Source organism: Balaenoptera physalus (genome assembly GCF_965194825.1).
Source record: "Balaenoptera physalus genome assembly, chromosome: 13".
Lineage (NCBI taxonomy): Eukaryota > Metazoa > Chordata > Mammalia > Artiodactyla > Balaenopteridae > Balaenoptera > Balaenoptera physalus.
Window position 1 is genome coordinate 64,706,165 of NC_138892.1, and position 285,755 is coordinate 64,991,919.

The 285,755-nt window shown below is 45.3% G+C and overlaps 7 protein-coding genes, 2 long non-coding RNA genes and 1 pseudogene across 32 annotated transcripts in view; 5 read left to right on the forward strand and 5 right to left on the reverse strand.

Moving 5' to 3' along the window:
* Positions 1-1,882: 1,882 nt before the first annotated feature.
* On the reverse strand, positions 1,883-22,881 carry TMBIM6 (transmembrane BAX inhibitor motif containing 6). Of its 4 annotated transcripts, XM_082421480.1 has the most exons (11): positions 22,748-22,845; positions 13,497-13,535; positions 11,001-11,088; positions 10,491-10,599; positions 8,017-8,137; positions 6,738-6,786; positions 6,549-6,646; positions 6,262-6,341; positions 5,822-5,922; positions 5,053-5,128; positions 1,883-3,928 (listed from the first exon to the last, which is right to left on the reverse strand). In XM_082421480.1, exons 3-11 carry the CDS (start codon positions 11,054-11,056, stop codon positions 3,905-3,907), a joined length of 714 nt encoding a protein of 237 aa, XP_082277606.1. In that variant the 5' UTR covers positions 11,057-11,088; positions 13,497-13,535; positions 22,748-22,845; the 3' UTR covers positions 1,883-3,904. The 4 variants fall into 4 exon arrangements, with proteins under 4 accessions (XP_082277606.1, XP_082277605.1, XP_082277607.1 ...); XM_082421479.1 differs by lacking the exon at positions 13,497-13,535 and having other exon boundaries at positions 22,748-22,881; XM_082421481.1 differs by lacking the exon at positions 22,748-22,845 and having other exon boundaries at positions 13,497-13,551.
* On the forward strand, positions 13,634-40,819 carry LOC309641478. The gene is made up of 2 exons (XR_014252619.1): positions 13,634-18,224; positions 40,478-40,819. It is a non-coding gene; the product is annotated as an uncharacterized lncRNA (long non-coding RNA).
* Positions 40,820-45,592: 4,773 nt separating this feature from the next.
* Positions 45,593-100,558, forward strand: FMNL3 (formin like 3). 4 transcript variants are annotated; one of them, XM_082421314.1, is made up of 27 exons: positions 45,593-45,980; positions 79,001-79,084; positions 81,159-81,239; positions 81,516-81,592; positions 84,747-84,830; positions 87,593-87,745; positions 88,959-89,067; positions 89,257-89,333; positions 89,686-89,779; positions 90,863-90,937; positions 91,514-91,624; positions 91,927-92,073; positions 92,509-92,610; positions 93,589-93,868; positions 94,323-94,391; positions 94,481-94,605; positions 94,805-95,007; positions 95,786-96,020; positions 96,159-96,227; positions 96,355-96,435; positions 96,540-96,669; positions 97,288-97,448; positions 97,765-97,866; positions 98,227-98,319; positions 98,610-98,733; positions 98,868-98,984; positions 99,652-100,558. In XM_082421314.1, the coding sequence occupies exons 1-26, from the start codon at positions 45,855-45,857 to the stop codon at positions 98,957-98,959; spliced, it is 3,084 nt and encodes a 1,027-aa protein (XP_082277440.1). In that variant the 5' UTR covers positions 45,593-45,854; the 3' UTR covers positions 98,960-98,984; positions 99,652-100,558. The 4 variants fall into 4 exon arrangements, with proteins under 4 accessions (XP_082277440.1, XP_082277439.1, XP_082277442.1 ...); XM_082421313.1 differs by having other exon boundaries at positions 45,594-45,980; positions 91,924-92,073; XM_082421315.1 differs by having other exon boundaries at positions 45,904-45,980; positions 78,988-79,084; positions 91,924-92,073.
* A 282-nt stretch (positions 100,559-100,840) lies between these two features.
* PRPF40B (pre-mRNA processing factor 40 homolog B) lies at positions 100,841-121,678 on the reverse strand. Of its 9 annotated transcripts, none has more exons than XM_082421323.1 (26): positions 121,659-121,678; positions 115,139-115,219; positions 114,108-114,251; positions 113,732-113,797; positions 113,015-113,042; positions 112,765-112,790; positions 112,518-112,628; positions 112,109-112,229; positions 112,003-112,027; positions 111,571-111,771; positions 111,213-111,342; positions 111,065-111,129; positions 110,361-110,525; positions 110,153-110,261; positions 109,631-109,781; positions 108,780-108,913; positions 107,996-108,110; positions 107,756-107,847; positions 103,487-103,603; positions 103,122-103,259; positions 102,818-102,913; positions 102,482-102,568; positions 102,088-102,265; positions 101,775-101,836; positions 101,518-101,661; positions 100,841-101,416 (listed from the first exon to the last, which is right to left on the reverse strand). In XM_082421323.1, the coding sequence occupies exons 2-26, from the start codon at positions 115,154-115,156 to the stop codon at positions 101,324-101,326; spliced, it is 2,616 nt and encodes an 871-aa protein (XP_082277449.1). In that variant the 5' UTR covers positions 115,157-115,219; positions 121,659-121,678; the 3' UTR covers positions 100,841-101,323. The 9 variants fall into 9 exon arrangements, with proteins under 9 accessions (XP_082277449.1, XP_082277448.1, XP_082277447.1 ...); XM_082421322.1 differs by lacking the exon at positions 121,659-121,678 and adding an exon at positions 121,285-121,390; XM_082421321.1 differs by lacking the exon at positions 121,659-121,678 and adding an exon at positions 121,241-121,368 and having other exon boundaries at positions 112,157-112,229.
* FAM186B (family with sequence similarity 186 member B) lies at positions 121,670-154,622 on the forward strand. 2 transcript variants are annotated; one of them, XM_082421317.1, is made up of 8 exons: positions 121,779-130,105; positions 130,918-131,143; positions 135,088-135,270; positions 137,406-139,059; positions 139,541-139,733; positions 141,820-141,998; positions 142,701-142,886; positions 145,776-154,622. In XM_082421317.1, exons 1-8 carry the CDS (start codon positions 130,010-130,012, stop codon positions 145,918-145,920), a joined length of 2,862 nt encoding a protein of 953 aa, XP_082277443.1. In that variant the 5' UTR covers positions 121,779-130,009; the 3' UTR covers positions 145,921-154,622. The 2 variants fall into 2 exon arrangements, with proteins under 2 accessions (XP_082277444.1, XP_082277443.1); XM_082421318.1 differs by lacking the exons at positions 121,779-130,105; positions 130,918-131,143 and adding an exon at positions 121,670-121,772.
* LOC309641477 lies at positions 148,090-158,538 on the reverse strand. Its single transcript, XR_014252618.1, has 2 exons — positions 158,081-158,538; positions 148,090-156,899 (listed from the first exon to the last, which is right to left on the reverse strand). It is a non-coding gene; the product is annotated as an uncharacterized lncRNA (long non-coding RNA).
* Positions 158,539-158,649: 111 nt separating this feature from the next.
* Positions 158,650-169,155, forward strand: MCRS1 (microspherule protein 1). 3 transcript variants are annotated; one of them, XM_082421388.1, is made up of 15 exons: positions 158,650-158,782; positions 159,956-160,075; positions 160,584-160,722; positions 161,088-161,226; positions 161,840-161,998; positions 162,149-162,258; positions 163,194-163,302; positions 163,577-163,715; positions 166,980-167,055; positions 167,412-167,440; positions 167,559-167,651; positions 167,854-167,936; positions 168,132-168,219; positions 168,467-168,594; positions 168,717-169,155. In XM_082421388.1, exons 2-15 carry the CDS (start codon positions 160,066-160,068, stop codon positions 168,801-168,803), a joined length of 1,389 nt encoding a protein of 462 aa, XP_082277514.1. In that variant the 5' UTR covers positions 158,650-158,782; positions 159,956-160,065; the 3' UTR covers positions 168,804-169,155. The 3 variants fall into 3 exon arrangements, with proteins under 3 accessions (XP_082277514.1, XP_082277513.1, XP_082277515.1); XM_082421387.1 differs by lacking the exon at positions 159,956-160,075 and having other exon boundaries at positions 158,684-158,782; XM_082421389.1 differs by lacking the exons at positions 158,650-158,782; positions 159,956-160,075 and adding an exon at positions 160,082-160,396.
* KCNH3 (potassium voltage-gated channel subfamily H member 3) lies at positions 169,149-188,158 on the reverse strand. 3 transcript variants are annotated; one of them, XM_082421310.1, is made up of 15 exons: positions 187,993-188,158; positions 186,301-186,534; positions 185,709-185,843; positions 184,679-184,812; positions 183,991-184,234; positions 183,463-183,620; positions 183,172-183,379; positions 179,000-179,281; positions 178,500-178,699; positions 177,765-178,014; positions 172,502-172,719; positions 171,451-171,782; positions 170,948-171,054; positions 170,234-170,310; positions 169,149-170,141 (listed from the first exon to the last, which is right to left on the reverse strand). In XM_082421310.1, the coding sequence occupies exons 1-15, from the start codon at positions 188,066-188,068 to the stop codon at positions 169,545-169,547; spliced, it is 3,252 nt and encodes a 1,083-aa protein (XP_082277436.1). In that variant the 5' UTR covers positions 188,069-188,158; the 3' UTR covers positions 169,149-169,544. The 3 variants fall into 3 exon arrangements, with proteins under 3 accessions (XP_082277436.1, XP_082277438.1, XP_082277437.1); XM_082421312.1 differs by lacking the exon at positions 187,993-188,158 and adding an exon at positions 186,976-187,080; XM_082421311.1 differs by having other exon boundaries at positions 170,052-170,141; positions 170,234-170,414.
* An 8,991-nt stretch (positions 188,159-197,149) lies between these two features.
* SPATS2 (spermatogenesis associated serine rich 2) overlaps positions 197,150-285,755 on the reverse strand; it is a 141,078-nt gene continuing 52,472 nt past the window's right edge. For 3 of the 4 annotated variants that reach the window (XM_082421382.1, XM_082421383.1, XM_082421384.1), the window contains 12 exons: positions 273,156-273,426; positions 237,570-237,649; positions 234,321-234,429; positions 233,142-233,191; positions 221,684-221,945; positions 220,284-220,463; positions 217,366-217,501; positions 207,770-207,828; positions 203,686-203,795; positions 200,857-200,959; positions 199,458-199,672; positions 197,150-198,384 (listed from right to left, as the gene is read on the reverse strand). In XM_082421382.1, the coding sequence (XP_082277508.1) occupies positions 198,073-198,384; positions 199,458-199,672; positions 200,857-200,959; positions 203,686-203,795; positions 207,770-207,828; positions 217,366-217,501; positions 220,284-220,463; positions 221,684-221,945; positions 233,142-233,191; positions 234,321-234,429; positions 237,570-237,649; positions 273,156-273,180 (1,641 nt within the window). In that variant the 5' untranslated portion in view covers positions 273,181-273,426 and the 3' untranslated portion in view covers positions 197,150-198,072. The remainder of the gene's footprint in view (positions 198,385-199,457; positions 199,673-200,856; positions 200,960-203,685; positions 203,796-207,769; positions 207,829-217,365; positions 217,502-220,283; positions 220,464-221,683; positions 221,946-233,141; positions 233,192-234,320; positions 234,430-237,569; positions 237,650-273,155; positions 273,427-285,755) is intronic. The other variant, XM_082421381.1, reaches the window with a different exon arrangement.
* On the forward strand, positions 275,344-284,090 carry LOC309641476 (protein ripply3-like; annotated as a pseudogene). The gene is made up of 2 exons: positions 275,344-283,130; positions 283,499-284,090. The product of its transcript is annotated as a protein ripply3-like (transcript).

Here is a 285,755-nt window from a genome sequence, read left to right on the forward strand (position 1 = left end):
AGCTTCATTATTCCGTCAGAGGTTTACAATAGTGATACTAATCCTGTAATTCCTTCATGTAATAGCTGGAGTACTTCTATAGAGAGAAACTTTTACTTACTTTTTGATTAACCTGAAGTACAGTTTATACAGACAAGAAAGGATAAATGCTGCTGTTTATTGACAAAGTGATTGGTTTCTAGCATCCACCAAAGCTGACCAATATTTTTAAAATATCATGAACTTATGAGTTTATTGATGCTCAAATTATCCCATCTTCAGCCAGGAGGAGCCTATTTAGATTAGCCCCTGAGTCCTTCTGAATGGTACTAGTCATCTTTGACAGCTCCTTTGCTTTCTGGCATAACGTTATGTTCCAGGTTCATCTTGTACATTTCCTGGGCCATTTCTCCAAGGAGCTCTGCTTCCTTTTAGTGAGACAGGAGAGGGACCACATCTGGGCATTAGTGTATAATTGCCTTTCAACTAGCCCCTTTCCCCAGTCTACTCTCTAGTCACCTGAGATGTGAGGACTTAAATCTGACCATTCCCTTGCTCAAAGCCCTTCAATGCTCTCTGCTGCCGTCAGGACAAGGCCAGCTCCTTAGCACCGAACAGCAGGCCCTCAGTTATTGTTTGCCCCCTCCTTCTCATTTCCTACTGGTCCCCTCCGTAAAACTTACAACCCAGCAATTGCACTCCCAGCACTCCCCATGCTGAATCACGCTCCTGTGCCTTTTCTCATACTAATCCCTTGACCTGAAAACACCCACTCCTACCACTGCCTTTCTAACCTCACCACTTGTCTCACTTGACTCAATCTTCGAGATTTCACCTTAGTTCAGGTATCATCTCCAACACACTTTTCCCTGAACCAGGAGCAGGGCTGTCTCTGTTGTCCACGGCCCTGTGTTTACCTGTAAGAACTTAATGTCTGCACGTAGCTCTCCTGCACTGCTCCGCCATGATGACTGAAAAGCAGTAACTATATCCACCTCTAGCCCCAGCATGGAGCACGTTACCTGGCGCCAAGTGGGCGCCCCCATCTGACCCCCTGCTTCGCAGAACAGACCGTCTATTCTCCCAGCACAGACATCCTTCCACTTCTGCCGCCCACCGATGCCTTCCCCACTCTAGCTCAGCCTGCAGGTCTGCTAGGCGTGGGATGAGCTATGTGTTAACCTCTTCTGTTTAACTTGTGACTGGTGGGCTAGTTGGGAGAAGACTAAAAGGGAGCTCACTGCCCTGCTCTGGTTACAAAGATTGAGGGTGCGAAGACAGTACCTGAAACACCTCACATTTCCTGCTCCACCTCAGCTGGGGCCTCAGCCAGGAGTCAGAGTAACAGGAAGCTGTTTACAATGAGGGTGACAACCAGAGGGCAAGCGTGCCAGAATGGAGTAACCTGACTGTAATGCAAATTTTGGTTTATAATCACATATATAAACTCTACGAGGACAAGGATTTTTATATTTTCACTGATGATTTCTACCGTCGAGAATAGAGCCGGGCCCAGTGGGTGACCACAGATATTGCAGACCACGATACTTGCAAAATGAGTGAATTGTCATGCTTTTTCCATTATGCATCCCCAAATGTCAAAGCTTGGCTGTATACTGGAACCAACTACACGTGCTGCTACCATGAACCCCCTATGATAAAGGCTGGGTAGGAGGACCAGAAAAAGGCCTGGGCTGTGTATGGAACAGAGAATATCCCCAACATTTGTGGCAAGCTGGGGCTACAGACTGAGAGGCCCAAGTGGGGGGTCTCTTTATTTCTATTCATACCTAGAGCAAACTTAATCCTGTCCTACTCCCAGCCCCAAGAACAAGAAGTCAGACAGCCCCCCCAAACCTCCCCTTCAGCTGTGGCCCTGAATTTCACACACACTTACACAAGGAAAGGTTAAGGAATTTTCTTTATTTTTTACAAATTAAGACTATGTAGATTCCATATATTTCTGAATCAAAAACACCTTTGTCTTCACAGTATGAGTTAGAGAATACAGCCTGAGCTGGAAACCAAGGAACTAGAAAAGAAAGTGATAATTACAGTGATTACTGTATTAAAAACCTGTTAGGCATTTTCTTTAAAAGTAGTTTTTTATATCTTGTCATTCTTGGCACTGTTTCTAAAGAAAAACTCCTTCATCCCAAGCAAAAAAAGCACAAGAGGTGGAGTTTGGCTTCAGGAGATGTAACGCATATTCTCAGGCCTAGCAGAGAATCAACAAATGTATGGAGAGTTGCTATTGGGGGCTGAATGGGAAGGAAATCCCTTTTAGTAAATTCTCAAGCCACAGGCTGGAGACAGCAGCTAAATCAGAGGGCAGCATCCTCTGCAGAAGCAAGACATTCTGAGTGGCATGCCACTCCAGGAATCACACAGCCTGGGAACAAAACTGTTTCATGGGATGGCACAGTGATGTGGTGTGCTGTGAACCAGCAGCCACTGGGTCAAACTGTGTACTGGTTGTGAACAGGGGAAGCCAAAAATGGTGTCCTACTAGCAATGAGTTTTTGATGGCTCAGTTCCCCTTACGTTGAAGTCCTGTGAGTAGCCAGAGCCACAAATGCTCCCAAGGCTGCCTGACCTTCTGTGCCAGCTGGCTGTGGCAGCTCACAGGGAAGGAGCTGGTGACCCCATTAGTACTGCCCCCCTACACTTGCAAACACAGAACTGTAGGAAAGCAGAAATCTTGCAGGTTTGGTCGCCCAGCCCCTGCCTAAAGAAGGCTGCAGATTTCTACAAACAGGTGAATAGACCAAAACCTGAAGTGCATCTGTAAAATGGACATTTACCTACTGCCCCAAATCTCTGGCCTGACACTACCTATTAGTGCCCAAGATAAGACAAAAACGCACCTAAGGACTGTTATGAATGCTGCCTCCCAAGCCATCACAGCCCGTGCCACTGGTGTGAACAAAGACCCACTCAGTTAGTGGGGGAGATACTACTCTCCCCTGCCCCAAACAGGTCCTCATCTGGGTCTGTCTGGCAGGATTAGTCACAATTACCTCAGAGGCTCAGCCATGCCCCTTCTCTATCCTTCCTCTCCCAGGACCCTTAATCACAGCCACCTGGTAGAAGTCACTCAGTAACTAAGGTAGTGATCAATTTAACAAAAAAATGGGGAAGTCTGGGAACTCTACATTATATCTTGCCATACATAATCAGCCATTTCATAGATGCCTGACAAGAATTTCCCTTTGTGCTGAAACCCTCCCACCCCACGGATGGAAAGCAGGCAGATTCCGAGGGCCAGGCAAGGGATTGGAAAGGGAACCCACACAAATCCACACTCCTTTCGTGACAGCAAGGCAGAAAGGCATGTCTGCCAGACCAGCAGTGACTCGGGCAGCTCAGGGGAAGCAAAGCATCCACCAGAAGAGGCTTTTCATGTTCTCTGTAGGGGTTGGCAGCTCAGACGTAATAAGCCTGAGTAACAATGGGACCAGCAAACGTCTTTCCAATGGAAAACACACTGCCTAGTCCCATAGGAAATGCGCATAAAGCAAACAACGCTGAGGGAAGAAGGGCCGAGCAAGGCGTCTCTACCGAACAGTTCAGGCCCACTCAGTGAAGCTCAGTCGTAAAGCGGACTCCTGGCGTTTGCTTCCTCTGCAGATCCAGCTCCTCATCACGGCAGACTGGCTGCCTGAGCAGAGGAAGAGGCTAGGGATGGGGGATGACAGAAAAGGGAGTGGGGAAGAATCCCAGAAATATGAAGCCAAACTCCAAACTATATTTTGCTAATCATTTTTTTGATCAAAAAATTCAAAATAGAGAAAACCACAAAGTACAAAAGCTTTTCTGATGCTTTTCATTATCACAGAACACGCAACCTGTATGTAATGTGTGCAAAGAGGAAATGAGGGGCGGAGGGAGAGGAAGTCAAATTGGGGAAGGCTGGATGGTCATTTCACTTCTTCTCCTTCTTCTTATCCTAGAAATGGAGGAAAATTACCCAATTAACTTCTGGCATTGACATTTAAGCTAAAACTCTTGAGTCAGCCGATACCTCACTGCCTTTGGTTAGTGATTGGAAGGGATCCGGCAGTAAAAAGGGAGGAGAGGTGCTCCTTCAGTATAGGAGGAACTAAATCTTAACCATCTTCTGCTGGTGGTCTCCCAAGTCGCTACAGACTTGACAACAATAAAGGTTAAGCAGTTGCTCCCGTTGCTACCCCATGAGTAGCTAGGTGGGCTGCCTAACCACTCCTGGCTACTCACGACCACGACAGCTCAGATCCCAACCACTGAAGGCTGCAGACCAGCAGTCTACCCTAAAATAACTAAACGAGAGGCCAAGACCAAGCCAAGATCAACTTTCCATTAGGCCTGAGAAGAAAGCATAAATCCTCAGCATAAATCAACATTCGAAATAATATAGTCCAGTTGAACTCTTCATTGCACTGGGGGGAAGCCCAGGGTATCATTACATGGATGAAAGGGATGTTGTTTTGACTGAAACTGCTTGGTCCTCAGTCCAATCGCAGTACAGACCAGAGGACCACCAATCCCATCTGGTCAACTGCTTCCATCACCACTGCACTGACTCACATTCCACCTTAAGTTCTGTAAAGAAAGGCCTGTGCTTTTATTTGTTCCCCTACTGCTGGAGTGGATGATGTTTGCCACTCACTAACCCTATACAGAATGCCTTTCTTGAAAAAAATTAAGACTAACAAATGGGTAAAATTGGCCTATTTCTAAAATATATATACAAAAGCTGGTGGTATTATATAAATCCTCTAGATTATCTTTTTGAGTCACAACTATCTTTACAGCCTTTAAATCCTTCATATAGTAGATTGTTTCTTGTTACCACTGAAGCTCTTTTCCTTTTGATACTAATCTCAGGGATTCATTTAAAAAAGAAAAAAAAAAAAAGGATGATTTTTACTTGTTCCTTTTTCTCCAACAGCTAAAGACTTCTAGTTGAACTCTTACTCAGTGGCCTGCCTTACAGTTACCCTGGACCCACACAGTGTGAGCAAGTTCTCAAGCTTTAAGTACACATAGATGCCGAGCTCAGGAGCCAGTCTTTCATCTTTAGGTGGTGCTAACCTTCTCATTCATAGCCAGGATCATCATGAGTTTTCTGAAGAGAGTAACGAAATCTAAGAAGAGGTCAACGCAGTGCCTGAAAGAGAAGAACCAGGTCACAAACTGCACTTCCCACTTTCCTTTATCCACAAGCCCACAAAGGTGCAGAACATAGAAACCCCGCCCCAACTCCAAGAGTCAACTTCACCAGCACTCCACCACCAACTAAGTAAAACTCTAGTGTCTGAGATCCTCTTCAACTCAGCGAAGCCATGGAGCATAGAGAAAAGAAAATTTAGACTCTGCAGAGGCCTGAGTCTGAACCTGGAACTACCATTAACTAGTTGAGACTTTGAGAGGATTACTACATTAAAAAAATTATATGCGTATCTTCTTCTCATTGTTAAAGGTTTAAAGAATACAATAGTATAAAGAGTAAAAGGTGAAAGATCCCTTTCCCTCTCCTTTGCCTAGAGGTAACCACTATTCAAAGTATGGAAAATTAAATACATATTATTAGTCCAACTTTTAAAAATCTGATGTCTTTCAGGAATTGAGGGAAACGATGCTTTTTGGTGCATAGTTCCAAAACCATGGATATCCTATCATGTATGCCCCTGAAGGCTGGCCACGTAAGTCAGCCAGTGCCATCTGGTCCTTCTTATTCCTACCGATGTGGAAAGAAAGGTGAGTCAAGCAAAAGATCATCCCAGAGATCAGAAAAGAGTCATCGAATGGAAGAGTATGCCTCCCCGCTTCATGCTCATTAAAGACCAGGTTTCACACTCACCAGATATAATCTTTATCTCCACTTTCAGCCTTTTCAATAATGAGTTGAGTATCAAAAAGGACAAAGCCACACATGACCACCAGTCCCACATACAGGTTTGCCTAACAAAAGAAGAATGAGATGAGGTTACCACGTGGTAGACATTGTAAAGAAAAAACAGCCATACCTCTTTCTGGCCCTTGGCCACTTGAAAGTACATCGAACGCTAACCCTACTGACATTAACATTCGTGGGAACTGAAGCCACAGTGAAGACCATATTACTTCCCTAGGCACAATTCTGCACTTCAGAAGGCTCCGTCCTGGGAGGGTGAGTGGCGAGGCTTCAAGAGCACTGCCCCACAAAGATGAGAATTCTTAGTCTATCTTGGCTATAGGGGGTTAAGCAAGAAAAAGAAATGCAAGGTAAATAGCTGCTGCAAAGTTATATGCAAATCTCACCTGGAAAAGCCAAATGGATCTGAAGAAAAGGTTCCCCAGGGAAGACAAGAGCATCAGGCTCATGGCTGACATCAAGATACCTGTAAGAGAAGACAAAAAGCCATGTTGAGAAAAGCCAAAGCAAAGTAAAGCAAAGCAATCCCATTAAGGGCATTCATTACTTTCCCCCCAAAATGAAGGCTTTCAATTTCAACCCAACAGTCACAAGTTGGAGGTGAGGGGAAAGGTCCTAGTGAGAATTCTGGCTAAAGTGGAGACCCTCGCCCTATTTTCCAGTCCACACATACCTCCCAGAAAGAGGTAGCTACGGCGCCTGGCATAGAGTGCACTCAGGGTGAAGCAGGTGAAGATCATTGCTGTGCCCAGGAAGGCGGTGGGAAGGATGCTGTTAAGGGAAAAGACCATTATATCAAAGGCTACAGGTATATAACCTATATTTAGAAGGTATATTCGTAGGACACTAGTAACATAGTTACCTGGGGTTGATGGCAATGCACAAGTCCAGAGCAGGGCCCAGGCCAACTCCTAGAAAACAGAAAGCCCCAGAACACAGCATTAACACCGATTTTTGAAGAGGACTCTCATCCAAAAGCTGATCATCAATAGCATGGGCATGCCTACAGTCCTAGAAAACAACAAAACAAGTGGACTAACGTAATTAAATCTCTCTCTCTTCCCTCCTCAACTGTTTTCCAGAGAACAAATACTTGACTGAGTTATTTATGGACAGACCTGCACAACTGTCCCCTTGGCTGAAAATCATAGATGACCCAGGAGGAATAGACATTAGGAAAAATGAAGCAGGCATGTCAAACATTTTCCAGCTAAATTATAAGGCTGCAAAACTCTGAAGAGCAGTGATGTGAGACTGTTAATGTGGGCCAGATCAGGAATTAGATGAAAAGGATAAAGAGCAAAGCAGTGCCTTGTGGCCAACAACCTGTAGTCATGCAGGCTGACTCCCTCTGTAGCAGAAAAGGCCAGACCGGTTCTGCAGGTGGACACCTGCCAACAGGAGGGTGTGGCGGCAACCTGTTCCAGCTCCAATCTCTCCTCTACTCTGGCTTTTCTCTCCTTCTGATAATCCCACCCCTTTAATAACTTCAAAAACTAGCTTTCCCTGATCTAAAAATCTTAATCTCTAAATCCCTTCCTTTCTACAATTTCTTCAACACTGTATAGATTAGACGCACTCAGAACAAGTTGTACTAACTCAAATGTTGCTTTGCAAGTATTTTTACTATGTACCTTGAGACTTGTTTTCCTTAATGACAATTCTAGAAGATCTGTGCTTTTAATTCTTTCCTTGAGAATCAGCAAAGTGCCCTGTAGGATGGATCTCAATGTATGACTTTAATTAACTGTCCACAAGATTCAGAACAGATGCTCCTATGATAGTTGCCAGTGTGAGTTCAACTAAGTCAGATTCTTGGCCTAGTTTAGTCCCATGTCCACCATTAACAAGTTACGCTACCTAAGCTCTTAAACCTCATTCATTCAAGCATACAAATGCTTATTTTTGGATACAAAAGTAGAAGTCACAGACACCAGTCACAAAGAGCCCTCTAGATGCGGAAGCAAGATGCACCTCTATGAAATAAGAAAGCAATACAAGGCACACTCAAATACAAGATAGGATGGTACAGTGTGCCAGTTGGGGTGCATCAGAATAAATATATATCTTGGGCCTTAATCTAAAGAGATACTAAAAATACAGTGTCCCTCCCTCAAAATTAAACCAATCCCTTAACATACCTGTAAGGAAAGCAAATCCAGCAAGAAGTCCCAGTCTTTTTTGCTCAGTTTCATGGCTATGAGGTGTTGCCATCAGCCAAATCATCAACCCCAGGGATCCCAAGGCAGAGAGCAGGCCAGCCTGTTAGATCCAGTCAATAATTAAACACTTGAAAGTATCAAATTTATTTTGCAAGAGACCTTATTGGGTTCAAATATTCACCTGGACTTCCTAATATTTGCTTCTAACCTGGAGGCAGCAGAAAAGGCAGTGAGGGCTGAGGAGAAAAACCAGAAGCTTGGAGGACAAGGTCAGGACCATGGTGGATGCTGGAGGCAGTCCATCAACTGTAACTGCCCAAGTCAAATTATGAGTCTGACCCAAGAAACAGAAAAGATGAATCAAAGTGACAAGTGCTTGAAGCATATTCCAATCTGCAGAACAAGTAGGAATGACCTCTTTTTGATCACTTTAAAACACACACACACACTCAAATGTATATACACACACACAGAAAAAACTGAATGATTGTGCCCCCCCCCTCAAATTCATGTTTAAGTCCTAACCCCCAATTTAATGGTATTTGGAAGTGGGGTCTTTGGAACGTGATTAGATCATAAGGGTGGAGCCTTCACAAAGGGAGGTTAGTGACCTTATAAAAGAGATCCCAGAGAGCTCCCTTGCCCCTTCTACCATGTGACGACACAGGAGAAGATGGCTGTTTACACAGGAAGCTGGCCCTCACCACAGAACAAATCTGCCAGCACCTATCATGATCTTGGACTTCCCAGCCTCCCAAACTCTGAGAAACGTTTGTTGTTTAAGCCACCCAGTTTATGGTATTCTGTTAGAGCAGCCTGAATGAACTGAGACAGAGAGTAAGAACCAAAATGTTAAGTTAATTTAGGGTGATGGGATTATGGAGTTTTATATTTCCTTCTTATCACTAGTCTGTTTTCTAAATTCTCTACAATGAACATGCATTAGTTTTATAAGAAAAAAAAAATTTTGTTTTAAAGCAAGTGGGAAAAGTTACAAGCATTAGAAAGAGAGGAAAATCATCAAGGATGTATGTAGACACCAAAGTTCCTTCCTTCTTTTAAAGGTAGTCAATCCTCAGTTTTCACAGTAGTTCTGCTCTATACAGCCACTGTAAGCAATGAATCAGTGATACTGAACAAATGCTCCTGGAGGAAACAAAGGTTTAAGCTCTTTCGAGCCTCTTGTCACATTTTTATCAACTGGTCAATACAAAACCTTGTCGTATATGTCTTTTCTGTTTAAAGATACTTGGATATATACTGTTGACTCATCAACATAGAACTCGTGCCCAGCCGCACTGTAATTCATGCCTGAACAAAGCTTATGTAACACACATATTTTCTCTATAAGGCACATCACAGTCTTGCACTTAGCAATACCACTCAGCACTTTTTAGCACTATGCCTGAGGCCATTTTAAACATCAAAATCACCAAGAAAAATTATAAGAACGCAGGTGGCACTAAACAGACTATGAAAAAGACACTTGTTTACAGTATGAGAGCTTGAAAGAAGGCAGTGTTGCCTTGTTCAACCTCAGCCAGAACATGGTGCAATGGACAACTCGAATTTTTTGCCACTCTGTGTATGGCTGCAAATGTCCACAAAAGCACCATGAGAACTGATTTTAGGGTTACAAATGAATTTTGCTGAGTAGGTAAATCACAAATACGGAATCCATGAACAATGAGGATGACTATATTACTTAAAAAAACAAACAAAACACAACCAGAAACCAAAAGGGCCACTTTTGCCTAAAAGGTAGAAAATGTTTTAGTCTGAACTTGAGGGATCAAAGCCCTATCTTTGAGTGTCTAGAGTAATTTTTCACACAACCTCTGCCAGTGGCAAATGCCAACACAGGCACACCCCTGTACTTACACTAAAAAGGTCACTCCAAAAGGGACAAGTCTTGGTTAGTGAGCGTCAAACTTTTTGATTATTCCTCAACCATCCCTTTTATTGTTTCTACCCAAACTCAAACTCTCACTCAACAAAGGAAAATGAGTTTATCAAAGAATAAAATGGGCCAAATCCTTAAAGGTCTCAACCCTGTCTCTCCTGATAATCATACAATCAGTGTTCTGTATCCAACTACTACACAGTCATTCAGGCAAAAAAAGAGGAAGAATGGAAGAAAAGATAAAAAGGTTACTGTGCAAAACCAGCCCAGCACGCAGACCTCTCCCCAGTGGGTGGGGGTCTTGTGTGTCAGCAGCACACCGTTCAGTGTCAGGGTCAAAACATCCTGTTTTCAGTATTTAGAGAGGGCAGAGCTGCCAGAAAAATTAAATGGTTCTGCATGTCCTGATTTACAACTGGCTCTGGCTGGGTTCAGATCCCAAACTACTGAAAAGTATTAAGGAAGGACATAGGCTTGTACCACCCTGCTGAGCTAGTTTCTTCCTAATGCGATTTGTGCCACAGCAACTAGAGGAGAAAACCGCTCTTACCTGAATGAAATGGGTGACCACATGGACATAGGCCCCGGCAGCCGCCACAAACATACAGAGGGCAAAACTGGCATAGACCTTCTTCAGGTGCTGCTGTGTCGAGGGGGTTCTAGGAAAGAATGTTAATAATGGCCATTACTCCAGGATCAATCTCATCTCTAAGCTAAGAATAATTTTCCTTCTTCTTCCCAGAGAATATGTGAAAGTTTTGGTACAATAAAAAAAGAATGCTTTGAAAACTAGGTTAACAAACAGAAAACCTTAAATGCTAAGGAAGGCCCCAATGCCCAAACTATGAACAATCATTACGCAAACTATAATAACTAAATGGCTTTCCAGCGACCACACCACAGCCCTTAGAATTTGGGTGCTTTTATCAGATCCTCTGGATTCTAGCAAAGTTACTATGTTAGTTTATACGTACAAAAGTTAATACATCAGGAAAAGGAAAAGAAACAAGATATAAAAGGAAATGTAATAAGGAAGTACAGTCAAGGTCAAAGCACTTACATGTGGGAAAATTTAAGGAGTGCATCAAAGTTGATCTTCCGATCAAATATGTTCATGATGCTAGAGTCTGTGGGACACAGCCTCCACTCTGTGGAATCAAGGAAATAAGAAAAGTTATTTTAAAGATACAAGGACACACAAAATAACAAACAACTTTCTTATGAAAAATAGCAACATACAAGTTTGGAAAAATGAAAGTTATATCTAAAATCCCACTGCCCTAACACCACCATTTGCATTTTTATGTATTTCCTTCTAGAATACATTTGTAATCATATGCAACCGTTTGAAAGGGGACAGAGGAACCCATCTTCTTCTCCCCAAACTGTTTCATTACTAGCATTTGATTTCTATTCTTTCAGAAGATAACCTGCCCCTTTAAAAGACAGTTTGTTTCTTTGAGAAATTCTCTATTAGCAAGCTAGTTAAAGGGACCCAGTCTTACTGGAACATAAAGCAACTTGTCATTTTTTCAAGATGCCAGAGAATTCCCTCAGCAAAGGCACAGAAGCTTAAAGATAAAAAAGAAAAACTATAAAGCTGGGTCTGGCACTAGGGCTTGCATTTTTTAAATATACATTTAGAAACTTTCCACCCAATGCAATTTAGAACTGAACTGTAAGGGAGCCACAATTTTAAAAAGAGGAAAGTTCCTCCATGAAAAGGAAATTTGTGCAGAGAGAATTTTTTAAAACACAATTTCAGACCTTTCTTACAGAAGAGTTGGAATAGTACAAGGAATTTCTGCACACTTCACCCAGATTTCCTAAATGTTAGTATGTCACCATATTTGCTTTATCCCCCCCTCTCTATATAGCAATATATGGAGACCTTTTCCTAACTATGCAAGACACAATGCCTCTTTACACCTAAACACTTCAGTATGTATATCCTGAAAACAATGATCAAAATCAGTAAATTAACAATAATACAATACCATTCTCTAATCTACAGATCTTATTGAGATCTTGTCAACTGTCCCAATTGTCAGAAAGGGCATTTTAAAACTGAACTACAGCCAGGTTACATTACATCAATACCATAAAGTCAGGATCTTAAGTTTTGCTCCCTCCCGTATGGCACATGCAATCCTAAATAAACACATTTAACCTATAGAACTAAAAATCTAATCAAGAGCTTTCATCCTTCCTAAATATCAGTGCTCCAGATTCTTATTAGACTCATAATACCCATTCATTTCAAATCAGCCAAAAACGGGGGAGAGGAGGGGATTAAAGCTAAGCTGTTTGAAAGACAGGCCTACTACTCACACCCATTCTATCAGCACCTAGCCCAATACTCAGCAAAATTAATCCAGGCAATAAAAGTTACAATCCCCAAACTGACTTCCCGAGGAATCCTGGGCCAGTGGAAAGATGCCATCCTTAGAGTTCACAAGCATCACTACCGCTTGTTTCCTGAGGCTCTCTCTCATATATGGAACAATTACAATGGCTGGCTTGCTTTCTCTGATTTCCTCTTTCCTTTCTCACCAACATCCCTACTCACCTCAGTTGTACTGTTAGTTTTGTTCTGAAGGATAGATACAGTGAGAAGCTGCAGAACCTACTAAAGCTGTTCCTCTCACCTCTAAACCACGGGGCTCTGGGCCCTCTTGATCTAGATGGTGCAATGGTTGCAGGCTATTGCACGGCCAACCAAAGCCTTCCATAACCATGATGAATCCGTCCTCTAGAGAACACACTTACAGGATGGCAGAATCCAGCACCTGGAAAGTGTCTTTGTTTAAAGCTTCCATTAACAGCCTTAATGACATCCCTAGACAGAACTTGCAACAGCACTGAAGCAACCTTCAGAGCCAAGTTTCTCAGTATTCACAACAAAGCTAGAGTGCCTCTTGCTTCCAATTTCAAGAGTTCAAGTGTGTGTGTGGGAGGGTGTGTGTTAAATCCTCAAATACCCTGGGGATTATTAGTCAGAAAGGGGCAACACTCTGTAACCAGACCCCCCTGAATGGAAACTGTCGGGGGGAGAATGGCAGTTTGCTCTCTGGCATTTCCCAGCGGGTACTGACTGTCTCTCTTACAACTGCTGATGGAAAAACCAAAACCATCAAAGGTTGTGAGGATAGGGACAGAGGTATCAAATATGAATTTCTCCATGATTTAGTGCCTTGCAATTTAAAATCATTAAAAAATTAATTAAAACCAGTTTTCCAACATTACTACCAACTCTAAAATGTAAGTGAAATATGTAATCACCAAATTTTCTAGATGCAAAGGTACACAGCAATTTTAGTAGCAGCAGCTTCATGGGGAAAATGCAATAAAGTATACATTTAATAATTATGACATGATGTATATATGACATAATTTCAGAACTATTAAAATTAGAAGGGGAAAAAGTTAGGTCTTAGAATCAAGGAAATATATGACAGTTTGCTCTCGGTCTGTTCCAAACAGACAAGAACTAACATACAGATAAGTAATGAGTTAAAACTGTTCTTATAACTTTCGCCAGATAGACTAAACTTACCAGTTTTCTATCTTAGCCTCAACTGCTTGTGCTCAGAAGCTGTAGAGAAAAGATATCTACATTTCAATGGTTCATATGCCAACTCAGCTGAACAAGATTAAATTGCATTCATAACTCAAAAATAGCAGCTCCCATACCAAAAGTATTTTCAGTCCCAGGGACAGTCAGCTCTCAACAGGGCTTGAAGTATTCAAAACCGTTAACCAAGTAACTCAGCTAACATTCCAGAGGGGCCCCCATAGTTAAGCAAAAATCTTGGTTTTAAAAAAAAGTACAGGGAATTCCCTGGCAGTCCAGTGGTTGGGACTCCGCATTTTCACTGCCGGAGAGCCCAGGTTCAGTCCCTGGTCAAGGAACTAGGATCCTGCAAGCTGTGCAGCGTGGCCAAAAAAATAAATAAACAAAATAAAAAATAAAAATAAATGTAAAAGTACATTAAAATGATAAATTTTATGTTATATATATTTTACCAAAATAAAGGGAAAACGTATACTACAAGTTACTCAAAAATTATTCATTATAGGACTCCCCCTAACATACACTGAAGCCCACTACGGAACGGATACCAGCATTGGTCTGTCTCACCCTGGACCCCAACTCGTACAGAGTTCTATACTCAAATCTAAAATAGGGAGGTGGACAGTGCCTCAGAGACTCATGGGAAATTTGCCTGCACTGCATTTGTAAATGAGAAGTAAATGTTCAGGTGTTACATAACCAAATTCCTTTTATTTAGTTTAGAGACTCATTTTATGCCTTCATCCTTTGAAAGGCAGAATACCAAAACTTGTCAAAATTTGTCATGCATATATTGCTCAAGCTTTGTTGGAAGTGTCACTGTCCGTGGTTCCCCAGGCCAGCCTCTCTGCCAGAGCCACCCAAAAACAAAACAAAAAACTTATTGCACAATAGGACTTCCCTGGTGGCGCAGTGGATAAGAATCCCCCGTCAATGCAGGGTACACGGGTTCGAGCCCTGGTCTGGGAAGATCCCACATGCCACGGAGCAACTAAGCCCATGTGCCACAACTACTGAGCTTGCGCTCTAGAACCCACACGCCACAACTACTGGAGCCCGTGCACCTAGAGCCCGTACTCCTAGAGCCCGTGCTCCGCAACGAGAAGCCACCGCAAGAAGCACACACACCGTAACAAAGAGTAGCCCCAGCAAGCCACAACTAGAGAAAGCCCGCGTGAAGCAACGAAGACCCAACGCTGCCAAAAAAACAAAAACAAAAAACCCCTTACTGCATAGGTTTATCAAGATAGAAAAACTCAAGTAAACACACAGTTTTGAGTTAGGTATTCCTGGGGTCTGCTTTTGTTTGAGGAGGGAAGGGCAGCAAGGGCAGGTAGGAGGAGACAAATATTCTTATCAATTAACATCTTTGTCTTCTTACATATTGTTAAATCTCTTGTTGTTTTCTAAGAACCTTCCTTACCCATGTCCTAAAACAAAATATTATTATCAACAGCCAAGCCTTAAATTAAAAAAAAAAAAATTCTCCTCAATCTTATTCCAACACCTATTAAGTACAATGCATATGAAACATGGCCAACTGGCCAAAAGCTATGCAAAACAATCATGCATTTAGTCTTCATTTTTAAAAAATCCTTGCCTTTGAAAAAGAAAAGCTTACTGACTCCTGGAGCCAGCCCAGAAGCTGCCTCAGTGTATACAATTTAACAACATTAAACCAACCAAAGAAACACTGTTCACGCATTTAATTAAACATACAGTGCATGAATTATATGGTTCTTCATTCCCGTTGTAGTAATTCAAACATCTTGAATCCTGTTCCCACACACCCAAAAGGGACCAAATTGATACTTGAGAGAAGAAAAATCTCATGTGGTTAAAAAAAAAAAAAAGGTGGTGGTGGGCGGGGGGAATTGTAATTTTTTTAGTAGTTCTTTCTACTGAATAGTTTGTAGAGTCTACAACCATGTCCCTAGCATAGTGGTTAAGAGCACAGCCTGCTGCGTTTGAATCTTGGCTACTTCCTTAGCTGTGTGATGGAGCAAGTCTCTGGCACTTAACGTCACTGTGCTTCAGTTTCCTCATTTGTAAAATAATAACATTTAATATTCCCTACTTCATACGGATGAGGACTAAGTGAGATAATACAACATGCTAAGAATAGTGCTTCGTACATAAGAACAGCTCAGTATATTAACCATTGTTTTTACTAGTGTAATTCATTACTCTCATGTCCTCAGTGCACAATTTTCCCCCTTTTCTTAAATTTTTGTTGTTGTTTATAATCATTTAATGAACGTTCCAAACACACCCTTCACAGGCTACAGATGATGATTTTCCCTTTTAGAAGTCTAGTTTTAGGGACTTCCCTGGCAGTCCAGTGGTTAAGACTTCGCTTTCCAATGCAGGGGGTGAGGGTTCAATCCCTGACTGGGAGCTAAGATCCCACATGCCTAGTGGCCAAAAAACCAAAACATAAAACAGAAGCAATATTGTAACAAAGACTTTAAAAATGGTCCACATTAAAAAAAAAATCTAGTTTTAGAAGACATTTATCATAGGCCTAATATACATATGCTCTGTATTTTAATTTTAAAAATGTATTACTCAAGAATTAGAAATGAAAAAGGAGAGTAACAACTAACACTGCAGAAATACAAAGGATCATGAGAGATTACTACAAGCAACTATATGCCAATAAAATGGACAGCCTGGAAGAAATGGACAAATTCTGAGAAAAGCACAACCTCTGAGACTGAACCAGGAAGAAACAGAAAATATAAACAGACCAATCACAAGCACTAAAACTGAAACTGATTAAAAATCTTCCAACAAACAAAAGCCCAGGACCAGATGGCTTCACAAGCAAATTCTAACAAACATTTACAGAAGAGCTAACACCTATCCTCCTCAAACTCTTCCAAAATACAGCAGAGGGAGGAACACTCCCAAACTCATTCTACGAGGCCACCATCACCCTGATACCAAAACCAGACAAAGATGTCACAAAGAAAGGAAACTACAGGCCAATAACACTAATGAACATAGATGCAAAAATCCTCAACAAAATACTAGCAAACAGAATCCAACAGCACATTAAAAGGATCGTACACCATGAGCAAGTGGGGTTTATCCCAGGAATGCAAGGGTTCTTCAGTATACACAAATCAATGTGATACACCACATTAACAAATTGAAGGAGAAAAACCATATGATCATCTCAATAGATGCAGAAAAAGCTTTTGACAAAATTCAACACCCATTTATGATAAAAACCCTCCAGAAAGTAGGCATAGAGGGAACTTACCTCAACATAATAAAGGCCATATATGACAAATCCACAGCCAACATCGTTCTCAATGGTGAAAAACTGAAACCATTTCCTCTAAGATCAGGAACAAGACAAGGTTGTCAACTCTCACCACTATTATTCAACATAGTTTTGGAAGTTTTAGCCACAGCAATCAGAGAAGAAAATGAAATAAAAGGAATCCAAATCGGAAAAGAAGGAGTAACGGTGTCACTGTTTGCAGATGACATGATACTATACATAGAGAATCCTAAAGATGCTATCAGAAAACTACCAGAGCTAATCAATGAATTTGGTAAAGTAGCAGGACACAAAATTAATGCACAGAGATCTCTTGCATTCCTGTACAATAACGATGAAAAATCTGAAAAAGAAATTAAGGAAACACTCCCATTTACCACTGCAACAAAAAGAATAAAGTACCTTGGAATAAACCTACCTAAGGAGACAAAAGACCTGTATGCAGAAAACTATAAGACACTGATGAGAGAAATTAAAGATACAAACAGGTGGAGAGACATACCATGTTCTTGGATTGGAAGAATCAACACTGAAAATGACTATACTACCCAAAACAATCTACAGATTCAATGCAATCCCTATCAAACTACCAATGGCACTTTTCACAGAACTAGAACAAAAAATTTCACCATTTGCATGGAAACACAAAAGACCCCGAAAAGCCAAAGCAATCTTGAGAAAGAAAAACGGAGCTGGAGGAATCAGGCTCCTGGACTTCAGACTATACTACAAAACTACAGTAATCAAGACAGTGTGGTACTGGCACAAAAACAGAAATTTAGATCAATGGAACAGGATAGAAAGCCCAGAGATAAACCCACGCACATATGGTCACCTTATTTTTTATAAAGGAGACAAGAATATACAATGGAGAAAAGACAGCCTCTTCAATAAGTGGTGCTAGGAAAACTGGACAGCTACATGTGTGAATGAAATTAGAACACTCCCTAACACCATACACAAAAATAAATCAAAATGGATTAAAGACCTAAATGTAAGGCCAGACACTATAAAACTCTTAGAGGAAAACATAGGCAGAACGCTCTATAACATAAATCACAGCAAGATCCTTTTTGACCCAACTCCTGGAGAAATGGAAATAAAAACAAAAGCAAATGGGACCTAATGAAACTTAAAAGCTTTTGCACAGCAAAGCAAACCATAAACAAGACGAAAAGACAACCCTCAGAATGGGAGAAAATATTTACAAATGAAGCAACTGACAAAGAATTAATCTCCAAAATTTACAAGCAGCTCATGCAGCTCAATATCAAAAAAACAAACAACCCAATCCAAAAATGGGCAGAAGATCTAAACAGACATTTCTCCAAAGAAGATATACAGATGGCCAATAAACACATGAAAGAATGCTCAACATCACTAATCATTAGAGAAATGCAAATCAAAACTACAATGAGGTATCACCTCACACCAGCCAGAATGGCCATCAAAAAATCTAGAAACAATAAATGCTGGAGAAGGTGTGGAGAAAAGGGAACCCTCTTGCACTGTTGGTGGGAATGTAAACTGATACAGCCACTATGGAGAACAGTATGGAGGTTCCTTAAAAATAGAACTACCATACGACCCAGCAACCCCACTACTGGGCATATACCCTGAGAAAACCATAATTCAAAAAGAATCATGTACCACAATGTTCATTGCAGCACTATTTACAACAGCCAGGACATGGAAGCAACCTAAGTGTCCATCAATGGATGAATGGATAAAGAAGTTGTGGCACATTTATACAATGGAATATTACTCAGCCATAAAAAGAAACGAAATTGAGTTATTTGTAGTGAGGTGGATGGACCTAGAGTCTGTCATACAGAGTGAAGTAAGTCAGAAAGAGAAAAACAAATACCGTATGCTAACACATGTATATGGAATTTAAAAAAAAAAATTGGTTCTCAAGAACCTAGGGGCAGGACAGGAATAAAGACGCAGATGTAGAGAATGGACTTGAGGACACGGGGAGGGGGAAGGGTAAGCTGGGACAAAGTGAGAGAGTGGCATGGACATATTACACTACCAAATGTAAAATAGATAGCTAGTGCGAAGCAGCCACATAGCAGAGGGAGATCAGCTCGGTGCTTTGTGACCACCTAGAGGGGTGGCATAGGGAGGGTGGAGGGAGATGCAAGAGGGAGGAGATATGGGGATGTATGTGTATGTATAGCTGATTCACTCTGTTATAAAACAGAAACTAACACACCACTGTAAAGCAATTATACTCCAATAAAGATGTTAAAAAATATATATATAGAATTGAATCACTAATTCACAGCTAGCTATATTCTCAAGGCATAATATTTACCCAAATGAGAGAGTAAAATTACATGGGGGGGGAGGGGGAGTCTAAGAATATTATAAACTGGAATTTAAAGGAACTTGGTAAATCTTACTACTGATTAAAACGACTTTTGTTTAAATGCCATGCCTCTCCTCTGGCACATTTACACTGTACCTCCTGTCCCCCAGGACCACAAAGGTGTTTTGAGACAGTCTAATGACCACTAAGTGATAATCTGATGTGGTAGAGAATTTGATGAAGTAAATGTTTGTTTATTAGCTTGATGCTTTCCTTGCCACCCCTAGGAAGTAAGTCAGTTTGATTTCAAGAAATCCAAGAAATTCTGTCTCGACTAGGGCTGGGCTTTGATTGTCCTAGATCTGGACTCCAGATGTCCCAGCCCATCCCTTAACTTGAACCAAAATCCCTGGATTAGGTAACCCTGAATCTCTAGGAGGCTGCCTCAGAACCAAACCAGTAACTGGAGATGGAATGCCTACTTCCTTCAATAAATTATTATTTTTTGCATCAAACTGACACTGCTGAATCTCCCTCTCTATAAGCACAACTGTTTGACAGACAGTGAATCGCAGAATGGTCCCAATGTCCTAAATACACAATCATCCTCCAGTATAAACCAGCAATCCCAGCCCAATAAAACCATATTTAGCCCAAATAAGAGTATACATAGATTAGGACAAACAGCACACTCACTCAGCCCTCATCCTTGAAGCTCTTTTTCCCCCAAGTGATTTGGATTCCAGTTAATTGTTCAGGAACTTTTCTCACACTTTTCACTGTAAGCAGCCCCACTCTTAAGTCTCTAGAATAAATCTAGACCCCCATCATCTAATCAAGTGTTGCGACCACAAATCAATATTCCCCAGCTGGCTAAGAGAGGAGCCTACCTTAATAGAGGGTCACTGAAGTGGCCCTAAAAGCAGTCTCTACAGTTTTTCTCTCCTTGGTTTGAATATTGTTTTTGAAAACAAAAATGAGTATGTATAATATAAAAACTACTTCATGAAATTTGGTTAGAAACTCTAGAGGAAAACAAGGTGGAGTAAAAGACACTTCTAGCAGATTCTATAGCCAAGTCAAAGTAGCAAAGGAAAATTTAGCAGGATAGTGCATCAAGAGAATATTCAGTGTTTTCCCAGGAGACTAATACCCTTGGGTAGTTTATGAAATAAAGTGAAACTCTTCAGGCTAGCAATAGTACCTTTTATAACAATACCATTGACTACATTTATATGAAATTAAACAAATTTCAAAGTGTTTTATTATATACACTATTCCCTTTGATGATCACACACATGAAGAAAGGGCAAGAATGATTAGTCCCACTTTAAAGATTAAAAAGTAAGTTCAAAAAGGCAGCATAATAGTGGCACGAGCACTCGATTTGGAGTCACAAGTCCTGCCATAGTCTACCACATAACTTTGGGGAAATCATTTTACCTAAGGTCATCTAGGCTTCCTCATCTGGAAGGATGATTAACTAACACCTGCTCTACTAAGCTCATTGAATGCCAATAAGAAAATCTGTGTGAAATTATTGTAAAGTGCTAAACACTTTACAATGGACATTAAATGGACATTAGTACTGACCAACATCAGAAAGTGGCGCAGTGGTTAGGAATCCGCCTGCCAATGCAGGGGACACGGATTCGAGCCCTGGTACGGGAAGATCCAATATGCCGCGGAGCAACTACTGAAGCCCGCGCGCCTAGAGCCCGTGCTCCGCAACAAGAGAAGCCACCGCAAGGAGAAAGCCTGCGCACCGCAACGAAGAATAGCCCCCGCTCGCCGCAACTAGAGAAAGCCCGCGCGCAGCAACGAAGACCCCTAATGCAGCCAAAAATAAATAAATTAATTAATTTTTTTAAAAAATAGTAGAGCCAGAACCAGATTAGGGATCTTCTGACCTCTCAAGCCTGGTGCTCTTTTTACTATTACACCCTACAGTAGAAAAGCAAGTTTTCCTTAAAGCAGTTTCAGCTATAGGTCAAGAGAAATTGTAAAACAACAACAAACATATGTTGATTCCTATTATACTTTTCTGTATTTTTCAGCATTTCTACAGTAAGTACGAACCATATGCATAAATCAAGAAAAGATGTGGAAATGCTGACCAAATATCTGGATTAATTTTACCTTTCCTATTCTTCAGGAGAGTGAGACTTCACTGGATCAATAGTGGGGAAGGGAGAGAAGGGAAGAAAGAGGGTACTAAGCCAGGTTTCCACAACAAAATGAATAATGGAAGAAGGAAACTCTGAATCCAAATTACAGACTGCATTTCTCAAGGATTCAACCATTCTGACCCCACTGGAGGAAAATGGCAGAGAATCTAAATGTCAACATACTCCTGAAGCCAGGCCAAAAAAAATATTAGACAAGGAGGAATAATAAAACACCAAAGAGGGTAAATCAAATAATTACAGAAATGTGTTTGCAGAAGCCGTAAGAAATGTAGCTATGAAACTTTTATCTTTCTTGAACTTAATTCTTAAACTACACATACAACCAAAAGATAAACTTGAAATAAATAACTAGAAAAGCCCATTCGCCATTAACCTTTAACCTTGAAATTTTTGTCTACGTTTCAGGCACAGTCAGCTCTTCTACGTGATTACACATTCACAAGTTAACTATTGCTGGAACAGAGATTCAAGTTCAGACAGGTTTTTGTTGTTGTTTGGTCAATGAAAGGCTCATGCGGCAGGCAATGCAACCTGGGCTGGCACCGGGCTGCAATTCCTCACTTAATAAACACACAAAAATACCACAGCTCCAGCAAGTACGTCCAAGAAAAAAAGAAAAACAACCGCCCAACGACGCCTTTCCTGAGCGTTCTTTGAGAAAGACGCCCACAAGGCCCAGGACCAAGCAAAGCCAAAGCCACCTCACCTGTCCAAAAGTAACCAATCAGACCTGAGCGGGGCTGCCCTGGGGGGCTGGCAAGCCAGGCCTGGCCCCGGTCTCTCCTCACCTCCCGCCTCTGCTGTTGGCTTCCAAGAAACTAAGGAGCCTCGCGGGTCACAGAGGAGTGTGACATCACCCGCCCCGCCGTGACAGGGCAGCCTGCCGGACCAGGCCCTCCTGAGTCCCAGTCCCCGCCGCTCACCCAAATGGGGCCCGGCCAGAGGACCCCCAGCAGGCCAGGGATCTGTCGGGTGGGGCGGCGATGACCCGTAAGGTTTCGCTTTCATTCTCCTCGGAAGGAAGGTGCGGGGGACGTGCCCTGAATACAAGGGATCGAGGCTGGGCCTGGGCCGTCTACACCGGGCGGAGAAGGAAGAAAAGGGACGCGCAGTGGGGGGGGGGGGGGGGGGGAGGCCAAGCAAGAGTCTTCCCTAGCGCTACCGTGCAGAATTCGCGCCTCGACGCCCCCCAGAGACCCCTTGGACTCGTCCCCGCCCCTCCCCCGCTCCGGTACGGTTGCGCATGCGCGGTAGTAGTTCTCGTTTTCCTCCCCTCCCCGCCTAGCTTTCCGGAGTCCAGTTGTCGACCAGGGCCCACTTTCCCCAGGATGCAGTCAGTCCGAAAACGGAGACTACTCCCACTCTTGCTCAAGCAATAACTGCTAACCCTCTTTCCATTTCTCACTCACGGCTTGCACAGTCCTAGCTTCAGACGTACCTTCTGACTCGCCGCTCAGGAGCCCAGACAGCTCTCCTATCACCGGATGTGCTTCTGACTCTCCCAGGGTCCGCTCCGGACTCTTTACCTCGCGTCCGCCCCTCGAGGGAAGCCCCGCCCCCGCGTTCCGCTTACGGCAAGTCCTCATTGGCCGTTGGTTGCACTTCTGCCTTTCCATTGGCTGTACTTGCATAAACAACGGCTGCTTACTTCAGAGCCATTTGCTTAACGCCCGTGTCGATCAAGACTCTAGCCGCCAACCAGCGTCGTAGCGAAAGATATCCGCCTTCTTCCCTCATAGTAAGAAAGGGTCGCGGTCCAAAGCCGCCTCTAGTGGACAAAAAGAAGAGGGGCAGGCCCCACCCAAGACACAGGGCAAGTAATTCAGCCTCCAATACGCGCGGTGGGATAGCAACGCAAAGTCCCGGGATTCTGGTTTAGGCTGGTCATGGAATGTTAAAGGGGGAAAGAGATTCAGAGAACACATAGAAAAGTGCTCTCACAAGGGCCAATTTACCGTGAATCTAGTGAAGCTTAGAAGGCTCAGCGAATTATCCAGGAACTCGAGGAGGAATTAGCAGCCCCAGTCCTGCATCGGACGCACAGACCCCACCCTGGAGATCACCCTCTAAGCCTAAGTGGTGGTCCTGGGGTCTTGGGCGGGGCCAGCGGGTTGCAAGGACCACCTCCCCATCCACCTTGCTTGGGGGAGGTGGGTATTAGTGCAGTGGGTGGGAGGGGAACCAGTGTGGCTATCTGGCTGAGCTGCTCTGGCAGCCCTGAAGAAACTAAGCCAAGGAAGATCAAAGGACTGGAGCTCCCCGAGGACAAGAAGCAATACTTGCGCAAGAACTTATAGTAAGGAGTTCTGAGACTGATTAAAAAAAAAAGTTTCTGCACTATCAATTTTTTTCAAAAACTTTTTTTGCTAATTTATCTTTCTAGTATCGCTTAATATCTTATAAAAATAATACAACATGGTCATACGAAGAGGCAAAGAGTATGCAGCCAAAAAAAGTAGAAAAAGATAAAAAAGCTTATAGTGGTTGACAGGCAAGTTGGTAATAATAATGCGGGTTTTTTGAATTGTGTTATGTTTGTGGTTTTGTCAGCATTTTAAAGTCTGTAATGATTTCTTATTCTAAATAAATATTGACTTTATTACATAATTTTGTATTCTTTTTCTTAAATACAGCATTATAATTGTAGATGTTTGGGGCTGCACAAAACATAGATCCACCCATGCCCCTCATTTTGCAGATAAGGAAACAGGCCCATGGACAGAAAATGTTCTGGCAAAATAAGAGAAGAAACTTAGATTGAGCATTTGATCAGTGAAGATCAAATCAGAATGCAGGATTTAGGAAACTGCTTTCTAGAAGGATAGAATAGCTTTTTTTTTTTTTTGGCGGCATCTCCCCGACCAGGAATGGAACCCGGAACCAGGGCCCTCAGCAGTGAAAGCGCGCAGTCCTAACCACTGGACTGCCAGGGAATTCCCTAGAAGGCTAGCATAACTATCTTTTCAGTAAAGAATACAAATGGACAGGGTATGATTCTCGGTACACAAATGCAGATATGCAATAAACATTTTATTTTCTATAGTGCAACCTAATGTTTACTCTGAACCTTATTCCACTGGAGTGGGAGAAAATACATTATCAGTCTTCCTTGAGGTTTCTCTCCCTACCCCACCCTAATTTCTGCCACATTTCTGGGGCTAAAGTGCTTGGGAACAGGGCCTATCTGGTTCCTGGTCATCAGTTCACACAGGTTGCTGCAGAAGTTTTTACCTTTGTACTGGTGTGGCCCTTTCAGGTACAGCAGTAGCTATTTCCTTGCCATACTTAAGCCACAAGAAATCTTTTGTCAAGCTAATATTGAATTCTCCACCTAGAACAAGAGGTTGCTAAGAGTTTGGCCTGTACAGTGTTGACCGACATAGTTTATTCATTCATTGATGACATAGATTATTCCCTCCATTTCTGACTCAGGGTCTCTCATGAGGTTGCAATCAGATGTCAGCCAAGGATGCAGTTATCCAAAGGCTTGACTGGAGCTAGAGGAATTACTTCCAAGGTATGGCTGACAATTTGGTGCTGGCTATTGGTAGGAGGCCTTAGATCCTCTCCAGATGGGCTCCTCCATAGGGCTGTTTGAATGTCCTCACAGCATGAGGGCTGGCTTCTCCCAGAGTGAGCAATCCCAGTGATAGAGAGAACTAGGTGGAAGCTCTTTTTACAACTTATCTTCACAAGTTGCAGAGCAATCACTTATAATAATACCCTTATTCCCAGACCCCTGTCCTGGGTCTTGTGCCTCAGAGGGCCTCATGCTTTGGACGGCCTTCCTGTTAATTTTCTAAGTCTCCCTCATGTGCCTGGGACCAACCTGGGCCAGTAGTGCCATCAAGGCTCAGCCCAGACCAGTTCCTGCTGAGCCCTTGTCCCAATTTCTCCCCTTCATGGGGTTCTCCAATTCCAGGGTGCCCAAGGAACTCTGAAACTCATGCCTGTGTCATTATCCCAAGGCCCTGTGATCAGGTCTCAATTCCAAGAGGGCATCCTGGTGAGCTGATCACTCGTGCTAGCCAGCACAGTATTTCTTTTGTGGAATCGCATGAGATTGGGTCTCCAGGATCATGCTGACATGCCTACTTGTGGGTCAGACAGAAGATGAGCTCAGGCCTCTGGGCTACCAACAGTCTTCTACTAACCTTTGGGCTTGAGTTGTATGTATGGGTCCCTGTATTGATCCTCTCCTGTCAGTGTTCTGACTGTGGAGCTGTGTGTGGTCCATAGCACCAGAGGACAACAGAATGACAGCGGGCATCTTTTATCCTGTACATCACTACACTCAAGCCACTCCCACCCCCACCCGCTGCCCACCCCACCACTGTCACCCAGGGTAGTCACTCCATCTCCTCCAAAGACTCTGGGATGTATGTCAGGCAGCCCTCTGGGAGTAGCCCCCCCTTCCTCCTCCAAGATCACTTCTGGATGTTTTTGAGACTGTTGCTGCACAGTGCCAACAGGCCCTTCCCAACTAATGTCCTCTTTTGCTTCTGAATGCTGTGGTGATACAATGTTCTCACCCATGTCAGTCTTAAGTCATGCCAAAGGAGACATGCACAAATGACATCATTCCTCTTGCTCTATCCATAATGTGTGGAAGATAAGGATGTGGTTAACACTGAAAGAAATCACAGTCTGGGAATGCTGTGATTATGGTTTAAAAAGTATAAGAGAAGATATGGTTAGAAGAGGTGTTGTTCTATGCTTATGGTATAAAATTCTGAATGAAAATTTAACATGACCATAAAACAAATTACTGTTCAAATCTTCTTGCATATTCTGGGTAAGACTTGCATTTGTGGTCACCATAAACAAAGCACAGTAATAATTTTTGAGAGAGTCATGGGTGACATGTGGATAACGTGGTGTCATGGGTAATGATATAACCTGGAGAAAACAATAGTATAAGGGAACTACAGGAACAAGAATATCTATATTGTTTCACTATAAACAGAGTACAAAGACCCTTGGCATTGTATTAACAGTGTTACTAAACAACCTAATAAAAAAATGGGCAGAAGATCTAAATAGACATTTCTCCAAAGACATACAGATAGCCAAAAAGCACACGAAAAGATGCTCAGCATTGTTAATTATTAGAGAAATGCAAATCAAGACTATGATGAGGTATCACCTCACGCTGGTCAAAATGGCCATCATCAAAAAGTCTACAAACAGAGCTTCCCTGGTGGTGCAGTGGTTAAGAATCCGCCTGCCAATGCAGAGGATACGGATTCAATCACTGGTCCAGGAAGATAGCACATGCCACAGAGCAACTAAGCCTGTGCTCCACAACAAGAGAAGCCACGGTAATGAGAAGCCGGCGCACCGCAACACAGAGTAGCCCCCGCTCACCGCAACTAGAGAAAGCCCGTGTGCAGCGGTGAAGACCCAATGCAGCCAAAAATTAAAAAATACAAAAAATAAGGTTTAAAAAAAAATGTCTACAAACAATACATGCTGGAAAGGATGTGGAGAAAAGGGAACCCTCCTATACTGTTGGTGGGAATGTAAATTGGTACAGCCACTATGGAGAACAGTATGGAGGTTCCTTAAAAAACTAAAAATAGAATTACCATACGACCCAGCAATCCCACTACTGAGCATATACCCAGAGAAAACCATAATTCAAAAAGACACATGCACCCCAATGTTCATTGCAGCACTATTTACAATAGCCAGGTCATGGAAGCAACCTAAATGTCCATCGACAGAGGAATGGATAAAGAAGATGTGGTACATATATACAATGGAATATTACTCAGCCATAAAAAAGAATGAAATAATGCCATTTGTAGCAACATGGTTGAACCTAGAGATTATCATCCCAAGTGATGTAAGTCAGATAAAGACAAATATCATATGATATCACTTATATATGTAGAATCTAAAAAATGATACAAATGAACTTATTTACAAAACAGAAACAGATTCACAGACTTAGAAAACAAACGTATGGTTACCAAAGGGGAAGGGAGGGGGGATGGATAAATTAGGAGTATGGGACCAACACACTACTATATATAAAATAGATAAGCAATAAGGATTTACTGTGTAACACAGGGAACTATATTTAATATCTTGTAATAAACTATAATGTAAAATAATCTGAAAAAATATATGTATAATTGAATCACTTTGCTATACACATGAAACTAACACAATATTATAAATCAACTATACTTCAATTTTTTAAAAAGTGTTACTATTACTTTTCTCCTTGTAGGAGATGTGAAATTAGCCAGCAATGACACATTTGACAGTAAAGAACATGAAGAACATGATTTCTGAACCTGAACAAGAAGAGATGATACCTGGACACTGAAGAATCACCACATCCTCTGATGTGTACAATAAACTGATTGCTATCCATTATTCTAAATCTTCATCAATAAGCCATTATACCTCGTATAGGCTCATAAATTTGGTAATCCATTTTAAAAATGAGATATAATTCTCATACTATAAAATTCCTCCTTTTGGAGCTCGTACAATTCAGTATTATTTTTTTAGTATATTAACAAGGTTGCGCAACCATCACCACTATCTAATTCTAAAACATTTTTGTTACCCCCAAAAGAAACCCTGTACCTGTGAGCAGTCCTCCCCATTCCCCTTTCTCCACAGTGTTGGCAACCATTAACTCCCTTTCTCTATGAATTTGCCTATTCTGGACATTCCATGTATTAGAATCATACAGTACGTGGCCTTTTGTGTCTAATTTCTTTAATTTAGCATAATATATTCAAGGTTCATTCAAGTTGTAGCATGTATCAGTAATTCATTCCTTTTCATGGCTGAATTACATTTCATTGTACGGCAATACCACATTTTGTTTGTCCATTCATGTCCAACATCCATTGGGTTGTTTCCACTTTTTGGCTATTATGAATAATGCTGCTGTGAACATTCATGCACAAGTTTTTGTGTGAACACATGTTTTAATTTCTCTTCGGTCTATTCCTAGGAGTGGAATTGCTGGATCTGGAGCCATAATTGGGGTGGTTTTTCTAAAATGGCCTTGAATGCTTGACACTTATCAAGAGATTAAGTCTATTTCCTCTCCCTTGGATCTGGGCAATCTTATGACTGCTTCCCATAATAGACTACAGAAGAAGTAGTGCTGTATAACTGCCAGGACTAGCTCATAAATGCTGTGCAGCTTCTGCCTGTTTCTCTTGGAGCGCTTCTACTTGGAATACTCTCTGGAGACTCTCTTAGAACCCAGCTGCTAGCTTGTGAGTCTAAGCTATTTGAAGAGGCCATGTAAAGGTTCTCCCACCAACAGTTGCAAATGAATCCAACGTCTGAGTCATCCTAGCCCAGATGTTACACATGTGAGCAAAGGAGTCTTCAGATGATTCCAGCCTCCAGATGATTCCAGCAATCCAAGTCTTCCCAGCTGATACCCTGCTGTGCCCTATCCAAATTCCTATCTCATAGACTCCACAGGCCTAATCAAATGATTGTTGGTTTATGCCAACTTTGGGGTGGCGTGGATAAATGTGGTCTTTCTACAAATAAGTAAGAAAAAGACCAAACCAACAGAAAAATGGGCAAAGGGTATAAGCAGGCAATTCACCCAAGAGAAAACCCAAATGGCCAATAAACACATGAAAATATATGTTCATTCTCACTAGTAACTAGAAAAATGCAAATTGAAACAATGGTATACCATTTTACACAAGATTGACAAAATCAAAAAGTCTGACAACTCCAGTATTGGTGAAGAAGTGGAAAAACAGGGAATCATATGCTATTGGTGTAATGAAAAACTAGCATAAACATTTTGGAGAACAATTTGACAAGATCTAGCAAAGCTGAAATGAACATACCTCATAACTTCTAAGTATATATTTTAAGGCATATGTATAAAGATACAAAACTAAGGCTATTTATTGCAACATTTCTTGAAAGAAAAAAATTAGAAACACGGTATATTTATACCATGCATTCTCAACAGGGGCAATATCACCCTGACAGGGGTGAAAATTGGTTCTTAGGGGTGCCAAAAATTAGATGTGGTTTGTGGTAGTGACCCTCCAAAGTTCAATCCTATCCAACAAAAATCTTATTCCTTAGTATTTAATTTCTGTTGTTGGGAGAAATTAAAATTAAATGTTATTCATTTAATAACTCATAATTAGTGAAATTTTCCCTTTGGGGGAAATTACAAAATAAAGGTTGAAAAACAGATTAATACAGTGAAAAACCGTGCTGCTGCTACAACAAATGTAGTACGTTTATATATATCAACATGGACTCCTCTTGAACACAATGTGAATGAAAACAAATTACATAATGTTACACGCAAAATAGTGCAATTGACTTTAATGTAAAATAACACCCAGAACAATACTATATATTGCTTAAATATATACATAGCAAAGTTTAAAAAAAAAAAAACGGGCTGTATAAACATTAGATTCGTGACAATAGGGGTCTCAGAGGAGAATGCTTGGTGAATGAGATTAGGGAAAGGAAGTTTCAACATATTTATAATATCCTATCTTTTTTAAAAATAAATTTAGTTATTTTATTTATTTATTTTTGGCTGTGTTCGGTCTTCATTGCTGCGCGCGGGCTTTCTCTAGTTGCAGTGATTGGGGGCTACTGTTCGTTGCAGTGCGTGGGCTTCTCATTGTGGTGGCTTCTCTTGTTGCAGAGCACCGGCTCTAGGCATACGGGCTCAGTAGTTGTGGCACACGGGCTCAGTAGTTGTGGCTCACGGGCTCTAGAGCGCAGGCTCAGTAGTTGTGGCACACAGGCTTAGTTGCTCTGTGGCATGTGCTATCTTCCCGTGCCAGGGCTTGAACCCGTGTCCCCTGCATTGGCAGGCGGATTCTTAACCACTGCGCCACCAGGGAAGCCCTATAATATCCTATCTTTATGAGAAATTATCTGAAGAAAAAGTTATGAAATCTTAACATTCATTAATTCTAACCAATAGGAATGTGGGCATTTATTTTTATTCTCTGCACTTTTCTGGGGTTTTTTTTCTCCCAAACTTTTCAAATTGAAAGAAAATGAAAATTTAAATATTAAAAAATCCTTTTTGTTTTAGGTGTATGTGCAGTGCATCTGTTTCGAGTGGGTCTTTGTCAGTGAAATCCAATTTAGCAAGATAGAATATGAATGGATGAAGCAGACAAGGTTTGCATATAAAACAAATAGTTTTTAAAAACCCTGCCTGCTTCACCCTCTGCTCTCAGGCCCCTACAGACCTCCCCTCCATCCTGTCTCTAATCCAGGGGAGGGAAATTCTTCTTGGTTTGGTGAAATGAAGATCCTTCTCTTTTCTTATCTGGCCAAGACACTATGCCCACGCCCTTGAGTATTTTGCCAATGAGCGAAATGCTTGGCAGGCATTATTTGTACACCGACCCTGTCCTACTTGCCATATTTTCCCCCAAGGCAATAAGCATAAAGCAAACTAACTGCTTGATAGGGGAAAATAGGGGAAAAATAAAGGGAAACATCCTAAAATGTGATTTAAGGCGCTCAGCCATAGCTGCCATGTTTGGAGTACTTACTATCTGATAGGCACTGTACTTTAGATCCTTTTACAACGTTGTGAAAAAATTTTAAAATATTTATTTATTTATTTGGTTGCACCGGGTCTTAGTTGCGGCAGTTGGGCTCCTTAGTTGTGGCATGCGAACTCTTAGTTGTGTCATGCATGTGGAATCTAGTTCCCTTATCATGGATCGAACCTGGGCTCCCTGCACTGGGAGCACGGAGACTTAACCACTGCACCACCAGGGAAGTCCCACAACATTGTGAAATTTAAACTGACAAGATTCCTAAATTAGACTTTGTTTTTTTCCCCCTTGCTTCTTTATTTGTCCACATCACTGTCTACCCTTTGGTTCCCATTCTACCCACCAATGACAAGCTCAATTACATAAAAGGCACCTCCCAGGAGAGCCTGGAACTTGGCTTTTAGAAAGCATAGAAATATTCTTAGGAAATGGCTCAAGGAGACTGTTTCTATATAGGACAGAGGCCCAGGGAAATGGCCATCACCCAGCTCACCTGAAGATCCTCAGTGTGTATATGTCCAACCTAAAGTTAAGGGAGCATTTACCTGGGTCTGAGAGGTTTCCCAGGATGCAGGACTTTCAGTGCTAAAAGTAGGACAGGCAAATTGGGATGATTGGCAGCCCTAAACCTGGGACAGAACTGGGGTGTAGGATGGAGGGCTAGGCAGGGAACATGGCAGGAGAAGAGAAAGCTAAGTGACCTCCTCCCACAGAAATAAATTTGAAGGAAAACTCTATTGAGTTTCCAATTATTTCAAAGAGCACATATGCAAATAATGACCAAGAAGCAAAAGACCTCAGGAAGATCTCTTAAACCCTGTAACTTCCTCATATTTGTAATGTTATTGTTTGTCTGTTTTTATTAGTGAGCAGAAGCAAAACGTGTAATTATAGGTTAATTTTTTTGTTTTTACTTTGCTTTCTGTAATAATACTAGTTAATATGTATTGTGTGCTGCTTTTTGTATGCTAGACAGTGTTTAAGATGCTTTATATGTATAAACTAATTCAATCCTTGCAGACACCCTGCAAGGCAGGAGCATGTATTACACTTAAGATGAGGAAACTAAGACTCAGTCCACCCAAGGTCACAGAGCTCAAATTTGAGCTCTGGGCACCTCATTCTGAAACCCATACTTTTTTTTTGGCTGTGCTGGGTCTTAGTTGTGGCACTCGGGATCTTTAGTTGCGGCATTCAGGCTCTTAGTCACGGCATACGGGATCTAGTTCCCTGACCAGGGATTGAACTTGGGTCCCCTGCATTGGGAGCATGGAATCTTAACCACTGGACCACCAGGGAAGTCCCTCAATCATTTTTTTTCCCATGTGTTTATTTATTTATTATACAGCAGGTTCTTATTAGTTATCTGTTTTATACATATTAGTGTATACATGTCAATCCCAATCTCCCAATTCATCCCACCACCCCCCACCACCCCCTACTTTCCCCCCTTGGTGTCCATACATTTGTTCTCTACATCTGTGTCTCTATTTCTGCCTTGCTAACCAGTTCATCTGTACCATTTTTCTGGATTCCACATATATGTGTTAATATATGATACTTGTTTTTCTCTTTCTGACTTACTTCACTCTGTATGACCGTCTCTAGATCCATCCACGTCTCTACAAATGACCCAATTTCATTCCTTTTTATGGCTGAGTAATATTCCACTGTATATATGTACCTCACTGAAGCCCGTACTTTTAATCGTTAAGCTATACTGCCTCTCACTGTAAAATTGGCATGTATTTGCATGTTAATGCAATTTTGTAAAGTTTTGTCTTTTTTTTTTTAAATAAAATCTTTGAAATAAAATAGCAGTTGTACTTGACTTTAAGGGCTAAGGGAGATTAAGAAATGGTGGGGAGGTGGGAAGACAGCAACAGACTCTTCATCCCAGAAGTTAGGGAGGAGGTGAAAAGCAGGCTGGATTCCTCAGCCTAGGGCAAGGATGGAGAGGAGCAGAAGCAGGACAACTTGGAATGACTGGGGGCCCTACTCTCAGCTTAACCGTAGGGAGGCTGAGTGGTTCCCCAACAAATGGCGATAAACATGGCTTCCCTGAGGTCACATCTTCTGAATCTTACACCTTTCCTTGTCTACTTTTATAGCTCCAGTCCCTCCTTCAAACTCACTGACCTTGTTCTGCTCTATGGTTATGAGAACAAGCAGCTAACAGGAAAAAAACACATTAAAATCCACATCATCACCTATAAATGTGTGAGTATTTAACATTCTGTTTAAGATTCAGGAGGAGCCTTTTCACTTCCCAGATCTCATTTGCATTTCCACTGACATCTGAAGGACAGGAGTGAAGAAAATTGAGCTTTCTTTTTCCAATTACAGTATTGTGGGCTATTATTACTGAAGACTGGCAGGAGAAAAAAACTAAAAAATATAGTTTGCAAGATTTTTTACTATCAACTCAGTCCCTTTTAACTTTTCAGAGTGCAGTGATTAACAGTAACAAGAGTATTAGAAGAATGCTTTACTCTTTTCAGAGTAATTTTCCATCTGTCGTTTCACTTTATCTGTATAACAACTCAGTGGAGAAGGTAATGCAGATATTATTAGTTCCATTTTACAGATGAGGAATCTGAAACTCAAATAGATTAAGTTAGTTTCTGTAAAGAGCTATGAGAGATGCTTCATTCTTAGAAGTAATTAGCTCTCTCTATTTTACTGTGGCGCTTCAGTCTGAGTTCCAGATAAATTACTTTAGTATCTCCCAGCACTCTAAAGTCTACACTCTTCTATCCAATCACCACGTCCAAGCCCCGAACACTTGGCCAACCTCTTCGTCTGCTTTCCCTGGTCCTGCCTCTGACATGTAGTGCAGGTAGTGAAACAGAGCAAAGGGCTTGTGTGCCCAAGGCGCAGAAAGCCAACCTCTGACAGCAGGAGTTTGCAGCAAAGTAAGGATTTATTGCAGGGTGCCAAGCAACGGAATGGGAGACAAGCTTCAGATCCTTTCCCACTCAGTCTCTGAGTTAGGGGCTTTTTAAAGGGGGAGAGCAAAGAGGCTGGGATTAATCATCATCTTGTGACAGTTCTGTGACTCTTCTTAAGCATAGTTTTGGAAGCCAGGATATCTCTGGTTTATGAGTCTCTGGCCAGGTGGTCCATGGCTTGGGGGTCTGTTAGCTCATCTTGCCCTGGAGAAACAATCTGAGTTTGTATGGTAGTGATATTATCTACAACAGCAATTTTAGTCATTAACGCTGTTATTGACAACAGCAATTTTAGCCATCTGACTCTGACTGATTATCACTCAGTTAGTACAGGATTGAGGTCAGAGGGGACCGGAAAGGGAATAAAGTTTTGGATAGAGAAGTTAATCATAAACTCCATAGGGAAACTCGGTTTTAGGGGGACTCGGTTTCAGTAGAAAGGCACTACATTTGTATAACTGTTGCTTACTGCACTGACTTCTTGAATCACTATTCACAAAATGACACAAATCTTTTCTTCCTTAAGGCTTTAACATATCTTTTTTTCTTTGGCTTACTGTGATGGTTTTAAAATAGGTCCACAAGTTCCTTGACACTTCTCCCTTCAAGAGGTGGAGCTTAATTCTCCTCCCTTCAAGCACAAGCTGGACTTAATGAGTTGCTTCTAATAAATAGAATATAGATCTTCCTCAACTTACAGTGGGGCTATATCCCAATAAACTCCAAGAATTGAAAATATTTTAAGTAGAAAATGCACTTAATATATCTAACCTACCCAGCATCATAGCCTGGCTTACCTTAAATGTGCTCAGAACACTTATATTATTAGCCTACAGTTGGGCAAAATCGTCTAACACAAGGTCTATTTTATAATAAAATTTTGAATATCTCATGTAATTTATTGAATGCCATACTGAAAGTGAAAAATATAACAGTTGTATGGGTACAGAATGGTTGTAAGTGTATCAGTTGTTTATCCTCATGATCACATGGCTGACTGAGAGCTGCAGCTCCCTGCTTCTGCCCAGCATCAGGAAAGAGTATGGTACTGCATATCAATAGCCTAGGAAAAGATTAAAATTGAAAATTCTAACTACAGTTTCTAATGAGTATGTATCACTTTCACACCATCATAAAGTTGAAAAATTGTAAGTTTAACAATGGTAAGTTGGGGACTACCTATAAAGTGGAAGTGATGAAGATTAGGAAGACTAAGTCAGAAAAAGCACAGCAGCTTCCTCTCTGCTCTCTCTCTGATCACTCATGACCAGCTGCCATGTCAGGAGGACACTCAAGCAGCCCTGTGGAAAGGCCCAGGTGGTGAGGAACTGAGGTCTTTTGCCAACAACTAGCAAGGAACCGAGGCATCCTGCCAACAGCCATGTGAGTGAGGCATCTTAAAAGGAGTCAAGGGAATTCCCTGGTGGTCCAGTGGCTAAGAATTGTGCTTTCACTGCCGAGGGTGAGGGTCGGGGAACTAAGATCCCGCAAGTCACGCGGTGCAGCCAAAAAATAAAAAAATAAAAATAAAATACACCACTTCCCTGGTGGTGCAGTGGTTAAGAATATGCCTGTCAATGCAGGGGACATGGGTTCAAGCCCTGGTCCGGGAAGATCCCACATGCTGTGGAGCAACTAAGCCCGTGCGCCACAACTACTGAGCCTGCGCTCTAGAGCCCACGAGCCACAACTACTGGGCCCGTGCACCTAAAGCCCATGCTCCGCAACAAGAGAAGCCACCACAATGAGAAGCTGGTGCACCACAACCAAGAGTAGCCCCCGCTCGCCGCAACTAGAGAAAGCCCGAGCGCAGCAACGAAGACTCAACGCAGCCAAAAATAAAAAGGTAGTCAAGCCTTCAGATGACTGGAGCTCCAGTCGATAGCTTTACTGCAACCTCATGAGAGACCCTGAGTCAGAAGTACCCAGCAAAGCCTCTCCCAGATTCCTGACTCTCAGAAACTGTAGGATAATAAACGTTGCTTTGGTTGTTTTTGTTTCAAGCCTCAAAGTTTTGGGGTTATTTGTTAGGCAGAAATATATAACTAATACCCTTACTTAGTTTCCATTCTTGATTCCAGCTGATGATGTGACATAGCTTGAGAGTTTCACAGCTTGAACACATTTGGGTGCCAATCCTTGGGGTAAAGAGAGGAACTAAATGACAAGGAGATTCTGTGGAAGAACTAGGCACATGACCTGATTAGTGTTTTAAAACCAACATTCTAACAAAAGAGAACAAGAGTGGCCTCCAAGAAAGGAGTTAAGCTATTGGAACAGAAAAAGTGAGAGAGAATGAGGGCTTGGACTAAAATGTCAATTTGTGAAGATGGAGGGAACCAAATGCATATTTTACTGTATAGGGAGGTTTTGTGTTTGGGGAAGACTGGGGGAAGGAAAAACAACCTGGCTTCTGTCTGAAATCACTTTCTTCGGGGAAGCCAATGCCTTCTAACTGCTGAATCCAAAAATCCACAGGCCTTTTCCTAATTCTTCTCCCTGAAACTCCGTGTTCCTTTGGCTTTGCTGGCACAGCGTTACCTGGCTCCCCTTCACCCTCTCAGACTGTACCATCTCTGCCTTTCCTCCTCATTCCTCCACATCTATCAACAACAACGCAGTCTCTCTTTCACTCAGGGTTAAAACTTGCAGTTATTCTCAACTGTTCTCTCTCTCTTTTCTTTCTTCAACAAATATCTGTCAAATCCCTAACATGCACCAGATTCTATGTTAAACATTAGAGATGCAAATAGGCACGGCCCCAGCCGTTATGGAGTTTTCACTCTACTGGGGAAGACAGACATCAAACAATCACATAAGTGAGGGAAGTGAGGGGGTTCCCTGGCGGTCCAGTGGCTAGGACTCCGCTCTTTCTCTGCTGGGGCCGAAGGGAAGGGGGTGGGGGGTGGGGGGGGGGGTGGGCTGGGCAGGTGGTGTTTGATCCGTGGTCGGGGAACTAAGATCCCGCAAGCCACGTGGTGTGGCAAAAACAACAACAAATCACGTAAGCGAATATACACAAGGAGTATAGGGTTTTTTTCCCCCCAGTCCAAATGTCTCTGCTTTAATACTTAAATAACTTTATTTAGGTATAATTGGTATATAATAAACTGCACACATTTAAAGTGTATGATTTCGTGAGTTTTTGACATGAAACCATCATTATAATCAAGATAATGAACATACCCTTACCTCCCCAAACTTCCTCATGCCCCTTTGTAATCTCTCTTGCCTTCACCCTCCCTTATCCCCAGGCAACCACTGATCTGCTTTCTATCACCATAGAGTAGTTTGAATTTTATGTAAGTGGAATCATACTATATATACTTTTTTTCTTTGGCCTCTTTTTTCTCAGCATAAATTTGAGATTCATTCATTGTGTGGTACCATAGTTCATTTCTTTTTATTCCTGAGAAGTATCCCATTGTATGGATTACCATAAATTGTTTATTCATTTACCTGGTGATGAATTCCGGGATTGTTTCCAGTTTTTTTGTGGTTTTTTTTTTGTCATTATAAATATGGTGCCAAGAATATTTGTGTACAAGTCTTTCTGTGCTCATCTGTTTCTTCTTCCCTGGGGTAAGTATCTAGGAGTAGAATGGTTGAATCATATGGTAGATATATGTTTAATTTTTTAAAAAATTGCCATATTGTTTCCAAAGTGGTTGTACCATTCATTTTACACTCCCACCAGCAGCGTATGAGAAATCCAGTTTCTCCACATCTTCATCAACACTCAGATCAGACTTCTGAATTTTAGGTGTATGTATAGTGGTTTCTCACTGTGGTTTTATTTGCATTTCCCTAATGACTAATGATGTTGAATATTTTTTCATGTGTTTATTTGTCATCCATATATCTTCTTTGCTGAGCAATCCTCTAAATCTTTTGCCCAATTTTTTTATTGGGCTGTTTGTTTTCTTATTATTGATTTTTTAAAAACATTTTTGTTTTTTTAAAATTAATTAATTATTTTGGCTGTGCTGGGTCTTCATTACAGCGTGCGGGCTCTCTAGCTGCGGCCCAGGGGCTTCTCTAGATGCAGTATGTGGGATCTTAGTTCCCTGACCACGGATCAAACCCAAGCCCCCTGCATTGGGAGCGCAGAGTCTTAACCACTGGACCATCAGGGAAGTCCCATTCTTATTATTGATTTTTGAGAGCTATTTCTATGTTCTGGATACAAGTCCTTTGTCAGATATGTGATTTGCAATAGTTTCTCCTAGTTCGTGGCTTATTTTTAGTTCTCTTAACAATGCCTTTCAAAGAGCATTAGTTTTTAATTTTGATGAAGTCCAGTATATCCATTTGTCTTTTTAAGGATTGTGCTAAGGATAACTGAGAAATTTTGCCTCACCCAGGTCACAGAAAAGGGCAAACTGTAGCCTGAAGGAGAAGACTGAAGAGACAGGGCCAGAGACAGTCACCAGGGGGGGCCCTGGGCAAGGGGGGTGGGGGAGGAGGAAGAGACCCAGTTGCAGGTGATTAAGACATTGGGTGGATTTTCGCACAAGCAGAGTAGTGGATATGGTTTATTAGCATTCAGCATATATTCCCACATTCCCAGCATGTATTTTCCTTCTAGTGTGCTTTCCTATACTGCAGAGGCTGAAAAGATAAGGATTATGTTTCTCAGAATACCCTGTAGCCAGTCAGATGTACGCGGGTGAGATTTAGAAAGCAGAAGTGAGACAAAGGCCATCACGCTGCTGCTTGGACTATTTCTCCAGGCAAGCAAGCCCATAGAGATGTGATCTATTTCTACTGCAGTAATCCAATGATGTCTCAAGCTTTGCAAATATTGAGAGGTGGTTGCATCAGAGTGTAGCAGCAGCAGTGTCCTGATCATAGATTCCAGATCCTTGGATCACAGCTGGCAACCACTTGTTCTCAAGTCCCATCATCAGTGGAGACCTCTAGGTGCCCCACCCTCTCTGACTATGGCAGAGGTAGCACCTTCCCTGGCAGAGCACTTTTATCATGTTCTGGAGCTCATTGCTAGAGTTTCAGCCCAGAGTGGGCCCCTCTAGACTTTCCAATTGATTTTGTAAGCACCTATGTCTTCATATCCTTGTACTACTTGGAGGGCTTTTTTGTTTCCTGCATTGAACCCTCAGTCATACAAGCAGTCAGACTGTATCTGAGAGGAATGATGAAGAGTAAAAGGGCTCAGTGGTGTGGGAAGAATGTCACAATGTATGAAATCATTCATTTGTTCAATGAGCATGTAACAGACACAAAGTGGGCGCTGTTGCTAGACACTAGGAATATCAGCCTGCCCTGAAGGAGCTTACACAATCTGATGATTCATGATCTGATGATAGAGATATATTAGGAAACTATGTGCTCACAGACATGTTCTCATCAAATTTGGAGAAGTCATGAAAGAGGTGACCTGTAAGCCTAGTTTTGATGGATGAATAAGAATTAGCCAGCCAAGAGGAAGGGGAAGATCCTTCTATCAATAACAGTTTAAGTTATCATGAAAAAGTTTTAAATTTCTGTATTCACATCCCCTCCACACACACACACACACACACACACACACACACACACACACACACACACACCTCTCCCCAGGAGAGAGAAGGAGAGAGCAGATGTGTGTCTCTAAAGACCTTAGAGGAGGCGGCTGGGGATAATGTAGGCGCTTCCTAGATGGGGAGAGAGCAGGCGGAGGCAGGAGTTTGAAAGCGTTTTGAGTAAGGGGGTGGAAGCAGTTGACCTAAGAGAGATTCTGGGCTTCCCTAGAGACGAAGGGTAAGGCAACCTCAAGCTGGCCTCAACTTTTCAGTCCTCTTTACCCCCTCACTTCTCACAAGAGAATCAGAATGGCATGGGATTCCGAGTCCACAGCCAGGTTCAGTGCCAGGGTCTCTGCTTACTAGCTATAAGGTCTTGGACATATTATTTAACTTCTTTTAGTCTGTTTACTCATCTATGCAGTGAGGATAATGATAGTATCTCCCTCCCACAGTGTTGCGAAGGTCAAACCAGATAGTGGATGTGAAAAAAAATGTTGTAAATTATAAAGCACTATAAAAATATTAGTCACTATTATCAAATAGGTACCTAAGTCTTGTTGATTCTACCGCAGGTATATCTCTGTTATAGACTGAATTGTGTCCTCCCCAAATTTGTACGTGGACAATGTGACTGTATTTGGTGACAGGGCCTTTAAGGAGGCAATTAAGGTTAAAGGAGGTCATAAAGGTGGGGTGCTAATCCGACAGGACGGTGTCTTTATTAAGAAGAGGAAGAGACACTAGAGCCCTCTCTCCATATGAGTACAGAGGAAAGCCCAGGTGAGGGCACAGCGAGAAGGCAGACACCTACAAGCCAGGAAGAGAGGTCTCACCAGAAACCAACCCTGATGGCACCTTGATCTTGGATTTCTAGCCTCCAAGACTGTGAGAAAATAAATCTCTGTTGTTTAAGACACCCAGTCTCTGGTATTTTACTACAGCAGCCTGAGGAGATTAATGTAATCTCCGCCTCTCCCCTCCCCGAGCCCCACCCCAGCCTGTTTTACTTCTCTTCATCCCCCGTCCGGATTCTGTTCAGGCCCTTGTCTTCTCCGTATCATCTCTGCAGACCTCTCTGTATTCTCAAATGCTGCTAAAGGAATCCTTCCAAAGAGTATACTTAAAAACTGACTAGGGGCTTCCCTGGTGGCGCAGTGGTTGAGAATCTGCCTGCTAATGCAGGGGACGCGGGTTCGAGCCCTGGTCTGGGAGGATCCCACATGCCACGGAGCAGCTGGGCCCGTGAGCCACAACTACTGAGCCTGCGCGTCTGGAGCCTGTGCCCCGCAGCGGGAGGGGCCGCGATAGTGAAAGGCCCGCGCACCGCGATGAAGAGCGGTCCCCGCACCGCGATGAAGAGTGGCCCCCACTTGCCGCAACTGGAGAAAGCCCTCGCACGAACCGAAGACCCAGCACAGCCAAAAATAAATAAATAAATAAAAATAAAAGTAGCTATAAAATTAAAAAAAAAAAAAAACTGACTAGGACACAGGACTATCTACAGCATAAAAGACTCAGCTGAGCATGAGACTCCTCTAAACTTGATTCCCATGCCTTTCTAGCTTTGTCTCCTGTCCTCCCACTACATACCCTATGCCCCAGCCTCAATGAAATTCTTACCCTTGCTCAGACATTCTGTGCTCTTTTCACAGTTCTCCGTTTTCACCTGTATGGTTTCTCCTTCCTGAAATGCCTTTTCCCCTTCCTGATCACCCCTCCTTCCATCACCTTCTCATTCACACTGTCTCACTTTTTCCACTGGCACCTCTATTTATCCTTCAGCCCTGGATCAAATGTCATCTGCTTCCTGAAGCAGCAGCACTTTGCACACCCTTCTTTTTTTTTTTTTTTGCACACCCTTCTATTACAAAACTTATCACATTGTTTTGTAAACACTATTTTCAGAGTCTTTCCTACTAGATTCTGAGAACCTGAAAGAAAGACACTTATTCATCACTGAATCTTCTTTTGTACTTGAAACAAAGCAGGTACTGAATACGCATGTCTTACATAAACAAACCAAAAAACCCCACAGCCCAGACAAGACATACACAAAAAAATTAAACAACAAAAGGCAGTAGAGGAACCACGAGTTATTTATCACAGGTATCCTCCATGGCACCTAGCCCAGTGTCTTGCATGTAGTAGACTCTCAGTAATATCACTGAATTAAGTTCCAAAGAAAAGTAGAGAAAATAAGAATTATGATCATTTAAATCTGGGAGAAATCCAGGATGGGATTTAAAAGCTGGTATCCACTAAAATAACACCAATTATCCTATCTGGTGCCTTCAAACTTCATCCATACTCCTCCTCCTCTCTACCTTACCTCCTCTGCTCCAGACTCTGAGCTCTTTTGAAGTGGGGAAGGGGGAGTCTCTCACTCATCTTTGTATCTTGCCTTCTTTATCTACTGGTATTTAGCCAGATGCTTTGCATGTGATAAGCATCCAATAGAGTTTGTTGCATTTTCTTAAATACCAAAGATTATGCTGAACCTTGGGTGGGGGTGGATTTGAATAGGCCGCACAGAAGAAAGCAGAAATCCAGATCAAGGACACAGCAGGAGTGTATGTGTTTCCTATTGTTGTTCTAACAAATTACCACAAACTTAGTGGGTTAAAACAATACAGATTTATTATCTTACAGTTCTAGAGGTTAGAAGTCTGAAAACAGGTCCTACAGGGCTAAAATTAAAGTGTTAGGGCTGTGTTCCTTCTAAGAGCTCTAGGGGAGAATCTGCTTCCTTACCTTTTCCAGTTTCTAGAGGTTGCTGCATTCTTTGGCTGGTGACCCTGCATCACTCTAACCTCTGCTTCTGTTGTCACATCTCCTTCTCTCATTCTGACCCTCCTGCCTCCCCCTTTAAGGACCCTTGTGGCTACATTGAGCCCACCCAGATAATCCAGGATAATCTTCTCATCTCAAGATCCTTAACTTAATCTTATCTGCAAAGTCCCTTTTGCCACATAAAATAACATATTCACAGGTTCTGGGGATTAGGATGTGGTACTTTGGGGAGCCATTATTCTGTCTAGAACAAAGCTGAAGACATAAGAATGCACAGCTAATGTTAGGAGATGGACCTTTCCAGCTGAAGCAAAGGGTTTCTGAATATTAGAGCCAGGTAAGATAGGAAAAGTAGATTGAAGAGGCATTGGGGTTTGGAGATGATACAGATCATTGAAGACCAGATTAAGTTTTGGCTTTATCTGTATAAAGTAAGAAAGCTTTGAAGGTGGGTGAGCAGAGAGTTAACAATGAAAGAAGTAATCTAGCAGACTCCAGAAGACGCTAGAGTATGTATATTTGGTGATCAAATAAAAACAAAAATAAAAGGTTTGGGACCAAGAAACTGCACCAAAGTGAATACATTGCTGTTTACTCTGAAGTCTCCTTTCTGCTACATGTTCCTTGAGAATCCATAATAAATGACTGATGAGTTATTTCCTCTCTTGAATTCTAAATTTTTTGTCTAGTGGAAGTCTTCAGTTGTGCTATAACTCATCTGTCCTAGAAGAGTCTGCTACAGCAATTGGGAAAGTGTGTTTGGGGTGGGGGGGAGGAGGAGAGGGGATAAGATGTGAGTTAATTGATTTGTCCAACTGACTGGAGGAGGCTGAGCTTTTCGGGAGTTTCAATGGTTTGCAAAGACAGGGATTTCACTTTTTGGTTGTAAACAATAGAAACCTAACTCAGACTGACTTACAAAAAAGTAGAATCTACCAGCTTTAAATTGCATCAATATGCTGATGATTTTTATTTTTAAGCAATTTTTTTGGGGGGCGGGGGCGTTTGTGCTGGGTCTTAGTTGCGGCAGGTGGGCTCAGTTGTGGCATGCAAACTCTCAGTTGCTCCGCAGCATGTGGGATCTAGTTCCCTGACCAGGGATCGAACCCGGGCCCACTGCATTGGGAGCTCAGAGTCTTAACCACTGCGCCACCAGGGAAGTACCCCCTGATGATTTTTAAATTGATATTGCCAGCCTTGATCTCCAGTCTCATACATATCCAAATGCCTAGTGGCTAACTCTACTTGGATGTCCAATCAGCAAATCAAGCTCAACATGGCCAAAACACTGTTCCAGATCTTCCCTTTCTGGCTGTCCCTCACCAAATCTACTCCTCCCACAATCTTTCTCCATTTCAGTTAATGAAAACTCCACTCTCCCAGTTGCTCAGGTCAAATGCTTTGGAGTTAACTTTCATTCGCCCTCCACATTCCAAACTGTCAAATAATTCTATTGGCTCTACTTTCAATCCATTGAAAATCTGACCATTTCTCTCTACCTGTACAGCTACTACCTCACTCCAAATCACCATCATCTCTCACCTAACCTAACTGGTCTTCCTGCCCATGCCTCTATTCAGTTTATTTTCCATGCAAGAGCCAGAAGATCCTTTAAAACATAAGTTAGATCATGTCACTCCTCTGCCCAAAATCTTCCAATGGCTACTGATCCTACTTAGAGAAAAACCAAAGTCATTGCAACAGCCTACAATGCCCTGCACAATATGGCTTCTCGTTACCTTTCTGACCTCATCTTTTACTACTCTTTCCCTTGCTCAATGCACTCCAGCCACATTGGCCTCCTTTCTGTTCCTCTAACACATCAGGCATAGTATGTACCCGTCATTCCCTCTGTTTGGATCATTCTTCCTCCAGATAGTCACATGGCTTAATTCCTCACTTTCTTCAGATCTTTATCTAAATGTTATCTTAATAGTGAGGTCTGCTCTGATCGTCCTATTTAAAATTGTAACCCCCTTCCACCTCTATCCCCTTTCAATTTTATTTTTATTAACATGGATCACTAACATCTGTACATTTTACTTATTTAGTTTATTGTTTACCTCTTCTCCTACCCAGAATGTAAATTCCAGGAGAGCAAGATGTATGCCTTTTTTTTTCTTTTCTTTTTTTTTTCCTTCGGCCGTGCAGCGCGGCTTGCAGGATCCTAGTTCCCCAACCAGGGATCAAACCCTGGCCCCCAGCAGTGGAAGCACAGAGTCCCAACCACTGGGCCACCAGCAAATTCCCTGTATACCTTTTTTTGTTCACAGATGTATCTTCAATGCCTAAAACAGTATCTGACCTATAATGAACTTTTCAGTAAATATTTGTTGAATAAATGAATGAAAATGGTTGGAGTCAGGTTCTCAGCATGCTATTAGAACTCTCTATCTCTTAGCTTCGCTTTCCTCTGCATTGACTTCATTCTCAAACAGGCTTGAGGTGTTACGGGTAATGGCATGATGGCTCCCAGCAGCTCCAGATTTACATTCTCACAATTCAGCAGCCTTAATGGGAAGAGAGTGCCTCTTTCCTGATTATTCCAGTGAAAGCCTTAGAAATGAGTTTTATATTCTGGCTTGGGTCAAGTGTCAATCCCTAAAACAGTCTCTAAAGGTAGAGCAAGAAAATGCTGTGACTGGCCAGGCCTGGGTCATGGGGCTTCCTGGGATGGACGTGAAGTTCAGCTCTACGTAGACTGAGAACAGGGGAATGTAGTTCCCTAAAAGGAAATGGGGTGCTATCACTTGAAGAAGAGGGATGTAGATTTGGCCGGCAGAAACAACAGATGTCCATCACATCATAAATGATGACCCACCCAGCAGACCTAGTCCAGAACAGCATTCTTCTCCTGCCCCTCCATTTTCACCTCCAACTAGATCAACCCCTGAACGTTGGTAAGATCCTCTCCTCCTAAATGCCTTTTCACCTGTCTCTGTCAGTTAAGGTATTCCCCGTCCCTAAATGCCCGGTTCAAATATGATCTCCCTTACCATGACTCTTTAACAGATGTGGTCTCTCTCCCACTTCTGAGCATCCCAGTTGTTTCTACTTCTCTTGTCGTTATCTTTTCACACTGTACCCTATATCTTACTTATTTGTACACATTATGAGCTGATCTGGAAAAGGGCCGTTTCCCGCGTCCAAGCCGACACCTCACGCCCTCAGCAACTGCGGTGATTAGATACGCACCAGGGCCGCCAGGGCGCGCCAAGCGCCAGGCGCGAGGCAGCCGGGGGCTGGAGGCGCTGTGATTGGCAGTTGCGGCAGTCAATCGGGCGCAGGCGGGGGCAGGGCGGGGCGGGCCGTCCGAGAGGCCTGTGGGCGAGAGGCGGGGCCTGCATGAATGGGGCGCGAGGCGCGCGGCTGCAGTCGGCGCTCGGGGGGGAAGCGGGAGTCCCGGCCGGGAGTGGGTGGGAGGAAGCGAGGTGGGGAGGGGAGGGAAAGAACGCGGGGGGCGGGGAGGGGCAGCGCCGGGGCGGCGCGCCGAGAGCGGCGAGGCGGCGGGTGTGAGCCAGAGCCGTGGCCGTGGTTCCTGTCGCTTCGGTGCCGCTGTCCGCTGCGCCGCCTCCTGCCGGACCCCGAGAAGCCCCCGACCCGGCGAAGGAGTCGGGACTGGGGTAGCCGGCGCTGAGGGAGGAGTCGGGTCCGAACGACCGCGCCAAAGACCCCTGGGCGTGGAGGTGGGGGGCTGAGGCCCCCGAGGGGGCCCCGCCGCTATGGGCAACCTGGAGAGCGCCGAGGGCGGCCAGGGCGAGCCTCCCTCTGTCTCGCTGCTGCCGCCGCCCGGCAAAATGCCGATGCCTGAGCCCTGTGAGCTGGAAGAGAGGTTCGCCTTGGTGCTGGTGAGAGCTGAGCCTAGTCCCTTCCCCCTCCTACCGCCCCGCAGGTCCCAGCGCCCCGGGTGGGTTCCTTGGTCCGGCCCACCCCTTCAGTCAGGGCCCCCGATGGGTCTCGGCCCCCAGCGCCTTCCCAGGAACCTCTGAGCAGCCCCGTCGGGGACCTCCCGACCGACGCCTCAACCGCTGGACACTTAGGAGGAGGGGTCCCCAGCCCGGGACCGCCCCAGGATCCAGACTTCTTCCTCTGCCCTCCCCCTTCTGCCGCCCTTCGCACTTCTCCTCACTTCCCTGACAGTCTCCGCAGGTCCCTAGGATTCTCATTCTTAAACCTCTGGCTGGTGCGGGGGAATTCAGAAGCTCAGGGCCGGTCCACTCCCCAGCCTAAGTCCGGGTTCTCTGACTGGGGAGACCGCCTCTCGTGTTAACATGGAGGCTTTCCAGGGAGTGGGTCCTACTCCCAGCCCAGACCAGATGTTTGGGGGAGAGGAGGGGGAATGGAGGGGGACTGGCAGCTCGTGAAGGGGGTGGAATAAAGAGTGATGCCATTCTACTTATTTTCAGAACGGCCTGCAGGCATCCTGCAAAGTTACAGTGGGTTTGCCTAAAAGAGCTGAACATGTGGATAAGCCATTTCACTAGTGTATTTTTCCAATTGAAACAATACACAAACCATCCTGCCTCCCCCCCCCCACCCCTTTTATGTTAAGCCCTAGTGGCTGGTTTGTATTTTTTGCCTGTGCTTCTTTTTAGTCTTTCTGTAGGTTCCTAAATGATCTGTATGGATGAGTTTTTAGAGCTGACTTTGGGATTCTTCTTTGATGTGGGAACTGGACATTGATGTCGGTGGCTCTGTGGACAGAGAGCATCTGAGCTGGTATCACTGAGATGGAGGCAGAGAATATGTCGGAGGTAAAAATGAAGTTTTGGAGAAAGAAAGTGAGCTAGGTGAAGGAACGTTTGCTAACAGAGGTAAATCTTAGAGAAACTTGGGGAAATAGTTCCCAGATCCTCAAAGAACTCTCTAAGAGGCAGTGTTAATGCTGCCGTTATTGTTACTATGGCCTGAAGGGCTGACTTTGCCTTTGCCTGTGAGGAGGGTTAAGTTGTGACTTAGCAGCCTTATTGGATTTCATCTGCTTTGGAATAGGAAGATTAGATCTGTTGGCACCAGTGAAGCTGTCTAGAGATCCTGGCCTCTCCGATGGTGCAGAGCCTGACATCACCCCACTGGCACCATAGCCAGATCAGAGAGGGTTCACGGGGTTCCAAGGGGAAGCTGGCACCTATCTGCCCATCAGCTCTGTGAAGGGCCGAAGGGATCTGGGCCACATGTCTTGTGGCCCTCTGCATTTCCTCCAGCATCCTCAGGGGGATGGGGTGAGTCAGTGATTACTAATGTGCTGTGGCCATCTCAGAGGTTGAGGAGAGCCTGGGACTTGATGCCCTTGCAAACAAGAGCTCAACTGTTGGGGGAAAAGAGTGGGAGGGAATCTGCCCTCCAGTGGGGGTGTGAAAACCCCCATGGAGTGGCATGAGGTAGCTACAGAAACTGGAGAAAAAGGGTTGTAAAGGGATGTTCAGAGGTGGACTGGGTAGGGGGCTGCCTTAGGTAGGGGCTACCAGGCTGTGTGTTGTGAGAGCTCAGAACCAGAGTTGGTCATGTCCTCACTGGAGTTTGGTTGACACATTTGTTTAGTTGGCAGATTAATGGCTTAATATTTACAAAATGCGTATGGTATCCTGATTACTAGCCAGAGAGCCTAGGTCAAACCGGGGACCGTACCACCCACTTGCAAGCCTAACTTTCAGCATAAAGTTTTGATTTGTTTCCTCGTGGGTTTTGTTTTGGTCTTGTTACTGTGTGCCTGAGCCGCTGCTGACGGGGAGTTGGAACAGGGCAGGCCAGGGCTAGTTAGCTGTCTTAGGAAAGGAGGAGATTTTACCTCAGTTTTCCAACACAGGGAAATCATGCTTTCTTGGGGATTTGAGTTCTTCACTAGGGACTCTTAAAGATCCCTCTTTCCTCTGTTCCTAAAACATGTCCTTTCCACTATCCTTTGGGAACAGTACTGGCTATTGGATGTTTGACCCTGGAACAGGCTCAGATATATTTCCTGACAGTCAGGAGAAGCATAGTACAGTAGAAAAAGCAGGAGCTCTGTCTTAGCGATCGTCTTAACCTCTCTGAGCCTAAGTTTGCTCATCTGTACAATGAGGCTAATGATTCCCATCCTGGTGGGATTTTGAGAATTAAGTGAGGTGTGTATATAAGGTGCTTGGCACCCAGTAGGTACTCAGTATAGATTAGTTTCTTTTCTTGATTGTGTAAAAGAGTCAGACAGGTTGTTGCTTTTACACCATTTTCTTCCCCAGATTGATTTGGTTTATGGACAAGCTATTTGTTGGTTTTGCTGAAGTGATGTACTGGTGTCCTGGTTAAGCATATGGATTTTCAAGTCAAAGTGGGCTCAAATACTGGCTCCTCACAGTCTCCAGTTAGAAAAGTGTTTGACCTCAATCAAGTTACTTAATCTCTTTGAGTCCCAGTTTCCTCTTATAAATGAGGATAATAATAGTATTTGCCACATGAGGTTATTGTGTGAATTTAATGAAACTAGAAGTTAAGTACTTAGTTAGCAGAGTCTGGCATCTACTGTATGCTTGGTAAATGGTAGTTTTTAAATGTGTAACTCTCAGCAGTGACTCAGATCTGAGATCACTTGTATTCCCAAAAAGGTATTTTAAGTTCAGAGATCTGATGAAACCAGTTACCCCATTCTGTATAGCCAGACTCAGGATATGCTGCTGCTGTCACATGAAGGGCTTCCCCAGTCCCAGTGTATCTATGGAAACCCCCCCTGAAAAGCACCCTGGCTGGGGAAGTTGTATCATTGCTGAGTCAAGACCACAGGCTCCCAGCTTTCTGGTGCAGACACATGACGTGACCCACAGCCTGTCAGCCGAGGTTGGAGAACTCGAGGTCTGAAGCCGTGAGGTGATTTGTGCAGGACATAGCCCTACCCCAGCCCAGTGCCCTAATCCAGGGCTTTCCTGCTGGTATGCTGGGATACTGATCCCCTCAGCCCTGGCAGCAGCTCAGGTCCCAGATTGGTCCCGTCTGGCTGGATCAGCTTCCACCATTTACCCTGTGTATACTGTGCAAATAGTATTTTCTAGGTGTGCCCTGATATTAAAAAGGTTGTGAAGCTGCTGTGTTACACTGTTTCCTTGGGATCCTTCCTTACCCCCTGTCTTGGCAGCAGCCCCTATTCTGTTGAGGACTGATAAGTTTAGGATGGTCAGTTATTGGAGCTCCTCTTTATTAATACCAGGATGAGAGCCGATCTCTGGTCCGGTAAAGCCCCCCTCTGTGTTTTGGTCCCGACTAGTCTACTACCTTAGTTGCTCAGAAGCTAGTATGCTGGCCAGTACTGGCCTTTCCTTAGATAGAGAGGGGAGGCAGAGGGCTTTAATGACTTTAAAAGGATAGCTGTCTGCCTTTGCTGTGTTTGCACCCTGATTTTTCTGTTTACTGGCTTACTACAGATTTGAAACGAAGTCTAAAGGTTCTAATGCCAGAAAAAGCCCTGGATATCCCTCAAGAGGAGGCTCTCAGGGCATGAGGGTGGGGCTGTGTGACAGGCTGTCCCTGCCGTGGCCCCTCCTTTCACATTTCCCTGGTAGACTGATGACTTGGGGTTTTGCTATAAGTGTAGCGTTGATGTGGGAGCTAAGCTGGCCTGGGTGCTAGTTGTCAAGAGGCTTTGAGAGGCCTCCTTTGACATAGAAAGGGGCTGGGAAAAACTTGGACTAGATATCAAGTTCCAAATCGCCATGGTGGAAATGTTTTTCCCAGCCCTGGGGATTGTGGTGAATTAGTTCAGGCTGGGATAGGACTTGGGGGAGGGTAAGGGCCCTTGACAGCTGTCAGAGCAACCCCCTTGTTTAGAGACCCCACTGAGAAGACCCTAGGGCACAGAGAAACCTCATTCCTTGACTTTCCCATATGACCCTGCTTTAGATTGGGGAGGTGTAGGGGTAGGTGGGAGGGAGATGGAACTGATGCAGTGGACTCCTTGTGATTTGGGAATGTTTTCATGGCTCAAAGGGAAACTCAGCTTTTTTCCTTTTTTCTCTTAAAGTAATATTCATTCTCTAAAAACAAGTTTGGGGAATTTAGAAAGAAGAAAAGATTGAAGATTTAGGTTGAAGGAAAAAGTCCATATTTTCTCCATTCCTTTAGCAGATGGAGACAATGTGTTTTAAAACTTTTCATGTTTTTGTCTCTGCATAGGGTTTTTTTTTTAAATTAATTTTATTTATTTATTTTTTGGCTGCGTTGGGTCTTTGTTGCTGCGCGCGGGCTTTCTCTAGTTGCCGAGAGCAGGGGCTACTCTTTGTTGCAGTGCGTGGGCTTCTCATTGCGGTGGCTTCTCTTGTTGCAGAGCACAAGCTCTAGGCGCACGGGCTTCAGCAGTTGTGGCTTGCGGGCTCTAGAGCGCAGGCTCGGTAGTTGTGGCGCACGGGCTTAGTTGCTCCACGGCATGTGGGATCTTCCCAGACCAGGGCTTGAACCAGTGTCCCCTGCATTGGCAGGCAGATTCTTAACCACTGCGCCATCAGGGAAGCCCTCTGCACAGGGTTTTGTACAGTGTTGTGACAGTAACGTGTGTGTGTGTGTGTGTGTGTGTGTGTGTATGTATACACACACACATATATTTATCCAACATGGCTTTTTTTTTTTTTTTTTGCTTTTGTTATTTCATTAGTTTTCCCAGGATAGTCACTGTAAACATTTTTAAATGCTTGTACAATGGTCCATCAAGTGAATGTACCATTGTTTACTTAACTCTCCTCCTATTGTTGGACATTTAGGTTGTTTGCCTCTGTTTGCCATCATAAACAATGCTGTGATGAACATCTTGGTGTACCTTTTCAATAGTTAGAGTTTTCCTTGGGATAGAAACCCAAAATTGAACTTCCTAGATTGTAGGATATAATGTTTTTAAGGTCCTAAATACATATTTACAAATGTTTTTTTAAAAAGAGAGTAGTTCATGTGAGTGTCCTTAAAGGGAGGTTGGAGGATTGAGGATAGCTTCTTTTCTCCTGATTATGAAAATGAGACATATTTATTAAGCAAATTTAGAAGTAAAAAGTATGAAAAGTATAAAACATATGGAAAAGTATGAAGAAGAGCATTAAAATAACCTGTAATCTCTCCATTTACTGTTAACGTTTTGATGTACTTATATATTTTATTACTGCCTTATATTTCTCTCTGTCTCCGCTTTTTGCTACTGTAATTAACACTGTGATGAATTTTCTGTGCATAAATAGTTGTGGGCATCTCTGATTATTTCCTTGGGATAAATTGCTTTTAAAGGCCTTTGAGAAGTATGCCTTCTAAAAAAGTTGTACCAGTTGTCTTTTCCACTGATAGTGTGTCTCCCTTTCTCCATAAGCTAACCATTACTGAATGGTTTAACTTTGAACACCTTTGCCAGTTTAATTAGTGAGCAATGGTATTTTGTTTTAATTTGTATTTCTTTTAACATTTCATCATAAGTGTTTTGGCCATCTTTTTTTTTTTTTTTTAAACATCTTTAAAAATATGGAACGCGTCACGAATTTGCGTATCATCCTTGCGCAGGGGCCCTGCTAATCTTCTCTGTATCGTTCCAATTTTAGTATATGTGCTGCCGAAGCGAGCACTTGGCCATCTTTTTTATGTGTTCTTAGCTCTCTGCTGGGGATTTATTATACATACATATTTCTATGTAATAAATGTATATGTTTCCACACTTGTTCATTATAAAATATTTTTCATATATGAAAGAGCATATATAACTATTATGTTAGATTAAAATAATAATGAAATGGATAACAGTGTATCCACTGGAGAGTTCTTGGAATTGCTTCCTGCCCCTTAATTTCTTCTCCCTGCTATTTTATCTGGGATGAAAAAGCCCTTTAGCTCAGGACTTATTGGGTCTGTTTCTGCAGCTGCAACAGTCCAGGTGGCAGCCACACCAGTGCTTCATAGCTCTGTCTGTGGGGAAACAACCGCTGCAGCTGGTGAGAACAGGAACTGGTCGTGGTGGAAATAGCTAGTCTTCAGTGAAGTGAAAAAGAAGCCAAGGTGGAGAGGAAATGAGACCACAGATCCTCCCCTGCCCCTGGGGTTGCCTGGGAAGGCTGGTCGGAGCCAGGGCCCCAGTTCCATGGTCGAGACCAAAGAATCTGCCCCAGAGCTGACTGTAGTCAGCCCAGGGGACAGCAGTGCTGGCGGCCTGAAGTCAGCGTGTTATCTGCTCAGCCAGGCTGGTCACCTCCATTCTGGGGAATGTTTCTCCTAAGTCTGCGCTGAGCTGAAGCAGCGCCAGGGAAAGGCCGGGGGTTCATTCCAGTTCGGAAATGCACTTCAGAGAAGAGGAAGGACCTTTTTCTTTGAAGATAAGAGAGGGTGCTGTCTCTACACAGCCCCCGCCCCCTGCTCCTTGCTGGGTACTCTAGGGCCCCCTCTTTGAATAGCACCACATGGGAACTGAAGGGTTTCGAGGTTGTCATCCATGAAGAAGAGGCTTCCAGAATAGAGATGAACTAGGCAGCTAGAATCCCTAAGTTCCCATTTCCAGTCTCTCTGCCTCCCTCAGCAGAGCCACATTTTTCTATCTTGTTTTCCTTCCATGGGAGAGTGAGTCCCCCAAGAAAGATACAAAGGTATTAGGCTGCCTCTCTGTCCTTGAAATACTCTGTCTGTGCCTCCCACACTCCTCTCTACCTCTTCTGTTTTCATCTTTCAGAATCCTCTTTCCAGAATCTCTTAATGCTTTCTGTCTTCTATCACTTTACAAGGAAGGTGTGGGTTGGAAGTTTGTGTGGTGGGTAGGGGAGGACCTGGACAGGGTTTTGGCGGAGCAGTTTCCCCCACCCCCTTTACTAATATGCATGCTCTTCTCAGTTTATAAAGTACTTTGAGGTACTTGAAGGGTGTTCTAAACAATGTTCAGAACCACGAGGGCATATCAGAATTATTTATGTGACAAATTTTGCAAGTAGAGGAAGGATTTAGGCTGTTGTATGCTCGCGATGGTTCAATTCTTGTCCTCATCTCTTTCCTCGTTCCCTCCCCATCTCTTTTACCTCCTTCTCACCCTCACTCAGGTTATTGACAGGGCTGGATGGGCTGGTGGTCCTGCGTCTGGGTCCCTAAAAACATTAACGGGGAAGGAATATACTCTCTTCTTCCCCTGCTTGCTCATTTCTACTCAGATCTAGACTAGAGAGTGTCATAGCCCTCCTCCAATTGCTCATCCCATCTCTAAGAGCTGGGCATGAGCCTTGTGTTTGGGTACTTTCGGAGATGGTTATCTTGTTTTAAGGACTAGCTACAGTTTAGAGCAGAGTTAGTTTCTGCTCAGTTTTTACCAGTTTCCTTGCAGGGAGCTGGAGAGCCAGTCCCTAGATCTTCCCAGTATTTCCCGTGAAACCTTAAAAAAAAAGCTGTCCTGGAAGGAAGTAGCTGGTTTGAGACTCTTGCAGGCTTAGGATGTTTTGAAAGAAAAAACATCAGTTTTGGAATCGGAAGACTTGGGTTCTGGTCCAGCTTGATAGGTTTTTTTTTTTTTTCTTTTCCCCCAGCTGATGACCTTAGGCAAAGTCTATAACTTTTCTGAGCCAATTTCATCCTCATGAAATTGGTGATGATAATATCTACTTTACAGGGTTTTGAAGATGTTTAAAGTAGACAACGTAATGAAAATAGTTTATAAAGGTTCTACAATTAAATGTTTGTGGCATATACATTACCCACTGTATACCACCCCTCTTCCCATCAGTTAAAGTGGTTTTCAGCTTGGGGAGGTACTGTCCCAGAAGGGAGCTTTTGGCAAGTGAGGATTTTTGGTTATCACACTGACTTGGAGTGGGGAGGGGGGAGTTGCTTCTGACATTTAGTGCCCAAGGGCTGGGGATGTTAACCATCCTACAGCGTTTGGGTCAGTCCCACACAGTAAAGAATGATCTTACCCAAAATGCTGATAGCACTTCTGCTGAGAATTATCTTCTACTAATCTGTACCTCTGTTGTCTTTTTTTTTTTTTTTTTTTTTTTTGGATAACTCTGTTTTTTTGGTTTTTTAAAAATTTATTTATTTATTTATTTTTGGCTGCATTGGGTCTTTGTTGCTGTGCGCGGGCTTTCTCTAGTTGCGGCAAGCGGGGGCTACTCTTCGTTGCAGTGCGTGGGCTTCTCATTGCAGTGGCTTCTCTTGTTGCGGAGCACAGGCTCTAGGCGTGCGGGCTTCAGTAGTTGTGGCACGTGGGCTCAGTAGTTGTGGCTCATGGGCTCTAGAGCGCAGGCTTAGTAGTTGTGGCGCACGGGCTTAGTTGCTCCGCGGCATGTGGGATCTTCCTGGACCAGGGCTCGAACCCATGTCCCTTGCATTGGCAGGCGGATTCTTAACCACTGTGCCACCAGGGAAGCCCGGTGTTTTTTGTTTTTTTTTTAAATTTTTATTGGAGTATAGTTGCTTTACAATGTTGTGTTAGTTTCTACTGTACGGCAAGGTGAATCAGCTATACGTATACATATATCCCCTCTTTTTTGGATTTTCTTTTTTTTGTTTTATAAATTTATTTTATTTATTTATTTTTGGCTGCATTGGGTCTGTTGCTGCATGCAGGCTTTCTCTAGTTGCGACGAGCGGGGGCTACTCTTTGTTGCAATGCACGGCCTTCTCATTGCAGTGGCTTCTCTTGTTGTGGAGTACGAGCTCTAGGCACGTGGGCTCAGTAGTTGTGGGTCGCGGGCTCTAGAGGGCAGGCTCAGTAGTTGTGGCGCACGGCCTTAGCTGCTCCGCGGCATGTGGGATCTTCCTGGACCAGGGCTCAAACCCATGTCCCCTGCATTGGCAGGTGGATTCTTAACCACTGAGCCACCAGGGAAGTCCCTGGAGTTTCTTCTGTACCTCCGTTGTCTTTGTGTCCCAGTTGGGGATGAAGCTTTAAGAGCAGTAAAAGTAAAGGCAGAGCAACAGTTTTTGGTGCTTTCTTGGCTTTCCCATTTCCTATTACACCTCCAAGCAAGAGGTGGACCTCCATCTTTTTATTACCTCTGTCTGTAGGTTTAAGGACTGATTCCCTGGTTCCTTTTGTACTGTGGGCTGTACCCTAAAACTTGTCAAGGAGCAGTTTGGGGAATACACACTTCACTGCTGACCTTTACTAACCCCATCAGCTCCTCAAGCCAGGGTAAACGTTCTTTTAGGTTGGGAATATGTTTGAGAGCTTTTTAGACAGTGCTTCTGGATCTTTTGAGTAAAAGACTCTTTTGAAAATCTGATTAAACTTGTGACCCCTAATTCTGTGCACACATACAGTCCTTTGGGGGTTTAAAACCCATTCTTGGATCTGCTAGGGAATCCCTGGCTTTCAGCCTAGAGGAATGGGAAGGGAGAGCTGGGCGAGGAGAAGCCACTGCAGGAGCTCCTTGACACAAACAGTACTCAATATTTTTGTAAGGGGAATGGAGCCCTTACAAAAGGGCTATCAGTTCAGATAAAATGATGCCTCTGTTGGTGGTTCCAAAAAAGAGAGCTTGTTGAAACTTGGTTGACTGCCATTCAGAAGGAGATACTCTGGCCCTTGGACATCTTAATTTAACTTTTAAAAAAAAATTTAATTAATTTATTTTTTATACAGCAGGTTCTTATTAATTATCTATTTTATACATATTAGTGTATATATGTTAATCCTAATCTCCCAATTCATCCCCCCCACCCCACCTCCCCCCTTGGTGTCCATACGTTTGTTCTCTACATCTGTGTCTCTATTTCTGCATTGCAAACCGGTTCATCTGTACCATTTTTCTATATTCCACATATATACGTTAATATACGATATTTGTTTTTCTCTTTCTGACTTACTTCACTCTGTATGACAGTCTCTAGATCCATCCACATTTCTACAAATGACCCAATTTCGTTTCTTTTTATGGCTGAGTAATGTTCCATTGTGTATATGTACCACATCTTCCTTATCCATTCGTCTGTCGATGGGCATTTAGGTTGCTTCCATGACCTGGCTATTGTAAATAGTGCTGCAGTGAACATTGGGGTGCATGTGTCTTTTTGAATTATGGTTTTCTCTGGGTATATGCCCAGTAGTGGGATTGCTGGGTCATATGGTAATTCCAGTTTTAGTTTTTTAAGGAACCTCCATAACTGTTTTCCATAATGGCTGTATCAATTTACATTCCCACCAACAGTGCAAGAGGGTTCCCTTTTCTCCACACCCGCTCCAGCATTTGTTGTTTGTAGATTTTCTGATGATGCCTTAATTAATTAATTATTTAAAAAATATATTTATTCATTTATTTATTTTTGGCTAAGTTGGGTCTTTGTTGCTGCACGAGGGCTTTCTCTAGTTGTGGCTAGTGGGGGGTACTCTTCATTGCGGTGCTCAGTCTTCTCATTGTGGTGGCTTCTCTTAATGCGGAGCATGGGCTCTAGGTGTGTGGGCTTCAGTGGTTGTGGTGCACGGGCTTAGCTGCTCCGCGGCATGTGGGATCCTCCCGGACCAGGGCTCAAACCTGTGTCCTCTGCATTGGCAGGCAGATTCTTAACCACTGCACCACCAGGGAAGCCCGATGCCTTAATTTAACTTTGACTAAGGACACTTTGTGGTGAGGTCTTCCCCTTTGAGCCAGACCCTCAACCTCCAGGAACATCCAGGTAGGGATGACAGGATGTACTTTGACAAGCCAGGGGAACCAGTGGCATCCTTGCAGTGAAGCCCAAAGGTTAGGTCATATCCTATGTTTTGAGGTACTATCTGCCCAAAGCCGCAACTCTCTCCAGCAGGCCTAAGGTCTCTGGGAAAATCCAGGCAGTTGTGGCTTCCCAGGGTGTGCCTTAAAGAGGACTTCGACATCCAGTCTCTAGCAGTTACTTCTATGCTTAAATCCTTTTGCTTTCTACCTTACAAACAAACAAACAAACAAAAATTACCTATATTTTTTTTGACTGCTCAGAATATTTCATACCAAAATTTTTGAAGAAAAATTCAGATCTTTTGGGGGCTTTATTATGAAAAAAAGTTTTTTTCAGAACAACATTAAAAATGTTGTTTTTTTATGGGTGGAGTCTCCCATCTCATCCTTATAGGAATGGCTCAGTTTCTGGTCTCCACCAAATGCCTAGATTTAACTTGTATAGGTTAAGGAAAGAGAATTCAGCATTTGTCGGGTATATGCCACATGCTTTTACATGTATTATCTCATTAAACTTGACAACAATACTGTAAGGCAGTTATTTTACTTTTTTAAATTAATTTTTATTGGAGTATAGTTGCTTTACAGTGTTGTGTTTCTGCTGTACAACAAAGTGAATCAGTTATACATATACATATATCTCCTGTTTTTTAGATTTCCTTCCCATTTTGGTCACCACAGAGCATTGAGTAGAGTTTCCTGTGCTATACAGTAGGTTCTCATTAGTTATCTATTTTATACATACTAGTGTATATATGTAAATCCCAATCTCCCAATTCATCCCACTCCCCCTCCCCCCCTTGGTATACATAAGTTTGTTTTCTACATCTGTGTCTCTATTTCTGCTTTGCAATTGTTCATCTGTACCATTTTTCTATATTCCACATATAAGTGATATTATACGATATTTTTCTCTTTCTGACTTACTTCGCTCTCTATGACAGTCTCTAGGTCTATTCACATCTCTGCAAATAGCACTATTTCGTTCCTTTCTATGGCTGAGTAGTATTCCATTGTATATATGTACCACATCTTCTTTATCCATTCCTCCGTTGATGGACATTTAGGGTGTCTCCATGCCTTGGCTATTGTAAATAGTGCTGCAGTGAACATTGGGGTGCATGTATCTTTTTGAATGCGGTTTTTATTTCTGTTTTACAGGTGATGAAAACAGGGCTCAGAGGGGTTAAGTAACCTTGAGAAGGCCTCAGCTTAGATGGCACTTAGAGAGGCCTTAAGTAAAAATTTTTGGTTAGATTTTTTGTTAATGCTAAAAGGACTGCTAGAAATAAAACTTTTTTTTTTTTTTTTGGCTGTGTTGGATCTTTGTTGCTATGTACAGGCTTTCTCTAGTTGTGGCGAGCGGGGGCTACTCTTCATTGCAGTGCACGGGCTTCTCACTGCGGTGGCTTCTTGTTGCGGAGCATGGGCTCTAGGCGTGCGGGCTTCAGTAGTTGCAGCTCGCAGGCTTCAGTAGTTGTGGCGTGTGGGCTCAGTAGTTGTGGCTCGCAGGCTTAGCTGCTCCGCAGCACGTGGGATCTTCCTGGACCAGGGATTGAACCCATGTCCCCTGCATTGGCAGGTGGATTCTTAACCACTGTGCCACCAGGGAAGTCCACAACTTCTAAAAGATGCTTAATCCTTCATTATATATATATATTTTAAAATGCCTAGAAAAATTTCTGGAAGAATACAAGTAAATCTAATAACAATGATTACCTCTGAAATGTAGGGAAGGAATCATAATAAGAGGAACAGGAAAGTCAAAGGGAATTTAGCTTTATCTATAATGTTAACATTTCTTACAAGGAGAATGTATTTATATGTCAGTTATGTAATTAAAAGTTAAATAAAAAACTGTTAACCTCATTAGAAATCAAGGAAATGAACATTTCAATGATACACTTTTATACTAATCATCTGGGCAAATTTTTAAAGATTGACAATGTCTGTGGTTGTCATTAGTGGTACATTAATACACCATTAGTGGTAGTGTAATTTGGTACAGACATTTTAGAAGACATTTTATAGGGTCTACCAGTTTCAAATGTGCATACCCTTTAACTTGGTCATCTCACTTCCAGGGAACTGTCCTACAGAACTGTTTATACATGGGCACAAAGGTGCATGGAAAGGATCCTCAGGGCAGCATTGTTTAAGAGTAAACACCTGGGAAAAACCTGATTGTCCATTTCTTGTCCATATCTGTTTCTCTTCCATTCATCTGGTTACTCCAGGCAACTACTGGGAGTTATCCTTAATTTTTCCTTCTTCCTTCTCCATACTCAGTCTAGTACTCTGCCAATTCCATCCCCAAAATATGTCTCAGATCTACCCATTCTCTCTTCTCTACTGCCACTGCCTCAGTCCAAGCCGATGTCAACTCTGGCTTGTATTACATCCAAACAATTGGCCTCCCAATTTCCTCTACTGCTCCTTTCTCCATTCTCCCAGCCATTCTTTGCAAAACAGCCAAATTTAAAATATAAGTCAAATAGCATCATTTTCCTACCTAGAAATCTTTAATGGCTTCCTTTTGCACTAAAAAAAAAAAAAAAAAGCAAACTCCTGGCCTTGGCCCTTAAGACTGCATTATTTGGCTCCTGCTGACTTCTTTAACCTTACTCACGCTCCTGATTGCCAACCTCCACATTAGCCTTCCTTTAGTTCAGGACAAGTTCCTTTCTTGTCTCAGGGCCTTTGCACAAGCTGTTTCCTCTCCTGGAATGCCTTGTCCCTGGATCTTCAAATGGCTCAATCTAGTTTGTGCTTCAGGCTCAGTTTTAATAATGCCACCTCTCAGAGAGGCCTCTCTTCTTTATTATTCTCTTAGCATCCTTTTAACTGCTTTTGTATTATTTTCCATTTTAAAATTATTTGTTTAATTACTTGCTTATTATCTGTCTCCCCAGACTATTGACTCCATGAGGGTGGAGACTTTCTGTATGCTTATCACTGTCCAGCCCAATGCCTGGCACCGGCTAGGCACTCAATAAATGGTTGCGGCTGATGGGAATCTCGAAGATGTGTGTGTGTGTGTGTGTGTTTTGGTGTGTGTGTGTGTATGTATAAATATAATCGTCTAAAAAGGGAATTAAAAGAAGAGTATATATAATGCTTTATAAAGCCACATGTTTGTATGTAAATGTTTAGAAAAAAGGCCTGGAACAGTCAACACCAAGCTGTTAGTCCTTGTGGTGACCTACGGAGGGGGATGGATAGGGTTGGGGGCCGAACAGTGACTCCTTTTTTATTCTATAAGCTTTTGAGTTGATTAATTTTTTAACAATATGTACCCATGTATTTGTTCCTCCTTTAAGGGAAAAGGAGGAATAAAAATAGGGGAGGAGGACTCAACTTCTATTGCAGAAAAGAAAGCTCCTCTCTCTTACTCTCTGCGCTGACCCAAAAGAAGAGAGCAGCAGGGAGAAAGGACACCAGTGAGGTCATTCCCTGCCCTGTACTGAGCTTGGCACTAGTTTTCATAGTAGAAAGAATCCTAAGAGATGCCCTTATGCCCTGAGGCTATATTTTAAATTCTTAAATGTAGGCCCAACCTTGGTCTCCCAGACACAGCCAAGTTGTATATTTTTAGCCTGTTTCATTTCTAGGCTAGTGAAAGATGCACCTCCAGCCTCAGTTTAGCAGGTGAAGTCAGCAAAGAGAATAAACGAGCTCTGGGCTTCACTGCAGCTAAGCTTCTCAAAGTTAAGTCAGTTCAGCAGCCCCAACCCCCAAGGAAACTATGTTCTCTAGATTCTTGTCTCCCAGAAATATGGATAGTTAATCATTTTCACAGATGATGTTCATTGCATGCTAATGGTATGCCAAGCATCTGGCAAAGCTCTTTATACACATTATCTCATTTAATCACCATAACTATGAAGTAGTTATAATTATCTCCATTTTATAGATGAGGAAATGGAGGTCCAGGAAGGTTAAATAGCTCACCTGGGATCACACAGCTAGTAGGTGGTGACGTCAGAATTTGAATCCAAGCAGTTTGACTCCAAAACCCACATCCTTAACCACAATCTCCTTCTCTTTCCAGGGTCACCACCCGCCCCCACCCCCCATCCCCCGTCCTCCCCCCCCCCCCCCCCCCCCCGTCCCCCACTCCGCCCGCCTTCAGTACTGCTTTGGTGGGGATTGTGTACATTACGGCAGAATACAGGGAAAGTAGAACAAGCCTTCCTTTGCTAAGAGGTGTGGTGGGAAGATTAGTGCTTTGGAGTCAGCCAGACTTGGGTTTGAATCCCAGCTATCCCACTAGGACTTTCACTATTCAACAAGTATTTCCTTTTTTTTTAAACAGGTTTTTGTTCTATGTTTATTTATTTATTTTATTTATGGCTGTGTTGGGTCTTCGTTTCTGTGCGAGGGCTTTCTCTAGTTGTGGCAAGCAGGGGCCACTCTTCATCGCGGTGCGCAGGCCTCTCACTATCGCAGCCTCTCTTGTTGCGGAGCACAGGCTCCAGACGTGCAGGCTCAGTAATTGTGGCTCACGGGCCCAGTTGCTCCGCAGCATATGGGATCTTCCCAGACCAAGGCTCGAACCCGTGTCCCCTGCATTGGCAGGCAGATTCTAAACCACTGCGCCACCAGGGAAGCCCAGTATTTCCTTTTTTATTTACTGTGTGCCAGTGATAGCACTGGGTATACAGTGGTGAAAAATATCACCTCTGCTTTCATGGAGTTTATGGGAATGCAGATATTAAACAAATAAATACTTAACTACAAGTTATATGTCCTCGGGAGGCAAAGAACAGGTTGTTACGAGAGAGTATAACCAAGGCTCCCCTCTAAATGAAGGCCAGAGGCAGCCTTGGAATCTCTGAGAGACTTTCTACTTTCATTTCATTTTCCTTCCTTTCTTGATTTATTAAGGAAACAGGTCTTAGGTGCCTACTGTATATATAGCACTTTCTCGAGTGCTTTGGAGAATACCAAAGAAATAGAAGATAGTGCAAGTTGGAGAGACAAAATAGAACTGTACTTTGAACAACTAGAGAATTAAAACAAGTGGGTGTCCTCAGATTATCCGTGAGGCTCTCTATGTGCCTCAGTTATTTTATCCATAACATGGGGTTATTTGTCTTGCCCAATCACATGTTTTTGTGAAGACCAAGTGAGATCATGAAGTGATGAGGTGCCACACAGCTCCAAGCACAGAAGGACTAGAGGGTTAAGGAAGGATTAGCGTGGCGTGGGATTGCTAATCAGGCAGTGCTCTCAGGAAGACATGGACTGTGTCAGGTCTTACAGGGGACAGGTGTGGATCAGGAGAGAGGAGACTGAAGGCCAGAGCAGTGTGGGAGGGGATGAAAGAGGAAGAATTAGCCAGGTATATGAAGGACAGCCAGGAGCCCCACCTGCTGGGGTAGAAGATCCTCATCTCTTGCCTGGTCCATTGTAGTAGACTCCTTAGTGGTCTCTCTATTCCAGTCTTGCAGACCCAGCTCCACCTTCCTGCCCCCCACTCCCCATTCATCCTCATAGCCATGTGTAAAGATCTGGGTGAGAGGTTTTCTAGGAAGAGAGAGTAAACCTTAGGATGGGAAAGAACTTTGCACATTCGAGGAACTGAAGGAATGCCAGATTGGTCAGCAGGGATGCTAAAGAGAGTCAGGGAAGGCAGAAGAAAGGTGAGCAGGGCTCAGGTTATGGAACCTTATCAGCCTTGATAAGGAGTTTGGGGAGTGACCCGATCTGCTTTATAGTGTTAAGAGTTCACTGTGTCTGCCGTGTGGAGAGCCCTGGAATCTGGCTTCCCTCTGGGCACCATGTTGGCCTGAGTGAGACCGGGCTCCTCAGTCAACTCTGCCCAGCAGAGTGATCATGGCCTCTGCTCTTTCAGGTTTGACTGGTGTTCACCCCTCCTTCCTACACCCTCCTCAGGCCAGAAAGGGCAGTGCCTCTGCTAGGCTGGCCCCAGTGTTTGGCGTGCCTGTCCATGGTCTGAGCCTATAATTTGGTGGGTTGGCTGGTTACAAAAATAAAAAGTGTGACCTATAACTAAAGCTGAGTGGATTCAGTAAAGAGGGAGCTTTTAATTTGCAGGGGTCCTGGGCTGTATTTAACTGGAGGAGAAATGTGTCTCCTCCCTAAGCGCTGCTCCATTTTCTCCCTTGAGTACCTGCTCTGCAGTGAGTTAGGGTTTTGGGGCCTGGGGGTGAGCTTTAGGGAGATATTTCGAAGGGAAGTTAGGGTCCAACAACAGGTTTGATGGCGCTTCCTGGGAGGTTGGCATTATTCAGTCTTGCCTCTCATATAACCCACTTGGAGGGAAGTAGAGGTTTTAAATGTTTGATTGAGTGATCACTCATTTATTCATTCAACACAGATGTATTGAGTGTTTACTCTGTGTTTTAGACATTAGGGATCCCATAGTGAACAAAAGAGACAAAGGGACTTGCCCCACAGAGTTCACGTTTTTGTTGGGGACAACAATAAACACATATACAGGTCTGTCAAAGAATGTTGAGTAGGGATAAGTGCCATGAAGAAAAAGAAGGTAAAGGGGTGGAGAGTAAGAGGGGCACTATTTTAATGAAGTGGCAGTTTGAGGGGTTGAAGTACAGGAGAAAAGTGAAATAGTGAAGACAACTTTCTGTGGACTGTGGACCCCAGCTCCCGAGAGTCCTCCAGGACAGGGGCTCTCTGAGCAGGGCAGGGTTAGGTCCGTGCTCATCGGGGGGCCTGGCTGGTTCCTAGACCAGGTGGGCCCAGTCAGAGTCTGTGGTTGCCTCTTCCCGGCTCCACTTGTCAGAACTGTCTGCAGGGCTGGGCAGGGTGCTGATTAACTGTAAGTAGATACTTGGCTTTCCAGGGCTCCTCAAGCCTGATCCTCTCAAGATTTCCTGAAGTCACCGTGTGTTCTTGGCTAGAGGAGGACTAAGAAGTCTGGCCTGGGAAGCTGCAAGGAGTGCAGGGGTTCCTTCTGCCTGTGACTGCTGCTCACCAGGCCTTTTTCAGGGGCTTTGGGGCTCAATGGATTTGGATTTGAATCCCGCCTCTGCCATTTATTAGTTCTGTGACCTTGGGCGAGTGCTGTAACTTTCTCAAGCCTCTGTTTTCTTTATCTGTATAATCAGGATAAGAATACTTGACTTCTAGGGATTTGGTGAGGATTAAATAACATATGTAAAGGAGCCAGGGCAGTGTCTGGCATAGTGGGTGCTCAATAAATTTTAAGTTGAAATATTCTAAGACCACTAACCTCTTAAAGTCAGGGGTCTGGTATTAAGGAGTCCAGCGAAAATATTCAAGAAATATGGATTATTATTGATGGGTAAGAGACTGGTTCTGTGTACCTCAAAGTTGTAAAATCACTAAATTGCACACCACATATTAGTCACCTTGCTTTCCTACTCCATGTTGGCCTTGTCATGACCTCTGCATGGGCCTTAGGATCTCCAGGAACTAACGTAGCCCTTGGCCTATCCTTTAGCACATTTTGTCTCTAGTACAGCCATGGAAGGATCGGCCTTTAAGAGTCTTCTGGACTGGGGAACTTACCAAGGCCAGAATAGGCAACATAGGGCTACTGAGGTCCAGACCTCTGCTCCTGGGACTGTATTGAACTCTGGGGTGGTGGTGGCCACTGTTATGTGGGTTCATTTGCAGATTGAAGGGATCACAGACTCCCTTCCCCTCAAAACCAGCCTCAGAGTGAGGCCCAGACAATGTTCTAGAATTGATGGATGAAAGATAGCTAAGTGGGAAAGAGCATCTTAGTTTGAACCTTCTGTGTCCAGAGTATGCTTGGGCCCCTTACTTTGGACAGACTTCTTGTTAATGGTTGTGGTTATTTTGTTTTTACTTGCCGCTCAGCAGAATCAGCCTCACACAAACACTCATTATCCTCAGGCCCTTGGCAGTCAGGGCACTTGGTGAGTCCCTTGTAAAGTGCTCACGTCTACAGATTATTTTCTGATGCATCTGGCATGATTTCCAGATTGATAGTGCAATAGCAACTATCAATTGCTCCCTTTGGGCTTGGCTAATTACTGCTGGCATCGTATGTAAGGAATTAAGAATCTCTTATGCTTTTACGGGGCAGCAGGGCCTGGTGAGCTCCCAAAGCATTTATCTGTCATTTCCCCAGAATACCCTTGTTAAAAGTTGTGAGCAAAACCTCAGGAATTGAAGGGTAACCAGCCAGACAGTATTGGGTGGCATTTGGCTTCTCAGTTGATTCCCTCTAAGAATTGTAAAGAAACCATCTAGTACTTGTTGCCTACAGATGCCTGTAGGGAAATGTCAAATGGTGTCATAATGTTGTAAAAGCACTACTAGCTGCTTCTAACTGTCTTGGAGGTGAGAGAGCAAAGAGGTTATTCCAGCCTTATCCTATGGCGAGGTGAAAATTTACTCAGGACTCTGGAGGGCCTCTGGAGGCTGCGAACTGAGAATGGCGCAGGTGTCATCTTCCTCGCCTGGAGACAAGGAAGGGAGAGGAATGCAATACCAGCCCTCAGAGACTCCCGAGTGCAGCATGGTGTTCATTCTCTCAGCAAGCACTTATTGAGCACTTAGGATTGTGTTAAGTGCAGAGAAATAAAGATGACTGAGACAGTGTCTGCCCCTAGGAGTTCAGTCTGGAGAGGAAGACAAACACATTAAACGTCTAATTGCAGTCTTCAGCTTGGGAAGCACAATGGTGTAGACATGCAGGAGCATCTGGGGAGCACAGGGAAGGGCTTGGGCAATACTGCTTGTAGGAGGAAATCTCTGCTGCCTAAAGGGATAATTAGGAGTTGGAGAAAAGTGTGGAAGAGAAAGCAGGTAGAGTGGCGGCATCAGGGTGAGACAGAGTGATGTATTCAGAGAATCCTCCCGCAGCTGCTCGGGGCTCTTGGAGTGTAAGGTGTAAGGCAGACAGTGGTGGCGGGGTGGGGATGGCTAGAGTAGTAAGGAGGGCTTTGAATGCCATGCGGATGGACCATACATCATGCTTTTTGTTGGAGAGTGGCATGGTCAGATTTTGAGGTGTGAGTGGGTCAGTGTGGCAGCCATGGGAGGGGAATCAGAATTGGAGGTGGGCAGCCGAGTGGGAGGCCTTGTAGTGTGGTGATGATGCTGGGAGCCTGAACCAGAGCTGGTTTGCATGGTGGAGATGATAGGACAGACTCAATAAATAGTTTAAAAGATTAAATTTGGGGACTCAATGATGGATTAGATTTGACATTGGAAAGGTAGAGATAAGGGAAAAGGGAGGAATTCAGGATGATACCCAGATTTCTAGCTTGAGATAGAAATGCATATTTGAGAGTCATTGGTGTCTACGGGTCAAATAAAATTTGGGGCCAAAACATTCTCATGCCTCTCTCTCTATTCCCACAGACAGCACAGCCCTTCAGGGACTGGGAGGGACAACTCCTGAGACTTATGCAAGGTCACAAGGAGAGAAACAGTTGTTGAGAAGAGTAGTTAGCTGAGGGGGCCGAAAACAGAGATTTGTGGTAGATCAAACCTCAGGTTTGCAGACGGCGGGTTTAACCTGCAGAAGTTGGGAGACAACGGGGAGGTGAGGGACTTGAGATAAGGCGGAACACGAAAAACAACTTTCTTTGCAAAATCTCATCCCAAAGGTTAGAGGAATTGTCCCAGATCACTCAGCAGAGCACCTTAGTTAGTCAGTGCCTCAATTCTGTCCCCCCAGATTCTGGTCCCAGCTTTCCTGTGAATCCTCTGGGTGGCTGTTGGTGTTTGCAGTCTTACCTTTCGGAGGGGCGTGTGTGCAACTGCTCTAACCTAGAGAATTAATAAGCGTATAAATAAATATATTTAACCTATACTCTTCAGCTACATGTATATACTCTCTCTTTTATGCATTTTAAAGTACTGTGAAGTTATATTTTACGTATGTGCTTAGAAGCTGTCTTTGAGTCACCTGCAACTCCTTGGAGTAGCTCCTCCCAGTTACATTTATAGAGCCCTTCTCCTGGGCCAGGCACTGTGCAAACTCCTTTTCATTCTTTCGCTCCTTCACTTAATTCTTATAGGAGGTAGAGATTATGATTCACATTTTATAGATGAAGAAACTGAGATTCAGAGAAGGCTAGTAACTTTCCCACTGTCTCATGAAAAGTACCAGGATTCAAATCTAGGTCCTCTCTGTTCCAAAGCCCATGCTGTTATTTATAGCTCTCTGAATGTTTAAAATGCCGTTCAGGTATGAGGGAATTGTCACCTTGTGGTGTCCAAGAGGGGAGTTCCCTTGTCTTTTTGCTCTGCACGGTGTCCCTCTTACTCTGAGACAGAAGCCTTGAACTTCAGGTGTTCGGCACACATACCTCGTTCAGCTAGTTTCACCCAGTCTTGCTGGACAGGGAGGCACCATTTAATGATCAACCAAAGCCAGTCAGACAAATACAGGTGGACCTTCCCAAGTTAGAAATGGAGATTTGATTTCTTTGTAAGGAGATGGCAGGGTATGGTGGAAAAAGCCATGCCCTGGCAAAAGTTCTATTGGAGGCCACATATCTGGGTTTGAATCTGGGTTCTGCCACTTTCTGTATGACTTTGAGCCAGTTGGTCTCAGATTCTTAATTCTCTCACCAGTTAAACAGGCATAATACCACTTACCTCCACTGGTTATTAAGAACAGTAAGTGAGATTTTGTGAGAAAAGTGCCTGGCATATAAGAGACGCTCAGTAATGTTTTCCTCCCCATCTGTGGCCCTGAGTGAATATGGCACCTAGGACACCAGACATTGAGAGAAGCAGACAAGATTTAGGGTCTCTCTGGGGTGGGAACTCTCAGAAGGCTACTTCCAAAGAGGTGTTTTTCTAGCTGGACAATCAAATGAGATGTAAAAAAGCTGGGGCATTCAAAGATGGGGTAGGGTGTGGGCAGTCATAACCTCTGTGTCGAGCTCTGGCCTTAAAGTCATGAGGAGGGACAATGTTGGGAGGGTAGCTTGTGGATCAAGAGCAGACTGGGGTCTTTACGATTCCTCCCCAAAGAGGAGAGGAGCACTGAGGCACTGAGATGGACCTCCATTTGAGAGCAATTGAAAAAGCAAGGAGAGACGAAGGACTTGTAGTGCCTCTCCCCAGCTGACATGACTGGTGACAGATGTGAGCCCATGCTGGGGCATAAAGCAGGAGTCATGCCCCTCCCACATGTAGTCTGGATGTAGGAAGGGATTCATTAAGTTTTATGTTTTGATAATAAGCTCCTGGGTTTATGAGACTCTTAGAAAGCCCAAGCCGGGCCCCCAACTGGTACACTGGGTGAGATGGAGTGCTGCCCCCAGCCGGCCTCTGCCATCCACACAGGCAGCTCACAGCACCTATTAAGCTTTTTCTGTGTGTCAGACATCCTTCTCTAGGAACAGGTGTGGTCAAGGAAAGTCTATGCCCTCACAAAGCTTACAGTCTAGTTCAGGAAATAATACAGAATGTGAGTAGTAATATGAGCGTGCAGTAAATTTTTTTGTGAAATCTTATAATTAAAAGATCTAGCATAGTGCTTGGCCCAGGGTAGACGTTTATAAGCCATAGTTTTCCCTTTTTTGGTAAATATACAAGAGTTACTGCAAGGCAAAGTAGGACTTCCAGTTGGCACAGTGTATGATGCCTAGAAGACGCTAGTATTGAAGGAATGATTGAACATAATTGTGGATGGGAAGCAAGGGCAGGAAGCCCCACAGAAGTTCAGGGGAAGGAGTGTGCAGAGGTATGGGTTGTTTGGAGGGGGCTTCATGAGGAGCATTGATCGTATTGATCCTGAAGGATGCATGCAGTTTGAAAAGGTTCAGAGAAGGGCTAAAACAATTGGTTGTCTCAGAAGAGGCATTGTATGGGAATACAAACTCAGGGTCAGACCTGGATTCAAATCTCAGCTCTATCGCATACTGGCTGTGTGACCCTGGGTAAGTTCCACGGCCTGCCTTTCGAAGCCTTTGTTTCCTCACCTGTAAAATAGGAATGATGTTAGTCCCAACTTCATAGGTTTCTTGTGAGAATTAAATGAGATAATTGTATAAAGTTCTTCCTTTTTTTTTAATATTTATTTATTTTGGGGCTGCATCAGGTCTTAGTTGTGGCATGTCGGATCTTTTGTTGCGGCGCGTGGGCTCTTGATGGCAGTGCAAGGGCTTCTCTCTAGCTGTGGCACGCAGCCTCATTAGTTGTGGCGTGAGGGCTCGCTAGTTGTGACACGAGGGCTCAGTAGCCCCGCTCAGCATGTGGGATCTCAGTTCCCTGACCAGGGATCGAACTAGCGTCCCCTGCATTGCAAGACGGGTTCTTAACCACTGGACCACCAGGGATGTCCCTCATATAGAGTTCTTATCAAAGTTTTGTCAATAAATGTTAGCTTTTGTCATTATTTTATCATTTTAATAGTAGTATCATTATTATCCTACTCATGCCCACCTACTTACCTTAGTTCCCTAGACCTTGTGTCATCTGGCTGTTCCCTGCCTGCTGTAATTTCCTCATATATACTTTTATTCCATTATTGTAAATCAGGGACTCCCAGACTTTTTATGGTGTTTTGTGTGTCTGTGTACTTGAAATTGCTATGTCCTTGCCTAGCATATCACCATCTTCCCCTGCTTCATTGCTTTTCCTGCCTTCCTCCGGCTTGATGTTTTAAGACTAAATCCTATAGCATTTCTTCCAGGAAGCCTTACTCGACTCTTCTGTCTATTAGATTTTGCGTCCTTGGGATCCTACAGTGCCATGTGCACCTGTTTCACAGCTGTGCTGTATGCACTCATCCGTGGTTTGCTTGTCTACCTTGCCCTCTGGATATAAACTTCCTGAATGTAAGGATCCTGTCCTATTTATTTTTATATCCCCAGCTCCTAGCTTAATGATTGACATATTGTTACTTTCCAGCTAATTGTTGAATAAGAAATCCAAACCCCATCCCCCCAAGAAAACCATAGCTAGCTTTATGTGTAACGTTTACTACCTACTTCTGACTTAAATGTTTTACATATATTAACTTTAATCATCATAGCAACCCTATGAAGTAAGTATTATTTCTACCTCCATTTTATAGATGAGGAAACTGAGACTCATAGAGATTAAGTAAGTCTCCCAAGGCCACACTAGTAAGTGGTGGAACCAAGATTCATACCAGGGCAGTGTGGCTCCTCATTCTGTGCTTTAAGCACTCTGTGAGATTTGTGATAGGATATTTATTGAACACCCAAGAAAAGGTGAAGAGACATTAGCTATAAATTACAACTCCATGAACATATTTTAAAGGCGTTAGTAAATGTGTGGAGACGCTATTAGGGGGCGAGTGTAGACCTTACCAGTCTCACTTATGAAAGATTTGCTAGAGAAGGTGGGATTGGATGTTGTGAATTGGATGTGGGGCATGGCTGGCAATTGGGAAGGAGATGATCTCTGAGGATAATGTAGAGTAGAAATCTTAGGGGCAGGAAAAAGAGGAGTATATGTATGGGGAAATTCAATTTGCCCAAAATTTATTGAGCACCTACTACAGTGATAAACAAGCTGGTGATGATGGTCCCTGTGCTCAGGAGCTTGTGGTCTAGCGGGCTTTAAGAAGATGAGTCTGGTTAGAAGATGAGTCAGGGGAGTGTCTTAGATTTATAGCGTGAACTGAAGGACAGAGTTGAAACTCAGAATGAGAAGTGGGAGTTTGCTGAGGGAGAAGCAGCATTAAGGAAAGTGATTTGGGCTGTAGCACATAAGGCAGATTATAGGAGAGGGACCAGAAATAGCAAGGACAATTGTAAGAATTTGGATAATCCCCTCCAGAAATAACCAGGGACTGAACCAGGGACTTGGTGATGGGAGAGGTAGTAGCAGGATCAATCAGTTATTTATTAAGCACCTGCACATGATTCAAAGAAGGATAAGGCATGACCCTTACCCTCCAGGAGTTCATGTTCTAGTTGTAAATAAAGGAAATACACACATGAAAAGACACTATATGACTTCATTCAATTTGTGTTAAGATCCATGGTATCAGTGACCAGCTATTTTTTTCCTCTTTGCTTCACTCATCTGGATTTCATTTCCAAGGTCACCTCATGGTCCAGAATAGCTGCTGAAGTGCCAGCCATTACCTCTGCATTCCAACCAGCTGGAAGGAGGAAGGAGAAAAGGGTATACTCCCTCCCTTTAATGATACTTCTCAGAAGTTGTGCACACTACTTCTACTTGCATCCCACATGGTCACATAGCCACACCTGAATGCTACAGAAGATGAGAAATATATTAATTCTTTTAATTTTTTAAATTTATTTTTTAAGTTCAAGTATAGTTGATTTACAATGTTGTGTTAATTTCTGCTGTACAGCAAAGTGACTCACTTATACACATATATACATTCTTTTTTATATTATTTTCCATTATGGTTTATCCCAGGATATTGAATATAGTTCCCTGTGCTATACAGTAGGACCTTGTTGTTTATAGAAATATATTAATTCTGGGTTGCTAAGTGCTCAGCTGAACATTGGAGGTTCATTAATAAGAAAGGTGAGAAGAGGTTGGGGATAACAAGCAGGTCTCTGCCATATCATTCTTCACATATGATTATGCTTTGGAGCTCAGAAGAGAGACTGAGCTGTTTTGGGTAGTCACAGAGTTGGATTTTGAGTCAGGTAGTAATAGGTAGGGATTCAGAAGATTGGGGAAACGTCAGTTACAAGCAAATCCTATGGCAAGAGTGGCTGTTCCAAGAGAGAGTCCAGGAGAGAATGAGCTGGTCAGAGATGCTGGGGCCAACCCAGGGAGAATATTACCTGTGAAGCTCTTTCTTATTTAAGATTCTAAGAACAGTAGGCCAAGGAGTTTAGGTTTTCTTGTGTAAATGGTAAGGAGTCAGAGAAGATTTCTGAACTGAAAAGAAACATGATTTATCTTATGTGCTAGGAAGTTTAGAAATTTCATCCACATGCAGTTTGGAAGTAGGGATGCCAGCTAGAAGGTTATCCCAGAAGGTCAGGAGTGAACAACAACAAGGGCCTATCCGATGGTGGCAGTGGGAATGGAAGGGAAGGGAAGGTATGGATGAGAGACCCTGGGAAGGACACACCCTGGGTCCTAGTGGTAATGGGCTGTGGTCTGAGGAGAGAGAAGAGGATGCCTTTTGTAGGATGTTACCCCAGAAATGTTGTGTCCTCTGTGAGGTAGCGCTGCCTATTAGGGCTCCCCTGGCGGGAGGGCAGAATGTCATGAAGAGAAGGGTCGACTTTGGTTGGCTACCGGGATAATGTGAGGCTCTGCCCCAAGACTCCTTAGCTTTGGAAAGCCAGCTGCCCCCAGCAGAATAGTTTCCATTCTGCGTAACTGGGGACTGTGTGGGTCTGGCTAACCGCGAGGAGGGGCTGAGGAGCCAGCAGATAGATCAAGTTGCTGTGGCAGTGACTTTTCAAGCTGGGGCTTGGGGCCCCTAGCTAACAAAAGTTCTTCTATCTGAGGCTGTGTGCTTCTTGATTGAGTAGGCCAGAAAGGTGTCCTTAGGGCCAGGTTACCTGCCAAGGTTACCTGATGTCAGGTGTGAGGCCGACAGGGTGGCAGAGGGTAGAGCTGGGGGGCTTTGCTGGCCCTGGGGACATGGCCAACTTCCTGTGCCTGCTCAGGATCCGACGCAGGAGTGTTCCAGGGTGAAGAAGAGGCCTCGGGGGGTATAGTTGTATTTGGATAAAGCCACCTCTTTGATTGATGCTGGCCTTCTAGGACCTCTCCTTTACCCGACTTCCCTGGTGTGAGTTGCAGAGCTCAGCCTGAGACATCTGGCGAATCCATCTCTTTTTCCTCCAGGCTGCTCAGGGACTTGGCCCGTAACTGCTCAACAAGTCATTTCTGGTTATAGAGTCATCAGTGACCACAGAAGCACGTTCTCCAGACAGGGCTCTGAAAGCTGGTTTTTCCCTGGCAGCTTGTCCCCAAAGTGATAGCTTCAAGTAAACAAAACCAGAAAGCCAGACCTAAGCCATTACAGACACTTAAGTCAAGGAGCACCCACTTTTCTGATGTCTTTTGTCATAAGGTACCCTAGCAATTTTCCCATAAGTCTAGTAGGGTAGCTTAGGCCTTGAGGAAACCGTGCGTGTGGCTAGAGCTGTGTCACACCCATGAGCCCCTGGGCATGGGTCTGCAGATGGCGGGAGGTGAGGAGGGAGGGGGAGCTGCACCATTGAGGCTGTGGGGTTTGGTAGCACCAGGGCAGGAAGCCTCGAGTCCAGGGAGGTGACTGCTGCCGTCCACCCCTTCCTATTCTTGAAGTGTTCATCCCACTCCGTCACGGGCAGGGCTACCTCTTCCTCCAGCCAAGTGTCATGAACTGTTCTTGTGATTTCCTTTCTGCTGCAGGATACAGTTCTCCCAGAGCCTTTCCCAGTTGGCTCAGGCTCATTCCAGACTCTGTCTCAAGTTATCTTCTCCAAACCTGAGCTCTGAAAAGAAGGATGGGAGGGAGGCAGGTGAGGAGAGCTGTCCTGAGCTTCGTCTCCCAGGTTGGCAGCAAAGCCAGGCTTGGGCTCGGTCTGTGGGAGCTGCAGTGAGACCTGGCCACCGACCTGGTCTGCTTCCTCCCCTGCACTACTCCCGCCAGTCACGGGGCTGGGGGAAGGTGTGGGTGTTTGCAGGGACTGCTGTGTTTCCCATGTCTGGACCTTCTTAATTTTAGTTCTTGGACCTTTGATCAAACTCTCTGATTTTTTTGGTTTCCTTTTGCCAGGATTGTACTTCTGGGGGGCAATTAGGAGGAGCTGTGCTGAAACAACGAGATAAACAAACAGTGACGCAGAGGCGGCAGCAGCGTAAGCAACAGGCTGGGCCTGCCGTCTGGGCCGGCTGGGTGGAGGAGGACTCCCGCCCTGCACACCGGCCAGCTGGCTTGTGTTAAAGCGCTGGCTGAAAATAACTCTCATTGTCTGGGAGCTGCTACTGCGCAGGGCTGGCAGGTCTGGCTGTGGCCGCCAAGGGGGCCAAGGCAGCAGGGGCTGGTACCTCCCACCTCCTTGGGCTCTTGCCCTTTGGGAGCAGTGCCCAGCTGGCCACAGCTGCGTCTACTGCCCACCAGGAGAGACACGTGGAGAGTAGGCCGGGCCACTCCTAACACTCTGTCCTTCTGGTGGCTGGACATGGCCCTTTGTGCCCAGTGTTGCCTGTTTCGCCATTGACTTGGGGGCAAGAGATGTGAGGGGATCCTGGCAGGAACACAGGGCGGGAACGCAGGCCTCCAGCTGCTCCTACAGCAGAGTCTCCTGGACTCCCAAAGCTGGGACCTCACCGCATTCTCCTCTGCCATCTGTATAATGGGCTGATCTGTGGATGCCCGAGAGGCTTTGCTGGCCGCTGTGACCCGGAGCTGGGGCTCAGCAGCATGTAGTGCCCGGGACAGTGCCTCATTTCATCTCTGGGGAAGTTCTGGACTCAGCTTCCCAGGGCTTCCCACCCCCATGGGCTGAGCCTGGCGGCTGGGGCTACCACACTGGGGAGAAGTGGCCAGCCGTAGGGGACTTTGTGGGGAGGTGGTTCTGAGAGGGAAAACATCAAGAAAACCACCAACTCACATTCTGTATTTGCTCAAAATAGACAGCCCTTTTCTGCCTTCCCTCAAGCCTCCAGAATCCCCCTCACAGGAAAGTTTCAGACATCTCTCTCCCTCTCCTCAGAGGAGCTATGCCATTTTTGTCTCTATTCCTGAGATTTATCATGATTGACTGGGACCAATAGAAGCAGCTGGGAATTTTGGGTGGTTCTTATTTCTGTTTGTTGGGTTTTCCCCAGGCCTGGCCCAAGGAGACTGACAGAGGCAGGGGTGAGTCCCAGCACAGGAGCCACAGCTTTGAAGGAAACTCCAACCCTACCGGCATTTCCCTTCCCCTGCAGTGGGAAGGAAACGAGGAGGGGCCAACTGACCGGGGGTGCAGAGCAGGAAAGGGAAAGGAACCTCTGCGACCAGAGCCACCTCCCTCCTCCTCTGCTTCTCTGGGGCCAACAGGGGTCCGGTGGGGAGTAAGGAAGCCTTGCTGGGGGGACTGGGCCCTTTTGCTCCCACAGAGCCCAGGAAGGGGTTGGTCCCTGAGCAGGGCACTCTGCCTGGCCTCAAACTGGCAGTAAACCGGAGCGGCCTTGCCGGAGAAGCATCAGATCCACCCCTTTCTGCTTCTTCCTGTTGTAGGTTTTTATTATTAGACTCCTGGCTGGTTCCCTCTGATTTAGGAATCAGTCCCGGAGTTGCTTTCAGTCTGAGTTCCTCTTCCCCCTCTCTTCCCATCTCCCTGGGGTCTCCCCTTCCCTCCCCAAGGACGGTGGTATTTCATTGCCTCCTAGGCTTAGAGGAAACCAGAGAGGGATCAAAGGAGGGGTAAGGGATTGCTCTGTCCCCAGAGTGTGGAGAAGCAGTGCTGAAGGAGGAGGGACAGAGGCAGAGATAGAGGGACAAGCCAGGAGCAAGAGGGCAGGTCCTTGGGATGTCAGAACATTACTCAAGGTTTCTAGGAAGAGCGGGGAGGGAACTGTGTGTTCCAGACACATACGGACCCAAAGTATTTATCATTTAATCCTCATAAAACCCTGTGAAGTCGTGAGATTGTCTCCGTCTTATGGACGAGCTCACTGAGGTTCTGTGACTCTGAAGAGCCCAAAGTTGATCTTGGGCTCTCTGATTCCTCCTTCAGTGCCCCCTGCTCCGAGACAGCTGAACCACCTTTCTGTTCAGCAAGGATCTCAGAGAGGAGTTAGCAAGAACTCAGCCCAGCTTCTGCCTCAAGAGAGCCTGAGGTCTCTGCGGAACCACGGCAGGAGAATGTCAAGGAAACAAACCTCTGACCGAGACCAGAAGGAACCGTGTCAGATTTGCTCCCTGGCTGTCCCCGGAACTCAGGAAGCTGCCCTTCCTCAGGACGTTGAGCCCTGCTGGCCTCACGCACGTTTTCTGGTGGAGGCAGAAGCCCCGATGCCCTGGTCTGGCAGGTGGAGAACTGCCAGGCCCTGGTCCTGCCCCCTAGCCAGTGGCTCCCACCCCCCAGTCAGTGATGGACTTCTTGTGAGTGTTGGAGGCTGGGAATTCCCCCACCCACCTCCTTCCCCATCACACTTCGGCCCCAAAGGAGCAGAGAAGACCACCATCACTATCCAGAAAGTGCCACCGAGAACTCTGGACTGGAGGATGTGGGCCTGTGGTCGGAGCTGATTCATGCTTCTGCCACCCATTTCCATACACTGGTGTCCCTCTCTCCTGGGCATCTAAAGTTTGGCCAGGTCCCTGAGGTTCCTCCTCCATGCTCTTAGGCTAGGGTTCCCAAAGGTGGTGACTCTGCTTCGTCTTTGAAGCCATGGGGGGACGTTTTCTCACCAGTTCACCTGGTGGGGAAGTGTGAGGCCACAGCAGCTGACAGTGGGTGGCTGAGGGAGGAAGTTGGTGTAGACGGGATGTGATGTCTGCCACAGTAGCGACAAGCTCCCGCCCCCCGGCCCAGTCGCGTTCTTCCAAGGGAGACAGACAACTGTTTTCTATCTTCACGGCACAGACTTGGGAGAAAGGAGCAGATGACAGTGAAGTCACCTCAGGACGCACACAGAGCCAGAACCAGGCCTGGTCTCACTTGGGCTCAGCTGGCAGCAGCCTGGCCCTGGTTAGGTGGGAGAACTTGCTCTGGGCCACCTTTGATCTTTGGGTCCCTGTTCTGTTGTGGCCTCCTGCTCCTGTCCTGTTATCCACAGAGACATGCTGAGATTGGCCCTTAGCAAAGTAATTCCAGAGAGAACATCTGGGGTTGTATTTGCCCGTCCGGCCATCCCTGCTACATCGGCAGTCGGGAGGATTCGGTTAGCCCCTCTTGCCTGCGGAAGCTCAGGCAGGTTAACAGGGCAGCAGAAACCATGGGGAGAGGTGTGAAGTGGTGGTCTCTTCCCCTTCTTTTCTTCTCTTAACCTCTTCTGTATTCCTAAGTTCTTCCACTTCTAAACACTGAGCAGAGATGCCAACGCTACTTCCTTTTTTGAACCATAGTGACCCTGTTTCCAGCAAGGAGCTGGGCCCAGAGCTCAGAACCGGGACATCTTAACCATAGGTTTACCATCAACTTACTCTCCACTCAGTGCCTGTCACAGGGTTAGACATTATTGGGGGTTGGAGATCGTATGAATAGACACAGTCCTTTAGGAGCTAGATGAGCATACAACTGGCTTAATAGTATGTATGTAAATAAATGCATAATAAATAGCTACCTGTAACAGAAATAAATGATGTTTAAGGATTTTCTTTTAGTTTCTTAGAAAATGGAGGCCCCACTCCCAGGATACTCCTGCTGCTTTTGGAATAATGCAGGGCCTGTGTGACTCCTTGGGATCCCGGGCACGCGTGATTCATGTTCCCAGGGATGAGGATGTCAAGGAGTGGGCAGAGGTAAACCAAGTGGTCACGCTTCGTTTACCCGGGGGTTAAGAGCTGAACTTGGAGCAGTAGGTAAAGGAGAGAAAGATGAGAGGAAGACCTTCCAGGTGGCCTGAGTGTGCTGGGGGAAGAGGCTGGATTTGTGGGCAGTCACGTGGGTCCTCAGACAGCTCTGACACTTCAGGTAGGAGATCATATCTGATTCAGGAGTTGGGGGTGGGGTGCAGGTGAGTGATCTGCCTTTGGAGGCAAGGGCTGTGACCTGCCACCAAGGCAGCCGCCTGACTGGCTAGAGGAGGGCCTTGGCTGGATGGGGGTAAAAAGGGGAAGGTAGGGCTGCTGGTCTGGGTGGAGCGCGCCCATGGATGCCTTGGCTTTTACTCACTTACACTTGTATTCATTTATTCACTCAGCAAACAGTAGTGAACAAAATAAAATGACTCCTGGTCTGTCCTGTACTCTAGGTTAGAGTGTCTCAACGAGGGGTTGGGACACTTTACTGTGTCTTAAGTAATTGGGAGTTGTGTCATAAGTAATTGATACTAATAATTAAAGTCCTGAAATTTTGTAAATTATTTCCTTAAAAATTTGAGCAGTTACCTTTATGTTAATGTTCTACTCATTCACTTGTATCCTGATATGAGGGAAAGGGGTAGACTTGTGGCATCTGCACAGGCTGTGGGTGGCTCAGGATTCACTCATGGGCATACGTGGTGCAGGAAGCCCGCTCAGCTCTCAGACCGTGGGGGAAAATCGATTGAAGGTTGTCAGTTTAGACTGGTAGCTTTCAAACTTTTTTGCCCGGTCCCATGTTAAGAAACACATCTTACAGTGTGATCTGTGTGTGTGTGTGTGTGTGTGTGTGTGTGTATGTGTATACATAACATATAAAAAGAAACAAAACTTCATGAAACATTTTATTTATCTATTTTTGGCTGTGTTGGGTCTTCGTTGCTGCACGTGGGGCTTTTCTCTGGTTGCGGTGAGCGGGGGCTACTCTTTGTTGCAGTGCACGGGCTTCTCATTGTGGTGGCTTCTCTTGGAGCATGCATGGGCTTCTACGCGCGTGAGCTTCAGTAGTTGCAGCACTCGGGCTCAGTAGTTGCAGTACACAGGCCCTAGAGCACACAGGCTTCAGTAGTTGTGGCTCGCAGGCTCAGTAGTTGTGGCTCGCAGGCTCTAGAGCACAGGCTCAGTAGTTGTGGTGCACGGGCTTAGTTGCTCCGCGGCATGTGGGATCTTCCTGGACCAGGGATCGAACCTGCGTCCCCTCCACTGGCAGGTGGATTCTTAACCACTGTGCCACCAGGGAAGTCCATGAAACATTATTTATACTTCCTACTTGCAATGAATTCTGGTATCTTCAATTCTATTCTATTTTAATCTGTTCATTTTCTTTTTTAAAATGTAATTTTTATTGGAGTATAGTTGATTTACAATGTCATGTTAGTTTCAGGTGTACAGCAAAGTGAATCAGTTATAAATACACATATATCCACTCTTTTTTTTTTTTTTAATTCTTTTCCCATATAGGCCATTACAGAGTATTGAGTAGAGTTGCCTGTGCTATACAGCCAGTTCTTACTAGTTATCTATTTTATGTATAGTAGTGTGTATATGTCAGTCCCAATCTCCCAGTTTATCCCTCCCCCCCACCCCCGATAACCAATCTGTTCATTTTCATTTAAAATAAAGTTACTCTTGACTGACTAAATTGATTCCACGACCTGTGGTTTGGAAAACGTTGCTCAGCCAAGCTGAAGCAAATATGAAGGGGAAGCAGGAGGATGGTCATGCCTCTCTGAGCCTTCCTTATCAGCCACAGAGTGTCAGGGTGAAGCCTGAGGGACCAGGCCTGAGGGAAGCCTGTCAGCCCTGTTGACTCAGGTTCTCTCCTCAGAGCTCCATGAACCTGCCTCCTGACAAAGCCCGGCTCCTGCGGCAGTATGACAACGAGAAGAAGTGGGATCTGATCTGTGACCAGGTACGGGGTTTGCGGTGGGTCCGGAAGTGGGGGTGTGTCTTGAGCTGGACGAGGCAGCAGGACCGTGGGCATTGACTGCAGCTCTGGGGTTCCTTGAGGAACCCTGGCCTGGGCGTAGCCTCAGTCCATGCTTACTTCCTGTTCCAAAACGCCTCTCCTAACAGAGACAGGGCTGGTAGGCCAATAGCTGCCACAAAGCATTGTCTTGATTTCTTCCCAGTGAGCAGCAGCCTCGAGGAGGTTTGTGTAGGTCTGAGGTATAGGGTCTGCTGTGGAGGAGTTTGGTGTTTTTCCCAGCAGAGCTTGTTTCTGCCTTTCCCCAGGGTGAGGGCTGTCCCTGGCTGGGAAATCCAAAGCACCATTTTTCTCTCACTCTGCTCCAGACCTGGCAAATAGTAGGATTTTCCCCATTATTTACAGGCCTCTAGGAATGAGAAGCCCCAGTCCTCTAGTCTCCTGTTCCCAAATCTCAGAACATGAGGATTGGAAGCTCTCCCTACATGAAAGTGTTTAGAGCCAGAAGAGAAAATAGAGATTATCACTTAGCTCAGAATCAAGAACTAATGCCCGCGGCCTTGCTCTTTCCCCTGCACACATTTGAAGATCACAAGTCATGAGTTTCTGAACTCAGACAGGCCTGTCTGCACTGCTGGAGAGTTGGCTTTTAGTTCCTTACCTCTTGGGAGGTATGGAAACACCTGGCACAGAGTGGAGGCAGTCTGTTTACCCAGCACTTTCTGATGGAGTTTTGTCATAAACATAATTTTTTTCAAGCCCTGAACAAAATCACAGTAGCTAACATTTATTGAGTACTTATTATGGACCAAGCACTTTATATATATACATATATATATATATATATATATATATATACACACACACACACACACACACACACACACACATATATGTAGAAATATTTAATCCTCACAAAAACCCTCTGAGGAAGGCACTGTTACATTTTATAGAAGCAGAACCTGAGGCTCAGTAACTTGCCTTTCACTGGTAGGTGATGGAGTCAGGGCTCAGGCCGCCAACTCCATCTGTGCTAACTATTCCTCTGCTTCCCAAGTCATGCTGCTTGACCTAAGGTAGAATCATGCTTCAGAGAACCTAGTCCAGGTCGCTCCTTCTCCAGGGAAGGCCCATTTCCTTGAGTTCTGCATTAAGAGGAGTTGGTGAGCACGGTGAGCAGCTACCTGGGGTTTGGAGAACAGCAGCCCTTTGGTACTGAGTTTCTTTAATTGATAATCTCTCAGTCTTTTCTAGGTCACATAATGTCAGCTCTTTCTCAAACCTTTCCTTTTTTTCTTTCATTTGTTTTTAGGTTCTGTTTCCTAACATTATATCATTCTCCTGGACCCTCTCCAGCCCCTAACTCTTCAGATATCTCTGTTGTGGAGGCCCTTGCAGGACCAGAATGCTTAAGAGTTTTCCCTGAGTTTTCCCTTGGGTCAGATGAGGGGGTTGGGCCACAATGGGGAGCCTGTGCCCTGTGTGGAAGGGGACGGAGCAGTGATCTTGCTGAAAGCAGCCTGCAGCATTTGGGGTTGCTTCGATTGTTGGGACCTGGGACCTGGGCAAGGAGCAGAAAGTGTGTTTGCACTCCTGAGCTGTGTTAACACAGCAAAACCAGTCCAGTCCCAAGTCTGGACTCAGGGCTGAGAAAGTTGGCTTCTACAAGGCCTAGCTCCCCTCCCCTTCGCCTTGCTAACCCCTGTCCATTAGCTGGCTAGGAAGTGAACAACATTTCCCAATCATGTCTTTATTTTGGGTGCTGTTTAGAGCTACGTAATCCCCGCATCTTCTTAGCAAGCAGCAGGCTCTTAAAATAATTTTTAATGTAGAAAAATATTTTAGGCTCAGGGAGTACTAATTGAAGGAGGAGAAGATGGCAACAGATGAGAAGTAGCTGAGGATAAGTCAAGAAGGGGAACCTATGGTTTGGGTGATGTTAAGGGCCAGGTGATAACTTTAGGCGTCCCCTCACATCAAACACTGTGAGTGCCCTACTTCCTCAACACCCCCCTCAGAACCTTGGGTGTCTGTGTACACACACGTGTTTCCCTTACAGGAACGATTCCAGGTGAAGAATCCTCCCCACACTTACATCCAGAAACTCCAGAGCTTCTTGGACCCCAGCGTAACTCGGAAGGTGAAGTGCGAGGCAGGGAGGCCCCGTTTTGCTGCCCTTTACAGTCCTGTGGGGTTTAGGGGCAGACCGTTTGACTTGGGTTGGGACTGCTTCTGATCAAGGGGAGTTGGGTTTCTGTGTTCTGAGGCCATGGCCCTGGAGTGGCTGGCTAGTAACAGAGGGCAGGACTCTAACTGCCCTCTTGTACGCCTTCCCTTTCCTTTCCTACCCCTTTTGCTTGTATTGTAAAGTTGGCTTGGGGACCTCCATCAGTGACAGAAAATTCCATGTTTACAGAAGTTCAGGAGAAGAGTGCAGGAGTCAACCAAAGTACTGAGAGAGCTGGAGATCTCACTTCGTACCAACCACATTGGGTGAGTCAGATTTGACCATCAGAGCCTTTTCACCTGGCCTCTTAGGACCTGGTGTCCACTGAGGATAGTTTGCCTGTTTCATCTCCCTGCCATGGGGCAGATTTGCCTCTTGAATGGCTTTTATTTCCCCAGAGAGCTTCAGACTGTTCCTTTTCTGGCTCTTCTCCCCCTCAGCTCTGCCAGCTGCTGACTGGATGCTGCTGGCAAGCTTGGGGCCTCTCCTGGGGTCCTCAGCCTGTGGCTTTGAGTGGAAGACATTCCCACAGCAGCTGAGACTGGAGTCTGCCTGTGGCCTGGGGCTGGGCCAGGGGAGGCCCAGAGAAGGCTGGGGATGGGGGAGTGTGCTGCATTGGGTAGCCGAGACCTAGTTCATGGACTGTTTGGTGCCCGGAAGATTATTTGCTTGATTATAAGACAATTTTAGTTCATGAGCAGAAGCAGCTTCCTGAAGTACCAGGGAAGATCTAAGGCAGTGGGGGCCAGGAGCTGAACACCTTCCGTATTCACTGACCAGGGTACTGCCAACCCATTGACTGGGCCCCTAGAAACTACATGAGTCTTTTTTTGCCAGAGAAGTGGGGAACCGGCACCTGCTGAACAGACAGAGGGCTAATGCGTGAGATACAGTGAAAGACGGCTGTGGTCTCAGTTTTATAAAACTGTAACCAGCCAGAGTAAATATAGTGAAAGTGGGAGAGAGAGAGAGAGAGAGAGTGTGTGTGTGTGTGTGTGTGTGTATGTACACCAAGGACAGTGAGGGACACCTGATGGAGAACTGCAGGCAGGGCTACAGGCCTGACCGAGGGGCCTGGCATGAACACTGAGAACTTACACGAGTGAGAAGTCGAGCCTGGGGTCGGGGTGGAGGTTTCTGGGAAGGTTCCAGCCCCAGGGTCCTGGGCTTCCTGAGAGCAGGGGTAGAAAGAGCAAAATGACATAATACGCCTTCCCCTCCTGTCCCCTCCCAGGGCTGAGGCTGCCTGGGGTTCTTATGGAGGCTACCTGTATGCAGCCAGCTGCCTCAGCAACAGTTGTAGGGGAAATGGCACAGGAAAGAACAGGAAAGGGACAGTTCCTGGCCTCAGTAGCTGTGCTTGATGGCCAGAGTTGGCTTTCACACCTCATCTGTGAACCAGACATTGAGAACTGACCTGCTTGGAAATGTGTAACTAAGCCTTCACCTTTATTTGGTGAAGCTCCTCAGAAGGAAAGGAAGAACTGCAGAAGCCTCATCAGCTACCCGACGTGAGAGAGCAAGAGTGACACAGATGGCAGCTCCAGACACCGTCTACCACCCTGCATTGCTCCACAGGGCCTTTACCCCTCCCCGCTCCCTTCTCTCTCAGGCCCTCCTGCCTTCCTTATTAAGTCCTGCTACGTGAGGATGGGGGTCTGCTTTTCTCAGGAGAGGGCCACAGAGCAGTGCGGGGCAGTCCCCTCTGCCTGCCCCTTCTACCTGGTGCCATCCGCCCTGGCCATTGGCCAGGAGCTGGGGCCAGAGCAGCATGGTTCCCAGGCCCGGGCCTCTTGGCAGTTGGCACACAAGCTAGAGGTCTGGACCTGGTCCTTGGTTCCCAGGAGCAGCTTAGTGTCTGGCATTTTAGGAGCTCCTGTCATCCGGACTGTGGCTTCTCTGGGAGAGTTATGTGGGAGGGCCCGGATCCGTCCCGGATTCTGGGGCAGGAAGAGTTTGTCAGGCTGTCAGGCTGGGGTGTGGGTGCTTCAGGGCAGTAGGAGCCCAGGGCAAGGTAGGGAGAGGAGGGTCTTGCTTCGGCAGCAGCCTGATCAGCCCCAGGCCTGCAGAGATGGGAGCTCGGGCCTGGAGTGGGCGGGCTGGGAAGTAGGATTCCAGAGCCTCTCCTGCTCCTCCTCTCCCTGGTTTGTATTGGTTTTGCGGCCTTGCCTAAGTGCCCTTTAACCTCTCCTCAAAGTGTCAAGATCCCGAAAATAGCAGTGTAGACTCAGACAGGAAATGAGAAGGGGGTGGGGAGCTGGAGCGCAGACAGACAGGAAACGGGAGGCCTGTCGGCCCCCAGAGAGGAAGCTAACTTCAGGCAGCTCCGGTGTCAGTCAGCCTCAGCCAGAGCCGGCTGCCAGATCTGAGCCGGGCCTGGTGCTCTGGCCCGGCCTCTCTCTGTAGCCCGGGGTGTGGCCATCAAACATGGCGCTGGTGTTCCAGCTGTGGGGGAGAAGCGGCCTTGCAGGGCTGTTTGGCGCAGCTGGCCTAGAAGGACACCTGGACGCTCAGAGGGAACAGAGCACAGGAGAGTCAGGGTTCATCCTGAGAGTTTTATGTCTCTCTGGGTCCTGTATATCTATAGGACGAGAATGAGCCTGTCCTGTAACAGTCCTGGGACTCGCTCCTGACTTTCCTTCCAGGGATGTCTGAGTTCAAAAGGCCTGAAGGCAGAAGGGTGAAAATGCCCCGGTCCACTGTCTTTAGGGTGCTTAGTTGTCTTCCCTCCTGCCTCCCTGGTTCACCCTCTTAGTGGCCAGAGCCACTCTGGGGTTACTTGAGTTCCTGACTGTCCCCGCATCCTTTTCCTATTCTGCCAGACTCACCCTGACAAAACACTGAAGTCCCACGTATCCCTCTGCTCACTACTTCCCAAAATACCTTTCCTTGAACTTGGTGGAGAGCCTTTTGGCCCAATATGCCTCTGTTCCAGACTCTCTTTGACCCTCCCTGCCTGTCTTTTAACTGAGACTTCTGTCAAGTCGGGGACCTGCTGGCTTCTGTCAGAAACAGCTCTGCACAAGGGCTACAGTAAATGCTCTGTCTAACCCTCAATTCCTCCCAGGAACGTGGCATCAGGACGGTGCGCCCAGCCACGTGCTGGACACCAGAGACCTAGAAAATGATTGAGTGGGGCCCTGGCCCTTGAGGAGGGGGCTACTGAAAGCTGGTTTGGCTAACATGGTGTTGGAAGGCCTGTACCTTTCCTCATCCCTGGCTCTCCCGCCTAGGGACGGTCCAGGCCGGTGACGTGACCATGGCTGGGTCTGCCACAGGCTTTGATCTTCAGAATTCTCCCAGACTGGTGCTGAGTTCCAGAGGATCCAGGAGGGGGTGTCGTTTTGTCAGAGGCACCTTTTCCTCCTCGCCCTCAATCCACTTTAGCAGACCCCTCCACTATGTTTCCTTTATCTGTAGGTGGGTGCGGGAGTTTCTGAATGATGAAAACAAAGGCCTGGACGTGCTGGTGGATTACCTGTCATTTGCCCAGTGTTCCGTCATGTGAGTACCACCTGGGACTAGGGTTGGGGAACGGTGAGGAAGGACATGGTCCCATTCTGCTTTGACGAGGAAGGGTGAGCTTGCAGTAGTGAAGATGGGAATGGGAACCCCAGGCAGGAGGGGAGGACCCAGGCAGCAGCGTGGGAGTGGACAGGCGGCCAAGGGGCTGTCTGAGATCAGTGAAGAATGCCAGGTGACTGGAGTAGAAGGTGCATTTTGGGGAGCAGGAGGAGAGATGTGGAACGGGAGCTCAGAATCCGAGCCCAAAGGATCCAGACTCCATGCTGGGAGCCGTCCAAGGAAATGTCCTGGCTTCTGGGAGAGATGCCCTGTGGGATTCGTTTGCTTTGGGAGAGCTAAGTCTTCAAGAAGCAACTTTGGGTCTCCAGTTGTGAGAGGGTTACTCCAGGTCACCCCAGGAGCAGTGAGCATGACCTTTGACACAGACTGAAAGTGAAGCATTCAGTAACCTTTGTCAAGCAGGTGGGGGGTTTGGAGGCAGCTGGAAGTGAATTAGCGCAGAGGAGAAGGCAGTGTGGGGTAGTGGAAGGAACGAGGGCTTTCAAGTTAAGACAAAGCCCAAAGCTGGGTGTGGGTCTCTTCTGTCCTTTACTGTCTGCGTGACCTCAGGCAGGTTTGCTGAGGGCCTCTTATGTAAGAGGAGATCCATATTCCAGGGTTGCCATAAGAATTAGATGATAATGTGTGTAAAGCAGTTGTAGTATTTGGAACATAGTCTATACTGTGGTAGCTGCTTTTTATTTGTTAATTGTTATTATTTAAGGTGTTGTTCCCTCCATAATTACCTAAATATATGGAAAGAGGGATTATATTGATCGTTCATGGCATGGCCAACACATTCAGACTTAGACCCAAGGCTTACGTCAGCCCTCGGGTGACTGATCATCCCAGTTTGCCCGTGACTTTCCCGAGTGTTAGCGCTGAAAGTCCCGCGTCCTGGGGAACTCCTCAGTTCTGGGACTCAGCCCCAGCCTCGACTTCCACTTTTCTTGCTACTGTCTTTGCCCCTGGGCTGTTCTCCTTCCTCAGCAGGTTTTCACCCTCATCTCCTTAGGGTTTCGAACTAATGCCTCTCCTAGGTTTGGCCTTTGTCATTTTTTCCAGGTCATCCCCTGTTAAAACCAAGAGTGGCCCACTCCCCATTCCCGTCCCTACAGAAGTCAAGCCTCATGATCCTCCTATCCCTTAAAAGAAACTCACTCTTTTTATAGAAAGAAATGAAAAACATTTGCTGAAGCGATTTTTTTTTTTAATTCAGAGCTTTTATAGCAAAAGATGTAGATTATTTTTCCAAATAAGCATATCTTGTTTCAAAAGCAAACAAATTCCAGCTGCTTGAAACCAAAATACACTGGAACCTCAGTATTGTAGTGTCCACAGCAGTACCTTTGACTGTGTTTTTAAAAGAAAGACTCGGAGCAGGTGAGGTAAGAGTGTGTGTTTTGGGAAGGGTTGAGGGGAAAAGAACGAAGCCAAGTAGAGTTTGAGTGAAGGCACTTATTTGTAAACTGCACATCCCAGCTCTGGGGAATACTATTATTCACGGAGGGAAACCACTGGCAAGTGGTTTCCCTGTCTGGGAGACTCCCCTGATGTCCGCTTGAGAGCCCCGTTAAGCATGTGATCGTCAGGATCCTGAAGTCTGCTCCTGCTTCCTTGGGAACACTCAGGCATCTGCAGATACCGCTTCCTATTTCAGAAAGCCTCGGCCTCTGTGCCTTTGACCCTGGGGCTGTGCGTGTCTGAGCAGAAGCCTCCTTGGGGGAAGAGCCTGTAGGAGATGCTTGCTCAGTCCTGGGTGACCTACTGGAGGAAGAGGACAGGAAAGAGGAGTGGGGCTTGTTTCTCAGAGGGGGTAGATCCCGATGTGGGGATATGTAAAGGAGAAGGCCTTGTGGGTTTGTGATCTTGAGCTGTCCTCCTTGCCCTGGCTACACTCCCGAACTGCTGATGGTGGGAGATGTCTGGTCCCAGAAGCAGGAAGTGACATAGAAACCATCCCAACTCCGGTGGGGACTAAGGACCCCAGTTCACACCCTCGACCTGTGATTTCTTCCCCGAGGGGAGCTGAAGCCCAAGGAGCCTCTAAACCAGAAAAACCTAGAAGCCTTAAGTAGAACCATGGAAAGAAAACCCGGTCATTAAAACCCAGTGCTAGGATGAGACCATGGTGCTTTTCCTGAACATAGAGGCCTGTCCCACTCTGGCTTTGTCGGGACCCCCGTTCCCTTCCACTCAGACCTGGCCTCGTGAACCTAGTCCAGAGCCACCCGGGCCCCACCCTCAGGGCACTGAGAGGCCCCTTTGGCTGCTGCCATTTGCCCCCTAGTAATCCCTTCAGTTGGCCTGTTCCCCACCACTGCTCTGCAGGGCGGATTCTCCAAGGGGAGCGGCAGCTTCTCTGAGATGCCCCTCTATGGCTGGGAGTGCAGAAAGACTGCCAGCTCCCCGCGTCCCTTCGGGCCCGTGGGGAGGTGACTCCTGGAGGCCAGTGGGGGGCAGCGGCTGGCCTCGGTCAGCACCCGCATCTCCTCAGATCCCCCTCCTGGTTGCTGCCGGTGACTACTCTGCCCTACTCAGCCCTCCTGACCAGGGTTGGGTCTCTGCTGCCCAATTCTGCTTTCTCTTCTGCTGCCCTTGCTTCTTGTTGCCCTAGATGTCTAAAGGGCGGGGGTGGGCTCGCCGGGCGGCTTGGCACTGAATTTCTCCTGTGTGTGCGCTTGTGTCCTTTCCTGCTCCAGGTTTGACTTTGAGGCTCTGGAGAGTGGTGACGATGGTGCATTTGACAAGCTCCGGTCCTGGAGCAGGTCCATCGAGGACCTGCAGCCACCCAGCGCCCTGTCAGCCCCCTTCACCAACAGCCTCGCTCGCTCTGCGCGCCAGTCTGTGCTCCGGTATGTGTGCTCTCGCTCTGCCCGCCTGCCTCCCACCCTCGTCCCCGTCCAGGTCTTGGGTGACAGCGGTGAGTGCTCATGCTCCTCCCTTCACTCTTGCTTCCAGGCTCAGCTCTCTTGCCCTCTGCCTGCCAGTCTGTCTCTGGTCTGTCCTCTCTGTCTCCTTGACTCTGCCCAGCGATCTGTCCTGGGTAAGTACATCACCCTCGGCTGTGCCCACCCCATCTGGGGTTCCAGCCCTCCCCTCTCCTCTCCCCGTCTCTGGGGGCGCCTCCATTCACCATTCTCACTCTGCCGTTCCTCCAGGCCTCTGGGCAGGGCTTGTCCTCACCCAGCTCCTTAGTCTTCACCAGCTGGTCCAGCACCTGCCCTCATGTCTGTTTCCCTCTGCTCTGCACGCAGCCCCATCAGCTGCCCGGAGACCAGCTCCCACCCAACCTACTGCTGCTCACCTTCCCTTCACTTCTTCCTTTAGGCCTTTTTTTTTCCTCCAAGGCTGCAGCGTGTTCATTTGTCTGTAGTATCTGAAGAGCCATCCTGCCCGGAGGCAGGTGGACGGACCGGATGATTTCTGAGAGCCCCTCTTACAGAGGGAGGCTTTCCTTTGGGTCCTATGGCCCTTTCCATGGCCTCTGTCTCTCAGCCATGCTTTTCTCCTAGTCTTCTTTGGGTTTTGCCCATTCTAGTCATGCACGAGCGGATACCACTTGTGTTTCCTTTTTTTTCCATGAAACATCACTAGGGGCAGTCAGATGTAGTCCCTAGCCCTTCTATAGCCTTTGGGGTCTGCTCTGTCTTTTCTAGGACATAGATGTGGGATGGGAGCTAAGATGCCCCTGCCCCAGGGAATGTGTTAAAGATGCAGTGACTAGAAGGAGGAGGAAGGATGGCTCAAATGAATGTCTCCTGGACCCATCTTGAGGTCTAGGAAGGCCTACACACCTCGTGTTGTATTTTGGAGGACGTCTGGGCTTAGGATGGTTTGGGCACTGGTTGTAATGCTGGGATCCTGGATAGTTAACTGACAAAGACCTGTTCCAGGGAGGTGAAAACAGTGGAGCGCCCTGACCCCTGCACCTGCACCCCCTGCGTCTCTCTGGGCTGCTGGTGCAAGGTCCTCCGTCCCCCTTTTCTTCTGTTGCTGAGGGGCAGCCTGCTGTCTGGGTGATGGCAAGTGCTTCTAGACCCTTCACCAGCAGCCCCTCTCCCCCAGGTATAGCACTCTCCCTGGGCGCAGGGCGCTGAAGAACTCCCGCCTGGTGAGCCAGAAGGATGACGTCCACGTCTGTATCCTTTGTCTCAGAGCCATCATGAACTATCAGGTAAGGCGACAGCACTAGCCACGGGTGCTCTGCCTCTTCTGCCTCATCTCCCACACCAGGAGAGCTAGGAAGGCACCAGCTTGTAAAAGACAGGTTTGCTGGTGGGCCTGCAGTCAGGGAGCTCCGGCTGGGATCTGCCTTCCCCACCGTCACGGTCTCCCCTCCTTCTGTCCTTTCCCCTTGCTACAGTATGGATTCAACCTGGTCATGTCCCACCCTCACGCTGTCAATGAGATTGCGCTCAGCCTCAACAACAAGAATCCAAGGTGAGTTCCTTCCCTCCCCTTTCCTCCCCGCTCTGCCCAGGACTCTGGAGAACTGGGCTGCACTTGTCCCTGCCAAGAAGTCCTGCCTGGCCTCAGGTCCTGTGGCCTAGGTCAGCGCCTTGGTTTGGCCCCTCACCTCTGCTGGAGGAGGAGTGTTCTGCTCTCCTCTGGTCTACACAGCTCAGGGAGGGAGAAGGCCTGCCTTCCCCTGCCTTCTTTCCCAAACCCACCCTCTCCCTCACCACCGAGGCTGTCTCTACTCTCTTGAAAGGACTCACCCAGTTGTGGAAGTGAGCTGTGTGGTGGCCAGGGTCAGGGGCTAGGGTGTTAATCTTCATTCTCCACCCCTTAGGACCAAAGCACTTGTCTTAGAGCTCCTGGCAGCCGTGTGTTTGGTACGGGGAGGTCACGAAATCATTCTTGCTGCCTTTGACAATTTCAAAGAGGTCAGTTTCCTATACCCGCGCGCGTGCGTGCGTGCGTGCGTGCGTGTGTGTTTGGCGGGGAGGAGGTGTGAGCCACGTAGGTAAGCGCCCTTTCCTGTGATCTCACACATCCTAGGGATTTTAACAGCCTAGTGCTTTTAGCTAGGTAGTCTGCCCCCTGCTTTTTTAAACCAAAACCCAAACTTCAGTCTTACTAGATCTTGTGTCGGGAAAGCTCCTGATTGGCCAGCGAAGGATGCCCTCACTTGAGGGCTATAGTCCAGCAGTTCTAACCTGCTGTGCAGCAGAATACCTGAAGAGCCTGTGTTAAATGCACAGACCCCTGGGAGGCCTGGCCATCTGTGCTTTAACAGGCTCCCCAGGTCGTTCTGAGGCAGTGAACCCACTGGTAGAACCCGAGGCAGTTATATTTGTAGTGGGAGGAGAAGGCAAGCAGGGGTCCTCCTGGGGTGTTGGCTGTCGTTGGTGAGGGGAGAGGGAGCTCCGACTTGGAATTCCCCAGACTCTGGGCCTGGCTTTGAAACCCCCATCTGCTTGAACGTAGGATTCCTCGACATACAGCTGCAGCTGCTGGTCCCACCTCTTCCTCCTTTTTGGACCTCTTCCCTAGCATCCATTGTTCAAGCCAGGAAATGGCTTTTCCTCCTTGAAGCCAGAGGCTCAGAGGAGTCTCTGGACCCCTCTCAGCACAGAGGCTTTCCTGCACCCAGGCCTCTCTCCTGCGTCCCCACTAGGACTTCAGCCTCCTGCCTCGGCCATGGCCTCCAACCTTCCTCCACCCTCCCTCTTTCCTTCAATAGCTCGGCAACACCAGACCCCTGTGTTTCTTCTTGGCTTACCCTCAGAGGCACCCAGAGCCCAGACTAAGGGCCCACGCTTTACTGTGCTCCCTCAGGGACCCAGAGCAGATGCCAGGTCCCAGGCTTTCTTCTATCATGTCCCAAGTGACCCGTTACATAGAAAGAACTGTGGTTACACTTGGTCTGAACCAGTCCCTTTGCTGGATGTTCCTGGGAACCAGGACTCAGGGCCTTGGGTTCTGCATGGGACAGATCCTGTTACTGAGAAAGTTTGCTTGTTCAGGTATGCAAGGAGCTGCACCGCTTTGAGAAGCTGATGGAGTATTTCCGGAATGAGGACAGCAACATCGACTTCATGGTGAGGAGCTGGTCCTGGGTCAGGTGCATGCCCAGCAGGGCCGCCTACTCCTTGAGAACAGGGGCTGGGCCGACAGCATACTTTGATGTTCTGTGTAGGACCTCGAGTGGTTCTCTACTCAGTAAATGCTCCTTGTCCACTCACTCACCCCAGAAAGCTTTGAGAAACTCCAGGACAATTTCTGTCTTGTGTCTACCTCCTTTCCCCCTTTGTGTGGCCGTACTGTCCCTGATTTGGATCCTTTCTGAGCTGCTTTCCTCTTCCCCAGCTTTTCCTCTAGCTTCGCTTCCCTTCAGTCTAGGGTATACAGCTAGTAGGGTTGTCTCAAGGAATACCTGCTGGTGTGCAAAGGAAATCAGCCAAATATTCATTTACACCTATTTCTCATGTAATTTACTTGTCTTCATAAAATGAATATTAAGTTTGACGTTTTTTAAGTTAAAATTCTCTTATTGCTCCCTGAAAGACTTACCTTTTTTACTCCTTTTGATTATCCACCTGATGATGCTGGCCCTAACAGCTGCCTCCCCTCCATGTCTCGGCTCTCTCTGCCCCTCTGGGCTGCTCCTTCCCCAGGTGGCCTGCATGCAGTTTATCAACATCGTGGTGCACTCGGTGGAGGATATGAACTTCCGGGTCCACCTGCAGTATGAGTTTACAAAGCTGGGGCTGGAGGAGTTCCTGCAGGTGAGCTGGGCTGGAGTCCTCACGGGGTGAGGCGCTTCGGGGAAGAGGACCAGCTTAGCTGTATCACAAGGAGTTTTTCTTTTACAAGAGGCTAGTCACGGATGCTGCCGGCACCCGGCCTGTCTTCTGTGACCTGGGACTCTGGCCTTTGCGCACAGGGCTCCTCAGTCAGTCGGCTCCACAGGGCGAGAATCTGACACGGCTACAGTAGGAGCTCCCTGGGTCCTGGGCTCTAGGAAGGGGTCATGGAGGCTGATGAGGAGGCTCCCCCAACTACCACTCTCTCTGCTTTTCCCCAGAAGTCAAGGCACACAGAGAGCGAGAAGCTGCAGGTGCAGATCCAGGCATACCTGGACAACGTGTTTGATGTGGGGGGTCTGCTGGAGGATGCCGAGACCAAGAATGTGGCCCTGGAGAAGGTGGAAGAGCTGGAGGAGCATGTGTCCCATGTAGGTGGTCCTCCTTTGCTGCCAGAACCACTGTTGAGGGTGGGGAGAGAGTGGGGACATCTGAGTCCCAGGAATCCTGAACTGACCTACTTAACCTCCCGACTGAGCCTCAGGGAAGCCTCAGAATCCACTGGGGCTCTCTAGCGCATGCTCTGGCTGAGGCACTAGTTCATCCGCCGTGGAACACACATTGACCTCAGGACTGGGTGTGAGGTGGCCTCAGGCTCGAGAGAGGCAGATGTGGCCATTTGCCTTGTACTATTTCATGTGGTCTCAGACCCTGGGCCCACAGTAGTGACATAGGGAAGCCACTGGGCCAAGCTGCCTTTGGGGCCCTGGGTGGAGGGGTCGGGCCTGGGTCCTGACTGGGGTTCAGACTGTACTGAGTGCCCAGACTTCAGGGCCATCCCCAAACCTGCCCTTCTCATCCTGCAGCTCACAGAGAAGCTTCTGGACCTAGAGAATGAGAACATGATGCGTGTGGCAGAGCTAGAGAAGCAGCTGCTGCAGCGGGAGAAGGAACTCGAGAGCATCAAGGTACCAGGTTACATGGGGAAGGGAGCCCCTGACTGGTACTGGGTGCTGGGGCCTGGGGATCTTGCTTTTCGTTCCTGAGTCATGTCAAGTCCTCGAGAATCCAGATATTAATTCACCCCTGAGGCACTCAAATGAGGGTGGGCTGATGATTTCACCCCATGTTTTAGCTGGAGAGGGAAGCTGGAGCCAGAGTGGGCCAGACACACACACAGGAGGGTGGGAGCAGGTGGGGCACCTCTGGAGCCCCTGTCTCCTCCTGCCAGCCCACCCCCTTGCTTCTCCCTCACCCGCACCTCCACGTGCTTCCCCAGCCCAGCGTAATGAACAGGCTCAGAACAGCCCAGGTACTTGGGGCTGTTTATTAGGATATCTACCAGGTATCCCAAATTGGAGAGCAGGGCCTCCTCACATTTCAGTGTCTTCTCTGTCCCTCACCTAACTTTTTGTTAGTTATAAAATCATGCCCCAACCCATCTCTTCTTCCACAGGAATACAATTATGCTGGCTCTGTTGAGCTCAGTACATATCTGCCAAGCCCCTGCTAAGAGTCTGAAGCGCTGAATTGGGAGTATGGAGGATAAGGCAGGGTCTTGTCTGTAGGGGGCTTCCAACTGAGCGACTATACAAACCAAATGAAATGAGAGCAGGACTGAGGCACAGAGGGCTGAGAGCCGCCATAGCAGGCTGCTGGTGGGTCAAGGAGAGTTTCACAAGGGCAGCCTTCTACCTGGGCCTTGAGGGACCAGTGAGACTGGGCTGGAGCAGTGAGGAAGGACACTGCAGGGTGCCAGCCAAGCAGGCTTGCTCTTCGGTCCCCCCTTCTTTGGTTCTGCTGCGTTCCAGTTTTCCCTGGGTTTCTGCCGCCCTCTGCCTCTGAGCGCCCTCCCAGAGACCCCTGGGTAGGAAGTCTCACTCCCAGGAGCATCGCCTGCTGCGCCTTCAGGCGCTCTTTTCTTAATGGTGCTATCTGCCCAATAGGAGACTTACGAGAACACGAGCCACCAGGTACACACCCTGCGGCGGCTCATTAAAGAGAAGGAGGAGGCCTTCCAGCGCCGATGCCACTTGGAGCCCACCGCCCGGGACCTAGAGTCAGTGGGCAGCGAGGCCCTGGCCCGGGTGGGCCCTGAGGAACTGAATGAGGGCATGCCCCCCTCCGACCTGGACCTCCTGGCTCCGGCCCCGCTCCCCGAGGAGGCCCTACCTCTGCCTCCGCCGCCGGCTCCTCCCTTGCCCCCTCCACCTCCACCGTTACCAGGTAAGCAGGACCCTTACCTGGTAAAAGGCAAGAGGTGCAGCCTTATTGTGGGGCCAGACCAAAAGCCCAGTCAGCAGCATCTCCACAGGGAGAAACTGGGGATGTGGCTGGAAGGATGTAAAGTCAGGTGGGAGAGGCTGAGGTAGGGTTAGAATCCGAGGGAGGCTCAGGTTACTAGGGAAGGGATGTCTACGAGCAGATGTGGATCTGTTTTAAGGAGCGTAAAGATGCCGCTCCTGATTCCTCTGAAGACATCCAAGGAGAGGGCTTAGACCAAAGCAGGAGAGAGTGGGTCAGAGACAGCACGACCTGCCCTGTCAGTTAGGACCCCTGGGAGCCACTTGGGCAGGGAGTTCATGCAGCCTCCTTCCCTGATAGTCTTTAAGGACAGGTAGGGCAGACAGAGGGGAGTCTCTTGGCCCCTGGGTCACTGTGCTATTTCTTCTTTTCCCAGACAAGTGTCCCCCAGCCCCACCTCTCCCCGGCGCTGCTCCCTCTGTGGTGTTGACAGTAGGCCTGTCAGGTGAGTGTCCCGAGGGCTCTGGGCAGGGCTGGTGGGACCGAGGGAGTGTGTCCTTGGCTCCTGCCTCACTGATCCTCCTTCCAAATTAGCCATTCGCATTAAGAAACCAATCAAGACCAAGTTCCGGCTGCCTGTCTTCAACTGGACCGCACTGAAACCCAACCAGATCAGCGGCACTGTCTTTAGCGAACTTGATGATGAGAAGATCTTGGAGGTAGCAGGGCCTGGGGCCCTCAGGGCTGGGGTTGGGAGCTGGGGACCAGGTTTCCCTTTAAGGTAGATCTCTTGGCTTTGGAAGAGCCCTCAGACTCAGCCCTCCATGTACCAGAGCTGAGCTGATGCTGGTGTGCTGCCAGGGGGTCCTCTTGTAGGATGAGGCCACAGCATTTTCCCTTCTCATCAACTCCTGCCAGGACCTGGATCTGGACAAGTTTGAAGAACTGTTCAAGACAAAAGCCCAGGGCCCTGCCCTTGACCTCATCTGCTCCAAGAACAAGACAGCACAAAAGGCTGCCAGCAAGGTGACCCTGCTGGAAGCCAATCGTGCCAAGAACCTGGCCATCACCCTCCGCAAGGCTGGCCGCTCAGCTGAGGAGATCTGCAGGGCCATCCACACGTGAGGCTCCCACTGACCTTGCCCTGGTCCCCAGCTAGTTGGTAACCCACCTAGGATCTCCACCTAGGATCCTAGCCTTCCCTGGAGTCCGTTGACAGAACTCCCTCAGTCATCCAGTGGCTTGGCCAGAACTTACTGCATCTGTGCTGTGTGCCAGGTACTGTGTGAGGTGCTGGGGAGTAAGCCCAGACCTTCATTCAAGGAGCTCCCAGTCTAATGGGAACAGTCCAGTAACATTGGGTGACAACACCAAGGTAGTGGAGGTACAGGCAGCTTTGGGAGAACAGGGAGGGCCAGGTAGCTGAGCTTGGTGATCAGGGAAGGCTTCCTGGAGGAGGTGATGTCTCACTTGCGACCTGAAGGATGTATATGAACTCCAGGTCAGGGCCTGGAGGGAGAGGCATGGTGCCCTGAGTACTGAAAATTGACTCTGGCTTTAGTGTAAGGAGGGGAGTAGGAGAGACAGAGTAGAGAGGCGAGTGAAAGTCTTGCAGGCTGGGCCTCCTAAGCCACGTCCAGGTGTTAAGACTTCTCCCTAGTTGCAGAGGGAAGACATCGAAGGGCTCTTAAGCAGGGCATGGAATGTGACCCTAGGATCGCTACTGGTGCTGAGTAACACCAGTCCTGGAGTTACTGGAGGTGAGACAGTGAGTCCTCTGCCTCTGGCTGTGTGCTGCTCAAGACCCCACCCTCCGTCCTTATAGGAGCTGAAAAATGAAGGGATGACAGATAATGTGGGCAAAGGCAAGACCTGAGGTGGTCCCTCCCTCCTACACAGGTTTGACCTCCAGACACTACCCGTGGACTTCGTGGAGTGCCTGATGCGCTTCCTGCCCACAGAGGCTGAGGTGAAGCTGCTGCGGCAATACGAGCGGGAGCGGCAGCCCCTGGAGGAGCTGGCGGCCGAGGACCGCTTCATGCTGCTCTTCAGCAAGGTGGAGCGGCTGACCCAGCGAATGGCTGGCATGGCCTTCCTGGGCAACTTCCAGGACAACCTGCAGATGCTCACGCCGGTACGGCCCCCACCTGTATCATGGTTGTCTGCGGCCGCCCCTCCGCCCTTTACCTGCTGGTCGCCTCCCCTGCCAGCCCCTCCCTGACTTTGCCGCATCCCGGCATGGGGCCACTCAGCTATTCATCTTGCCTTCCAGCAACTCAATGCCATCATTGCAGCCTCTGCCTCCGTCAAGTCCTCACAGAAGCTGAAGCAGATGTTGGAGGTGGGGAGAGGTTGGGATGGAGGTGCCGGGGGTTCCCAGGTCCTGGGTGGGGGCCTGGCGCTATACAGAGAGGAGGAAGGAGCCCTCGGGTCTTGCCCTGAGTTCCTCCCGTGCCTCTTTTGGACAGATCATACTTGCCCTGGGGAACTACATGAACAGCAGCAAGCGGGGCGCTGTGTATGGCTTCAAGCTCCAGAGCCTGGATCTGGTAAGATGGTGGGGACAGCAAGTGGCCAGGAAGCTGGAGGGGGCAGCGGCTGTGGAGCCAGGGTGTTCAGCCCTCTTGCACTGACCCCTCTCCCCCTCTACCAGCTGCTGGACACCAAGTCCACTGACAGGAAGATGACACTGCTGCATTTCATCGCCCTGACGGTAAAGGAGAAATACCCAGACCTGGCTAACTTCTGGCATGAGCTGCACTTTGTGGAGAAAGCTGCAGCAGGTGAGGGGAGCCTGGCCCAGCAAGCCTGCCTCGTGTCCAGCTCAGGACAATCCCTGGAAGCTATGAGGAGGGGGAGCACTTGGGTGCCTTTCTTTCTTGCTTTTGTTTTCTTTTTTCCGACCACTTCAAAGTTTTCCGCTGGGGCCGTGGGCAGGGGCCACCCCAGAGGGAGCCTTCCTACAGGCACCAGGCCCCACCCGGCCCTTTCCACTTGGGTGCTGTGGGAGCTGGACGGGAAAGGCAGTGGAGGCTCTTCACTGCCAACTCCCCCAAGCTGGCCCCAGAGCCTGTGTCTCTGTGATGTATGTGCAGTGCTTAGAAAACCCATGAAGCCCCCCACAGACCTAGGGTGGCTGTTATTTTTGCCCCCCTCGTGAAACTGGGGCAGGCCTGGGGCAGCTCTGTTTTGGAGCCCAGCAGTCTGCGGCTCACCTTCCCTTGCTACCTTCGGGGTCAGGAGCCCGCGGCCTCTTTTCCTTTTCCTTGCCCCTGTGAGAGCTTGGCTAGCTTGGTTCGCCCCTCTCTGTCCACGCCGGTAGCTCTGGAAGTGGGGCTCCCATGCTGAGCGGGAGGGCTGGAGCTTGCTGTAGTCCTCAGCCCGGGCTCTGGTGACAACAGTGTCCCTGGAGAACGTGCTGCTAGACGTGAAGGAGCTGGGCCGGGGCATGGAGCTGATTCGGCGGGAGTGCAGCATACATGACAACAGCGTCCTGCGCAACTTCCTTAGCACCAACGAAGGCAAACTGGACAAGCTCCAGCGCGATGCCAAGACAGCCGAGGTGAGCACAGGGTGGAGGTGGGTGGGAGAGGCTGGGGCCAAGGTGCCGTGCGCCTCTGGCGGGCTTAGTTCTGGTTCTTGGGTCAAAGAACTTTCGTCAAGCAGCTGGCTGGCTGATCGTGGGGGAGAGGGGGCGCTGGGGGTGGCAGGCAGCTGCCTCTGGAGACGCACTCCAGGGGGCTTGGCGAGCCCCTAGTTCTTTGCCCTCCCACAGGGGCTGTGGGGGGCTGCGGCTTCCTGTGGGCCTCCTGCCCCTGCTGGGAGCCGGGCTTCTCGTTCCCCACCAGGCTGACCCCTTCTGCCCACCCCCTCCCCAGGAGGCCTACAATGCTGTTGTGCGCTACTTCGGTGAGAGTCCCAAGACCACGCCTCCTTCTGTATTCTTCCCAGTATTTGTCCGATTCATTCGTTCTTACAAGGTGAGCAGAAGAGAGGCTTTTAAAGAGGAGTTTGGCTGAGAGAAAACTGGTAGGGGGAGAGAGGGCTGGGCTTCAAGCTTGGGCCTTTTCCGTCTCCTCCTCTGAGTCCTGCGAGGGAGCGATGGAAGCTGGCCACAGGCCTCTTAGCTGTGAACTGGTGGGCAGGGTGGGGGCCCAGGCCCTTCCTGTCATTGTTTGGGGCAGGAAGTGCCCCTCCAGAGAGTGGCCACCTGGGGTTGCTGGTCCCACCGACACCCACTCTCCACCCTCAGTGTCAGCCCCTCCCCTCACAGCCCGTGTGAGCCACACACATACACACACACACACACACACCCCGCCCCCATCTTTCATGGTTCTTAGGAAGCAGAACAAGAGAACGAAGCCCGCAAGAAGCAGGAGGAGGTAATGCGGGAGAAGCAGCTGGCTCAGGAAGCCAAGAAACTGGATGCCAAGGTGGGTGGGACCAAGAACTGGGGCCTGGAAAACACGGCAAAGGATTAGGAGTGGGTGGAGCAGAGAGCTGGAGAGGAGATGGAGAACTGGAGCCCACAGACCACCCAGAGGGCCTGATGATGGAGTCCAAAGGGATGGAGAGGGGGGCTATGGGAGGGGATTCCTAGGCAATGATGGGGGCTGGGCTGGCGAGCACAATCAAGGGCATCCTCAGACTGCATCTTGGGGCAGGAACTAGCCCCGTGGTACGTTAGCGGTGACTCCCTTTCCCTTCAAATGCTCGGCTCTAGACCCCATCCCAGCGGAACAAGTGGCAACAGCAGGAGCTAATTGCAGAGCTGAGGCGGCGCCAGGCCAAGGAGCACCGGCCTGTTTACGAGGGGAAGGATGGTACCATTGAGGACATCATCACAGGTGGGGCCCTTTTCCTTCCCTGGTGCCTGGCCACTGGGCCCAGCTCCCAAACCCCAACCATAGGCCTTTGGGCCCTCCTCCTCCCACCCCACCCCCATGGGGCCTGACCACTGTGTCTCTCTCCTGGGCCACAGTGCTGAAGAGTGTCCCTTTCACGGCCCGTACTGCCAAGCGGGGCTCACGCTTCTTCTGTGATGCAGCCCATCATGATGAGTCAAACTGTTAACCCCCAAGGCTGGGGCCCTTGACAGGTACTGGGCACCACAGCTGCCCTCTCTGCATGCCCACCTCCCAGGACTCCTGCTGGGTCCCACAGGTGCCTCCTCTCCTGCATGACTTGGAACCATTCTCTGGCAGCCTCGTGATGGGGACACATACTCCTTCCCTTGCATGCCCCATGCTCTGAGAAGCATGGCTTATCCCCTGCATGTGCCCTCAGGGAAGTGGTTCTCTCTCCCACTAATGCTGTCTGGCTTCAACTAAGACCCAAGGGGTAGGGAGCTGCCAAAACAGGCAGGACCAGACGTGCCGCCACTGATCACTGAGGCAGAGTCTCTGGTCCTGGGCCCAGGTATCATTTGTCCTTGCCTCCTGTAAGAGCTCTGGCAGTGGCTTCTGCCCAGGGGCATCAGATGACCCTTGACCTGTTTCCTGATATCCAATCTGCCTGGGGTCTCTTCCTAGCTTCTAGATCTTGCTGAGTCCACCTTGTTTCTGTCACTCCCCAGTGGCCTCTAGTACCCCCACCTGTTCTTCTGAACGTGCAGAGCCCGCCCAGAAATCTCCCTGACCATCCCCTCCAGTCTCTCTCGACCTCACGGCTGGCTCTTCGCTGGCCCTGCCTGTGTGGCTAGGCCCTCAGAAGGTGGGCCTGGCCCAGCCTCCCTGCCTGTTCACAGGCCTCTGTTTCCCCTACAGGCCTCCACCACCAGCCCCTTGTCGTTTGCCACCAAGCCAGGAGTGCCGCACCGCCCGCTGGCCCCCCTCGGGCTCCAGGCCCCCACTGAGACCTTCTTGGAGGCAGAAGCACTTCAACCCTGAGTCCTTCAAGTCCAACCAGTGGACCTGAAGCCCTGGCGTTGGCCAAGGGCCCAGCAGAGGGCTACGCTGCTCTCAATCCAGTGTCCACCCTCTCAAAGCTGCATCTTGCCTGCCGCCACTGTGGGCACTAGGTCTTTCAGGGCCTGGCACTTCCCTGGTGCCTCCAGCACTGCACTTTGCTCCCAAGGTCTTCAACATCATTTCCTCAAGGGTCAGCTCAGGGCTGGAGAAAACCATTTCCAGCTTTAGGCTATGTATGGGCACCTAGGCCCACCATCACTAGAGCCAGAGGGACGAGAGGAGAAAGCAATTTTCCCTTCTTTTTTCCCCCCTTACTTTTTGCAACCCGATGGTCAGCTGCGATCTAGAAGTGTCCAAGCTTAGGGGCCCTGCCAGTCTCAGATCGTCTTTTACCAGGAGCAAGGCTCTCCTAAGCCTGGGCCGTGTGCCCTAGTGATAAGGGGAGAGGAGAGATGCCACGCTCCCTGCCCTTGGCCCTTTGCGTTCTCGGCTGACTAGCCATGCCGAGGTGGGCAGAGGACGAGTTTTCTCTGCCTAGAGAAAGGGTGTGCCAAGAACGTCCTCACCTCCTTCCCCCAGCTAGGTTTTGTTGGCAGAGGCGGAGTCATGTCGGTCTTAGCTATTTTCTCCGTCCCCTGCCGGTTTCTTCTCGGCCCCTGGGAGGGAATACAGGGACCCACTCCTTTTTGTACATGTACCACTTCCTTCTCTCTTGTACATAAACTCCAGACTTTCCTTCTCTCAACAAAGGCTTGAAATACCAGGCCTGACTCTGCCTCCTCTTTCTGACTGTGGGGGGGCTAAGCTGGCCGTTTAGGCTGACCCAAGCCACGGGGATAGAAAGGAGGCTGGGCAGAGCTGCCACGCTTGGGGGAGGTGAGTGCGGAAGCCTGGAGAAGGAGAACCTGGCTAGTTGGGCTCCAGCCACACAAAGGGAGGCAGGCCTGCTGTGAGGCACCAGTGCCCCCTGCTGGCCATGCGGGCACCTGTCCGGCCCCAGCCGGCCCCAGTGCAAGCACATGGAGAAGACAAAAGAGCCACTGGGTGACGTTATAAATATTGTTATTTAAAAAACAAAACCAAAACCAAAATGAAACACACATACACTGGGCCCCGGGGCTGGAGGAAGGAGTGGTGGTGCCCCAAGGACCCGGGCAGGCAGGAGCAGGTACTGATGCTAGAGGGTAAGGTCCCCACCCTCTGCCACCCAGGCTGTGTCCACCAGCCTGTCACTCTTCCTGGGGGCCCCTTCTCACATTTTATCTACTGGCACCACCCACCCACGTGGCATTCACCACCAATCGCTGGTCTGGGGCTGAGGGCAAGGACCGCACTAGCTGTCCGGGAAGCTGGGAGGACCCTTGAACACCGCGAGCAGCCTTGGGAGGTGCTGGCGATGGTGTGTTGGGGTTGGGGCTACTTGAGGAAAAGCGGACACAGACCCAACTAAGGAAGAAGTCTGGGGCAGACAGCGAGGGTAAACTAGGCCACAGCCTCACACAGACCCGAGGCACGGTGCCTCATCAGGTCACTGGTGGTCATCCAGCTGCTGCAGGAGCGTCCGCCGCCGTCTTTCCAGCTCACCCTCGCTCAGCTCGCTTTCCGACGTGTCCCAGCCCGTCTGGTGGAGCAAAGGCACAGCTCACCCACAGCTTCCCCCCGAGGGCTGCCGAGGCCTGGGCACAGCGCTGACTGGGCTGGGGCCGGGTGCCTGCCTCTCACCTTCTCCTTCTTGATTCCAAAGCCTGTGGAGCGGTTAGGGAGCTCTGACCGCCGGAGGTCCCTGTCCTTGTCCTGCTCTGGTTCTTTCTCATCACTCTCCTTGCCCGCTTTCTCCTCAGGGTCTGTCTCGCTCTCAGGACTGTTCTGTAAGAGCCCAGAGCCCGCCTCCTCAGTTCCTGTGGAGAACAGCCCAGGAGGCGGGTGAAGACATCTCATAAAATAGCAGGGCCTTGGACGGAAGTTCCTTCTCTACGCACCGACTTGTGTCTTCTCTTCTTAGTTCTCTTTTTTGGTTTCTTGACTTTCCGAAGGCCATGATCTGGAGACAGAAAAAGCCCCACTAAGTCCCATGGGAGAAGGGAGGCCTCATCCTTTTCTCTGCTCATTCTTCACAGACAGGGACCTGTCTGAGGAAGTCTCAGTCTGGTTTTCCTTCCTTCTCTCCGTTTCCTGCCTGGGCAGGGACGGGAAGTTCTCCTTACTCTCCAACAGGTGCAGCCCTCCCAATCCACTCTACCCTCAGAGGGTGGGGCTCCCTGAAGGCCTCCTCTTCAGCTCCCAACAGCTTACCTGATCCAAGGAGAAGGCGGGAGGATGGGGAACCCCGTCCCCCAAGGGCAGCACCCCCACTTTCAACAGAATCAAGTGAGGAAGAGGGCTCAGAGCCTGACTCCGAGGGGTTCCGCCGCCTCCGCCTGGGGGGCCGGAGAGATGGTGGGGGCAGCTCCTCATCTTCTGACTCAGAGCCCTGGGGAGATCGGCAGACACGTGTCAGCACAGAGGTTACCTGGGCTCCAGAGGCCCTCAAGTATGGGAACTGGGGACAGAGAGGAGAATCCAGGGCCAAAGGAATCCTCAAATCTTCCTCCAAGGGAGGTGATGTAGGGGAAAAGCAAGAAAAGTGGCTCTTATTTCCCCCAGACAATCCAGCCTCACCCCACATCCTTTCTACCCGCCAACTCACTGAGGGCGAGTGGGAACGCTTGCGATGGTGCTTCTTGCCCTTTCTGCCGTGTTTCCGGCCTTTGCTGTGGAGGTGCTGGCATTCAGTCTGGTGGAGGCAGAGGGAGGGGTGAGGAAGGTTAGCCCCAGGAAGGACCCTGCATTCTACAATACGGTTTTGCCTCCTCTTCTGAGGCTAGGGCCTTAGGTCTATCCAGGGTACCCTAAGACCTCCCCTTCCTTAGTTGTCCGGGAAAGGAGAGCCCTGGTGATAAGAGGTTACCGAGGCTTCTGTTAAGCTAGCCTCAGGTGTTCAAGAGCCTGGGGCAGATGCAGAGGACGAGAAGCTCTGCCTCACCTCCAGTACCTGCAGGAACTCCCGGAAGAGCCGGATCCGCTCCGACTCCAGGGTGATCTGCTCAAAGGCTGAGTCGCACACAAAGCGCTCACGGACCTTGAACAGGAGAGCACTGCTGATCAGACCAGCCCCAGCACAGCATGGATGCCGCCATGAGCACAGGGCAGGGCTGGGGCAGAGGAAGGAAGGGAGCCGAAGCTGGCCCCGAGCTGTGCTATGACTGGGGTGGGTCCCCGGTGGTGGAGAAGCACCGCTGCCCTCAGGACTGAGGGGGTGGTGTTTGGTGCCAGGCTGCAGTCCTGACCTCTTCCCAGGCAGTGCCCAGCTCCACAGCAGGCACAGCCTGCCTCAGCATGCTTCGAAAGGCAGCTTCTCTGCGCCGCAGCCTTCGTGCCTCCTCCTTCTCCCGCTCTCTCTCCCGTGCCTCTGCTTTCTCCAGCAGCTGAGGGCAGACAGGACACAGAACAGCGTCACCCAGGAGGGTGGGCGCCCCGACTCACCCAGACGTACCTTAAAAGGTGGGAAGTTGGAGCCTGGGCTCCTACTATCATTCCCTGAACTGGGGGGAGAGTCACACTGGGGCAGTGAGTGAAAAGGCACGGAACAAGAGTGAGGGACGAGTTCGAGAACGGAGCCCTGGCTACAGCCCCCCCCCACGCGGCCCCTCACACTATTGAAAGTCAGCTTGATGTTGCCTGCATCCAGCGCAGCAGCCCTCTTGTCAAAGCTTATGACGTGGGCGAAGTCCTCAAAGGCTGTGTTCACCTCCACGCAGAAGCCCCGGTCCTGTGGGCACAGCAGCGCATGAAGCAGGGGGCACCACAGGCCTGAACCTGAAGCTGGCTGGCCTCCAGGGCAGGCAAGGGTCAGACTACAGGATGCTCAAGTAGCCCCCTCCCCCAGAAGGGATCCACAGGAACGGGATGCACTTGGAGACCAAGTCGTCCAAGTCCTCACCATCTGATAATTAAGACTCCCATGCCCACCCTTGGCTCGGTTGTCACAGGGAACTGGAGGCGGGGGTTGGATCACAGGGGCAGGTGTGCAGGGTGTGTGTGTTCCCTGTGTGATTGATGCCTGTGTTTCTCACAATTCTTTGTCCCTTTGGCTTAAAGCTTGAGCCCCTGCTGGGTCCTCCTGCTGCTCAGTAAGTTCCTTGCATTCCAGCATCTGCAGGTCCCACCCGTTGGCTGTATTTATTGAGTGCTTACTATGTACCAGGTACCATGCTGAGTGTTTCACACGCACTATGTCATTTAATCCGCACGTATCTGAATTTAAGCACAAGTCCTAGTATCCTAATTTTATGCAGAAGAAGAAACCAAGGTTTGGAGGAACTAGAGCAATTGCCCAAGGTCTTCAGGGCTAATATACGGCTGAACGAGAACTCTACGTCAGGTCTTTCTAACAACAAAGCCCCTACTTTTGAGCACTACACCCACACAGATCACTTCATCCACGGGAAAAAGAGGCCATCAGGTGTACAACTCCCAAAACACTATTAAAAACACCACACACAGACCTGACGCTGTGCTTCTCACCTAAGCCTCAAAACACCCCAGTGAAGCAGAGGCTTAGGAGAGTTCTCTCACTTGGCCCAAGATGACTCAGTGGAAAGCGGAGCCACTGGCGTGCGAGGTCTGGGGCACGGGCCCAGGTTCCCTCCCTCTCCCTCCACTCAGCTCGAACTTGCCCCGGCCTTCCTGCTGATGGCAGAGGTGCACTCTTCTTGCTTCTTCCAAGAGAACTTCCTCAACCCATGCTCTCCAGCCCTTCTCCTCAAACATACCAATCTCTCTCGCTTAGGGAACTGCAAGCTTCAGTCTCACCTCTTCACTGGCTCCTTCCATCAAGTACACAGCTCACCTAACCTGGAACACCCTGCTCTCACCTTCCTCAAGCTAACAACCTCTGCTTCTTTCCCTTTGTTTCAAAATCTTTAAATGCAGCACAAAGGAAAACAAACATTTGTTAAGCCTACTATAATAAGCAAGACACTCAAATGTTATTTAATTTCACGACCTTGCACGTGTATCACCCCCATTTTACAGATTAGGAAACTGAGGCTCAGAGACATTATATAACTTGCAGAGGTCTCAACCAATAAACAGCCAGGAGTTACCCAACTCTAAAGCCTGTGCTGCACTCACTCTGCCCTCTTCACGGACACTGCTCTCCTAGAGGTTGCTCATGTCCCAAGAGTCAACTCCAAGGACCCCTTCTTGTTCCCCACTCTTCTCGTCCTCTGTTCACTTCTTCAGTGCTCCCCTCTCCAGGGTCCCCTCCTGTCTCTGACCTCTTTTACCACCTCTCTTGCATATGCTTGTTCCCCTGAGACCTGCAGTTAGTCTTTTCAATCTACACTGTCCCTCGCAATCTCATTCCCCGCCTCTCTCCTGATTTTCAGACCCATACTAGACTGGATATTTCGCAGACACTTCAAATTCAGCAGATCCCAAGAGAATTCATTTCCTGGGAGCCCCCCACCCTACTCCCATGGATCTCTCAGGCCCAGATCTTCTGTCTTTCAGCTATTCCAAGTCCAGGACTCTGCACTACCCTATGCGATGCGAGGTACCATCACAGTCTGCCTGGCTGGTAGATGGTCTCAGGGAGCCCTGGGTTCATCTGCCTTCCATAGGCAGGAGCCCAAAACGGGGAAGAGGAAGGAGGAATTGTCTAAAGAAGATTCTTTCTCAGAAGGTGTGGAGACACAGGACTCAGCAAGGATAGGACTCCCACAGGCCTGTCAGCAGTACCGGCCGCTCTGTGGCTAAAAGTTAAGAGTCCAATAAAATTTAGCTCTCCTTGGATTAGATATTTCTACTTTATATAATTATCCTATTTAAAATTTGGTACATGCTTTATTCCTCCCTGCCCCAGGTTGCTTTTGAGAATAATTCCAGAAGTGGAATTCCTATTTTCTCCAGCCCTGTTCTTCCTGCTTAATCCTTACCAATGGTGCCATCGATCCACTCCTGACATCTCCGACTCACTCCTTCCTTCCCTCAGTTTCACAGAAAAATCCGTCAATTCTACTTCTGCGTGACTCTAGCCTACTGGTTTTAAACTTTCTTTTTTAACAGCAGAAACATTTTTTTCCATAAAAATCTTATGCAGAACCTCGATGTATAAATGAGAAACAAGCTGTTACACTTGAAAATAGAGGAAGGAGCATAAAGTGCCCCCCACTCCCCCACCCCCTCCAGCTTGTCCCAAGGCCCCTCTGAGGAGACCTAGGGAGTTTCAGAAACTACTGGAACATCACAGTTCTGCTCACTGGCCATCCTCACTGCCCCCGCCGAGCTCACTCCCACCTAGATCACTGCAGCAGCTCCTGCCTGGTCTCCCTACTCACCCCCCATGCTTCGAACCCTGCCTTGAGTCATGCTGCCCGGATTTTTCTAGCAAATGGCCCCAACAGCAGGAAAGTGGTCTGGGGGTGAGTCAGAAGAGGATGACTCAAGCTCAGAATTTATCTTGATCACTGGTCACTAACACTTCTAGTATCCTGAGGCTTCGAGTCCTGTCCTCCTACCATGCCTATCCCTAAGCATACAAGCACTCTGGCTGCAAGCGCTGCTCTACACAACCACCTGGGCTTTTCCAAGACATCAGCTGATCACATCATTCCCAGCTCCCCATTACTTACAAGATAAAAATCCAAATTCCTTATTTTAGCATTCAAGGAATTTTACAGGCAGGGCTCTCCTTCCCAACTGGGGCATGTGGTTCCAGAGAAACAGAGGAAGCCACAGGACAATACGATACATCTTACCTAATGGTAAGTAATTTTAAAATATTAAGTTTATATTAACAGAGAAGTATTATGGTATTAAAATGCAACACCTGCATGAATTTTTAAGGCAAGACACAGGACTTTAAAGAAATGTGTGTGCAGTGGGACATTCCTCGCTTTATTCTCAGACCCTCTCCACCTCAGGTACCAAGTTACTCCCCTTGGTAATCAGGTGAAGTCTGAAGGAATACTCCCCATTTTTCAGACGAGGAAACATGCTCAGAAAGACTAAGTAATCTGCTCAAGGTCACATAATTTGTAAGTGGTTAAGCTGGACTTTTACCCCTGCAGTCTGCCCTCACAGTCTTGCTCCTAACCACTATTCACACTGCCCTCTCAAACCCATGAGAATGGTCTTCACTTCCACAAAGAAACATGCTTCTCTTTGTTATCTTTTTCTGAAACATGGGGCTCTCTTAGTCCATCACTCACTTTTTCCCCTTTGATAGACATGGATATTGAGAATTCTCCAACGTGCATGTGCGATAGGAAATGGCAGGTGAATTAGCTCCCACATCACGGAGGTGATAGGGAGGAGTGAGGATAGATAAGGAGGACAGGCCCCTTCTAAAAGGCAGTGGCATCTCAGCTCAAGTCCACTAAATGCCTCACAAAACCAGCCTAGTGCCGCTAGATAATCCAAATTTCCAAGAGACGCTGAAGATCCAGATTTTAATTGTAATCTCTTGATTTTAAAATGTTAGCATCAAATTCCAAATTTTTCTAAAACTCTGTACAGGCAGAAGGAACATATCTGTGGGCTACGAGTTTATGATCAGCTGTGCTTCTTGCTCCTCTTTGCTCCTGTGGTACCCTACGCCCAGGACCTCCACCCTCCTCCACCTACTCGTTCTTAGAGGTGCAGTTCAAATGGCAATTCTTTCCATTCTCTGTAGTAACACTTGCCCCTCTGTATAACCATTGTCATGTCTATCTTCCTACTAGACCATGAGCTCCTTATGGGCAGAAATTGTATCTTATTCATTTGTGTGTCCCCAGCGCACAGTAAAGGATCACAGTAGCTATTTCCTGAACCGAGCTGCAATGCTCCCACAAAACAGGCCTTACTGGGGAGTTCTGTCCTGGAAGCTTGCCCTGCACCCAGCCTGCCTCCATCCACAGGCCCAGGCTTCCCTCACCTTAAGGATGTCCTTAATGATCTTCTTCTCATCATGGAATCGTGCCTTCAACTCCTCCACATAGAACTTGAATAAGTCCAGAGGGGTGGAGCCTGCGGGGAAGGGAGGGAGGGGGGCCTGGCGGGCGGCAGCTTCCCAAGGCTTGAGGGTGGGGTTGAGGACAGGACCAGGGAGTGGGAGTGCAGAGAGGCTGGCAGGGCAGAAAGCCAGGCCAGAGGAGGGGGAGCCCCGCTGCCTTACCCGGCTGGCCCAGCATGTTGGCAAAGCGGACATCAGTGCTGACTGCTGGGTACAGCTCCATCCAGGTGGACATAGAGTGCAGCTGCCCTGTCTCGTGCAGCTCATCCAGGAAGGTCTAAGCAGGGAGAGGCCAGTTACAGAGAGAGTGAGAAAGGGAGGGAGGCAGAGCCAAAGACTGGGGAAGAAGACAAGAGCTGGCAGAGAGAGGCAGGGACAACCCAGACTGAGGAAATGCAGGCAAGAGGCAGAGATGAAGAGATACAGATGGGGAGGCAGAGAGCAATGTGAAAGCAGAGAGTGTAAAACAGAAGGGGACAGACTTAAAATGAAAATGAGCCGGACCGGGAGGCAAAGAAGCGGAAACTTGCCTGCAGCATTATCTTCCCATGACTTGGTTTCAACTTCCCAAATGTGTTACAGCCAAGTAACCCCCACCACTACCAACACCAATGCCACCTCCAAGCTGGGGGACAAGCTAGCTATGCCTGTCTGGCTCCCCAGTGAAGGGAAATAAACTTGGCCTAGCTGGCGAGCCATGCTTGTAGGGCGCTCTCTGCTGGCAGTTTCTGGGTGGTGCATACATCTAGTCTCCCTAGAGGAGCACAGCCCAAGGTTGAGGGGACACAGCGGGAGCAAAAGTGCAGGCACAGAGAGGCCTTGTGGAGCTGGGACAGGGCTGGGCATAGAGAAAGCAGTGGGATTGGCCGAGAGGAGGCAGGGCACGGGTGAAGAGGTGACGGTCTGGGGCAGAGCTGAGCTCTGATCCAGAGGGCAGCAAAGATACCTGAAAGGCCTCCCGGTTCTTGCGCTGCTGGCGCCGCTCCCGAAGCCGGGCCCTCTCCCGCTCCTCCTCCTCCTCCCTCTCCAAAGCACGGATGTGCTCCTCAAAGCAGATCAGCGCATCTTCCTTGTCCATGTCTAACCACAGGGTGGAGGCTCAGTGGGCACCGCACCAGCTCGACACCCTCTCAGACCCCAAACCCCCAGTGCTTCAAAGATGCTGCCCCTGTAGGTGTTGGGGACACCCAGGGTGGTGGGGTTAGGGGAGCAGGGGACTCTGCAGGAGAGGCTATTGGAATGATGGTTCTTGAGGCGGGTTCCTTGATTATATGAGAAAAAATTAGAAGCGTTCAGCTCTTGTGAATTTGGTTACTAGAAGTCATCATACGAAAACAGTTATCTCAGGATCTCAGATTTTATTTTTTATGGGACTGGGAATCAATCAGGCTTTGATACAGCTTCAGAAGGTGAATATCTGAAGATACTGCCTGTGATGATAGGCCAACAGCAGCTTATTGCAACATGTGTGACCACTTAAGACCCACCCTACCAAGCAATTTAAGACCATATTCACATGAGCTACAAAAATCATCTCCAAGTCTTCTGATTCCTACCCCAGTGCTCTTCCCACAAGGACACACATTGTCCAGGTCAACAGTGGACCCTGGAGGGAGAAAGGAGGTGTCCTGAAGCATTCTGGGATCTCCAGAGTCCAGAGAGGTTCTGGATTGAGTAAGTGCTGGGGACTCCTAGACATCCAGGAGGGCAGGAGGTGCAGGGGAGTGGTTTGAGGCTGGTGCTGGGGGTCAGTGAGGAAAAGGGAAGGGACAGGAAGGAGTGGAGACCCAGGCTTACTCTGCAGCTGATGGTCCTGAGCAAAGCTGGGGTTATCCATGAGGTACTGCTGGGCCTGGGACCATGTGGTTTGGAAGTTGACGCTACTCATCCCATCCAGGATGCTCTTCAGGGCCTGGATGTTGCGGCGCCGGAGCTGCTTGGCCTGTTCCTAGGGAGCCACAGGGTCAGGGTGAGGCAGGGCAGGCCGGAGCTACTCAAGTGGGCCTGGGCAGAGGAACACCTGGGGAAAGGCAGGCAGCTTGGGGACTCTGGGATGGCCAGACTCGAGGCCTTCATGTCCCCGGAAAGGGGAAGGAAACAGGTTACAGACCAAACCCTCAGAGACCTTCCTGTCCTCCCACACCCAGAGCTGTAGGCCCAAAGCATAAATGCGGGATGTGTAAGTGCCACACCAGCTTCTGAGTAAGGAGCTGGGACCCTGGGGCAGCGAGAAGTGAATGGCTGGGTCCACAAGGAAGCAAAGACATGGAAGGTCTTAGATAAGACTGTGACTGATGGATCCAGCCCAGTGACTGTTACCTTCTCCTTCTTGGCCAGGAAGAAAAGGACATCATCATAAACCTCTTTTCGATCCCTCTCGGGGACCACAGCCCAGACCTCCAGCTCCCCAAAGGTCTGTTCTGCCCGCCTGTGGAGCATATGGGCTGTGAGTAGGCAGGCAGAGAACAGAGACTGGGCCCGCGGGTTCTCAGGGTTCCCAGGCCCCACCCCAGCCCGGCCCCCTGACCGGTAGCGGGTGGTGGAGGTCATGCGCTCATGCTGCTCCAAGAAATGCTGCAAGGTCTGCTTGGCCTCCTTGGCTTTTAGCCGGGCCTCTTCCTTCTCCTCCTTCTCCCGCTGCGCCTTGTAGGCATTGAATGCCTGCTTTTTCTCACTCAGTTTGGGCAAGGCACTGGGGTGGACAGGGTGGGAGTGGGATGGAGACAGAGGAGTCAGCCTGAACCACGCTGCACAGCCCACAAAGCAGGGTCATGGCACACTGGGGACAGGTCTCATAGAACTAACTGAGGTGTCCATGCATGGGCACAGCAGGCTGCAGGGGCTCCAAGGGCACAGGGAGGCAAGACAGGTAGGTCTCTGGGATGTGGGGAGGGGTAAGAAGCAGTGAGGGGACAAGACGGGGCTCTAAGACACTGCTAACACTGGGCCCTTTTGCTTTGGGGTTCTCAAGTTGCAGTCAGGCCCCTGCCCTATCCAGCCCCCTGTTTCCCCAATTAATTCAATTCAAATCAATTCAATTCAACAAGCATTTATTGAATGTCTCATATCAGATCCCTTTCCCCTCCTTCTCCTGGAAGCTCTCCAGCTTCTCTTTCCCAGCACACTCACCAATCTATCACTCTCCTCACTCTGGCCCCCTTGGGGTTTCCTGGGGAATCCCTGGCTCAGCTGCCCCCATGAACAAGGTCTGGAGGGCCTGCCCAGACCTACCTGTAACGGGGGTCGGTGACCACCATCTTCATGGCCTGTTCCCACGAAGCATTGGAGGGGACAGCCTGGAATGGAGCAGGCGGGGGTCATGGGGCCTGCCCATCTCTTGCCCCCTCCAGGCCTACCCTGGGAGCCCCACTCTCAGCACCTTATCCCTCAGCAGCTCCTTGAAGGCCTGCTTTGCCTTCTCCCGATTGCTCCAACTGAGGCCAGACCTCTCCGGTTCTGGCTTTGATTCCTCTTCCTCCTGCTGTGGTGGCTGATGCTGTCCAGCAGAACTGGGGGGCAAAGGGGACTCAGCCACAGTGTCCCCCAGTCCCTATAGCTTTCAGTGCCCTGCGTGATCAGGACACTCCCCCTTGCTCCCCAGGGAAGCCATTTTCTGCTCCTCAGAGGTCATGCCCAGATCTTCACACCCTTCCCGAGAAACCTGGCAGAGGTCAAGGGTTGAACCCAGCTGGGAGCCTGAGGCCAGCGTCTGGAATGCCATGGGGGGCAGCCCTCACCTGCTGGGGCCCTCCTCTGGCTGCTGCAGGAACCCCTGCTCCAGGGGCTGGGCAGCCTCTGACACATCGCAATCTTCACTCCCACCTGGCTCAGGTTCTAGGAGGCCCGTGGGCACCAAGGTGGGGCCAGGCGGCACAGGTGGGGGGTCAGGCTGTGGCTGAGGAGGCTGAGGCTGTAGTGTCCGTGGCTGCTGCCGTTTCCTGCAGGTGAGCCGGAAGGGCAGTGTCCAGTAGAGCAGGGACAGAGGTGGTCAGGGGCTGGCTGGTCTTTCTATCCTGTGAAGGACTGGGGCCAGAGCAGACCACTCCACAAGGAGACTGAGAGCTGGCTCTTCCTCCCACAGAGTAGGGATCATGGGGAGAGGCCACTCCCACCCCTTAGGTGGCCCCAGGTACAGGTGGATAGGTAGGCAAGGTGGGCAAGTCACTCACCCTGCAGCCTCTTGTTTGACTAGAGCTGCAACAGGAAAGGATAACATGGTTATAGGGTAGCAAGGGCCACACCCAGAGCCCCTGCCTGGGCCCACCCCCTCCTCACCCTCCAGGTCATCCAGGTCCTTGGGCCGGGTCCAGCGGGACTCCTTACTCTGGTTGTTATAGTAGTAAGGTTTGCCTGTGTCCGACTTGTACTCTTTCCAGGGACACTGGGATAGCAGGAGCTGTAAGAGGATGGGCCAGGGAACATCAGTGGGCTGGGCATACCTTCCAGCCACAGTTGGGGGAGCTAAGGGGACCCAGTGAGTTGGGGACACAGGAGTGTTTAGCGACCACCTGGCCTGGCTCATCATGGGGGAAGGTGGACTTCCTGAGATCCTAGGGAGGTCGGGGAATGGTCAGGAATCTTGGGATCAGAGGAACCACGTGTATGGTTAGAGACTCAGGGGAAGCCAAGGACGTGGAAAGGTCAGGGCAGCTGAAAGGAAGGGACAGAAAGCCCCACTCAGGACCTCTGCCTTGGACTTGAGCACGCTGGGCTTCTCCCACACGGACTGCTTGTCGTCAGCATTGTAGTAGTAGATGCGCCCATCAGGGGCCACATGCTCACTCCACAGGGCCCTCTGGGGGAGGGGAGGGTGCACAGAATGGTGGTCAAGGCCCCTTTCCCAAAGCTTCTTCTCCTCACCCCAAAAATTTAATGATTAGCACCCCTTTTCAGCCTTTCTACCCAGAGACCCCTGAGCTGAAAGAACTCACCGGAGGGCCCGTCCCAGCCACAGCAGCTGGAAAAGAAGCCAAAGGAAACATATTAAGTCCTTTCTCCAACCCCTATCTGATCCCCATCTATTCCTCCCTTATTCCATCCCCAGTAAATATCCCCTGGTCCCATCAACATCCCAGGATCCCTGGCATCCCAACAGGCATGATCCGGGGTGGGCTCTAGTCCATGGTCCCCTCTACCCCCCAACCTCCGAGCCTGGGGGGAACAGACCCCCAGAAGACTCACAGCTGGCGGTGTCCGCACCTGGAGCCGTCTGCCGAAGAAAGAGGAGGGGGAAGGGTTGGGGCCAAGCCCAGTGGCCCCCAAGACCCAGGCCATGGGGGATGAAGAAGCAGGCCAGGCCAGGATCCAAGTATCCTGCTCCCAGGGATCTCTGCTCCCTAACAGGCTTCCCCTGCCCTCTGGGGCCATGGCTCTAAGACCCCAGAGGGAAATTGCACAGCAGCTCCTTTCTTCGTTTTCAAGTGAGAGTATTTTGTTGAGTAAACCTCCGTGGCCCATCTTTTCCACAGCGAATACCAAATGCCACATCCTACCCAAACTCTACTACACTGAACAACAGCATAAGAAGGTACAGAGAGATCCCCAGGTACTGCTGCTTCCTCCAGAGACACAGAAGATGAAGACGAAATTGAATTCAAGTGTCCACAGTGCTAACTCTGTGAGGGTAAGCAGTGTCTGGCATGAGTGTGTTTCCTTAAGGGAGCTGGGCATGGCAGAGGGAGTAAAAAGAGAGAATGTATGTGGCTTTGGGGAAGAGTGAGAAACCAGAAGAGCTGAGTACATGGCTGGACTGGAGAGGAGGACTCAGTGTGGGGAGTGCAGCTGGGCCGAGGGTGGATGCGATGAGAAGAGGGAAAGAATGGAAGCCATGTCCCTGTTCTCCAAGTCAGGCCCACTGGGCTGCAGGGCAGAACCTACTTCCTGTCCCCCAGTGCTTACCGCTGCGGTGACGGGCACCGCTGGCATCAGCATTCCTGGCATCATGGGTGGTACCATTCCTGGTATCTATGGATACAAAGAAGACAAAAACCAGCTACCGAGGTGAAGGTAAGCACAGGCTGTGAAGGGTCCTGAGAGATCCTGTCGGGGCTGTGACCCTCACATGGGCACCTCCGCAGGCAATCCCCAGGCTCTGGGCTCTTAGCTGAGCCTCAGAGTGTCCTCCAGCCATTCAGCAGACAAATCCACCTGGGCCTGGCCCCACGTTCCCTCCCTCCCCACCCCAGCTTCTCAAGTCCAGATATCCACTCTCACCTCTACCCGCAGCTAAAATGACAAGGGTTTTCTGAGGCCCTGGTACAGGGGAGAGGATTACCTGTGTGAGTGGTGGTGGCGCCCCTATTGGTGGAAGCATTGGGGGCATGATGCCAGGTGGCATGGGGGGGATGGCCGGTGGTCTCTGACTCATCGGGGGGAGTCCCATTGGAGGAAAAGGTGGGGGGATTCCTGGAGGAGGCATCTGAAAATGAGGAAAGGAAGAGATCCTGAGCAGAGAAGACACTGCTTTGCACCTGTCAGGAAAGAGCCACTCGGCTCCCACCCCAACCCTCCACCCTGGCTCTGAGACAATTCCAAGGTTTCGGTTTGAGAGGCATGAAACCACCTCCCTCCTCACCACTGAGACTGGTAACAGGGGGTCCCTCTGGGTATAACAGGAAGCACACAGCTTCTTGAGGCAGGGAAGGGAGAGGGAAAAGGGAGGCAGAACTGCCACCAGACTGCAACTGGAAGGCTCCACTGCTTCAATGACTGTCCCCAAAGAGGCCTTTCAGATGCAGGGCCAGAGGCAGGTGTCCAGTCCCAAATCCCCCAGTCCCCTGCCTCCTACCTCTTTTTCCCAAGTTTGGTGACCACCAGTTGCTATTCCAGCCTTACTTTTTTGTATAAAGAATACAGACAAGGGGAATTCCCTGACAATCCAGTGGTTGGGACTCGGCACTTTCACTGCTGAGGGTGCGGGTTCAATCCCTGGTCGGGGAACTGAGATCCCACAAGCCGTGAGGCACGGCCAAAAAAAAAAAAGAATATAGACAAGGAGCAGTGAAAGAGAAAGACAGCCCCACCCTGCTCTCACACTAAAGGGGTCTTTTCCCATCCACTTCTCCTTTCCCCAGCCCCTGTGTGTCCCAAGGACAAAAAGACAAAGGGAGAACTGTCAACTTTATGGACTGAGAGCTTAAAAGCAGCTCCTCCCACCCGGATGCCCAAGCAAAACCATCCCTCATCCAAGGGCAACAGAAGGGGGCATTACACAAAAACCATACTGGCGATGCAGCAGTGCTAGGGACTAGGGAGTTGGGGGTGCAGGCTGGAAAAGCCAAGCCCAGGGAAAGACATAAAACTTACGAAGGGTGGTGGCATCATGGGGGGCCCCGGTGGGAAGGGGGCAGGCGCTGCTGGGGGCCGGGGACCAGAATCGGGAACCGACTGTTGAGGGAGAGAAAAGTCATAGGACCCAGGATGGGCAAAGAGATGGGCTTTTGCAGAAGGGAAGCAGAGGGGTGAGGATGAAAAAGGAGAAAAAGTTCAGAGGAAGGGTCTCCAAGCCCATTTTCCTGCCCGCCCCCAGCTCTGAGCCCTGGGTAGCTCTGCTCTCTCTTCTGCTAGCTCAGAGCCAGCTGGCTGAGCTCCTTCAATGTCATCTTTATTTTGGAAGTTTCCACTTTGCCAAAGCCAAGAAAAGATGGAGGAGGCTCTACCACAGGCACAGATGGGCTCTTCCCAAGGCTTTTCACCCACCCTCCTGCCTGTGGGCAAGGCTGTGCTTCCCTTAAACCAGGCAAACAGAGGTCTCTCATTCCCAAAGTACTCAGGGAGGAAGTGGCCTCTTTTCCTGTTCGCCTACCTGAATTCACCCAGTACAGAGACTCAACCCAAAGGTCTCTAAACATAGTCACTAGTCCTTCCTAAGTACTAGTTTCCCTAACTCTCCTCTCTTTACTACCAGGCCCCTCCCCTAATTGGCCTCATCTTTAGTCACTCACTCACTCTGATATCTTCCATTCCCATTCCCTCCCTCTTCTCTTTAGCTTTACTCCCCAGCCCCCCCACTCAGTGGCCATCACCTCCCCTACAGATTCTGAGCTCACGTCCCAGTGCATGAAGCTCTGAACAGCCTAGGTCTCCCTATCCTACACCTAATGGCTGGCCACATCACCCCACTTAGTTCTCAGCCTAAATATCACTTGCTCTAAAAAGCCTTCCTGACTCCATTTAAAGCACTTCCAATTTATTCTGATCCCCTTTTTAGTTTCCTTACATAAAGAATTTTGTAATTATTATGTTTGCTTGGATATGTTTCCCCTTACCAGAGAATAATAACATTCCATGAGGGCAGAGATCGTATCTGACTTGTTGAAAGCTGGATTCCTGGTATCTGCCACAGTGTCTGGCACATAATAGGTACTCAACAAATATTAAGTGAATGAACGAACAAATGAAGGAACAAATCCTCTTTATACAGAACCTTCCGATTCTAAAAATTCATCCTATAGATATAGCCCTACATGTGTGTACAAGGTTTTCAGATCCACATTATTTGTAAAACCAGAAGACTATAATAGCCTAAATATCAGCAAGGAACTATGGAATTTTACACAAACATAAAATGGAATACTATGCAGTCATAAAAAGAACGAAGAGGCTCATTGTCTTGATAGGGAATAATCTCTAAGATACATAAACAAGTGGGGGGAAAACAAAGCAAAGTGCAGCAAAGTTTTATTACTTGTATAAAAGTGGGAGACAAAAGATGGCACACAAGAAATGAGAATGGGGACACAGGTGGAAAGGAGAATTCTGTTTGCCCTTTTGTAACTTTGAATATGACTATATTTACCCTTTCAAAAAAATTTTTAAAGTAAACTAGGGCACAGAGATGCAGCTAAAAGGCTCTGCCCTTCCTCCTCTTTGCTTGGAAGGTGGGGGGTGGTAGGGAGGAGTCCCATAGAAAGGTGGGAGCTGGCTCACTGCTGCCCAATTTCCCTACTTTCCCAAATATCCCTATGGTATGAAGGCTCAGCATTTAAAAATGCTTCTAATCTCTACTTTTAGCAATATCTGTCTTTCCTCTCTTCCCACCCATCTTGTCCTAAGAAGAGAAGGGTAAGTCAAACTACTCCAATTTGGATCACCTTTTCACAGGGTTCACATACTCTAAGCCCTGTATTCAGACCTGCTTTTGCCCCCTGAAACTTTCTTCCACGTGGAAGTCAGAAACCAATCAACACGGGAGGAAATCCAATTCTCTGTGCCACGCTTTCCCACCCAAGCTGCCTCAGGATCCTCTCTAACCTCCCAGATGCTACATAACCATCTTTGGGTCCTCCCAGGCTCCAGGGTCACCCATCTCAGAGACTGCTGCCACCATTCATACAGTTGTCCAAGACAGAAATCTGTGAGCCACTCACCACACCTCCTTCTTTCTTGTCAATACATCAATGAGTCCTGTTAATTTTACCTCCTAAAGATTTCTTGAATCCATCTATTTCTCTCCGTTTCCTCCTCCACCCCTACCACCCTCTTTTTTCATCTGACCTACTTCAGTGGCCTCTTGACTGGTCTCCCGACACCCACTCCAACCTCAGGCCACGCACGTTACTCCCCTGCTTAAAACTCTTTAATGGGTCTGGGAGGCTGTGGCACGTTTGCTCCCCAACTGCCTTGCCTACTTCACCCATGCTGAGCTCCTTCCCTCAATCCTCCCACCTCAGACATTCACCTCTGCCTGGGGCAAGCTTCCTTCCAACCCCACACAACTCGCCTACATATCCTTCACATCTGGCAGTCATCATTTCTTCAGGAATGCCTTTCTCAAACCCAGCGGACTAGTCAGAGCCCTCTTTTACACACTCAGACACCATGTTACCGCCTCCTTCAGCAATTATCCACTGGAATTTTACAGTTATTTGTACAATTCTGATTGTATTCTTATTTTATGTGGCACTAATAAAAAACAAATGCTGCCAATTAAATTATGATACTCCACTGATTTTAAGATGCATCTTGACTTCAGAAATGTTAAAATGTGAGTCTTAGAATCAATGAAGTATCTGACACCTCCACTAGGCTGAAAACTCTAAGGGGCAGGGACTCTGGTTTTGCTTACTCCAATATCCCATGCCCATTGTATTTTCCTCACCACCCCCTATTGGCACACAGTATGTGCTATTATTTCTTGACTTACTGACTGGTCTTGGCAAGTCCCACAAAACAAAGCCATCTTAAGGTCTAGCAGTTATTCAGGGAACACAGAATGTCAGAACTGGAGAGGACGCTGGCAACCACCCTAGGCAGTCCTCTTTTTTCAGATAAAAAACTAAGGGGGATTAATTGGTCCCAGGGCTGGATCCAATCTGCCCTCTAGCCCTACTCCCTTAAATGCACAGTCCTTACCACAGGAAGCAGGTCTGTTTTCTTCACTCTAGCATATCCACTGAGACCCATGTGGTTAAACCAGGAAGGTTCCAACATTTTCTTGCTTGAAAACCAGTGGTGGGTCCCTATTGCCCACCCTACAGGATCTCTCATCTCATCTCATTCAAAGCCTTTAAACAAGACCCATCCTACACTCTCCTTGGCTCACCCTGACTCAATGGCTCCCCTCCTCCTCTTTGCACAGAAACTGTTAGATTACTCCATGTGTTTCTTTTACTCTTTGTCTCTTATTTTGTTCAAGATGATCCAATAGTCACCTCCTTCAGGTTACCTTTATGACTATCCTCCACACATACACACACTCCTACCTGTGTCCCCTCAGGATAAATGCTGCACTACTTTGCACAGAGTGACGTGCTACTCTGTGGATGTCTGCTGGGTGTTTCACATGGGACTGCCTGTCTCCCTACTCAGGTGGGGATTTCCCTACATTTAGGGATTGCGTTTTCTCCTTTCAAGCCTCCTCTGAAGTGTCTAGTCAAGGCCCTGCACACAAAGTGCTGTGACAAGATGCAGACTCACCCCTAAACTTATTTTTGCATACTGGAATATCCTAAAACAGACAAATGTGTATGTGTGTGCACATGTACCCAGGTACATTTGCATAAATTCTCTGGGTAAAAGCTGACCGTGATGTGAGAGAGAGGCAGTTTGGCAGAGGTCTGTGTGGCTGGGGAAAGTGAACTAGAACCAAATACTGGCACGGGAAAACCTAAACAATTTTAAAAACTAACTGTATATGACCATCTTTAACTTGGAATGGAGACCCCTGGCCAGGATCCAGACACTAGCCTGTTTTGGACAGTTCCCCAGAGAGGACACAGCAATGGAATGAACATAAATTACTATGGAACTTCCAAAGCCCTCCCTTCCTTAAGCCTCCCCTGTGCAACGTGTATGCTTTCTTTCCTGAAACACCCCTGCCCCTATCTCACTTGCTGCAGTGCCTACACAACTTCAGGTCTTATTATACTTCTGTGTGAGAATCTGAAGACGTAACTTGTGTGAGAGAGGGATATAGGAAAGGGGGCTGAAAGAGAAGCAGATCATGTGTCTTCCCTGGAACAAAAACACATTTGTAGGCTGGGGAAAGACGGTGAAGAGATAACTGATCATCTGATCATCGTGTTCACCTGGGCCAGTTGAAGGATTTTTTTCCACCCCCCCACCCCCGGCCCCGACAGATACAATCAGTTTTTTCTCAGCCTCCACATCTGAGGGGCATCTCAGAACTGAAGATTCAGAAGAAAGAACAAAAGGAGAAAAGGAGAAGACTGGAGAGACAGAAGGAAGAGAATGGAAAGAGGGAAAAATAACATTTAACTGAGTGCTTATTATGAGCCAGATACCATGCCAAACACGCATTTAATCCTTGCAACTATATTAGAGGTTATTATCCCCATTTTACAGATAAAGCAACTGAGGTTCAGAGAGATCAAGTAACTTGACCAAGGTTCCAAGAGATTAAATGGCAGAGGCAAGTTTGGAATCCAAGCAGTCTGACCCCAACGCCTGTGCTTTCAACTACTCCACAAAGCGGCCTCCCAGCAAGGACCATAGTGCCACAGGTATTTCTCACATTCAAATTCATTCCCCTCTTTTCTTTTTTACACCAGTCCTCACACAATCCTGAAATCCTGAGACAGCCAGGGGATCCCAAGGTTGGCCAGGTCTGACTCACTCCCTGAAGGGATTTGTGCTGGAAAATGAAGGCTGGGAGGCACACCTCTCAGAAAGAGGTAGCCATCATCAGAAAGAAAAGTATCATGGAGGCTGAGAGACCAGCTGATTACCCTGTGCTCTAATATCTACCTGCTGCCCTTCTTCAGCTGCCCCAAACAGCACCAGCCTCTCCCTCCCTGTTTTCGAGACCATTCTAGTTCCCACTCCCTTGTACCAGCCTCATTATTCATCCTGTTCCCCAAAGATACTAGAAAATATCTTCCGTTGCTTCTCTGATCCTGCCATCTCATCACTCTCCTTCTGATGAACAGAATGTTACTTCTGGTCTTCATCTTTCTTGGGTTAGGTCTCAACCCCTCCTCTACTGAGAGTTCTCCCATCCCTCCAACAGGATTCCAGAGGCGCTGGCTAGCCTACCCCAGCCATGCTTTGTGCCTACCATCCCCCCACATCCCTGGGGATTTTCTGCAGCCCCAGGTGAAGGCCTAGCCTCCATCTTCGTCCTTTCTTTTGCTTCCCCACATCCTAGAACCCATTCTCCTGAACTCTCTCAAGAACCACCCCATTTTGGAGCAGAAAGAGATCTGGGATATCATTCCCATGCATTTTCCTTTTTTTTTTTTTTTTTTAATCGATAGTAAATCTAAGGCCCAAAGAAAGGTAGTGACTTGCCCAAGGTCACACAGAGTTGTTACAGAGTTTGTTGACGGCAGAGCCAGGGTTGGGACCAAGGGGCCTCTGCTCTCCCATTTCTTGGACTGTCCAGCACTGCGTGGGGGCCGGAAGCCTCTCTTTCCTCAGGAAACAATGCCCCCTCCTCACCTCAGGAGACAATGCGGGGAAATGAAGGAGGGGGTCTCCAAGAGGTCTTATGGGGCACCCAGGGCTTCCAAAGGGTTCAAGCACTCAGTCTGGGTAAGGGGCATGTCGCACGCCAAATATCCCAGGAGGGGAAACTGTGGCCCCCAGCTTTCCCCTAGTCCACCGGTTCCCACATCTCTCGCCCCCTCTTCTTTCTCGACCTTTCTCCACAAACGCACTCTTCGCATCATCCCTTCCTCCTCCTCCTCACCCAGTCCCGCAACCCTAGTTCCCCTCAACACCCCCACCCTCCGCCATCCTCCATCATGGCCTCCCCCGCCCCTTCTCCCCCAAATCCCCGCCCCCTCCCCCCTCCCTGGCTTCTCTCCCTAACCCCTCAATCCCCTAGCTCTGCCCCGGGGTCCCGGGTACCCCCGGCGGCCTCCCCGCCCCCCCGGCCCCGGCCCGGGCCGCCGGTGGCGCTGTGGGACCGACCCGGGCCCCTCCACACCCGCGCGGGGACGTTACCATGCCAGAGCCTCCGAGCAGCTGGGCCGGCTCGGCCCACCCACCAGTAAAAGCCGCTCTGATTGGCCGGCCGCAGCCGGGAAGGCGGGGCCAATGGGGGTCGCACGCCCTGGTGGCCGGGGCTCCGGTCGCTCCCGCCGACCAGCCGGGTCCTCCACCGGCCCAGAGAGCCCCGGCCCGGCCCCGCCCCCGGCGCGGAGAGCAAGGCCCCGCCCCTGCGCCTCCTGGTTCGGGGTCCGCCTACCGGGGGCGGGGCGCGGGGCGCGGGGCACGCCCGCTCCGCGCTGTGAGTGACGGCCGGAGGGCCGACGCTAGGCTGCGGCTCGCGGCCTGAGCTTGGGTCCCGACCCCTCAGCGCGCGCCCGGGACTCTCCTGCCTTCCCGCCCTTCCCACCCTTCCCGCCGGTCGCCTCCAGACCTCTTCCCGCCGCTTCTCCGCCTTCGCGGCTCGACTGCAAGGGCGCGCGGAGCGGCTGGATCCCACGCGCTCGCTCCCAGGACCAGAGGCTGGACCCAAGTATTCATTCCGAATGTAGGGATATCTTTACACTTCACAGAGCGTTTTTTTGGTTCGATGCGTAGTTATTTTTAGCACTTTAACTAATTCACTCATTCAGCAACTACTGAGCACCTGTTATGTGCCAGGAAGTGTTCCAGGCACTGGGCAAATAGCAGTGGGGAAAAAAAGCAGACAGATCCCGGGAAACTCCTGCCCTTGTGCGGCGTACAAGTGCTTCTTACGTGACCCCAAAGTTACTTCTTTTGAGATTTGGCTCCCACCAAGCTGTGAAATCGTGAGGCGAGGGGCCCAATTTATTTTAGGAATAAAGATGTGAGATAAATGTTATGTTGTATAGGTAAGGGAATTATAACCTAAAGCTATTTAATGACTGCTGAACGTCTCAGGGCTAGTAACTTACAGAGCTTCAGGCATACGGGTGCAGAAAGGTCGAGCACCTTCTGTCCAAGGCCCGGGTAAAGGTGTTTCTTTTTTCCTTTATTTATCAACACTTAATTGAGCCTGTGCTCCGTGCTTGGTACTGTGCTAGGTCCTGAAGATACAAAGAAGTCTCACCTGGGTCCAATTCCAGGGCGCTTAGAGTCTAGCAGGGGAGAGGTAGGAAAACAACCAACACGAAGTAGAAGTCCTAAATTAAAGGTGACAAATGGGAGGAAAGGAAGAGAGAGTCATTCTTGGGGCCGCCGTAGAGAGAAACTTCATGTGGGTGTTTTGTTTTTGTTTTTGATTTTGGCAGCGCCGTGTGACTTGGGGGTATTTTAGCTCCCCAACCAGGGATGGAACCCATGCCCCCTGTAGCGGAAGGGTGGAGTCCTAACCGCTGGACCACCAGGGAATTCCCAAACTTCATCTGGTTTTCATTGTAATACCTAGATGGCCTCAAATGAGGGCCTAGTCCTGTTGTTTTCAAACATTGTTATTGAGACCTCTAGGCACAGCAGAAGTGGTTCAGAGGTTCCATAAACTTTTATCAGTCACATTTTATTTTTACAGTTTTTTTTTAATTTACTTATTTATTTTTATTTTTGGCTGTGTTGGGTCTTCGTCGCAGTGCACGGGCTTCTCATTGCGGTGGCTTCTCTTGTGGAGCACGGGCTCTAGCTGCGCGGGCTTCAGTAGTTGTGGCACGTGGGCTCAGTAGTTATGGCTCACAGGCTCTAGAGCGCAGGCTCAGTAGTTGTGGCGCATGGGCTTAGTTGCTCCGCGGCATGTGGGATCTTCCTGGACCAGGGCTCAAACCCACATCCCCTGCATTGGCAGGCAGATTCTTAACCACCGTGCCACCAGGGAAGCCCAGTTTTTCTTTTTTTAATGAGGTATTTTTTAGAACACATAGACACCTGTGTGTCTATATATAAATCTTATATAATTATTTTAAAGAATCAAATAATTATATAAGATTTGTTAAGAAAAACAGAAGAGCCCTGCCTCCATTCTCTCTCCCTCCTGGGAGGCAGCGATATTCAGCTCTTTTTAACTGTTTCTTCTGGCATTTACCTTCATATCTCTGGCCCTCCTCCAGCTGTGTCCCTCCCCTCGGGGTGAGGAGTCCGAGGGGATATGTCCATCCAAAGCCCACTTCCCACCTTACGGGTGATATTCTGAATACCTGGGACCCTGGAATTCCCTGCCCAGCTTGCTTCCTGGGCCTGCACCAGCTTCTTCCTTGGATCTTTCCTCCCCAGGGAGACCTTGCTGATAGTGTGGGCATCCCTAGGTCTGAGGGGTAGCCAAGGGGCAGCTATGCACAGCAAGAGGAGTGAGCACAAGCTGGGGTGTCCACAGGACCCTGTGTAAGGCTCGCTCATTGCAGGACAGAAGCAAGGGCAGAAAGGAAGGGGGTCAGGCAAGAGCCAGGGGCTAGGGGCTACTATTTTCTACTGTAGAACTCTGAGGAGTCCAAAAATTCTAATTTAGAACCTGGCCTTTTAGGTAGGTCCTTATGAAAGTATATTTGTGAAGTTGGTTTAGAGGTATTTTATTTAACAGTGTGTTACCTTAATTTGTAACATTAAGATATGTAGTGTATGAGAGTCTCCATCTGTAGTCTGCCCCAGCCCTCACAAGTAATAGGGGCAGATTTGAGGATTGAACTCTTCCCTGCCTCTCTTTCCAGTGCTTATACCTTATTCTCATCTCCTATCTGCCAAATTTAATTTGCTCCTTTTTGTTAGTTCAATTTTCAGTTCTCACAACACTGTGACTGCATATGCTATTCAGAGTTGAGCCATGTAGAAAACTTTGATTATTCTTCCTTTCCTGCACTTTTTATGTTTCCTGGAATTAATAATTACCTTGGTATTTTTCATTTGTTTAGTTTTCTATGTATTTATCTCAAAATCTTCCCCCAGTTGCCTAAATCCCTTCTCAGAATATCTAGACACAGGAGATATTCTATCAACTTCATCTTCTTGAGGACATCTCTGCTGGAGACTTCTGACCAACACCAGTCTGAGTTTATTCCCCCGCCCCCACACACACACATCTGCAACCTACTATCTCCTTTCTCATTGCTGGGCATTTTCTTTGCCTTTCTCCTTTGCTGGATCTTTTATTTGCCAGTTTCCATATCTTTCTCTTTCTTGACTTATTCCCTCTTTTTGGAGGAGACCATCTTCCAGAAGCTTCCTCAGAAAGGAGGAGGTAAATTGTTTTCAAACTTTGCATGTTTGACAACACCATTATTCTATTCTGACACGATCCATTGTTTCGCTGGGACTTGAATTTCTTTGGAATTATGACGGCATTGCAACGTGACCTTCTAGCTTTGGTCATTGCTCTTGAGATGTCTGAAGTCTTTTAACTCCTTATCCTTTGTAAGTGACTTTTTCCCCCTCTCTGAACCTCTCCTTGTCTCCAGTGTTCTAAAATGGCAGTGATATGTCTTAGAGAAGCTATTTGTAGTGCTGGGCACTCAGTGCCCCTAACTTCTGGGAAATAATCTTGAATCATCCCATTAGTGATTTCTTCGCTTCCATTTTCTTTCCTATTTCTTTTTTGGAACTCCTATAATTCAGATGATGGATCTGCTGGACTGGTCCTTCACATTTCTTGCTTTTCTCTCCGACTTTTCATCTTTTTTGTCTTTGGGAGATGTCCTCAACGTTTATCTTCCTATTCTTCTACTGAGTTTTTCAATATTTTAAAGAGTTTTATTACTCTCACTTTGTTTTTGTTCTCCAGCTATTCCTTTTTATAGCATCTTATTTTGTTTCAAAGTTGCAATAGCTTATCTCTGACACTATTAATGATGGTTTAAGTTTTCTTCTCTTGCATAATCACTGTTTTCTCTAAATTTCTTTTTCTGTGGTTTTGATCTCTTTCATGTTAGATTCTTTGGTTGAAGGTCTTATAATCCCTGGTTGTCTGCTCACATTTAAGGATGGGTTACCAAAATCCCAGTGAGGAGCGTTTGTGCTCTGTGGGCTGAGGTACATGGGTGGGGCTTGTCTCCAAGAGCTTCACTGCAGGGAACCTCTGATGTCACATCTTTAGGCCTTCCTTCTTGGGGTGGTCAGCAATCTGGCACAACTAATTCCATTTGCCGTATGGTTGCCCCACTTCTGCCTTAGGATTCATCCTTCTCTAGTCTGTCAGCAACCACTCATCCATATGCTTAACAGCTTCCTAAAGTATTTTGCTCGTCTCCTCTCCTGTTTCCCTGTCTTTGTGCACTTATGCCTTAAAAAAATCCCTTTGCTATAGTTTTAGTATATTTTTAGTAGAACAAAATTAGATACGTGTGTTCAATCTACCATTTTTACCCAGAAACTTTAAATATATTTTAAATATTTTTAAAACGGTAGTTTAAAAATATATACACTCAAATGTCCTACATATCAAATTTTTGGGTTTGTCAAAACAAGCTTGTTGACATCGAATGATCTTATAATACAGAGATATCATGAAGTTGAACTTACAAACGTATTCTAATAAGACATTGCTTTTATCTGTTTTAGATAGTGAGGTTCTACAGAAGGCTTTGCTTGCAAAAGGGGGTTAGCTGCTTTTTAAAAAAAGGTTTAGAAACATCTCTTCTGGGCTAGTGATCAACTAGTGTGACCCTTGAACTGTGGTGAAGGTGCTGCTACTGGCCTGAACTGCATGGGAGAGGGGCTTGGAGGAGCGAGCATCCCAGCCCCAAGGGTAAAGGGAAGGAAAATAGAGAAGACTTGCCACCTGAGAAAAGAGAAAGAGTTATTTCCTTATACCCTCCTAACTTCCAGCCCCTTGCACTGTCTGCCCACAATCCCTCCACAGTCTTGGGCATTATAAAACATTGCATTTTAAAAAAATCAGCTTTGTTGAGGTATAGTTTACACATAATAAAATTCACCAATTTTAAGTGTAGGGTACAGTGAATTTTCACAAATGGTACAGTCATGTAAACACCACCATAATCATGACATAAAACATTTCCTTCCCTCAGAAATGTTCTTTGTTCCCTTTTGCAGTCAGTCGCTTCTCCCTCATCTGGCTCCTGTCATCTACTGATCTGCTTTCTGTCACTATAGTTTTGCATCTCTAGAATTTCATATGAATGGAGTCATACAGTGTGTGGTAGTTTGTGTCTGCCTTCTTTCACTTGGTATAAAGCTTTTGAGATTATCCATGTTGTTGCATGTATCAGTAGTTCATTCTTTTTTAACGTGAAGTAGTATATTTCATTGCATGGACATACTGCAGTTTGTTTATGCGTTCACCAGTTGATGGACATTTAGGTTGTTTGTAGGTTTGAGCTATAACAAATAGAGCTGTTTATAAATATTTGTGCATATAGATCTGTGTGTGGACATATGTTTTCATTTCTCTTGGGTAGATTTCATTTCTCTTGGGTATATACTTAGGAATGGGAATTGTGTGGTAATGTATATTTAACTTTAAAAAAACTGCCAAACAGTTTTCTAAAGTGGCTGTACCATTTTACATTCTCACCAGTAATATACAAGGGTTTCACTTTCCCAACATCCTCAACACTTGGTATCGTCACACTTTTTACTGAGGTTAACAAGTCGTGGTTTTGTTTCCCTAATGACGTTGAGAATCTTTTCATGTGCTTATTTACCATTTGAATATCTTCTTTAGTGATGTGTCTATTCAAATCTTCTACCCATTTAAAAACTGGATTGTTTTCCTTCCTGTAATGGAGTTATGGTGGTTCTTTATGTATTCTGGATACAAGTCCTTTATCAAATACATATTTTGCAGATAATTTTTTTTCCTGTCAGCAGCTTCCATTTTATTTTCTTTTATGTCTATGTTATGTCTGTGTTTTTCTTGTAATATTTTGTCTGGTTTTTGTAGCAAGGTAATGCTAACCGAATAAAATGATTTGAGAAGTGTTCCATACTGTTCAGTTTTCTCAAAGAGTTTATATAGAGTTGTATTATGTTTTCCTTAAATGTTTGGCAAAAAATTTACCAATAAAGCTGTCTGGGGCTGGAGTTTTCCTTGAAGGAAAGGTTTTTAATTATTAATTTAATATCTTTAATTGATTGAGGGCTTTTCAGGTTTTCTTTTTTATTGAGCTTTAATAGATTGTATCTATTAAAGGAATTTGTCTAATTCACCAAGTTTATTGGCATAACGTTTTTTCATAATACTCTCTTATTATTCCCACTGTAGAGTCTGTAATGGTGTCCCCTTGTTATTCCTGATGTTTGTAAATTGTGTCTTCTCTTTTTTTTCCCCTGGTAAAAGTTGGCTAGAGCTTTATCAATTTATTAATCTTTTCAAAAAACCAGGTTTTGGTAATTGCATTGATTTTCTCCATTTTTGTTTGTTTTCTGTTTTATTTATTTTATTCTTAACCATATTATTTCCTTCTGCTTGAGTTTCTCTGTTCTTCCTTATCTAGTTTCTTCCTCTAAGCACTGCTTTCGCAGCATCCTACAAATCTTGATATGTCATGTTTTCATTTTCACTCAGTTCAAAATTTCATAATTTTCCTTGTCATTTCTGCTTTGATTCACGGATTATATAGAAGTGTGTTGTTTAATTTACAAATATTTGGGAATTTTCCCAGATATCTCTCAATTATTGACTTATAGTTTAATTCCATTGTGATCAGAGAACATATTTTATATGATTCTAATCTTAAGTTTATTGATATTTGTTTTATGGTCCAGATTATTATTCCATATACATTTGGAAATAATGCATCCTGCTGTTGTTGGGTGAGATGTTCTATAAATGTCAATCGAGTCAAGCTGGTTGATAGTGTTTTTCAAAACCTCTATATCCTTACTTTTTTTTTTTTCCACTTTTTCCAATTCCTGAAAGAAAAGTGTTGAAATCTCTAACTCTAATTGTGGATTTATCCATTTCTCCTTTCACTTCTATAAGTTTTTCACTTCATGTATTTTGAAGCTATGTTATTAGGTTCATATATATATATATATATATATATATATATATATATATATATATGAGATTATGTCACCTTTATTAGTTAACACCTTTATCATTATGGAATATCCCTCCCTTTTTATCTTTGCTAATCTTTCTTGTTCTAAAATCTGAAATTAATATAGCCACTCTAGCTTTCTTTTGATTAGTATTAGCATGGTTTATTTCTTTCCATCTTTTAACATATATGTATCTTTTTATTTAAAGTGTGTTTCTTGTAGACAGAACATAATTGAGTATTGGGCTTTTCTTAATTGAATCTTATAATCTGTCTTTTAATTGGCTTGTTTAGATCATTTATTTGTGATCTAATTTTTTAAATAAATGTATGGGTTTTAAAAAATTAATTTATTTATTTGGCTGCATCGGGTCTTAGTTGCGGCATGTGGGATCTTTTGTTGCGGCACACGGGCTCTTCGTTGTGGTGCACGGGCTTCTCTCTAGATGTGGCACACAGGCTCCAGAGTGCGCGGGCTCAGTAATTGCAGTACGCGGGCTCTCTAGTTGTGGTACTTGGGCTCTAGAGCTCGCCAGCTTAGATGTCCCGCAGCATGTGGCATCTTAGTTCCCTGCCCAGGGATTGAACCCACATTCCCTGCATTGGAAGGTAGATTTAACCACTGGACCACCAGGGAAGTACCTATTTGTGATCTAATTATCAGTATGATTATGTGTAAAAGAAGGAAGAAGTGGGGAGGGAGAGAAAGGGAAAAAAAGGGAAAGGACCCCAGATTGGGAATCAGAAAAGCAGGTTGAAGTCCTGACTCTGTACTTCCCAGCTCTATAACTTTAGATAAGTCTCATAACTCTGAGCCTCAGCTGGCTCTACATGTTTGTAAGGATAAATAAGTTATTTGTAACCTACAACATGCTCTGAAATCATAAGGGATTAAAGGACCATCCAGTGCCAGATGTATAGATAGACAGGTATCCATAAACAAGGGTGTGACTGCCTCAAAGACGGAACTAGGTCTCACTCTTTTTTGTATTTCTAGCATCTAGCCCCATGCCTGGAACATAGAATGTTACCAATAAGTGTTCGTTGAGTAAATGAGGCAATGAAAGAATTAACTTTGAATAAGTGAATGAATGATAGTATATAAAAGACAGGTGGGTGTCAGGTGACAAGTTGTTAAGTGGCTATGGCATTGCTAAGAACTGAACTTACAATGTTTAATTCCTTATCTGTTAAATGTTTCAGTAACATGGAAGAATAATTTGCACATATATGTATTTTTACTTACATATTCATTAATTCAACAAATGTTTATTAAGTGCCTACTATATACCAGGCAAAGTTCTAGTCCTGGGCATACAATGATGTCCATTTTAATCATTTGTGTTAAAAAGGCCTCTGGCACTGATGATTACCTTCAGTGACAGTGTTGGTTAAGCCCTGACCCCTGGTGCAAATTGAAATATATTCTCATTAGTTACTGACTGGCTGTAATTTTTTTTTAATTATAAGTTCTTTGGGAAACGAACTTTTTCTAATTGCTGTTTCCTACTTTTAGCCGTTAATATTTAGTTTGGGAGCATAACATTTAATGATTTTTAAAAAGCAACAGGTCAAGTTAATATATATTAGGTGATGGATTAAAAAGCTAGATAATCAAGCAGACAGATGACAGGGAGTCATTCTTCCAATCAACCTGATGATGTCACTGGAGAAAAGAAGATCAGTTGGAACGTGATGTCTGGCAGTTACAGGGAGCTGTGGCTAGGAAGAGGGTACTCAGGAGCTGCCCTGGAGTCCTTAACCCCCAAGCAGCCAACATCGTGTGTCCAGGCCCCTGTACCAGAGACACAGGACATCTTTGTGACTGACAGAGTGATCAAAAATGGAGAAAGACGAACCCCCACTGTTGGTGACCCCTGCATCAGTGAAAGCCATCATCTCAAGAATTGAGGCTGCCCAACTAACTCGGGCTCAGGAGGTAACCCCTTGAGATGAGGGTGTCACCCTTCTGTTGGGGTCTGATGTGGAGGCTGGGGACTGAGCCCAGATTTGGGTAAGATTCCAGCTCTGTGCCCTCAGGGGTCCTGGGATCCTCAGCAAGCTGGGTTTGTGGACAGATTAGTGGAGGGTGAGCTGGAATCAAACCGCCCCTGAGGCAGGGATGGGCCCAGGAAGCAGACAGCCCACAGGGAAGCCCGAGGTTGGCCCTGAGACACATCGTGGGGGGTCCTACCAGGGCAGGAGGAGGGGCCCAGAGTTCATGATTGGGGTCTGTTCTTGGCAACCTGTCCGAGTGCCCCAAGCCCTAGAAACTCGCAGGGAAATGGCCAAAGATTCAAATCACCCTGCACGTGAGCCTCTGGTGCATTTTTTTAATGGGAGCCTCTGATCCTGAGGGTTTCTTGGGGCCTCATTTTTCTAGTCTGTTGCCTCTGGATCCTTGTGAGGAGAGATGTCCAGAAGTCCCCAGCAAATTCTGAAATTCTGAAGAAATGTTCGCTGTGGATTATTAGTATTCTCTCCTTGAACCGGTCTTAATAATCAAAATGACAGTAATTAGAGCTAACACTTATTTTATGTGCCAGGCGCTGTCCTTAGTGCTTTACAAATACTGGTTCATTTAATCTTTACAAAAACCCTGTGACATAGGTACTATATCTCCACTTTACAAATAAGAAAACTGAGGCCCCAAGAAATTAACTGACTTGTCTAAGATCACACTACTAGGACATGGCATCTGGCGCCAGAGTTCACACCCCAAAACACCACAATCTGCTGCCTCCCATATAGGATATTTCTTCCCAGCTCTCAGACATCTTGGACAATGTCAACTGTGTCATCAACCGCTTCCAGGAAGAATTAGGATATGATTTCAAAAAAAAGGCAAAATCTCACCAGACAGAGCAAAAGGGCAAGAACAGATTCATCTTGCTGGAGAAAATTACCTCATTCTCCAATGATGCTAAGACTAAAGAGAAGCACTTGTATGAAATTCTCCACTGGCTAGGTGACTGGGGTGAGTTTGCAGGCTGGGTGCAGTCCTGAGGGCGGGTGCCTTCCCCCCAAGACACTGGTCCCAACTCACTCAGCCTCCTCCTTTCCCCTACCCTAGGTCGGCATTTGCTGGGAGGGTAGGGCAGGGTGGTGGGTGCAGAAGGCACAAAAGACACATTGCAGCGCCTCTCCAGTGAAACATTGTCCCACTCATGTCGTAGCATATCACCTCTATTCCCTAGAGAGGCAAACATGTCATTGTCCAAAACATAGTAGATTGTGATATTAGGTGCATATGTGATGAAGCCTAAGTCATGGGTTCATTATTACATCTCATTTTTTAGTAAGATAGAACCTAAATGCAAACTCACACTAGCTGTTTTATTTTTTATTTTTCCAGCTTTATTGAGATATAATTGACAACATTGTGTAAATTTAAAGTGTACCTGTGATTATTTTATATATAAACATATATATGTATATAGTGAAATGATTATCACAATAACATATCACCTCACATAGTCACCCTTTGTTGTGTGTGTGGTGAGAATATTTAAGATCTACTCTCTTAGCAAATTTCAAATACAGGCATACCTTGGATATTGCAGGTTCAGTTCTAGACCACCACAATAAAGTGGATATCATAATAAAGTGAATCATGCGAATTTTTTGGCTTCCCAGTACATGTAAAAGTTATGTTTATACTCTACTGTAGTCTATTAAGTGTGCAATAGCATTATGTCTAAGAAAACAATGTACATTAAATATACTTTATCGCTAAAAAGTGCTAACCATCATCTGACAATGCAGGGTTTGCACAAACTTTCAATTTTTAAAAAATGCAGTATTTGCAAACAACAATAAAGCAAAGCGCGATAAAATGAGGTATGCCTGTATACAATACAGTATTATTAACTGTAGTCACCATGCTGTACATTAGATCTCCAGAACTTATTCATCTTATAATTGAAAGTTTGTACCCTTTGACCAACATCTCCCCATTTCTCTCACCTCCCAGCCTCTGATAACCACCAATTTACTCTCTGTTTCTGTGAGTTCAACTTTTTTAAGATTCCACATGTAAGTGAGATCGTAGGGTATTTGTCTTTCTTTCTCTGTCTGACTTATTTCACTTAGTGTAATACCCTCAAGGTCCATTCATGTTGTTGCAAATGGCAGGATTTCCTTCTGTGTTATGACTTAATAATATAGATCTTCCTTAGCTTATGATGGGGTTATGTCCCAATAACCCTATCATAAGTTGAAAATACTGTAAATTGAAAATGTGTTTAATACACCTAACCTACCAAACATCACAGCTTAGCCTAGCCTACCTTAAATGTGTTCAGAACACTTGCATTAGCCTACAGTTGGGCAAGATCATCTAACACAAAGCCTATTTTATAATATAGTGTTTAATATCTCATGTAATTTATTGAAGACTATACTGAAAGTGAAAACCAGAATGGCTGTATGCATACAGATGGTTGTAAGTGTATCCGTTGTTTACCCCTGTGATTTTGTGGCCACTTAGAGATGTAGCTTGCTGTTACTGCCTAGCATCATGAGAGAATATTGTACCATATATCACTAGCGTGGGAAAAGATCAAAATTCAAAATTCGAAGTATGACTTCTACTGAATGCGTATCACTTTCGCATCATTGTAAAGTCAATAAATCATAAGTTGAACCATCATAAGTTGGGGACTATCTGTATTTCATTATATATACTACATTTTCTCTATCCATTCATCCACTGACTGACACTTAGGTTGTTTCCATGTCTTGACTGTTGTAAATAATGCTTCAGTGAACATGGGCATGCAGAAATCTCTTGGAGACAGTGATTTTGTTTCCTATTGATATATACCCAGAAGTGGGATTGCTGGACTATATGGTAATTCTATTTTTAATTTTTTGAGAAACCTCCATACTGGTTTCCAAAATGGTTATACCAATTTACATTCCCACCAACAGTGCACAAGGGTCCCCTTTTCTTCAGGTCCTCACCATTGCTTGTTATCTCGTCTTTTATACATAATAGCTATCCTAACAGGTCTGAGGTACTATCTCATTGTGGCTTTGATTTGCATTTCCCTGATGATTAGTGATGTTGAACACCTTTTCATATACCTGTTGGCCATTTGTATATCTTCTTTAGAAAAATGTCTATTCATATCCTTTGCCCATTTTTTAATCAGATTATTTGTTTTTTTGCTATTAAGTTGTGTGAGTTCCTTATAGATTTTGGATATTAACTCCTTATTAAATACATGGTTTGCATGTATTTTCTCCCGTTCTGTAGGTTGAGGGTTTTCACTTTGATGATCATTTCTTTTACTGTGCAGAAACTTTTTAATTTGATGTAGTTCCACTTATTTATTTTTGCTTTTGTTGCCTTTGCTTTTGGTGTCATATCCAAAAAAAGTCATTGCCAAGACCAATATCAAGAAGCTCTTCCCCTATGTTTTCTTTTAGGAGTTTTATGGTTTCTGGGCTTGTATTTAAGTTTTTAATTAATTTAGAGTTAATTTTTGTGAGTGGTGTAAGATAGGAGTCCAATTTCATTTTTTTGCATGTAAATGTACAGGTTTACCAGCACCACTTATTGAAGAGATTATCCTTTCCCCATTGAGTGTTCTTGGCTCCCTTGTCAAATATTAGCTGACCGTATATGCATGGGTTTATTTCTGAGCTCTTGATTCTGGCCCATTTATCTATGTGTCCGTTTATACGCCAGTGCCATAGTGTTTTGTTTACTATAGCTTTGTAATATAGCTTAAAATCAGGTAGTGTGATCCTCCAGCTTTGTTTTTCTTTCTCGAGAATGCTTTGGCTATTTGGGGTCTTTTGTGGTTCTGTATGAATTTCAGGATTGTTCTTCCTAGTTCCGTGGAAAATGCCATTGAGATTTTGATAGGGATTGCACTGAATCTATGGATGACTTTGGGTAGTATAGACATTTTAACAATATTAATTCTTCTGATCCATGAACATGGGTTATCTTTCCATTTACATGTGTCTTCTTTAATTTCTTTCATTAATGTCTTATGGTTTTCACTGTAGAGATCCTTCACCTCCCTTGTTAAATTTATTCCTAAGTATTTTATTGTTTTGATGCTATTGTAAATGGGATTGTTTTCTTTATTTCTTTTTTGGATAGTTAATTGTTAGTGTGTAAAAATGCAACTGACTTTTATATGTTGATTTTGGATCCTGTAACTTTATTGAATTTGTTTATTAATTCTAATTGTTTTTTGTGGAGCACACTAGTTATTTTATAGAGGGACTCAAGGTTGATATTCAAAGTACTGAATGGATACTGAGCCAAACAGCACTGATGCCAGCTGTAAGCAACTGGTATAGCCATTTGGGTGTGGACCAGCTGCATGCAGCCCTGGAGCCAGATGCTACCCCCGTTAAGATCAGAGTTATCCGATCAGGAGACCTCAGTCTGGTGTGAGGTATGGTGGATGCTGCAGTGTTGGAGGAAGATGGTATAGGGATATGCCCTACCCCTACTCACACTGCCCTGCCCCTGGGGAGCTCTCGGTTCAGTGGTCCTTCAGCTGCCCCCAAGAACTAAGCAGGGCTGTTGACTGCAGTTAATTCATTTAATTGTCCAGATATTGGACTAGGCAATGAGGATAGAGCAATAACAAGATAGGCACATTCCTGGCCTTGTAGTACAACAGTGCTGTTCTATGTCTATGCATATTTTCTACATGGCAGGTCTCATGTTAATCATTTCACTTGTATTATCTCATTTAATCCATACCCAACCCTTTTCTGGCAAGGATACTAAGACTCAGGGGAATAAGTGACTTGCTCAACATCATACAGCTAATAAGAGGTTAAACCAATCCACCCTCAAAGACTGCTGGTGTAACCCCTGTGCTATAGGGCTATTTGGGGCTCCCTAGAGGACATACTATTCTCAGCCTGCATCTCCCACTCTCTCTCCAGGTGACAGTCTGACCTATGAGATCAGGAACAGGAAGAGTGAGGAGGAAGAGGAAGCCCTGGATGAATGGATCGAGGTGATGGAGAAGGTGTTACCTCTCTCCCTCATCGCCACCAAAGGAGGCATCGAGTCTCTCATTTCCCTCTGCTCCACTCTCATTGAAGGACAAAGAAAAGGGGCACAAAGTAGGTTCCAGGAGCACCTGGCAGGGGAGCTGGGTGGGGTGGATGCCATCTCAAGGAAAGAAGTCACACACCAGGGTCTATGGGAGTCTTTCTGATTCTCCTCCATAACAAAAGCTTTAGCTGAGATGGATGGTCAGTGGTAAGAGGTTGGGGTGGTGGACCCAAGCTGAGAAGTGAGCAGTTCTGGGCTGTCCCTCAGGGCTGAAGGAAGGTGTGATGTGGAGACAGGTCCTTGTTGGTGCTCCCTGGAGCTGTGGCCTCATGCAGGTTCTGGGTAACAAGGCTGGAAGGTCAGAAAGGGTGGAGTTTATAGCTAGAGGTAGAGAAACATCCTTTCCTTAAACCAAACCCAGATGCAGAGCCAAGCAGTCTGGTGAGACTCAGCTGGAGGCCCTTCTAGAACCTTCTCGATTGTGGCTACTCCAGAAGTAGCCAGTCAACAGTATGGCTCAACCTTGAAATATTACTCCTCTCAGCACTAGAAGGGGCCCGAGATTATCTAACTGCCACATTTTGTAGATGAGAACATTGAAGCTCAGAGAAGAGAAGGATCCACAAGGAAAGCCTGTGGCAAACCTAGGCCCCACGCATAGGTTTTCTGGCTTCTTAATCTTACTCAAGAGTATGGGCTTCGGAGTCAGACAAACCTGAGTTTGAATCCCAATTTCTAGCTGTGTGACTTTGGGCAAGTTACTTCATCTTTCTGAACCTCACTTTCCTCATGTGCAAAGTGAGGAGAACATTGCCTACTTTACAGGGTTTCACGTGGTGTGAGGCATCTGGCACCGTGCTTAGAACGCACACTCAGGGCTTAATAAACAAGAGCTAACATAATCATTTTACCATTGATTTCATGGCGAGGTTCCTTACCAGTCAAGCAAGGTCGATAGCTGGGGGAGGGAGGAAGCAAGGAAAGGTGGAGGAGAAGGAGACAATCTCTCCTACTATCCTTGTCATATTATGTCTTGAAATACAGTTATTTGTTTACTTGATTTATTTCCTTGCTAGGTTATAAATTTCTGGAGGGCAAAGGCTGTGTCTTATTCATTTTTTTAGGGATTAGTTATTGAGCACTTTCTAGGTGCCTGGTACAGTGCTTGGTACTAAACATGCATAATCTACTTACGTCCCATGAAGTAAATGCTATGATTATCCCCATTTTTCAGAAATAGAGGTGCTGAGAAGTTAGGAAACTTGCCTAAAGCAAGTGGTAAGGATGGGATTCAAGCCCGAGTTATCTGACTCTAGAATCCATGCTCTGAACCGTTAGAGCATATGGCCTCTCTGACAGTATTAGCTAAATGCTAGCTTGATTTCAGTGTCATTTAATTTCCATATTTCCTTTAGCCCCTCATCCAAAGTTAGCCAGTGTTTTGTCTGCCAGTGATGTTCACTGAATGAGAAATGAATGGATGATCCAAGATAATCACTCCAGCAGCTCTACACATGGTAGATCCAAGGGGATACAACTATGACCATGGACTATCCCTGAGGAGCTGAAGTCTGCATATGAATGGGTTTGAACACAAAGTGCACGATCGGTGTTTATGTACATTTTCCTGCTTTCATCAAAGTATCAAAGGAGTTCATGAGCCCCAAAATGGAAAAAGACATTAGTCATTATAAAAGAATGTGAACCGTTGCAGGACCATATGATAAATTCTCTACAAACACAGTCCAGTGGTAACAGGAAAGGGAAATACAACTTCCCAGGTGATCTAGAGTCTAAGTGCCGGATGGGCTTCCAGAATTTAGATAGTTGGCAATAGGTAGCCAAACAGAGATATTGAGACTGGGAAGTAGCATGATAAGAAAAATCACTCTACTCCAGGGAAATATGGAGGATTAGGAGTGTGTTGAATTGGGTTGAACTGGATTGAATAGGTCCAGACCCCTCTGGGTCCTGCAGGTGCTGTGGAGCTGACAGACCCTGACAAGTAAGCTCTGAGCAAGCTCTGAGCCCAGCAGAGATCTCTCCTGACAGTATCTCCCCTGGCCTCATATAATGCCCCAGCTCCTTATTGCCAAAGCCCTAAGAAGGTTGGATAGGAATTTGGCCAAGCAGGGTGTGGAGAATCAGTATAATTCTTGGATCCATGCGAGTTTATTGCCTTTGTTCTCTCCACCTCTCCTAGTGTCCAAACGCACCTTCTGGCAGGGCTGGCGGGAACAAAGCCCACAAAAAGTGATATCCTGCCCTCAGCCACTGAGCCCAGAACAGATGCTCCAGGACAAGCACACTACCTGCATTAGGGTCTCCGAGGTGAAGTCCATGCTGCAGGAACTCCTGGACTCCACGATGTTCAACCAGGGGGAGGTTCGGGCCATCAGGTACATGTCTGCTGTGGTCGAGAACCTCAACAAGGCCTTGATGCTCCAGCACAAGGAGAACAGAAGCCTGGAGGCCAAATACAGGCACCTGAAAACAGAGATGACCAAAGAACTCAGCAGCCAGAGGCTGTCCTTCCAGAAGTCCCTCCAAGTCCTCAAGAGTAAGAGAGATGCCCTACTAAAGCAGGTAGAAATTCTAGGGGGAAAGTACCATGACCTTCTCCTGATGAAGCATGCCTTAGAGTTCCAGCTGAAGAAGGCTCAGTCTGCTAGAGGTCAGGCAGAATACTCAGTCAAGATCTTGGTTGACTCCCCAGCCCCTGCCACGAAAGAGGCCCTCCCAAAGAAAGAAACAGTCATAGAGGAAACCCAACAGGAACCCAAGAAGGAGGAGCAGTTTTCACCACTCTCCCCAAGTCCCCTGGCCATGGCCTGGGATAGTAGTGCTAGGCCTTCCACATGTCAACCACTTTCCACCATGACCGTGCATTCAAGGATTGCAGATGTGTACAGCAGCAAGGACACTGAAAATCTTCAGCCTGTGTTGCCATCCTCCATGGATCACAAGTTTCCTAAGAAATGGGAAAGACCGTCAGCAGAAAGCCCAGGCCACAAAGTCAAAGACCAGAAGGACTTCTTCCAGGAAGTGACCCAGGAGAAGGAAGGACTCCAGATGAAGTCCCATTTTCAGAAGCAGCTGTCCCCAGAGAGCTCTAGGAAGGTGGCCTTGGAGAGCAAGCCAGAGCACTGGGAAGAGGAACTCAGCTGGGAGAGGCGAAGGCAGCAGTGGCTGGAGGAGGAGGAGATGTGGCTGCAGTGGCAAGAGAAGTGGGCCCTGCTGGAGCGGGAGAAGCGGCGGCAGTGGCAGCAGGGGGAGGCAGCAAGGGGGCGGCAGCAGAGATCGGACCAGGAGCACGGGGGCCCGTGGAGGGGGCTGGAGCAGACAGGAGAGGACGTGGAGAGAATGGGCTTCATGCCCACCAGTCGATGGAGGGACTTGGAGGAGGCATCACTGGCACTTCCCCCAAGCCGGGCCCAATCTGCTCACCAAGGCAGGAGGCCACACTTGCCCAGGTCCCCTAAGACCCAGCAGCCTGCCCCCAGAAACCAGAGGACCATGAGTTCAGCCAAGTTTACTCAGAAACCACGGGCCCGCTGTGTTCCCACGAAGCCCAAGAAGACGGCCTCCCTTCCTGTCACGGGGACATCCCTCCGAAAGGTGACCCAGCCCCCTTTGCATATATCCCCAGTAACTCTGAAGGGGAAGGTATACCACATGGACGCAGAGGCCCAGAGGAAGAACCTGCGGCTCCTGACTGAGGAGGATCAGCTGGGGCTGCCCCACCACCTGCGCAACAAGGTGCGGGAGCTCACCACCACCGCCATGGAGCCGAACGCGCTCAAGCTGTGGTGCCTGTGCCATAAGTACATCCTCTACAGACATTTCCGGAGCCTCCGGTAGGTCCTCCCTGGCACCCACCGGCACCCACCCACACCGCTGCAATATATGGGCAGAGCCAGAACCCAGTGAGAAAGGAGGAGCATGGGGCAAGTGGGATGGGGAGAATCACCCCAGGCCTGGACAGGGTCCCCCTGAGGGAGGGTACCTGCGAAGGACACCTGACCTCGGAGCCTTGAGCAGCCCTGAAGGTGTGGGAGGTCAAGCACTTACACACTGCTCTCCCTCTAGTGAGCTTTCCTGTAAGCCTTTCTTCCTGTCTTCCTACTGCCCTGTCCGTAACCCACCTACGCTCCCCCATTTGCCTTACTTTCTATTCCTGTTTCCAGCCCAGCCCGAGCCTCCTCACCTGACACCACCTCCTGCTTCTCTGCTCCCTGTTTTCCCCAGCTCTCACAGACACAGAGTCATCTCGGTTAACAGAGAGTTGGGGGCAGGAGGAGGCTCCTTCACCCACTAAATCACTTCCTCTCTTCCCAGACAAGAAGTGATCAACCATGTACAAGTTGTGCGAGAAGCTGGGGCTGCCTACAAGGACCAGAACCTCTACCTCTTCCTGGAAAACATCGACCGCCTGCAGAACCTCCAGCTGCAGGCCTGGACAGACAAGCAGAAGGACCTGGAGGAGAAGCGCCGAGAGTGCCTGAGCAGCATGGTGACCATGTTCCCCAAGGTGGGCCTCCCACCCGGCGACCTTCTCAGGGGTCAGCACAGCCAGCAGGGATGGGGCCAGGGTGGAGCCATGGGGCTGTGGGGTGTACCTGGGCGCGGGGGAGCAGTTGGGAAATAAGAGAGCAGATTAAAGCCTCTGAACCAGGAAGAGGGGAAGGCAGGAGACAGACTGAGTGTAAGGAAGGCCAGTTTTCCAATCTCCATATATGGGGAGAGCAAGAGAGGGAGGGACCCTCTAAAGGAGCTGGACAAGAAAACTTCTTCTGGAGGGGAGGTAGTTGGAGCCTGCAGTCCCGACTCTGTGCTCAGATTCTCCCTCCCCTGTGGGTCTCCCTGTCCTGCTCTTGTCTGATCTGGTTGCTCTCCAGGCTTGGTCACAGCTGTCTTCTTCACCCTCGTGCTTGCGACTCCCTTTGCTTCTCTCTGGGGACAGCTCCCCTACTTTCTCTCTCTCTTTTTTTTTTAATGTGCTTTGTTTTTGTTGTTACGAGGTAGAACTTTTTTTTTGGCTGCATTGGGTCTTCGTTGCTGTGCACGGGCTTTCTCTAGTAGCAGCGAGCGGGGACTGCTCTTCGTCACGGTGCGCGGGCTTCTCATTGCGGTGGCTTCTCTTGTTATGGAGCACGGGCTCTAGGCACGTGGGCTTCAGTAGTTGTGGTGCATGGGCTTAGTTGCTCCGCAGCATGTGGGATCTTCCCAGACCAGGGCTTGAACCTGTGTCTCCTGCATTGGCAGGTGGATTCTTTTTTTTTTCTCTTTTTTTAATAGTGTAATTTAAATTTATTTATTTTTATTTATTTATTTATTTTTGGCTGTGTTGGGTCTTCGTTTCTGTGCAAGGGCTTTCTCTAGTTGCGGCAAGCAGGGGCCACTCTTCATCGTGGTGCGCGGGCCTCTCACTATTGCGGCCTCTCTTGTTGTGGAGCAAAGGCTCCAGACGCGCAGGCTCAGTAGTTGTGGCTCATGGGCCTAGTTGCTCTGCGGCATGTGGGATCCTCCCAGACCAGGGCTCGAACCCGTGTCCCCTGTATTGGCAGGCAGATTATCAACCACTGAGCCACCAGGGAAGCCCAGCAGGTGGATTCTTAACCACTGCACCACCAGGAAAGTCCCCCTACCCTTGACTCTTAATTGACAGTTTGCCTGGATACAGAAGTCTAGGTTAGAATTCATTTTCCTTCACAATTTTGAAGGCACTGCTCATTCATTGCCTTCTAGGTTTTGGTGTTGCTGTTGAGAGTCCAAAGTCATGCAGAGTCTTAATCCATTGGGTTTGACCTATTTTTATTCTCTAAGGTCTGCCTTCAGTTTCCTCTACTCTTTCCCCTGCTACCAGGGTCAGAAAAGCAGCGAGTGCTGACATGGTCCACAGGAGGCTAGCTGATGGCTTGGAGGGATTGGAGAATCCCACAGCAGTGACTCAGAATCTGCTGAGATCTCCTCTAGGGTTGGGCCAGGAGGTTAACCCCCTGAGTCCTGAGCAGCCATGGCCAGAGTCTGGGGGAAGCAGTGTCCTGAGGGATTCAGTGTTAAGTGCTGGCATCAGGCAGTTGGAAGAGCCTTGGCCATGGGGATATCTCCCAATTCAGTTTCCTATCACCTTATATTAGTCCTGATCACCTCCTGTAGGTGTCTTGACTTGCTAAATTGGTTTTGAGGTTGAGAAGGAAACGGACCATATATATAATAATTCTTTAGGTGGCTGTGAGGGTTCCTTCAGCTCCTTCCCCAGGGCCAGGGCAGAGGCTGAATGACAAGACACGGAGAGCATTCCTGACACAACCTGGCCCCGTAACATGAGTCTCTCACAGTTCCAGCTGCTCTGGTTTCCTTCAGTTTTTTCCTTGCTGTTTTGCCCATTGTCCAGATTCTCCACAACAAAGGAGAAAACAGGAACTAAACCAGCAAAGAACAATTCAAGGAATTTCTGGGAAATGCAATACCCTGAGGTCCCAGGCTTATCTAATTGGAGGCATTCCCTGGGCCTCACCCTTTCTGCTCTGCCCCAAGTCAGGCAACGCCTCCTCTGGCACTAGAGAGAGGATGAATTCCTGTCTCCCTGATGCCTCTCTGCTGGTTCCTCTTAGCTCCAGCAGGAGTGGAACATTAACCTGAACAACCCTGTGGTCACCTCCCCAAAGTCAAGGAAAAGCAAGCCTCCTTCATCCTTACTGCGGCACATCCATTCCAGCAGCCCCTCATGCAAGCGACACCCGGAGCTCTTTATGACCAAGCACCAGCAATGTGTGCCCCTGCGGATGGCCCAGTAGGTGCACGGAAGCCGGGGGCAGCTGGCTAGGTGGGTGAGGGAGGCAGGGAGCAGGGGTGACCAGACTTGGGGGGGGCTGGCAGCTCAGTGATGGTACAGACAGGCAAAGCTCACCCCATGAGTTGCAAGGAACCTGGCTTCTTAGCTGCCCGCCCAGCTCTGGCCATTGGCCCAGATGGGGGTATGTGTTTATGTGGTGTGTGGGCTTCACGGCACAGCCTGACCAAGTATGTTTCAAGCTATGCAACTGGAAGACTCCTGGGACCCACAGCTGAGAACTTACAACCATTTCTACCCTGAGCATTGGTCTGGCACCTGCCACTGGTCCATCCATATAAATCAACCTGATCCTTCCCACCATGTGACCCCTAGGCTCAAAGAGAGACACCACGAGTCTCTGGGCAGCCAAGAAGAGCCACATCCACACCCCCTAGTGTGGCCAGTTCAGGGCTTCAGGCCCAGGGCATGTGCCTGGAGGAACAGGGGCTGTCTCGGCAGCCTCTTCCAGTAGTTCCTCAGCTAGAGGAGACCCAAGGAGGTGAGATTTAGAGTTGGGAAGGGAAGAGATGCGGCGAGGAAGGCAGTGACAACTATTTGAGAAGGAAAGAAAACCCTGCAGAGCTTGTTGCTTCCCAGTCTCTCCCTTTCTGTAAGTCTACCTCCTCATCTCTTCTTACACTTTCAACCTTCACACCCCAGCCAACAGGGGAACCAGCTGGAGGCCATCTGGAAGACTGATGTGGCCTCCTCCAGTCACCCAGTAGAAAAGAAGACCCCCACCAGCCTGTCCTGGGACCACCTAGGGGGATACCCAGATATTCCCCGGCTGTTGGCATTGGATGTGCATTCCTCCTACCACAAAAGCTTGAGGTCCCTCAAGGCCCGGTAAGATGCAAGGCTGGATGGTTAATCTGGATTCAGGGAGATCTGCCCACCAAGGGCAGGGGCCAGAGTACACACTTCCTGTGTCCAACCGCCCAACAGCTATCTTTCCAAACATTAATAATGACCTCATTTACTGTACCACATCAGACAGAGAGATGCTTACCTGCCTCATTGGCCATGAGCTTGGGTCCCCACACCAGCACCATTCTAGTTCTCTCAAAGGGCTCCACACGGCATCTCAGAAGATCACGACAGAAGTCCTTCCTTCCCACTTGCTTCCTGGGCTGCACATGAATTGCTCAAGAGGTGTTTCTTGCCCTAGGCCTGTGGGTTATTGTCAAGGAGAGCCAGGTGCAGGTATGGAGAGATAAGAGAGACCAAAAATCCCAGGATAAACTGGGCCCGTCTTTGGCATTGTCATTTCCTTATTGCCTTCTATAACTGCCCCTGGGAAGAGCAGCTGAGGGGAGGCGGGCAGGACTCAATGGGCCAACAAGGGACTTTTCTGGTTAGGAAGGTTCAACTCTGCCTCCCTTGGCTTGAAGATGTCAATATTGAAGACTCAAGGCTCTTTCAAGGAACCTTTCTAGATTACTAACCCCAGCTGCCTCTTGTGGCCCTGGCCCTGCCCCAGTTAAAGATCTTTGACAGGGATGGGAATTCCCTGGCAGTCTAGTGGTTAGGATTCGGTGCTTTCACTGCCAGGGCCCAGGTTGGATCCCTGGTTGGGGAACTAAGATCCATCAATCAATCAATCAATCAATCAATAATATCTTTGACAGGGAGAGGGCACTGATGCCTGCCAGTGTAGACCTAACCAGAACCAAGGCTGCAAAATGCTGGTGCTGCCCCCATCCTCTCGACAGGAACTTAGGGAAGACAGGGTGGCATGGCAGCATCAAAGGAGGCTGGTCCTTGGCTCTGGTTCCGCTCTGAAGTGGGCCTGAGAGTCCCAGCTGGACATCAACATTATAGCCCACCTAGTACATAGATACCTGGTTTTCAGTTCCTGAAGCGTTCCCCCGTGTGTGTGTGTGTGTGTGTGTGTGTGTGTGTGTGTGTGTGTGTGTGTGTGTGTGTGTGTGTGTGTGTTGTTGTTGTTGTTATTAGTTGATTTGGATACAGCAAACAGAACTGAGAATAACCAAAACAACTCTGGCAGAGTTTAGTAACCCAGAAATCAACTGGGGCCGCACCCTGCTGAGATTTGGCTAAACTTGCCCCTGACTCTAGCACCCCCATAGTGGTATCTCTCCTCTCTGAGCTCCTTCTCTCCCTCTGCATCCCTGCCAGTGCCTGGGCTCTGCTCGGCATCTGTTTCAACCTGAGGCACCAACCCCGCGCACGTGAATATGTGCACATAAATATCAAGTATACACACTCCACTTGACCCCAAGCATTTCATGATCTTGGTAACTTTCTGAAAATTTAGCGGGGTGATAGGGAAAGGGATTCACAGTGAACAGTACCAAAGAGCAGCCTCCTTTCTTCCCCTCTCTCTTTGGTTTAACATGCAAAATTCAAAAACTCTTTCCCATCTCTCATGCAGAGCTGTTCCACCTACACCCAGGCCGCCACTGGGATCTCAGCTTCAGACTTAAACACTAATCAAAATATTGTTCCCAGCAAAGACAGTTTCTCCTTTCCAGGGGAATTTAGGTGAATACAATTTTCTTCCCCTTTTTCAAACTCTACACAAGTTTTTTCAGTTTATCACACTACCAGGTGTAGAGACCAAGCCCTGCTGCTTCTGTCTTCTTTATCCACATGCCAGGTTGGCACCACCTACCTGTGTGTCAAGCTGGTCCTCGAGATTTTAGTGTGGGTGCTGCCTACATTGTCTTGGGATCTTGCTACTGTGGCATGAGAATCTGCCGCTGCCCAGGCTACTGCTGCCCTAGGGTGGTGGTCGTGCTGCTTTCTTTGTGCATTCTCCGTGCGTGTGCACCTCTGGAGACACACTGCTTCCACTCCCAAAAGTGCACCCTCTCTTTGGCCGCCTGCCCCTGGCCCACCTCAAATCTGCAGGTCCACCTGTTGTGTGGGTCCAGGTCACTCACCTCTTCATGATCCTGCCGACCTCACCAGCTCCCCTGGCCATGTTGTCCAGTTCACAGCACCAGCTAGTTTCATAACTAGGGCCAGCCTTGCACCGACTGTCCCATTCTCCTGGTCTGCCTGGCATTGGCAACCTGTCTCATCAAACGCCCGCTGGGGTGTCCTCTCAGCATGTGGGGAAGGGCTATTAATCTTCCCTCTGTGATTTGGGACCATGTCCTTCAAAAACCAGCCGACGCCCTTCCCCAAGATCTTTTTCTGCTTTGTCTTACAAGTGTCTCCCCTGGGCTCTCTGTCCAACAGGTAAGATAGCTATGTGCCTGTACACACCAAGCGCTGTCTGCAGTTAGAGAAGTATCTTAACCTCGACTCTAACTGCCCTGCTCTCCCTTGCTCAGAGCCTATTTCTGCACTAAGTACACAATGGTTCACATGTGTGTGCTGAGATGCAGTGAGCATGGATTCACAGACTTCCGACGTGGTGCCGACAGAAGAGAGAGCTTATAACTTGGTTTCTGGGAAGGAACCAAGATGGGGGTGGAGAGGAAGAAACGTGGATGGGTAGGAAGGAGCAGGAAAGAGTGAGGGGAGGGAAGAGGGAGTATTCTGTAACGTGAAACGGGAGGAAGATTCACAAGAAAAGAAGCAGAGCCCCTGGGATGTGGCAGAAATGTTGTGTTAAGCAGTTCCACATAGGGGTCAGTCTGGGCCCAGCCCTGGACTGGTCTCCCAGAGACGACCAGGGAAGCTCTCGGGTGGGCTGGGTGGGTACTCACATCTCAGGGCCTTGTTTCAGCTGCTCCCCAACGGTAACTGTATTAACTGTTTCAGTGCCTCAGTGACCCAAAGGAAGGAAGGCCAGGAACACCTAGAGGAGTCAGCTGAGCTTGTTTGTAGAAAGTCAAACGAGTCCTTCCCCGGAACCCTAAAAAGCCAGAAGGATCGAGACAATCCCAGTCCTCGCTCCATGCCTTAGCCAGTGAGTCTCAAATTTGTTCCAAATGCAGATTCCCAGCTGGTGTTTTTAAACAAACACTCTGGGTACTGCTAAGTAATCCTAGAACTTTGAGAAACACTACTTTCCTCCTTCAGTCCCCAAACTGTACATTTTTAATAAAATAGAGATGTGTTTATTTTTTAAATTTTCTGCCTCATTGCTAAAACCCACACCTCCTCAACTCACTCATTTTTGGAACCAGGTGCATGACCACCTGGCCACTGACTTAGACACCAGTCACAGAGGATCCCCCCAGTGTTGTGTCTGCCCTCCGGGAGCCGAGCAGCCAAGACAGCCATGATTAGTGCCTGGCACACAGCAGGGCTCAGTAACTCTAAAATCAATCAGAGACACAGACAAATAAGTAACTGATATACTGATGATGAGTGTGAAATCTCAGAAGATAAGAACAAAAGAAGATACTGAGTACAAGTCAGAGCCAGGTGTGACTGGGTGTGGGAGCAAAGGTGAGTGCATCTCTAAGAAGTGAGGACAAAGATGGAAGAAATAGAGACACGGAGGTTCCAAATCTAGATGGTGTGGGCTTAGGAGGCCATCCCTGTCTGTTAATGAATTGTCTTAATTCAGGGAAGACACTACTTTGGTTGGTTCATACAGCTTACGAGCACCACCCCATCCTCGCTCTCCCTCGCACTCCCCTCCCTCTCCTCCCACCTAACCAGACCAGACCTAGGGACCAGGCATGATAAAACATTAGCTAGGAAATTACCCTGTTCTCAGAGGCCCCACAATCCAGTGATTCTGTTTCTTAGGAATGGAACACCCATCCTTGCTCCCAGCTTAAGGTTGAAATTCTGGGAGGAAGAAGAGGATGTAGGATGCAAACTGATGGCCCTTGGATGATGCCAGAGTAGGATTTAATTTCTGAGCCACAGCTCAATGTATCACAAGGAAGCCTGGCTGAGGGAGGAACGTGAGAGGCATTTCTGATGCAGGTCACACACATGGGACAGGTGTGGCAGGGAAGGGCCATGTCTAGCCTTTCAGGCTTATTTTCTGGAGGCTTACCCCATTGTAGCCAACAAATTAAAATGCCCTCATACTAAATGTATTGCTTTATAAATAATTTGAAGGGATTTTTATAACTTTGCTTTCGAAATTAAACGACTACGAGTAAGTTTTTTTAATGTATAGTTGGCTGTGACTTCTCAGCAATCATCATGCATAGAGATGAAATCTAACAAGTTTTGTAAATAAGATGAGAATATTCTGAATATTAGATTTGACAGAATAATGAAACTGACAATATTATGTTTTATAAACATTTAATTACATATATTTTTGTATTTTGGTGCCAATGACATTATTTATTTATTTATTTATTTATTTATTTTTACTTATCTATTCTTTAAGCCTCGTCATGTGGGATCTTAGTTCCTTGATCAGGGATCAAACCCGGGCCCCCCATAGTGGAAGTGTGAAGTCCTAACCACTGGACCGCCAGGGAAGCCCCACCAATGACATTTTTAAAGGTTTCGTATGTTTCCGTAGGCTTTTGGCACTGTGCTTAAATTAAGGTGCCCAGCAGCTAAACCTGCCCTGGTGATGGAGGACTTTGACTTTTTGGATGTCCTCTAGCAAGCTCTCTGGCAAACAAGCAGAGTGTCTGATAGGTGGCCAAGCTGGGTTGAAACCCAAGGAGATATATAGGTAAAGTATATGGTGTTTTTCTGGTAATGAGGTTATTTAATACTATACAAGAGCCTCATTTTTTTTTTCAGAGCAAAGCTGATGTATTTGGTCAAACAAGATATTGCCTCAAAAAAACTTGGAGAAGCCAGGGCATGAGAAGGAGTACTTCTTGGCATATTTCTTCAAGCCAGATTTGGGAGTTGGCCATATCTCTGCTTACTTGGCTCATGGCCACAGGGTTCTCCAAGATGAGGAATCAACACTAATGTAAAAGGGGGCATGAGAGAAGGGTCTACTTTAGCCCTGACTGTGACCTTCAAGGAGGCATCGGTGAAGTGGAAGGGATAAAAACCTTTTGTAAACAACCCAGCCAAAGAGCCAGGGAGGGGAAAGCCATGTGGGGTCTGGTGTGTTCCATGTGCTGGGGAGGCCAACTTAGAAAAAGTCAGAAAAAGAATGAGCATGACTATGATTGGAGGAGTCATCTTCTTTAGAAAAAAAAAAAAAAGAATGTGAGCATGGCTAAGATGAAACTATCAACTGGGGACTTTGAGATAGCTATATTTACCATGTTAAAGGTTATAGTCTAGTGGAAAAGGTGAACAACATACATGAACAGATGGGGAAATTGAGAAGAGAATAGGAAACTGTAAAAAAGAAATGGAAAAATGGAAATGCTAGAAGTGAAAACCTTAATATCAGAGATGAAGAATTCCCTCAACCAGTTAATCAACAAACTGGACAAAAGCAGAGGAAAAAAATCTGTGAGCTTGAAGCTGAGTCAGAAGAAATGTAAACAAACTGTAACACAAAGAGTAAACAAAGGAGCAATTGAGCAAACCCAAAACTAAGCACCAAGTTGAGTGGGACAATGACAAATGGTCTAACACACATAATTGAAGTCCTAGAAGAGGGGAGACAGAATGGGGCAGAAGAAATATATGAAGAGATAATCACCAAGAATTTCCCAAATTAATGAAAGAGAACAAACCACAGATCCAAGAATGTCAGAGAACTCCAAACAGGATAAACACAAAACACACCTAAGCATAGCATAGTCTAACTGCTGAAACCAAAGATAAGAGAACATCTTGAAAGCAGCCAGAAAGAAAAACAAATTACATAGGAAAGTAAGAAAGAAGTCTTCTCATCAGAAACTTTGCCAGCCAGATGGTTACTGAGGCCTGGCTGTATCCCTGCCTTATAGGTCTACAAGATAACCCAGTGGTATTCCAGGACATTCCCCTGTTTAGGGGCTGATATTAGCTTAGGTGGGTTTCAGTTACCTGCAGAAACAGTAACGGGCTGGAACTGAGCAGTGGCTCAGCTAAGCAGTGTCCTCCAGGGCATGGGCTCCAGTTCTCCACAGTGCCCAGCCCTCCTACTCATGTCACACCCAGCCCCCTCCTCTCTTTACACACACCCGGCCCTGAGCTGGCTGGTGGCTGCATCACTCCTTAAAGACTATTGGCTGTGAGCTGGGAGGAGGCCGAGTAGGTAGAGGCTAGATATACTAGTTTACTGGCCTGAATGCCCCTCAAGGTAAGCCCTGGGATCTGACTGTTGCCTCAAATTCTTTCCCCAGGGGACTTCCCTAGTGGTCCAGTGGTTAAGAATCTGCCTTCCAATGCAGGGGACACGGGTTCTATCCCTGGTCGGGGAACTAGGATCCCACATGCCACAGGGCAACTGAGCCCGTGAGCCACAACTAAAGAGAAGCCCTCGAACCGCAGCAAAGATCCCATGATGCAGCTAAATAAATAAATGAATGAATGAATAAATAAATAAATAAATATCTTCCCCCAAAGGTGACCTAACCTGGAACAACCAAAGCTGAGTCCAGCTGGCATACCTGTCAGGGCTCTGCTGTCTGCTGAGGGGATGGTCGTCACTATTAGCAGTAATGTCTGGGGGCGGGAGGGCAGCTGCCAATAATTCAGGGTCGCCATGGGGGTCAAGAAGATTCAGGTTTCCTCTCCCACAACCCCCATTCTAAGAGTCCCTGTGTAGGCCTCTGTCACCTCACTTTCAGAAGAGAGTTCCTTTACTGCAGGAGCCACAAGGAGGCAGCAAAGTGCTTAAGGGCCTCGGCTGGCCCGGAGAAGGAGAGGGCCAAATTAAAAGTATCAGAACTGCTGAAGGACGGACACAGCTGAAGCTGGGTGGAGTTCATCTGAGAAGGTGCTTGGCTGAGTGAGGAAAGCTAGTATGGCAAAGGTAGGGGAATGAGACAAGGGATTCCTGACCCATCCTTTGGACATCTGGATCCTCCAGACAATTCTTGGCGGCTTCAGCCTAGGGCCACTTTTTCCGCACTTGACCACTCACCCCCAGCAGGGTCCTCAGCTGTGCAGTTCAGAGATCTCTCCTTGTAAATGATTCTTCAGGCAACTATTTTTTAGGAACCCCTCCAGAAAGCCCTTCCTGAAGACTTCTTCAAACATGTTATCACGTCCTCATTCATTCAACAAATACCTATTGGGTAACTAATACTAGGCACTATTGTAGGCATTAGGGATACAGTGCTGAAGAAAATTGTTTGTTTTTTTTTAAAGTGATTTTGCAGAGCTTACATTCTATTGGGCAAAAACAGACAAATAAAAAATTAGTAAAATACACAGTATGTCAGATGGTAAAAGATGCCACGGAGAAACACAAATTTCAACGGAGGGATAAGGTACCAGAATGTAGAGTTTACCTTTTTTTTTTTTTTTGGTCGCACCGCTAGGCTTTTGGGATCTTAGTTCCCCGACCAGGGGTCGAACCCATGCCCATGGTAGTGAAAGCGCCGAGTCCTAACCACTGGACCTCCAGGGAAGTCCCAAGGTTACCATTTAAAACAGGGCATAAAATAGGCCTCACTGAGGTGACACTTGAGTAAAGACTTGAAGGAGATGAAGAAGCGAGCCATGGGGAAGGGTGTGCAGGCCGAGGGAACAGTCTGAGGTGGGAGCATGCCTGGCATATTCAAGGAATGGCCATGTCTCCATTGTGACTTGTGCCAGGTAAGTGAGTGGGAGGAGAAAAGCAAGGAAAGTGTTGGAGAATGACTGGGGGGACAGATCACATAAAGCCTTGTAGGCCACTGTAAGGACTTTTTTTTCACTCTGAAGGAATAGGAGCCATTTTTTACTCTGAATAAAATGGAAATCATTGCAAAATTTTGAGCAGAGAAGTGACATAATCGGACCTCACCTTCAAGAGCATTGCTCTGACCATAGTGATGTGAACAGACTGAAGTCTGGGAAGGGGGAAACAGGGAGACCAGTTGAACACTGACAATTCCTTTTCCATTCAGGAAAGTTTAGTAAATGAGCGCAAATGCTATTCCCCCTACCAAGATGCCTCTCCTAATCCTCCCTAAGATGCCCCCTTCTCCTGGAGGCTCTCTCAACCTTTGTTCATGCATCTCTTCCAGCAATGGTCAGTCTTGTCTTTGTTCTGGGATTATTGGTGGGCTGTCCTCATCCCCCCAGATCTTAAACTCCTTAAGAGCAGATGCCCAGTTGCTTTCACAGCTGTAGCTGCCCCCAGTACAGAGTGCTGTGCACATAGTAGAAACCAAGTCAGAATTTTCTCTAAGGAATAAGTGATCCCACCCTCCTTAGTTGAGCTGCCTTGCTCTTGCCTCTGAGGCTTCTTCCGGGCTGTGTTTCTGCCTGGAGAGCCACATCTCTTTGTGTTAAACGCTTAACCATCATGACAGCCCTAATTCGGTCTGTTAGCCATACTACACGGCATAGCTTGTCAATGGCCTGCAAAGGCAGCCTGTCAGAGCTGGCAGGAAGCACATACCAAACACTGTTTGCCAAAGCCATTGGCCTCTCTGGAGGCTACTGAGAGCAAATTAAATGAGTAATTATTGAGTCCTTAAATATTTATTGAGCACCCACTGTGATGTTATGCTCTGTAATAGGCAGTAAGGGTATAAAAGTCAATAAAACAAACTTCTAAGGAGCTTACTGCAAACATAGGGTACACACCACATGCAAAGCACTGGAGAGGGAATAAAAATAAATAGAACTAGGTCCTTGTACTCCCAAGGACTTACCGTCCACCCATCCACCCATCACTTATTGAGCAATTACTTAGTGCACTGTGTGAAGGCTGGATGTAATGATGACACTGAGACACAATCCCTTTTCACAGTCCAGTGTGGAGACAGAGTAGTAAATAGGGGGGAGCTGGCATATGTAACAAACACAAACACAGTACAGGGCAGGTGATGTAATACAGATGCAAAATAATTGGAGAACAGGAGAAGGAGATGTTCATTGCAGTGAGGGTCTGGAAAGGCCTTCAGGTCTAAGTGGGATTTCAACAGAAAGCTGAAGGATGGATAGAACTAACGCAGGTGGCGGGGGGTTGGGGAATCTGGGGGAATAGAATACTATAAGCACAGAGCATGTTTACGGGCCAAAAAGTAGTCAGTGTGGCGTAGTTCATGGGTAAGAAGCCAGGTGTTACAGGAGCAAAGCTGGGCTGAGATTGGGTTTGGATGAGCTTGAAGGCCAAGCTGAGGATTTTCCTCAGCAGTGGAAAGCTACTGATGATTTTCAAGGAAAAGAGTGATGTTACTAGATCTGCACTTTAGAGAGGCAGCCATGGCAGTGTGGAGAGGTTAGAGAATGGATGCAGGGAGACCAATGAGAGGAACAGTAATGAAGATTTGAACTAAAGTAGTGTAAAGACCCAGCTTTGAATGGATTTACTCATTCGTGCCCTTATTTTGTTCACAGACATCTCGATTATGTGCAAAACCTTGTATTGACTGAAGGTAGGGATGGAGCAGACAGGGAGAAAACAAAAATAAGACCCAGTTTATGTCCTTAAGGATATTATAACCAAGTGAGAGACATGGACCACTAAAACCCTACCACAGTCTTCCCTTGCTTCTGTCATGTGATACTTGGTTTCCCTCCTGTTCCCCACACTCCTCTGGCTCTAGTAGGAGTGCACAGTCTTCTGCCTGTACTCCAGGGGTCGCTCCAGGGCCTGGACACTCTCCTCTCCTCATGCCTCAGGATATCCCATGATGACTTCATCTTCCCTTATGGCTTTAAACATCAGCTATATGATGATGATTCCCCAATTTATCCCTAGTCCCAATCTCTCCCCGGAGTCATACAGCTGTATACCCAAACACCCAACCAAGCATCTCAACTGATTGCCCACTGGCACCTCCAACTCAGTTCATCCAGATAGAACTCATCATCTTTCCTTCTTACCCAAACGAGCTTCTCCACTTACACTCCCTATCTTAATGCATAAACATCACTCTCCATTTACTGCCAAAGCCAGAAACCAGGGTATCATCAGTGCCTCATCTTTTGTACCCCTAAACCCAGTCTATTATCAAGCCCTATCCAGTCTACATTTTATGTCTCCTCCTTGGTGACTACCCTAATTTAGGCTACTGACTGATCTCCCTGTCTCTAGTTTTACTCTGTCAGTCTATGCTCCATACTAAGCCAGAGAGATCTTTCTAAAATCCAGATCTCATACCATGCCTGTTTAAAAACTTAATAGCTTTTCATGAATTTAATCACGACCTATAAAGATTTGTGTGACAGCTCTTCAGCCTGGCTGTATGATATTCCATTGTATGGATGGACCATAATTTATTTAACTAGTTCTCTAGTGATAGATGTTTGAATTGTTTGTAAACTTTTGCTACCGTAAATAATGCTATAGTTGAAAATTTTATATATAGTTTATTTTGCATGTGTGCAAGTATATTGGATTAGAAATTATATTCATTTGTAATTTTGGCAAGTACTGACAATTTACGGTTCTACCGGTAACATATATGAGGGCCTGTTTCTCCATAACCAGGCCAAGGGCATATTGTCAAACATTTGGATTTTTTTGCCTGTCTATAGGTGAAAAATTGTATCTAAATGTAGTTTCAATTTTCTTGTGTATGAGATTGAGCATTTTTTCATATGTCTAAGAGCCATTTATCTTTTCTTTTATGTTAACCATCCCATTTTGTTATTGGATTTTTGTTCTTTTTCATATTGATTTGAAGGGATTTTGTATATACTGAGCAAATTAGTCCTTTTGTCTGTGGTATGAGCTGCAAACATTTCCCCCAGTTTGCCATTTGTCTTTGTTTATGGTGTTTTTTGCTCTGCAGAAATTATAGATTTTTATGTTGACAGAATTGTCTTTTTTAATGCTTTGGGAAACTTTGTGCTATTCTGAGATATTTTCTCCACTACGACATACAAATTTATAGTTTTACTATTTTACATTTATTTAAACACAATTGATTCATATGGATTTATTTTAGTGTAAGAACTAAAGTAGAGATACCACATTATTTTTTTTCAGGTGGCTACACAATTGTCTCAATACCACTTACTGTATAATCCATCTTTTCCCTACTGATAGAGAATGCCATCTTTATCATATACTAACATTTTAAATGTCTTGGGTCTATTTCTGGACTCTTTATTTTGTTCTCTTGATCAAATTTTCCATGCTTGCACTAGTGTCCTCTGGATTTTACTATTTTAGATATTGTAGCTTTTACTGGTTTAATATCCAATAGAGCTATTCCCCTTTCATTAACTTTTTCAGAATGTTCATGGTTATTCTTGATGCAAAAATTTCCATATGAACTTTATATTCAGGTTATGTAGTCTGTTGGTATTAGATTGTGTTACATTTATAGATTAATGAGAGCTGACGTCTTTATGACAGTGAGTCTTTCTACCCAAAAATAGAGTATGCCTTTCCATTTATTCATGTCTCCTTTTGTGTCCTTCAATAGCATTTTTAGTTTTGGGCACCTAGATCTAGCACATTGTTAAGATTACTCTTGGTTACATTACATTTTCATTGCTATTGTAAATGATACATTTTATTCTCATATACTTTCTAATTGGCTGTTGTTCATTGACTTTTTATATATTAATTTGTACCCACTTTGCTAAAATGTCTTATTTGTATTAGTTTTTCAGTTGATATCCTTGGATTTTCCAGTTAGGCTATTATATCATAAATAAATAATGGTAATTTCACCTCTTCTCTAGTTTTTTTATCTCATTCCTCTCTCTTCTGCAATTAAGTAGGCTAGTACTTCCAAAGCAGTGTTAAATAGTCACGGGGCCATCCTTGCGGAATACCTAACTTCAATGCGAATAATTTAGGTTTCCTCATTAAGTGTGATTCTGGCTTTCGGACTGAGATATATACATTCTGTCATGTTAAATAAGTCAGATGTTTCATAAAGTTTGTGATTCTCTACCTTGGGGGTTGATATTTCAGAGAGATTCAGTCTGTGTATGAGACTTATCCTTTGCAAATGGTTTCTCCTCCCTTAGAGAAAAAAAAAAAGTGTACAGATATCAAGTAGAGTTCATGTTGACTTAAAATGCATTGTGAATCCAAAGGCAACTTTGTACTGGTCAACAGCTTTATTAAACTTGCCTTCCTAAGAAGGTATATTTGAGCCAACAGCAGAGAGATCCTGTGTCCTCTGACCGAGTGCCCAGAAGGTAACAGCCTTAGGTGAAAGAAAAACTGGTCCTGCTGTAGTGGATGGGAGCCGGGAGGGGCTGTGCTATCAAAGTCTGGGTCCTAGACTGACCACCTGGCAGGAGACACCAAGACCCAAGCCCTAAGAACAGTACCAACAGCTAACATTTTTTAAGCACTTGCTATATACGACGTACTTGTTTATTAAAGTGATTTACTCCTCAGAACCATCCTACAAAGTGGGTACTATTATTTCCCCGCAGATGATGGCAAACTGAGGCAAAGAAATATATTAACTTCTCAAGGTCACAAGATGGTAGGTGATAGAGCTAAGGTTTAAAGTCAGGCAGAGCCTGTATTCTTAACCACCATGTCCTAATCCCCCAGATGAAGGAGCCTGGGGCCCTGAGCAAAGATCCAGGAGAAACCATGATGATCGTGGCCTCCACGGTAAGCCACGTCTATCCCAGGGATAGTGCTGCACTGTGAAAGATTACCCTGGAGCCAGGGACAGTTAACTGGAGGTTAGATGACTGGTGCCATTGCTAACTTCTTTTTATCCACACTCTTCTTTTTGTTCCTTTGCTGGCTCCTCCTCTACCTTAACTTAAATGTTGGAGTGCCCCAGGCATGGGTCTTGGACCTTCCTATTCTCTGTCTACACTCTCTCCCTAGGCATTGGCATTATCTTCATGAGAATGATTCCCTAATGTATATCTCCAGCCCAGGTCTCCTCCCTGACTGGACTAGTGTGCCCACCTCTCTACTCAACAACTCCACCAGCATACCTCACAGGCATCTCATGCTTAACATGTCTAAACAGAACTCTTCATTTCTGCGCCTATACAAACCTCCTCCTCCCACAGACTTCCCCTTTCCCCTAGGTTTATTTAACATGCTTATTCAACAAATATTTATTAAGTACCTACTATAGCAGTGAACAAAACAGACAAACCCCCCTGCCCTCATAGAGCTTATATTCTACTGCTGGGGGACATATAATAAACAGGAAAAAAATAAGTAAATTACATCACACATCAGGAGAAAATAAATGCTAACGAAAAAACAAAGCAGGGAAGGGATACAGAATGCAGGGGATGGGGACTGAAACTTTTTTTAAAAAATAAATTTATTTATTTATTTATTTATGGCTGTGTTGGGTCTTCGTTTCTGTGCGAGGGCTTTCTCCAGTTGCGGCAAGCGGGGGCCTCTTCATCGCGGTGCGCGGGCCTCTCACTGTCGCGGCCTCTCCCGTTGCAGAGCACAGGCTCCAGATGCGCAGGCACAGTATCTGTGGCTCACGGGCTTAGTTGCTCCGCGGCATGTGGGATCTTCCCAGACCAGGGCTCAAACCCGTGTCCCCTGCATTGGCAGGTGGATTCTTAACCACTGCGCCACCAGGGAAGCCCTGAAACTTTTAAAAGACCAAGTGAGAGGAGCAGGAGATGAGGTCGTGACCTCATGAGCTTTTACTCCAAGGATGATGGAGGATTTTGAACAGAGGCTTGACATGAGTGGATTTCCATTTCTTTTAGCTGCTGTGAAGAAATTGGAGGAGAGGCGGTAAAGATGAAAGCTGGGAGACTAGTTAGGGAGCTCTTGCAATAGTCCAGGTGAGAGAAGGTGAATCCAGGGTATTTGGATCAGGAAATAGTGTTGGAGCTGATGAGATATGACCAGATTCTGGATATATTCTAAAGAGGGGGGGGTTGTCTCATATCCATCCAGGTACTCAGGCCAAAAATCTAGATCTTATCCTTGATTCTTCCTTTTCCCTCATATCCTATATTCAATCCATCAGTAAGTCCTTGTGGTTCCACCTGCAAAATATACATCAAAGTCACTATTTCTGTCCGTCTTCACTGCCCCCACAACCCAGCTAAACCACCCGAGTTTACCTCTCTCACTTGGATTGCTACAATAGCCTCTTCATCTGATCTCTCTTCTTCCTCTTTTGCCCCCCTACAATCCGTTCTCCACAAGTAGACAAAGGGATCATTTAAAAAATTAAATCATATCACAGGATGGATGCTTTTGCTTGCCATCCTTTAAGGGCTTTCTAATGCATTAAGAATAAAGGCCAAGGGGACTTCCCTAGGGGTCCAGTGGTTGAGACTCTGTGCTTCCACTGTAGGGGGCATGGGTTTGATCCCTGGTGGGGGAACTAAGATCCTGCATGCTGTGCAGCATGGCAATCAATCAATCAATAAAATTGTTTAAAAAAAGAATAAAGAACAAAATCTATACCATGAACTACAAGGCCTAATGTGATCTGCCCTGATGACCTCTCTATTCTCATCTCCCTCCCTCTTTTTCTTGATCATCCTGTTCCAGCCACACTAAACTCCTTGCTCCTCCTCAAACTCACCAAGCTCTTTTCTCTTTTGGAGTTATGCTGTCCCCTCTGACTAGGTCATCTTACCCCAGCTGTTTGCCTAACTGGTCCCTTATCAGCTGTCAAATCTCAATTCAATTGTCACCTCCTTAGAGACCTCCCTGATAACTCTCACCTAGTATAGCTACTATGCTATATCTAGTATAGTCCATCACACCTTGTATCAGAAAACACAGTCTTTCAGGGGAAATAAAATAGGTTAATACTCATTAAGCAAGATCACAAATGAACAGGGGACTCTTAAAGCAGAAGGCTATCATACACTGTCAGGCCCAGAAGGGCTAGCCTCCCATCTGACACTTGAATCGCCTGGCAATGTCCAGGTGATGTGTGCTTGACACCTCCACTGAGGGGACCACCCTAGCTGCTGGACAGCTTTGGAATTGTATCTTTCTTATTCTGAGCCGCAGTGTGTTTCTCTAAGGCTATTACCCTTTTGTGCCCCTCCAAGGAAGCATAAAACAAATAGAAACCCTCTTTTAGAGAACAGTCTTTCTGGTTTCTCAAGACAGCTCTCACACCCCCAAACTCCCAACTTTTCCTGTTGTTTTGTCCTCCCATCTCCAGGGCACTCTCCTCTGAAGGTGCTTCCTTTGGTCGTCTTACCTCCCGGGGCCCACAGCTGCCTCCAGCAATCCAGGTGGGGTCGGGCTGCTAGGAAGGGCACTCCTTCTCCCAGGGCCTCTACCTTCTAGAACCGCGGCCTACAATCCTCCCTCCGTTCCTTAGACATCAACCTCCCTGCCCCTTCTATATGCATCTCTCCGGCTGGAGGGAGCTCAACATCATCTCCCCGTATTGTGCCTAGCACAGGGCCCGCCACAGAGTAGTTTCTCTAAAACCTTTGGTGGAATCAAACAATCCATAATTGGTCCTGAGAAACTATCAAATAGTCCTCGATGTCTCAGGAGGCTGCAAGATTCGGAAGCCGAAATCTAGTCAGCCGCCCGGCCCCACCCTCGGGCCCGCCCCTTCCAGCGTTGCCTCATCTCGCTACTCAGGCTATCCTGCCCCAAGTCTCGCCTTTCCCTTTAATCACTTCCACCAACCTGGATCCTATAATCCCTGATGCCTCCCTATATGTTGTCCCAATTGGGAAAGCCTTTAATTTCGGCTGTTAACAAAACAGCGACACCTTCGCTACCACGGCCACGCCCCCTTACCCACGTTACCGGGGCGAACCGGAAGGGGTTGCGCAGCCCTTAGTTCGTAGACCCGGAAGTAGACGGGCCTCACGGAAGCCGGCTTTGGCCCTGCGGCTGCTGCAGTCGCCGTGGAGAAATTGTTGGAGCTGGCAGCCTAGGAATGGTGAGACCTCGCGGTTCGCCTCTGAGTGTTCTGAGCAGAGTTGGGGGTGAAATGGAGTTCCCCAGAGTGCCGCCGGGGACGACACCCCACCAGGTTTGGGGCCCCGCCCCAGGAGCGCCCCGAAAATCTGCGCATGCGTGGGCCGGACCGGGCCAGAATCTGGTCCGAGAAGTTACGCATGCGCAAAGGTGGCATGCCGAAGGTGGGGTGAGAATTGGTCTGGGAGTTGACTCCCTTTCCCCGCCACCGGCCCGTGGGGCTTAAACCAAGGCTGCGAGGGCATCGGGGTTCTCTCGGTGCTTTGCTTTTGAGTTGCAGGGCTGACTTCGTCACCACTCCTATCCCGAGCCCCTGAAACAGACCTGGACTAATCCCCTACTGTGGGTGTGCCCTTGCGGGGAGAACGAGGGGCGGAGGGCCGGAGAAGGCAGGGGGCGCTGACCCGGCCTCAGTCTACCCGCGGAATCGGGCCCTTCACCCTCTCCCCAGGTGGCAAGATTCCCAGCCGTATCAAATGGTACGGCGCGAGGAGCGCACCTGGGGGCAGGGCTGGAACGCTGCGCGGAGAGACGCCCTGGTCAGAAGGGGCGGGACTCTTCGAAGCGGCGCGCTCCGCAGAGTCCCTAATACCTGAGTTCTACGGGCTTAGGCGAGGGCCCCCCCCAGGGCGGTTGATATTTGCTCAGTTCCCAAGCCGCGTTTTTTAGCTTCCACGAGGTACCACCCACTAAATCTTCAGGCAGAGCTTTAAATGAAAAAAAGTGAGATGGACTGGTTGGAGTTCAATCTCCGTTTCCTTTTCCCTGCTTTGGGCTGGGAGGGGAGCTGAATGGGCAGCTGACAAAGAAAAAGTGAGCCAGGAATCCCTTGTTTCTTGCTAGTTTATAGTCAAGGCCCTTAACCTAGGGGCTATGAGTAGAATTAGAGTGGTTTGTGAACCTCCTAAAATGTGTACATTTTTCTAGGGTCCATAGCTTTTATCACTGTCTCAGAGATGTCGGTGACCTTCGAAAGGCTACTGGTTTATCAGGGTCATATTGGCAGAATATATTGTGTCTCTTCTCCTGGTGTTTCCCCTAGCTTATGGGATCCTGGGGACCTGTTCCAGTATAAGGAGGTGAGGCTGGCCAGTTCGAAACCTGAGCCTCAGGGAGCCTCATTTCTCCTTTGCAGAATCTCTTCTCAGCCTCTAAGCTCACCTGGTCAGAATCCTTGGATGAACCTGTGGGACCCTTCCTTCTAGCCCTGTGGTTTGGAACCAGTGGCTTTGGGACTGTGAGAGGATGGACAAAGGTAGTATGAGGCCGGGCCAGCTCCCCAAACGCTCAGGCGCCAAGCATCTGCTGATTCCACCCCGTGCCTGGCACGTGTGTCTTTCGGTCCTGGCTGGGCATTGCCACCTCCCCCTGGGCCAGCACCACCCACGTACCTCTCGGCAGAGGCCACAATTGACTGACTTGCTGTTGAGCTGACGCTCTTTGGCATGGCTGCATTTTGATGGCAGAGGGAGCAGTTATGCCCAGAGCCCGGTGTGTCGGCATCACCAGTCTGACCTGAGCACCATGTGCTGCACGACATGACACGTGGCACCGGGAGAACTGCCCAGCGTGGAAGGTCTGGGCCCAGATGGGATCTGGATGGCCAAGGAACTCCCACCTTAAAACTTCAAGTGTCAAGGAAGCAGGGGAGGGACCAAGAGGGCTGGTAGGGGAAGGGGGGCTGAGGAGGGGTCCCATGTGCAGAGGCTCAGGGCTCTGCTAGGCATTTAGGAGGCCTGGGTTCACCACTTCTCTTTTTCTAGATTCTCAGGGGCTGCTAGATTCATCCCTGATGGCATCAGGCACTGCCAGCCGCTCAGAGGATGAGGAGTCACTGGCAGGGCAGAAGCGGGCCTCCTCACAGGCTTTGGGCACCATCCCTAAACGAAGAAGCTCCTCCAGGTACTAGGGTTTGAAGGGCCAGAGACTGAGACTGCTGCATGCTTTCGCCCCTGTTGGGAATGGCTCCCTGAGCCCCTCTGGGGCCCAACTGTTGGCAGACCCTTGTGCGTTTCCTGTCCCTGCTAAGTCCCTCCCCATGAGACTGAGAGCAAGGGAGGGAGATCTTAGGTCTTGGACAGGAAATCTTTGTGGTGCAGTATGCTGTCATCTCAGGGGTGGAGCATAGCAGTTCCATGCCCCACCCACTGAGCCAGAGCAGTTAGCATCCTGCCTGCTGGGAACCTGCTCTACTTTAGGAGCTGGGTGTGTGTGAGTGGGTACTGGGGATGGGGCACAGAGCACTCACTGGGTAGGACTCTTCTCAGGTTCATCAAGAGAAAAAAGTTTGACGATGAGCTGGTGGAGAGCAGCCTGGCTAAGTCCTCTACCCGGGCGAAAGGGGCCAGTGGGGTGGAACCAGGGCGCTGTTCGGGGAGTGAACCCTCCTCCAGTGAGAAGAAGAAGGTGAGGATTGGGAGACGTGGGGAATGGAGAGGGGTGGGGGCCAGTGCCAGATTTTGTGTTTCCCCACAACCTTTGCCAGCTGGCAAGAGCCCTGCAGAGGAGGCTTATGAGAGGATCAAGCTGCCCCGGCCCACCTCAGATGCCTCCCTCCTGGGAGCCCATCCCTCACTACTCCGCTTTTCTTGCTGCACCCATCACCACCCTGTCAGTGCATCCTGTATCACATTCTGTGTAGGAGGCATAGAGCGTGCATCTATTCTGGGAGCAGACAGCCTGTTCCGAGCATTGCTGGCTGTAAAAATAACCCCCAGGTGGCATTGCTCTGGCCCCAGACGCTGTACCAGCAAGAGTGTTTTCCTGGTATCCTCCCCACCCACCCTCCATGCTGGGGTTGGGGGGCGCCACCAGCAAAAAGAAGACCCCATATGGTCAAGGACTGTGTAGAAGTACTTTGATGGGGGCGGGAAAGGGGAGGGAGGGGCACTAGGAAGCTGAGCCCCCTGCCTGTGGTTTGTTGTTGGGTGGGGCTGGAGCTGCCACACAGTGTGCGAAGCTCTAGGCCTGAAGCCCTAGCTGCCCTGATGAGCTCACTCTGCTCCTGCCTTCTGCCCAGGTGTCCAAGGCCCCCAGCACCCCTGTGCCGCCCAGCCCAGCCCCAGCCCCTGGACTCACGAAACGTGTGAAGAAGAGCAAACAGCCACTCCAGGTGACCAAGGATCTGGGCCGCTGGAAGCCTGCGGACGACCTCCTGCTCATCAATGCCGTGTTGCAGGTAGTGCTTCCCACCACAGGGGTTGTGTTCGCCTTCTCCCCGCAGCCTCCAGTTCCCAGCCCCCCATCTAGCCCGGCAGTGTCCTGTAGGTGGCACGGGAGGGTTCTTCCCAGCTCTAAGGCTGGAGCAAACCACTCTGGGGCCTTGCAGACCAATGACCTGACATCTGTCCACCTGGGCGTGAAGTTCAGCTGCCGCTTCACCCTGAGGGAAGTCCAGGAGCGCTGGTACGCCCTGCTCTACGATCCTGTCATCTCCAAGTGAGTGGGCTGGCCCCAGCAGCGGCGTGGTACTGGGGACACCAGAATTTGGCTCCTGAACAGAAAGAATTGTACAGGGGAGGGGCCTGGGAGGCAGGGCTCCCTGGGGCCTTGTATCTTCTGAGATGATACTGAAGACCTGCCAGGCTTCAGGGGGAAGCTGCTTCCTGCTACCAACCCTGCTAATCCAGGCTGGATGTCAGGAGCAAGGACCTGGAAGCCAGGGAAGTAGCATGAGAGAAAACACTACATGAGTGCCAGGAGCCCTGTTCTACCACCGTGTGCATTGTGGTTTGGGGCGGTGGTCACCTCCCAGCCTTCCCACACTGACCTTCCACAGTTTCTTCCTCCAGAAGAAGGAGTTGGAACAGAAGAACACCAGGGCCTCTTCCAGCTCCAACAGTCCAAATACACCTATGCACACACACAACACACACTCTTCCTTCTCAGTCACTTCGTTTGACATCATCAGAATTTGATCGAATGCTTAACACCCATCTTCTACTCCACAGCCCCTGTCACCACTTAAGCTATAGCCACAGCCCTGATATACCAGGAAATGGGCAGGGAACAGCTTGGGAAAGAGGAGGTGGCTAGTGGGTGGCAGCTTTGGCCAAGTAAGGAGAAAGTTCTTGGGGCACTAGCAGCAGCCGGTCTCAGGATCTCCCTCCGGACTGGCCTGTAGGCGGCTGTGCCCTTGAGCCTCTTCACGGGGTTGAACACAGGAACCTGAGTTTTCTGAGTTGCCTGTTAATGTTTTCAGCAGATGCACGAGGTCACAGGTCCTGTGCTAAGCCTTGGGCTCTTCCTGTTGAGGGCCTGGATCTTTGAGTTCTGGATCTCAAAGGCCTGCAGGCTTTGGAGAAGTAGGAACCCCAGATTGCTTGACACCCTTCCTTCAACCCTGCCCTGCCATCTATCTCCCTCCTGCCCAGGCTGGCCTGCCAGGCCATGAGACAGCTGCACCCAGAGGCCATTGCCGCCATCCAGAGCAAGGCCCTGTTTAGCAAGGCTGAAGAGCAGCTGCTGAGCAAAGTGGGATCGGTAAGGCTGAGGGCTGGTAATGCTGAGGGGCAGGGTGGGAGCCAGCTAACCTGGAAAACTGACTGCGGGGAGGCTCCACTGCTTGGAGACGCACGTACACCTGCAAGGCCTTTGTGGACCGGGTCCTCAGGGAGAGCCAAGCCTGGCTTCCTGGGCGGCAGTAGCTATCGCTTTTTCCAGCTCCTGCTGGGGACTGGGACAGGGGGCACGGATGGTACGGCAGAGACAGGAGCAGGGAAACCCAGATGCCCAGAGTGTGCTTCTTGCCCTCCAGACCAGCCAGCCTACCTTGGAGACCTTCCAGGACCTGCTGCACAGACACCCTGATGCCTTCTACCTGGCCCGTACTGCCAAGGCTCTGCAGGCCCATTGGCAGCTCATGAAGCAGTATTACCTGTTGGAGGACCAGACAGGTAACTGGGCCCAGGAGCTGGCAGAGTGAGGGTGCGTGTATCTGAGTGTGAAGGGGGCTGGACACAGCTCCCCTCAGGTGCCCTGTAACAAATCCCTCCGTGGCCCCCAGTGTCTTGTTCACCTCTCTTTGTAGCAAAAACCACTTCCTTCCAGAGGGAGAGAAAGTGGCTGGAATGGTCTTCAGGATCATGGTGAGGGTAGCCAAAATTGCCTAGAATCCTGAACAAAAAGACTAGATGGCAGAGTTGTCTCCCACTTCTTGACTTTTTTGTGTTTTTTGACATGTTTTACCATTACATAAATAATAGTACATTCTTCACAAGTAACAGTCAAACATGAGTAAAATGTGAAAGTCCCTTCACCGCTCACCCTTCCCCCTTTCCCACCCACTTTCTCTAAGGCTTTCTGCCCCTTCCCTCTCTCCACACTCCTTCTCACTGCCTCTCCTTCCACCAAGCATTTGTGCTGTGGGGCTGCCATCAGGCCATTCCCAAATCCCTGCAGGGACTTTAACCCAGGCCGCATGTCTTTCTCCTTTCCCTAGGGCCAGAAAGCTTCCTTTCTTCCCTCACCAGCAAAACTCTCACTCTCCTAATAACAGATATTAGGAAAGCAGTCTGATTAAACTGCAGGAAACTCTTCAGTTAGATTTGGGTTTCAGGGTCAGACTTCCATAGTCCAAGCACACTTTACTTTTACTTCCTAAAGATTATTGCATGTTGGTTACTATGTAGTTGTTCATACTGTTCTGAAAATGAAGCTTCAGTTCTGCCTGTCACCTTACTCGCTAGGTACTGCAGCTTCTGGATAATAAAAGATTCCTACCAGAGGATTTTATTATTTTTTTAATTAATTAATTAATTTATTTATTTATGGTTGTGTTGGGTCTTCGTTTCTGTGCGAGGGCTTTCTCTAGTTGTGGCAAGTGGGGGGCCACTCTTCATCGCGGTGCGCGGGCTTCTCACTATCGCGGCCTCTCTTGTTGCGGAGCACAGGCTCCAGATGCGCAGGCTCAGTAATTGTGGCTCACGGGCCCAGTCGCTCCGTGGCATGTGGGATCTTCCCGGACCAGGGCTCGAACCCGTGTCCCCTGCATTGGCAGGCAGATTCTCAACCACTGTGCCACCAGGGAAGCCCCTACCAGAGGATTTTAGGAAATCTTGTCAGGGGAGGCCCCATCTTTCCTTCCTGAGGATCTCTGAATTTAGTGCCCAGTGGGCAGCCCACTTTATTCCAGATCTCTGCTGCTTCCTCAGGCTCAGCTATCACTGACCTCCCACAGAGAGAACAGACACTGGATAAAGTTTATTTTTACTGCTGTAGCTAGCTCCTTTGTCACTATTTTAAAAGTTGCCTTGTGTATATTTGGTTTTTTGTTTGTTTGTTTTTAATAAGTTTATTTTATTTTTGGCTGCATTGGGTCTTCGTTGCTGTGCACGGGCTTTCTCTAGTTGTGGCAAGCGGGGGCTACTCTCCGTTGCGGTGTGCGGGCTTCTTGTTGCGGTGGCTTCTCTTGTTGTGGAGCACGGGCTGTAGGCGTGCGGGCTTCAGTAGTTGTGGTGCGCGGGCTTCAGTAGTTGTGGCACACAGGGTCAGTAGTTGTGGCTCACAGGCTCTAGAGCACAGACTCAGTAGTTGTGGTGCCCGGGCTTAATTGCTCCGCAGCATGTGGTATCTTCCCGGACCAGGGCTTGAACCCGTGTCCCCTGCATTGGCAGCCGGGTTCTTAACCACTGCGCCACCAGGGAATCCCCTATTGTGTATATTTGTTAACGTAAAGGTATAATTTTTCTCTTCAAGAGTTGTCTTATGTGGATATTTGACTTCTCCTTTGCTATTTCATGCTTGGAGTCCCTAGGAACAGGGAGTATACACTGCTTACCTATCAAGTCAGCTGAATATTAGGTTGGTAGGATTCAGGCAGCTCTGGTGAGGTGACTGCCCCAACCCCGTCTCCCCTCAGTCTGAACTAAGGTGGAGGGCGGTGGTGGTGGAGCATTTGTGGCTCCTGTGCAGCCCCCCTCGCATCCCTGGCAGTGATGACACCTCAGGGGTTGTCAGACTCCTCAACCAGCAGTCTCACTAGCTAGTCAGAGCTGCTGCTGAGCAGACGCTGCAGTCCTGGGAACAACTGACACTAAGGCAGGAGTTCTCAGATTTGGGGACCCCAATCGCTTTTACATTTTGACCAGAAAAGAACTGAAAAACTTGCATGAAACAATATTTATCCTGAATACATCTGATGGATTCTGATATTACTGCATTCCCTTTCTTTCTTTTTTTTTTTTGGAAAAAAGTGAATTTCATGACCTGTTAACGTGTCATGACCCACAATTTGAAAACACTGGCTTAAGGCTCCCTTCTGATACATCCTGAGTGAGACTTGACTGGCATGTGCCTCTCAGCCCCTTGCCGAATGTGGCAGAAAATGTTTGGGAGCATGTGATGTGGTAGAAGAGGCAGTTTGGATTTGGAATCAGGAAAGCAGGCCTTGATTCCTGGCTGTGTCCTGAACTAGTCACATAGTTTAACCCTTCCTCCTGTATCTGTTTCCTCATCTGTAACGTGCAGCTAATAGTAATGCCTTCCCTACGTAGTTCAAGGCTTTGTAAGTGAGAACTCTTCGCACACTGAAAAGACCATGCAAAGGTCAACTTTTTTTTTTTTTTTTTTTTTTTTGGCTGCATTGGGTCTTTGTTGCTGCACACGGGCTTTCTCTAGTTGCGGCGAGCGGGGACTACTCTTCATTGCAGTGCACGAGCTTCTCATTGCAGTGGCTTCTCTTGTTGCAGAGCATGGGCTCTAGGCGCATGGGCTTCAGTAGTTGTAGCACATGGGCTTCAGTAGTTGTGGAGCGCGGGCTCTAGAGTGCAGGCTCAGTAGTTGTGGCACACGGGCTTAGTTGCTCTGCGGCATGTGGGATCTTCCCGGACCAGGATTAGAACCCGTGTCCCCTGCGTTGGCCGGCGGATTCTTAACTACTGCGCCACCAGGGAAGCCCCAAAGGTCAATTTTAATTCCCTTCCCTTTCTAGAACCACCTCTTCCCCTCAGCTAACCCCAGGAATGCTTTGTGCCAAAGTAGCGTGCAGTCTGATCTGCATGCATGCTGTTACCTGTATCAGGTTAACTTTTGTTGATTTCAGTACGAGACCGTCCCCATGGGCTGTCTTTACAGTTTGTCCTCTTAGTTCATTTGTCTGCTCAGCAGCTTGTGGTTGAGTAGGAGCATTGGCGCTGACCCTCCCTCTCTCCTTTGTTCAGTGCAGCCGCTGCCCAAGGGGGACCAAGTGCTGAATTTCTCCGACGCAGAGGACTTGATTGATGACAGTAAGCTCAAGTGAGTGGCTGGGGCCACAGGCAGGGCACAGAGAGCTGAGTGTCTCCCCAGGACAGAGCTCCCTGTGCTGCCCGGCCCTGCCTCTCCTGCTGCAGGGAATGGAGCCCAGCCCAGACTCGGCCTGGAGCTCCAGTTGTAGCTGTTGGTCTCCCTGCTAAGCGCCCTCTCCGTCCCTCCCGCCCCGTTGTACCTTACCCCCACCCTAGAGAGGGAAGCTAGGCTAAGGCCAGAGGAACAGCCCACGGGGCCACTGGGCTGAGGGACTGAGGGATCCTACTGAGCCCAGTAGCACCTAATGGTGATGGCAGGTGAGCTCAAATTGGAGCCTGATTCATCCTTCTCTTCTCTCCCCCCAGGGACATGCGAGATGAAGTCCTAGAACATGGTGAGTGTGCCTTGGTGGGGACAGTGAGGGGGTGGGAGCTCCTGCTGGAACAGAGAAAAACAGTACAAGGTGCTGGTGACCTCAGAGAGTCCTTCCTTACCACCCCACTCCACCCCAGAGCTGACAGTGGCTGACCGGCGCCAGAAACGAGAGATTCGGCAGCTGGAACAGGAACTGCATAAGTGGCAGGTGCTAGTAGATAGCATCACAGGTGAGGAGGCCAGGGGACCAGCAGGGTCGTGCTCCAAATCCCTTCGCCCCTCCCTGAGCCCCTGTAGTTGCTTGGCTGGGTTCACCCTCATTTCCCAGACCTCTAGCTCCTTTCCCTCAGGGGATCTTGCCCTGGCTCCCTGCCTTCCATGCTGTGGCTCTAAAGAGTGGGCTCTTCTCTGACATGAGCTGCTCTCCCCCAGGCATGAGCTCTCCGGACTTTGACAACCAGACCCTGGCAGTGCTGCGGGGCCGCATGGTGCGGTACCTGATGCGCTCGAGAGAGGTGAGGCCGGTCCAGCCCTCCCTGTCCTCATCCCCGTCCCCACCCCTACCTCCCCCTTCCTAGGTTCCCCATCTCCGTCGATCTTCCCCTCACTGCCCTTTCTATGTCTGGTCCCTGATTTCTCATCTTTCCCGGGCCTGTGTGGACTCCTCCCCATTCCTCAGGTTCCAGCCCTCACCTGCCCCATTTCCCCAGATCACCCTAGGCAGAGCAACCAAGGATAACCAGATTGACGTGGACCTGTCTTTGGAGGGTCCAGCCTGGAAGATCTCCCGGAAGCAAGGTACCAGCGGGAAGCAGTGTGAGGATGTCGCTCCCAGCCTCTCGCTGCCCTCCAGCCCTGGGGATTGGTCTCCGTGGGAACCTCAGGGACTGGGTGGGGCTGAGGAGTTCGCATTTTAAGATCTCTAACTTGGGAGTCCTGGGTGCCTTCTAGCGGTCCCAGGAAGCAGAGGGTACATGGGGGTTTCAGGCCCTCTTCTGGCCTTCCCCCCATCCCATCATACCCCCGTTCCTCTCTATTCCCATAGGTGTCATCAAGCTGAAGAACAACGGTGATTTCTTCATTGCCAATGAGGGCCGGCGGCCCATCTACATCGATGGACGACCTGTGCTGTGTGGCTCCAAATGGCGCCTTAGCAACAACTCCGTGGTGGAGGTGAGCTGGGGGGAGGTGGAAAGGCCAGGATGAGCCCCATGGTGTGGTGAGGCAGCGTGTGGGCCTGGCCCCGGCCCCCAGTCTCACCTCTGTCCTTAGCCACCCTTCTCTCCCGCCCACAGATTGCCAGCCTGCGATTCGTCTTCCTCATCAACCAGGACCTCATTGCCCTTATTCGGGCCGAGGCTGCCAAGATCACGCCACAGTGAGAAGTGGTAGCAGGACCCATGGGCTCTCTCTGGCCTCAGTTTCCCCTGCCCTCCCAGACCCCTGGAGCTGGCAACTCAGGCTCCTGGAAAAACCAGAGGGGGCTGTGGGAGACTCAGCTCCTGGCCCCTTGATCTGAGCCTCTGCGGGTGGGCGGGGCTGGCCCTGGGAAAGGGACCCTCAGGCTGGGACCCTCAGGCTGCCTTAGTGCCAGAGCCCCTCCCTTTCTCTCTCTACAGAGGCCCCCTACCCTTTCCCCCAGATTCCCACCTTTGCTCCATGTCTCCAGCTGATTAGCTTCAGACTTTTCCTTTATTATTTTTCTTTTGTAAATACAAAGCACTGAGTTCCAAAGTAGTTTCTTTTATTTTTCTTTTTTTAATATAAAAAATGTGGGGACAGGTGAGGCAGGGGCACATGCAGGGGATAGCAGAACCCCTCCTTGGCCTCAGGCCACTGTCCCCCAGCCTGCAGAGGGAGATGAGACATCAGAGGAGCAGGCTGAGGTGAGGAAGGGCCCCAGGAGTAGGAGCCCAAAGATTCCTAGCCTGGGGCCTGCGGCTGAAGAAGTTCTAGCCCTCCCTGTGAGAGTCCGGGGCCAGGCCCTTGTTTGTTTGCTCTCAAGCTCCCTGCCCTGAGCCAGCGGGCAGCACGGAGTCCCATGGGTGGCTGCCACCCTTCTTCCACCCTGAGGCTGGGCAGATGGCAGCATGTCTGGCAACACTGAGCTTTGGGGCTGGCGGTCAGACCCCTGTGCCTTCTTCCTGGGTCCACTGGACTGTGCCAGAGCCGTGGCAGCCAATAAGCACCATCTCCAGGCTATGGGGTTCCCAGGGCAAGGCCAGACCCCCTGACCCTGGCGGGGGCTCTCCAGTACTGGCAGCCTCGGCCTGGTTCATGGGCTCCGGGGGCCCAGTCCTAGCCCCTTCCTCAGGAGGCGGTGGGCCTGGGGTGCTGGGCTCGGGGCAGAGTTCTCCTGAGCCTGGGGGCTCTGAGTCAGAGGTGGAGGTCCAAAAAGCTGTGGCTTGAGGCCAGGGGGAGCTCTGAGACGCCGGGGGGCCCCAGGGCCAGGGTGCCACGAGGGGAGGGGGCCCTGGACGAGGGTGGGGCCGGGTCCCACTCAAGACAGAGCCAGCTGGGGGCTGCAGGCAGTAGGAGGACGTCCCAGTGTCCACACACAGAGGCTGCAGGAGCCCAGAGGCGCTGGCGGGGCAGGGCCCCTCTGCCGACGCCCGAGGGCATGGGCCCTCCCCCTGGGGTGCCAGGATGAGCTGCACAGCCTGGCGAAGGGACTGCAGCCCCTCCCGCATCTGCTGCACCTGCTCAGACAGCTCCATCACCTGCAGGGAAGGGAGGAGGGTGGGAGGAGGGCGTGGTCAGTGGGGTGGGGACCTCACAACAGCAGGCGCCCCCCACCTTGCCCCTCACCCACCGCCTGCCGAAGCTTGTCCAGCATGTCTGTGTTCCTCACCTCGCTGGGCCCAAGGGGGACAGTGCGCAGGCTGTTCTCTGTGGACAGTAGGGTGGGGTTACCAGCCAGGGCTGGTGAACGAAGACAGTGCGGGGTCCAGGCCTCCGCCCACTTAGCGCAGACCACACTGGCCTGGCCGGGCCTGCTGCCGCCAGGAACAGCCACTTACTTAACAACCTTACCTGAGTTGCTGAATTCTGTGCAAACCGCCAGGGGGCCTCGGGCACACTGGCTTGTGCTTCCCCCTCAGGAAGCTGCCTTTGTGCCTGTCTCTTGTTCTGTCCTCCAGGCAAGGGGACACTCCCTGGGCCGCCTGGCCTGCCCAGGGGCCACTTTCAACTCTGCTTCCCCAGTCCTGTATCCCCCCACTGGGCCAGACACGGTGCTGAGGGTTTCAGCACCCTTATCTCATTTAACATGCACAACCACCTTTTTACAGATGGGAAGCTGGGGTGAGAACCAAGGTCACACAGAAACCTGGCAGCAGAGATCTCACCAAGCTCCATTCCAGCTACCTTCCAACACCAAGGTGCTGGTCTTACCTGCTGCCCTGCCCAAACCATGCAGGTGGGTGAGGGCAAGAGGGCACCCAAAGTCTGCCCTGCCACTTTCTCAGAGGCTCCCAGGGCAAAGGGGCTGCCCTGCCAACTTCCCCCCGGACCCGGGCCCCAGTACCTGGTCCGGGAGAGGGGCTGCTGCTACATTCTGGGCCAGACCGCCTCACCCGGAAAGAGAACTTGGGCTGGTCAGAGCCACAGCCGTCCTCAATGCCATCTACTACCCTGTGGATGCAGGCGCCAGGACAACAAATCAGTTGACAGACAGCCACTGCAGTGTTTCATGGGACAAGATGCCCCACTGTCCGCAGAGGCTGCAGAAGCTTGGAGCTGGGCCGGGGGCTTGGGGCCCCAAGCGAAGGGTAACACGTGGTCCCTTCTTCTAGGAGCTCGCAGTTTCACTGGGGATTCAAGCTTGAATGAGGTGAAACAGCAAGAGAGTTCTGAGCAGTGCATGGCATGAATGGTGGAATGGGGGCAGCAGGGAGGAGGAGTCAAGGAAGGCTTCATGGAGGAGGCTGGAGGGATGGGTGGGCATCCAGGGCCGGGGTGTGCCTGGCCGGGGCCCCAGCCCTATCACTGCAGCTGTGCCCCGAGTTTAGTGGCCCAGAGCTCGCTCACCTGGGGCTCAGATCTGGGGGTACGTTCCATGGCACAGAGGGCAGCTGCAGCCCCTCTAAGCTCCGAGGGTGAGCAGAGGGGCCAGCCTCAGCCTGCAAAGCTCCTGCCCTGCCCGGCCGCCCTCTGCCGCCCAGCGGGGGCCGGGGCGCCGTTCGACGCGGTGATAGCAGCTTGGCGGCCGAGGAGGATGAGGTGCAGCTGGGGGACAGCAGGGGGCTGGAGGGCTCATCAGCTGGGGCTGGCGAGGCTGTGGGGCCCTGCTCCCCGTCCGTCTCCTTCTCCTCCAGTGTGGACATGAGGGTGTTGTCGCCACTCAGGGAGCTGGTGTCCACCTGGGGATAGTGGGGGACAGGGAATCATCATGGAGAGCCCCCGCTATGTCCCACTCACACCCCGCAACCCGGTCTCATTGCCCTAGATGGGAGAAGCTGATTTTGTTAAACAGGATGCCCAGTGTCTCCCACCTCCCAAGGAAGGACTCGGCAGGGGAAGGGGGTGCTTTTCTGCTGCCACCACAAAGCCACCAAGCCCCGGAGGCGTTCGCTGTCCCTCAAAATGCTAGCCAAGTGTGGACACGCTGTCCCTCTACTTGGTCCTTCAGGCTAACTGAACGATCCAGGAGGACCTGGTACCAAAAACCGGTTTGGAATTAGTAATATGAGGCAGGAAAATTCAAAAGCCCCTCAGAGCAGTCCTGTGTCACTGTGAAGAAGCAGGGGGCACTGCAGGGCTAGTGTGGAGACTAGTGTGCGGCCTGCCTGGCCCCGACCCATGGGCACCACCCCTCATCTGTGACCTCACAGCCTCCTCGTCTGGTACCGGTGGGCTTGCGGGCCGTCTCATGGGCCGGGAGAGCTGGGAGTGGCGGCTGAGCAGAGCTGGGCTGGGCTCTAAAGGACAGTGTGAGAGTGTGAAGGGGCTGCAGGGCGTAGCGCCCCACCACCACCACGTGCGGGGTGCTCACACGGCACCCCCACAAACCCCTTCTCTGCCCGCCTCACCAGGCCCCCCAGCACTCCCGCCCCTCCCCGCACGGACCCAGCTCCCTCACCTCTGCGGGGCCTCCACCAGCACCCAGGTTGTAGCTGAGCTCCCCTCGGAGGCCCCTGCTGAAGCGGGGGGCGAACTCGGGGTACAGCGCGAGGCTCTCGTGCAGGCCAGCCAGCTGCAGACACTGCAGGACGCAGTACGTCAGCCCCTTCACATCGGCGTTGGCCTTGACCACCTGCTCACGCCGGGGCAGCTCACAGCCAATCAGATCACCCTTCCCTGGGAAGAGGAAGCAGAGGTCAGCAAGCCCTGCCCCTCAGCCACCAGAGAGGGGGTCGAGTGGGGCCTCTCAGCCAGGACACGAGGGGAGCAGCAGGGCCCGGGCCCTGGCTGACCCCTGCTGCCTGCCCCACTGGCTCCTCAGACAGGCTCGGGGTGAAGAGCATTGTGACCCAGGTGCTCAAGCACAGTTGGGATCAAAGCACTGTGCTGAAACAACCCGAATTTCAGATCTGAGACACCAGTTCTAGTGGTTCCCAGGTTGCCTGTGGATCAGAATCCTCTGGGAAAGTTAAACCAGCCAGACTCCCCGGGGCCCATCACTACCAACAGAATCAATATCTACTGGAGACCCCACAATTGTTAAGCCCTGCAGGCGACTCAGGTAGAGCGTGTTCAGGAACCAGTATGTGGAACCAGCAAGTTAGTGCTGTGTGGCACAGTGAAAAAAGCAGGGGGCCACGTTATTTCACCTCCCTGAGCCCTGGTGCCTCATCTATATGAGAGATCCTGTATTGAACTGAGTCTGTGGTGCTTTGGAGATCTTACCAGAAGGTGTCAATGGAGGGTTTTCCCACCACCCGGCTGAGACTGCCACCTGGCTGACAGCGATTGTAAAATGGCATCGACTCGAGTCCGCATCCTAATCTCAGACATGTTAAATTGTGGGGAAAAAATGTGTGACTTAGAATCAATGAAATAGGATGTCTCCAATCAGGGACATGGTGATAAGTTAGTGTAGATAAAGTGCCTGACACATAGACGGCCAATTAAAGTTCATTTCCTTCCCTTCCCTCCCAAAAAGAGTCCCCTATAGATCATTCCCAAGAGGGATGGCATGCCACCAGGGCTTGGGCAGAGCACTCACGGCCCTCACAAGGCAGCTCAACCCACGGCCAGACATTTCACGAGATTAGACAGCGTTTCCTTATCCCTAAGGAAAAGGATGGCTCGCTGCCGCCCCCGCTGTGGGCTGCCTCACGCTGCCAGCAGAACTCACTGAGCTTAAAGGCCTCCTCTAAATGTTCATGGACTTTTGCTCAAATTTAAGTGTAGAACGCATCGTCGTTAAATCTTATTTTCTTGGTTTCAGGCCATCCTTCTGGTTCCTTCGGAGAGCTGTTTGGATCTCAGTGTGATCATCTGATGAATGAGCTCTGTCCTCACGTGTGTCATCTGGAAATAGGATAAGTATGTATTTCTTGTCTTCATCCAAGAGGGGAGATAAAAACGAGAAATAGGACAGGACCAAGGACGGAGTTCCATGCCACTGGTCTCAGGGACCAGAGCCTGCCCTCCAGGCTGGCCTCTCAGCCAGAGCCTCCAGCTCAGCTCATCAAGGCCTGTAAGGTCCTCCCTGCACTGTCGCCCAGCTCACCTCTCTTCGTCTTGCCTCTTTCCTCCCCAACTAACTTTGCACACTTAGCTGTTAGTTCATACACAGAGGTAGGGGCCAGAATTGACACTGCTAGATGTGCCGTGGGCCTTAGCTGCAAGGAGCAGGCAGGAAGCACCTGGATGTTCAACTAAGGAGGCAGGTGGGGGATGGGGTGAAGGCAAAGCAGAAAACCAGGCCATGATGAGGCTGGGGAACCAGGCATCCATCAGGGCATCCAGAGGGGCCACGTCAACAGAGGAAACAGTTCATCCAGAACGTGTGGGTAGGGACAGGATGGATCAAAGGTGGCATAAGTCCCAGTGCTGGGGAATTCTGGAGGCAAAGGCCACGGCACAGGCGGTGGCCACCCGTGAAGCTGTCTTAATACTGAACGTGGATATTCTGAGACCTGGTGCCTGGCATCAGAAAAGAGATATTCTTTCAGGACCCATGCCAGCTCCCAGCCATGCTGCTTCCTCAGCTCCCAGCTGAAAACCATCTGTTTAGTAATCCACTAGACAATCTTGCTTTGGAGTGACCAGTCTGCCACTGTCAAAATCTGCCTTTTTGCCCTTCTGAATCTCTCCAGTTCCCCATCATTTCTCAAGGATTGCCAGCCACATGTGAGTGGCCACAACTCCGTTTGTTCAGAGTCCTGGCATTAACTCCACGTAGGGCCAGAAGTCAAACTCATGAACGACACCTCTCTCAGCTCGCGTGGTATTTCTTTCTTCTGTTTCCTGTTGGAAGACCATCCTCCTCAAGGAAGAGAGGATGGACACGCAGTCGCTGCTGGGCATGTGGTCTTGCTGGTTCTCCAGGTTAATGACAAACTTCAGTCCCTCCAGGCGTCAGCTGTCCCCACAGGGAGTCTGCAAGTGCTGCTGCCTGAGGATTTGGCTGTGGTCCGGGCACCTTCCATCAGTGTGTGAGGCCCTCCGTGACCCATGCAGATCACAGCGTCCCCACCCTCTGGGGTCCGTGCTGAAAGCCTCCCACAGCCCTGAAGCCTGCAGCCCCGTGTTGCCTGCCACCCTGAAATCGCGCCCTTTCTGCAGGATGAGTCTCCCCAGAGCAGAGCACCTAAGAACACAATGTTAAGAAGCCTGAGGTTTAGAGTTAGCAGACCAGGTTCTAGCCCTAGCCTGCCTGTTCATTAACCTCTTGGAGCCTCAGTCTCCTTCTATGCAAAATGGAATAGCGATCGTTCCTCCGCACTGGGTTTTGTGAGGTTTGTGTGAGTTGAAGCATGTAAGGGCCGGGACACAGGGCTGGCCCCGCTGCGGGACCCCTGGGGCCAGCATTATTATCATGTCAGTTCCGAAACCGCAATCTCCCCTTCCTTGTCTAGGGAATTGATCCCTCATCTTCACCTCTTTCTTTTGCCAAGAAGGGAAGTGTATTCAGAGTCTGAGCTCTGCTGTCACCCATCGCAACCCTGGGCTTGCTCTAGGACCTTCCCTAGGAAAGTAGCATCTCCCCTCTTGGGCCTGGCCGGGGTGGGCGGGGGAGGTTGCGGTGAACAAGCATGGCGTTCACACACACCTACGGTCAATTAATCTTCAACAAAGGAGGCAAGAATTTACAATGGGAAAAAGACAGTCTTTTCAGCAAGGGATGTTGGGAAAGTTGGACAGCCTCACGTATATTAGAACACACCCTCTCACCATACACAAAAATAAACTCAAAACGGCTCAAAAACTTAAACATAAGAGATTACACCATAAAACCCCTAGAAGGGGACATAGGCAAAACATTCTCTGATATAAATCGTATCAATGTTTTCTTAGATCAGTCTCCGAAGGCAATAGAAATAAAAGCAAAAATAAACGAATGGACCTAATCAAATACAAGCTTTTGCATAGCAAAGGAAACCATAAACAAAGTGAAAAGACAACCTGCGGAATGGGAGAAAATATTTGCAAACGATGCGACCGACCAGGGCTTAATTCCCAAAATATACAAACAGCTCATACAACTCAACAACAAAAAAACAAACAACCCAATCGAAAAAGAACCAAATAGACATTTCTCCAAAGAAGACATACAGATGGCGAAGAGGCACATGAAAAGATGCTCAACATCGCTAATTATTAGAGAAATGCAAACCAAAATCACAGTGAGGTACCATGTCACACCAGTCAGAATGGCCATCATTAAAAAGTCTACAAATAACAAATGCTGGAGAGGGTGTGGAGAAAAGGGAACCCTCCTACACTGTCGGTGGGAATGTAAGTTGGTGCAGCCACTGTGGAAAACAGAATGGAGGCTCCTCAAAAAACTAAAAAGGGAGTTGCCGTATGATCCAGCAATCCCACTCCTGGGCATATATCCAGACAAAACTCTAATTCAAAAAGATATAAGCACCCCTATGTTCATAGCAGCAGTATGTACAATAGCCAAGACATGGAAACAACCTAAATGCTCATCGACAGACAAATGGATAAAGAAGATGTGGTTGGGCTTCCCTGGTGGCGCAGTGGTTAAGAATTCGCCTGCCAATGCAGGGGACATGGGTTCAAGCCCTGGTCTGGGAAGATCCCATATGCCGCAGAGCAACTAAGCCCATGCACCACAACTACTGAGCCTGCGCTCTAGAGCCTGTGAGCCACAACTACTGACGCCTGTGCACCTAGAGCCTGTGCTCCGCAGCAAGAGAAGCCACCACAATGAGAAGCCGGTGCACCGCAATGAAGAGTAGCCCCTGCTCGCCACAACTAGAGAAAGCCCATGCACAGCAACAAAGACCCAATGCAGCCAAAAATAAATAAATAAATAAAATAATTTTTTAAAAAAACAACAAAAAAAGATGTGGTATATATATATAATGGAATACTACTCGGCCATAAAAAGGAATGAAATAATGCCATTTGCAGCAACGTGGGTAGAACTAGAGATTATCATACTAAGTGAAGTCAGTCAGACAGAGAAAGACAAATACCACATGTTATCACTTATATGTGGAATCTAAAATATGACACACATGAACATATCTACAAAACAGAAACAGACTCACAGGCATAGAGAACAGACTTGTGGTTGCCAGGGGGGAGGGGGGTGGGGGAGGGTTGGATTGCGAGTTTGGGGTTAGCAGATGCAAACTATTATACATAGAATGGATACACAAGTCCTGCTGTATAACAAAGGGAACTATATTCAATATTCTGTGATAAACCAGAATGGAAAAGAATATAAAAAAAGAACGTATATATATGTACAACTGAATCACTTTGCTGTACAGCAGAAATTAACACAGCGTTGTAAATCAACTCTACTTCAATAAATTAAAAAGAAAAAAAAAAGAATGACGCCCATGCCTCCCTTTCTCCTGCCTGAACACTCTTTCCAGCACTTTCATCCTTAGCATTTGATTTTCCTCCTTGACAGGAAGTGCTCCCCTCTGTCCCCTCACAGACCGAAGCCGGTCCTTCGCTCAGTCTGGCCTCCAGCCCCCGCAAGATTGAGTTCACCTCCTGTGTTGCCGCCTTGTGGTCACTGGGTCCGCTCTGAGCTTCGCCCAGGGCCCCATGGCTACTCCTGACCCCACCCTGGCTGTTTCTCCCTGGTGGCCTTGCCTGCGTCTTCTCTCCGCGTTTTCTGCAGATGGGGCCCTGGTTCCACCCGCCTCCCCGCAAGCCCTGGCGTCCTCCGTCCCACCCTCACAAACCTAGGATGGCGAGCACGGTGCCGCCCTTGAGCACCTCCATGGAGCCAGAGCAGACGAAGTAGAGGGCCTGGAGGGCGTCGCCTTGGTGGATGAGGTACTCGCCAGGCGTGCAGAAGGCGGGCCGCAGGGCTAGGGACAGCGCCCGCAGGCAGCCGCGGCTCGCCGCCTCAAACAGGGGCAGCTGCAGGACCTCCTTGTGAAGGTGCATGGCAATGTCTGCGCGGAGCTCGTCCGGGAGGCTCTGCAGCAGCTGCGGGTGGGAACAGGTGCGGAAGGTTAAGGTGGAGTGGGAGGCAGCCTCCCGCCAGCCCTTTCCACCCCGAGGGCCTCAGAGCGAGGGCAGGGGTGGGAGGGGCCTTGAGCCCCCCCCCCGCCCCCGCACAGCATCCAGCTCCACACAGGGTCCAATCAGTGAGGGGGGCCGCCTCTGCCTCCCTCTCAATCACTTTATCCTCCCCGACCCCCATGGGCAGCTCTGCTTTCCTCCTCCAGGCCTTAGACCTGGCTGTCAGTGAGCAGGGCCTCTAGACCTAGCGAGCGTGGAGACGGGCCTCCGAGCCGGCCCAGCTGCCTCCGCTCCATGCCGCTGGCCGCCCAGGAGAGAGTGGAGGCAGGGAGGTCAGAATTCTGCATCTCTTGCCCTCCAGCCCGCTGCTCCTGGGAATCTTAGGACGAGCGCACACTCCTTGAAGGAGTAAAGGCTGGAAGAAGGGCCGGCCCTGGAGGCCTGCGCACCTCGGTGGTGTCGATACCGTTGTTCACCGCCCAGGTCGCCTGGAAGTACTCGAGCATGCGCTGCTTGAGGGGCTTGGGGATGCGGTGGATGCGGATGTAGTCGCGCAGGTCGCGGGTGCGGCTGTGGTACAGAAAGCGGCGGGCGTACATGCGCTGGATGATGGCCGTCACGTTCCCAAACACCACCGCGTGCATCAGGGCTGGGGAGGGTGGCGAGAGGGGTCACCTCCAGGACCAGCCTGGCCCGGCCGGACACCGTGCGGGACACATCTGTCCTCCCCACCCGCACCCCCGCTTTGGGCAAGGCCCCCGGCCGCTGTGCGGGGTGGAGTCCTGCGGCCAGGTGGGCTCTCCTGGCCCTGGGCTCGGGTTCCTTGGGGCCCCTAGGCAGAAGCACCTCTGGGAAGGACCTCAGGGCCCTGTGGGAGGTGGGGAGGGACGGGTGGCCCAGGGCATGAGTCGGGGAGCGGGCCCTGGACCGGGAGCGGGGCAGGCCTCACCGCCGATGAGCATGGTGCAGATGGAGAAGATCTTCTCCGTGTCCGTGTTGGCAGACACGTTGCCGAAGCCCACGCTGGTGAGGCTGCTGAGTGCGAAGTAGAGGGAGGTGATGTAGGCGCTGCGCAGTGAGGGGCCGCCCAGGAGCTCGGGCCCCGTCCTGTTGGCCTCGCTGCCGCTGCTGCTACAGTTGTCACTCTGGCCAGAGGTGTTCCCTATAGCTGGGCTCCGGCCCACCAGGTAGTAGGGAGTCTCCAGTCGGCGGGCCAGCTCCTGCAGCCAGCCTGGGGAGGGGGCAGGACAGCACTGCTGCACTGCAGGCGCAGGTGTGCCTGCTGGTACCCCCGGGGGGGGGACACACATGGCTGCAAATCCACCCCCAACGCTTCCTGCCACGTCCGTCCCTCCTCTGCCAGCCCTGCACACCCCTGTGCACCCCCTCACCCCTCCCCAAGACAAGCACACGAGGTCGAGACTGTCATCTCCCCAGACGGTGTCTCTGGGTGCCGAGGCTGGAGCGAGGAGCTCTGCACCCTCCTCCCTGTGCTGGCGCTAATCCCGGGCCGTGGGCCCAGCTGGAGGGGGCAGAGGGACTGGGGGGCTCATTGCACCAGCCACAGCCTCATCCCCAGGGCCGCCTCCTCTGCCTTGTCCTCCCAGACTCCTCTTGCTTTTTCTCTGAGCTCCGGAAAGCCGCCCCGCATTCAGCCCCATCCCCCCCCACAACCACACACACCACCCAACCTCATGCACGCGTTCTCGGGCACACCGACGTGGACACGTGCACACACCAGTAAGGCTACAGATGCTATTGAGAGGACAAGGACACACGTGTGTGAACACAGTCCCAGGAGCACAGCCACGGCCTGTGCACGCTTGGGAGAGAGACAAGGGTAAGCGGGCGCTTGCACACTGACACCCATGTAGGAGAGGGACACACCTGCATGGACACAAGCACACACGTGAGTGCACTCGGAGGCCACAGACAAGCAGGCCACCGCCGTGCACACAGCTCTGTACACACGCAGACACAAGCCAGCCTGGGACACTGAGAGGAGACTAAAGATCGTCCCAGTCTCCTCATCAACCCCCCATTTTCTGGTCTGGCCTTGGAGGAGGTGGGGCTGCGTACTGGGGTCTCTCAGGAGCCCACAGCCGCCCAGAGTCACTCAGCCCAGCTGGAGGGCTGTGGGAATTCTAGGGTGTTAGATGGGGGTTCCCAGGGTCCACAGAGGTCCCAGGGGTCCTGGCAGAGCTGGGGGCCATGGGGAGCAAGGGAGAGAGAGCAGATCTAGCATAGAAGTCCAGAGGGTGGGCTCAGGATCACAGGCTGCGGTGGGACCCACCTCTCCACGTGCCCCTCCCCAGCTCCCGACTCCACACTCACCCTAACATCGCACATGCTGCTGCTCTCTGTGACCCTCACACCCCTCCTCTCACCACCCACCCATTCATTCAGCAATCTCACGCACGTGTGCCAGGAGCCGGGGGACCCCCAGAAGCTTACTGCAGCGATATCTCAGAGGTACACAGCACCCAAGGGTCCCGGGATGGGGCTCAAACCCACATGCTATTGGCTAGAGCTAGAAGGCTTCCCGGAAAAGGGGACACTGGTGGTCCCCGTCTCAGAGGATGGGTAGTTTTGAGACAAACTGAGAGGGGGGTCATTCCTGATCTAGGGAAAGGTGTGGGCTAAACCTAGAGCTGGAAACAAGTACAGGCGAGTAGCTTGGCTTAGCTAGAGTGTGGGGTCCGCACTGAGGGAGCAAACTCCAGGCTAAGGAGTTGGGGGGATGTGTAAAGTCCTGAGCCAAGGTGAGCACTCACCCTCCTGTTATTTGAGCTGTGCTGTGAGAACGCAAGGAAGTACACAAAACTCTTCAGTCGTCATTTAGTTGGGCCTCTGAGGTGAAGCCGGTAGCTGGGTGAGGAGGAGGGGGCTGGAGGGTGGAGAAGCAGGAGGATGAGGGGAGGATGCAGAGGGGTCCCTCCTCACTCAGTCTTGGTCATGGGGCATTGGCAGCCCCTGGACCTGGTGGCGGGATGGTCCCTCTGCGTGGGGAGTGTCGGCTGCAGAGGCCGTTCTGGAGGCTGGTGGTTTTCATACTGAGAAATACTCCGAGCGACCTCCCTCAGTATTTAGCACAGTCTTTTGAAAATCCAGCCCATCTCCACTGGGCTGATGGGATTCTGGGGCTGGAACTCTATGTCCACATCAGGGAGCAGTAGAACCAAGGCAAGGAGGCAAAGGGAAGGCACCTCCCACCAGACAAAGCTGGGCCAACAAGAGGCGCCACTCTCACCCATGGACATCCCTCCCAAGGTGGACTTTGGGAGGTCTGGGTGTGGCTCCCACCCAGTTGGGGGTAGTTTCCCTGGAGAAAGAAGGGGCAGATGATGATGTGAAGGACTTGGAAACTCCCGTGTGAACTAGTACCAGCCCCTGTGGAACTTAGGGTTCAAGGGTGTGATCTGCCCAACAGTCAGACAGCCCCTTACAAGCCCCATGCTCTCCATGGAGGGGCTCAGAGCCCCTCTGGGAGCCAAAGGTGTTCTTCATGTCAGCTCAGCAGCCCCTGTGAGGTGGTCAGAATGGAGGATCCACATGGACGCAAGACACGGGGTGTCTGGGTTCTGTGTGGGGAGGGGACTGACCTGGGGATCTGGTGTCTCACCCACTTAGGGGTCAGGGCTCTGCATCACCGTTACCCATCTCCCAGTCCTCTGAGCATGTTCGTTGGGGGGCCGTCTGACCCCAGAGACGCCTCCACCACAGCCTTCCTCTGGGAAGGGCGGGCGCCAAGGAGCTGACATACTGCCTGCAACGTCTTGGTTCCTGTGCTCGGCAGCTAGAGCTTTGGGGAATATCCAAGTGGGCCTCTGGGCTACACACCAGTCTCCGTGGGCTTGGCGAGGGAGGGAGGATTCGCAGGAGTCTCCTCATCCCTGGGAACTGAGCAGAGCATGTTTCTAAGGCCAACCTGGACTCCTGGTGACCGACCCCATCAAGGAGCAGACAGTCATGGGGGGCGGGCATCTGAGCAGCTGGCCTCTTGCCCACTGACTGGAAATGGGGGCTAAAGGCCAGTTACGGGGAAGTTGCCAGAGGGCTGGAGGGCATGGGAGGAAGAAGGTGTGTCCAATTTTGGAGCTGCGGGCGTGGAGAGTTAGACGTTGTTGGAACAGAACGGTCTGGAGACAGAGGGAGAGGATGGAAGTTGAGATGTTCACACCGTGGTGCCAGTGGAATCGCCCAGGGAGAGCAAGGCGGCGGGGGTGGTGGTGGCCAGGACAGGAGGAGGCCTCCTCACAGGGCAGAGAGATGGCTGGCAGGGTCAGGTGCTACAGGGACTTCAAAGGGAAAGAGTTTGGCCCCAGAAGGTCACTGTGACCTGCAGGGTGACATTTGGGGTTGAGAGGTGGAGGTGGAAGCCCTCCTGGCAGGAGTTAAGACTTGAGTGGGAGGCGAGCAGAGGGAGGAGCTGCGAGAGTGGAGGTGAAATGAAGGAGAGTGAAGACACTGGTGGGACGCAGAGAAAGGCTGCATTTCGGGCTGGGGGAGGGCTGAAGCAGCTGAGAAACATGCTGCCGGAGGTGACAAGAGTGGGCAAGGGGCCTTAGGAGCCAAGATGGTGAGGGATGAGCTTTTGAGAGGGTGGCAGGAAAGCGCCAGGCATCGGAGCAACCCTGGAGAGGTCTTCTGAGAGGGGTGGGGTTCCCAGCTGGGCAGGGAGTGGGCGAATGTGAATGTGACACAAGCTTGACCACGAGGAGGCCATGATGGGTGAATAGACTCCCCCAGGCAGCCCACCAGGCTTCCTCCACAATGTGGCCCTGCAGGAGAGCAGGCCTGCCTCGAGGTGGTGGCTCTGTCACGCTCCCACCTGCACACACACGCGCCAGCCCCCTCATTCTCCTTACAAAAACACACCTACTGGCACACATGCCCCTGATACACACCTATGAGCATGTACACATGCAGACTTGCACACCTCTCTGATACCTGATATCAGCTCACGGACATCCCCTGACAGACACACACTTGGACTCACATTTCCCTGATGCACGCACCCTCAAGTGAACAGATTCCTTGGGCACATATGTACACACACACACACACACATGCACACACACACACACACACCCACACACACACAGAGGCAGCCTCCAGTACCGATCTCAGGTAGCTCGGAGGCGCTGCTCTCGATTTCCCGCTGGCCGATGTAGAACCAGATGCAGGCCACCCAGTGGGCGAGCAGGGCGAACACGGCCATGAGCAGGGTCAGCACCACGGCGCTGTACTGCGAGTAGCGGTCCAACCGCGGGAGCAGGCGCAGCAGGCGCAGCAGGCGCACCGTCTTCAGCAGATGCGCCCCGAAGTACTGAGGTGGGGGGAGGCGGGAGGTCACCCCAGGGCCGGCCCCCCTGTCCTGCCCCAAAGCCCACCCAGCCCAGCCGCACTGACCACGTTGACCTTGAAGGCGTGCAGCAGGTCGAAGGGCAGCGCCGCAATGACATCCAGCAGGAACCAGGTGCTAACGTAGTGGAGGCAAATGGACTTTGGGGCAAACACCACCTGGCCCGACTTGGACACGAACGTGGTGCGGAAATTCAGCACAATGTCTGGGGGAAGTTGGGGCGGGAGTCAGCACCGGTGGGGAGGAGCCACATTTTCCGGGGCACCTGCTCAGTGTGTAACACTGTCCTGGGCCCTTTACCTGCATTGTCTTAGTTTTCGCAGTAAACCAGAGGGTGGATATTGTTGTGCCTATGTGATGGAGGGAGAAACCAGCTTGGAGAGGCTATGACTAGCTCAGGGCCAAGTAACCCATTAGTGATATTTGGAACCTAGGTCTGATTTCAAGGCCCACAAGTCATAAACGGGGGAGTGCAAGGGGTCACTGGGGGGCAGTGGAAGCCATGCAGACTATCCCCATCAAAGCCCGGGGGGTCACCACCCCAGGGAGGGGTGGGAGGCACAGAGCACACATACCAAGAATGAAGAGGACCTCCACGGCCAGGTCGCAGACGCTGGGGGGGCCACGGGCGGCACTGGGCTCCCGGGCTGTGCTCACGCACACGCTGTAGGGCACGGTGACAGCCACGTAGAGGGTGGCGAGCAGGATGAAGCCGTCCCAAGTGGCCCTCAGTGACCCACAGTGCAGCAGGATGAAGGGTGACTTCCGGATGGCAGCTACTTTGTACTCGGGCAAATTTGGCTTCTCTCCAAACACCCCCTGAATGAGAGGCAGGGCAGGTCCAGGCAGGGAGGACAGGAAATTGGCACAGGCTGAGTTTGGAGAGGGTCTGGGACAGGCATCTGCCTCCTTTCTCTCCCTGCGTTCTCAAAACAACCTCTGACACAGGCATCAGAGTCCCCTTGTTATAGATCAGAAGACTGAGGGTCGGTGAGCTCAAGTGACTCAGGTGAGGTCACACAGCTGCTTAGGGGAGGAGCCAAGATTGAGCCAAGGCCCATCTGACTCCAGGGCCAACACTCTCTGCTATACCTTTGACAGATCAGGCGTGTGACATTCTTACCACAAGCCCCAAAGTGCTGGTGGGGCCTCAGTAGCCCCCTGGACATTCTCTCTGTGGTGGGCTCGGTTCCCCTTCTCCATCTCCTCAACCGGCCCCTACCCTGCCCCACCCCCCAAACACACACCCTAGCGCCAATCCACCTTATTGAGCTTGTGCTTGCCCTTGGGCTGCTTCTGCAGGTGCCCAGACAGGTGGTAGAGCACAGCCCGGCTCCGTCGCCGGTTGGCATTGAAGCCTTTGGCCCCTGCCCGGCCATATCGGCGTCGGCCACCACCTGCAAAAGAAGAGGGGGGGGAGAGAATGATGGGCAAAGCACTCACGTGCCTCAGCCCAGGGGCTTGTGGGTAGGACACCAGTTGCTGGCCCACGGAATGGTGTGGCTCACTGACTAGTTAGTCTATTTAGAGCTGGGGGCTCCAGCATTTCTCACTTCCTGGAGTCACTTGCCAACACCAGCAACGGGCAGTCCTGGGGGTGCTTACAGACACTCCTCCCAGTGCCTGCTTCTAGGAGAAGGAGGTTTGGACCCAGGCAAGGCAAGAGAGGAACACCACAGGGAAAGGCCTGACAGAGGAGTGGGAGGCGGTTCCCAGGGTGGGGAGTGCAGAGCTAGCAGGAGGCCATTGGGCAGACTCGAGGCCGCCCAGGGCTGGGGGCGGGGATGGGGAACAGAGAGTACCTCCAACACCCCCAAATGGCAAAGAGGTCTTGGAGCAGCTTCTGATGACGGCTTTGTGAGCTGTCCAAAGGCCCCCCCGCCCCGCCAGCCCTTAGAGGATGCAAGAGGGGAAAGACCACAAGGACTTAAAAGAGGGCTTTGGCCAGGGCTCCCCAGACAGGTTTGCATGAGGACAAGGAGGCAGGTGGGTCTGTGCTCAGCCTCACTAATCGGTGGGAAAATGGTACTTCATGGGCACTAGTGGAATTTGTTTCTTTCAGTTTCTTAGTAAAGTTGACTTTAGAAGTCCAACTTTGTCTCCACAAGCTCTCTGTACCTGGGCCTGGGGAGGTGAGAGCAGCACAGGCTCCTCGGCCAGCAGAGCAGGAGTCAGTGCGTGCAGGCGGGGTGGGGGGCCCACAGACCCACACTGGGCACCATGGCCCCGCCAAGGCTTGAGGTACCCAACACCCCAGCCGCAGCAGCCAAATCGGCACCCCACAGGCACCCACCTGTCTCCTTCCAGCTGTCGGGGCCCCCTCGGTTCTTGGTATCACTGATGTCCTTGTGAGAGACCAGGAAGAGGGCCACCTCCCCTTTCTCATTCTTTATGGGTATCACATCCAGGAGACACCAGAACGGGAGCCCTGGGCACAAAGGCAGACTCAGCCCAGCTCCCACTCTACACCCGAGCCAAGGTGACAGAAGGGCCATTGACACCCCTGGTCAAGGCACATGCCAGCTCCACTTAGGACACTTAGACTCGATCCAACAGGGCGGGGGAAGGCAAGGGAGAGCAGAGATGACAGTCAGACATGTGTGTTCATAGATCTGTCCTGCTAAGTAAGATGGGGACATTTTTCTGCTGGGGTGGGAAATCCAAGATGGGAAATTGAGTACCAGCTGAGATTGGGGTGAGGACCGAAAAAAGGAGGGGCCAGGAACAAGAGGAGGGGTGGAGAAAGAGGAGAGGGGAATGTGGGAAGATGGGATGAGATGGGGAGATGGAGAAGATGGGATCGGAAAGGAGGGACTGTGGATGGGGTGGGTACCAGGCTGGGTGAGACCACGAAAGTAAGGCAGGCTGGCCAGGTGGCCCCTCACCGCTCTTCCGGTACAGGATCAGCTCGGCCTTGAACTCCTTGTGCTCATCCAGGGCCTTGCGGATCTGGTGGCGGACGAGCTCACTGGTGTCTGGCCCGTAGAGGAAGGAGCAGGCACAGCCCCGCTGCATGACCTCGGCCCGGGAGAAACCCGTGAGGTCGCAGAAGCCATCAGAGCAGTAGACCACGGGGAAGAGCCCCGCCACCTGGGCGTTGCCCAGCACGAAGTTACTATCTGCAAGAGAGCACCTCTCAGAGGAGGTGTGGGGTGAAGGGGCACAGGGTCTACTACCCCTCCTTTCCCAATTGCCTGCAATCAAAGGGCAGGTGTTACAAATCCCAGGAATCCTGTGTGTGAGTGTTTGGGATGGGGGGTTGGGGGAGGGTTAGGACAGGAGGTTTATGAACAAGAATTAGAGTGTCACCTGTGTGTCGGTGCCCTGCAAGGTCCCACTCCTAGCATCGTGTGTATAAGTGCATTCAAGAATTGGCATGTGTGAGCCCTGAGGTTGGTGAATGCAGCCCCGTGTGGGTGCTGTGCCCTCTGGAGTGTGACCTGAGCAGCTTGGGGTAAGGTGTGGGGTTAGGGATGTCCAAAGGAGGACTGCAGGACCAGTTCTAGGCCAGCCTCAGCCCCCCTCCCCCCGTCCCGCCAGCCTCTGCCAGGTTCACTCACCAGCCAGGTACTCAGGTTGGCTATTTGGCTCCTCCCACCGAGACACACTTGGACGGAGAGGCAATCCAAGCCACCGTCTATTCTGCACTCTGTTTGAGCCCCAGTTGCCTGAGCCCCTGGCTCAGGAATTAGTGAATGTGATCCACAATGGGGGTGTAAGAACGGTAGCTGAGCTCTGGCAGCCTGGAGCCAGGAGTGTATTGGGGAGTGGGGGGCGCTGAATCAGCAGGCTGCAGGAGCCAAGTGCAGGCAAAGCAGATGGAGAAGCCTGGGGTGGGGGTGGTCTCAGAGATGGGCTTCCACCCCTATCAGGAACCAGAGACAGAGGCAGAGAGCTGGGAAGCCCCACTGGGGGTGAGTTTGAGGGAGGAGAAGAAGGGAGGGGGCTTTCACGACTTTCCCAGTGCTCAGAGCCCCGGAAAACCAGGATCCAGAAGCTCCGGTCACCTTCTCCAAACTTCCCCAGTCTTAGTGGGAGTCCCCAGACCTATCTTTTTGGGGCTAGAGAGCTCAGTGGGTTTAGGCTGGTGGGTTTAGGTGGTGAGGTGAGGTTGGACTAACAGTGCTCTCCTGAGTCCCGCCTACTCTATCTCGGTTTGCAAACCTCTTTTCTAAATCTGTTTTTTTAGCCTCTAGGCTGTCCCTTGAGCACCGCTTCCTTGCCTCACTTCCCAACCCGCCAGTTCGAGGGTAGTGTCGGTGGGATAGCGCCAGACGCAGGGATGAGATCGGTTAGACTGACTAGGTCGGGGTTCGCGACCCCAGGAACAGACGACATGACCGGCCCCCAAACCCAGAGAGTTCTAGCCATTTTGCCTGGCCCGGGGCAGTGTTGACTCTGAATTTTTCGGAAACGGCGTCTGGAAGGAGACGGTGGTCCCAGCTAAAAGTGGGGCTCGGGGAAGGGAGGGCGAGAGCAGGAGGGCTCCAGGCTGAGACGTCTGGGTGCAGGACTGACGGGAACACTGGCCAGGGACAGCTGGTCCGGGAGCCAGTGGGGCGAGGGTCGGGACTCACGCGTGCCGTCGAAGCGCGTGGCGATGGTGTCCAGGAAGGTGTTCTGCGGCGCCAGGAGTCCCCGCATGGCCGGCATCTTAGGCGGCTGTGGCCGCCTGCCCCATCCCTCCGGGGCGCGGGGGCTCAGCGCCGGGAGAGGGCGCCCAACTCGGCCGCCCCCCGCCGGGCCCCGCGCCCCCTAGCGCAGCCGTCGGGGAGCAATGCCCACCCCGGGCTCGCAGGTCCCGCCAGCCGCCCGCGCGCAAGGGGGCGTCCCCGCCGTCGGGGCCCGGAGCATGGCGCGCGGCTCCTCGCGCCCTGGCCGCCCACGACTCCCGGACTCCCGGCTCCGCGCCCGCTGTGCTCTCGGCACCTTCGACTCGAGGTGGCTGCAGCAGGGGCTCCCGTTTCGGCTGCGGGTCGGCTCCGGCTCGGGCTCCGTTGGGCACCAGATCCCCGCAGCTACCTCCGTCTGTCGGGGAGAAGCGGCAGCCTCCCTCCCTCCCTCCGGCGCCCGCAGCCAGCACCGGGGTAACCATGGAGACGGGGCACACCCAGGCAGGGCTGCCTCCTTAAAGGGACAGGCCTCCTGCCGAGGGATCCCCCCCTCCCCTCGGGACCTCCCGGGGGCAGGGGAAGCGGCGCCCTCCCTCCCTACCCGCGCCACGCAGGTCGCCCGGGCCACCCCGAGCCGCCCCGCCCGCCCCTCGGAGAACGACGGGCAAGCGCCTGGTTCCGCTCGGGCAGACTCAGCCGCAGGGGCGAGGCGTCTTTCTCTGCAGCATGGGGGTTTTCAGAGAGCCTGGCAGCCTCTCCTCCCCCGGAGGGACCTGAGGAGAGCTCAGGCGGGGGATGAGCGGGGGGTGCGTGGTTTAGAAGATTTCCCCTAAGAAAAATGTAATGGGAAAGGGGGCTGGGCCAGCAGGTGGAGGTGGTGAAGACCGGTGGTTGGCGGAGGTTGGGGCAGGGGAAGTCTAAAAGGAGATTTGGGGGAGGGGGTCTAAACCCAGCTTTTGGGCATCCAAGCCTTTCTTAGCCTCAACTTGACCCTCCAGGGAATGGATCGATCCGTCACTAAGCGACGCCGCTGCTGACTGGAGCTGCCAGGAAATTGGAGGGTGGGTAGTCCTGGAAATAAGGTTTAGACGCTCTCCGTGTGTGCCCGGGAGGTGGAGGGGTGGGGAGTGGAAATGAGGTGTGTGGGGATGGGGGCGCCCCAGATCCTTTGTCTTTCCCCTGTGTTTCTCTCTGTCCCCCTTTGCCGCTCCCAGGCTGCGCTGAAGGGTCAGGTTGCAAATACAGGGTACAGTAGATGTCAGACGCTGGGGGAAACTTCCTAACCGTGCGCTAGTGGGTCTTTGCGGGCGGGGAATGAGAGGACCGAGTCTCCGCTGCCCCAGCGCCTTTAGTCCTAGAGAACTAGGCTCTGCGCTGAAGGGGGAGCGGGGGCTGCAGGGACCCCCACCTCCAGCGAGGGGGTGGGGAGGAGGGGCCGGCGGGCGGTGCGGAGCCGGGCACTGGGCGGCAGTCTCTCACTGGTCTCCAGCGCTGCGTCGGTCCCACCAGCCTCGCGCTGCCAGCGCCGCTCCTCCTCCCTCCCACGATTTGCCAGCGAGCGCGGCTACCGCCCGCGCCCAGAGGAACCGCCGTGGCCAAAACAGCAATTTGTTCCCGAACGAGTGATGCGGAAGGCTCAGCGCCCCCACCCCTCTAGGAGACACAACCGTAGTCAGCAGCATCGGAAAGGAAGGAGTGTCCCCCGCTCCACCCACCCCTCATCTGTGACAAGGGCCAAAGCCCCAGGCACCTGTATTAAAATGAGCTGGTGCTCGGGCAGGAAGAAGAGGAAGCGTCCCCCTCCCCCAGTCCTCTGAATCCTGGAATCCCGCTCCCAGGAAGCACGACCCTAAGGAGGCTGCAGATCTTGCTTCCGACCCCCGACCTCCCACCCTCTCACATGGGTCCAGGGCTGCACAGTAACCCTTCCCCCAAGGCTCCTCTTTGCCCCTCCAGGCGATGTTCAAGCACACTGCTGAGGGGCGGGTGCAGTTTAGGAATCGGCTCACTTTGAGAGAAAGGATGAGGCTATGGTGGAAAGTACCCAACTTGAGAACCAGGCTACTTACCCAGGTTCGAATATAGTTCTGCCACTTGCTGTTGTGATTTTCCGTGCGTGACTCAATTTTCTCCTCTGTGAAACGGGGACAATAACTACATCAGAGGGTTGTTAGGAGGATTAAAAGATTAAAGGATCTAGAACGGTGTGTGACATTTGCAGCATGTAAACATTATTCTCTGATTTTGAATCTTATAGGAGCCCCGTGAAATATGCAGAGTAGGTGCTACTTACTCTCCATCTCACAAATGAGTAAACAGAGGCAGAGATAAAGGAGAGACTTGCTCAAGGTAACCAAGGTGGTAAATGGCTAAGGTTCCAACCCTGACACACTCCCAACCCCAGGTCCAGAGGCTACCTCACTCCAGCATAGCTGTCTCCCACTGTGAGGACTCAGAAACTACCCCAGGCTAGCTGTGTGGCGCTCACAAGGACTGGTCATCTGGGGCTGTGCATCAGATCCACATGATCCTCCCGTGGAAGCCCAAGTGTTCAGACTTTCAGGCTTCAAGCTCATCCGCCTGTGCTGGTTTTGAACATCAAGCCAAACCAGATGCTTTGGGTCAGGGTGAGCAGGCGGTAGACAGAACACGTGGGGTGCCCCAAAGAATTACCATAGCTGAGATCGACTTGGTGCCAAAGCACTGTGCTAAGTGTTTTCCTTGCATTATCTGGTTAATCTTTATCATAACCCTGTGAGGTAGTCACTGTTATAATTGCCAATTTACAGGTGGAAACATTGAGGCAGAGAGGTTAAGATGCACTGTCTCCTCCAGAAGCTCCAGGCACAATGCCTGTGTCACTGTTTTGGTGCCCTGGTCCCCATTTCCGGGAGAAGAAAATATACTAACGTTTATTGAATGCTATGATCACTCTTCTTATCACAGAATGAAACAGCAATGTTTTGGGCTTTAAACCCCTTCCCCCATTGCCCTTCAAAGAATTTGTGTGAAAGTGTGTATGGGGTAGAGATGCAGCCACTGACCCTTTGCTTTGGCCTGGCCTGATTTAAGGTGCCTTTTCCGTCTAGATGAGTGTCTAGATCTCAACCCACTTCACTCTTTCACTTTACCTCGTCCCTCAGGTCTTCCTGCCAGACCTGGCTTATGGTGAATTCCTTGCCTCCTCCTTCCACCCACAGAACCCCCGCACCCACCCCCCATGCGTACACACACATGCGCACACACACACACACACACACGCACCCGCGGGGCAGGGGCCCACATTTAGGAGACAGTAAGGTGGGGGTCGGGAGGAGTTGAGAAGACAACAGGGCACGGCAGGGTGTGTGGGGGGAGGTTAGGGACCACTGGGCTCCTCACTATAATCTCCTCTTCCTCTCCCCTTTCCCCAGTTCTTGACTCACTGGCCTCAGTGGGGAGTCACAGGGAAGGGAAGGTTGAGGAGGAGCCCTGTTCAGAGATAGCTCAGAGCCATTGTCAACAAGGAGGAACTCAGGAGGCTGCGTTTTGGAGCTGCCGTGGGAGGCCTGTGGGAGTGTTATCTACAAAAGGAACAAGGAGAGAGGGGAGGGAAGAGCAAAGCGAGGAAAAAACCGCTCAAGACACAAAAGATGGAAAAAGCCCCCCTGCCAAGTGCAGGCGGAGTCAGTTGCTGTGTGCAGCCGCTGAGAGCTGAGAACAGGTGGCTGTCGAGGAACAGAGTTCAGGGCCCCTCCCCTCTCCTCTCCTCATCCTACTCTCTCCACCCTCATTTCCGGAGGTCCCCAGGTCTGTCTCTCCTTCTCAGGCTGTGTGGTGTGGTGGGGAAATCTCAGGCTTTCAAGTCAAACTAGTCTAGGTTTCAATTCTAGCTCTGCCACTGAGTGACCTTGGGCAGGGATGGGGGACGGGCGCTAATCTCGAAGAGCATTAGTTTCTTCATTTGTGAAATGATCCTTTCTCAGAGGATTGTGGAGAGAGTGAGATGAGCTTAGTAAGTGGTTGTGGTTGTTATTGAAAGTCCCCGTGAGCACTTGTCCTGCCCCTGGGTGCTGGGACCACAGAAATGAGCTCAGCATGAAGCCTCGCTGAAGGTTCCCCATTCCCACCAAAACAAACACAACATCTTGGAATACTGAGGCCTCCAGTACTTGGCCGCCCCTCAGCTGTCTCATTCTAAGCCGTCCCTTTTCTTTTAGTGGAGGATCCTAGCTAGTGTGAGGAAACCACAATAAACTTTCTAAAAGGGAATCCTGGATAAGCTGTTGTATATCGCATGGCTAGTTACGTGGAGGAAAGAGATCTGAACCGGGAGTTAACTAGGTTGACAGCAGTTTGCTACCGTGCCACAATGCTGGGGTGCCTTGTCCTATCCTTCGGTAAACAGCCTATTAAAAGGGGACGGTATGGTCATTTTGATGAGTGCCCACTGTGAACAGCCACCGGACTTCAGGCCATGGGGACACACTGCCGTCGACCGCTGGCCCCGCCTGCCGGAAGGGCAGTTTATCAGTCCTGCCTGCAGTCAGCAAGGGAGTGAGTCTGAGAAATCTTCTCAGTCTCTCAACCTGCGTGTTCTAGCAGCACCAGAAAACGGGTTTGTCTGAAATCTAGTTCCAGAGAAAGCCTAACTGGGTTAAGTTGAAGAGAGACATAAAAAGGAGACCTGACTTTTCCCTGGGGAATCAAGAGTGGGTGGTATTTGTTCCTGCTGTTTTGACGGCTGTGAAGGGGCGGGTGGGCTGGAGAACAGTTTTGCTGGTGGTGGTGGTGATGGTGGGTGAGTTTCCTCACCCAGAAAAATCTTCAGATAGCGGTTCCCCTTGGTAGGGAGTCACAGACTAGTAACAAAACTCCCTCAGCGCCTGTATGGAAATGATGTTCCCTGGCTCTCCTCGGACTCTGCTACAGCCTTGCTCCCTGTTTGCCCATGTTGGTGCCGTCAGCATCTGGCCTGTGCCACACAAAGAGCTCAGAAATGGGGGTGGGGGGGTGGGGGGTGGCTTCCTGACAGTTGTCAGGACAAGGGGGCACAGAGCTCACCATGCTGGGGGGATATGCACTCAGGGGAGAAAAGCTACAGAAGGAATAGGGTGACTGAAGTATTACTTTTTCATTTTTGGTTAATTTCTGGTTTTATTTTTTTGGTTATTTTTGGTTTTATTTTTTATTTTTATTTTTGGTTAATTAGGTCTGTAAGGCTGGAGATCAGGGAGGTCTTTCATGCACTTTTTAACAGGGCACGAGAGACAGAAAAGTAAAGGAGTTATGGTGAGTGAACGTTTAACTAGTCACAGGTTAGCTTGGACACCAGGGTACTGTTCTCAGCACCTGCTTGATACCTACCTTACCACTCCATGAAGTAGTCTCCACTTCCCAGTTCAAGAAGAGGTTCAAAGATGTTACGTTATTTGCCCAAGGTTAGTTGGTCACATAGCTACCAAGTTGTGAAGCCAGAATTAAAAGCCAAGTATCGGTCTCAAAAGTCCAGGGTCTTTCTACTCTACCACACTGCCCAGCCACCTGACACTGCTTCTGAGAGTTTAAGAGCTCTAGTTCCTTCACCTGCAAAGTAGTTGAGGAAAGAGCTGGAACCATTTATCTTTGCCTCAGAACTCAGCACGGTGGCTGGCACCCAGCAGGTGCCTCAATGTTTGAAGCAAAGAATGTGCGCAGGTGGCTAAAGCCACCAGAAGTCCAGCTGGGCTGACTTTACAGTATGATGTTCTGGCTACCAGCGTTACGGTCTGGTACTCTGAACTGGTTAAAAGAGTGACAAAACAGCTCCTTGTATCAGTTGCTGACCTCCAAACATGTACCATTTTGGATACCCATTTCTTCCATTAAGTGTGCTTCCGTATACATATAATCCTCTCCAGGTGGGATAAGGTGGGATCAACCCTGTAGATCAGGCAAGACAAACCCTCATTTTGTTAGGTCAAATGGCAGGATTTCCAAGGGCAACAAGCCATTACTCTGCTGACCTTCTCTAAAGCAGAGGTTCACAGATTGATAACCATGTGTCCTGGCTTTTCTAGGCCACTCCCAACCTAAAGTAGTTTATCCTGTTGTTCCCCACACATACCTTCATACTCACAAGACTGTACCCTGGTTTGGGATTCTGAAATACGAGGTCACCCTGTCTATAAACCACTGAGCAAATGCCTGATCACCGCTGGTATAGTTCTAGTTCAAGCACAGGACATTCGAGCAGTGCTCCTCCATTTTACTCACAGAAGACAGCGAGGCTCTTTCATGCAATACTATTACCTTGTACTCTTTGATCTGTATGTGTCAGTTGCCCCAACTAGTTTATCAGCCCCACAAAGGGCTGTGTTTTAGTTATCTTTATCTCTCCTTAGCTTCCAGCTCAGCAACTGTACAAAGCACTCCCAAACACTGTTGGTGAGAATCCATGCATCTTTTAAGAGTACTTTATCAATAACTGTATGATCCAACAATTCCACTCCTAGGAATTTATCCTAAAGATACACTCTCACATGTAATGAGTGATGTATGTATTATATTGATGAAATATGCTCATTTCATCAATACTTATAATAGCAAAAAACTGAAAATCATCATTAGGGACTGATAAAACTAATTATGATAAATTTATACAATGGGATACTATGCAGCCATAGAAAGAACAAGGTACATTTATGTATACTGACATGGAAAGAGGTCTAAGCAGCATACATTCTTCTGATATATGTACATAAATACAGAAAATCTCTGGAGGGATACATAAGAAACTTAACAGTGGTTGCCTCTGGGGAGGGAATAAATAGTCCAGAGTGGGATGGAAGCTTATTTTTCATCATATATCCTTTTGAATTGTTTTTTTTAAAAAACCATTTACATATTTTGATTTTTCTTAAAACCAAACAAAAACTAGTTATAAAAAGTGAGGACAAGTTAAAAAAAAGCAAATTGCTTAGGAATACGCATAATATGATTTCCATATATGTAAAAGAAAGAAAAAACATATTTGCATGTTTGGATTTAGAAAATTTGTGAAAAGATAAACAAGAAACTTATCAGTGATTTCTTGTAAGGAGTGGGACAAGGTAGGGGAGTATTTTTCACGTTCACATCATGTATCCTTTTGTACCTTTAAAAAAATTAGCCTGTATTACTTTTTAAAAAAGTGAATTTAAAAAAACTGCCTCAAATAAGGGGCCTCCGGAATATCTGATGTTCCTAATGAGGCCACGCTAATTTAAATTTTCTCTCTCAAGTGGCACATAACTGACAAAGGTAAACCTGAAGTTTCAATCTTATCTCTTAGGCTGGGAAAGGACAGGACATTGATCTCTAAGAGGAAATGGAAAGGGAAGGAGAAATGATGGTTAGGAAGGATGTCTCTGAACGCACAGCAGGAACTGCCCAGGGTACACAGCCTCCCTCCTCTTGGAAGGAAGAGATGCTGCGGGGAGCAAAGAATGAGCTGCACAGTTCAAACTTCAGATAAACCTCACTTCTCTTCACTGAAGAAAGTCAAATGGCAAATTTAGGAGAATATCTACAACATGAGATCCTAAATGAATTATGGTTTAGACATATCTAAAAAAAGGATTGTAGAATGCATATAGTATGGTCCCTTTTTTGTAAAAAACAAAACAAAAAATTAAAAGCCTATATATCGGGCTTCCCTGGTGGCGCAGTGGTTGGGAGTCCGCCTGCCAAGGCAGGGGACACAGGTTCAAGCCCCGGTCTGGGAAGATCCTACATGCCGCGGAGCAACTAAGCCTGTGCGCCACAGCTACTGAGCCTGCGCTCTAGAGCCCGCGAGCCACAACTACTGAGGCCACGTGTCACAACTACTGAAGCCCACACACCTAGAGGCCGTGCTCCACAACAAGAGAAGCCTCCACAGTGAGAAGCCTGTGCACCACAAGGAAGACCCAACACAGCCAAAAATAAAATAAATTTATTTTAAAAAAAGCCTACATATCTATATGTATAAGCACATATATGCTTTGAAAAGGTTTATAAGGATATATGCCAAATTATTAACAGTTATTACCCCTGAGGAATAGAATGGAAAAGTAACTTTTTCCTTTTACATTTCTGTATTATTTGATATTTTAAATGCTACTTTTGTAATTAAAAACAATGTGTAAAAAAAAAAAAAACTTCATAATTTTCAAACTTTTTGTGGTCATAGAAAAAAGTCTTCAAATATTTTTCTATAAGGAGATTTCAACTTCAACTTCAAGGCAGTTTTGACAAACATGTGGCTTCCCATCTGTTTAGGTGGTTAAATACAGTCTTGCCTGGATACGGGCATAGACCTCATAATCCTTCAAGGCCACTTCAATCTCTGGATTTCCTATAAAGTGTAGGTAAGCAATTAATCAGAAAAGCAGGGCTTTTTCCTGATACCAGCAGGCTGATGGTGATGTTGGATAAATTCCCCCAAATGAGGTGGCCAGCCCCTTAGAAAATGGCTTCCTAGTACTCCTTGACTATTGTTTTCTTTACTGAAAGACACACACACACACACACACTCTTTTTCTCTCTTTCTCTCTCAATCTGTGCAACCAACCTGAACCCCGGCAGCTCATCTTCAGCCAAAGAGCTAGGGGAAGCCCTGAGGCAGCTAAGTTCTGCACCACTGCCACTTATAGCCTGGGCTTCAGCCTTGGGAGAACAAATGCTGGGGAAGAAAAAGCTCAGCTGTTATTAAATCGTAGAGGCTGGGGTGGGTGTGGGGCTCTGGCACCAGCACCACCTGCTACACGCAGGAACCCCATTACATTGTGACATCCACTACTCCTGTGAAGGGACAGGTAGTGGAAGACAGGGGTGTGGACAGAACCTTTGGCTGCCTGGGTGAGCTGCTGGCAGCTGCGGGTTTTCTGAACTGGTAGGCTCTCCTCCGGAAAGTCACCATTCCCTCTCCTACAGACCTTTTCCTAAGAGGAACCGCTGCATCTGCTCACCCTGGCTTTTACATTTAATTTGGTTCTGAAGGTAAGCAGTGGACAAATGACTTAGGAATTGGACACCCTCATTTAAGCCCCCAACAAGCTGTTCGAGTGACTTCTACCCCATGAGGCCCAAAGAAAAACAGATAATGAAATGAAGTCACTTCCTGCTGTGAAACAAATGTGGGAACGTTTATGCAGTTGTTTTTATTTATTCAACTCTAAAGACTGACAGAGGCAATTTTTTGATGGTTAACACCTTAGATTAACACTAATTATATTGCTATAAATTTGGTTCAGGGTCAGAATAGGAATCAGGAAAGAGGGAGAACAACAACAAAAATCTTCAAACACTGAAACAAAGAAATACTTTTTTTTCCTTTCATTAAATGCTACTTTCCCATAGACTTCCCTAGACTGGTTTGCAGTCTAAGGTAATAGGAAACAAGGCTTGGGCATTTGGAAGAAACTGCAGGTTAAGCTACGGTGCCAAGCAAGAGACTGAAACCCCGATCTGAGTGTCAACCTCAGGCACGTTCTGGGAGCACAGGCAGATTCTCAAATGCTTCCTAGTGTTCCTTCCTTTTCACCAATTCAGTTTCCCCTTCTCTGGCTAATCCAGGACAGTACCCAACCCCCTCATTGCCTCTCTTGGTCATGTTGTTGTTTACAGGGAACCTGACTGGCACGTGTGGCTTCTGCTTAGACTGGAAAGGCAGCAAGACCAGCTGCTTGATCCATCTCCTCCTGAAAGCCTGGACAGTAGGGGTTGCTGAGGAGGGCCTCTTCAGGCCCCTGAAAGGCCTGGAGCACTGGGAAGAACACTGCTTACCCTTGGGAAACCTGGCAACAGGTGCCGGTGATTCCTGGTGGAAATGACCAGTCAGAATCAATCCATATCACTGGGAAACGTCAAGGGAAAAAACAGCTTCCCTTCCAAAAAAAATGGTAAAGCGGAAACGAGGAGAGAAGAAACCAAAATATTTAGAATGGCATCAAAAGTGAATGCGCAAACTTCTTTTTGTTATTAAATCTAACTACAAGTTTCCTAAAGTCCAGTTACCAAGTTGAATTGTGTGGGATAGAAGAGACAGGCCAGCTGGAATTTCCCTCAAGATTTCACGGCTTCAGGCTGAGAGGTCCTGGGTTTGCGCTGGGGGAGCCCCTTTTTGAATGAGGGCTTGGGTGGGCTGGGCTCCATGCTGGCTCCAATTCCATTGGTCCCTGCAGAGTGAGTCTGGCCCCGTTCACTACTGCTTCCTGGCGCCTGGGATGGAGCACTCTGGTACCTGGAACCAGATGAATACCATGAGCTGTTTCTGTAACGACCCCCACTGTCATGTCGCCCTTGGTTCGTGGGGTCATTGGACTTCGGGCCTTGTGGCCTGTAGCCTTGGCCTCCTCGTCTGTTCCCCGGCAACACCTAAGGATAAAAGAAGACAATGTTCAAAAAAAAAAGAAGACAATGTTCAGAGTACTGTGGCATCAGGGCACCCCGTTTGTTCCAGTTCAGTTTATTTAGGAGTATTCCGAAAGCCTAAGAGCGGTATCCCAGGCTTGGGACTCAGTTCTCTCTTAAGACTCACAGAGTTTGATCAGCCAATCCAATCTAGACACTAATCAGAATTAATAAATCTTTCACTATTTACCCCCTGCCTTTCACCCCTAGGCTCTTCTCCACTGAAGAGCTTTTCTTTAGCTGGGCAGAAAAGGAAGAAAGAGCATCCTCTGAAGTTGTTACAAGCCCTCAGTTGGGCAGGTATCTTATCACGTGTCTGAATTTTGTAGATCATAAGCCATTTGTAAAGATAATGAACATCTGGAATAATAAAATAAACATCACTATGATCTACTCATGAACCACAGACTAAATCACGCTGCTGTGACATTTAACACACCTTTCACATTACAACCCAGAAAGCTTATGGCGTAGGATTTTATTTTTGTTCTCCAATTCCAATGTAATACCAGTCTGAAGAATTACTGACAGCACTGCCTTGGACTGCTCTTATGTATCTCCTTCAAACCAAGGAAAAGAAACTGTGGATTATGCTTCAACTTTCTGGTGTTCACTCCCGCCCTGCCAGGTTCATGCTCTCTCTCTCTCTCTCCCTGATATAATCTACACTGTGCTTCTAGGGAGTTGCAGCTTCAGAGGCATTCTGGTGAACCTGCCACTGTGGTGCTTTTCTACCTCAAGATGGGTACATGACTCCCAGTGTGACCAATTACCAGGCAATACTACTACCTACAAAGCTAGGATCACTGCCAACATCAGAAAGTCAGCAGTCTTGGCGACAGGAAATCTAAACTGGCTGGTGATTTGGAACATACATACCAAATGCTTTCTCTGGAAATAACTGAGGCTGGAGGGATTCAAAATAGGTGTGGAATGGGCATAAAGAGAGGAAGGTAATGTACTGAGCAGTCAGTGTTTAAGCTGTGACAACCTGGCAGCATTTCTTCGTAACTTGCTCAGTGTGGAAGCTAGGTTACCTCTCGATGAGGCTGGTAGGGCCGGCCACTGGAGTTTGCTGTGGCTGCAGGAGTCTCCCCTGGTGCCGAGTTTTTCTTGTTAGCACTTGTAAGGCTGGGAGCAGAGGCACAGGTGGAAGGGGAAGCAGCGGAGGCATCACACGGGCTCCTCAAAGACACAGCTGTAACCGAGCTACATCGAGATCTGGTTGAATAGCTGTTCTTTGGATGGGACACTGAGACAGAAATATGAGCAATATGTGGTCAGATGATAGAAGAGCATGATGGGTAACCTTTTCCCTATTTCTCCATCTCACAATGAGCAATTTAGGATAAAGAACTGTCTATCTGAGTATTTGTAAAGATAAGCTTATAAATAGGTAACGGGAAGGAAAATCTCCCTTCTGCCCTCTTCCTCCACTCCTGCCAAATCCCCACCGCTTTGTAAGTGGCCCATCCCCCCACCAACTAATGACTTCTTGGCGTTTCCTACCACCTAAACTCCTGGCTTTGGCTCCAGCAGCTGACTAAGCCTAGGAACAATAGTATGGGCCATATGTTCGCTTTCCTATACAAGGAACATTCTAAAGTACAGACTTCAAAAAGAAAGAAAAAGTTAAATAAAAAGCCAAATTCTTTTTAAAAAATTTGAATGAGGCAAGATGAGTTACACATGAACAGAACTAGTCTTTACAACAAATATCTATCTTCCCAAGGCTCTTTCTGCAAAAATAACTCCGAATTCAAAATATCAATCTAGCTGAAAAATACTGATATTTTCAATTCAAGTTTGGTCAGAATTCAACGTCTAAAAGTACCTCCTAGATTTTTTTTCTTGGCTTTAAGCCTGGGCTAATGTTGAGCTCACAATCACTGCCCTAGGTCCAACATTTATTTCACTTTTACACCGAGACAGAAAGAACGGAGGAGCCGAGCTCGGGGTCTGGGTTTGACTGATGTGTCGCTACAAGCTCTCACCACAGAGGCACCTCCGTGCCCCACCTCCACACACACCTATTATGCGCTAGGCAAAGCAGGTATTGTTATCTCCACCGAGGAGTAAAACGAGCGGCCCAATGTAGAGTGCAGAGGCAAGGATTCAAACTTGGTCTGACTCCAGGGCTACATGCTCTTTATACTATATACCAAACACCTCTCAGCTCAGCAGGAAATGATGAAAAAATAGGACCGCAAATTTAGGGAGCTGGAAAATGCCTATCCTCAGAGCTCAAAGCATCTGTGTCCACTGACTTATTAAGTATCTCAGAGTTCCTTTTCATAAAAACAAGCAAACAAACCAAAACCCAAGAGGGACTGAGGAAGAATCAGGGGAGAAGCCAATCAGCACTTCAGTTTCTAGTTAGTAGAGGGCGGTCTTCTCATCACCATCTCCGGCGCCCTGAATCTCTCAGCACCTCACCTTGTCCAAATGAATCTATGTTCTTCTTTAGGGTCTCTACATCACAGGTGAATCGGGCCACTCGTCCCAGATCCTCATCATATTTACGTTCACTAACAAAGTGCTGGAGAAAAGACAAAGAAAAGCCTCCAGGTGAGACAAACAATATATGTGGGATTTATAGCTTGCTATAAAGAGATGAAACAATTACTTTCAATTGTTTTCTTTTTGTGCTTCAAAGTTCACTACATGGCCATCATATTACCAATGCTGGGTGATTGACAAAATTCAGTCATTTTCCTTAAGGGCCCAAAGATAAGTCCATTTGGGAGCTTTATGAAATGCTAATGGTCATTCGGTGTAAATCAAGAGAAACTCTGGAGAAAGAAGGAACTCATGATGGAGGACCACCTTTCTCTCCACTGTTAGCTACTCTCCACATTGTTCCATTTTATACACAGGCAGAGGCAGCAGAAATGCTCATAAGTTACAACAATGATTCCTTAATTTAAATAGATGATTTGGTGTTCTTTAATATAAACTTCCTTAGTAAACCCACTTCACCGCTTCATAAAGTAGGATTTGTTAGTCCTTGTAATAGGAACAATTTCTTGAGATGGAAAATCATTCATGCGAAAAGTCAGCTTTGCAAATGAGAAGAGCTTATGCTGCAAGTAATTTAATCCTTTTAAGCAGACTGAGCTGAGAAGTAACCATCCTCTTGGGTCAAAAACTAACTATACTATAGAAATAGTGGGGCTAGAAACATGTCAGGAATAAAGTGCTTCTGGGGGTCTGTTTCAATAAACAATTTCTAAGGTAGTCTGGAATCATTTTTTCAGATGTACAAGAGAGTAAGAAAGAAAAGTTAAAGGCCTAGATATAATTTAGAAGAACTGAACTCAGAGCAGTCCTCTAACTGGGGGTGGCCTAATTCCACTTTGGATTTTCAGGGGGTAGAATCAAGTGCATCAGAATCCTCGGGATGCACCTAGAAGCAATAAATGGGAGAGGAGAAATAAAAATTACCTCTGGGACTTGAAGTCCTAAAGCTTCAGAGTATACTGTGGCTTAGGAAAGCACATGAATCTCTATAACAAAGCCTTCAGACATGTAATATCAGTCTGAGATTAATTCTGAAACACATTCTAGGGTTTCCTGAGCCAAAGACATAACAGGAATGACGGAAATAAAATGATCTGGAAATAAGACATTTAAATTGCACAGCACCCACTTCAGTACACTGAAAACGTGGAGAGAAACAGATCCTTAGTCAGCCTGCAGAAATATTTCTAGCAGCTCTTCAACCACGTGGGAAGGGGAACAGATGAAGCCTGTGAGAGCCAGAATTCTTATCTAATTCCAAAGGGGTTTCTGGCTTCTCCCAGATAGTTGAATGAGACTGACTGGCATCAATGCGAGGAAGACTTTCTATAAAATTTAGCAATATAGTCTTAGTTAATCAGAAAATGTTAATTTAAAACTTGCATTGTTGGTTTCACTGTTTCTCCCCATTATCGCCTAAGGGGAAGGAGTGAGAGAATAATAACACGACATAGGTTTGTGTGAAAGACTGGGTCAGGATGGTAACAGGGATGCCTGTGGGGTCCCAGATGATCTTCCATCTATGCTTTTATTTTACAGAGGCTGTTATATAGCCTCCCCAGCATGTATTCCTCTTAAATATGGCAATAAATCTCACACATTCAGAAAGAGCAGAGTTAGGGCACAGGAGTAGAGAAGGCCATACAGTTCACGGTTTAGAAACAATTAATTAGAATGTCAGTGTCCACAACTACCCATGGATAACCCAACCTCTCTCAGGTTCCCATCTTAGTCTCAGAAACACTGTTCTTTATATAAGAATTTAAAACATCTGAGTGTTGAATCCAAGTAATCTTTATAAACAGTTTACAATATAATCGACACGTCAAATTGCTCATTTTTCTCTTATAAAATCAGAATTGACCCACCAACTATTTAACTATCTACTGAACGCCTACTATGCGCCAGGGCATTGTGCCAGGGCACTGGAGACACAGCAGTTCCTGTCACTGTAAAGTTCACTATCGAGTGGGAAGGACAGATTAATCAAATGCACATACAATTATAAGTGTGCTAGGAAGGCACAAACAGGGGGGACACGTCAGGAAAGTCAGGAAGGATGAGGTCAGCAGTGAGGTGTGTGCTGGGAGTGGCAGGGGGAGGGAAAAGAATGTTCTGGACAGATGGAAAAGCATGTGCAGCAGCCCTCACAGGAGGGAACAGGGTATGCCTGTGGAAAGGAGAGCTAGTATGGCTGGAGCAGAGGGGACAAGGGGGACGCTGTGCAAAGCACGGCAGCAGGGCCAGACCATACAGAGCCCTACAGGCCGTTAAGGATTATAGCCTATCCTGAAAGCAACGGGAAGTTTGAAGTAGGTTCTGTAATGCGAGGGACAGATACGAAGGGGTGGGGAGGCCGGGGCAGTGGCAAAGTGGAGGAGTGGAATCAGTTAAGAGGCTACCGCAAAGTCCAAGCAAGAGATCACTGTAGCTTGATCATGATGGTGGTGGTGGAGACAAAGAGAAAAGGTCAGATCGGAGATTTCGCAGGAGGTCAAAGGGACAGGGTCTGCTGATAGATTTAACTGTGGGAAAAGGAGAAATTCCCTAAGGTTTCCAGCTTGGACACTGGATAGATGACAGTACCATTTACAGAGAAAGGGAAAGGGCCAGGAAAAGGGCCAGGTTTGGGAAGAGGAGATCATGAGTTAAATATATTAGATACAGCCATGAATTACGGAGATTTGCTACTTTAGTCCCCGAGGGTAAGTAAGAAGAAAGGCGGAAAGGAGAAGGAAGTTCTACCTTGATATCAGCTCTGAGCTCAACCAGCTGCTCCTCTGACATCCGAACAGCCACATCAGTCATCTTCTTCAGAAGTTCGGCTTTCTTCTGACGGCTGAGCAAAATTTCCACTGTAGAGGAAAGGGAGTATGACTCTTATGGTCTGCTAAATAGGACAAAGAAGAACTAGAAGTATAGGCCTTGCAGTATGTACTTGGACAGCCAAAGGCTTAGCTGCCCACCCATCCAGAAAGGGAAAATACCAAAGGTCCAGTTTCCACCTTCTTGAGGGACTCTGAAGGCAGTTTACATGGTAAATGCTTTTTATGAATCATAAAGACTCATACATCACTTGTCATTTCTCTTTCTCCTCTTCCCACTTAAAAAAAAAATTTTATCAAGACGCATGTAAATTAAAACAAAAATATGCACAAGGTAAAGAATACATCTAGAATAAATGGGTATAAAATGAAAAAGAAAACTGTCCCTCCTACTTCTGACTTCCAGAGGAAACCACTGGTAACAATTTCTTATGTATACTTTCCATTATACTCTCTGCATATACAATCTCTCTCTCTCTTTTTTCCCCTCACAATGGTCCCTCCTTTACCTTAGCTATTTTTACTTACTATGTCTTGAAGTTCATTCCTTATTAATACATTGGATTCCCCTCACTCTGTTTAATAGCCACCTAGTATTCTACTATGTGGATATACCACAATTATTTACCAAGTTCCCTAATGATGGACATTAGATTATTTACAGCCTTTCAAGAAGCATCTTCTCTGGCTTGCTCCCAGATGTGTAACTCAGGTATGGCCACGAAGAATGACAGACAATAAAAATTCTCTCAGAGCAGAGAGCCAGGGGCTATGGAGGACAAAGGGCAAAAGAAATCCTCTCAGGAAGTAGATCTAGGGGCTGCCAAATGAACCAAGGAACTTTCTCTACCACTGGGGCAGGGACTCTACTATTCCTGTCCAGTAAGCTTTGATCATTGCATGTCCAAGTGGGAATTTTTACTATAATTATCGTCTTCTCTGCCTATCTATGTAATAACGTTTCTTTCAGTTTATGGGATGCCAGACCACAATATACCATAACCAGAGCTGTTGGAAGATCTGAAACTACCCAGAAGTCCTGGACTTTCAGCTGAATACATGAACTAGAGGAGACTGTGGAGGTGTTGCCATCAAGCAGGAGGTGAGTGTGTCCTCATTTTGGAAAAAAGAGGACTGCAGGGTAGCTGAGGGGTGGATTGTAGCAAAGACTGTTAGTGACTGAATATCCATTCTCCTCTATCAGAAGTCTAATGTTGTTGGGTACCAATGTGCTTAGGTTAAAAAAAGCTACATTTCCTGGCTTTGCTACACATAACTGTATTATGTGGTATAGTTTGGCCGTTGAGATCTAAGCAGAATTCAGAGGCGAGGCTTACTAGAAAGCTCTCTAAAGGACTCTTAGCCTGCGTGTAACATTTTGCCCTTCCCTGACTGGAGCCGTAGGATGTATCTTTTGACCATAAGCACAATGTAAGGATGGCTGGGGAGAAGGATAGAGAAGCCTGGGTCCCTCATATCATTTTGGAGATGCCCTACAGCCCTGGACTGCTTACCTCTGGACCTTTCATTTCATGAGAGAAAAAGAAACTCACATTTCTTTAGGCCATTCTGTGGCATGCAGTCAAACTCAATTCCCAATTTATACACAGAATCCTGTAACCTACTGAGAAACCAGCCAAATTTACGTTAGAAAAAAATAGAATTTTTAAAGAGCTACATCAGGTGTAGAGCTGAATGTCTTTAGCAAGTTTACTTAGTCCAATTTGCCACATATATGCCACCCATGGGCTGCTCATACCTATGTCAGGTTAATCGATAAGGGCACACTTTCCCAATAAGTTAGGAACATGCATACAAAAGTTTCTCAATACAAAGGCCCAACAAATACAAATGATCTGTTGGTCTGGCTCCCAAGATAAAACCTATTTGCCATTTGTATCAAATTCACTTTCTCTCAGCTCCAGCATTCTAGGATTCTAAGATAAAATTACAGATCTCAAGATGTGTCAAGTAAAGATTTCTACACATACCATATAACTCAGAGGGCCTAACTATATGACCTTGGACAAGTCACATTTTTCCAAGGAACTTGTTTCTTTGTTTATGAAATGAAAAAAATAAAACAAAATAAAATCCAAAAACCTAACCCTCCCATAAGGTTGATCATCATCATCACATATGAATGAGTGCAAAAAAACTCGGAACTGTGAAGTACTATGAACATATAATTAATAAACTATAATGTGTAAAGAAAAGAAAAAGAAACACCTTTTTGATATTATTGGTAAATGAGTAATTACATTAGTGTCATTGAGAACTAGGATTTTTAGCATGAGAGGGGTGGACTGTATTTGATAATATAAGATTGACCATGAATTGATAACTGATTGAGGCTGGGTGCTGGGGGTTAATTATATTAGCCTCTCTATTTGAAATATGTTCAAAATTTTCTATAAAAGATGCATTTTAAAAAGCACTTTCAGACTTCCCTGATGGTGCAGTGGTTAAGAATCCACCTGCCAATGCAGGGGACACGGGTTCAAGCCCTGGTCCGGGAAGATCCCACATGTCGCGGAGCAACTAAGCCCGGGTGCCACAACTACTGAGCCTGCGCTCTAGAGCCTGCAAGCCACAACAACTGAGCCCGGGCACCACAACTACTGAAGCCCGCGCGCCCTGGAGCCCACCCACCGCAACTAATAAGCCCACGTACTCTAGGGCCCACTTGCTGCAACTACTGAAGCCCGCGCGCCTAGAGCCCGTGCTCCGCAACAAGAGAAGCCACCACAATGAAAAGCCCACCCACCACAATGAAGAGTAGCCCCTGCTCACCACAACTAGAGAAAGCCCGCGCTCAGCAACAAAGACCCAATGTAGCCCCCAAAAAAACCACCTTCTTCTCAACAGTAAGGACTATGTCTTTTTTTTTTTTTTAGGGGCTATGTCTTCTTACTAATTTTATTTTCTCTGAAACTTCAACTTCAAAAAGAGAACACATAGGTACAAGAATGGACTGAAACTGTCACCGGAAATTTCAGGATATACCACTCAATTTAAATGAAATCTCACCTCTGAAAAACAATGGATAGCATCTCTGTTACATACTCAAAATTTCATTAAAATGGATCAAAACTGAATTCAGCTCAGTGCTTCAAAGCTGCCTCCTCTGGCCCATGACCACAGACACAAATTATTTAATTGTGAGTCATCATCTCAACCTATTTCCATTCTCACCAGTTTGAGAGTAGGTTAAAAGAAACAACCTTCCTAATTACAAATCTGGCATTCAATGCACGAAGGAAAAACTGTTGAAAAGCCCCAAATCAATGCCATTGTACAAGGTGCAGTTGGCATTCCCTTCTTTCCATATAGCTGTGTATCTTTAACCTAACCCTTAATAGAAATGACAGAAAACAGATATCTGGTTCTTCTGTATAAAACCCCACAAATTATCCAAGTTAGACTATTCCTCCAGACTCCATTTTAGTAAGCTTTCAAAGAACCCTCGTCATGGGTATCCTGAACCTTCAATTAATTGACTTTTTCCCTACCCAATGATAACAGACACTGAGTGAAGTTTCTACAACCGGAGAAAACAAAGAAAGTTCCGAAAGAGGTAATGACAGGAATGGATACACTGATTGTAGGCAACCTGATGACGTCTCCTCTGATTATGCCAAAGGTTTTTTTCCAAGTAGAAAAATATCCAATGGAATTGTTCAATCACTGGAGGAAAAAAACAAAATAAAACCCAGGCACCTGCAAGATACTTTATTTTCCTTAATTGGTGCTGTGGTGGCAGATACCATGAAGTAGTCTAGTCTCTTAGACACTGAACTCTATGTTCAAAATATTGAAATTTGGAAATATTGAAAAACAGGCTCTTGTAAAGTTGTTTCACCTGAAAGGATTCCTATGCCAGCATAGTACAACTGCTCAAGACTGTTTAACCAAATATATAAACTCTTATTGTGGCATTTATATTGAGCTTTTTTAATGGGGGTTGAGAGGCAGGTAATAGCTTTAATAAAGATCAGTCTTACTTGCTTCAGCTTTCACTTTGTCCATTTCAGCAAGCAATGTCACTTCTCGATCCATTAAACTAGGAAGGGATGACAAAGGGAAAAAAGGTTTGACCAGAAACTCAAACAGGAACACAGCACATTGTTAATAGTGGAGAAAGACTTATGAGTTTATTCCCTAAAAGCATACTACAAAATAAACACTGTATATACCACATGAAAATCCTATCTCACCCTCAGCAAAGACTCTTTTAAAGATTCCAATAAAGAAATCTAATTCCCTTTTATTTCTATATATTACAGTAAACCAGTAGCTACTCATCTAAGAGTTGAGAACCAGTAGATGGCAGTAGCAAGCTACAAAACATTTCTTGGTAAGTTGTGCTAAAGCGGAAGTCCTCATGGAAATTACATATTTCTACATATGTGCATATTTTTTATTTTATATTTTGGTCTATAAAATTGGACAGCTTTGCTTCTAATGAATTTTTACCAGGCAATACTCCTGCTAGGACATGATAAATTTACCCACGATTAGGTTTTATACATCTTCAACATTTTAGCACAGTTGCACCAAGTCCTCTGGTGCTTTAGTCTCAAGAATGCAGAGTAGTCAAAAGACATACATATACTGTGCTGGTTTCAGGTAAACGTTTAATAGTAATCCAGAAAAGATGGAATCAAAGGTTTTTGGAAGGCTTTTTACAGAAAAAGAACATTAAATGGGCAATTAGAATATTCTCCACTGCAAATGTAAATGGTTTGTAAGCATGGGAAAGCTTTTCTATGTTCTTAGAAAAGAGCCCACCACCTTCAGCGAACATGTAAAGAAATAATAGGCTGCCCTAGGGTTAAACCTCTGGATGAAAATAATTTTCCTTACCATATCAGTTTTGTTTAGCAGTGGCAAACAAACAAACAAACAAAACCCCAAAAGCAAAAACACAAAACTAAAACTTTAATACCTGCACACACATGAAATGTTCCAAATATCCTCATATTTGAAATTCATTCTAATTTCTCCTTTTGAGTGGGAATATAACTACAGGGTTAATAAAAGTTCTCCTCTTGTTCCTGGTTGTAAAACTAATCACACACATATGCATACACACACACACACACACACACACACACACACACACACAGAGTCTAATTCAATTTAGCTCAATATGTTGTTATGCTGGCACAAAGTAGTTAATATGGAGACTATAGTGAGATATACAAAAAAGTATAAGGCAGGGACATTTCCTCAAGGAGCAAAATCCGTTATAGTCAAGTGCTGGAGAACACACGTTTGATAATCATTATGCATGATGTTAATACACAGACTTGTAACGAAACAAATTTGGTTGGCATATTAATCCCAAAGCACCAGACTAGAGAGAAGATACAACTATTGTGATAGGGTAGCAATAGTTTTGCTAAGAAAGCATTCCCCAAACCTTGGCAAATATTTTGCTCCAAGAACTCTAGCAGCATTTGGAATACCTAAAAGGCAAAACAGAAGCACATCTGAGACAGGAGCTACCAGGCTTCGAGTTTATCATTACCTCTCTTCTGTCGCTGAATCACCTTAAGATGCAGACACTGTGTCCATCAGATGACAAATCTGTCTCTGACAAAGCTTGTAAAATGTTTATTAAAAGAGCTCAGCAAACAAGTAAGATTTTTGCAGCTTACAATCTTTATTAGGAAAAAAAGTTCTGCACGGTCACAATAAGACTTTTTGTGTCCGTATGAGCTACTACATCGTGATGGTACTTTTTTTTCCCTGTAAGAATGATTAGCATCCATTTACATAACCTTTGTTTCGTGAATAACTCATTTCATAAGAAATTCACAGGGCAGTGTGTGCGCAACCGTATGACCACTCCAATTAAAAAAGAAACAAAAGCTTACCTTTTCATGCCAAAAAACACTGAAAAGCAGTAAGCACTTCTATTTCTTTTTGTTTGTTGTCTGTCATGTTACCATCTATTGATAACACCTACTGAAAGGTCCTGTGATGTCAGCCAAGCATTAAACAGAGGAATCTATTGGTTAACTGTTGGGATATTTTCTCAGAGAAAAGCCTGATGAATCTTTGCAATTTTTCATTAAATTTTTTACAAGTCTTTAAAATAGAAAAATGAATAAATGTTAAATTATATGTAGTGTAAGTGCCTGGCGATTAGCTTTTTTGATTATAATGTAAGTGCCCAACATTAAGCTTTCGGTTGCCGACATTCATAAAGAGCCAGGCCACCCCACCTATGAGGTTCCCCTTTTAGAAGGCCCTGGGCGACCTAGATAACTGACCCACTTGAGTGATCCTACTTTTCCTTCCCACGCTTTCTTGCTCTTATGTTTTAAATTTACTAATAAAGAATGAACCCGCAAAACCCTAGGCACCCCACCCTCAACCCCAATAAAGGCATGACCCCAGGTCTGTACTCTCCTTAGGCACACTTTGCTGTGTGGTTCCAGGCATGCCATGTACCCTTCACGACTTGTGAGTAATAAACCTTGTTTTTTTCTTCAAAATCCCCTGATGGTTGTTGCTGAGGTGCATCTGGCAATCATAAGAACCACAAGGGCCAGTCCGCCGCAACACTGGCTCATGGGGGGCAGGGGTCACAAGCAGTATGGGGCCCAGGTGAGTGCCCCCAGGCATTCCTAGCTGAGCGCATCACTAAAGATAGGCTGAGACCAACACAAAACACTATTAAGAACTTTCTTAAAAGTACATCACATAATGTATTACAGTTGTGTAGAAGAATGACTGTATTTTAGGTAATTAATGCTAAAGCATTTAGGGATGGCATGTTATGTCTGCAACTTCAAATGGTTCCACCAAGACACACACACACACACACACACACACACACACACACACACACACACACAGAGCAAATAAACCGATCACTGTACTATCCCTTCAACTTTTCTGTATGTTGAAAGTTTAAGTGCGGAAACATGCACATCACAAAATAAACAGAGAAGGTGAGAAGAGTGCAAAGGTGGAAAGTAGGCTAAGCATAAGACACATAGCAGAGGCATTTTTTACAATTAAAAATAGTAATTTACTGTAATACAATGAGGAAACTTAAGCTAAGGTTTCTGACAATGAGGAAACTTAAGCTAAAGTTTCCACCTGTTCTAAGCTGTATGGCGGTCCCAGTATGGATCTGTGGCCAAGAGATTCAGAAGTACCTGTGGTTTGAGGTAATAGTTTTCAGATGCCATAGCCACAAGCAATGAGTCCTCTCAGAGAGTGATGAAAGGCTCATTCAGGCTGCCAGACTTTCTGTTACCTTTCTTACTCAGTACTTGAGGGTACTGACATACACTAATACCTCAATAAATGGCTTTCCTGAATGGAAATACATGATGATGAGCATCTGATAACACTGGACTCAGAAAGTGATAATGAAAATCCACTAAATATTGCTGGGACTCTGTTTAGAAAGACACTAGGTCTTATTAAGCCTGGGCCTTATATAGCATAGAGAATTTCCATATCCTTTCTTTGACCATGAAAGATGGTTTTAGATGTCCTGTCACTGTTAAGGAAAAAGACTGGTAAATGTCTGAATATTCTCTATTTCCTTCCCTCCTTACCAAGACTTTTTACCATCTTCACATTTCCTCAACTTATTCTAAAGCTTTTGTGTAATTTAGTTGGTCAGAATAGTTGTTCCTGTAGCATCACCATTCATATCTCTAAGATACATTATATATCCATCATTTGAAACAAGCCCTTTAATTAATATATTTAACATGCAGCTTATTGATTAAAGCTATTGCCTTCAGTAATTCCTTGGTACCAAAAAACTGTTAACTATCATTTGTTTATGGTTGTTGCATTAGAAAACAATGTTATAATAGAAACGACTCTGGCAATTCCTGAGCCAACTAATTATTTCAAGGGTTTATACTCTAAACCACTCAATAATGTTCTTACAAAACATTTGAACTTGATTTTATTTGCTGAAAACCTAAAACCTATTTATTCTAATTCCACTAAAGCAGAAATCCAAGCAAAGCAAAGCCAATGCAAACACCTTTATTTCTCTGAAGACACTTCTCCCTTCTCATATAAAACAACCAAAAAAGAGAATTTTCAGTAGTTTTTGTTAGCAGAGAATTAATGATGCTTCAAGTGTTTCATAAAACTCCGTATTCCCAGAACTGGTTTTATGAGTATGGTACACACATCTGGGCTCAAAAGAGAAACAAAAAACACCAGTTAGGCAGCCAGGTCATCATGTTGAGCTGAACAATTGGGGTAAAATGAATGGAAAGAATCAGTTTATTAAATCAAATTTGGATCTTATGAAAACTCGGTTCCTCTCTGTTCGGAGGCCTTTACAAAGCATGTAATGTAATTTTCATATTTCAAGAATCTCAAGTAGCTTTTAAGAAGTTAGAATGTGGATATAAGCTGTTCTTGTGGGACAGGCCCTTAATGGAAAACCTTTCTGTTCTTCTCCAGTGGTCAAAGCATCTCAATTCTAAAGTAATACTAGAGACCATATGATTCGATGATATTTTACAGTATGTTTTGGGAAAAAGAAACAGTAGCAATCTAGATTACCAAGGAGCTCATTATTCAAGTTTCTAGTTGGTAAGGAAAACTAGTTGGAGTGTTAAGCCACATAACGAGTGGCTGACTTGATCCTAAACCGGGACTTGTTTTTTTGAACCTTCTCTCTGGATATGATAGCAACGTCTAAAGGGAGACATATATGGACTAGGAAGGCGAAGACTGAAAAAATAAAGGCAAACAGAGATACCTGGTAAGACACAAAAAAGGGAGCATGATAGAGTGGAAAAGTATCACTTAATAACAAGTATGACTTTTGGCAAATTATTTTTTTCTGTGCCCATTTTTTTCATCTATAAAATGAGTATAATATTACAAATGATATTGTTATATATAGATACTGTGCATAAAAGTTTCTGACATACAATAATACCTCAATAAATGGCAACAGCAATTATTATTCTAATTTCTGTAGTCATGTTGATTTCTCAGTTTCAGCAGAATATCTGTTTAGTAAAATGTCCTCATATTACTCTGGTAAATCATTATACATTCCAGATCCGCTGTCTAGAAATTCTTTTTTTTTGCCACGCCTCACAGCATGCAGGATGCTAGTTCACGGACCAGGGATTGAACCTGTGCCCCCTGCAGTGGAAGCACAGAGTCCCAACTACTGGACCGCCAGGGAAGTCCCTTTTTTTCTTCTTATTTTTTTTTCCGATGTGGACCATTTTTAAAGTCTTTATTGAATTTGTTCTTCTGTTTTATGTCTTGGTTTTTTGGCCGTGAGGCATGTGGGATCTTAGCTCCCTGACCGGGGATCAAACCCGCACCCCCTGCATTGGAAGATGAAGCCTTAACCACTGGACCACCGGGGAAGTCCCTAGAAATTCTTAAATAAACACATACACATACTAACACAGTGCAGGCAGTTATACAGAGGTGAATCAAAGATAATTTAAGTGAAAAGAATACACTACAAAATTACAGTCTCACTATGATTATATCTATTAAGATTACGCATGCTTATAGATAAGGGACACAGGGAACACAAAAAATAAAAAATTAATTATGTGTTAAGGTGGTAGAGTTATATGACTTCTATTTTTCTTAAAACAATTGTTATAATTATGGGAAATATAGTAAAAATAAGAGGGAATAAAGGAAACTTTAAAAAAAAGAAAAACAAAATTCAGATTCCTTCATCAAACGCTCTCATTCTACTTTAGCCTCTGACTTATCTCTCACTACTTTCAACTATCTCCCCTTAGCTCTAGCTACACTGTGAAGTCCCTATATGTCCCTTCTATGCCTTTGCTTATATCATATCTCTTAAAGGATCCCCACCCTTTCTGCCAGTGTAAATTCCATGCGGTTTCAAGGCTTGATAATGATTCATTTCCTCCAAGAAATCTTTTCTAATTGACCCCCTCCACAGTAACCTTTCTCTTAAAATCTTCATGCCTCTCCCACAACTAAGATCCGACCTGAAGAATATCTGAATTGAAAGTCACTCCAAATTGTGACTTAAGAAGAGTGATTTAGGCCCTTATGAATTACAAAATAAAAAGAACATTAAATATTTTGGATGGAATGGTCCTTCTTATAGTTTTGTCTTATTGAACTAAAAAAATCCTTTAAAGGCGTTCATGGGCTCAGTCAAAATCCTGGTCCTCTTCATTCTAACCCTATTCTATAACAACTGAATTCCTTAGTCCCTAAATTCTCCTGCAGTGGGGTTTCTCTGTTACACAGCCTTTAAGCTGAGGAGGAGATAACGTATGAGATATGTACCAAGAGTCTCTAGCCTTCTTCTCAAGCTTTAGTGGGGAAGTGAGCCATCAGTGATGGGTGGGGTGAAGAGCATAGGTTACTGGGAATCAGAACACACAGATTCAAATACTGAGTCTGCAACTTATGATGTCATGTTAGGCAAACAGCTTAACCTAAGGCTCAAATTCCTTTTAATAGTAAAGTAAAATATAAAGTTCCCTCTGCACAGGACAGAAATCTGGATGAATAAATCAGATAGTATGATTGAACATGTTTGGTACTGTAAAGTAATCTTCTTATGTTATTTAGTTATTTTCATAGATGGTTAAAGGATTAGAATTTTAAATCAAAGAATATCGAGAACCATGGAGGCAAGAACTAGTAAAAATAAGATATCAGTGTACTGAACAGGCGAAAACTGAAGAATAATTTAAAACTAAAGAGTGCTAGGTACCTTTCTGATAACACATTATAACAGTAGCCCATTCCTTTATTTCTATGGTTTTTAGACCTTTTTGAAAGTGCTTTCATTAATAAAATTATTTTTTAAATTTTCAGCATCTCTACAGATGGGCTTTAAATTTAAGGATCTAAAAGCCTTTGTTAAGTTTATTATAAGAAGAAAAGAGAAGCTCAAATAAAAGGAAATAACTTTTCTAAGGTGAATGAGGAATCAGCCAGGAAAAACTTCAGTCTTAAGCACAGGCTTACATTGACTTTGTGTGCTGTAGAATCCCAAATTTATTACCCATTTTCTCCTTTTAGTAAGTACCTTTTGACTTTCAATAAAACAGAAATTTTATTTAAAAGGCAGGCTGAGTGTGTATTTTGTTGGCACTTTTCACCGACACATATTATGACAACTGTCCGAAGTAGTTTACACACTCCAGCTTCATGTTCTACTTCATATCCTGCTCCTTAACAGCCTTAAACTTAAGTCAGCTAGGAGCTCCAACAATGTGTCAGACAAATTTTATTAATTAACAAGAAAAGTAAACCTGGGTCTAGAGATGATTATTACTGGATCACCAATAAGAACAGATTTGACGTTTTACATCCTGGGAAGCCTCTGCTTTCACCTTCCCACAGGTAAATGTCAGCTTACATTTGGCTTCGATGTGAAAGCAGTTATTGGCATAATTCCCCTAATGCCCCATCAGGTGTAATGTAATCTTACTGTTGCAAATTTGTTAGAACGCTTTTCTTTTCTTTTATACTGTAACCAACACAAAAAATGGCTTCCTAAGTGACGTTAACTCCAAGCTCTGGTTCAGTGCCAAAGAGAGTTAGCTCACCTGCCAATTATATCTTGAAGTAGAAACTACAGGGGCATTGAAATAAGCCAGTTAAAAAACACAATCATTCAGAGAGAAGGCTTTACACCAGCAGGAAAGGGCAGGTAATGTCTTTCCTCAAGTTAAATTGACCTGGTTGCTACGCCTGCTAATCAATCCTAAATACACAGTTTCTAGGCAGGAAACCATTTCATTTGTCATTTATTAAAGGAGGCTCCCCCTGACTGGGTTCCAAGTCAACACGGACTCACAAATCTCTCTCCCGGAACTGTATTTCCTGGTTCAGGCTGGTTCTGAATGGAATCAGATCCTGTGGCTAAGTAATCAGTAAACTAAATAATCATGGAGACCGGAGGTTTGTCAAGGCAAAGTTGTGATGCTCTACTCTTAGCTCTTTATTCTTTTCTTGAGCCAACAATATCTGATATGATAATAATCCAGAGCAAAGGGCATGGGGCTTTCTCCCAGAGGGTCAGAAAGAGGAGAAATCAGTTACCTAGAAAAATTTCCAGGGGAAGTTAGAGTTTATTTAAGGTGAATTTCAGAGAATTGGTTGGATTTAGATAAGCAGAAAATACAGGAGAGCATTATTAGGCTGGAAAAGTGGCCTTAACTAGTATATGGAAGAGGAAATGTGTACGTTAAGTTTTGAGACGAGTAATCTGGCTAGAGCAAAAATGTATTTGAATTTCTAGCTATAAAACCTGAAAGGGGAAACTTGGGATTCAGGACAAAGCATGGGTAGACTAGCAGATGAATTATCTATCCTAAAAGTACTTTTTGGTTCATGGACCACTCTACACTTTGCAAATGATAAAAGCAGTGGTCAGCAAATTTTTGGAGGCTTTATTCTACATCTTCGTTAATTCACTCCCTTCTTCAATTCCACAAAACAGGAGGACTGAGGCTACCCACACTCCCTCTATCTTTTGTCTGCTGTGGCATGAAGTGACCAGACTAAGTTTGTGAACAGAGACATGGCTGAATATGACCTCAGGAAACAGCCCATAGACAGGCAAGAAAACGGATGGATGGTTGGGAGGAAGAGTGGTGTAGGTCCTCCCTATTCATGAAAACTTCCTCTCACATTTCAGATCCACGCAAGTCTTACAAGTAAGCAGAATGGACAGTCTTAAATCCCCAAATATCAATCTAGCTGCTTGTCTTCCTATCATTTTACTTAATTTGGTCCTTAGGTCTTTTCTGTTTTCAAAAAAGTCCCTTATAAAATGCAAATACCCCCCCGAAAGGAGTTATGGTTTAAAAATTAGTTACCACTTTACTATCTAATAGTTAAAACAGCATCAGTGTTCTAGAAAAAAATTCGAATATATTTCTCCTCCCAAAGATTCTATAATCTATAATCAAATATATTTGATAAATAGCTCCCTCTTGTAAATTCACAATGCAGATTAGCACTGAAAAGGCATTAAGAAGTCCAGTAGTAAAAAAAATTTTAAGTATTTTCAAACCTCTTTAACTACTAAACCCAAACCTCTTTAACTACTAAACCCTATTTCCCCTACAGAACACATACATTTTAAGATAGAATTTTTTAAAACAAGTTTAAAAAACACAAAATTAAAATAAATCAATGATTAATAATAGGGCACAGAAGAGACCATTAGGGTGGGGTGCATTAGGAAAACAAAGACATCTTTTCTACTTTATAACTTTGTTCAAAAACATCATGTCATTGGTTACAGATTCCCGGTTTAAAAGACAGACCCTAATGTAAGGATGCATGACCTACTCTGTAATTATTTGTCCCTTTCCAAACAATGTTAAGTTAATATTAATTTAGGCCCATTCCTAAAGCATTATGAGTTCTCTCTACCACTCATTCCCACACTGTGACCACAAGTAGAATGAATCAGAAAGCTAAATATAGCATAGGATTTTTAAGTCTTTCTCCACTATGTAGAGTAGTTAAGAGTTAGGAATTAAAGAATTTGGTGAATGGCTAACCATCTTTTATAAACGATCATTTTTGTGCTACTGATATCAAAAGCAACTTAACTTACCAGCTCTGCAATTCAGCAAAAGCTTGTTTCATTTTCTTAATGGAAGCATCCATCTCTTCTTTAACTACAACTCGATATCGTGCAAGAGACACTGTGCAGCGCTGGAGGTCTTTCACAGATTTTTCAATATTAGAACCTTGGAAAAAACCCCAATAAAAAAAGGAGCACAGGTGACTTGAAAGCTGGATCTGAACACCTAAGCATGTAACGTAACAAATGTCACGTGGACTAAGAATACTTCCTAAATGGCCACACTCCTCAACAAAAACACTAATGTTTTCATAGATTTTTTTTTTTTAATAAGTATCGTGGCCAAGATGGAGTAATAGGAATTGGATTTACCCTTCTGTCTTAAAAAACTTCAGACACACACAAAATATATGAAACAATGGTTTTCAGACAATGAACAATAGGCAGTACTTCTCACCCACTACCCCACACTCCCCTGCGAAGAAAACAGACACAAAAGAAGTGAGGCCTATGACTGCCCCAACTTACTGCCATAAGAGAGTTTCCAGGCTGCAATGCAAGGAGGAGAAATCCTAAACTGAGCCTGGAAGTCTCCCTGAATTGAGGGGACAGAGTTGAGAATTCAATGAGGCCAAGGTGGCTAGAATTCTCAGGGCAGAATACTGGAGAGGAGAAAGCTACACAAAAATGAAAAAATTGTACAAAGATCTACAGAGGATTCTGAGCGCATGGGTGTGCAGAAACTACCCGAAACAGGGAAAAGAACCACTGGAAAGCAGCAGGGGGAATAATCCTCAGAGCTAATAATACGCAGATCAGGAATAGTTCATGTTCATACCAGCTAGAGTGGGGCACCAGGTAGAGTTCTTAGAAGGGTACTGCCTCAGTAATTAGCTCTAGACTAAAGGCTGCTCTATTTCCATCTAACAAAGCTTAAAAAAGCAAGCTTCAGATTGTTTCCAAATAACAGTCCCAGAATAAATCACAAGAATATTTAAAGAAATACAAAAATATCTAGCAATAAACAAAGAGAAATTCACAATGTCTGGCATCCAATAAAAAATTACTGGGCTTCCCTGGTGGCGCAGTGGTTGAGAATCTGCCTGTTAATGCAGGGGACACGGGTTCGAGCCCTGGTCTGGGAAGATCCCACATGCCGCGGAGCAACTGGGCCCGTGAGCCACAATTGCTGAGCCTGCGCGTCTGGAGCCTGTGCTCCGCAACAAGAGAGGCCACGATAGTGAGAGGCCCGCGCACTGCGATGAAGAGTGGCTCCCACTTGCCACAACTGGAGAAAGCCCTCGCACAGAAGTGAAGACCCAACGCGTCCAAAAATAAATAAATAAATAAATTTAAAAAAAAAAATGAAAAACTTTAAAAAAAAAATTACTAGAGGCAGAAAAGTATGACTGATCCATAATGAAGAGAAAAATCAATGAATAGAAACAGGTGCAGAAATGACACAGATGTAGAATCAAGTAGGTAAGGACATCAAAACAGCTAATATAATCAGATACCATATGTTCAAGAAGGTAGAGGAAAAGCATAAGCATGTTAAGGAGAGACATGGAAAATATTTAAAAAGACCGCAACTGAACCTCTAGAGATGAAAAAAAAAAAAACACCCCACAATGTCTGAGATGAAAAATACACTGGATTGGATTAACAGCAGATTAAAAACTATTAAAGAAAAAAAGATTAATAAATTTGAAGACGTAAATTTTAGAAACTATCCAAAATGAAATGAAACACAGAGAGAAAAAGACTAAAAGAAAACCTATGTCAGTAGGTACCAAATTTTCAAAACTCTCTAAATAACAGGATTTAGTAGAATACAATTCACCATGTAGACATTACAAAATTGATAAAGTTCTCTCTCGGTAGTACAGTTTGAAGCATTATATGTGGGTAAGCCAACACTGTAGATAAAGATGAAATATATTTACCTACCCAACACATTTTAACCAGTTTCTGAGAGTTCTATTAACCTTTTTATATTCACCAATGTCAAAATTATTATAACTGGTAGTTGGAATAACTGATCTAGCAAATTTATAATGTGCCAAGATACAGATTTTCAATTTTTTATTTAAATCCTTCCTCATCTCAACTTGATTTCTTTAAAATCTACCTAAAAGCTTTCAAGCCCTGTGCCTTTATTTTTGCTTGACTAAATCGTCTCTGACTTGCCTTTCTGCACCAAGTTGAGGGCCATGTTAGAAAGATGAAAAAGGAGAGCTTTGCTAATTAAATTTGGCTCATGTGGAATAAATAATTCAATAAAGAGCTACAGGTTACAAGTGTCTTTTACATTTCTCTGTTTCATTTGTTCAGGTGAGTGGACTGCCATGCTTAGATGTATGGCAGAAGGGCTATTATCTCTATCTGTTTAATTATTGGCTGATTATTTAAATAACTATTATAGTTTTTAAAAAAAGCAAATGGCTACCATCAGTCAATGCTAAGTAAATGCTTAAGAAAAAATGACCTTGTTTAAAGCTATAGTCTTACAGGTATCAGTAAGAGCATGAAGTTGTGAAGAGAAATTAAAATATTTCTTCAAAGTGTCATTTCAGAGATGGCAGAGCTTTTTACTGTTGAGTCAACCAGGAGATAAAAGTGAAGAAAATAGCACAGAAGTGTTGCAGTAAAGCAAATAAAACAAACAGGTTAATGTTAGCAGAAAAGTCATCCTGGCATCCTTGACTTTCGCTCACAAAAACGATCCCCATTATTGTAGCAAGACTGTACAGCATCTAAACTACTATCAGACTCCAACTGTGTACACAAAACGGGGAAAGGGTGGATAGACACTGCCTGGAAAACAGAAAAAGTATTACCTGCTGCCCATTCTGAAACCTTACCTATGAGAACAAAAGATAATTTGCCCTCTTTAGCTAAAAACACAGATTTTATTGTTTTCTCTCAAAGGAAGGCCTCTGATTTACCTAGCTTTTTGTTGGTGGAAGAGAGTGGAACATCTTCCATTCCTAGATTTGAAAGCTGAGGTCCTGTGGTAGGTCTTGAGAGAGATTTGGCAGCATTTCTATTCTGTTGAGAATTCTGAGCAGAGTGCACAGTCAAAGGCCTGGACTCAAAATCAGAGACACCATTCTCCAGCATGGATCCTGTCAAAGGAAGAGGCCAGTATATTAGAGCACAATTTAGGGGTAAATCAAGCAGTCTTAAGTATACACAAAGAAAAAAGGTAAAAATGCGCCAAAACGATGCCTCTTTAAAAGTTGTGAACAGAACCAACTGACAGAATAGAACAAAGAGCAGAGTCAGTGAGGCTATGAGTATTATCTGGCTTAGCCCTAAAAGGCTTCAATCCTAATTGAAGAGGAGGATTCTTTGTTAACCCATCTCCAGATAGGCTAGCTCATTCCCTGTACCTTGGTAACTTCCTTGTAGTTCTGGGCACAAGGAAGTGAAGAGAGTCAATATCACCACCTTCTGACAAGCTTCTGTAAGTTATGTCGAGGAAAAGAGTTTTACACTGTCCCAGGGAAAGAAGAGTTTTAAAAGCTTTAGGGAATAGAGAGGGCAAAGAGTTAGGAAATGAGAGGAAAGCTAGTTCAGAAAAAAATGAAAGCCATTGACTATCTTTGGTTTGTTTGAGGTGCTATGTTTTTCTCTAAGTCTTTGTGTGTGTGTGCGTGTGAACTAATCAATAAAAGAACATCTGAAAAGTACAGCACAATTTTAAAATTGGCATTACATTTATAAAGCCAGCAGCAACAGAGCAAGGGGAACTGGATTAACAAACAAGTAATTACAAAGCCTGTTTTAAAAAATATATTCCCAATATCTTCCCAGCACTCATCAAAATGGTTAATGAAACAAAAGGTACAAGATACCTGAATTTACAAATAAAACTAATCTTAATTCTTTACTAAAAAACAAATGTGGGACTAAAAAAACCAACAGTCTACTTCTAATGAAAGCCATGGGATTACAGTTATGCTTATATATTCCTCATTGTGTTGGGTCTTAGAATAATAATATCAACATCAACTCATCATCATCATTTTCCTTAATAAGTGTGAAATTAAAAAAACATCTTAAGGTCATGTTCTGTAATCTCTAAGTACTACGGGACTATTAAATTAGAAGATTTCCATAAGGCTGATTTAGACTAAAATTAAAATATGAGACAATGGAACAAGAACTATATTTTTCTAGGCCTTTGATAATTACAAAATATGACTCTTTCACATAAGAGGTAACAAAACTAAAAAGTAAAAGACTAACTAGACTTAATTTATTGATTGGTTTCTCAACCAGGAAGCCCCTGTATTTTTCAATAGAATGGAACTTTTCAAAGATCTGTTGTTAATATACTCACCTGTTCTATCCAGCATATCTTGTGTGGCAGACTCAGGATCCTCCAGTTCTCTGGCATCTATTGAAAGTGCCTCCATACCTTCACTGAGTGAGTCCACAGACTCAGTATCATTGATGGCGCCGTTGACATGGTAACCATTAATACCACCTTTCTCTGAGGAAGGCGCAGACTGTTCCTCTTGAATGGAAACCAGTTTATTGGAATCTGGGATACTGTTACTTGGTTCTGCTGCAGGTTTTGGTTTGCTTTTCTTCTTTTTGTTCTAATGGTTATTAAAGATTTGAAAAAAAGAAAAGAAAAAGAACACCCCCCACAATCCAGAGAGGTAACTCCAGCTACCCAAAGGCAACCAATGTTACCAACTTCTCATTTGCTCTTCCAGAAACTGAACACATTTTTGTATATGTTCAACTACTGACTAACATAACTATGTAAGATACTTTGGATAAACTCAAACACATAAAAATAAAATATTAAAGCATGGCAAAACCCACCATAAGAAAGATCAAAAGATAAATTAAAAAATGTGAAAAAAAATGTGTAATATATACAGAGCTAAATATAAAGAGAGAGCTCTAACAAAAAACAAACAAAACAATAACCCGACAGAAAAAGTGGTGTAGGATATAAACATATGGAATGAAGTGAAACTTCAGTCTAATAAAGACAAATTAAATCTGCACTGCAGAGGATGCTGCATCAGAAATCTGTCTCCCCACCTAGACAACAATTACACTGGCAGAATCTGTCTAACTATTTTGGAACTCTGGAGTCTATTGAAGGCTTATAATTTCCAGGAGAAGACTTGGATGGTAAATTGTGGTTAATTTCAGTCAATTTCAGATCTGAGCTCTGTAGCAGATACTCACCCCCCACCCCCAGCTAGGGAACAGGCAGCTGTGCACCTGTTCTTGGAACAGCTGGCACGTAGCTTGCTGAAGCCAGGGTAGGCAAAAAGGAACCTGTCCTTCAAATATCTGGGATCTGTGTTGTGATCACTGACTGCTGCTTTTGATTACAAAGGTAGAGACAAAGAGGAAGGCAACCATTGTTGTTGTACCTCCTCCCACTGTTGCAAGCCCCTCCCCCTCTGGCTGAAGTGACATTCAGGGGAATTAAAGGGGTGGTCCCCTTCCTCCCCACTTCATTTTTCTTTATTCCCTTTTGGGAGCCGGACATCAAAGACTAGGACGTTCAAAAACAACTGCATATATAGAAAAAATTTCAAAGTAACCAATGCATGCCCAGGGGAAAGCTTAGAAAAGACCTGAGAAGACCTTAAGTTTACACCTTAGGCTGACCCTTGGTTCAGAGACAGCTTACAACAATTTAAAAATATAATAATAACAAAAACCAGCAAATCTGGAGAAAGGGGGAGAATCTGATTTCCAGAGTGATCAAATTATTAGATTAAAATGTCTAGTTTTCAACAAAAATATCGCAAGGCACACAAAGAAACAAGAAAGTGTGGCCAATACAAAGGAAAAAAATAAATCAACAGAAACTTTCCCTGAAAAAGACCTGTTGGGAGATATATTAAAGAATTTAGGGACTTCCCTGGTGGTGCAGTGGTTAAGAATCTGCCTGCCAATGCAGGGGACACGGGTTCGAGCCCTGGTGCAGGAAGATCCCACATGCTGCGGAGCAACTAAGCCCGTGCACCACAACTACTGAGCCTGCGCTCTAGAGCCCGTGAGCCACAACTACTGAGCCTGTATGCCACAACTGCTGAACCCCGTGCACCTAGAGCCTGTGCTCCACAACAAGAGAAGCCACCACAATGAGAAGCACACATACTGCAATGAAGAGTAGCCCCTGCTCGCGGCAACTAGAGAAAGCCCACGTGCAGCAACAAAGACCCAATGCAGCCAAAAATAAATAAATAAATTAAAAAAAAAAAGAATTTATTTATTTTTTCATCCAAAGATTCACTTTAATTATGTAAACTTGGATTCGTAATATGTTCCTAAGCTAGCAGTTTCTGTAAGGAGAATTTTTTTTCCTCAAATGCCTAGTGCATTTTTTGTTTTGTTTTTGTTTTTAATTTAAAGACTTTAAAACAACAGTCTTAAACATGCTCCAAGAACTGAAGGAAGATGTGGGAAAAGTCAAGAAAACAAAGTATGAACAAAATGGAAATATTAGAAAACCTAAAAAGAAATCAAAAAAGAAATTCTGGAGCTGAAGAGTATGATAACTTAAATTTTTAAAAAATCACTAAAGGGATTCAAAGGCAGAAGAAAGAATCAGTGAATTTGAAGATAGCACAATTGAAATTATTGAGTCTGAAAAGAGAAAGAAAAGACTGAAGAAAAGTGAACAGAGCCTAAGGGACCGGTGGGGCTCCATCAAGCAAACCAACATAGCAGCGTGTAAACTGGAGAAGGGGAGGAGGGAAAGGGAAGAATGTTTGAAGAAATAATGGCTGAAAACTTCCCAAATCTGGTGAAAGACAAGACTATAAACATCCAAGAAGCTTAATGAACTCCAAGAGACAGTGAGACACATTGTAATCAAACTTTCAAAAGACAAAGAGAGAATCTTGAAAGCAACAATAGAGAAGCTACTTGTCACACACAAGAGATCATCAGTGAGATTATTAGCAGATTTCTCATCAGAAACTTTGGAGGCCAGAAGGCAGATATAATCAAAGCACTAAAAAAAAAAAAAAAACACCTGTCAACCAAGAATCCTATATGTGGCAAAACTGTCTTTCAAAACTGAGGGGTAAATTAAGACATTCCCAGATAAACAAAAGCTGAGGGAGTTCATAACCACCAGACCTGCCATGCCGGAAATGCTCAAGGGAGTCCTGTAACATGAAATGAAAGAACACTAGATGGTAATTTGAAGGCATATGGAGAAATAAAGAACTTGATAAAGGTAAAATAGGTAAGCAACTACAAAAGCTAGTATTATTGTAACAGTGTTTTGTAACTGTACTTTTTGTTTTCTACATTATTTAAAAGACTAATACGTTAAAAAAAAAAACCCAACTATCAGTCTAAAACCTAATATTACTGCAACTTTGGTTTGTAACTCCAGATCTTGTTCTCTGCATAATTAAGAGACTAATGCAGTTAAAAGAATTATTAGTTTATATTTTTGGGCACACAATGTATAAAGATGTAATTTTGTGACATCAACAACCAAAAAGGGTGGGGATGGAGCTGTAAAGGAACAAAAATTTTGTATGTTATTGAAGTTAAGTTGGTATAAATTTAATTAGAGTGTTATAACTTTAGGATGTTAAATGGAGTCCCCATGGTAACCATAAAGAAAATAGCTACAGCTTATACACAAAAGGAAATGAGACAGGAATTTAAACATTTCACTACAAAAAATTGATTAAACACACAAAAATACAGTAATGTACAAAATGAGGGACAAAAAATCTAAAAACATTGAAAACAAATAGCACAATGAAAGAAGTCCCTCCCTATCAGTCATTACTTTAAATGCAAATGGATTAAACTCTATAATCGAAAGACTGAGAATGGCAGAATGGATAAATACACACTATCTAACTATATGCTGTCTACAAGAGACTCACTTTATATTTAAAATCACAAATAGATTGAAAGTGAAAGAATGGAAAAATATATTCCATGCAAATAGCAACCAAAAGAGAGCAGGGATGGCTGGACTCATATCAGACAAAAATAGACTTTAAATAAAAAAAGCTTACAAGAGACAAAGAAGGACATTACACATTAATAAAAAGTTCAATACAGAAAGAAGATTTAACAATTAGAAACATTTATGTACCTGACAAACCCAGACCATCAAAATATATGGAGCAGGGACTTCCCTGGTGGTCCAGTGGTAAAGAATCTGCCTTGGAATGCAGGGGATGCAGGTTCAATCCCTGGTCAGAGAACTAAGATCCCACATGCCGTGGGGCAACTAAGCCCACGAGCCACAACTACTGAGCTTGTGTGCCTCAACTACAGAGCCTGCGTGCTGCAAACTACAGAACCCATGTGCTCTGGAACCCGCATGCCACAACTACAGAGCCCACCCGCCCAGCCTGCATGCCACAACTAGAGAAGAGAAAACCCGCATGCCACAACTAGAAAGAAGCCTGCGCGCCACAATGAAAGATCCTGCATGCCTCAACAAAGATCCCACGTGCCGCAACTAAGACCTGATGCAGCCAAAAATAAGTAAGTAAATAAATAAATAATAAATCTTTTAAAAATTATATATATGGAGCAAGAACTGACAGAATTGAAGGAAGAAATAGACAGTTCTACAATAATACTTGGAGACTTCAATACCCTACTCACAGTAATGGACAGAATAACTAGACAGAAGATAAGTAAAGACATAAAGGATTTAAAGAATGCAACAGACCCACTAGATCTAACAGACGTATACAGAACACTCTACCTAACAACAATAGAATACATATTCTTCGCAAGTGCACGTGTAACATTTTCCAAGATAGATGATACGCCGGGGCACAAATGAAGTCTCAACAGATTTTAAAAGATAGGTATCACACAAAGTGTCTTCTCTGACCACAATGGGATAAAGTTAGAAATCAATAACAGAAGAAAAACTTGAAAATCTACGATATTGTGAAAATTAAACAACACATTTTAAAACAATGACTGGATCAAAGAAGAAATAACAAGGGCAATTAGAAAATACTTAGAGATAAATGAAAATGAAAATACAATATAGCAAAACTTACAAGCGATGCTAAGGAAGAAATTGACAAATGCTTACCTTAAAAACTAAGATCTCAAATTAACAACCTAGCTTTATAACTTAAGGAACTAGGAAAAAAATAAATAAAAAGAACAAAGTAAACCCAAAGCTAGCAGAAGGAAGAAAATAATAAAGATTAGAGCAGAGATAAATGAAATAGAGAACAGAAAAGTAGAGAAAATCAATAAAAGCAAAAGCTGGTTCTTCGAAAAGATCAACAAAATTGACAAACATTTAGCTAGATGGACTAAGAAAAAAAGAGGGAAGATTCAAATTATTAAAATAAGAAATGGAAGTGGGTACATTACTACCAATTCTATGGAAATAAAAAGGATTCTAAGAAAATACTATGAACAATTGTACACCAACAAATTGTATAACCTAGATGAAATGTTTAAATTCCTAGAAACACAAAACCTACCAATACTAAATCATGAAGAAACAGAAAATCCAACTAGTAAGGAGATTGAATCAGTAATCCAAAATTTCCTGACAAAGAAAAGCGCTGGACCCAATGGCTTTACTAGTGAATTCTACCAAACACTTACTCTTGTCAAACTTTAAAAAACAAAAACAAAACAAAACAAAAAATGGCTGAAGAGAAGGGAACATTATCTAACTCTTTCTATGAGGCCAGCATTACACTGATACTTAGCCAGACAAAAACACTACAAAGCAATATCCCTTATGAACATTGATGCAAAAATTCTCAACAAAACAGTACCAAATCAAATTCAGCAGCATACTAAAAGGATTATACACCATTACCAAGTAGGATTTATTCCTTGAACACAAGAATGGTTCAACTTAAGGAAATCGATCAATGTAATACACCATATTAACAGAATAAAGGGAAAAAAAAACCCACATGATCATCTTAATTGATGCAGAAAAAATATGTGACAAAATTCAATACCTTCTTATGATAAAAACACTAAAAAATGGGGATTAGAAGAAACCTACTTCAAAATAATAAAAGCCATATATGAAAACCCACAGTGAACAATGGTCAAAGACTAGAGCTTTTCCTCAAAGATCAGGAACAAGGTAAGAATGCCCACTTTTGCCACTTCTATTCCACACAGTACTGAAAGTTATAGCCAGGGCAATTAGGAAAGAAAAAGAAATAAAAGGCATCTAAGTGGGAAAGGAAAAAGTAAAATATGTTTGCAGATGATATGATCTTATATGTAGAAAACGCTAAAGATTACACACACACACACACACACACACACAGACACACACACACACACACAGTTAGAACAAATAGATAAATTCAGCAAAGCAGCAGGATACAAAGTCAACACACAAAAATCAGTTGTACTTCGGGGGACTTCCCTCGTGGTCCAGTGGTTAAGAATCTACCTTCCAATGCAGGGGACGCGGGTTCGACCCCTGGTCAAGAAACTAAGATCCTACATGCTGTGAGGCAACTAAGCCCGTACACTGCGACTACTGAGCCCACGTGCTCTGGAGCCCACACACCACAACTAGAGAGAAGCCCGCACACCACAATGAAGAGCCTGCGCGCCGCAATGAAAGATCCCATGTGCTGCAACGAAGATCCTGCATGCCACAACTAAGACCCAATGCAGCCTAATAAATAAATGAATAAATAAATAAATATTTAAAAATTAAAAATTTAAAAAATAAAAAAATAAAAATAAGAAGTGGGGGCGGGACCAAAGAATCCAAAAATAAAAAAAATCAGTTGTACTTCAATACATGAACTAACAATCTAAAAAGTAAATTACAAAATAAGTCAATTTACAATAGCATCAAAATGAATAAAATACTTAGGAATTAACTTAACCCAAGGAAGTGAAAGACTTGTACAATGAAAACTATAAAACACTGTGGACAGAAATTAAAGAAGACATAAATAAATGGAAACACATTACATGTTCATGAACTGGAAGACTTAATATTAAAATGTCAGTAGTACCCAAAGTGATCTACAGATTCAGTGCAATCCATATCAAAATCCCAATGATATTTTTTGCAGAAATAGAAAAACCCATCTTAAAATTCATATGGAATCTCAAGGGACCAAAACAATCTTGAAAAAGAGGACCTAGAGATTATCATACTAAGTGAAGTCAGACAGAGAAGGACAAATATCATATGATATCTCTTATATGTGGAATCTAAAAAAATGATACAAATGAACTTATTTACAAAACAGAAACAGACTCACAGACATAGAAAACAAACTTACGGTCACCAAAGGGGAAAGGTGTGGGGGCGGGGAGGGATAAATCAGAAGTTTGGGCTTAAAATATATACACGACTATATATAAAATAGATAACCAACAAGGACAGGGAACTATACTCAATATCTTGTAATAACCTACAATTGAAAAGAATCTAAAAAAGTGTATGTGTGTGTGTGTATAACTGAATCACTTTGCTATATGCCTGAAATTAACACAACACTGTAAATCAACTACATTTCAATAAAAATTTTTTAAAAAAAGAAAAAGAGGAACAAAACATGAAGACTTACACAACTTGATTTCAAAACTTACTACAAAGCTACAATAATCAAAACAGTGTAGTACTGGTATAAAGACAGACATATAGGGACTTCCCTGGAGGTCCAGTGGTTAAGACTCTGCCCTTTCACTGTAGGGGGAGCGAGTTCGATCCCTGGTCAGAGAACTAAGATGCTACGTGCCGCACAGCATGGCCAAAAAACTTAAAAAAGGAAAGAAAAAGAAAAAAAAAAAAAGACAAACATATAGGCCAACGGAATAGAATAGAGAGCCCAGAAATAAACTCTCATATATATGCTATATGCCTAAATGATTTTTGACAAGGGTGCCAAAACCACTCAATGGGAAAACGACAGTCTTTTCAACAAATAATGCTGGGGAAACTGGAATGTCCACGTGTAAAAGAATAAAGTTGGACCTTTACCTAAAACATTATACAAAAATTAACTCAAAATGGATCAAACATTTAAATGTAAGACCTAAAACAATAAAACTGTTAGAAGAAAATGATGTAGGACAAAAGCTTCACAATACTGGATTTGGCAATGATTTCTTGGATATGACATCAAAGGCACAGTTAACAAAAGAAAAAAAACAGACAAATTGGACTTCATGAGAAAAAAGGCAACACACAGAATGTGAGAAGATATTTGCAAATCATATATCTAAGGGATTAATATACAGAATATATAGAGAACTTAAACTCAACAACAACAACAACAAAAACCACCTGATTAAAAAATAGGCAAAGGACTTGAATAGACATTTCTCCAAAGAAGATATACAAATGGTCAAACACATGAAAATGCTCAGTGTCACTAATCATAAGGGAAATGAAAATCAAAACTACAATGAGATATAATCTCATACTCATTAGAATGGCTATTATCAGAAAAAACAGAAAACAAGTGTTAGGCTGTTGATAAACTGGGACTCTTGTGCACTGCTGGTAGGTATATAAAATGGTACAGCTGCTGTGGTTCCTCAAAAAATTACAATTATCATGATCCAACAATTCCGTTTTTGGCTATATACCCCAAAGACCTGAAAGCAGGGTCTCGAAGACATATTTGTACATCCATTTATTCACAACAGCTAAAATATGGAAGCAACCCAAGTGTCCACTGATGGATGAATGGATAAACAAAATATGATACATACATACAATGGAATATAATTCAGCCTTTAAAAGGAAGGAAATTCTCTAATATGCTATAACATGGATGAAACTTGAGAACATTATGCTAATTGAATAAGCTAGTCACAAAAAGACAATTACTGTATGATTTCACTTATATGAGTTATCTAAAGTAGTCAAAATCATAGAGACAGAAAGTAGAGTGGTGGTTGCCAGGGGCAGAAGGGAGGTGGGAATGAGAGTTACTTTTTAATAAGTATAGAGTTTCAGTTTTATAAAATGAAAGGAGTTCTGGAGATGTATATTTGAAAGATGCTAAGAGTAGATCTTAAGAGTTCTCATCATGACAAAAAAAATTTTTTTGATACCATTATGGTGCTGAATATTAACTAGACTTATTGTGGTGATCATTTCACAATACATATAAATACTGAATCATTATATTGTACACCTCAAACTAATATAATTTTATGTGTCAATTATACCTCAATTTTTTAAAATTAATTTTTATTGGAGTATAGTTGATTTACAAAGTTGTGTTCGTTTCTGCTGTACAGCAAAGTTAATCAGTTATACATATACATATAGCCACTCTTTTTTAGATTCTATTGCCACATAGGTCATTACAGAGTATTGAGTAGAGTTCCCTGTGCTATACAGTAGGTTCTTATTAGTTATCTATTTTATATATAGTAGTATGTATATGTCAATCCGGTATGTTACCTCAATTTTTTTAAAAAAAGAAGTAAAATATAAACCCTTCGTTGGCATATTAGTCCAGATATTGACTTAGAATAAAAGCCAAAAACAAAAACAAAAACAAAAAAGAAAAGGAGAGAGAGAGATCTGGAATGGTTAAGATGGTAAATTTTATGTGTACTTTACCACAGTAAAAAAACATTTGGAAAAAAACTGCACTATAATATCATTTTTCAGCTATTGGATTAGCGAAGTTCAAAATGTTTCAGAACACTGTAGGGTTGAGGGTATAAAGAAACAGGCATTTTCATATATCACTTGTGGGAGTGCAAAGTGGTACTCTCTCTATAGCAATCTGGTAATACTTATCAAAACTACAAATACATATACACTTTGACCCAGCAATTCCACTTCTAGGAGTTTATCCTAGGTGACACTAACACATGCAAAGTAATACATGTACAAGGTTATTCACTGAAGTATTGTTAATATCAGCGAAGGATTGCAAACAACCCAAATGTTGGTCAATAAAGGAACGGTTACGTAAGTTATGGTACATCTAAACAGTAGGACGAGTATACACTCATAAAAAAACCACGAAAGCTCTTTATATATTGGCATGGAATAAGCTCCAAGATATATTACATGAAAAAGGAGCAAGCAAAGAGGAGAATATATATTCATATTTGCTTATATATATGCATAAAATATCCCATAAGATACATAAGAAATTGATAATACAGTTTGCCTCTGGTGTGTGGAACCAAATGGCTGGGAACTATCCCCAGGGATAAAGATGTTTCAGTATATTCACTTCTATAGCTTTGAATTTCGAGCCACATGAATATATTACCTATGCAAATACTAAAATTAAAACAAACAAAAATCCTTTACCTTTTATTTTGTCAAACCACAGCTCTACTAGAAATACTTAATTCTATTTCTAAGGCTAGACTGACATGACTGAATTAATTTTACCCTAAACCCCTTTCACAGCCCTAACAGGAATACTACTGTAACGCTAGATATAATTTTTTCCTCTCCACAGCTCTCATCTCTCTTTCTCTTAAATACTTTCTCCCATGTGAACTGGCTAAGTTTTCATATCACTGTCCTATGTATATAATACCTGTCCCAGTAACTGTTCATGGTCACATCCTGTTGAACTAATCCCAGCAGTTAACTGAACTAGATTTGGGTGTTTGGGACTGCCAAACTGAAGCCATTTTTCTTTCTCCAAATTTTAAGAAATTTATGTCTCCAACACATACTTTTCCAGCTTCATGCATATCTCACATCACTAATAACCTATTATCCTGGGCCAATAAATTAATAAGCTGCTGTTCTCCAGAACACACACTCACGTTAGGTGAAAGCAATGGGAAGAAGTTAAGCAAATATTCAAAGCTACAGGTATGGAGCGCTTCAGGGGAATCTATAGTAGTATTAAGTTCTTCTTGGAAAAAATTCTCAAGGGTCATTGAGGTCAAGCCTGGTTTAATCAAGACTTAACAGAACTCCTAATGAAGTGATGTGGAGTCATCAAGAAAGTATTCCAGAACTCCAGCACTAACCTAATATAGACCCTAAAGAGATTTCATAGAGATACTTGATTGAAATTCACACTTCAAGCACTTCCTAAAGAAACCAGATTTAGAGTAAAGAGCTATGGGAAGCATTCTGAGGCCAGCTAGTATCCTTTGGGGAAAGCATTTTGGTTTTAAGTGGATAAGGAGAACTAATATGTTAGACACTGTATTAAGTACTTGCATTTGTTAACATTATTTTCCTATTTTAGAGATAAGCAAACTAAGGCACACTAAGGTTAAACAATATTCCCAGGAAATAAAGCCAGTAAGTAGTGAAAAAGGATATAAATCCAGTTTTGACTGACTCCACAGCCCAAGTGCCTTCTACCTCCCTGAACTGGACCATCAGACCCCTCTGCATAGCTAATAGTAGCAAAGCCCCTCTTTAGGCTTTACGCCAAAGCTCATTAGTATCAGAGATTACAACACAAGTGGTCTGACCTAAAAATCTGAACTATTTTAACTGACCTATGATATGAATTATGTTGAAAACCGCTGGACTAGATCACTTTCTCTAGAGGAGCTCTGCTTCCCTTGACATGCTCTCTAGTTTCATCCCTGCCTAATATTAATATTAATAATATTAATACCCTCCGCAATTGTACCATGGCAGAGTCATTCTGCTTCCTGCCTAAAATCACATGGAGGAGATTGTGTGGTATTCTATGTACATAGCTGTGTTTCAGTGTCATAGAAGAAAACTTTTCTTAACCAGGTAAACTGAAGATGCATATGTAAATCTTTCAAATATTTTTGCAGAGCCTAAATTTTTTTATAATATAAATACCGATATCAGACTTCTAAATTTAATTCATTTTTACCTTTTTCTTGCCTGTTACTGTCCATTCTTTGAGTACTTCACTGGCACTACCTGTAAGAGAAACCAATTACATATTTTTTCTACCACATGCATGCTCAAGCAGAAATTAGTGTCCCTGAATTTTGTAACTGCTGGAAAATCTCCAAAGTTCCCAATAGGAAAAGTTAAGGTTCAAGTCTCTAAGCTAATGTAATGAGATAATCATATCATGCTTACCTTTTAGAATACCTGCCCATTTAGATCCCCCTTCTCCATTCAATTTCCTCAGTAAGTTCTTCCAAGAAGAGACTAATGTAGCCTGACCATTTTAAAGATTCTTTTATTTATATATCTTTGACCGAATACAAAGATGACTGGTTTCAGCCCAAGTATGGTATCCTCTCTCCTCCAGAAGATTACACACCACCTTAGCTACACTGTTTCAGAGAGAACTGTATACTACCTTAGACCCAAATATTAACATTATAAAGAAAACAGATGAAGATGAAGAAAAACCTTACAGTATTTGGACATGTTTATTCTATACTGGTAAATTCAGAAAAATAGAAACAGTGAGACCTATTCTGATGTCGCTGTCACTGTTCAATGATGCGATAGCTTTAGGCATTTTTTCCCAAACAAGTTATATGGAAAGAAGTTTGTAAAACACTCCTCAACTCTATAAATCAGAAGGCTTGGCTAAGCCTACCATTTTTTGTATGGTAGATAAGGACACTCAAACCCATATATTTGAATCACTTGCCAGAGCCAAACTAAATGGTACTGGAGCCTGAAAAAGAATGTTGAGTCCCTGAATCTGCCATCTGTGGCTGAGCTACTGGACCACTACTTTGTCATTGTTTCTTAAATTCTTAGTAAACCCAACTCCAATCAAGTCCCTTATACCACTGGCCACCTAATTTCTTCTTAACTGCCATTAGAGAACGTTCTGAATAAAATGATGGAGTCTTCTCAGCTTGTCTCTTATTCCAGGTATTATATAGCTTATGAACGAATTACTTCTAGGGCTGAAATAGGGAGCTTTAAGAGATATCTTTAAAAATGGCATGGTATGTTATGTTATCATGGCGTCTGCTATATCATCTATGAAACACCAGATTGCTGAATGAATGTTATAGAATGCTGAAGCAACTTCTATTTGAACAAATACAAACTTATAAAAATATTGAGCTAGGATTACCTTCCATGAATGCTTGTACTGTTTTGTCCACACAATTATCAAAGTGCTGCAAAACCAGGATAATTTCATTGTTACTCTTATTGGGAACTATTGCACGTACTGCATTTATCTGGAAAAGAAGACAAGTTCATTTAATTCTAATATCAGTAGGTCGTTGGAAACTGAGATCTAATACAGAGAATAACAGAAAAGGTACCATTTCATTTTTAACAAGATATATCACTCTTTAGTGTCAGCATGAGTACATACAACCAACTCACTGGGAATGATTAATAGATGAGTGATAACAGTACATAAAAATTAATTTCAAAACTTAGAAAAGCAGAACATTTCTAGAAACAGATTTGTGCCAGGGGATTTCCCTGGTGGCACAGTGGTTAAGACACCACGCTCCCAACGCAGGGGGCCCAGGTTCGATCCCTGGTCAGGGAACTAGATCCCACATGCTTGTTGCAACTAAGAGTTCGCATGTCACAACTAAGGAGCCCGCATGCCGCAACTAAGACCCAGTGCAACCTAATTAATTAATTTAAAAAGAAGATTTGTGCCAGATTTTATTTCAAGAAAGGGTTGTTTAATTTAGGTATCAGGTATTAATTTAGCATCAACATTTCCTCATTTTTAGCAAACTATAGAGAAAGGTGGGAAGTTTAACAAGCTACCAACAATAACAGATTTTTGTATAGCATTTTTCAAAGCATTTACTTCATATCATTTAATTGTATAATAATGCTTAAAGATAATTTAAATTATTATAATTTCAGGCATATAAAACATAATGAACACTCACTATATGACAGCCAGTTTAATAAAATAAAATATATGCAACTGAAGTGCCCATGAAGTCTCTCCTAAATCCCATTTCCCTCCTCTCCACAGAGATCTCTACCTTGAATTTGGTGTTATTTTGATACATGTTTTTGTACTTTTATGATGTATGTATGTATCCACAGGTAATACATATTACTGTTTTGCATTACATAAATATTATCATATCGTACATGTCTATATTCAATTTGCTTTTTCATGTAACAATTTTTTTTAGGTTTATTTTTCATGTTGATAAATGGATCTTATTCATTTATTTTAACTGCTACATAGCATTTCCATTGTATGAATATAGTCAATTTATTCATTCTCCTGTTGATGGACATTTACGTTCTTTCCAATGTTTGGCTACTATGAAAAATGTTATAATAAGTATTCCTATGCTTATGCTTACTTGCTGAATACTCAGTGCCTATGACAATGTTTAGCAAATTGTTAAAAAAAAAAAACAACAAAAAACCAAAAGGGTCTTCTGTGAACAGTGAGAGGATGCCTCTATTGTATATAACCACTAGTAGAATTCCTGAACCGTAGGGCATCTACAATTTCATTAGAAATGCCAAATTTCCCTTTAAGACAGGGAATTCCAATTTTGTCAGTTATTCCTAAGGTATTTTATATCTTTTGAGATTAAAAATATATACTTTACAATAATTTCATATTCTGTTTTCATTTTTGTATATCGATTTTATATCCAGCTATTTTGATGACTTCATTATTCCTAATAATTTGTTGCTTTCTTGGTTTTTCTATGTACACAACAGTATTGTCTATAAATAATGGCAGTTTTTTTTTCTTCCTTTCTAATCCTTATAATTTTCATTTCTTGTCTTACTGCACAATGTGAAATTGGTTATTTCTTCAAGAAGACCTGATTCTTTTTGGTAGAAAGTGGTAGTTAGAAACCAAGATCTAAGAGCTAGGTGTGTTTATTGCTACCAGGGAGTCATTATTTCTAGGTCCTTTCAGTGGATAGAGCTAGGAAATTTTGTTTCTTACAACATAAGTTCATATATAATAATAAAAGTTCAAATATAGTATTAAAAGGTTTGTTTTTTTGGCGTGCCATGTGGCTTGCAGGATCTTAGTTCCCCGACCAGGGATCAAACCCAGGCCCTCTGCAATGAAAGTGCAGAGTCCTAACCACTGGACTGCCAGGGAATTCCCCAGCTATGCATTTAAAATGATGTATGTTATTTTTCATTCTGTATTGGTAAGCACTGTATATTAGAAATGTTTTCAGGGTATCTAGTCAGCCATACTGCTTGAAAAGGAAGTCCATTTATAGACGAAGAGAAGCAAAGTATCTTGTTCAAGTAGCAGAATCTGTATTAGAACCTAAGTCTTTCTTAGTACACTTGCTTTCATATCATTCTATACTTTTTTTGTTTCAGGCTTAATTGAAAAATGATATGGTTTAAAACCATACAAATGGGAGGGTATATAATCTATAATACAAAGAGGGCAAATTTGTAATATACATTTTTGAAATGAGCAAAAAATTTAGCACTGATCACTAGAAAATGGGCTTCAGGCAAAAATAACAGATTCAATGATAAAGGTAAAATTCTGATAACTTAAAATGTGAATGTGTTTATATTAATGAACCAATATATATCTATGACTCCATAATCAACAATATACTTTTTAAATAAGACAGAGAACACACATAAAGCTTTTTTTTAAATGTTTTTCTCAGTATAGCTCATTAAGGGTTCTATTACTAAAAACAACCTTTTCTTCCAAAGGTGTATTACTTAGAAAATTTATTTCTCTTCTTGCTCTAAAGTCTCCGGGACTTAAAAATCCTCTTCAAGTGAACGGGTAGATCCTGGGACTTCCCTGGTGGCCCAGTGGTTAAGACACCACGCTCCCAATGCAGGGGGCCCGGGTTCGATCCCTGGGCAGGGAACTAGATCCCACATGCATGTCGCAACTAAAAGTCCGCATGTTGCAACTAAAAGACCCCATGTGCCGTGACGAAGATCCCACGTGCTGCAACTAAGACCTGGCACAGCCAAATAAATAAAAAAATAAATAAAAATCAAAAAATAAAAATTGGGTTGTCTTAAAAAAGAAAAAGGGAAGATCCTACTCAGATTGTTCTTTAAAGAATGTTGCTAAATGAGATACACACTTAGCCATATAAATATTGTTATAATATTAATTAATTAATATTAAGATGCCTTCAAGAGAATTTAGAATAAATATATGTATATGTATACATGCAAGGCAAATTGCACGTATATGCTCTGATTCCTCAAAACCTTCATGGTGGTTACTCTCTGATATACAGTGGCATTCATACAGTTTTGTTCTTCAAATTTCACTTTCTTAATGAGTTTTTATAGCCATTGATTTTATTAGTACCTAAATTTTAACAAAACATTCAAGTTTCTTATCCACAGTAACTAGTCATACCTTCTCTTTCATGTTCTCAAAAACTCCTCCCTGGGCCAGTACAGTATTGGACTGCAAATCAAAAATGAATCCTGATGAATCTGAAACAATGAGAAGGAAAAAATATATATTCAACATGGTCCAAAGCTAACATATAATCCATCCCGCAAAATGGAAGGGTCAATACTAGCTGCTTTTCTCCCATAAACAGCTAACAAGAAGTTAGTTGTTATTTTGCAAATTCTATTATATAGATAACTGATAACTACATTTGCATTAAAATTATAAAATTAATTTGATTTTAATAGAAACTGTCACAGCTTGAGAAAAACACTAAGTACATCACCTATATTAGACTGTCCAGTAATCCTTGGTATCTTTGTTAACTATCCTATCTTAATTTAAAAGACCCTCTAAAAATGTTGTAAGTAAATAGCTCCTCAAGGTAAAATTTAATACTAACAACTATGAAAATGTGAGAATGAGAGCCTCTGTGGCATTAATAATAACAACAACACATAAAAGTACTTTCCATCTTCCAGACTGCAACACACACACACCATGTTCTTTGACTATGAACTCCATGAATACATTTGTTTGTGTTCCCAATATAATACTTGATAAAGCAATGTACCTGAGTTTACATTACCAGCACAAATGGGAAAACTTAGTTCAATGTAAGTAATTACAGAAAAGAGTTTGGCTTCCCTGCACATATAAAGAAAAGGCTATCTATGAATTTAATCAGTTTCTTTACCCGTGACTATATGATCAACAAATTACCTCAGCTTTAACACTTGACAACTTTGTTTTAATCTAAGGAGATGCGATCCTAGGACATGGTTAGAGTGCTTCTCAAATTCTGATGTGTATACTTAACATCTGGGGAAATCGCCAGTTAAAACGCAGGTTCTGACTCAGGAGTCTGGCGTGTGGCCTGAGGTTTTTACTCCCAAGTGGTATCAACATTGCAGATCCATGAACCATACTTGGGAGTAGCTTGGGGGTTAGAATTTCAACAAAGCAAGTAAAAGGGGAAATTTTGAGAAAAGGGGTTGCTGTGGTCTGAATGTTTGTGTTCTCCCCTCCAAATTCATATATGAAATCCTACAGTGATGGTATTAGTAGGTGAGGCCTTTGGAGGTGGAGTCCTCATGAATGGGATTAGTGCTCTTTTTTTTTTTTTTTTTAATTTTATTTACTTATGTGGCTGCGGTGGGCTCTTCCTTGCGGAGTGCGGGCTCCAGAGTGTGAGGGCTCAGTAGTTGTGGCGCGTGGGCTTAGTTGCCCCACGGCATGTGGGATCTTAGTTCTCTGACCAGGGTTTGAACCCGCGTCCCCTGCATTGGAAAGCGGATTCTTAACCACTGGACCACCAGGGAAGTCCCAGGATAAGTGCTCTTATAAAAAAGATTCTACAGAGCTCTCTAGCCCCTGCCACCATGTGAGGACACAATGAGAAGTCTGAAACCCAGAAGAAGGCCCTTACCAGACCATGCTGGCACTCTGATCTCAGATTTCCAGACTCTAGAACTGTGAGAAGTAAATTTCTGTTGTTTATAAGCTACCCAGTCTGTGGTATTTTGTTACAGCAGTCTGAACGGAATAAGATGGGGGTATAAAAAATACAGTAATATTCTAGTGCACTTTCCAAATTCTTTTACTATTATTTCAGATTTTTTTTTAATTTTTAATTTTTTTAAACATCTTTATTGGAGTATAATTGCTTTACAATGGTGTGTTAGGTTCTGCTTTATAACGAAGTGTATCAGCTATACACATACATATATCCCCATATCCCTTCCCTCTTGCGTCTCCCTCCCTCCCTCCCTATCCCACCCCTCTAGGTGGTCACAAAGCACTGAGCTGATCTCCCTGTGCTACGGGGCTGCTTCCCACTAGCTACCGGTTTTACATTTGGTAGTGTATATATGTACATGCCACTCTCTCACTTTGTCCCAGTTAATTAAAGCCTCTTTTACAGCTCAATTGTTATCCTGTGTTTTAAAATACCTCCTAGTTGCTATGGAAGACTGATAATTTATAAGTTAGAATGATAACAATATTTTGGTACTAAAAGTGGAAAAGAGGATATGAATAGAGCCTATGTCATTCAAAGAGAAACTGTGTTTGCCAATTACCATTGAACTGTGAATTAATTTAGATTTAACCTCTGTAATATTGGCAATATCATGATTGTTCCCCGAATGAAAAATCAGGTCACATTTACACAAACTCAGTATTTAAAGCCTGAGTTTTCCAGATGATGACATAATATGGTTAACTCCCAATTATCTTTATTAATTGAAAAGAGACACAGTACAGATAAAAATCTTATACAGCCAAAATACTACCCAGCAACCTTCTCAGAATTGCTTTAGGTTATCCAGATGATATAACCTGACTGTTGTAAGTACAGATGACCCTTGAACAACATGGGTTTCAACCACCTGGAGCTACTTATACGCAGATTTTTTTCAACAGTAAATACTACAGTACTACACAATCTGCGGTTGGTTGGATCCATAGATGCAGAACTGTGGACACTGAGGCCCAATTGTAAGGATTTTCCACTGCACTCAGGGGTCAGCACCCCTAACCCCCGTGTTGTTCAAGGGTCAACTGTACTCTCTCCCAAAGACACATTAATGAGCTCTGAGATGATACAAAGGACATCAGTAATCTTATTAAGGAATCAAACCACCAATCTCTTTTAGGGAAAAGAGGGGATACTTAAGGTAAAACAGCATTTTGGAATCTATATTTAAATGAACTATTGGTATTTCTAACTTCTTCATCATCTAACACTTTTTATTTTTTTTCCTTTAACAACATGCTGGATGAAACCAAGTGCAAGGAAAACAAAGGGTAGTTCTGCAAACACCTTCAGTTACTGCCCCCTCAAATTAGCATAAGTATTATTAGGGTTTGTTTGGCATACCAGTTGGGATAATGATTAAAAATACATAAAGCATAAGAACCTAGGGGCAGGACAGGAATAAAGACGCAGACGTAGAGAATGGACTTGAGGACATGGGGAGGGGGAAGGGTAAGCTGGGACGAAGTGAGAGAGTGGCATGGACATATATACACTACCAAATGTAAAACCTATAGCTAGTGGGAAGCAGCCACATAGCACTGGGAGATCAGCTAGGTGCTTTGCGACCACCTAGAGGGGTGGGATAGGGAGGGAGGGAGACGCGAGAGGGAGGAGATATGGGGATATATGTATATGTATAGCTGATTCACTTTGTTACAAAGCAGAAACTAACACACCATTGTAAAGCAATTATACTCCAATTAAAGACGTTAAAAAAAAATACATAAAGCAGCTATTTCAGTCAGGATCCCAGCAGGAAACAAACAGCACACTTAGACTGGGAAATCTGAAGAGAGTTTAATGAAGGGACTATTTTCGAAGGTGCTGGTAGGGAGTAGGGAAACCACAAGATACAGCACAGTACTCCTTGGCTAATAATAGCAATGTATATTGCTACTGGAGGTGTTGAAGAAGGTAAGGAGGGAGCAATTACTGGAACCCAGAGAGAGCAGGCTCTTTCATCTTTGTTTCATCTGGTGTGGAGACAGCCATAGGATAATAGTCCTTTAGGCAAAGGACACAGTAAGCCCACAGTGACCCCTCAGGGAAAGACTGGGGGAACAGATACTCCTACCTCACTCTCCTCCTTGCCTCTGGTCTCCTGTCTATGCTGCCCAATAGCCAAACTCAACCAGAAGCCCGACGGCAAGAAACCTGTAGTCTGACCTGTAGTCTGTACAGGTCAGCCTCCCAGGGCACAAATGCCCATTTTGTATTTATATTCTAAATCATGAGTTCGCCAAAAAGGGCAGCAATAATTTAACATCTTAACTTGTCTATTCACCAGCTAATATTGCCTCTTTTTACTTAAACCAACAACTCAAGTAGATTCAAAACCCTGCTTCAATGAACTGGAGCTTAAGTGCCTCTCAACATGATAGGGAAAGTCATTTTTAATTCCCGCCAACAACATTTAGTGATTTAACAATTCTCTTATTTTTTCGTGCAAAGAAAGCCTAAGATTTACTTAATTCCATTGGTAGGAAATAAGGCAGGATCTCATCCTTTTATAACTACTCTATGATAGAAGGTCATGTATACTCTATCAGAAATAAATTTTTTTTCTTTAGAAATAAATTTTTAAAGAAAAAAAAATGAAGTTAAATACTATACTCAGGCAAGATTCATAAAGGATATGAGGAACCCTTGACACTGAGCTTTCTTATTATCATTTATTTCATTCTATCAGGAACCATCTCACAGGTTTCTTGGAATTATTTCAAATAGCACACATTTAGGAACATTTTGGAAAAAGTATGCTATTTACAGTATCACTGACATATTTGTAAATATTACAGGCTTTGTTATTGTTTTCACTGGCTTCAAAAATAAGGCAAAAGTTATTTCAATGAGGACAACATAGAAATATCTGACTGTCACATATATCAAACCAGACTTGAGCAAGTTTTTTTTTTAATTGAGGTATAATTGACACATATATGTAACATTATATTACGTAGTTTCAGGTATATAGCATAATGATTTGATATTTGTATATATTGTGAAATGATCGCCACAATAAGTCTAGTTAACATCCATCACCATACATAGTTAGAATTTTTTTCTTGTGATAAGAACTTTTAAGATACACTCTCTCAGCAACTTTCAAACAAGCAATACGGTATTATTAACTATAGTCACCATGCTGTACATTACATTCCCAGGACTTATTTATTTTATAACTGGAAGTTTGTACCTTTTGACCCCCTTTACCCATTTGGTCTTCCCCCCACCCCCCATCTTTGGTAACCACCAATCTGTTCTCTGTATCTATGAGCTCTTTTATTTTCAAATTTTAGATCCCACATGTATGTGAGATCATACGGTTTGTCTTTCACTGACTTATTTCACTTAGCATAATGTCCTCAAGGTCCATCCATGTTGTCACAAATGGCAAGATTTTCTTTTTTATGGCTGAATAATATTCCATTGTATATATACACCACATTTTCTTTATCCATTCATCCATCAATAGACACTTAGGTTGTTTCCATACCTTGACTATTGTAAATCATGCCACAATGAACATGGGGGTACATGTGTCTTTTTGAGTTAATGTTTTTGCTTTCTTTGGATAAATATCCAGAAGTGGAATTGCTGGATCATATGGTAGTTCTATATTTAATATTCTGAGGAACCTCCATACTGTTTTCCATAGTGGCTGCACCAATTTACATTCCCACTAACAGTGCACAGAGTTCCCTTTTTTCCACATCCTGGCCAACACTTGTTATTTCTTGTCTTTTTGATAATAACCATTCTAACAGGTGTGAGGTGATATCGCATTATGGTTTTGATTGCATTTTCCTGATTAGTGATGTTAAGCACCTTTTCATGTACCTGTTGGCCATCTATCTGTATGTCTTCTTTGTAATTGAACACATATCTCAACAAACTTTGAAACATAGTCTAATTCTGTTTTTAATTTATAATTTAACCTGAAGACCATATTGTATTCAATGTTTCATAATTAATTTGGTTAAAAGGTCTGATTATATTCACAACTCTCAGGATGGAAGGAAGAAAGGCAGGCAGGCGGGCAGGAAGGAAGGAAGGAAGGAAAGGAGGGAGAAAAGGAAGAAAGGAAGAGAGAAAACAGTACTGGTGAGGATGTGGAGAAACTGGAACCGTCATACCTTGCTGGTGGGAATGTAAAATGGTATAGCTGCTATGGAAAGCTATATGATGTCTCCTTAAATACAATAATTAAAGATAGAATTATCATATGATACAGCGATTCCACATCTGGGTATACACACAAAAAACTGAAAGCAGCAACTTGAACAAATATTGGGTTGGCCAAAAAGTTCATTCAGTTAGTGAATACATTGTTCAATAAAATTCTTGGTGAAAATGAAAAATGTGTCTTTTAGGGTTACTTAAAACTGAACGAACTTTTTGGCCAACCCAATATTTGTATACCCATGTTCATACCAGCATTATTCACAATAGCCAAAAGGTAGAAGAAACAAAATGTCCATCATCAGATGAATGGATAAAGAAAATGTGGTGTGTATATATATACACAATGGAATATTATTCAGCATTAAAAAGGAACAAAATTCTGACACATGCTACAACATGGATGAAGCTTGAAGATATTATGCTAAGTGAATTAAGTCAGTTACAAAAGGACAAATACTGTATGATTCCACTCATATGAGGTGACTAGAGAGTCAAATTAAAAGAAGGGAAAGTAGAATGGTGGTTGCTATGGGCTGGGGAGGAAGGGAGAATGCAAGATCTTGTTGAATAGATAACAGAGTTTCAGTTTTGCAAGTTGGAAAAGTGTGGAGATGGACAGTGGTGATGGTTGCACGGCAGTGTGAAAATATGCCACTGAACTGCACACTTAAACATGGTTAAAATAGTAAATTTTATGTCATGTAAATTTTATCACAATTAAAAAAAATTTAAGTTCTAATTATAAAGAATGTTAAAAAAAGAAAATAGCATTGTTTTCTAATGTAAAATTTTAAATGTAAGGATCCCTTACTGAGATTCCAAATTAATCTCTGCAAAAAATATTTGGTAAGCACCTACCATGAGCCAAGCTAGGCATTGAGGATACATTGGCAAACAAGACGTCTATGGTTCCTGCTCTGAGTTTTATAGTCTAGTGCAAGAGACCAGTAAAAATAAACAATCTCTCTAATAATGACAGCAACTATGCATAGCTTATTAAATTGCACAGTACTAAATACATATACTAGATGCCCACCATAACACTATTTTGAGGTAGAGTTGTTTTTTTTTTTTTTTTTTTGGCTGCGTTGTGTCTTCGTTGCTGCGCGTGGGCTTTCTCTAGTTGTGGTGAGCAGGGCTACTCTTTGTTGTGGTGCATGGGCGTCTCATTGCGGTAGCTTCTCTTGTTGCGGAGCACAGGCTCTAGGCACACGGGCTTCAGTAGTTGTGGCACATGGGCTCAGTAGTTTTGGCTCGCTGTTTCTAGAGCGCAGGCTCAGTAGTTGTGGCCCACGGGCTTAGTTGCCCCACGGCACGTGGGATCTTCCCAGACCAGGGCTCGAACCCCTGTCCCCTGTATTGGCAGGCAGATTCTTAACCACTGAGCCACCAGGGAAGCCCAAGGTGGAGACTGTTGAAAGCTTTACTATTTAGGGTCCTACCTAAAAAGATTTAGCAGAGCTAATATTATTAAGGCACAGTAAGGCTCTTTGAAAGTACTAAAGTGAATTCAATCTGATTATCAATGAGAAGATTGTTTCCTTCATGGAAAAGTCTGTCCCCCCAAATTCCAGGCTGCTTACAGTAGAGAGAAGCATCGAGGGGGCTCAACCCAGACATGGAGTAAGTCTAAGGATTCTTACAGGGGCTAATGCATTTGTGTCTTTGAATTTAACAACTAAAAACTTATGGTTTTAGATTGTTTATGTATTTTTTTTCATTGACATGATGGCAAATTATTATATTATCCAATCTGACAAGTGAGGAGAAAGGTGGAAATATAATCCCTTCCAGAATACCTTCTCTTCACTTTACAATGATGAGAAAAGTCAGTCATGGTACTATTCTTTACCCAAACTCATACAGTAAGAAACCTACTGCAGAATCAAGGACAGAGTCCAAGTTTTATGCTATACACAAAGTGCCGTAACTCATCAAATATACTAGTTCTCAAGTTGCCATTATTTTAACAAAAAGGTGGTATATCACCTTTCCTCTAAGGATCTCAGATTTTTGTTATTACTCACTGATGTTCCTCATACATACATGAAACAAGTTGGATAACAAAATTATTTGCATTTCACCATGGTCAAAGACAGGCCATACAATTAAGAGCCAATTAAATGCAGGTAAGCCCAGAGGTGAAGAACCCTAGACATACAGATAACCTAACAAGTGTGATGATCACTTGTCATATTTTCTCAAACTGTATCAACTTCCTTTTAAAAATTAAAAAGCAAACTCAGAAGCAGAGGCTGAGTGCCAGAAGTGGTATCTCATGAACAACTAAACAATCTGAAGTTCTCCTTTAGACTGAACACAGCCAGTACTCAACCACCTAAAAGAAAATAACTAGTCTCTTGCAATTGCTTTTTCTCATGCCAATTTTGAGAATAATCCACATATAAATCACCCTTAAAATTACAAGTGAAGTTCAGTTTCTTCATGTACACTAATGGCAAACATAGGGACAGGGGTTATGTTGCAGAAATGTGAGTGCAAGGAAAAGAAAGTTATTGTCACAGGCACTACTAGCTAAAGCCTAGAGTATATTCACAACTTCAGAACTGAAGATGCCACCAACTTCAGTTTCCTAGGTGGTAATTCTCTCTTCTGTCAATTTACCTTCTAAGCTTAGAAGAATTATGACTGTTTTGGTAAGAAATAAGATACTTATTTAAAAAGGTGGGGATATGTGTAAATAAAGGAGAATCAGGCTTAGAAGGGAAGCAAATCAGAGATGAGAAATTTAGAAAGGCAACTATGTCAAAATGCCATTTTGTAAGATTTCTAGTTTGCTTTAAGTAATTCTACTATAGTATACTATTGTAGCTTTCTGTAATGCTAGCACTTTTATATGTTTAGTTGTTTAAAAGTTATTTAAGAAACTTCCATCCTAGTTGCCAATCCTCTTAGTAGGTTGTAAGGAGTCTCATCGATTGGTCTTCCTAGCCATTTCGGATGACTAATGTGGCTTCAATGTCCAGAAAAATCCACACTTCAACTACCAATCTGCTCAGTGGGTCTTCAATGAAAGAAAGCAGCCTTTTATCTTCCTGTTACTTCTGCTTTCACTTGTCATCTAGTCTTTTTTCTTTTTCTGGTCACACTGTGCAGCTTGTGGGATCCTAGTTCCCCAACCAGGGACTGAATCTGTGCCCTCGACAGTGAAAGCGCGGAGTCCTAACCACTGGACGGCCAGGGAATTCCCTTGTCATCTAGTCTTAAGAGCTGATTAAATTTTTTCTTTACTTTGCTCCTTTGAGTGCTTCTTCAGCTACATTCTGAAGTATGTTGTGCCTCTTTTTATAGACAAAGTGCTTACACTGGGAAATTTCCTAACATCTAGAATAAGTTCTGATTTTTCAAGGTAGAGCTAGATGGAAAGTCACGGTTTTTATTATGCAAGCAATTAAATCCTACTTTACTCTCACCAACAGATTTTCCCAGGTTTCAAGCAGATGCAACAGAATAAGCTTCTATTTTTTAAGTTCCAAAAGTTCTTGAGTGTCTCATTATTTAAGAGGTTCGATGGTTGAATGGTAGATAGGAAATTCAGTCTACCTTTCAAAACTTTCTCAGTAATGTATTCTAGAGAATAGCCAGGAGACAATGATATTGATTTTAATGCCAAACTTCTTCTATCTCAATGCCATCTCTCATTAGTCTGGAATTAGTTCTCCCACATGTGAAATAAAATGCATAATTAAAAAAAAATTATTTCCTACTCCATACTGTCCTTCAAATTCTCAGAATTCTGCCAGCTGTTTCAAAAAAGAAACTCAATTTCATAAGTCAAAAAAATTTAAAGCACTTAAAAACTGTGATTTTTTTTTTTAAATAAAGAACTCAAATCTTTAATTACTAAGATCAGTACATGTTATTTGCTGATTCTAGATTATCTGAGTTAATTTTTTTTGTTTGTTTTAAAGTTTTCTTTTCTTTTTTTTAAGTACACCTGAATTATACATTATTTAATTTTTATTTATTTATTTATTTATTTATGGCTGTGTTGGGTCTTCGTTTCTGTGCAAGGGCTTTCTCTAGTTGCGGCAAGCGGGGGCCACTCTTCATCGCGGTGCGCGGGCCTCTCACTATCGTGGCCTCTCTTGTTGCGGAGCACAGGCTCCAAACGCGCAGGCTCAGTAGTTGTGGCTCACGGGGCTAGTTGCTCCGCGGCATGTGGGATCTTCCCAGACCAGGGCTCGAACCCGTGTCCGCTGCATTGGCAGGCAGATTCTCAACCACTGCGCCACCAGGGAAGCCCCGGGAAGCCCCCTGAGTTAATGTTTTATACGCAAAACTTTGTATGTAGTTCCAGGGATTACGTGAATTCAAATAGTTACTTAGAAAATTATGAAGCCACATGATGATTATTTTCATATCTGTTTACAGCCAACTTTCAGGCTTTTTTAAAGGAATGCAGCACTAAAATAGAATAAAAAGTAAAATATCTAGTTAAGTCCTTCTTTATTTCCAAGCAGTGAGAAGGACTGAGTTTTACCTTACTACTTGTTAATCTCTCCCAGCCTTTTGTGAAAGGAAGAAATAAATTGTGATGTGGCTAAAAGATGAACAGCCAGTAAAAACAGGGGTGGCGGGGGGAGAATCAAGGAAACTAGATAATCTAAAAAGCAGAAAGTCAGTCTGCAAATAAATCAAGTCTTCTAATATGCCTCTGTGTGAGCTGAGTCTGAAGAAAAACATTAAGTCTGAAGAAAAACATACTTTCCACTGCTAAGGGCCTATATTCAGTCTCTTACAAGTCAAACCCTCTTTTTAGGTTTCACTAATATTTCTCTGTTTAATGGATCTTCTATTTTATGGGATCATTACTCTTGGATGTCCTTACAATATATGCCATAGTTCTGGGCTTATTTCGTGCACTGGGTGAGTTGAATGCATAGGTGTTTATTTTTGTTTTTTAAATTATTTCCTATTCCTCATGTCCTTCAGATTCTCAAGAATTCTGCCAGCTAATCCAGGAAAGAAACTCAATTTCATAAGTCAAAAAAATTAAAACACTTATGAACTGTGATATTTAAAAGTAGAACAAACCTTCAAATACTAAATCAGTGCACACTAGCTGGCAGAATTCCTAAGAATGTGAAGGAGAGTAAGGAGGAGCAATTTTTTTTTTTAACTGTATTTCATTTCATATGTGGTAGAACTAATTTCAGTTTAGATCTGAGAGATACTCTGTTTGTCATTATAAAAGACTTTGCTTTGGATGTTCATTCTAGCACTGTAAAACAGTGACTGTCTTCCCTCTCCACCCCATCTCATCCCCCTTGCTTCAAAGTACAGAAATGAACAAGGCAATCCTAATTGCATGCTTCTGTCTCCAACCAAACAATGACTCTTCTCATAATACACAGCACCGCAAAATCTGTCACTCTTCATTCATTAACCTTCATGCAAATAAGAATTAAATCTGTCAGCTTTTCTTTCTTAAACTGACTTATGGATCAATAATCTACTTTGATTATAAATATTTCTATTTCTAAATAGTTGTTACAATTATCAGAAAGTGGACACTAGCTTTTAAGCATTATACTTGTGAATGTAAGAAACATGCTACCTAAACAGCACACTTGTTTAAACCCATTCTGCCTTAATGAAATGTCTTTAAAAAAGTTTTTTATTGTGAAATATATGGAATTATTATATATGAAATTACAATTATAGAATGGAATACTTTATGTGTATGTGCATTTACAGTGCACACACACATAAAAGTATTACAGCTTGATCATTTACCACAAAATAAACACCCAAATACTATTACCTCAGTTAAGAAATAAAACGCTAGTATCCCAGAAGTCCTCCTTATGACCCCATTCATCACTATCTCCTCCCATCCGCCAAAGGTAACTGCGCTCCAAACTTCTTTATAGTTGACACCCCCTAAACACGTTTGACTAAATATTATGGTATAGTTTTACTTCTAAAAGGAATAATTCCGGGGCTTCCCTGGTGGCGCAGTGGTTGAGAATCTGCCTGCCAATGCAGGGGACACGGGTTCGAGCCCTGGTCTGGGAAGATCCCACATGCCGCGGAGCAGCTGGGCCCGTGAACCACAATTACTGAGCCTGCGCGTCTGGAGCCTGTGCTCCGCAACGAGAGGCCGCGATAGTGAGAGGCCCGCGCACCGCGATGAAGAGTGGCCCCTGCTTGCCGCAACTGGAGGAAGCCCTCGCACGGAAACGAAGACTCAACACAGCCATAAATAAATAAATTAATTAATAAAAAAAAATGCTTGCTTTAAAAAAGTCCTTCCCTGAGATGATGTCAAAAACTTGCTTCGAGGGACTTCCCTGGTGGCACAGTGGTTAAGAATCCACCTGCCAATGCAGGGGACACAGATTCAATCCCTGGTCTGGGAAGAACCCACATCCTCAGAGCAACTAGGCCCATGTGTTGCAACTACTGAGCCTGCACTCTAGGGCCCGTGTGCCACAACTACTGAGCTCGCATGCTGCACCTACTAAAGCCCATGTGCCTGGAGCCCGTGCTCTGCAACAAGAGAAGCCACCGCAACGAGAAGCCCACGCACCACAACAAAGAGTAGCCCCCACTCACTGCAACTAGAGAAAGTGTGCGTGCAGCAACGAAGACCCAACACAGCCAAAAAAAAAAATAACTTGCTTGGAAATAATCCACTGGGGTGGACATGTGTTGTTAATTATGGACTTGAGTTATGGGTTTATGGGAGTTCACTGTACTATTCTCTCTACCTTTTATACAAAAAATTTTAAATTTCTATAATAAAAATTTTAAAATGTTATTAAAAACTCCTGGAATAAGTGATTATAGCAAGGTTGCAGGATACAAGGTTAATATATAACTGCAATGAACAAATGAAATTTGAAATTAAAAATACAATACCATTTACATTAACATACCAAAAAAATATTTAGGTATAAATCTAACAAAGTATGTATAAGATATATATGAGGAAAACTACACACTACAAACCTCTGAGGAAAGAAATGAAAGAACTAAATAAATGGAGAGATATTCTATGTTCATGGATAGGAAGATTCAATATTGTCAAGATTTCAGTTCTTCCCAACTTGGTCTAGGTCTACAGATTAAATGCAAACCCAATCAAAATCCCAGCAATTTATTTTGTGAATATTGACAAACTGATTCTAAAGTTTCTGTGGAGAAGCAAAAGACACAGAATAGCCAACACATAATATGAAAGAGAACAATGCTCAAAAACTGATACTAACCAACTTCAAGACACACTATAAAGCTACAGTCATCAAGACGGTGTAGTACTGGTGAAAAAAAATAGACAAAATGATCAATGGAACAGAATAGAGAGTTCAGAAATAGACCCATATATATGAATTATAGTCAACTGATCTTTGACAAAGGAACAAAGGCATACAATGGACCAAAGACAGTCTTTTCAACAAATGGTGCTGGAACCACTGGACATCCACACGCCAAAAAATGAATCTAGACACAGCCTTTATACCCTTCACAAAAATTAACTTAGAATGGATCACAGACCCAACTGTAATGCAAAACTGTACAACTTCTAGACAATAACTTAGGAGAAAATTTAGATGACCTTGGGTTTGGCAATGACTTTTTAAATATAACACCAAAGGTACAATCCATGAAAGAAGAATTGATAAGCTGGACTTCATTAAAATTAAAAACTGCTCTGCAAAAGACTGTCAAGAGAATGAAAGACAAGCCACAGCCTGGGAGAAAATATTTGCAAAAGACTCAAAAATTACAAAGAACTCTTAAAACTCAACAATAAGAAACAACACAATTAAAAAATGGGCCAATGACCTTAATAAACATCTCACCAAAGGAGATATATAGATGGCAAATAAGCATACGAAAAGATGTGCCACATCATGTGTCATTAGGGAAATGCAAATTAAAATGAGAACCACTACACATCTCTTAGAATAGCCAGAAATCCAGAATACTGACAACACCAAAGCTGGCAAGGATGTGGAGCAATAGGAACCCTCATTCATCGCTGGTGGGAATGCAAAATGGTACAGTCATCTTTGGAAGACAATTTGGCACTTTCTTACAAAACTAAGGATCCTCTCACCCTATGAGTCCGCAACTGCACTCCTTAGTATTTACTCAAAGAAGCTGAAAAGTTATTCCCACAGAAAAACCTGCACGTGGATGTTTAGAGCAGCTTTACTTATGACTACCAAAAATTGGAAGCAACCAAGATGTATTTCAGTAGGTAAATGGATAAACTGTGATACATTCAGGCAATGGAATATTAGCCAATGCTAAAAAGGAATGAGCTAATGAGCCATGAAAAGACACAGAGGAATCTTAAACACATATTACTAAGTGAAAGAAGGCAATCTGAAAAGGTTACATACTGTATGATTCCAGTTATATGACACTCTGGATAAGGCAAAACTACGGAGATAGTAAAAAGATCAGTGGTTGCCAGAGGTGAGGGGAATGAAAGATGAAAAAGCAGAACACAAGATTTTTAGGACAGTTAAACTACCCTGAATGATACAATAATAGTAGATACATGTGATTGTACATTTGTCCAAACCCAAAGAATGTGCAACACCAGGAGTGAATACTAATGTAAACTATGGAATTTCAGTGATAATGATGTGTCAGTATAGGTTCATCAATTGTAACAAATGTGTTACTCTGGTGAAGGATGTTGATAATGGGGGAGGCTATATATGTGTAGGGGCAGGAGGCATATGAGAAATCTCTGTACCTTCTGCTCAATTTTGCTGTAAATCTACAACTGCTCTAAAAAATAGTCTATTAAAACACTTAAAAAATGCTATTAAGGAAAAAAGTAAAAACAACAACAACAAAAAACAGTCTTTCTTATTCTTAGGTCTTGAAGATATTCTTCTTTTTAATAAATTTATTTATTTATTTATTTATTTTTGGCTGCATTGAGTCTTCGTTGCCGCGCGTGGGCTTTCTCCAGTTGTGGCGAGTTGGGGTTACTCTTCGTTGCACTGCATGGACTTCTCATTGCGGTGGCCTCTCTTGCTGCAGAGCACGGGCTCTAGGCACGCAGGCTTCAGTAGTTGTCGCACGTGGGCTCAGTAGTTGTGGCCCGCAGGCTCTAGAGCGCAGGCTCAGTAGTTGTGGTGCACAGGCTTAGTTGCTCCACGGCATGTGGGATCCAGGGCTCGAACCCGTGTCCCCTGCACTGGCAGGCAGATTCCTAACCACTGCGCCACCAGGGAAGCCCGAAGATATTCTTCTAAATTATCATTTATGAGCTTTATTGTCTTGCCATTCACATTTGGGTCTATAACCTAAACCTTGGAATTGATTTGTAGGTACGCAGTAAAGTAAGGAACAAGAGATATATTTTTTCCACATGGATTTCTAAATGTCTCAGAACTAACAGAAAAAAGACCACCCTTTCCTCAGTGCTCTTCAGTATTACCTTTTAAATGAATAAAACTCCATATATGAATAGATCTGTTTCTAGGCTCTGTGTTTCATTTGTCTATAATTCTATCTTAAGGCTATCCCACATAGTCTTTTTTTATTATCTATCTATCTATCTATCTATCTATCTATCTATCTATCTATCTATCTGGGCTGTGCCAGGTCTTTGTTGCGGCATGTGGGATCTTTAGTTGCAGCATGCGGACTTCTTAGTTGTGGCATGCATGTGGGATCTAGTTCCCCAACCAGGGATCAAACCCAGGCCCCCTGCATTGGGAGCACGGAGTCTTACCCATTGGACCACCAGGGAAGTCTCTATCCCATATAGTCTTAATTACTGTAGCTTTATGGTGTCTTAATATCTGACACAGCAGATTATCTGACCATCAAGAATTCTTTGGCTATTCTTGGCACTCTGCATTGTTATATACATTTCAGAATCACTTTGTCAAGCTACAGAAAAATAATGTTTTTTTTTTTTAATGGGAATTGCATTAAATCTATAAATCCATTTTGGAGAACTGTTTTGTTCAAGATGTTGAGTCTTCCAATCCATGAATATGGTATATCCTTCTATCTAAATGTTCTTTCATTTCTGTCAATAATGCTTTATCATTTTCTGATAGTGTTCTTACACATTTTTCATTAAATTTCTTTCTATTTTATACTTTTGGTACAGTTGTAAATGGCATCTATTTTTATATTTCATTTTCTAACTACTTATTGCTGATATAAATAGGTGTGACTGCTTTTTGTAAAATGATCTTATATTCAGCAACATTGTTAAAATCACTAATTCTAGTAGTTTAGATTCTTTTGGACTTTCCATGTATGGTATCTACAAAAATCCCACAGCAAACATCAACACAGGGTGAAATGCTGAGAGAGCTTTTCCTTTGAGACCAGAAAACAAGACAAGATGCTTGCTTCATTACTTTTTTATTCTTCCCAACTTTATTGAGAAATAACTGACAAATATAACTGTATATATTTAAAGTGTACAGTGTGATGATCTGATATGCTTATACACTGTGGAATGATTACCAAGATCAAGATAATTAACACATGCATCATCTCACATAGTTAACTTTCTTGCTTCACTACTCCTAGTCAACTGGCGGTCCTAGCAACTACAAGCAAGAAAAAGAACTATCATAAATATTAGAACTCTATTATTCATGGATCATCTTATTTGCTTTCATTTACATTTTTGATGATTTTTCTTTTCCTAACTTCCTAAGATAGACACTTAGCTCACTGATTTGCAGACTATTTTCAGGCATACCTCAGAGATATTGCGGGTTCAGTTCCAGATCACTGCAATAAAGTGAATATTGCAATAAAGTGAGTCACACAAATTTTTTGGTTTCTCAATGCATATAAAAGTTATGTTTACACTATGCTGTAGTCTGTTAAGTGTGCAGTAGTCTATGCACATTTATGTCTAATTATGTCTAAAAAAATCAATGTACATACCTTAATTTAAAAAATACTTTATTAACCATCATCTGACAATACAGGGTTGACATAAACCTTCAACTTATAAAAAACGTAGTATCTGTGCAGTGCAATAAAGCAAAGTGCAGTAAAACGAGATATGCCTGGATACTTAAAGCTAAAAAAAAATTCTCTCTAAGCATGGTTTTAGCTGTATCCTACAAGTTTTTATATATATTTTTCTGTTATTTTTCTGTTTAAAATATTAATTTCTATTTTGATTTCTTTTTTTGATCCAACTGTTATTTAGAAATATTTCTTAATACTCAAACATTTGGAGACTTTCTAATTATCTTTTGGATAACTAGCTTAAATGCATTGTGTGCATAACAACCTGTATGATTTTAACTATATTTTAAAAATTGTGGCAGCTTGCTTTATGACCCAGTATATGGTTAATTTTTGAAAATGTTCTAGATACACTGGAAAAGAAAGTAATAAACAAACAGTTGTTGGAGGTACTGTTCTAAATATGGCGATTAAATATTAGCAAATTACATTTGCTAATCATATGAGTCAAATCTTTTATATCCTTATTAATCCCTCATTTACTTGTTTTATCAGTTACTAAGGGATCTGTGTTAAGAATGTACTATGACTGGGACTTCCCTGGTGGCACAGTGGTTAAGAATCTGCCTGCCAATACAGGGGACATGGGTTCGATCCCTGGTCCAGGAAGATCCCACATGCCGCGCAACAACTAAGCCCGTGCACCACAACTACTGAGCCTGTGCTCTAGAACCCGCGAACCACAACTACTGAGCCCACGCACCACAACTACTGAAGCCCGCGGGCCCTAGAACCCACGAGCCACAACTACTGAGCCCGTGTGCTGCAACTACTGAAGCCCGCGCACCTAGAGCCCGTGCTCCACAACAAGAGAAGCCACCACAATGAGAAGCCCACGCACCACAACAAAGAGCAGCCCCCACTCACCACAACTAGAAAAAAGCCCACGCTCAGCAACGAAGAGCCAACGCAGCCAAAAAATAAATAAATAAATTTTTGAAAATTTATTTTTATTTTATTTTTTAAAATATTTTATGTATCCTTATAATTTTCTAATATGAGGAACAGTCATTTTAGGATAGAGTTGCAAAATTAAGAGGAAAATTTATTTTTAAAAAAAGAATGTACTATGACTGAATTTGTGTAGTTCTTTAAATTCTGTCAATTTTTGTTTTAAAGCTGTTATTAGAATTAATTTTTCTGTTAAATTAAATCCTTTATCATTATGAACTGCTCCTCCTTTATCCCTAATCATGCTTTTCTGCCTTAAAGTCTACTTTGGCTGATATTAATACATCCATATCCAGAACAGTTTTCTTTTGCTTAGTCACTATTTTTTTATTATTGTGGTAAAAAAAAAAAAAAAAGCATAACATAAAATTTACCATCTTAACCATTTCTAGATGTATGGTGCAGTAGTGTTAAGTGCATTCACATTGTTGTGCAACCAATCTCCAGAATTTTTTCATCTTGCAAAGTTAAAACTCTGTTATCTATTCAACACCCCATATCGCCCAGCCTCTGGCAACCATCGTTCTTCTTTCTGTTTTTCTGAATTTTACTAATCTAGATACCTCATATAGGTGGAATCAGACAGTATTTATATTTTTGTGATGGGCTTATTTCACTTAGCATAATATCTTCAAAGTACATCTGTGTTGTAGCATGTAGTAACTATACTTTCAATTTAATAGTTTCCCTGGAGATTATAACATTATTGACTTGAAACTTCTAATATTAATTGGTAGCTTTACCCTCTTCCTTGACAAAGCAAGAAAGCTTATGCCCCTCCAAACTTATGGGCCATCGATTTTGTATTATTCTTTATATATTTTTAAATCTTAATAAAACATTCTTATTGTTTTATACAATCAATATTCATTTAGATTTGCCCACAAATTTGTGGTTTTCATTGCTGTTCATGCCTTCTTGCATCTCCAACCTTCCAACTGGGTAGTCTCTTCTGTATTCAGAATACCTTTAGTACTTTTTTCAATGGGGTTCTGATAGTGATGATTTCTATTTTGGTTCATTTTTGGTGTTTTGTTGTTGTTCAAACCATTTATTTCCTCTTTATTCCAGAAGGATATTTTCACTGTAGATGATGTGTACAGAACTGTAGACTGGCAGCTATTTTTACTCAGCCCTTTAAAGATATCATTCCACTGTCTTCTGGCTTCTATTGTTTCTGTTGAGAACTTAGCTCGTGTGATCCTTGCAAGATTGTAGGATTTTCAAGATTTCCAGTTCTCTGTTGAATTTCTCCAAGTTGTCTTTATTTCATTGAACCTTTTAAGAATAGTTATTTTAAGTCTGTTTTGGATAATTCCAATATTTGGGTCTCCTGTGTATCATTTCTATTTCTACTGTTTCTTGTTCCATATTGTTATTGTTTCATTGCCTCATGTTTCTAATTATTTTTTATTGTGTACTAAACACTCTTTTTAAAATTTATGGTAAAAGTAATTTGTGAGGTTACCTTCTTCCAGAGAGAATTTGTTTGCTTGTACCAAGGCACCTACATTACCTCAAACCTATCCCAGAGCAAAGGGGATCACAAGTGCCCCCTCACACCCCAGAAGGCCTTCTATATCAACTGCAGTCCACTTGGTTCCAGGATTTGTCAGCATTCAGCTTCTCAGCTGCTCTATTCTCTTTGCTTCACCCAAGGGACTGCCACTTTTATATGAGTTATGAACAGCAGTCAAATTCACAGAGACAGAAAGTAGGATGGTGGCTGTCACGGGCTGGGGGAAGGGAGAATAGGGAGTTACTGTTCAGTGGGTACAGAATTTCAGTTTTACAAGGTAAAAAAAAGTTGAGGAAGGGAGGGGAAGAGAGAAACATATAGGTAGCTCTGTATAAGACAAAAAGTACCAAAGGAATTAAGTGATAGCATGGTACCACAGGATAAAGAAATGGTCATTCATGATCAACTATGAAATTTGAGTGAGCTGTTTTAGTGTTTCGGAGGTTTAAATATCAAATGTGGAGGTATTTTATAGCTGAATAGTTTTACGAAGGAGAAAAGAGGAAGAGAGAGAACCAAATTTAAATGCAAGATGAAGTCGACAAAAAAACTACTTATGAATTTGCTCTTATCCTTGTAACTTGATATAGTTAGACACTGATAGGCAAACAGTTTTTATGTCTAGAACAATATTAGCAAACCTGACTGTTAAAAGAGTCTAATATACCACCCCCAGAGATAGTGATTCAGAATTTTTTTTTTTCCCCATATCCAGGATGATTCTGATACATGGTTAAGTTTGAGAGACAAAATTATCTGACAAAATCAGTACTCTTAAAATATTTAAAAAATTACAACGTTTGGTCTCACCCTTCTCTAGTCTCTAAAGGCCAGTTAGGAATAATATAAGATACACTAGTAACCTGTGGGAATCACAACTAAGCCTATATTCCCAACCTTGGGTTACCCCTAGAGTTGGCTTTCTATAATCCAGTGCTGGATTCAGAGATCAGTCAGGAAAAGGTAAAAAGTTATGTATATCTATTCCACTATAAATTCACATTATAAACCTGATAGGTTCTCAAATATTTGCCTTGGGTTCTACTCACAGGTTCTTTTGTTTATCTCGTGATTTTCGACATTTAGGTGTCCAACAAACAGTATACATAAACCAAGGGTAAGGCCCACAGGAGATTTCTGGCAGAAACATTTTTTACCTAGTTAACTAGTAAGCCACATGAACCAGTAGACCATTTAAGGTCTAAAGGCCCACTCTCTGTTGCCACTACTTAACTCAGTGCTAGTCAAACAATCTATGATAAAGAACTAGTTGTTTTAATTTCTAATCCTTTGAGGACCAATGCTTTTATAAAATACAATAAAACCGGGCTGAAAGGCTAGGATGGCATGAGGGGTGCAGCAAGTCCTCTCCTTAAAACGCAAGTATTAAACTGAACAAAACTGCCAAAAACAACCATTTCAGGGCTATGGAAATCAACCAAAGGCACACAACAAATTACTGAGAACCTGCTAGGGCCTTATGTCAAAACAGTGGAGTCTGTATCCTTCTTGCCTAGGACTGCTCCCATTCTCCTATCTCCAGCTCCCTGGGGAACAATAGCTTTATCAGGGCAGGGCAAACCATGAAAATCAGCAGCTTTACTGCCAAAGAAAGCTACCTTGATCTGGAGAGGAGGGCAAAACCTCACAGCTCCATCAGCTCAAGTGCAGAACTCAGTAGGAAATGAATAGAAAAACTTGCTGCTGTGCTACTCTGAAGCTGGAGTCTTGGTTGACTGAGTGGTAAACAAATGGGAAATTTAACAGGGAAATCCTGGAAATGAAAGAGCCATAGAAAAGCTAGATAGGGAATTCCCTGCCGGTCCAGTGGTTAGGACTCCATGCTTTCACTACAGAGGGCCTCGGTTCCATCCCTGGTTGGGGACCTGATATCCTGCAAGCCACATGGTGCAGCCAAAAAACAAAAAAAAAAACAGAAAAAAGAAAAGCTAGATAAACTTTCTACACATCCCTAACTAAATGAGAAACTTTGTACATGTACAGGGGAGACCAGTGGAAAGTAAAAGTCAAAGCAAAATAGAGAACTGTCTGAATTTTGAATGTGCTCCCCAACCCACATAGATCAATCAGCAGAGGATAAGAGTCTATAGGTTTGAGATGTTTGAGCACAACCTTGGTCCAAATCATTGGCTGAGCACTAAACATTGCAGACACAGGGACAACCCCTAAAAAAACAAAGCTAAAAAATAAAAATTAGAATTTAAAAATATGCAGATATATTAGTGGCTGTACACATGGAGGAGGTAGATTCTTCAGTTTTAAGTCCAGACTAATTCTTTAAATACCCTCAGAAAATTAATACCAATCCAGAGTTAACACGATATATTATCTAAACTATCCACTTTTTTAAAAAGCCTTGAGAAAAGAAAGATTCACTCATATACAGGAAAAAACCCAAACACCTGTCAATAGAAGCTTATTCTGAGAGGGCTCAGTTGGTGCACTTAACAAAGACTTCAAAACAGTTAATATAAATATATTCAAAGAATTAAAGGAAAATATGGTCACACCAACTCAGCAAATAGAGACTCTCAATAGAGAAATAGAAACTATGAAAAGGAGCTAAAAAGAAAGTCTAACTGAAAATACAATACCCAAATGAAAAGCTTACTACATAGACCTAATAGCAGATCTGAGACGGCAGGAGAATCAGTGAAGTTTAAAAGAAATCAACAGAAATTAAACAATCTGAAAAGTAGAAAAAAAACAAGAGAAATGAACAGAGCCTCAGTCACCTGTGGGATAACACCAAGCTTACCACTATACATATAATACGATTCCTAGCAGGAGAGGAGAGAGTGAAAGGAGCAGAAAAAAAATTTTTTTGATGAAATTATGGCCAACATTTGATGAAATTCCCAAAAGGGCCATACCAAGCTGTATGACAGTCAAACTGTTAAAGACAAGGAGAAAATCTTAACAGCAACAGTAGAAAAATGACTCATCACAAACAAAGAATAATATGACATATTCAGTGGAATGGCATATTCTAAGTGCTAAAAGAAAAAAAAAATGTCAAAGAAGAAGTCTATATCCAGCAAAACTATCCTTCAAAGATGAAGGTTAAAATACAAACATTCCAGAGTTTTAAAAAGGCTAAAAGAATCCATTCCTGTCAGGTCTGCCCTACAAGAAAAACTAAAGGAAATTCTTCAGGCTGAAAGGAAAAAAACCAGACAGGAACTCAAGTCCAGAGGAAGGAGTTAAGGGTACTCAAAATGGTAAATATTTGGGTAAATATAAGAGACTATGGGGACTTCCCTGGTGGCGCAGTGGTTAAGAATCCGCCTGCCAATGCAGGGGACACGGGTCCGAGCCCTGGTCCGGGAAGATTCCACATGCCATGCAGCAACTAAGCCCATGCACTGCAACTACTGAGCCTGCGCTCTAGAGCCCGCGAGCCACAACTACTGAGCCCGTGTGCCTCAACTACTGAAGCTCCCGCGCCTAGAGCCCGTGATCCACAACAAGAGAAGCCACCACAATGAGAAGCCTGCGCACCGCAACGAAGAGTAGCTCCCGCTCGCCGCAACTAGAGAAAGCCCGCACCCTGCAACGAAGACCCAATACAGGCAAAAATAAATAAATAAATAAATAAATTTTTAAAAAAAAGAGACTATGTATATATTTTTTTCTCTTTTCTTCTCCAAATTTCTCCCAAAAGCGTAAGATTGTTTAAAGCAATAAATAACATGATATTGTTATAATTACCATATATAGTTATATCATACATAGATATAATATATGTGAAAATAACAGTACAAAACAGAAGGAGAAACTGCAGTTTGCTAAGCTGGTTATGAAGCTATTATTGTAAGCCTGGCAAGTGAAGCAATATAGCAGACTGTTTAAGGATACCAAATCGCAGTCTGGCACCAAATTCCAGATTTGGTCCTTAGTAGCTCTGAGGCTTTGGGGAAATAATTTAGTATCCCCGTGCCTCAGTTTCCTCATTTGTAGAATAGAGATAAGAAAAGTAACTACGTTAGAGGGTATTTTTGTGAGGAATTAAACAAGGTAACATACATAAACCCTTAGAACTGTGTCTCCAAATATTTTGTGTTAAATAGTATTATTCATGAGATGATATCTAAACAAATGACATATGCATATCTTATTTCTGTACACTGTCATCTCCTGAACTTCAAACACTGCTATGAAATAGAAACTATTACACGTGCCGCAACTAAGGAGCCCACGTGCGGCAACTAAAGGAGCCAGTGAGCTGCAACTAAGGAGCCCTGGAACCACAACTAAGGAGCATGCCTGCCGCAACTAAGGAGCCTGCCTGCCGCAACTAAGACCCGGTGCAACCAAATTAATTAATTAATTAATTTTAAAAAAGGAAACTATTATTATTTCCCATTGAGAGGGAAAATGGGTCCCCAATTCAGGTCTTTCTGACTGAAAATACTCTGTTCATTCTCAACATGTCTACATCTTCACTCAGGCCAAGGTGGAAGTCACAAGTGACAAGCCTGGCTTGGGTTCCAGCCCTCTGAGGATGAGTCTTGCCTCAGCTTTTGTTGTAATGTCTGCAACAACTGATTATAAATGTTGCTGTGATTCTTGCACGGCTTTGCATGTGTTTTGAAGCCAGTTCCCCAGGCTTGTTTGAAACTCATATTTATTTCATTGCATTTTTTAAAAAATAAGAAAGAAATAAATGTTTGGACAACAAACTAGGGCTTATATATTATTCAGTAGAATAGGGAAGGATTCCCTACCTCATCTGGTAGGGAAGGATTAATTTTTTAAAAAGCCTCTTTTCAGGATCATGGGAAGCTTCTACTCTACTGATGTAACCAATCCACAGTCTAGCCAGTAAGAACAAGACAGTCTGTTTCTTCACATCCTCTCAATTTTTTAAAAAAGCCTCTTTTCAGGATCACGGGAAGCTTCTACTCTTCTGACGTAACCAATTCACAGTCTAGCCAGTAAAAACAAGACAGTCTGTTTCTTCACATCCTCTCAAATTCTGGGTTATATCATTTAACATTTGCAAAGCCCATGGGCTAAGCAGTTTCTTATTGTGAGTATAAAAGAGGTCGACTAGCTTGTTATATGTTTATTTATGATTTGCTTTTCATCTTCTGAGAACTGCTTTTTTAAATATATTATCCATGTTTTTAATAGATGATTCGTGTACTTATTGGTCTTGAAGTACTATTTTCAGATTAAGACTAACATCTCTTAAAAAAAAAAAGAGTGTATATGTATATGTATAACTGATTCACTTTGCTGTATACCTGAAACTAACATTGTAAATCAACTATACTCCAATAAAAATTTAAAACAAAATAAAATAAAATTACCCTGTAAAAAGAAGAATAAAACAAAACAAAACAAAACAGGAGGAGAGGCAATGAGGCTATACTAGAACAAAGTTACTATATTTTACCAGAATTAAGTCAGTATTAGCCTGAAGTAGCTTGTGGTAAGTTTAAAGGTGCATATTGCAACCTAGAGCAATCACTAATAAAGTAACTATTTTTAAAATAGCTTTAAAAAAATCAGAGATGGGATGCAGCAAAAGCAGTTCTAAGAGGGAAGTTTATAGCAATACAAGCCTACATCAAGAAACAGGAAACATTTCGAATAAACAACCTAACCTTGCACCTAAAGCAATTAGAGAAAGAAGAGCGAAAAACCCCCAAAGCTAGCAGAAGGAAAGAAATCATAAAGATCAGATCAGAAATAAATGAAAAAGAAATGAAGGAAACAATAGCAAAAATCAGTGAAACTAAAAGCTGGTTCTTCGAGAAGATAAACAAAATTGATAAACCATTAGCCAGACTCATCAAGAGAAAAAGGGAGAAGACTCAAATCAATAGAATTAGAAATGAAAAAGGAGAAGTAACCACTGACACTGCAGAAATACAAACGATCATGAGAGATTACTACAAACAACTCTATGCCAATAAAATGGACAACTTGGAAGAAATGGACAGATTCTTAGAAATGCACAACCTACCGAGACTGAACCAGGAAGAAATAGAAAATATGAACAGACCAATCACAAGCACTGAAATTGAAACTGTGATTAAAAATCTTCCAACAAACAAAAGCCCAGGACCAGATGGCTTCACTGGCGAATTCTATCAAACATTTAGAGAAGAGCTAACACCTATCCTTCTCAAACTCTTCCAAAATATTGCAGAGGGAGGAACACTCCCCAACTCATTCTACGAGGCCACCATCACCCTGATACCAAAACCAGACAAAGATGTCACAAAGAAAGAAAACTACAGGCCAATATCACTGATGAACATAGATGCAAAAATCCTCAACAAAATACTAGCAAACAGAATCCAACAGCACATTAAAAGGATTATACACCATGATCAAGTGGGGTTTATTCCAGGAATGCAAGGATTCTTCAATATACGCAAATCAATCAACGTGATACATCATATTAACAAATTGAAGGAGAAAAACCATATGATCATCTCAATAGATGCAGAGAAAGCTTTCGACAAAATTCAACACCCATTTATGATAAAAGCCCTGCAGAAAGTAGGCATAGAGGGAACTTTCCTCAACATAATAAAGGCCATATATGACAAACCCACAGCCAACATAGTCCTCAATGGTGAAAAACTGAAACCATTTCCACTAAGATCAGAAACAAGACAAGGTTGCCCACTCTCACCACTATTATTCAACATAGTTTTGGAAGTGTTAGCCACAGCAATCAGAGAAGAAAAAGAAATATAAGGAATCCAAATCAGAAAAGAAGAAGTAAAGCTGTCACTGTTTGCAGATGACATGATACTATATATAGAGAATCCTAAAACTGCCACCAGAAAACTACTAGAGCTAATCAATGAATTTGGTAAAGTAGCAGGATACAAAATTAATGCACAGAAATCTCTTGCATTCCTATATACTAATGATGAAAAATCTGAAAGTGAAATTAAGAAAACACTCCCGTTTACCATTGCAACCAAAAGAATAAAATATCTAGGAATAAACCTACCTAAGGAGACAAAAGACCTGTATGCAGAAAATTATAGGACACTGATGAAAGAAATTAAAGATGATACAAATAGATGGAGAGATATACCATGTTCTTGGATTGGAAGAATCAACATTGTGAAAATGACTCTACTACCCAAAGCAATCTACAGATTCAATGCAATCCCTATCAAACTACCACAGGCATTTTTCACAGAACTAGAACAAAAAATTTCACAATTTGTATGGAGACACAAAAGACCCCGAATAGCCAAAGCAATCTTGAGAACGAAAAATGGAGCTGGAGGAATCAGGCTCCCTGACTTCAGACTATATTACAAAGCTACAGTAATCAAGACAGTTTGGTACTGGCACAAAAACAGAAATATAGATCAATGGAACAGGATAGAAAGCCCAGAGGTAAACCCACGCACATATGGTCACCTTATCTTTGATAAAGGAGGCAAGCATATACAGTGGAGAAAAGACAGCCTCTTCAATAAGTGGTGCTGGGAAAATTGGACAGGTACATGTAAAAGTATGAAATTAGAACACTCCCTGACACCATGCACAAAAATAAACTTAAAATGGATTAAAGACCTAAGTGTAAAGCCAGACACTATCAAACTCTTAGAGGAAAACATAGGCAGAACACTCTATGACATAAATCGCAGCAAGATCCTTTTTGACCCAGCTCCTAGAGAAATGGAAATAAAAACACAAATAAACAAATGGGACCTAATGAAACTTAAAAGCTTTTGCACAGCAAAGGAAACCATAAGCAAGACCAAAAGACAACCTTCAGAATGGGAGAAAATATTTGCAAATGAAGCAACTGACAAAGGATTAATCTCCAAGATTTACAAGCAGCTCATGCAGCTCAATAACAAAAAAACAAACAACCCAATCCAAAAATGGGCAGAAGACCTAAATAGACATTTCTCCAAAGAAGATATACAGATGGCCAACAGACACATGAAAGAATGCTCAACATCCTTAATCATTAGAGAAATGCAAATCAAAACTAAAATGAGGTATCATCTCACACCGGTCAGAATGGCCATCATCAAAAAATCTAGAAACAATAAATGCTGGAGAGGGTGTGGAGAAAAGGGAACACTCTTGCACTGTTGGTGGGAATGTAAATTGATACAGCCACTATGGAGAACAGTATGGAGGTTCCTTAAAAAACTAAAAATAGAACTACCATACGACCCAGCAATCCCACTACTAGGCATATACCCTGAGAAAACCATAATTCAAAAAGAGTCATGTACCAAAATGTTCATTGCAGCTCTATTTACAATAGCCAGGACATGGAAGCAACCTAAGTGTCCATCATCAGATGAATGGATAAAGAAGATGTGGCACATATATAAATGGAATATTACTCAGCCATAAAAAGAAATGAAATGGAGATATTTGTAATGAGGTGGATGTAGTTAGAGTCTGTCATACAGAGTGAAGTAAGTCAGAAAGAGAAAAACAAATACAGTATGCTAACACATATATATGGAATCTAAGGGAAAAAAAAAAAGGTCATGAAGAACCTAGTGGCAAGATGGGAATAAAGACACAGACCTACTAAAGAATGGACTTGAGGATATGGGGAGGGGGAGGAGTGAGATGTGACAGGGTGAGAGAGTGTCATGGACATATATACACTACCAAATGTAAAATAGATAGCTAGTGGGAAGCAGCCGCATAGCACAGGGAGATCAGCTCGGTGCTTTGTGACCACCTAGAGGGGTGGGATAGGGAGGGTGGGAGGGAGGGAGATGCAAGAGGGAAGAGATATGGGAACATATGTATATGTATAACTGATTCACTTGGTTATAAAGCAGAAACTAACACACCACTGTAAAGCAATTATACTTCAATAAAGATGTTAAAAAAAAAAAAAAAAATCAGAGGAGGGACTTCCCTGGTGGTACAGTGGTTAAGAATCTGCCTGCCAATGCAAGGGACACGGGTTCAATCCCTGGTCCGGGAAGAACCCACATGCTGCAAAGCAACTAAGCCCGTGCACCACAACTACTGAGCCTGTGCTCTAGAGCCTGTGAGCCACAACTATTGAGCTCGTGGGCCACAACTACCGAGCCTGTGTGCTGCAACTACTGAAACCCGCGCACCTACAGCCCATGCTCTGCAACAAGAGAAGCCTCTGCAATGAGAAGCCTGCGCACCACAACGAAGAGTAGCCCCTGCTCGCCGCAACTAGAGAAAACCCGCGTGCAGCAACGAAGACCCAACGCAGCCAAAAAAAAAAAAAAAAAAATCAGAGGAAGTAAAACACACTAAAAAATATGTTTAACACAAAAGAAGGAAATAAAGGAGTAACAAAGGAATAAAAATGAGACATATAGAAAACAACAGATGGCAGGCATAAACCCAATCATACTGATAAATACTTTAAATGTGAAGGACTAAATAATCAAAAGGTAGAGTTGTTAGACTAGATAAAAAGCAAGATCTAACTATATGGTGCCTACAAGAGACACCCCTTAGACTCCAAGACACAAAAAGATTGAAAGTAAAAGGATGAAAAATATATTCCCTGCAAACAGTAACTGTAAGAGAGCAGGAACAGCTATATTACTAGCAGAAAAACTAAAACTTTAAAGATAAAAACTGTTACTAGAGATAAAAAAGAACACTTTGTAATGATAAGAAAATCAATACATCAGCAGAATATAACAATTATTAATCTATATACACTTAATAACAGAGTCCTAAAATATGTGAATTAAAAACTGACAGAATAGAAAGGAACAATACACAATTCAACAATTACAGCTGAAGATTTCTATACTTTCCTCTTAGTAAATGACAGAACAACTAAACAGAAAATTAGTAAGGATATAGATGACTTGAACATCACGATCACCCAACCTAACTGACATAGATAGAACACTCCACCCAACAACAAATCAATACACATTCTTTTAAAGCACACATGGCATATTCTCTAGAACGAATCATATACTAGACAAACACATCAAAAGAATGGAAAACTACAGACCAATATCCCTCATGAATACAGGTGTAGAAATCTATGACAAAGTATTAGCAAACAGAAACCAGTAACATAAAAAAAGATATATGCTATGACCAAGTGGGATTCATACCAGGAATGCAGAATTGGTTTAACATATGAAAATTAATTAATATAATGCTCTATATAAATAAAGGACAAAAACACATGATCATAACAAGAGATCAGAGTTTCTCAACTTCAGCAGTATTGACACTTTAAATAAAGCCAAGCACATCTTTGTTGTGTAGAGCTGTCCTGTGTAGTGCAGAATGTTTACAGCATCCTGGACCTAAATCCACTAGATGCCAATAGAACCCTAGCCCCAAGCTGTGACCACTAAAAATGTCTCCAGACATTGCCAAATATCCCCTAGGCAGCAAAATCATCCTTGTTTGAGAACCACTGAAATAGATGCATAAAAAACATCTGACAAAATCCCAATACCCATTCATGTAAAAACTCAGCAAGGTGCAAGGTAAGGAGAGAGAGGAACTTCTTCAGACTGATAAAGGGTATCTAGGAAAAACCGACAGGTAACATCATACTTAATGGTAAAAGACTAAATGCTCCTCCTCAAGAGTGAGAACAAGGCAAAGATGCCTGCCCTCACACTTCTTTGCAACAATGTACTGGAAGTTCAAGCCCATGCAAAAGGCAAGAAAAAAGAAATTACAGTCATCTAGAATGGAAGAGAGGAGGAAAACGAACTTTATTTACAGAGGACATTGCATTATATATTTAAAATCTAAGTTATCTACTAAAAACTACTTGAACTAATAAGTGAGTTTAACAACAACAAAAATCAAATGTCCCATTCACAACAGCATCAAAAAGAATAAATTACTGGGACTTCCCTGGTGGCACAGTGGTTAAGAATCCGACTTCCAATTCAGGGGACGTGGGTTCAAGCCCTAGTCAGGGAACTAGATCCCATATGCATGCCTCAACTAAGAGTTCGTGTGCCACAACTAAGGAGCCGGTGAGCTGCAACTAAGGAGCCTACCTGCTGCAACTAAGACCTGGTGCAACCAAAAAAAAAAAAAAAAAAAAGAAAGAAATTACTTAGGAATAAACTCAACAAAGGAACTGCAAGGTCTGTGCGCTTAAATCTATAAAACATTACGGAGAGAAAGTAAGATCTAAATAAATGTAGAGATATGCTACATTCATGAATTGAAAGACTCACTATTGTTAAGATAACAATTCTCCACAAATTGATCTATTGATTAATGCAATCTCTATCAGATTCCAAGCAGATATTTTTGTATGAATTGACAAGCTGATTCTAAATTTCTAAGGAAACATAAAGAAACCAAGATAGCCAATAAAGCTTTGGGGGAAAAAAGGTTGGAGGATTTACCCTACACCTTACTTACTATACTATACTTTAAGAAAAGATAAACTGGGTTTTATCAAAATTTAAAACTTTCACTTTTAAAAAGACACCATTGGGAATTCCCTGGCGGTCCAGTAGTTAGGACTCTGCGCTTTCACTGTCGAGGGACCGGGTTTGATCCCTCGTTGGGGAACTAAGGTCCCACAAGCCGCATGGTACGGGGGTGGGTGGGGGAGCGGTGGGAAGACACCATTAAGAAAATGAAAAAACAAATCACAGACTGTGAAAATATATAAATATATTTGCAAATCATGTACCTGATAATGGACTTATATTCAGAATAAAAAATTCTTACAACTATAAATGGAGTATAACCTTTAAAAATTGTGAATCACTATGCTGTACACCTGAAATTTATATAATATTATAAATCAACTATACCTCAATTAAAAAAAATTTGTGGGGGGGAAGAAGACCTACAACCCAATTTGTAAAAATGAATAAAGAATTTAAATAGACGTTTCACCCAAAAAGATACACAAACGGCTAATAATCACATGAAGAAACAGTCAACATTATTAGTCATTAAGGAAGTACAAATCAAAACCACAATGAAATATCAGTACACACCTAGTAAAATAGCTATAATAAAAAAGACACCATACCAAGTGTTGGCAAGGATATGAAGCGTCCAAAACCAACATTTATTGCTGGTGGGATTATAAAATAGTCAGCCACTTTGGAAAACAGTCCGGCATGGCAATTTCTTTGAAAATTAACCAATTGTGCTCCAAGGTGTTTCCCCAAGAGAAACAAAAACATATGTCCACACAAAGACTTGTAAGCAAATGTTCATGATTTATAATTATTCATAATAGTCAAGACTGGAAATAATCCAAATGAATAATCAACTGGTAAATGGATAAACAAAATGTGATATAACCTGTGATATTGTAGTATAATAAGAAATAAATATTTTGGTCTTCATCCCCAGCTCCTGGCTAAGTACTCCTAAAACCTTTGTAACTCCCTAAGCAATAAAGGTGCTAGGAGCATCTTTTGTTCTAATATTTGGTATTTGACTCCAGTTCCTAAGAGATCATAAATGCCTTGAAATTTCCTGGGTGATAGGAGCGTCTTTAGTTCTAATGAAGCAACTTGGTGGGTTCCTGGACAGCTTCAGGATGGGGGCATGGTCACCAGAAAGATCAAGCCATGATTAAGGCTTGGAACTTTCAGCCCCACCCCCATCCGTTGGGTAAGGGAAAAGAGAAGAGTTAGAGATGAGTTAATACTACTCAATCACATTTATGTGATAAAACCTTGAAAAAAATCTCTGAAGTATGGGGTTCAGAGAGCTTCCAGGTTAGTGAACCCATCCATGTGCTAGAAGGGTAGTACACCTCAACTTCGTGGAGACAGAAGCTCCTGCACTGGGGACCCTTCCAGACGTCACCCTATATACCTCTTCATCTGGCTGTTCATCTGTATTCTTTATCACATTCTCTTTTATGTATATAAACCAGTAAAAGTAAGTGTTTCCCTGAGTTCTGTGAGCATTATAGCAAATTACTGAACCTGAGGAGGGGGTCGTGGAAACCACCCGTTTGTAGCCAAGTTGGACAGAGGGGTGGATAACTTGGGAATCCACTACTCGTGATTGGTGTCTGAAGTGGGAGCAGTCTTGAGGGACTGAGCCCTTAACCTGTGGGATCTAACACTAACTCCAAGTAGACAGTGTCAGAATTGAATTGGATTGTAGGGACACCCAGCTGGTATCAGAGAATTGGTCAATGTGGGAAAAACATCCACACTTCTGGTCACACAAACATCATGAGTAGCAGAGTGTAAAAAGAAACAGGGTTTTTCCTTTTTATACCTTAATGCTACTCAGCAGTAAAAAGGGGCAAGCTACTGATACATTAAAAAACATTAAGGAACCTCAAAAACATTGCACTGAGTGAAAGAAACCAGACACAAAACCGTACTGTATTAATCTGTTTATATGAAATCTCTAGAAAAGGCAAAACTAAAGACACAGAAAGTAGATCAGTGTTTGCCTGGGGTTGAAAGCAGGAATTGATTGTAAACAGGTAAGAGTAAACTTTTGGGGGTGAGGAAGGTGTTTTAAAATAGGCTTGTGGTGATGGTTGCACAACTGCATAAATTTACTAAAAACAGGATATTCCCTGGCAGTCCAGTGGTTAGGACTCGGTGCTTTCACTGCCGAGGGCCTGGGTTCAGTCCCTGGTCGGGGAACTAAGATCCTGTAAGCCCCGCGGCGAGGCCAAAAAAATTTTTTTTTACTAAAAATAATAACATTGTCCATTTATAATCGATGAATTTTATAGTATTTAAATTATAACTCAATAAAACTATTTTGAAAGGGTTTGGATGTTACAGCACTGTCAAATCACTATAAAAGAGTTTCTAGGGACTTCCCTAGCGGTCCAGTGGTTGGGACTTCACCTTCCAATACAGGGGGTGCTGGTTCAATCCCTGGTCGGGGAGCTAAGATCCCATATGCCTCGCGGCCAAAAAAACAAAACATAAAACAGAAGCAATATTGTGATAAATTCAATAAAGACTTTAAAAATGGTCCACATCAAAAAAAAAAAAACTTTCTAAACACTCTCCATTTTAAAATATTTCTCTAGTTCACAGATCATACTTTGAGAAGCACTGATCTAACTGACTTCTGCTAGGTGTTGGCTAAAAGGCTTGGAGCAATCAATAGCTGCAGCTGAAATTGACCTTAATTTAAGCCATACAAGTTTAACTCCACTAAATATTTCATTAAATAAGAAATTTACCAGTACTACTGATATAGGAAAATATGGAAACATGGTCTACTGTGGAATAAAAACATAACTCATTACAAAATGACACTTAGTAAATGAGTTGTGACTAGAGAACAGAAACTACCATAGTATCTATCTTTTTAATGTATTTTAACTAAGCTGATAAAGTCAGTATAATTATTTGGACTAATAAAACCCAAAACAATGAAATTTTAAATATATAAATGAATTAAATGAGATAGAATTTTATAAGTATTTTTTATTTTGGGGGGTTCAAATATCAGTTATATGTATGTATATATTTGTTTCAGAGAAAGTCCTAACAACATATAAGCTTTCTTTTGTTTCAACTAAGTGTAAATCTAGGCTATGTTCAATCGAAATTTGTTAGCACTTAATGCCTATGATGTGATCTAAAATTTATATTCATTTTACAGCAACTGGATAGCAGTTATAGAAAGCAATGATACTTTTTTATAGCTCTGGAACAACACAGGCATGAAATAAACAAAGACTCTATAGTTTTTAAAAGGTCAAAGCAATCTGAAGTTAACTTTTTTAGGAAAAATTAAATGCTAAACTTTTTAGATGAAATTTTAAAAACTTTTCAGTTGATAAATCTCACTCCACAGAAGAGTTCAGCTTCTTTAGTAATCTAACCATTCCTTAGATCTCAGATTTTCTTTATACAGGTTTTCTATACAACGAAACTACAGCTTTCAAAACCACAAGCAGCTCTGGTATATTGTTTTCTCATAATGAGATTTTTGATTTGGCCAGTCAAAATTAAGTTTAAAAGCATTTCCTTCAACCTAAATGTCCATCAACAGATGAATGGATAAAAAAGATGTGATATACACACACACACACACACACACACACACACAATGGAATACTACTCAGCCATAAAAAAAAAGAATGAAATAATGTCATTTGCAGCAACATGGATGGACCTAGAGATTATCATACTAAGTAAAGTAAGTCAGAGAAAGACAAATAGCGTATGATATCACTTATATGTAGAATCTAAAAAAATGATACAATGAACTTATTTACAAAACAAAAAAGACTCACATACATAGAAAACTAACTTATGGTTACCAAAGGGGATAGTGGTGGGGAGAGATAAATTAGGAGTTTGGGATTAACAGATACACACTACTATACCTATAAAACAGGTAAACAACAGGACCTAATTATAGCACAGGGAACTATACTCAACATCTTATAATAACCTAATGGAAAAGAATAGTGGGTGTGCGTTTGCGTGTGTGTGTGTGTCTGTATATACCTGAATCACTTTGCTGTACACTTGACACTAACACAACATTGTAAATAAACTATACTCAATTAAAAAAATTTTTTTTTAAACATTTCCTTCATATTTAACACGTGAGACCTGGGTCTACAGCTTTGTTTTGTAAAAAACATTGACTTTAAATTGAAAATTAAATTGAGTGAGGGGAAAGAAATCCAGGATAGCTATGGTCATTCTTTTAACAAACATATTCCAGTTATGTGTGACAGTTCTAGTGCTATTTGTCCCTTTACATTTTCGCAGCTATTCTTGGAAAGCTGAAAAAGTGACTTCATAGTCTTTGTTGTCCCTTCCTCCTTATAACTACTCTTGATATTTCTCGACTCTTTGCAACTTATATTTTACTTTATACAAAAAGCTAGAGTCATAATCCCGGAAGGAAAGCTAAAGAAGGAATTGATGACTAGAAGCATTTACTCTTGCTTCATTTCCTGCCTCCAAAGAAACATCAACTCACAGGATATAGAATATCCTGTAGTAAGTTATCTCCTACCCCTTATAACATATGTTCACTCTCCAAAAAGTGCACTTTCAAGATGCATTTGGCTTTCCTAAAAGTATATTAATAAGTTTATAAGAGTAGAAAAGCAACTGTTATATGAATTAATTCCCAAACTAGTAACACAAAAAGCTATAATCTAATATCCACAAATCCTTAGGTAGTTAAAGGCACAACAGATAAAGCTGTGAATGTTCCATACTCTTCTAAAATTAATTGCAGTCATGACAGAAAGATAAGTTATAACTATCAGTAGTACTGCACTAGGTGAGGAAAAGCATAACATCACTCAAAACACTCAAAACTATGTACATATAGAAATGGTGATCATTACTCCACAACTATGCTTTTAACAATTTATGCCCACATAGAATCTTACCCTTCTGGCTTTGTTTCCTGGACATTTCAGGGTTTTTTAATCTCAAAATATGCAGAAGAAAAGTATCCTTTTGCCTTTTCTTGGTTCTGACTGTAGTGATCTCTGATTTAAAAACAGGCAACAGAAGGCTGTAGTTGGAGGTGATAAATATAAAAATCCTGGTTATTGGAAATTCTGTTTACTAGCTGTTGATCTCCTTTTCTTCTCTCATATCAACTTCTTGTCAGGAAATATCATTGCAGACATTCATGTCTCTTTTTCCAGGGAGATTCTGGGGGGAAAACACACACACACACATATTCACTATTACAGTAACAGTTGTACAAAATTTCTAAGAGACATCCACAGCCTTTATTTTATACTTTTTCTAAATGAAACTAGTTATTAAAAGAAAGTACTCTAGAAAGAATATAGTTGTAAAAAGCAATATTTTAATTAACACAACATTTTAAATCAACTATACTTCAATTTAAAAAAAAAGTTTCTCAAAAAATAAGAAATCACTGTAAACCTTAAAAAAAAAAAGCATTTTGCTCTTTAAGAAACTTTAATCTTAGAATCAAACCATCTTCTTAGTTCAGAAAGCATGTTTTCTTATTCTTCTTAGCTTGTATCTAACTCAAAATCTTATCCCCAACCTAAGTGTCTATAAAAAGGAACGTAATAGGTGGATGGACCTAGAGTCTGTCATACAGAGTGAAGTAAGTCAGAAAGAGAAAAACAAATACTGTATGCTAATGCACATATATGGAGTCTCAAAAAACGGTACTGATGAACCTAGTGGCAGGGCAGGAAAAAAGACGCAGATGTAGAGAATGGACTTGAGGACATGGAGGGGGGAAGGGGAAGCTGGGACAAAGTGCGAGAGTAGCACTGACATAAATACACTACCAGATGTAAAATGGATGGCTACTGGGAAGCTGCTGCATCGCACAGGGAGATCAGCTCGATGCTTTGTGACGACCTAGAGGGGTGGGATAGGGATGGTGGGAGGGAGACGCAAGAGGGAGGGGACATGGGGATATATGTATACTTATAGCTGATTCACTTTGTTGTACAGCAGAAACTAACACAACATTGTAAAGCAATCATACTCCAATAAAGATATAAAAAAAAAATCTTATCCCCATCTCTGCTTCACAGACTAAAATAATTACTTCTTATCATTCCCTAAGATCTCTCTTACCACCTGCTCTTCCTGTCCAAATCAAGGGTCTTTTCTCTTCTTCTAGAATTTCCTTTATCTAACCGCTCCTCAGGTTTCCCAGCTCACGTATAGTTGCAAGACACTTGGGGTGGGGAGGGGGTGAGTGGGGAGGGGAGAGGATAAGGGGAATTTAATTTAATAAGGAAAACTGAAACATCAAAATTTGGATTAGTCAACACTACAGAAAGCTTTTATAAGTTGCAAAGATACAAATGCTTTTTATCCCATATTACTGAACATTTAAAAAATACATGTCCAGGGACTTCCCTGGTGGCGCAGTGGTTAAGAATCCGTCTGCCAATGCAGGGGACATGGGTTCGAGCCCTCGTCTACGAAGATCCCACATGCCATAGAGCAACTAAGTCCACGCGCCACAACTACGGAGCCTGTGCTCTAGAGCCCATGAACCACAACTATTGAGCCTGTGTGCCACAACTACTGAAGCCCGCGTGCCTGGAGCCCATGCTCCGCAGCAAGAGAAGCCACTGCAGTGAGAAGCCCACGCACCACAACCAAGAGTAGCCCCCGCTTGCTGCAACTAGAGAAAGCCTGTGTGCAGCAACGAAGACCCAATGCATCCAAATAATTAATTAATAAATAAATAAATAAATAAATAAATAAATAAATAAATAAATAAAAATACATGTCCAAGATTTCTGGGTAAAGAAAGCAGGAGGGGGCTTTCCTGGTGGCGCAGTGGTTGAGAATCTGCTTGCCAATGCAGGGTACACGGGTTCGAGCCCTGGTCTGGGAAGATCCCACATGCCGCGGAGCAACTAGGCCCGTGAGCCACAACTACTGATCCTGCGCGTCTGGAGCCTGTGCTCCGTAACGAGAGAGGCCGCGATAGTGAGAGGCCCACGCACAGCGATGAAGAGTGGCCCCCGCTTGCCGCAACTAGAGAAAGCCCTCGCACAGAAACAAAGACCCAACACAGCCAAAAATAAATAAATAATTTAAAAAAAAAAAAAAAAAAAAGAAAGCAGGAGGAGGATCATAGAACTCTTATACCTGGACACCTGATAGGATAAATATTTTACAAAATGCAACCCAAGAAAGAAATGAGAGTGACCTTATATGAAATACCAATGTGGAAGGAGGAGAATGAAAGGGATAGTCATGGGTAAGTTTAAAAAAAAAATCCATCAAGAGTAAGAGCCTCTTAGGGAATTCCCTGGTGGTCCAGTGGTTAGGACTCTGCGCTTTCACTGCCATGGGCCCAGGTTCAATCACTGATCAGGGAATTGAGATCCCGCAAGCCGCACAGTGTGGAAAAAACCCCACAAAACTCTATAAACCACTATGGGACCTCAGGAAAAGGAGGCTGAACCTCTGGGGCTTGCCATCTTCCAGGGCACTAAGCCACATTGGGAGAATCTGCCAAAGCTTATGTTAATACATGGAATTTACCACTGGATAAAGGAGGCCTGATAGAAAACATTTTATGAGATTTTAGAAAAAAGAACAGAATTCAAATCATCAAAAATGATTAAACTCTTCAATGGCAAGCTCTTCTCTACCTTCATGCCCTTAGCTTGAAAAAAGGATGAAAGCAACAATCAACCACTAACCATAGTTGATAAGCAAGATTGGGTGGGGATAGGTCTCAAATTAGGTGGGAAACATATCAAGGATATTTCAACGATCTCTGTCAAACAAAAGGTATAAACAGAACTGTTCCACATAAAACATAAAGAAGATCAATAAAAATGACACAGCAACTATCAAATCTCCAATAACAAAAGAGAAAGACAATGAGAGAGAAGAAATTACTACGCAGCAGATGAAGAACCCAACCTGGAAAACAATCTAATCCCGCAAAACCAAAAGAGATTCTCCCTTGAATACTTATTTGAATACTTCAAATAAGAATTTAGATACAGGGCTTCCCTGGTGGCGCAGTGGTTAAGAATCTGCCTGGCAATGCTGGGGACATGGGTTTGAGCCCTGGTCCAGGAAGATCCCACATGCCACGGAGCAACTAAGCCCGTGCGCCACAACTACTGAGCCCTCATGCCACAACTGCTGAAGCCTGCGCGCCTACAGCCCGTGCTCCACAAAAAGAGAAGCCACTGCAATGAGAAGCCCATGCACCGCAACGAAGAGTAGCCCCCACTCGCCGCAACTAGAGAAAGCCCGCGCGCGGCAATGAAGACTCAATGCGGCCAAAAAAATAAATAAATAAAACAAATAAATTAAAAAAAAAAGAATTTAGATACAATAAAATAAGAGCTAGGAAATAAGTGAAAGAATGAATAAGAATAGGGGCTTCCCTGGTGGCGCAGTGGTTAAGAATCCACCTGCCAATGCAGGGGACACAGGTTCGAGCCCTAGTCCCCACATGCCACGGAGCAACTAAACCCACGTACCACAACTACTGAGCCTGTGCTCTACAGCCCGCGAGTCACAACTACTGAGCCCGCGTGCCACAACTACTGAAGCACGCGTGCCTAGAGCCCGTGCTCCGCAACAAGAGAAGCCACCACAGTGAGAAGCCCACACACCGCAATGAAGAGTAGCCCCCGCTCGCCGCAACTAGAGAAAGCCCTCGCGCAGCAACAAAGACCCAATGCAGCCAAAAATAAATAAATAAATAAATAAATTTATTTTAAAAAAAAAGAATGAATAAGATTAAATAGAATGAAAAGAAAGATGTCTGCAAAGCTGAAGAAAACCTGAAAAACAAAACACCACAATTAAAGATTCAATAAGATGTCAGAAACAGCAAGAAAAAGAACAGATACAGAGAAAACAGAATGAATGGAGTGGAGAAAGGCTTTCAGAATTAAAAAAAAAAACAAAAACAGATATTAAAGCAATTAGAAGATAATATTAGAACATAAAAATGATCCAGTCTAAGGATAATTAGAATAAATATAACAGACTCAAAAAACATAGGACTCAATAAAGGGAACAGAAAAAACATTCACAGATAATATATAGGAAAATTCCCTTAAAACAAGGGACCAGTATCATTCACTCCCCACTGCCAATCCATCAGAAGAAATCCTATCTGTTCTACCTTTTGCATACACCAGAACTGGACCGCTTCTTACCTTCTCCACTTGCTACCACCCTTGTCTAAGCCACAATCATTTCTGACCTGCATTGCTATAATCAAGACTGTAATAGTCTCCTAACTGGCATCCTGAGCCTTCTATTCTGCCACTCTCTGGCTTCTATTTCACATGGCTGCTTTTAAAATTATAAGACATTATGTCCCAACTCCACTGTTCAAAGCCCTCCAGCAGCTCCCCATTTCATTCAAGGTAAAAGCCAGAGCCCTTAGAGTGGCCTAAAAGGTCTTATCTGCTCTAACACCCTGTCCCCATCCTTGCTTTATCTCTCTGACCTCACGTCCTACTACTCTTCCTCTCAGGTACTCCACACCAGCCACACTGGCCTCCTTACTGTCCCTTTTATAACTTAAGATATGTTCTCACCTTAAGGCCCTTAAGGTGTTGCCTCTGCCAGGAATGTTCTTCCCCTAGATATCTACATGGAATACTTCCTCACCTCCTTGAGGTCTTTTCTCAAATGTTCCCTTCTCTGTGGTTATTCATGAGAAACTACTGAACTTAGGGTAAGAACAGAGAGAGTCTGTGGCATTATTGCCTAAAGCTACTCCCATCCCCAGAGGTCAGTGGGAAAGGTAGTTCTACCAAGGTGGCGAAAGCCATGAAAACCAGCAGCTTCACTGACAGAGAGGGCTGACTTGATTTAAAGCAAAGCACAGAAAAACCCCATGCCTATCCGCATTGTCAGTAAGAGTTTGCATTCTTGGTGGCAAATGACAAAGCAAGACCAAGGGCTCAGCTAGCCTGAGGTTGCTGTCATAGCGCAAGCAATGGACCAGCAGACTAGACAGAAATTAAAAAAGGGAATCTGGAAACGAAACTTAAGGGACCTTGATAAATGCTCTACACATCCGCACTGGAGAGATTGGAAAAGGGTCCACCAGGAGCCTGCATACACAGGCAGAGAAGACACAAAAGGGCCCAGTGGAAAGTAAAAGTTAGGGCAGACTTTTAAACTGTCTGAACTCTGAAGGAGCTTCCCCAACACACACAAAGATCAGCAGAGAGAGGAAGCCTTAACTGGCTCAAGGTGTTTAGCACAATCTTTGACCGATCATTAACTGACCACTAAGCAACGCAGATACAGGTGTCACTCCAGGAAGCCAAACTTAAAAATTAAAACAGAAATTAAAAAAACAAAAACAAAACTGAGCAAATATCAGCAGTCACACACCAAGGAGAAAAATTCTACAGATTGAGTCCAGGCAGGTTACTTAAAAAACAACAATAATAACAAAGCAACAACAACCCTCAAAAGGGAAAAAATTCAGAATCCAAAATTGCTACAACATATTATGTAAAATGTCCACAGTTTCAACAAAAAACTTATGAGATGTAAAGATGCAAGAAAGTGTGACCCAAACTGAGAAGGGAAAAAAGACCCCATGTGATTGCAAACATCCCTGTGTAGGCTCAATGCCAGACTTCGCAAACACAGACTTCAAAGTGCTTTAAAAGACTAAAGAAAATTACATGAACAATGCCTTAAACAAATAGAAAATCTCAACAAAAAGACAGAAATCATAAAAAAGAGCCAAATGGAACTCTAGAGTTGAATACTAGAGCAGAATAAAAAATAAACCTGAAGAAAGAGCAATAGAAATTATGTAATCTGAAGAGAGAGAAAAGAATAAAAAAAAGCAAACAGAGCCTTAAAGTCCTGTGGAACAAGTGTACCAACATACACGAATTAGGAGTTCCAGAAGAAGTGGAGAGAAAGGATAGAAAGTGACCAAAAACAATACAAACTGATTTTTAAAATTAATCTACACATTAAGAAGCTCAATGAACCACAACTACAAAAACACAGAAATCCATACCTAGACATATAGTAAAATTGATGAAAGCCCCAAACAGAAAATCTTGGGAGTAGTAAGAAAAAAACAACCCATCATTTACAGGGAAGCAAAGATATAACTAGTGGCTAACTTCTCATCAGAAACAAGGGAGGCTAGAAGGCAGCAAGATGACATATTCAAAATGCTGAAAGGAAATACTGTCAAGCAAGAATTCTGTATCCAGATAGCTAAACTGTCTTTCAAAAATGAAGGTGAAATAAAGACAACCCCAATAACTTAGAGAATCCACTGACACCAGCTGGTAACTTGAATCTACACAAAGAAATGAAGAGCACTGGAAAAAGTAAATACATGGGTAAATATAAAAGAATGCGTCTTGGGCTTCCCTGGTGGCGCAGTGGTTGAGAATCTGCCTGCCAATGCAGGGGACACGGGTTCGAGCCCTGGTCTGGGAAGATCCCACATGCCGCGGAGCAACTGGGCCCGTGGGCCACAATTGCTGAGCTTGCGCGTCTGGAGCCTGTGCTCCGCAACGAGAGAGGCCGCGATAGTGAGAGGCCCGCGCACCGCGATGAAGAGTGGCCCTCACTTGCCGCAACTAGAGAAAGCCCTCGCACAGAAACGAAGACCCAACACAGCCATAAATAAATAAATAAATAAATTTTTTAAAAAAAGAATGCGTTTTAAAAATTTTATTCTCTCAGAGTGAAGTCAGAAAGAGAAAAACAAATATCGTATATTAACGCATATATGTGGAATCTGAAAAAAATTAGTATAGATGATCTTAATTACAAAGCAGAAACAGAGACCCAGACGTAGAGAACAAACGTATGGATACCAATGGGCAAGTGGGGGCGGGGGTTGGATGAATTGGGAAATTGAGACTGACTATTGATAGTATGTATAAAATAGATAAGTAATGAGAACCTACTGTATAGCACAGGGAACTCTACTCAATGCTCTGTGGTGACCTAAATGAGAAGGAAATCCAACAAAGAGGGCATATATATATATATATATATATATATATATATATATATATACACACGTATAGCTGATTCACTTCGCTGTACAGTATAAACTAACACAATATTGTAAAGCAACTATACTCCAATTAAAAAAAGAATAAAAAAATTATTCTCTTAAATTATTTAAAAGACAAGATTGTATAAAGCAGTAATAACAACACTGTATTGTTGGGTTTGTAACAAATATAGATAATATATATGACAATAACTGCACAAAGGAGGGGGAAAGACAAGCTATCTTATAGAATTAAACTAGTACTAATCTAAAGTAGACTGTGGGGACTTAACCTGGTGGCGCAGTGGTTAAGAATCCGCCTAACAATGCAGGGGACACGGGTTCGATCCCTGGTCCGGGAAGATCCCACATGCCTCAGAGCAACTAAGCCCGCGAGCCACAACTACTGAAGCCCGTGCGCCTAGAGCCCGTGCTCCACAACAAGAGAAGCCACCACAATGAGAAGCCTGGGCGCCGCAACAAAGAGTAGCCCCCGCTCGCCGCAACTAGAGAAAGCCCACATGCAGCAAATGAAGATCCAACGCGGCCAAAAAAAAACACAAAAAACACCAGTATGGTATTGGCATAAAGACTGACATTTAGATAAATGGAATAGAATACAGAGCCCAGAAATAAACTGTCACATGTATGGTCAAATAATTTTTAACAAAGGCACCAAGACCACTCAATGTGGAAAGAATAGTCTCTCCAACAAATGATGTTTGGAAAACTGGATATCTACATGCAAAAGAATGAAGCTGGACCCATCACTTACACCATATACAAAAGCCAACTCAAAATGGATTAAAGACCTAAACATAAGATCTAAAACTCCTAGAAAAAAACACAGAGGAAAAGCTTCATGACGTTGAATTTGGCAATGATTTCTTGAATATGACACCAAAAGCACAGTTAAAAAAGCAAAAATAGACAAACAGGACCATGTGAACATTAAAAACTTCTGTACATCAAAGGAAAGAATCAACAGAGTGAAAAAGCAATCTATGGAATGGGAGAAAATATTTGTAAATCATATATCTGATAAGAGGCTAATATCCAGAAGATATAAAGAACCCCTACAACTTAACAACAGAAAAATAAATGACCAACTTAAAAATGGGCAAAGAACTTGAACAGACATTCTCCAAAGGAGATATGCAAATGACCAAAAAACACATGAAAAGATGCTTAACATCACTCATCATTAGAGAAACACAAATCAAAACCACAATGAGATATCATCTCATACCCATCCGGATGGCTGCTACCAAAACCAACAACAACACAAACACACACACACACACACACACACACACACAAAACCCAGAAAATAAGTGTTGCTGAGGATGTGAAGAAATTGGAACTCTTGTGCACTATTGGTGGGAATATAAAATGGTGTAGCCACTATAGAAAATAATATGAAGCTTCCTCAAAATTTAAAAATAGAACTACCATAAGATGCAGCAATCCCACCTCTGGGTATATATCCAAAAGAAATGAAAGCAGGATGTCGAAGAAATATTTGCACATCCACGTTCACCATAGCACTATTTATCAATATAATAGACAAGAGGTGGAAACAACCCAAATGTCCATTGATGGATGACTGGATAAACAAAATGTGGCATATACATACAATGGAATATTATTTGGCCTTTAAAAAGAAGGAAATCTTGATACATGCCACGATGTAAATGAACCCTGAGGACATTATGCTAAATGAAGTTGCAGTCATAAAAAAGAAAAATATTGTAAGATTCCACTTACATGAGGTATCTAAAGTAGTGAAATTCACAGAAACAGAAAGTAGAATGGTGGATGCCAGAGGCTGTAGGGAGAGGGAAGTGGGATATTGTGATTTCATAGGTACAGGCATACCTTGGAGATACTCCAGGTTCAGTTCCAGACCACCGCAATAAAGTGAACATTGCAATAAAGCAAGTCACAGAAATATTTTTGGTTTCCCAGTGCATATAAAAGTTATGTTTACACTATACTGTAGTCTATTAAGTGTGCAATAGCATTATGTCTAAAAAAAGTAGATACCTTAATTTAAAAAGACTTTATTGCTAAAAGAATGTTAACCATCATCTGATAATGCGAGATTGCCACAAACCTTCAATTTGTAAAAAAAAAAAAAAAAAAAAAGCAATTATCTGCGAAGTGTAATAAAGTCGAACACAATAAAACAGAGTATGCCTATAATTTCAGTACTGTTGTGTCTCAGGGAATAGGGAGGCCTGAGGAGAGGGAGAGAGACAGGGGAATGGCCAGTTGGTGGAGCAATCAGAACACACACAACATTTATCCATTAAATTTGCCTCCCATATGGGCGTGGTTTGTGGCGCTCCAAAACAATTACAGTCGTAACATCAAAAATCACTGATCACAGATCACCATAACAAATACAGTAGGGTGAGCGCCCTCGCCAGACTGGTTAAAGGCGCAGCCGGTCGTGCGCGCCGCTGGAGGGGCGCCATGAGACCTGAGATGGCGGCCGGAGCCCGGGAGGCGCGGCGACGCGTCTGTCACTGCCCTGGGGACGGTCCCCAGGGACCACCGCCACCTCGAGGGCCCAAAAGCCAAACATCATGGAGACCAACACCATGGATACTGAGCCCACCAGAACTGGAAGCGAGACTTAAAATGCATGAACTGGGGGACTGTGTCCGACTCATCTTTCCATCTTGGGATCTGTCACAGTGCTTGGGACATCATGACAACAGTAAGAGGAAGGGGAGCTTATCAAATACTGTTAAGCTTGAGCCTGGAGGAGACCAACAAACCTTTGGATCGAAGGGGGGCCTTTGGGTTTCAGCATCCTGTAAGACTTTATTTACCTCTTTCTAAGAGTCAAGAGTATCTGCAGGGCTTCCCTGGTGGCGCAGTGGTTGAGAATCCGCCTGCCAATGCAGGGGACACGGGTTCGAGCCCTGGTCTGGTAAGATCCCACATGCCGCGGAGCAACTAGGCCAGTGAGCCACAATTGCTGAGCCTGCGCATCTGGAGCCTGTGCTCCGCAACAAGAGAGGCCGCGATAGTGAGAGGCCCGCGCACCGCGATGAAGAGTGGCCCCCGCTCGCTGCAACTAGAGAAAGCCCTCGCACAGAAACGAAGACTCAACACAGCCATAAATAAATAAACAAATAAAGAAAAAATTAAAAAAAAAAAAAAAAGCCAGAGCAAAAGGGAGTGTTATTGTAACTTAAAAAAAAAAAAAAAAAAGAGTATCTGCAGAGTTCCAGGGAGAAGGTGCTGGCCAGTTTCCCTGCGCAAGCCACCATTCACCTCTACAGTGATGGGTCAGATTCAGATGAGGAGCAGGAAGAAGAAACCCAGCCCTCTGACCTTCAGTGCCAGGAGGCAGAAGACAGCCTAGGAGGAAAGGGCAGAGACCGGCTGACAAACCCAGGACGGCAACCCGGAGGGCGCGGTGGCCTTGGTGGTAAGGGTCTGCTCCCCAACCCTGACTCTCCGGAGGATGCTGGGTGCCCTTCATCCCAATAAGTCTGTCTCTCCTACACCAGACCCACCTCACATGTGCCCTGCGGGACAGCCCTTGGGGACAGCCTTGCCAGGACACTTTGCCTTTCAACTGGGTATACAAGGACTTGACTTCCTCTGACCAGCACCCCACTCTGGCAAAGACTCAGCTTTTACTCATCCTTCTATTAGTGATTCTTTGTGCCTCATTTATACCTTTGAGAAAGGATTCTAGGACCAAGAGGCTTGTGTCCACATGGGTTGTTATCAGGTGGGGCCAACTTTCAAAGCACGTTCAGCAATGTCACTGTGCCGATCAAACGACAAATTAGTCCATATCGATTAATAACTCACCCACGCCTCTCAATTAACCTGAGACCCTTTATTTGGCTATTTCTACTTTTGTAAAAATGATTCAGATATTGTCCAAGATTGATGTGGTTGCTTAGTGGCATTCTGAAAAAAAAAATTTATTTATGAAAAACACACAAACACACTGAATAATTTCCATAAAAGTAACAAAAATAAAAAGACAAGGATTTGGGTGGGGGGACCATTCTGGATAAAAACATATATGATTCTTGTCTAAGGGCTGTGTGTATGAATAGAGAGACAAGCTTTAACTCTTAGTTGGGGACTGCTTTGGGCTTATTACTTGAATAGAATAACACTGTTTTCAATCAAGGTACCTAATGTAATATTATTTTCAGCTTTTTATATTTTGATGACCAAATGAGTGTATTCGTCAAGGTTTTTTACTTAACTATTTTACATTTGGTTGTATTCCCAGTTTCTACTTGAAATAAATATTTTGAGAGACAAAAAAAACCAAATACAGTAAAAATGAAAATGTTTGAAATATTGGGAGAATTCTCACAATGTGACACAGAGACACAAAGTGAGCAAAGCTGCTGGAAAAATGGCACTGAGAGATTTGCTTAATGCAGGGTTGCCATGAACCTTCAATTTGTAAAAAATGCAATATCTGCAAAGTGCAATAAAGCAAAGTGCAATAAAACGAAGGGATGCCTGCAGAAAGTTTCCATTTTACAAGACAAAAAATTTCTAGAGATCTGTTCAACAACTATGTAAATATACTTAACACTACTGACCTGTACATTTAAAAATGGCTAAGATGGTAAATTTTATATTACGTATTTTAATTTTTTTCTTAATTTTCAGGAATATACTGATTTGGAAAAAAAAAGAAAAAGAGATGAAAAATGTTAAACGTGGATGGATTAGCATAAATCCATCACTACTCATGGGAATCCAAGCCAAAGCACATGCTCCACTGAGGTTGAATATATAGCCTTAGTACAGATGAAGTATAGCAAGTGGATAAGTGAGGGCTTAAAAGCCAGACTGCCTGGGTTCCCATCCCAGCTCCACCGTCTCCTAGCTAAATGACTACAAGCAAGCTGCTTACCTTCTCTGTGTCTCCATTTCTTTATCTGTAAGATGCAAATAATGCTAGCATCTTCCTCACAGGACTGTTATATGGTTTAAATGAGTTGATACAGATGTAGCACTTAAAAGAATGCCTGACACTTATTGACAACCAGTCAATAAACATTGGCTGATATTAACTGCAATGAAAGATGTGTCTCCTAAAACTAAAAGGTTTTAAGAATCATAGATTATACAAGTTACTTAACAAAAATTAATGGGAACTTTACCAAGACTATGGGTTACTAGCAGTAGGTCATAATTTCAGGTATTGTTAGAGCTTTAGAATGGCAACTCCATCAAATTTAGATGATGTACAATTAGGAAATCAGAATGATCCAAAGTACTCTAAAGATATAGCGGGTATAATTTTCAAGTCTTGGGGTATATAACTTTTCACACTGGCATGCATTATAAGGACCTGACAACACTAGCAAATAAAAGGTAAACTGGGCTGTACACCAAGGTACTTATAGTTATTTTAAATTGAAAATACAGATTGTTACAAATGTACCTATGAATAGAACCAGGGAAAAAGGAAGGAAGGGTGCGGAAGGAAGGA

Excerpts from the sequence above, each read along its gene's own strand:
- PRPF40B (XM_082421319.1), bottom strand. Across the intron at positions 114,252-115,138 it reads CCATGATGCCACCACCCTTC|ATGCCTCCTCCAGGAATCCC; the intron begins GTAAGTTTTATG and ends CCTCATTTTCAG. Across the intron at positions 103,260-103,486 it reads TCAAGCTGACTTTCAATAGT|CTGCTGGAGAAAGCAGAGGC; the intron begins GTGAGGGGCCGC and ends GTCTGCCCTCAG.
- KCNH3 (XM_082421310.1), bottom strand. The coding sequence starts at position 188,068 with ATGCCGGCCATGCGGGGACTCCTGGCGCCGCAGAACACCTTCCTGGAC. Across the intron at positions 178,700-178,999 it reads CTGCACCATGCTCATCGGCG|CCCTGATGCACGCGGTGGTG; the intron begins GTGAGGCCTGCC and ends CACCCTCCCCAG. Across the intron at positions 178,015-178,499 it reads ACGGTATCGACACCACCGAG|CTGCTGCAGAGCCTCCCGGA; the intron begins GTGCGCAGGCCT and ends TCCCACCCGCAG.
- FMNL3 (XM_082421313.1), top strand. The coding sequence starts at position 45,855 with ATGGGCAACCTGGAGAGCGCCGAGGGCGGCCAGGGCGAGCCTCCCTCT. Across the intron at positions 92,074-92,508 it reads TGGAGGAGCATGTGTCCCAT|CTCACAGAGAAGCTTCTGGA; the intron begins GTAGGTGGTCCT and ends CTCATCCTGCAG. Across the intron at positions 96,670-97,287 it reads TGTGGAGAAAGCTGCAGCAG|TGTCCCTGGAGAACGTGCTG; the intron begins GTGAGGGGAGCC and ends TGGTGACAACAG.
- FAM186B (XM_082421317.1), top strand. The coding sequence starts at position 130,010 with ATGGAGAAAGACGAACCCCCACTGTTGGTGACCCCTGCATCAGTGAAA. Across the intron at positions 135,271-137,405 it reads ACAAAGAAAAGGGGCACAAA|TGTCCAAACGCACCTTCTGG; the intron begins GTAGGTTCCAGG and ends CACCTCTCCTAG. Across the intron at positions 139,060-139,540 it reads AGACATTTCCGGAGCCTCCG|ACAAGAAGTGATCAACCATG; the intron begins GTAGGTCCTCCC and ends CTCTCTTCCCAG.
- TMBIM6 (XM_082421479.1), bottom strand. The coding sequence starts at position 11,056 with ATGAACATATTTGATCGGAAGATCAACTTTGATGCACTCCTTAAATTT. Across the intron at positions 6,342-6,548 it reads TAGCTACCTCTTTCTGGGAG|GTATCTTGATGTCAGCCATG; the intron begins GTATGTGTGGAC and ends CTTCTCTTACAG. Across the intron at positions 5,129-5,821 it reads GGAGATAAAGATTATATCTG|GCACTGCGTTGACCTCTTCT; the intron begins GTGAGTGTGAAA and ends CTTCTCTTTCAG.
- MCRS1 (XM_082421388.1), top strand. Across the intron at positions 161,227-161,839 it reads CCTCCAGTGAGAAGAAGAAG|GTGTCCAAGGCCCCCAGCAC; the intron begins GTGAGGATTGGG and ends CCTTCTGCCCAG. Across the intron at positions 161,999-162,148 it reads TCATCAATGCCGTGTTGCAG|ACCAATGACCTGACATCTGT; the intron begins GTAGTGCTTCCC and ends GGGGCCTTGCAG.